Genomic DNA, 288,358 nt, shown 5'->3' on the forward strand with positions numbered 1-288,358 from the left:
TTTGGAAAAAAATAAAAATTTTTAAGTATTTTAGGTCACGTTGCAGAAATTCTTACTCAGTTGTAGAATGGAGGGTTTTAATTTTCAAAATAAAGCGTGTATTTTGTATGAACTCTAATGAAACGTGTAAAGAGAAAATATAATTGAAAATTGTCTATGAATATGAAACACCTATAGGTGATTAGATTTATAATATAGGTTAAATATTATAAGAATAATATAAAAAAAAATATATAATAAATATATAATATATAAAATAATATTAAATATTATAATTTAATATTATTAATATTATTATTATATTATTATATTATTATTATTATATTATTATTATTTAATATTATTATATTATTATTATATTATTTATTTATAGGTGGTTTAGATTTTTGTTTACAATAATATCTAAATTTGAAATAAATTAAAAATCATGTATTTTTAGGTTTTTCTTGTACATTATTTAGAAAATTGTTTGACATAGGCATAATAAAAATTAAAACGATTTAACAGTTGCATTTTTTCATAAATCTTATACATATATAAATAGTATATAGTGTATATATCGTATATAATAAATTATAAATCCATCAGGGTTCTTTTTAAATATACCTTATTTATATAATATTAAAGATGAGAAAAGTAACTCGCCGCTACAATGATATAATTAAATAACTATAATAATTAAATATCAGTTGTTTCGTAAAGGAAAGAAATTTAATATTATAAAAAATTCTTTGATTTTGCGTTGTTATAAACAATTACAATTAATTTGTTTGAATAGTAGGATAATTTCTATCAATCTATATTTTGTCTTCGATGTAGATATTTATACCCTATTGAAAAAAAACACGAGTATATAAATACATACGTGTTTTTTCCAATAGAGTACATACTTATTTGTTAAATATACTTATTTGCTTATAATTTCAGTATATACAAATATATAAATATTTATTTATATATACTGAAAAACAAGAATTTAGATGAAATATTTAGAAAAACTATCTTCTTGTCAGTCTCATCAACTTATCTTATATTTATAGTTATAATATAAACATAGCGAAAAAGATATATTGAAAGTTAAATACTTTCGAATCAAATTAAAAATAGTTTAGAATCTCAAAACATCTATTGTTGTTTATAAAAATTTTCCAAACTTAAAAACATGATTTAACTTTTGCAGATTTAAAATATTGCATGATCATAAAGATATGTTTATGCGCATATTTATAGAATTAATTAACGGAAGAATGAACCATTTTTAATAATACTATAATTGGTTTAGCATATTATTAGCTATTCTTTTAGGTTGAGTACACGATAAAGATTTTTATGTTAAGTCGTCGCGTTACTAAAAGAGGTTCTACAATAATATATGTAATTTTACATCAATTTCCATGTGGAAAGATTTCTTATAAAATATTCCCAGGAATATCCAAAGAATCTTTTCACGTGGGTTGTAACTTACATAAAATCTGTAATTCTATTTAAACAAACTTCTACTTAGATTTTTTTGTCAGTATAAACATTTTAATATAGTTGAAAATGATTCTTATTAAAAATGATGTATTATTTATAAAGCGGACCAGTTGATCTTGTAATATTTTTCACTAATACTTTTAAATGCTGTATTTCATTTAAAAAACTGAGCAAAATATAAATATTTATATATAATGTTATAAAAATCGCCTTTGTAGTCAATTTAATGATCTTTTTATGTCATCGTATTAATTTTAAAAATTAAAATAATTTTCATTTTTGAAATAAAAATTTTGAACCCATTTTTCATTGATTTAGACTATTTTTTAAAATATTTAAAGATACAGCTTAAATATTTATTTTTTAGGTAACGTATACTAAATTAATAGCGTTTTGAATGGTTTAAAAATTATATATTTACAAAAAATATAAACTATTAGATTACATATTAAAATTTCATATTTATAATCTACGCAATTTAATCTATAATTTTAATTATTTTAAGACGTTTTTAATCAACGTAAAAATTGTCACATTAATATAACGTGAAAAATCGTTAAATTTACTACAAAAGGGACAAAAAGCAAATTATTCCTTTTAATGCATTTATAATGAAATAACGCAAAATTCGAGTTTAACATAATTAACATAATTAGTTTCTACTTACAAATTTCAAAATTTTAATATATTATTTGTTATAAGCAAATCACAATTTAAAAGTATTACATATATTTATATTAAAAAAAATTTAAAGTTATTTTAATTATCATTAGAATATTTCTTTGACTAATATGAATTTTTCTGAAATATATTTTTAGAAAATTGGACAATTCTCAAATAGTATATTTTTAATCATTTAAAATGTGTAGAATATGTTTTTAAGGTAATGCAAAAATATATTTATCTTAATTTGAGCTTTCATTTCATTTCTATACATGTTATAATTAGTAGGCAGTTAATTCTTCCGTTAATATAACTTTCACAAATTTTTCATCACTCTTTCTCTAAATAAAATGGATAGCGTAAACCTTTCAACTGTACAAAAATTATATTTCTATGTAAAATTCTAAACTACGTTTCAAATGTAGAAATTAAAAATAAAATTCCACAAATTGAGGAATTTATATATACTTTATTATAAAAATATAAGATTACTTTTACATGAAAAAAGTATTAATTATTACAATATAAATATTTTTTCAGAAATAATTTATTGGTAAAAAATAAAGAATTTATAAAAATGAAGATAAATAGTAAAGAAGTAATGTTACTAAATGATGATAAAAATTGTTAGCATAATAGCAGACTTCGCACTCGATAATTACTTTTTTAAAAAAAGTATCAAAAAGTAGCTTTAAGGTCATGTTATTCAGTGGTCACGTGTTCCCATAGTAAAGTATATGGAGCACGTGACCACTAAATAACATGACCTTAAGACTAAAAAAAGTAGTAAAAAGTGGCTATCGAAAAATTAAATTTGACTAAAAAAATTGGATTCAGTATTTCCCTGACTTTTTTTTCCTTATTTCCATTTCAAATATTTCTTTTCTTTTCTTATCCTACTAAAAAACTTGAATTATTAATTTTTGTAAACTTCAATATTATTTTACATATTTTTAGATAGAATTCATCAAAAACTACAATTATATTTAAAAATAATTTTTAAAAGTGAAAAAATAAATTTATTTTTCTACAGGAGTTAATATTTTAAATAATTCAAATATAATAACCAAATTAAAATTTAACTATTTCTAACAATTACAACTGTAATTCATTTAAAACTGATAAATAATAATTAATTATGTATAATTCATAATTAATTAATTATTTATAAATTATTATCTAAAACTTAAATTGAAATTCATTTTTAAATCAATTTTTATTAGAAAATTATACCTATGAGAATTCAATTATTTTAAATACAAACAGATAATTTATTGAATGATTGAATGTTTCTTAAAATTGAATTCTTACACATAATTTTATCAACAAATTTTTTAATAATTGAATTCTTTTGACGTATTTTAATCAAATTTTTAAGAATAATTACATTTTTCGAGGAATTCGATTAAAATTTATTGTATTAAGAACAATTGAAATTCTGCAATGTGTTTTATTATTTATGAAAGTAATTGAATTATTGCGAAGAATTTTATAAAAAAGTTTCAGACAATTGATTTTTTTTGTAAATTTATGCAAAATTTATTTTTAATAATTTTTAAATTTTTAAATAATTAATAAATTATTAAAATTCGAAAAAATAATTAATTGCATTCTTTTAAAGAATTTGAATAAAACTTTTAAGAATAATTGCATTCTTTGAGGAATATATATAAAATTTTCAAAAAATTTTATGAAAATTCTATTTGAAATAATAATTGGAAATTTGTGCAAATTTTATTATTTATAAAAATAATTAAAGTTTTTGGAAAGAATTAAAAAATTTTTTTTTAATTAATGGGATTCTTGAGTGAAATTTTATGAAAATAGTAGATAATGAAAATCATTGAATTTCAGCGAAGAATTTTATAATTTGCGAAAATAACTGAATTCTTGTGAAAAGAATGTTTTTAAAATTTTTGGAAATAATTGAATTGTTTTAAAGAATTTTATTTAAATTTTTTAGAGTGTTTCTAAAAATTCTATGAAAATTTTTGAGAATACTTTCTTTATTTCAATTATTAGCGGATTTAAAATAATGCAAATTGTAAAAAAAAGTTGCTTTTAGGGTCACAAATCTGAAAAAAGTATCCAAATAGTACCAAATTGTAAAAAGGTAGTAGTGGCATTCCAGGAGAAATTTACTACTTTTCGGAGCACCCTCACCGATTTCTTTTAAACTTGGTAGTATTACATTTGTTGGTCTAAAGTTTCAGAAAATCAATTTTTTAAGTAAAATCAATTGTTTATTTAAAAGTTACAACAATTGCTCAAAATTGTTTAAATGCCCATATCTTTTAAACGGTACAAGATAATTGAGTTTTCTTTTTTACTAAAAATTCATAAAGACGAGACGCTTCAAAAATGTTATTAACATTTTTTCATATTTTGTTAATTAAAAAAGTTATTTAAATAAATAAAATTAACTTTTGAGCCGGAATACAAAATTCAATGACTTATGAACCAAAAAATTCCTTGTTTTTCACACTTTTATATTCCGAAGAAAAAAAGTTGTTTGAGTTTTTCAATCACTTATAATTTAAACAATGATTCGCTTGTTTACAATTATTTTGCAACTAAATGATCATCTGTTCTGTCCTGCGCGCGACTACTGCTACGTCACGTCCGTCTGTCGGCATATAATATATTTGACAAACGTGGAAAAATTGAGGTTATGTTTAATCAAAACAACGCATTTCAATCTTTTTAAAGTTTTAGGATATCAGGATATCAATATCCTGATTTAACTTTTTTTTCCATGACTGCTAAAAACTTTAAAAAGATTGAAATGCGTTGTTTTGATTAAACATAACCTCAATTTTTCCACGCTTGTCAAATATATTATATGCCGACAGACGGACGTGACGTAGCAGTAGTCGCGCGCAGGACAGAACAGATGATCATTTAGTTGCAAAATAATTGTAAACAAGCGAATCATTGTTTAAATTATAAGTGATTGAAAAACTCAAACAACTTTTTATCTTCGGAATATAAAAGTGTGAAAAACAAGGAATTTTTTGGTTCATAAGTCATTTGATTTTGAAATCCGGCTCAAAAGTTAATTTTATTTATTTAAATAACTTTTTTAATTAACAAAATAAGAAAAAATGTTAATAAAATTTTTGAAGCGTCTCGTCTTTATGAATTTTTAGCAAAAAAGAAAACTCAATTATCTTGTACCGTTTAAAAGATATGGGCATTTAAACAATTTTGAGCAATTGTTGTAACTTTTAAATAAACAATTGATTTTACTTAAAAAATTGATTTTCTGAAACTTTAGACCAACAAATGTAATACTACCAAGTTTGAAAGAAATCGGTGAGGGTGCTCCGAAAAGTAGTAAATTTCTCCTGAAATGCCACAGTAAATAATAGTTTTTAGTAGATGAGTGCGAAGCCTGGAATAGAAGTAAAAAAAAAATGTGTTACCTATAGTACCTATAGGTGGAAAGTTTAATGCGATCCATTTCTTAAGAAATTCTGCGAAATATAATAACGAAATTTTTCTCTAAATTACTATCGTTGAACATTCGTCGCGTTCCATGTAGGCATAGTGTCGGTTGACATGATTTCAAATGTAGGTGCGGAACCATGAACGAATGCATAAGATTCGAGAAAATGAAATTCCGTGAAATAAACCACAACGAGAACAACAATATATCCAAGCCATCGTAAAGTTCTCATGTATTCCCAAAGTCTATCTAAAAACATGGCTAAGAGCATACAGTCAACGGCAATATGAAAATTGACAAGTTTCCAGGCAGTAGACATCGCCCAAAATGAACTCGATTGCATAACTTTAGCTTGTCTAATAAGCAATTCATCTTTAGTAATGGAAGACGAGCTTGCGTCGGTTTCCAATAAATCTTGATAGAGTGAAATATATCGATTCCAACCGACGCTACTGACCAGTAAATAGCCAACAAAAAGTATTACCGTTCCAATAACATTTCTCGAGCGTCGTCTCTTATAAATAGTCTCTGGATCAACGTCACGACTCTCCACAAGTGGTATCACATTGTTCAGCTTCTCATAACCTCGTCCAGGTGGATTCTTTTGAAAATAGCAGAATATTCCAATCATCAATGCTATACAGCCGAGTGCATCACAAATTCCATCGACGAAATATCCAACGGAACCAACATCCGAATGTTCTCCATTAATGTGTTTCCTTTTCCTAGCTACATGCCCATCTAAGTCATCTAACCACGTTCTAATTTCGAAAAGCAATACGGCAAGTCGCCTCTGGGAGAGTGAATCACTCGAGGCACATTTTCCCGCTGCTATAGCAACCAGCACGTGGAATCCGCTAATTAAATTAGGTGAAATCCATTTGCAGTCACTGATTCCAAAAGCTTGATTTACAATTGCAGCTAACGGGCCCAGTAGATAATAATTTGGATGATCTAACATTAGGCCTTTCACAGTTACCACGCATAAAGGATCAAAGGAACATGGAATTATTCCTTCGTATTCAGGTTTATTATCGTTTGGTTTTATCGAGTATTTATGTACTCTGGAATATAACATCATATCCATGAATATAAAATAAAGCAGTAAAAGTGCCACCACTGAGAATGTCACACGATGAAATACAGAAGTCAAGAGAAACATTTTGGAAAACTTTTTTTTTTTTAAATTATGTCCTCTTTATATTGTGCAAGTTTTATTTCCTTCTCGAATATTTTCTTCTCAAGTCATTAGAATTTACAAAAATTATGTTAAATCTTCTTTCCTAATAAAGTCTTATATGACAAAAATATATTTGTTTCATTTACTGCTGATTTAGCAAAAATTTTTTTAATTTATTCTTCATTCGAATGAGTCATGAATTTACATTATTGAATAAGTAGCTTTTTTCAGCTACACATTTGGCACTATTTACGTTGCATCATATTTCTTTTTCTTAATATATTTATCTCTTGTTGCATTGCTTCTTGGGAGTTTAAATTTTGATATTTTTGTTTGAAACTTATTTTTCCTCTCATTAAATAATTAATTCAATTACTGAAGAAATTTTGATGACACTTTCCAATATCTGTAAATAAAAAAAATGCAAATTAGACTATAGATTCAGAATCTGATGTCATTTTATATAAAATTATTGATAATGAAAAGAACATTTTTTTTTCATTATCACGGTTGCTACAAAAATTAAATTTCGTTTTTCCCTGATATTCAGACAAAATTTCGACTTTTTCCCTGAGCCTAAAGAATATTCTGATTCCCTCTGAAAATGATTAGATACTCAAAAAATTGTCCTATTACATTTATTTACACGAATTTCCTTAATTGCAAAATTATTCAAAAACACCTATAACATCATTTTTAAATAAATATTTAATCATTATTATGTTTCCGTGGGAATTAAGATATTCAAAATTTCTAATTCAAACCTTTTAAAATTCAATAATTTATAACAATAATATTATAAAAAATGAAGATATCGATCATTCCGAGTCTTCGACTCGGAGTAATCGCTTTCTCCATGTTTTATAATAATTAAAGGTTACTGAGTGATAGAATTATTATCGAATTATTAAAAAAAAAATTTATCAAAAAAATTAAAAATAATAGAATTCCTTCGAAAAATTTTATTATTTAGAAAAATAATTAAATTCTTTTTTACAAGAATTTCTTTGAATTTTTTTTAAATAATGAAGTTTGTTTAATAATTTTAATTAAAAATTTTAGAAAATAATTGAATTTTATGAACAATTTCTTTCAAGTTTTTTAAATAATCGTGTTTGTTAATAATTAAAATGAAACATTTAATTATAGAATTTTATTAAAATTTTAGAAAATAATTGGATTTTTTTGAAAAATTTTATAACGAATTAAGAACAAAATTTAATTCTTTCGTGAAATTTTTTTTTTAAATAATTCAATTTTTGCAAAGAATTTTACTATTTATAAATATAATTGAATTGTTTCAAAGGATTTATCAAAATTTTAGAAAATAATTGAATTTTTTCGAAAAATATTAAAAAATTGAATTCTTTTATGAAATTTTATTAAAATTGTTTTTTTAAAATAATTGAATTCTTGCAAAGAATTTTACTATTTATATATATAATTAAATTGTTTCGAAGAATTTATTAAAATTTTCGAAAATAATTGAATTCTATTGAAATTTTTTATACTTCCCGTGTGGAAAATGAAAATTGGTCCTAGCCAGGTCCTACCTATTTTGCCCTGTTAATAGCTTGGTCCTAGGTTGGCAGTGTAGGTTGGACCAACAATGGCTGGTAATGCGATTCTAGCCTGGTCCTAACTTGGGAGCCTAGTTAGGACCAGTTTATTTATATATTTTATTATAATTTTAATTAGTTTATAATATTTGCTAAAGAAATAACCTAAATTATTAATAATAAGTATTAGTTTTAATTAATTATTATTTTTTTCAATTAAATGATTACCAAAAGCTAATTCATAAATAATGTTAGTATATGTAGAGATTATTATATTTCTAATTTCGTTCGCTGATTTTAAGTTTCGTTTAAGTTGGTGCTAAACACTAAGAGATATTGCAATTCGAATGTGGGCTGACCCACCCAGGTCCAACCCAGGACCTACCTGGGCTTCCTAGTTTCATTAGCAAAAATTTCTAAGTCCAAGTCTAAAAAATTTTTTGCAACAAAAAATTAATGCTTAAAATGATTTAGAATAATGAAAAACGTGTTTTTAACATACATTTTTTTGACATTTTTTTAAAAAGTGGATCACCCGCTTAATTAATTAGGAAAAATTTCCAAGTCCAAAAGACGAATATTTTTTTTAGACCAAGAAATTAATGTTAAAAATGATTGAGAACAATGAAAAACATGTTTTTAACGAAAATGTATAGAAATTTTTTTTCTTGATATAATATAAAAATATTAATTTTTGAATTTTTATATTTGGATATTATTTTATTATTATTGTTGTTGTTAAACTATTTTTTTTTTATTTATTATCGTGTATTAGTGTCAATAATTACTATATTGAATCATCAAAAGCAAGTCCCCAAGTCACTGACAATAAAAATTTTGATCTCAACTAGTTTCATTAGCATAGTGGTTAGGGCGTTAGTCTCGTAGTCCGTAGGTCGTAGGTTCGATTCCCGCGTGCGTTAGATTTTATTTACTTCTTAGGTTTACGTTTATTCCGATTTTTCTGCATTGTATTCGTATAAGTATGCAATTTAATGATTATATATACTGTAAAATAATTTAATTAACAAATTTCTAATTTTTTTATAATTTTTAATGTATATATTAGAGGAATATATATTAATCTCTACATATACTAACATTATTTATGAATTCGCTTTTGGTAATCATTTAATTGAAAAAAATAATAATTAATTAAAACTAATACTTATTATTAATAATTTAGGTTATTTCTTTAGCAAATATTATAAACTAATTAAAATTATAATAAAATATATAAATAAACTGGTCCTAACTAGGCTCCCAAGTTAGGACCAGGCTAGAATCGCATCACCAGCCATTGTTGGTCCAACCTACACTGCCAACCTAGGACCAAGCTATTAACAGGGCAAAATAGGTAGGACCTGGCAAGGACCAATTTTCATTTTCCACACGGGAAGTATAAAAAATTCAGATTTTTAAAGATTTTAATTTGAAACCTTTACAAAATTCAATTATTTCTAAAAATTGCAATTATTAGTAACTTATAAAAAATTCAATTATTTATCTAAAAGTTTAACTATGAAATTAATTTTTAAATCAATTTTTATTAGAAAATTCTACGAGAATTCAATTATTTAAATACAAACATAGATAATTTATTGAATTCTTTTGACGAATTTTAATCAAATTTTTAAGAATAATTACATTTTTCGAGGAATTCGATTAAAATTTATTGTATTAAAAACAATTGAAATTGTGCAATGTGTTTTATTATTTATGAAAATAATTAAACTATATCGCGAAGAATATTTTATTTAAAAATGTTTCAAACAATTAGTTATTTTTGTAAATTCATGCAAAATTTATTTTTATTAATAATTGAATTCCTATGAAATTTTCATTATTTTAGAAAATAATTTAATATTCGTGTAGAACTTTGTTAAAATTATTTTTAAATAATTGAATACTTTTGGGAAATTTTATTAAAATAATAAATATACAAATTATTGAAATAGGGTCAGAATTCGTGAAATTTTCACAGAAAATAAAAAGTATTTTTTTTAAATCGAAGTGTTGAAAAAACATTTCTATTTGGCCTTAAGAATGTGTCCACCAAAAAACAGAAAAAAAAATTATTTTTTATAAAAGTTATTGCAAAATTAATTTTTTAGCAACTTTTTAAACAAAATTTTATTTCTCCTAAATGAATGAACCGATTTAAATGAACCAAGCGGGAATATCAAGGGGATAAAATATACTTTCGTTTAGAATTAGAAAATTTCTAAAAAGTTTATTTTTTAATAATTATTTAATAAATTTTTTATAAACAATTAATTTTTTTTAATGTTCTGTGCCTTTTAAAAATTTGAAAAAAATATTAACATACACTTAAAACTATAAGAAATCAAAATCCGTTGAGAAAATTTTGGAGCGACAATTATTTTAAAAGTTATAAACAAATTATATTGGCGCGGTGTTGTGCATCAACGCTGAACTTAGTTTTTGATCATTTTTATCAATTTTTATGGTTACATAATTGAATAAAAATGTTAATTTGACAGTGTTTTGTTCATTTCGTAGTTAAAAATAATGTTTTAATTCTGAGAATCATCAAAATCGCATCTCCGTTCAATATAATTTGTTTATAATTTTTAAAATAATTGTCGCTCCAAAATTTTCTCAACGGATTTTGATTTCTTATAGTTTTAAGTGTATGTTAATATTTTTTTCAAATTTTTAAAAGGCGCAGAACATTAAAAAAAATTAATTGTTCATAAAAAATTTATTAAATAATTATTAAAAAATAAACTTTTTAAAAATTTTCTAATTCTAAACGAAAGTATATTTTATCCCCTTGATATTCACCCTTGGTTCATTTAAATCGGTTCATTCATTTAGGAGAAATAAAATTTTGTTTAAAAAGTTGCTAAAAAATTAATTTTGCAATAACTTTTATAAAAAATAATTTTTTTTCCTGTTTTTTGGTGGACACATTCTTAAGGCCAAATAGAAATGTTTTTTCAACACTTCGATTTAAAAAAAATACTTTTTATTTTCTGTGAAAATTTCACGAATTCTGACCCAATAAGAAAATTTTTTGAAAATAATTGAAATTCTGCAATGAATTTTATTAAAATTTTTGAAAATAATTGAATTTTATTAAAATTTTTGAAAATAATTGAATTTTATTACTTTTGAAAATAATTGAATTCTTGTGGAATTTTTTTTTTTTAATAATTGAATATTATAAAAAATTTTGTTTAATAATTGAATTCTTTTGGAAAATTTTACTAAAATAGTAGAATATTGAAAATCATTGAATTAAGAAAAATTTTTGAAAATAATTAAAACTTTGCCATAAATAATATTAAAATTTTTGAAAATAATTGCAATTCTGCAATGAATTTTATTACGTTTGAAAATAATTGAATTCTTGTCATGAATATTGTTATTTATGAAAATAATTGAATTTCGACGAAGAATTTTCCTATTTATAAAGATAATTGAAATGTTGACGAGAATTTTGTTTTTAATTTTTGAATATAATTGAATTTCTGAAAAGAATTTTATTATTTTTTAAGATAGTTAAATTCTTTCAAAGAATTGCGTTAAAATTTTTAAAAAATTGGAACTACATACTTTCAACAGAATTGAAAATAAAATTTAAAAAAAATACTTCATTAAATGATTTATAAGTAATAACTTTATGACAGTTCTTTAATAGAATTAAGTTATTTAAAATAAATTATTGTCAGAAATAGAAAAAAATTATTAAATCATAGTAAGTGTGCAGTGATAACAATTCGAAAAAAGTTAATAAATTCTTCAACAGTCCGTTATCTGCACTAAAAAATGATTATATACAGAAGAGCAATGATTGTCTAAATTACATTACTACGTTATCGCGAGTAGAATGATTACGACAATTGCTAAATTATCAAGCTTCGACTTATTGCAATTTTTTGTAACTTTTGAAAAGAATCAAAATAATTTTTAAATATAGTTGGACTTTTGAAATAAAAATAAATAAAATACATACGTTAATTAAAATTAAAATACAGATAATACTTGATTTGAAATTTAATCAATAATTCGCAAAATTTATATTCATAAATTATTTTAATTGACATTGTATTAAATGTATTATGTACTAATAAATAAAATAAAACTAATTGAAAATAAAAAACAATTATCAAGTCCACCACCAGATGGATATCAAGTCAAAGTGAATATGTAAATATAAACAAGCTTTTACCAACAATAATTGTAAATAAAAAACTTTTAATTAGTTCTCATTACCAATTCTTAATTTTAAATATTACCACACTAAAAATTGTTTTATTAATGAAAAATAAAACAATAGATTGAAACAATGTATGTGCATATATATATATACACACATATATATATAATTAGCTTTATAAATGATAGGGACAGAAAATTACTTACCTCAATGTTTCTATAAAAACAACTGTCAAAAGTGGAGCTTATTCTTCAAAAGAATCATGATAAAATATAAATTGGTACTTTCTGGATCTTTCATCAATCTCGAAAATATTTCAATAACCGGTTATTCTTCTCTAATGACAAGGCAATGTTCTCCTGAATAACACAAACTAAATAAAAATTTTAACTTCACCAATAACTTCATCACTCAACGTCAAAATGGGTGTTATACAGTCAATTGAATTGACTTTAATCTTTGTAGCCTTGAAACATGTGTGGAATAAATTTTGTTCGCCAAATCTTTAGAAGTAGGCTAACCACACCAAGCTGACATGAAACTATTTGCAACTATTGTGTTGTACACTCAGCTGAGAGCTTGGCCTAGCTCAGGCTCATGCTTTGACAGGAACGAATAATGAGAAGGTTAGTTGGCATCTGATGGTAACAATGGTATCTACTCCGATTCAGTTTTTTCCATAATAATATTACCCATTGAGGCTAATTCTAATATTGATTAAATTTAATATTTTTAAATGATTCAAAAAGTAGGTAATTTCCAAAAATATTATTTTTGGCTTAAAAATAGAAATAAATGAATAAGCATTAATGTACACGACAAACACGTAGTGAAATTTGATTGGCAGAGAAAAGTCGTCTGATTAAATGGTCTGATTGTTTTGATTCATAAATAATAAGGGCGCATGATTGCACCCAAATTGTCATCTTTATAATTGTTATTTAACGGAATTTTAAATTTTATTATCATTATTTACTCGCAGGGCCGGATTTAGGGTGTCAGAGGCCCTAGGGCACTAGGGCCCTGGGGCCCTCTTACCCGGGAGCAAAATCAATCAAATTTAACACAATATATATTTGAAAACGTAAAAACAAAAATAGATATATTTATTTTGAGACTATTACAAATTATTCAATTAAATAATTTGTTATGGTTATCAACAATGTTGTGCAAACATTTTTCACATATTAACGACACTTTCTTGATTTTTTAGAAAGAAACTCTTCAATTATTTTGTTGGTATCCACTGTTTTTAATAATTCGCTTTCAATTGATAAAATAGCCAACGATAGCTGCGCAAACCGTCATTATTCGCATGCAGCTTGAATTGTAATTGTTTGAAATCGGACAATTTTCAAAAATTGTCGAACTGCAAATCAATTACAACACTGGGTTACAAAAAAATGGTCATGTCGTGTTTATTTAAAATTTACTGTGTTTATTGAAAGTTTAGGTGTCACAGAATAAGAATATACCAGAAAAACTTTTTTTCATTCGGTCATTCCCTTAAAAAACGAGTTTAAAGTCTCAAAAAACCGTATTTTTAGCACTTTTTGAGGCAGCGTAACAAGAAAACGCAACATGATAAAAATCTCTACAAAAGCTTAAATAAAAGCTTAAACCTTCAACTTTAAGGCTCAGAACTGAAAAGTACTTAAATAAGCACTGAAAACCTGCAGTCACTATCTGAAATTATCAAAAAAGCTGGGTTAGGTAGCACTTGGTAAAAATCAATTTCCCTAACCGGATTCGGTTGCAAATTGTTATTTTAGGTTTTTGAGGTTTCTAATGACGAATTGGAACTTAGATTTGAAAAATTTCAAAGTGGCGGACTCAATTTTTTAAAATTATTAACGCAAATTTTGAAAAATTGAGTGAATTCATTATTTTCAGTCCGCCATTTTGAAATTTTTAAATCTAAGTTCCAATTCGTCATTAGAAACCTCAAAAAACTTCAAATAACAAGTTGCAACCGAATCCGCTTAAGGAAATCGATTTTTACCAATTGCTTCCTGTTCTAGCTTTTTTTGACAATTTCAGGTAGCGACTGCTTAATTAAGGAGGTTTTCATTGATTATTTACCCAGCAAACACGTTACGTAAGTGTTACATAACAAATAAAGCACCTTGTTATGTCTCACTGTGACAATATTGTTATGTAACAACTACATAATGAGATAGTAACAATATTATATAACACTGTTACTGAATGGTGATATAATAGTTACATAATTTTTTCAAATAACTATTATATAACTGTGTGATATATTCATTACATCACAGAGTGATAATTTTTGTCTTGTTACATTGTTCTCTAATTGTTACATAACTGTTACGAAACTGTGTGACATAACAGATACATAATTTTGTTATAATTAATAAAGTAGGTTACATTATTATATCACACTGTGACAATATTATTATGTAACCATTATATAATGAGATAGTAACACTGTTATATAACACTGTTACTGGATGGTGATATAACAGTTACATAATTTTTTCAAATAACTATTATATAACTGTGTGATATATTCATTACATCACAGAGTAATAATTTTTGTCTTATTGCATCGTTCTCTAATTGTTACATAACTGATACGAAACTGTGTGACATAATAAATACATAATTTTGTTATAATTAATAAAGTAGGTCACATTATTATATCACACTGTGACAATATTATTATGTAACTATTATATAATGAAATATTAACACTGTTACTGGGACGTGATATAACAGTAACATAGTTTCATAATATACGTATTATACAACAATGTGATACATTCTTTTAAACTGCACTTAAATAAATAATAGGCAGAATGTGTTTTTTACATAGGCAATTTCTTCCTAAAAACAAAAGCAATACACGCAAAGCAATTGCTTCCTTTTAAAAAGAAATTTTTGCTTTAGTTCCTAAGGTTAACATAACAAGGCAAATTTTAATTTGAATATTTAGAGAATACTATATGAAATAATAAATTTATTTATTCCAATATTCACAACTTATCCAATGAAGAGATTAAACCTTATAAACAGAATTAATATTATATATATATTCATTTTTACTATCGTGAATATAATGATAATGTATTTTTATAGTTTATTATTTAAAAATTAAAAAATTATATTTTACATTTTTATTAATTATATGTGACGCGATTTGAAGAAAGGGAACTTAGAAGCAAAAAATTGTAGGCTATGTTTGCAATTTTTTAAATGAAAATACAAAAAAGTAACAACCGTCAATATAAATAATTGACATTTTAAGTCTTTATTACAACTAAAATATTTAAAAACAAATTATTTAAATAGCAAACATGTTCTGTAACTGTTACGTAACATTTCTGTAGTAATAAGAGCTAAATTACGTAACTGTTATGTAATTGTTATGTAACATAAAAGTAACAATGTTCTGTAACTGTCGTTACAAAATTGTTACGTAAAATTGTAGTCTCTCTGTTACGCAATAAAATTATGTAATTGTTACATAACTGTTATGTAACATGAAACACTATTTTATAATTATTGTTTCGAATAAATATTTTTGATTATAAATCTAGTTTAACTGTTTAAGTTTATTAATTTACAATAAATTATTATTAATAATTATTATCAGTATTATTTATTATAATTATTAATGTCCAAAACTTTTAAAGAAGTACGTAAAAGTAAAGTGGGGTGAAGAAGCCGACTTTTGGAACATTTTACGATATTTAATATAATATCACTCACTTTTAATTTTATTTAAAATTTTTTAACGTACTCTGAAAAGTTTGTCTATTAATAATTTAAAAAATATCTTAATTTTTTTTGTAAAAAGTTGTCAGAAATTAATAAAGAAAAATTTTAATTTGAACAAATTTATATAAAATTAATTTAAAGTTTATAACTCTCAAATTTTATGTGAAGAAAAATAGAATTTTCAGAATAAAATAAAAATTTGTAATCCCGATTAGTATAATTGTAATCGTTTCTTTTTGTTACTTACATGTGTGTGACATTGTTATGTAAATGCTACAAAATTGTTACTTATATGTGTGTAACATTGTTACGTAAATGTTACAGAATTGTTACTGAACACTGACTAATGTGTGGTAGATATTTTTATTAACACGTTAATCGTATATTACAAATAAAAAAAACCACAAGTTTGTCTTTGTTACGTAATAGTTACATAACAGTAAGTAACAGAATATACGGCACTGCAGTTGATATAGTAGATTAGGAGAATTCTCATCAAGCCTTCAGTGGCCGTGCGGTTTAAATGCGTTGCGTCGGGTCGTCAAGGGCGGGGGGACGTGAGTTCGATCCCACATGCGAGCGGATATTTTTCATTCTAAGCGTTATGTAAAATAATAAAATTACTATTTAATCTGTATATAAGTGTTGTGAAATGTGAATAAAATAAACTTGTGAACATGTTTATAAATAATATTAAAGATCTTTAAAAAAATCAAGTTTAAAAAATGTACTAATTAGTAAATCAGTTTTTTACTAAAATTATTTTTGGATATTACCATGTCAAATGGCATTTGTTATTATCTATTGAATAAAAATAATAACAATAATTTTCACGTAGGTCATATTAGTGATGTTACAATTATATAACAAGCTCATCAAATTATGTAACAGAATCTCATAATTGTGATATAATAATAAGTCACAACGTGATATAAGTGTGATATAACAATTATGTAACATATTTACATAACTGTGATATAATAATAAGTCACAACGTGATATAAGTGTGATATAGCAATTATGTATCATATTCTTCTAATTATGTAACATATTTACATAACTGTGATATAATAATTAAATATCACGCTGCAACATAATTGTTATATCACCCTTCTTGTAACAATTATGTAACTGTGACCCTCATGTTACGACATTTCGTGTCACATGTTCATATCATGTTATATCACGTGTGATATTCTGTGACATAACTGTTACATAACTTTTATGTAACAATGTTTGCTGGGTAAGTACTTTTCAGTTCTGAGCCTCAAAGTTGAAGGTTTAAGCTTTTATTTAAGCTCTTGTAGAGATTTTTATCATGTTGCGTTTTCTTGTTACGCTGCCTCAATAAGTGCTAAAAATACGGTTTTTGACACTTTAAACTCGTTTTTTTAAGGGAATGACCGAATGAAAAAATGTTTTACTGGTATATTCTTATTCAGTGACACCTAAACTTTCAATAAACACAGGAAACTTTGAATAAACACGATATGACCATTTTTTTGTAACCCAGTGCAATTTATATTACATATAGAAACTGATTTACTATTATAGACAGGGTGTCTAACAAGGATTGAGAAAAAAATTCCCTGACTTTTCCCTGACTTTTTCCCTGACCTTTTACTAATTTTATTTTTGCTTTCTTGAGAAAAAATATAGTAACTGACATATTTAACAATAAATTAATATCTAATGATAGAAAAAAACGGTGATAAAAATCTTCTAAGTTTTGTTAGGTTAAAAAAATTTTTTATTCACAAAATTTTTTTAGAAATTTCCCTGACTTTCAATGAAATTCTCTGACATTCCCTGACTTTTCCATGACTTTTCCCTGACCGTTAGACACCCTGATAGAGCATTTACACATATACACTTCTTGTGACAAGAAGACCTCTTAAAAATTGGGGGCCCCTGACGACCGGGGGCCCCAGGGCACTTGCCCTTTTTGCCCTACAGCAAATCCGGCCCTGTTTACTCGAATGGTAGATGTCTATAATTTAATGTTAACATTATTACGATATTGAGAATAACAGGCTTCGCACTCATCTACTAAAACCTACTATTTACTACTTTTTTTTAACAATTTGCTACTATTTGGATACTTTTTTAGATTTATGACACTAAAATCTACTTTTTTCTTTATTTTTGAGGAAAGTTTGCATTACTTTAAATTCGCTAATAGTTCAAATGAAAAAAAAATTCTAAAAATTTTAATAAAATTCTTCACAAGAATTCGTAATTATTTTGCCAAATAATAAAATTTTTCACGAGAATTTAATTATTTAAACAAAATGAATTAAAATTCTTCACAAAAATTAAATTATTTTATAAAATTTTTTTAAATTCGAAAAAAATCAATTTATATAATTATAAATAGTAAATTTTTTTGCAAAAATTAAATTATTTTTAATACAATTTTAATAAAATTTCATGAAAGAATTCAATTCTTTTTTAATTTTTAATATTTTCCAAAAAAATTAAATTATTTTCTAAAATTTTAATAAATCCTTCAAAACAATTCAGTTATATTTGTAAATAGTAAAATTCTTTGCAAAAATTCAATTATTTTTAATAAAATTCCACGAAAAAATTAGATTTTTTTCTTAATTTATTAAAAAAAAATTTCAAAAGAATGCAATTACTTTCTAAAATCTTAATAAAATTCAATAATTAAATGTTTAATTTCAATTTTTAACAAACACGAATATTTTAAAAACTTGAAAGAAATTGTTCATAAAATTAAATTAAATTATTTTCATAAATAATAAAATTCATCGCAAAAATTGAATTATTTTTAGTACAAATTTTAATAAAATTTTTCTAAAGAATTCAATTATTTTTAATAAATTTTAATAAAATTCTGTATATGGATTGAATTATTTTCAACACGTCGAAGAAATTTTGCAAGAATTCATTTCTTTTAAGTTTTAATAAATTCTACGTTGAAATTCAATTGTTTTCATAACTAATAGTACAATTTTTTGGATGAATTCAATTATTTTCATAAATAATAAAATTCTTCAGAGGAATTCAATTATTTTTGTAAATAATAAAATTGTTTACAGAATTTGAATTATTTTGAATACAATTTAAAATGAATTCTTCGAAAAATGTAATTATTTTCTAAAGTTCTTAATATTCTTCGAAAGAAATGAATTTATTTTCAAAAATTTTGATAAATTTCTTTTTTAGTATTCAATTTTAAGAAACAATCAGTTATTCTATCAATTATTTGTATGTATTTAAATAATTGAATTCGCGTAGAATTTTTGAATAAGAATTCCCCCACAGCACCGAAATTTTCCTAAAAATTTATTAAATATTTACTTGCAATATTCGGCACATTTATCTGAAAAATTTAGATTTCGCGCTATGAACATTTATTTAATCGGGACATTTAAATCTTTACACAACTTTCAATAAACATTGCAATTAAATATTCCGAATATCGCAAGTAAATATTTAATAAATTTTTAGGAAAGTTTCGGTGCTGTGGGGGTTGATTTAAAAATAAATTACAATTAAAATTTGAGATTATAGTAATTGAATAATAAATGCGTTGTAATATGAATTTTTATAGAAATTGTTATAAATTTGAAAAAGATTTTACATTACCTAATATTGTTTAAAATTTTAATTCCTAATGCTGTTAATATTAAATTAAAATCTAAAATTTTAACTCAAATCTATTTTTAGATCAATTTGTATTTGAAAAAAATCTGCTCGCCCTTCGGGCGGACACATTCGCGCGCAAATGGCTCGCTTCGCTCGCTGTCGTCTACAATTGTTGTACATTATTTGCATTCTGGTTCCTGTTTCTTATTATTATATAAAAAAAATTCCATTAATAATATCTTTTAAAGCAATTAAGCTAAAATATACTGATTCCTCGCCAAAAAATATTTCGCTGTGGTACAAACTCAGTCAATTGAGACTACGTATCAGACACGAAATATATTTTTTGAGCCGCTAAAATATTTATTTGTCTTAAAGTTACTACGACTTTAAGGTTTACATTCTCATCAAATATGTGTTGATTTGCAGCTAAAATGATATATTAATTTCAATTTTGTGGATAGAAAAAAATTTCATATAAGAAATTACCAATTACTGCAGGAGGAGAGAAATAAATCAATTACAATGCTGCCATGGAACTGCAGCTTGAATCAGACAAAAAATGCATCTTTAATCTATTGCAGAAACACTTTTATAGCTTGGTGTGAAGGCGATTTTTGGTATATATTTTTGTCTGTCGACAGTCGTATAAACGCGTGTCTTATAAGTTCTTAAGGCCTAAGCAGAATAGAATCTTTAATCGGAACCGCAATCATAACTGTAAGCGTAAGTATGAGTTAGAGAAGGATAAACAATATAACTATCCTTCCCTAACACATTCTTACGCTCACGATTACGGTTCCGGTTAAAGATTCTATTGTGCTTAAGCCTTCATTTGATACTGTGAAGATTTTCTAGCTAGAGAATTTTTTAGAAGTTCGTGACCCGTTCGAGTTATCGTGGCGACAAATTTTTCTATAGACAGACGACAGACAGACAGACAGACACTTTTCTAAAAACCATTTTTTTGGAATCAGGGGGTCCTGAAACGTAAAGATTTAGCAAAATTAGACATTGCTCAAAATCGCACAAATCCAAGACTTTCTCATTTTTGATGAGAATGTAAAAAACAATTTATTGAATAATTGCATGTTTCTTAAAATTGGATTCTCATAAAAAATTTTATCAATAAATTTTTAAACAATTGAATTCTTTTGACGAATTGTAATCAAACTTTTATGAATAATTACATTTTTCAAGGAATTCGATTAAAATTGTATTAAAAATAATTGAAATTCTGCAATAAGTTTTATTATTTATAAAAATGAAAAATGAAATTTTTTCAATTTTTACAAAAACTGCATCTTTTTTATTTTTTGAACATTCTAATAGTTTATTTTTAATAAAAAGAACCACATCTACAATATTTACATATAAATGAATTTATATAGTTATAAAATTATTTATTTACATGTATTTAAAACAAATTCTGTACCAAAATTTGTTAAAGGCTTAATAAAATTTAATTAGCTTTAATAATATAATCATCACAAGTTAACAATGCTCTTTTTTTGAAACATTCTTCAATGTATTTACTTTCAATCATAATAGTATCAGGGAATTCATTATGATATTGTTGAATAATACTTTGATTATTTTCTTCTAAGAAAATATGAGTAACATGTTCATTAACATTTACTTGGACATTTCCTGATAAGAATCTAAATGAATATTTTTGTCTGTCTTCAGGGTTATGAAAATATCCGACAAAACCTCTAAAAATTGAAAATGGTGATGGGCCCGAAAATAATGCTTCTTCGACGAATTTAAAATCTTGAGTCGTAAATTCCTCAGTATTTATCTGTAATATAAAGACAAAAAGTTAAATTTTTTATAATATTTTAATAAAAATAGAACAAATATATTAAATTCAACTTTAAAGTTTCTGAAAATGAAGATTGTGAATATTTTAAAGAATAAAATAAAAATATTGTAAAAACATACGCTTATCTGTTTTAAAATTCGAGATAAAGTAAATTCGTCAACATCTTCGACATAACTATCCTGAAATTTATCAAAATTGTTTAAAAGACTATTAGTCGTGGACGATCGAGATGCCAGCAATTCCCATGGATAAAAATCTTGTTTTAGGGGCCAGTTCTTTATATCAGTAGTTCTTTTCAACCAATTTATTCCAACAAAATCTTGATTCTTATCCATCATTGCATTTTTTACTTTAACCTGCAATTCAAAAATTATTTATGCACTCAAGAATTAGTTATAACTTTGCAATAGTTTCTCAACTAAAGTATACCTTTTCTGCATTTCCTATAATTACACAATACGTTTTTGGACCTGGATTTTGCACAATTTTAGCTGCATGAGATATTAGGAGTTTTTCTATATCATTTTTTGACAACTCCTCATCGCCGTTCAAAACGCAGATTTCCTTTCCCTTTAGGCAACGAGAAATTCTAACTACGTCACTTGAATGAACGCCCAGAAATCTTTCCTCAATTTTTTTTGATGTAAATGATTTTAATGTTACGGATTTTGGAATTTTCTTGGGTTTAATATTTTCAGTATTCGGAATGGTTGCATGTCGTTTCGTTAACTTTTGTACAATACCTGTATCCTAGAAAAGAAAAAATATCAAGATTCGCGGTAGAGAATCGCCGCCAAGTAAAAAGCAAAAACCGGGATATATATTCTCGAAATATCGGCTGTTTTTCGATAAAATTGAATAACTCGAGTAAATCTTAACCGATTTGGCTCATTCTTTTTTCGTTGGATAAAGAATCAAAAAAGAAAGAATTCTGTTAAGTTTATTCAATATTTTATATAGTTTTATAGAATTTAGGCTAAGAAAACCGAAAAAATAGCGATTTTTTGAGATTTAGACATACGTGGAGCGTAAAATCCTAAATGGATTTCTGAAATATTCTAGAATATTATTAATTACGTTAAAATCTCGATATACATTTCAGGAAATTTTAATACACTTGAAATTTTTTAAAAAATTTTGATTTTTCATAAAAAAATGGAATTTTTTGACATTTAGACAAACGCAGAGAGGATACTTCTAAACGGATATGTAAAATATTCTAGAATGTTATTGATTGGCTTGAAATCTCGATATATATTGCAGGAAATTTTAATTCACTTCGTATTTTTTGAAAATTTTGATTTTTCATAAAAAAATTGAATTTTTTGACATTTAGACAAACGCAGAGACTAAACTTCTAAACGGTTATGTGAAACATTCTAGAATATTATTGATTGGGTTAAAATCTTGATATATATTCCAGGAAATTTTAATATACTCCGTATTTTTTGACAAATTTTGATTTTTCTCAAAGAAATTTAATTTTTTGACATTTAGACAAACGCAGAAACTAAACTAATTGTTCTGGTAAAATTAAAATTAGAAAAAAGGATATAGTAAATATAAAGAACATGTTAATTATAAAATTTACAAAAGTATATGACAATAATGAAAGTAACACAAATTTTAAACAAAAAAAATAATGCAACAAATAAAAGTATAAAAATATTGAATAAGAAATTTAGCTCTACTTGTGCAATATTTAATTCGGATTCTACACAAAATAATTTTTATATTTTATTAAAAAATAAAAAATCTAAATGCTACAAAATTGAACAAGATAAAAAATATTAACTAAATGGCCCAGAGCATGAAGAAGAATTTATGTTATTTTTAGAGTGTATAGAATAAAAACTCTACAAATTATGTAAAAATTTCTGTAAAGAATCATATCTTAAATGAATTCTTTTTTAAAACTTAATTGTATTTTATTTTAAATTATTAGATCAAAGACCAGCATATTTTTACAATTAATTATTTAATTTATTAAAAAGTTGAGATGACGCAAAAAGTTTTAAAATCCCAACAAAAACATCTTTGATGCAAAAAGTTCCGCCAAGTAAAAGATTTTGTTACTGTCCAAACAATTAGTGAAATAAAAGTTTACCAAGTAAAATTTGTAATTAAAATTTTAATAATGATTGATTTTAAATATTTTCTCTCCTACACAACTCGAAGTACATATTGCAGTTGAAAAAAAACAACCCGGGCTTTGATGTTGTTATTGTACATTGCGGCTTAATTACACTTCTGAATTAAGTCAATGTTCTTCATTGCATTTTGAATTGTAACAAATAAAATTTAACTTCATAATTAACATTCACAAAAAACGGAATCTAATTACTCGTCATAATAACAAATTTCTATTTCAGCAATTTAAAAATCTTGGCGTCAATAATGCTTCTAACTTGTAATTAATGAAAGGATTGACGCCAAGATTTTTAAATTGCTGAAATAGAAATTTGTTATTATGACGAGTAATTAGATTCCGTTTTTTGTGAATGTTAATTATGAAGTTAAATTTTATTTGTTACAATTCAAAATGCAACGAAGAACATTGACTTAATTCAGAAGTGTAATTAAGCCGCAATGTACAATAACAACATCAAAGCCCGGGTTGTTTTTTTCAACTGCAATATGTACTTCGAGTTGTGTAGGAGAGAAAATATTTAAAATCAATCATTATTAAAATTTTAATAACAAATTTTACTTGGTAAACTTTTATTTCACTAATTGTTTGGACAGTCACAAAATCTTTTACTTGGCGGAACTTTTTGCATCAAAGATGTTTTTGTTAGGATAATAGTACCTACGTATATTTCTTTACAATATTCAATTTTACGAAATTTCAATTATTTGTAAATTCTTCAATTAAAAATATATAATAGAAAATAAAAACTTTAAATAATGTAAAAAAAATTCAATTAAACTTTTCCAAAAAAATTAATTACAAAATTCAATTATTTCTTAAAATTCACGCTATATTGCCTTTAATATTTAACTAGCAAACGTGGTGTTCAATTTCTTATTGGTTTTATGCAAATTACAAAATTTTTTATTTTCAAATGTGAATTTTTTAAATAATTTCATAATCAAAATTTAAAAAATTCACATATTAAGTACAAAATTAATTATTACTGTTCATATTTTCAAAAAAATTTTTATAAAATTTCACGAAAGAATTCAATTATTTTCTAAAATTTTAATAAATCCTTCTGAACAATTCAATTATTTTTTTAAATAGTAAAATTTTTGCAAAAATTTTATTATTTTCAAAACAATTTTAATTGAATTCCTCTGAAGAATTCAATTTTTTTTTTAATTTTTAACGCATTTCGAAAAAATTCAATTTTGTCTAAAATTTTAATAAATTCTTCGTTAAACATTTCAATTATTTTTATAAATAGTAAAATTCTTCGAAGAATTCAATTAATTTTATAAATAGTAAAATTCTTTGAAGGAATTCAATTATTTTCAAAAAAATTTAAATTGAATTTCTCGGATGAATTCAAATATTTTAAAATATTTCCATAAATTTCATTTATTTCCTAAAATTGGATTTTAAATATACTTAATTTTAATAAAATTCTTTAAAGAAATTTAATAATTTTCGAAACAACTTTAATTGAATTTCTTGAAAAAATTTGATTATTTTCAAATATTTCTATAAAATTTAATATAACAATTTAATTATTTTTTAAAATTTTAATCAATTCTTTGAAACATTTCAATTAATTTTATAAAGTAAAATTCTTTGCAAAAATTAAATTATTTTTATGAATAATAGTAAAATCCTTTGCAGAAATTCAATTCTTTTCAAAACAATTTTAATAGAATTCCTCGAAAGAATTAAAATTTTCAAATATTAACATAAAATTAATTTATTTTCTAAAATTGTAATAAATTCTTTGGAACAATTCAATTATTTTTAAAAATAGTAAAATTCTTCGCAAGAATTCAATTAATTTCAATACAATTTTAATAAAATTCTTCTTCATAAAATGCAATTGCTTTCAAAATTTCCAATTAAAATTATTAAAGAAACTCCATTAGTTTAAAAAAGTTTCAAAGAAATTTTTCGAAAGAATTTAATTAGGAGTTTTTAAAATTTTAATAAAATTCTTCGCGAGGATTCAGTTATTTTTCTAAATAATAAAATTCTTTTAAGAAATTCTATTATTATCAAATTTTTTGATAAAATTCTTTGCAATAATTCGATGATTTTCGATACATTAATTTTAAAATTGAAAATAGGTATGTATTTGAAAAGAAAAAGTATAAAAAAGTTTAGAAACATAAAAGCAAACAACAACTAACTTCAAACTGCGAACAGATTCCTGTAACAATGTACTTTATTATTATTAATTATAATCTCAAATTTAAAATGAAATTCATCTTTAAATCAATTTTTATTAGAAAATTCTACTGGAATTGAATTATTTAAATACAAAAATAAATAATTTATTGAATAATTGAAAGTTTCTAAAAATTGAATTCTCATAAAGAATTTTATGAACAAATTTTTTAATAATTGAATTCTTTTGACGAATTTTAATAAAATTTTTAAAATTACATTTTTCGAGAAATTAGATTAAAATTGTATTAAAAATAATTGAATTGTTGTGATGAATATTGTTAATTCTGAAAATAATTGAATTTTGCAAAAAGATTTTTATTAAAATCCCTGAAAATAATAGAATTTCTGGCATGAATTTTATTATATTTAAAAATAACTAAATTTTTGTGATGAATATTGTTATTTCTGAAAATAAATGAATTTTACAATGAATTTCATTAAAATTCCTGCAAATAATTGAATTCCTGTGAGAAATATTGTTATTTATGAAAATAATTGAATTTTGCAAAGAATGTTATTAAAATCTCTGAAAATAATTGAATTTTGAAAAGAATTTTATTAAAATTCTTGAAAATAATTTAATTTTGCAAAGAATCTGATTAAAATTCCTGAGAATAATTGTATTTCGCAAAAAAATTTATTAAAATTTCTGATAATATGTAATTGAATTTCTGACAAGAATTTTAATATTTATCGAAATAATTAAATTCTTTGGAAGATATGCCATTAAATTTTTGAAATTTCTAAAAGAAATTTTTTTTTTATGAAAATAGTGGAATTATTAGGAAGAACTTTTTAAAAAATTTGTAAATAATTTAATTCCTGTGAAATTTTTATTATTTTATGCGAAAATAATTAAATGTATGCGTAGAATTTTACTAATATTTTTTTTAATAATTGAATTCTTTTGGAAAATTTTATTTAAATAGTAGATTTTAAAAATCATTGAAATTGACAAAAATTTTTGAAAATAATTGAAATTTGATTAAAATTTTTGAAAATAATTTAATTTTTGAGAAGAATTTTATTATTTCTAAAAATAGTTGAAATTTAGACAAGAATTTAAAAAATTTTTTCAAGATAATTGAATTTTTGCAAAGAATTTTATTACTTTTGAAAATAATTGAATTTCTACAATCATTTGTAATTTCTCTAAACTTCTCCAAATTATATCGTACAATTTACGAATTTTCGTCCTTCTTCTATTAAATGTAAAGTAATTTAAAAAGTATTTAAAAAAATGTCCAGCATCTTTGCTACTCCACTTTAAATTTAGGAAATCTGATTTTTGAATTATAATCAGTGACTCCGAAAACTCACGTGTAACAATTAAAATGTCATGAAACTCTAATGGACTTAAAGAAAGTTTTATCTTTAAAAAATTTTCATAAAAATTTAAGAATTTGCTAGAATTTTAGGAGCCAAAAACTTTTTATAAACCATGTTTCATGTAATTTGTTAAAATTATGTTTGGGTTCTATATACTTATGTTTAATTATTACCTTAATATATGACAAAAATTCTGTATAGGAACACGCATCATGCCATGGCTTATCGTGTCTAACAGATTCGACCCGCGGAAATCTTAAAGTATATCCCGTTGGATAAAAATTAGACCGAATAATTTCTGAAGCGCGCACTTGTAAAATTACTGATTCTTCTGGCTTTATCCATATGTCTGGGAGATTATTCTACAATAACAAGAAAAATATTAATACCTAAAATATCGAAACATAATGCAAATAATAAATAAATTAAAAAACGCTATATAATAAATATAATTTAATTAGACAACTATTTAAAAAAAAATTGTATTACTTAATAACTTTTTTCACAGTCATAAAATTATTAATATTTTAATAAAAACAAATTTATTTTGCTTCTTTAAATACTTAAGAGCAATTAAAAGTCCCTTTGTTCATATTTTATAATTGAATTGTTCATTAATTTAATTTGATTTTTCATTGATCTTTTTACCTTTGGGCCGACAATAGAATCTGGACAGTTTTTCTGACCTTTCAATTCAAATTTTTTCTGTAATGCGAGTAATTGTTCCTTGTTTAAACCCGAACTGACTGAAACAACTGATTGAAACTTTTTAGACTGATTACCAGTAGATTGAACTCCCATTAAAAAACTTCTCAATAGTCCTGCATCTCTTCCATTTCCATAATATCCTCCTAATATTATTAAATCTGTGTCTTGTATTAAATCATCTGAAAACTTTTTTAAAATTACATTTTATTATTGCACGTGATCAGGTCAAATAAAAATAATCTTTCACTTAAGGACGTTCATCCAAGGGAATCCAGAGGCCTTTAAAAAGAATAATTAATTAAAATTTTATTATTAATAGTATTTTCTGGAAGAACAAATATAAATATTTAAAAAATTCTATAGAAGCGATATGACAGAAAATTTGGATAATAATAAATTTGTAAATTGTCTAAACAAATAAATTTTCTGGTTTCAAATTTTTTTCTTTTAAAATTTATATTTTTATAAAACTGAAGTTCGCATCGTTTTTAAGAACGAAAACAAATAAATAATTGTATTACTTTGACTTTAAAATCAAATTAAAAATTTGTTGTCAACAAAATTGGCGATAAATTAATTAGAAAAATAAATCTTCTTTAATTTTTCGTTTCTAAAAATGTTGTGCACTTCAAACTCGCATATACATATTTTTTTATTTTTTTTTTTTTGGAAAATACTATTAATAATAATATTGTCATTATTTAAATGCTAATTCAAAGTTGCCACACAAATTTAATTTTGTTTTTGATTTCCAGACAAAATTTTGCCTTTTCCCTGACCCTGAAGAATATTCTGATTCACTCTAAAAATGATAAGATACTCAAAAAAATGTTCTATTACATTTATTTACGAATTTCCTTAATTGTAAAATTATTTAAAAACACCAATAACTTCATTTTTAAATAAATATTTAATCATTATTGCTTTTTCATAGGAATTGGGATTTTCAAAGATTTCAAATTCAAAAACTTAGAAAAATATTATAAAACATGAAAATTCTTCTTTAAATCGATTATTTTTAATAATATTTTTGATAAAGTGCTTTGGTAATTTTCAAAACCTTTTGCTTACAATTCAATTTTACATGAAATTTCGATTATTCGGAAATTCTTCAATTAAATCCTATGCATTAGAAAATAAAAACTTAAAATAATTTTTTTAAATTTCAATTAAGCTTTTTGAAAAAAATTAGTTCCATAGAATTTTTAATTAAAATTATAGAAAATTTAGATTTTCAAAGATTTTAATATGAAACCTTCACAAAATTCAATTATTTCTAAAAATTGCAATTATTAGTAACTTCTCAAAAATGTAATTATTATCGAAAACTTTAACAGAAATTAATTTTTAAATAAAATTTTATTAGAAAATTCTACGAGAATTCAATTATTTAAATACAAACATAGATAATTTATTTAATAATTGAATGTTTCTTAAAATTGAATTATCATAAAAATGTTATCAACAAATTTTTAAATAATTGAATTCTTTTGACGAATTTTAATAAAATTTTTAAGAATAATTACACTTTTCGAGAAAATCGATTAGAGAGAGTTCACAAATGATGTCACGTTTTTGGGGAGAGGGGGGGGGGGTCTAAAATCCCGAAAAATTGCGTGACATCATTTGTGAACACTCCCTTAAATTTGTATTAAAAATAATTGAAATTCTCCAATGAGTTTCATTATTTATGAAAATAATTGAATTATTGCGAAGAATTCTTTAAAAAAGTTTCAAACGATTGATTTTTTTCGAAAAAATGTATGCAAATTCTATTTTAAATAATTGAATTTTTTTTTGAATTATATTATAATAATAGATATATATACAAAATATTGAATTAAGAAAAGTTTTTAAAAATAATTGAAATTCTGCAATGAATGTTATTAAAATTTTTGAAAATAAAAATTGTACTTTATTACTTTCGAAAGTAATTGAACTTCTGTGATGAATATTGTTATTTATGAAAATAATTGACTTCCTCCGAATGATTTTATTATTTATGAAAATAATTAAATCCCAGAAAAAAATTTCAAAATTTATGAAAATAATTGAATTACTGCGAAGAATTTAATTTCAAATTTTAAAAAATTTATGCAAATTCTATCATAAATAATTGAATTCCTGTGAAACTTTTATTTTTTTGGAAAATAATTGAATGTTTGTGTAGAATATTATCAAAATTTGTGTTTAATAATTTAATTCTTTTTGGAAATTTTATTAAAATAATAGAATATATATTAAAAATCATTGAATTAAGAAAAATTTTTGAAAATAATTGAAATTTAGTCATGAATTTTATTAACATTTTTGAAAATAATTGAATTCTTGTGTTGAATACTATTTCTTATGAAAATAATTGAATTTTGCAATGAATTTTGCTATTCATTTATAAAGATAATTGAAATGTTGACGAACATTTTTTTTAGATTTTTTTTCGAAAATAATTCGTGGTAATTTTATAGTTTATAAGACGAACAAAAAGACACAAAAATTCAGAATTTTCTCATAAATTCTAAACATTTAATTTTTTACAGTACTTTTAATAACAGTCCCTGACTTTTCCTTGACCAATTCTATTTTTCTTGACTTTTCCCTGAATTCCCTGACCTGTGGCAACCCTGTAATTTATTAACTTTCTAGAGGTATGCATTCTCTTAGATAAAGCACCCAAGAATCAAAATACCTCTGCTTTAATTTTGTAGCATTCGCCTCCTTCTCGACAATTTGGTCTATATAATGAATTATATTTTTTTAATACAATTCCTTCTTCTTTTTTATCTAGACACTCGTTGAAGAAATCAACAACCTGCGCACTAAATATTTTTTTATATATTATTAAATTTATAAATTCTTACATTTTTTTCATAAATAATAAAGCAAATAAATTGAGTTATTTAAGTAAAATGAATATAATAATATAATTTTCATGAGAAAGCAAAGTATTCATAAAATGAAGATAAAAATTTAAGTTTTAACTTTGCAGCGGTTTTATTACCTAATATTTTGCAAAAATTACCTTTCACATACTACTGTTGATTTCGCCTTGATCATAATGCCTTCTTCATCTTGAAATAAATTTTGTAATCTCTCCAATCTCTTATTGTAAGGAAGGTTGAGAAGTAATTCGTCATTGTACATAATTAAATCATATGCAACAAAACATGGTTGCAAAGCGCTATTACTGGTTAATTTTTTCACATCAAATGACATGCCTTTTGATCCAAATACTTTTTTCGCCTTGTGCCATCCCATTATCTCTCCATCCAAAATTAACGACTTACAATTATTTTTAATAAGTCGGCAAATATTTTTTGTCAAAAATCCATCTGTGAGCAAATAAAGAAAAAATATGTCCAAAGGTTGAAAAATAAAATTTTATTTTGCAATAACCTAGGCATAAAAAATAATTTTAAATTATCATTAAAATAGAAAGTTATATATTTTTACCAGAATTAATGCTTTCCCCATATAATGCGTTATTTGTTATGTCGTAACTATTTCTTGTAAAATACTTAAAGCGTCCATCTTTTATGTGAATTTGTGACCGTTCACCATCATATTTTACTTGTAAAATGTATTTCGTGGATTGATCCTGAAATAATTTTCCAACGTCCTCGATTCGACAGCGTTCCAAAAGCATTGGCTTAATGTGATAGAAAATTTTTATCCCAGGTTTTTCAATCTTATCAACATTTTGTAATTTGTTGCAAATTTCTCGAAGATCAGACGTTAAATTAAATAATTCTTCAGCTTTCGGATGAATAGCTTTAACAAAGAAATAAAAATTATAATTAATAGCAATTTCTATAATAGTAAAGAAATGTAAAATAAAAATTTATAGAAATTGTATAAAATTGCATCTTTACAGTGCCTCTCAATAACTTTTGCCCAATCTTCAGCAATTAAAAAAATAATTTAATTCTTGCAAAGAATTTTATAAAAAATTTTAAACAATTGATTTCCTTCGACAAATTTTATGCAAATTCTAATTTAAATAATTGAATTCCTAAGAAATTATTATTATTAATGAAAAGAATTGAATTCTTACGAAGATTTTTACAAAATTTTTTTTAATTAATAGAATTCTGCTTGGAAGTTTTATGAAAATTGTAGATATTGAAAATCATTGAATTACGAAAAATTTTTAAAAATAATTAAATTTTACAAAGAATTCTATTAAAATTTTTGACAATAATTTAATGTCTGTGTTGTATTTTATTAAATTTTTTTTGAAAATAATTGAATTCATAAAAATCATTTTATTATTTATGAAAATAATTGAATTCTTGCGAACGATTTTATTAGAATTTTTTTAAATAATTCAATTTCTAAAGAAAAAATTTATTACTTTTAAAAATAATTGAATTCTTGTGATGAATATTGTTATTTATGAAAATAATTGAATTTTGCAAAGAATTTTATTAAATTGCCTCAAAATAATTCAATTGTCGTGAATTATTTTGAGGCAATTTAATAAAATCTAAAAAAATAATTGAATTATTTAAAAAAACTGTAATTAAAATTGTATATAAAATAATTGATTTCTTTCGAACAATTTTATTAAAATATTTAGAAATAATTGAATTCCTATGAAAAATTCTAATATTTTCATAAATAATTTAAATTTCAATATTTATGAAAATAATTATATTACTGCAAAGAATTTAATTTTAATTTTTTTTTTGAATTTTTCGAAAAATGTATGCAAATTCTAACATAAATAATTTAATTCCTGTGAAATTTTTATTTTTTTGGAAAATAAATTGAATTTTCGTGTAGAATATTATAAAAAATTTTCTTAAATAATTGAATTCTTTTGGAAAATTTCATTAAAATAGCAGAATATACAAAATCATGGAATTAAGAAAAATTTTTGAAAATAATTGAAACTTTGCCATGAATTTTATTAAAAAAAAAAATTGAAAAAATAATTGAATTCTTATGATGAATACTATTATTTATGAAAATAATTGAATTTTGCAATGAATTTTGCTATTCATTTATAAAGATAATTGAAATGTTGACGAAAATTTTTATTTAGTTTTTTTTTCGATAATAATTGAATTTCTGCAAAGAATTTTATTAATTTTGAAAATAATTGAATTTTCGTGATAAATATTGTTATTTATGAAAAAAATTGAATTTTACATTGAATTTTTTAAAAATTAACAAATTGCAATTTTTTTAAATAATTGAATTTCCAATAAAAAATTGATTACTTTTAAAAATAATTGAATTCTTGTGATAAATATTGTTATTTAGGAAAATAATTAAATTTTGCAAAGAATTTTATTAAATTGCCTCAAAATAATTCAATTGTCGTGATTAATTTTATTATTTATCGACATAATTGAATTTTTTCGACGAATTTTATTAAAATCTAAAAGAATAATATTTGAATTATTTAAAAAAAATGTAATTAAAATTGTATTTAAAATAATTCATTTCTTTCGAACAGTTTTATTAAAATATTTGGAAATAATTGAATTCCTATGAAAAATTATAATATTTTTGTAAATAATTGAAGTCTTCCAAAGAATTTAAAAAAAAATATTTTTAATAATTGATTTTTTCGAGGAATTGAAATTAAATTTTTAAGAATAATTACATTTTTTAGCAATTCCTTTAAAATTATTTATTAAAAATAATTAAATTCCCGAGAATAATTTTATTATATTTATGAAAATAATTAAATTACATCGAAAAATTTTATTAAAATGCTTAAAAAGAATTGAATTTTTGTGAACAATTTTATTATTTATGAAAATAATTGAATTATTGCGAAAAATTTTATTAAAATTATTATTTGTAGAATTGTATAAAAATTTTGTAAAATAATTGATTTTTTTGAAAATTATATTCTAAAATAAATTAATTGAATTTCTGTGAAAATTTTATTATTTAATAATTAAATTTTGGATGAATTTTCTCAATTTTTTTTTAATAATTGAATTCTTTTGCGAAATTTGATGTTAAAGTTAAGGTTAATTACAAACCTTTCAATATTTTGTTCTGCCCGATACCAAGTCTTAAGTCTTTTAATATAATTCTTGTTAACCATTTAAATTCAAATGCACTCATTTTTTTAGCAATTGCTAAGAATATTGAATCCTTTTTTTCATTAGATGCATTCTTAGATGAAATATTGTCAAGAAAGGTATTTATTTCTTCTATGGGGAGTAAACTTTCTTTATTTTGAAGTTGACTCCGAATAAGTTGGTACACTCGATCAGCAAAATCCTCACCACATTCGTTGGCCCTTGAGAAAAAAATACTATTATTTTTCCTTCTTATGTATTTCATATTTTCAAAAATATTTCCCTTTGTATATAATTGTTAGAAATTCTTAACAAGTTTTTACCTGTAATTTGCTTGGCTCCTTGAAGTTAAACTTTCTTTACTCAAACAAAAAATACGAGTATATAGAACTCTTAGAGACTTATGTTGTAAACCATGGGGACCACGTTCTCTCTCTAATTTCGGCAATAATAGTCTTAATAATGAATATAAAGAATTATTCTGTAAGAAATTACATTTTTCTGTATTCGATGAATTGTAATATAAATCAACATGCACTGAAAAAAAATTTATTTGATTCAAATAACCGATTAATTGACTATTATCAATTAAATATTTAATTGAGTCAAATAATATTTATTGGAATCAATTAAATGGTATTTGAACCAATAATTTCAGTATTTGAAGCAAATACCATTTAATTGACTCCAATAAATATTATTTGATTCAAGTAAATATTTAATTGATAATAGTCAATTAATCGGTTATTTGAATCAATTAAATTTTTTTTCAGTGTGTGAGTAAAATTTTAAAACAGAAATTTTAGAAATTTTATATTTTACTTACAAATTTTCGGTAGCTATTCAGCATTTTTGATAATTCTTCAGTCTTCTTGCTTTTTTCTTTTAATTTCGAAATATTTTCAAAACTCTCGCAAAGAGTACTGAAAGTGAATGTTGACATTTTTCTGCAACAATTATTAAAGTAAAAATATTACAACCAAAATTAATTTATTTGATATGAAAGTAAGAGAAATAATAAAATTCTAACAAAAAAGTAAATTGACGAAAATTAAAGATTAATTTATTAAAAATTGAGCTGTTCAAGTTATTACAAATCCAATAATAATTAGAATAATTTATTGAAGTAATAAGTTGAAAATAAAATACAGTTTATCTTACTCAAATAAAAATTTTATTTTACAATCGACTTTTAAATTACAATATGTTTATCAAGGTACATTCTCGCTAAATCAGGATTTTCTGAATCTAAGTAGATGAGATGTAAATTGAAAGCAGCTTCTTTTTGTAAATCCAAGAGATGAGGAGCTTGAAGGACTATTCTTGATTGAGGCAAGTCAAGAACTCGTTTGTAATAGTGAGTAGCGCCAGGTAATAAACCAAGTTGATGAAATGCTCTTGCTATATTGAAATTAATTTCTTGTTCACTCATTTCACCTCTCATTTGGGAATATTTTTTCAGAAACGCCAAAACTGGAAAATCAATTTTATTTATCAGTATTTTTGGTCAGAAGGAAAAGTCATGGAAAATTTAGGGAACTTCAGAGAATTTCATTCAAAGTCAAGGAAATTTCTATAAATTTATACAAAAATTAAATTTTTTTAATCTAACTTTCTATCATTTTCTTAATCTAGATCAAATTTTATTAGAAAATTCTACGAGAATTTAATTATTTAGATACAAACATAGATAATTTATTGAATAATTGAATATTTCTTAAAATTGAATTCTTATACATAATTTTATCAACAAATTTTTAAATAATTGAATTCTTTCGACGAATTTTTATAAATTTTTTTAAATTAATTCCATTTTTTGAGGAATTTAATTAAAATTGCATTAAAAATAATTGAAATTCTGCGACGAGTTTTCTTATTCATAAAAATAATTTAATTCTTAAAAATTGTGACGACAATTTTAAAAAAAAATTGGAAATAATTTTTTTCCTCGAAGAATTTTATTACTTTTAAAAATAATTGAATTGTTGTGATGAATATTGTTAATTCTGAAAATAATTGAATTTCGAAAAGAATTTTATTAAAATTCTTGAACATAATTTAATTTTGCAAAGAATCTGATTAAAATTCCTGAGAATAATTGTATATCGCAAAAAAATTTATTAAAATTCTTCATAATAATTGAATTTCTGACAAGAATTTTAATATTTATCGAAATTTTATTATTATAAAAATAATTGAAATTTTGAAGAGGTTCTTTTTTCAATTTTTGAACATACACAATTGAATTTCGAAGAATTTTTTTACTTTTGAAAATAATTGAATTTCTGAAATCATGTGTAACTTCTCCAAAATTCAATTATTTTTAGTGTTTTTAACTAAAATTCTTGTATATATCCATTGTTTTTAATAATCTCTTAAATATATTTTTAAAAAATTTAATTCAATGAAATTCATTTTTAAATCAATTCTCATTAGAAAGTTTTACAAGAATTTAATTATTTAAATACAAAAATAAATAATTCATCGAACAATTGATTATTTCTTAAAATTCAATACTTATAAAGAATTTTAGCAAAATTTTGGAAAATAATTGATTTCTTTCGAAGAATTTTAATAAAACTTTTGAAAATAATTATACATTCTTCGAGAAATTCATTCAAAATTTCATTAAAAATAATTGAATTCACGTGAAAATTTGATTATTCAATGAATTGAATTTTTGAGAAGAATTTTATTAATTTTGTTTTAAATAATTGAATTCTTTTGAATATTTGTATTAAAATAGTAGATATTGAGAATATTTGAATTTCATTGAAGAATTTCATTATTTGTGAAAATAATTGAATTATTGCCAAAGATTTTCCAAAAAGTTTTGAAAATAATTACATTTTTCGAGGAATTCATTAAAAAATTGTTTATAAATTATCGAAATCCTCTGATGAATTTTATTATTTATAAAAATAATTAAATTCTTCCAACGAATTTTATTGAATTTTTGTAAAATAATTGAATTCCTGCGTGAAAATTTTTATTATTTTTAAAAATAATTGAATTTTTGCGAAGGATTTAAAAAAAAATTTTTAATAATTGAATTTTTTTGAATGATTTTACGAAAATTTAAAATAATAATTCAATTATTTCGAATAATCTAATAAAAATTATATAAAAAATAATTAAATTTGCGATGAATTTTATTATTTATATGAAAATAGTTTATTTCTTATAAACAATTTTATTTATTATTATTATTATTTATTTATTACAATTAAAATTGTATTTCAAATAATTGAATTCTTGAGAAAATTTTATTATTCATGATATCAATTCAATTTTTGCGAAGAATTTTATTAATTTTCTTTAAATAATTGAATTTTTGAAAATAATTGAATTGTTTCAAATAATTTTATTAGAACTGTTGAGAATAATTTTTTTTATTTTAACTATTAGCGGATTTGAAGTAGTGCAAATTTAAAAAAAAGAAAAAATCTTTTTTCAAACTATCTTGTTTTCTATGAATATTTAAATGATGATTTAAATGAAGAAAGTAAATAAATGTTTGAAAATTGAACTTATAGAATAAAATAAATAATTTACCTTGTGCCACCAGCTGATTTTTCTTGGCAAAGAATTTTTGACAAGCCATTTGCAGTAATGTAACTGCGACCAGAAGAGCAAGTAGCGCATTGGGTTCGATTTTATATAAAGAAATATAATCATTAAGTGCATATTTATATGTGCCAGAGACTAAGCAATTATTCGCATGTAAAATATGAAGATAAGAAAGAACATCTTCCCTGCCAAGTAATCGCATTATGAACCTGTTGTGCCTCGAATCTTCAGCCTTTTGTATTATAATATTTAATAAATTCCAAAAATTCGCTTTTTGATGAACTCTCACGAGTTCTCTGACAATGTTGTAGCCATGATACGAATCGCCATTATGAATGCACGCCACTAAACACAAAAACATAATGTGTGAATTTTTCTTTTCAAATCGTTTAGAAGTCAGTGCTGTGAAACAAATTCTTTGACAAAGTCCAAATTTTTTCAATTTATGAGCGAGCTTACACATTTGCAGTAATAGAGCGAATTCATTTTTAAAAGATGGCTCGTTACTTGAAACAAATGTTGGAGAATTTTCATCCTCAATCGTTTCACCGCGTGATAATCGATGAAGTTGTAAAGCTTCGAGTCTTTGACGAATTGTCGTCGCTTTACTTAATCCTGTCATTTCTGATTTTGATCTTAAGGACATGCAGTGCCTTGAAAATAAAAGCAAACCAGACTTGAAATATTCGTTGAATTTACCAACTTTGAATAAGAGTACAGTTCTCTCGTATAAAACTGCTGGATCTAGATCATCAACTTCTGGATTTTGTTTTAAAATGTCAATTGCTTTGTTGTACTGACCTCGTTGCTTGTAAAGTTTAGTTAATTCTAGTCGAGCTCCCAAATGTTTCGGCGATAATTTTCTCACCATTTCGTATGACTTTGCAGCTTTTTTAATATCATTACATCCTAGCCAACATTCTGCGTGTCTTAGCCAAACAGCAGCTAAACTGAAGTTTTTGCTATTTACCAAAGGCTCTAAAAGGACTAAAGCGCGTTTAAATTGCTTTTTACCCATCAATGATTCGGCAATATCGAGAAAAAGATCGCCTGATATTTCGGGATTTTCTTTTTCACAAACCTTCGGTAAGAGCTTATCTGCGAATTGAATTTCGTCCAGTTCAATTAAGGTGATTAAAAATTTGACTTTCAGATCAACAGCAACGTCATCTGGAATACCACAGTCTTCAATTTTTCTTTTCGCTGGAAATGCATCTATCGCTGAATCAATTAATTCATTGACATTATAATTTACCCAAATATGCGTATATTTCGTGAGAATATCTAAACATCGGTTAAAATTCTTCATTACGATTAATAATTCAGTGACAACGTTTACTTCCTCAAGGGTCACAAGATCTGAACATTTATTAAATATTTGCTCCATCGCATCTAGTGCGTGCTCGTAATTTTTCTCTTGCATGTAGCGCTTTGCCAACATCTTGGCAAACATAATAATACTCTCGCCATCTTCTGGTCCCAATTGATGTATCAATTTCGTGTAATTTTTCAGAAACGCTCGTTTATCGCCCTGCTGTTCTTGTAATTTCGCTCGAGATTCGTACAAACTCACGTCTCTCGGACTCGCTTGAATTGCTTTCGAGTAACATGTTATTGCTTGTTTCATATTATTTGTTTCAATTGAGAGATTTGCTAATCTTATCCACTGATCGGCATCTTTAGGACTAAGATGAGCCGCTATTAAGGCAAACTGCAATGATTTCTCCGGTTGATCATTTTCATAAATCATTGTCAGAGTTTGAAAAGGTTCAGGAGCGCAAGGAACTTGTCTGGAAATTAAAACATATTCGAATTAAAATAAATTTTGCACATATTTTTTTTAAGTTTAACTATATACACGATTTCCTTCACCTGATTATTTCCATACACATTTGTGCAGCTAATTCAGGCTCTCCTCTCGCAAATCGCAAATTTGCTTCGCCCATCAAACCGAGTAAGGCAGCAGGTAATTTCCTCCGCTGCTTCGTTCTCCGTTCTTTTCTTTTTCGACCTGTTGTATTATCCGTAACGTCATCGCCAACGATTCTAAAAGGACAATGTACTTTAATGTAAACAGAAAACACTAACTTTAATAAAATATTCATATTTTTTTAATTTATTAATCTTAAAATTCGCTGGAAAATACAAACATTTTATTTTTTAATTTTAAATTAACTTAATAAAATAAAATATTTTATTAAAATGCCTCAAAATAATTGAATTTTCGGGAATAATTTTTTATTTATCGACATAATTGAATTCTTTCAAAGAATTATTTATGTAAATAATTGAATTCTTTTAAATAATTATTTATGTAAATAATTGAATTCTTGGTAAGAATTTAATGCGAACGATTTTATTAGAATTTTTTTTAAATAATTTAATTTCCAAGAAAAAATGTATTACTTTTAAAAATAATTGAATTTACAAGAAAAAATTGATTAATTTTAAAAATAATTGAATTTCCAAGTAAAAATTGATTACTTTTAAAAATAATTGAATTCTTGTGATGAATATTGTTATTTATAAAAATAATTGAATTTTGCAAGGAATTTAATTAAAATGCCTCAAAATAATTGAATTTTTGGGAATAATTTTATTATTTATCGACATAATTGAATTCTTTCAAAGAATTATGTATGTAAATAATTGAATTCTTTGTAAGAATTTAATTAAAATCTAAAAGAATAATTTAACTATTTCAAAAAAATGCAATTAGAATTATATTTAAAAATATTTAAATTCCTATGAAAAATTCTAATAGTTTTGTAAATAATTGATTTTTTAGAGAAATCGAAATTAAATTTTTAAGAATAATTTTATTTTTTGAGCAATTCCTGTAAAATTGTGTTAAAAATAATTGAAATCCTGCTATGAATTTTTTATTAAATTTATGAAAATAATTGAATACGTTGCAAAAAATTTTATTAAAATTTTCAAAAATAATTGAATTTTATTAAAATGCTTAAAAAGAATTGAATTTCTGTGAAAAATTTTGTTATTTTTCAAAATAATTGAATAATTAAATAATTAATTTTTTCGAAATATAATAAATATTATGAAAATTTTATTTTAAATCATTGAATTCTTGTGAAAATAATTGAATTTTTGGATTAATTAATTTAAAAGTGTATTAAAAATAATTGAAATTCTTCGATAAGTTTTATTATTTATGAAAATAATTGAATTCTTGCTTAGAATTTTAACAATATTTTTTTTTAAATTTGTATTTCCATGAAAAATGTTATTATTAGTGAAAGTAATTGAATTATTGTGAAGAATGTATAAAAATTTTGTTAAATAATTGATTTTTTGGACATTTTTTAAAAAATTTTATTCTAAATTAATTGAATTCCTGTGGAAATTTTAATATTTATGAAAATAATTGGATTTTATCAATTTTTTAAAAATTTAATTATTGAATTAGTTTGCGAAATTTGATGAAGGTACTAGATATTGAAAATAATTGAATTTCGAATATTTTTTGAAAATAATTGAATCGTTTTAAAGAGTTTGATTATAATTTTTGAGAATAGTTTTTTGATTATAAAAAAAAAAAAGTTTGTTATTTTTAAGATAAATAAAATTAAAAAATATAACAAAAAAGGTGAAAAAGATGGCGACATTTTAGATTGGTAAAAAATCTGAAAACTATTAACAATCAATGATGTCTTAAAAATATTTTTTCACCTTTTAAATAATAAATTTCCAATTAATTAAAATTAACCTATTATTATCCATTTTCAAGGAATATTCAGTAAAGGTGAGTTCTCCATTTAAAAATTGTTGTGTGATTTGATCTTCTCTCGTTGTTTCAGTTTCTTGCTCATCAATAGTATCTGCATTAATGCCATCAAGTGTATCGTCATTTAGTGTCGAGGGTAATTCAATACTTGCGTCTTTATTTCCTTTTTTTGAAATAGCCTGCAATTTAAGAGCCTTGGCTTCAACGAATTCACCAAGATCCATTTCCATTTCATTGATTGTAGATTCATCAAATTCTTCTATTATGACTGGTGCTATTGATGAATTGTTAACTGTTACAGAACAGTCAATATTTTCTGCATTGTCTGAGTCCTTCATTTCCTCGTCAACTTCCATCCTGCTCTCAGATGTTTCCATATTTTTATCTGGAAATTATTTTTTCTTGAAAAGACAATTTTTTAGAAAAACCGCTTTGTTATTTTTATTCTGATTCCCTCTAAAAATTATTAGATACTCAAAAAAAATTTATATTACATTTATTTGCGAATTTCCTTAATTGTAAAGTTATTCAAAAACACCAATAACTTCATTTTTAAATAAATATTTAATCATTATTATTTTTCCGTGGGAACTAACATTTTCAAAATTTCTAATTCAAATCTTTTGAAATTCAATAATTTATAACAATATTATTATAAAACATGGAGAAAGCTATCACTCCGAGTCTTCGACTCGGAGTAATCGCTTCCTCCATGTTTTATGATAATTAAAGGTTAGATGAGTGATAAATTTATTATCGAATTATTGAAAAAAAATTTATCAAAAAAATTAAAAATAATAGAATTTCTTCGAAAAATTTTATTATTTAGAAAAATAATTAAATTCTCGTGGAAAATTTAAAAAATTTAAATTCTTTTTTACAAGAATTTCTTTGAATTTTTTTGTTAAATACTAGAGTTTGTTTAATAATTTTAATTAAAAATTTTAGAAAATAATTGAATTTTATGAACAATTTCTTTCAAGTTTTTAAAATAATCATGTTTGTTAATAATTTAAATTAAACATTTAATTATTGAATTTTATTAAAATTTTAGAAAATAATTGAATATTTTGAAAAATATTATTAAAATATTTTTTTAAATTGAATTCTTTCATGAAATGATTAGAATTTTTAATTAAAAGTATGAAAAATTCAGATTTTTTAAGATATTAATTTGAAACCTTTACAAAATTCAATTATTTCTAAAAATTACAATTATTAGTACCTAACTTATCAAAAATTCAATTATACATAATTTTATTAACAAATTTTTAAATAATTGAATTCATTTGACGAATTTTAATCAAACTTTTATGAAAAATTACATTTTTCGAGGAATTCAATTAAAATTGTATTAAAAATAGTTGAAATTCTCCTATGAGTTTCATTATTTATGAAAATAATTGAATTATTGCAAAGAATTCTATAAAAAAAGTTTCAAAAAATTGTTTTTTTTTTAATTTTTGCAAATTTTATTTAATTGATTAATTTTTTTGTTAAATTGAATTCCCGTGAAATTTTCATTATTTTAGAAAATAATTGAATTTTGCAAAGAATTTAATTTAAATCTCTTAAAATAATTGAATTTCTAAAAGAATTTTATTTAAATTCTTGAAAATAATTTAATTTTGCAAAGAATCTGATTAAAATTCCTGAGAATAATTGTATTTCGGAAAAAAATTTATTAAAATTCCTGATAATAATTGAATTTCTGACAAGAATTTTAATATTTATCGAAATAATTGAATTCTTTGGAAGAAATGCCATTAAATTTTTGAAATTCCTAAAAAAATTTTTATTATATTTATGAAAATAATAGAATTATTGGGAAGAAATTTATAAAAAAATTTGTAAATAATTGAATTCCCGTGAAATTTTCATTATTTTAGAAAATAATTGAATATTCGTATAGAACTTTGTCAAAATTGTTTTTTAATAATTGAATTTTATTGGAAAATTTTATTAAAATAATAGATATACAAATTATTGAATTAAGAAAAATTTTTGAAAATAATTTAATAATTGAATTCTTGTGATGAATATTGTTATTTATGAAAATAATTGAATTTTATAAAAATTCCTGAATATAATTGAATTTCGACGAAGAATTTTCCTATTTATAAAGATAATTGAAATGTTGACGAGGATTTAAAAAAAAATTTTGAAAATAATCGAATTTCTGGAAAGAATTTTGATATTTATTAAGATAGTTGAATTTTAATTATTATTATTAGCAATTATTAATTAATTATAGTCAATAACGTATTCTAAATAAAGATTAAATGAAATTACAAAAAAAAATCAAAGAAATTTTATAACACAAAAGGAAATTAATGATTTTTTTAAAATTAACTTACCGCCCAGAAAATAATGTTGATATACTTTTAGGTTTGATAACACAATTTGTAACTTCACTATTTTTATAAACTGCAAATGTATATAAATTTATAGCTATATGGAATCAACCGAAAAGTATTAAAAATATTGAACAATTAATTAATAATTATTAATTAAACATATTTTTCTTCAAATTCGAAGAAACTTCAAAACTAATTTTGAATAAATATAGAAAAAGAAAAAACCAAACGACCGCGTAAAGGATAATAACCTCAAATCTATAAAAGAACTAAAAGTTTAGTATTTGAATTAAAAATGGGTTCAAAACAATTTATCAATACTTTTTTCGAGCAAAAGGCGAAATATATAATTTTTTATTAGAATTACAAAGTACAAAATGATTTTAGGTTATATCCGATTGTAATAAAATATTCTACGTTCAAGTAATTAAGGAAATAAATGTTTATATCTTAAATTCATAATTATAAAGGAATATTAAAATTTATTAATAAATATAAAATTAGCATAAGTTTAAATAAATGTAAAAGGTGTAAAAGTAAAGAATAGTAAATGTACCTGTCAAAAATTCACTGTCCACTGAATGTTTTGTTCTTTCGTGTATACCTTTTGCACTGTTTGTTTGTGTATACAATCTGTCGATAAAGAAGAACTCTATTGCAGTTCCATAAATGAGCGCCTCTTGTGACAGAAAGAGCAACCTGCTTGCAAAATCTAACGGACCAATGGCGACACAAGGAAGTAGTATTTGTTGACTGACGGCTGACAAGGACTGTAAACTGATAAAATAAACGAAAAAGCTAAAGTTAGTCTGACAAGCAATGGTGGTGTCGGAGGCTGGCAGTGTTTGTGATTTGTGTCCTAATCGTGTGTGATAATGTATCTTCTAATTTTTGTATATCGTCCAAATATAAAGGACGCTCAACATTGAATACAGACGCTGGGATTTTTTTGGAGGTGTCTCTTTTTCGTTTTGAAAGAGGAAAATCTCGCGAAAAGAGACAATGGCGTAGCTAGTTTACTCGATGCTGCTTTGTATCCTGCTTTGTTAAAATAATTACAGGCAGTGAACCGATCGAAACGTGAAAAAAAATTTAGTGAAAGTGTAAAATTCATGTTTATTTTCCAATAAAGTGATAAGCATTAAAAATTTAGATTCACTTGTTCTTCCTATTTATTATTGTGTGTACAGTGTTTTTTGCTTTACTCGACGAATTTTTCAGGAAGTCTAGAGGAATTATTATTACAATGTACAGTGATATGTGTGGATACGTTCTCTTACTGCTGCTGATTCCCTACATCGAATGTGGTAAGTATATCAATGTTTTATAAAATAAATGTTAGTCAGAAGGTTTTAGTAAAAAATGGGCTGTATTTAAAAAGTAAAAACAGGAGCATAAACTGTATCTTTGTGTGACATCATGTGTGCATTTTATGAATCATCGAAGCACATGCAGTTATCCTGACTGATTGACACCCTATAAATGATTTCAAATTGTATTTTTGATTCTCCCCTTTAAATACTGAATTCAAAATGTACACTTAATTCCATTCCCTGCTGTAAACAACAATGGAGCTTGAATAAAATATATAACCCTGTCGCGTCTACCGTTAGGACGTTGACATCTCGAACCCCGACGGGCTGTCTTTTTTATCCCTCAGTGGATTTATTTAACGCTTCATTGGATAAAAAAAAGTTGTCCTTTAAGGGCGATGGAAAAAAGGTTCTTCTCGTTTGGAAAACATTGTTTTCCCTTTCATTTATATACTGACGGAAAGTATTTTTTATAATTATCATTTATTAATGATTCATTTGTTTACATTTATTATTAACTAGAATAATCGTCGTATTTCATTCTTTCATTGTCTGTCCACACTTTGAAGTTAGTTTTTATGTATGCTTTTGTTTTCTTTCTTTAGAAAATATTGTTTGACAAATCGAAAATATGCAGGTAATTTTCACTAATAAAATAATATTTGAAATTAGAAAATTAAAAAAAAAATTAATTAACAAATAAATTTTGTTTATTATATGTTCTTTTACAACAAATTTCGTTTGACTGATATAAATTATGCATTTTTTCCCCTTTTTATTTATAAAAAATAGAAAACACTGTTCATTTTAAAAAAATTATGATTAAGAAATAGGAAATATACCCATTTTATGCATAATTTTTATTTCTCAATAACAATATTGTTCACAACCTGATTCTTTTCTTTGGGTAAAAAAACACTCCCGTTTTTTAATGTTTTTGTAGAAAATTCTCAATTTTCATAAGGAAATAATAATTTGCATAATTTCTATTTCTTAATTAGAATTGCTTTAATAAAATTTAAAGTTATTTAAAAATAAAGGAAAAAAATGTTTATAAATTCTATTTGTCAATTAAAAATTTTAATTAAAAATGAAATTGGAAATTTTTTAATTTTTAGAAAATAAAGAGAAAAATTTTATTCAGAAAAATGTTGTGTTAATTAATTAATTAATTTATTTATTTACAAATTTCTTTAATCGTAGAATTATCGAAAACATCAATAACTAATTTTTTAAATAAAATCTTGATAATTTCTTTTTAAACAACTTAATTCTTGAACAATTATTATAAAATTATTAGAAATTATTTAATGGAAATTTTACTTCAATATTTCAAAATTAATTCAATTTTAAAAGAGTTGCATTTACAATTTTTTTAAATAGATCAACTTCAAAAGGTTTTAATTTGAAATTTTAGAAAATTTAAATTTTTAATGAATTTATATTTAGAAATTTTAAAAAACTTAGATTTTTGCAAAATGTTAATAATTCACATTCTTATTGAAATTAGTTAAATTGATCAATATATATTTAATGAATTTTATTAAAAATATAATAGATTTATAGAAAAATTTTAGTTAAAAACATTTTAAAAAATTTAATTTTGTAGAAGTTACAAATAATTGCAGAAATTCAATTATTCTCAAAAGTAATAAAATTCTTACTTGCAAAGTTCAATTACTTATTAAGATGATGATAAAAATCGATCACTCCGAGTCAGGATTTTATCATCATCTTAATATTTTATCGACCGAGTGATAGCATCATTACTATATATATTCAATTACTTATGTTTAAAATAAAAAAAAAATTCTCGTCAAATTCGCAATTATCTTTATAAATAACAAAATTCTTCTCCAAAATTTAATTATTTTCAAAAATTTTCCTCATTTCAATGATTTTCAATATCTACTATTTTAATAAATTTTCCAAAATAATTCAATTATTTAAAAAAAAATTTATTAAGATTGTATTCAAATTTCAAACATTTAATTATTTTTATAAATAATTAAAATTTCACAGAAATTCAATTATTAACAATTTTTTTATAAATTTTTTGGCAATAATTCAATTAATTTCATAAATATATATATATATATATATATATATATAGTTGACACATCCAGATACATGGATATCACAGCCATATTATATTGAAAAATACGGGATATCCATAGTTAAGGTTGCTGCATCCATATTCTATGGCTGGCTGTATATTGTTGGAGCAGCAAAAGATCTATGGTTGGGTGATCCATAGTAATGGAAATGGGAAACAAAAAAATTAGAATCACTCAATTAATTAAATTCTATGTCACTTGAGATATTTTATACACATTTTTGTTAATTAATACACACCACTTATTGAATAACCGCATATTAACGAAATAAATTATTAACCGATGGGGGAGACACGAACCCAAGACCTAACGCATACTAAACACTAACGCTATCTACTACACTATACACGCAACTACAATATTTGAGCATATAATATTCCTTATATACTATACACATATTTTATGAAAATGAATTTACATAAACACTAATAGACAATAACGATAATAAATAATAAACAATTATAACACTATTTTCACAATAAACTCACAACGTGATTATATAGACGTGACAGGAAACCGACGCGACGGACAAATTGAGACGACCATTTTTAAATGGATGCCATGATAATGAATTGCGCGCAACATGTATCGAAATTATGAACTAACTATGGATCTCCCAACCAAACTTTATATGGATGAGGTAGCCATATGTGAAAATCCATAGCATGAATTGTAAGCCCAACCATGCCTATGGATGTCACATCCATATTTGATTTAACAATATAATATGGCTCCCTCATCCATTGAGGTGCTTCAATTCAATCAATGTGCTTCCATTCTGAAAGTTGTCTCTTCCATTGAATTGGATAACACAACAATATTCTGCTCAACAATATTTTTATGGATATCTCTTCCAGACCTTTTCTTTCCGTGTACTAAATTGTTTTTATGAATTCAATTATTTTTATAAATAATAAATTTATTTTAGAAATTCAATTATTTCCATACATAATAAAGCTCATAGCAGAAGATTTAATTATTTTTAGTACAATTTTAATCAAATTCCTCGAAAAATGTAATTATTCTTAAAATTTTTATTAAAATTCGTCAAAAAAAATTCAATTATTTAAAAATTGTTGATAAAATTCTTTATAAGAATGAAATTTTAAAAAACATTCAATTATTCAACTATAATATTGGGTAGGTCCATGCCTTCTTCTTTTTCTTCTTTCCTTTTTAGTGGCCTATTGCAGAGCATACAGCCATTTCTATTTGTGAACAGCATATATATATATATATATATATATATCAGTATTAGTTCTTGTACATATACCATGAACTAAACAAATTCAAGTAGGGTTCAGCAATAAATTTATAAAGGTGCTCAACACACCGCTGAACAAAAATTTTAGCGGGAAAAATCATAAAACAAAATCATAAACAAAATCATAAAACAAAACCAAATAAAACTCAAAGCAATGGGAAAAAAAATAAAAATCAAACACAAAACAGCAAAAGCATACTCAAAACCGCATTAGAGCGCCAATGTAGGCCCAGGCTACTCAATTCACCCAGGGGGAAGATTGGCAAAATGCAAGAAAAGAAATATACCATTGCTTAAGAAGAAAAAAAAATAAATCAAAACTCAAAACACAAGAGAAAAAAAAACAAAATCAAAACCAAAAGCAAAACAAAATTAGAAAATAAAGAACCAAACAAGAAAAAGAAAAAATTCTTAGAACCTAGAGCACACAATCAAAGTTAATTTAAATTAAATTATTATACGGGAGGTGCCTCCGCCAATAAATCGACCAAAAGCCTCAACCATCTCTCTCGTAGGTCTCATCACAACATCAAATGGATTAAACCTCTCCGGATCCTTAATTCCCAATCTATGATGTAGGAATCCAAAAAACTCCGGTCTACTTGGAGACAAAGTAGGGCATTCATTGAAAAGATGTTTTAAACTCCTATTTTCTGCACCACATGGACATTCTAGTTCCACTCTCCACCCCAGTCGGTCGAAATGGTCGGAACAAACAATGTGACCCGTTCTGAGACGGGTAACAAAGTTAATGACAAAGCGAGAAGAACTCATACCAGTAAACCACGGCCTCTCTGAATCATAATTTACACTGTCAAAATATCTCAATCCCTTCGGCTTCCCACCAAAAAAAGGCCAAGAATCCTTGACCTCTCGATGACAAAGGTTATCAAAGAACTTGCACAGATCAGATTGAGGAAGACCAAATTTCTTCCAAAAAGGCGTCCTGGCAGCTGCTTTAGCCGTTCGATCAGCAACATCATTCCCAATAATACCCTTATGTGATGGAATCCAAACAAGGGAAATCCTCTGACCATTCAGATCAGAAGTGTGCAAGGCAGCAAAAATTCTATATATCAGTTGCGAAGAGGGTTCACGCGAAAAGACATCCTTAATATCACCAAGTACTTGTCTCGCATCCGAAAGGATGAGGACTCTTGGAATACCACTCCTCTTGGCATACAGAATGGCTGATAAAATAGCATACGCCTCAGTCGAGTACGCAGATGATGACTCCTGCAGAGCCACCCCGAATCTATAGTTGAATTCAGGAACATAGAATGCACTGCCAGAAAAACACGCATCCAACCCTGAAACCGATCCATCAGTAAAGATGGAGGTGTATCCCGGAAAATCCTCTTGCTGAATAGAAGCAAGAGTATCCGCAGATGAAATCCCATCTTCCTGTTTCTCCTGATACAAATCCACTCGAACATCCAGCTCCATGGTTATCATTTCCCATCTGTGATCATAGTCCGCAGGCCTATTAGTTCTAAACATGGCCTCCAAAGCCTCACGCATAAAATCAAAAGTACGCAGCAGTGGAGATCTAGCAATGGTCACAGGCATACGACAAGCCGAAGAACGTATTCTTCCAGACAACAACGCCAATTTAGGGATCAAGGGGTTAAAACGCCACGAGTAGTTTCTGATGATAAAACGCTGGGTAAGCAACTTCCTTCTGCAAGACAGCGGAATCTCTCCGGACTCGGACAGTAATACAGGAATTGGAGTGGTGCTCATGACACCCAAAGCAACCCTTAAGGCGGAATTCTGGACCCTATCCAAGCCAGCAAGAGCTGCAACATTTGCTGATCCATAAAGTTGGCAACCCCATTCCAGATAGATACGCACGGATTAGACCTTTATAAACCATCAGAGCCAAGATCGGGGCAGCTCCCCAACTAACTTTTGAGATGACCTTAAGAACATTTATTGCCTTATAGGCCCGAGAAATATTCTCCCTTATATGGGGAATCCAAGATAGTCTAGAGTCCAAAATGATTCCTAAATATTTAATCTCAGAAGTACCCATCACTCTTGTATTATCAACATCAATATAAACATTTTCAAGATCAACCTTCTTGGAAGAAAATGGACAGAGTATACACTTTGTTGGTGAAATCCTCAAGCCCCTCTGCAGTAACCAGTCCGACAGTGGAATTACCGCCTCCTCCAACATATTCCTCGCCTCCTCAACATCTCCGGCTCTAGCATATAGCAAAAGGTCGTCTGCATATTGTGTGGCTCTAACATGTATCGGGAAGGTTGAACCAATTTCGACGAGGTATAAATTGAAGAGTATGGGTGATAGGACTCCACCCTGTGGCACACCCACACCACAGGTTCTACCCTCCACTGAGTTAGGGAAGAAAAGCTCCCTTCTGTCAGTAAGAGAGGCAACAAAATCCACAATACGTCCCGGAACATTCAATTGTCGCATTTTTTCATTCAGAATCAGAGGTCGAACATTGTTGAATGCCCCCTTTATGTGAATGGCCAAAGCAAGTGTAACACATCCCTGACCAAAACCCTGCAAGATATTCGTCACCACTGTTGACACACAATCCAGAGAAGAACTTTTGCGACGAAAACCAAACTGAAAGTTTGGAATTATATTATTCTGCTCAATGAAATGCTCCAATCTACGTTGTATCATTCTCTCCATGAGTTTGGAGAGAATAACCGAAGTTAGAGAGATGGGTCTAAAACCCTTTCCACCAGGTTTTGGGAGAAAAATTACTCTTGTGTTTCTCCAAGATTAAGGAAATACAGAGCGCAAAAAAAATACATTAAACAACCTTAAACAAAAGTATTGAGCCTTCAATGATAAGGCTCTCAACCATTCCCATGTGACGTAGTCCATACCCGGGGCAGATTTGACATTACCCCTCATTAAAGCAGCTCGAAACTCCTGCCAGGAAAGAGAGGCATTATAGATATTGTTATCATCAACAAACGGAAGGCGTGGAATCTGTACAGGAGGAACCTCCTCGCACCATAGCGGGCGTGATTTACAAAATTTTGAGTTCTTAGATGGGAGAAAGCCCCCAGAGGCTTCAACCGCTCTCACCAATCCATCAACAAAAGCCTCATAGATCCTAACAGGATCCTCACCCAAATCTAGCGAATTAGATAATGCAGGTACAATCTCATCGACCTGGTGCTGAAAAATGGACCAATCGGCCTTCTTTACGTTGTATCTAATCGAGGATGCTGAGCAGAAACTTGGATCGCAGGATATCGAAGAAGTGATCAAAATATGATCCGAGCCAAAATTGTCACCAGTGACTTCCCAAGAAAACAAATGTTGATTTTCAGAGAGCGCAAAGATCAGATCCAGATTAGATTGATTACGGTGATCAAATGGAGAAAAAGTTGGAAGCGAGTCGTTAAGAACGACAAAACCCTGGTCCGAGGCCACACATGAAAGATGTCTACCTCTGAATTCAGAGTAGGATGCTCCCCAAGACTCATGATGAGCATTAAAGTCGCCGCATACAATCGGAAAGGAACAGGTGTTGATAAGGTCGAAAATTGCCAGCCAGTCATCAAATTCCGTATGCACATTGGGCGGACAGTACACCAAAAGAAAGGAAATCAGATCCAGATCAGTCTCCACATTCATAGACAAAAGATCAATTTCCCCTCCACACAGTATTGGTACCTTCCCCAACTCAATCTTCAAACCATCCCTGGCTAGAATAAGAACCCCGCCTCCTCTTCCAGTAATCCGATCAGATCTGTGAGTAGAATAGCCAAAGATATTAAAATTCAATTCCGGTGTGAGCCATGTTTCCGATATGCATAGAACATCTAAACGATGGGTGCATAAAATTGATTCCACTTCTGCTTTTTTATGGACCACACTATGGGCATTCCAGAGGCCCCATGTAAGATTGTGCTGAGTCATTTGTTATGTATAACAAAGCTTAAATCAAATAAAGAAAAATTTATACTTGATTTAAATAAAACAAAATAACCAAAGAAATAGAGAAGAAAATAGTTTCCAATAGACAAAACTGACAAAACGTTGTCAATTCAGACAAAAACAATCCACAGGCCAAAAATTATGGCCGGGGACGAAAAGTCCCTAAACGAAAAACAAATACATAAAAAGAGAAGAATTCCTTTCCTTCACATCTCCATGTACACCAAAGATGTGTTCTTTGAAGACTCAGCCGACTTAGAAATCGCCGATAGTAGTTTTTCAGAGGAATCCGAATCAGGACTCTCAGCAAAACTCAAACCTGTGGAGGCACTTCCAGACGGAATAGATGGTGGAGGGAGAGTATTCCCACCACTCAAATTATCATCTCCAAACTGTCCAACCTGAGGTCTGCGAAGAGATATTTCCTGAAGATTGCGTATGATTGCTGCTGGAAAGCGTGGCTTAGTGATGCCTTGAGCTTCAAGGATAGAATCCGCCTCATCATAGCTACAAAAATTCTCAAATCTAACCCTCATGACTTTGAACTCAAAGGCATATACGGGACAATCCTTTGAGGAGGCAAGATGATTGCCACCACAATTAGAGCACAGAGCAGGCCTCAGCTTATTATGACAATTCTCCTCCTCATGGAAATCTGCACAAACGACGCATATCGGTCTCGAGCTTCTACATTGTCTCGTAATATGCCTGAACCTGTGACAATTGAAACACCTCTTAGGTGGAGGAATGATTGGGATAGCTGAGCAAGCTATATTAGCGATAAAAATGGTTTTAGGGACATTATGAGCAGACACAGTCATCTCTATCATGTCCACAGGCTCGGGATTAGCCTTAACCCCACCATTCCTATCCTGAGGGCGATACTTTGTTCTCCTACGGATCTCCAAAACCTGCGAGCGAAAGGAGCGATCCAGCAAATCGAATATGTCACCCGCACCCAAATCGACATCAACCTCTCTAACCAAAATACGGCGATTAAAAAGAGAAGAAGGGATAAAAGCCTTAAGGCCCTTCTCTACCAAAATTGAAGAATCAACAAGGGTATTGGCATCCTGCCATTTACTACAAAAAACCTTCAGTTGATTCTGGCCATTTGGAGTAATTCTCTTGTGTCCAGAAATGATACCACTTATCAGAATGCCCACAGCAATCTTCTTCATTTTACCCACATTCCTATTTGGATCCAACGATTCAATGAGAACAATAAATGGGGGAGGGGATTCAGAACTGAACCTTTCCAAAACCTCTGAAACTGTTCTCTTCCAAAGAAAATATTCAGAAGTATTTGTCTCGGGAATTTGAGAAACAGAATTATCGGCATCTGTCACAGCACCAGCATTCGAAGCCACACTATCTGTTAGTAGGGCTTGCGAAGTACACGGCTGTAAATTTTGAGGGGATTGTTCCGATTGATCAGATGGAGGGGGAGAATTGGTTGGTTTCTCACCAACTGAAGTACCGGTTTTAGGCTTTTTCTGAAATGGATCACCCACTTTAATAATAGCACCAGATGACAATTGTCTCTTTCTTTCACTATCATAGGAGTGTTTCAAGATAATATTCGAATTCTGGGGGTTTGACTTAGAAGAGGTATCCTGACCCAAACGAGAAGGCATTATTATTGGCCTTGGCTGACGAAATCCACCCGGTCTTCCATTGAACGACATGTTCTTATTTTGGAACGACAGCCTAAAAAAAAACACAAGAACGATATACTATCCACAAGGAAAAATTTTTTCTTTTTCCTATTTAAATTTTAATTAATGCAAGAGAAAACAAGCAATTTATGGTTAAGCTCATATGAATCTTAATATACATAAAACTGACAGACTCAATTAAATTAATGACTTAAAACTTCAATTAACTGAGGGAACTTCACGTCCCCGACCAAACTTCAGATGAAATTTAGAATTTCATGTATATTTCAGAGATCATACAAGTACTTAGAAAAGAAGTCAAAGTATAAAATCAATATTCAAAATAAATTTTCTAGCTCACCTAAGAGAACCAATTCACTTCCTATTAACGAAAAGTGGAAAAAAAGGCAAAACCTCAGTCTCAAAATCAAACCCAGAAATACGCTAGCATCCTCTGTGACTTCAAAAACTCCAAAATTGGTTTTTCCAAAGAGGTTATAATTTCCAAGCCTTACTTTGAGGTTAAGCACGTGCTAAGGCAAAATACGTATTTCAGCAGGCAATTCCGACTCCAAAAAGACCAGATAACGTATGATATTCCTTTATAATACTCTTATAAAAGCACCAACTTAGAATTTATTACAAATAGACAAATTTGGTATTATTTGACTGCACAAATTACTTATTAATTGCTTGAGTTTAAAAACTGAAAATAAGTGGATACTAGAGAAATGGACAAAATGTCGCCATAAAATACTCAACACAATCTCACAAATAAATAAAATTGAGTTGACAAGAAACAATCCTGTTAACAAAAGGGACAGATTCAATACAAATTTATTTAAAATATGCTCTAAGTTCACAAATTTACTGATTTAACACATAAAATTATGGCGTGTAAAACAACGCCAATTTACAAATTAAAATACAAATGTGACCGTACACTAAAGCGGTTTAAACAGAACTCCAAGGTCCATGCCTAAAAAATAAAAGTTGTCCCCTACTTCTTCAATTTTGTTGAAATTTTGAAGTGGAATACATGACAGTAAAAAACCCTAAATCATGGACGTAAGAAATATAGGGACATGGCATATAGATGCGGGGGGATACTTTGCAGTCCGTAAGGGGAGGCGTTGGCGAATTGCTAATTGATTAAGAAAATGTACGTGTTATATGGCAATTGGCGCCTGCGCATTAAGTCTACCAATAGGGAATCTACGAGGTTTTTAAAAATTTTTTTGAAATTTTGAAAATGGTATATCTCAAAGGAAAATGAATGAAATTTAATGAAATTTTCAGGAAATGCTATTATTATTTACAGACAATTTAAGAAAATATTTTATAAAAAAAATTTTTTTTTTAAAACAAATTATTTAAAAAATAATTTTTAAATAAACAATTTTTTGAAAAGTGACATTTTTTTGCTTTTAATAACAATTATTCGATTCCCACTTATTTCACGAGTATTTTCCAAAAAAAAATTGATGGAGGGTCAGAAACTTTAGGAGATATTGAATTTTTTGTCCTTCCGCGAACATTTTCAGGCTATACTCTACATACAAACTAATGTTCAAAATCACCTACCTATAATTCGTAAATTTTAACCGAATTCAATTTTTCTTTTTGGAGAATGTCAGGCTACAAATTACTAATTATTTACATAATAGTATACTAGAAAGATGCAGTTTTTTCTAATCATGCAAATTTACCAAACTTTTTCAAATCCCGATTTACATTAAAAATAAAATTATAATTTAAACAAAAATAAGAATAATTGAAGGAAGTGAATTTATCATTCGGTGATTAAATATTAAATTTGAAGAAGTTAACAATTTTCCCGAATCAATCTACACAAATAAATTAAATATCTTAAATAAATCTCAGTGGTCAGAGCAGTCTACCGGCAATAGAAAGGTCGTGGGCTCGTATCCCACCATGCTACCGTTTTTTCTGAGTTCTTTGATAATTTTGAAATTATTAATTAATTTCGAAAATATTTTTCAAATTAAGCAGGTTTCTGTATTAGGGCAGCTGTGCTGTCGATACATTGAAGCCCATGAGCTTATCGAGATTTATTTAAGATATTTAATTTATTTATTTATTTTATTTTAAAAAAAGACATATTGTTGTAAAAATGTTATAAACAATTAGCCTGCATTTATACTGTATGAGATAGAAGGATCTATATATTCTATCTCGTACAGTATAAATGCAGGCTAATTGTTTATAACATTTTTACAACAATATTTCCTTTTTTGAAAATTATGTAATATACGTTCTCGTAGTAGTTTTTTGCGTCGAATCGAATGGCGCTATCAGTTTTTTATGAAAAATAATTTTTCTTCATTTGTTTATAACAAATTGTTTAAAATAATTTTTTTTTAATTTTTAACGTTAAAAATTATTATTAGATCCTATGCCAGGATCCCAATAGTTACTTTTTATACCTGCGTTCCTGTGCTTATGGGTATTAATGGGTTAAAAAAGGAAAATAATGTTTATAAAAAAGTTAAAAATATATTGTTAAACTGTTTATAATAATAATATATATACGTATATAATTATTAAATGTATTAGAGGCGAGCAGTAAAGGTCATATTATCTTTTAAAATACACTGATATAGGCGCTGCTTAGTTAGCGCAACGCACAAAAACTCGTAGCGCAAACTTCAAAAATTTTTTTCTCAAAAACACCAAAAATCACTTCTTTAAAAATTTAACCACTTATTAAGGAAGGTTCAAATTTTGAGAAAATTATTTTTCTAGAATATTCCATGATGTCCTTTGCTCTTTTTTTTAACAATAAAAAATTATTGTTTAAACAAAGTATTGAAAAATTAATTTTTCTTAACTTTTTTTTAAATATTATAAAAGATTGACATTTTCTCTACAATTTTGAATAAATGACTTTTTCTTGTAGAATCAATAGTTTTCGAAATAAAAATTCTCAAAAAAAGTCATTTTTTTCAGTTTCCGATTTTTCAAATCTAAATATCTTGCAAAAAAAATTTTTTTTTGCAAAACTGTTTGGCACAGTTATTTAGTACCCCAAGTACTACAAAATTACAAACTTTAAGAAAAATCGGTGATCCACCATTTGCTTTTCGTATGGAGCTGCCCCATATTCACCTATAATATAATGAAAAAACTGAACTAAATAATACGATTTTAACTACTTATGGTGATGTTTAGAAATATTTTGCATTTTACAACGAAAACTCAAAAAATACATTTTCCCTTGTCTTTACTAAAAATTTGTCAAGAATGTAATCGTTTGTTTTGTAATGATATAAACAAAGGTTGTTTAAGATTTTCTAGACATCGCAGCGAATTTTAAGGCTTTTAAGTACGTGAAATTTAAAAGCTCCCATTACCCCACGCCCCCTACACAAAAAATAAAAAAGATATTTCAAAAATAAAATTTGCATATCTTTTAGTACTTTTGACAGATTTTCCCCTAAATTTTTTTTTTAAAACCAGCCAATATCGTAGGTTTTAACTTGTCCAAAATGTGAATCATCTTAAAATGCTTTATGGGGCGTTCAATGGCTCTATGAACCGATGAAATTTTGGTTTTGCTTATACCCAAGCAGCACGGAATATAACCTTAAAATGAAGGGAATACTACATTTCATATTCGGAATATTCTAGGGATCTTAAAGTAATATTAAAATGTCCGCCCCACAGAAATATTCCAAAAATAACATTGAGGCAATGTTCCACCGTAATATTAATGGAATATTCCAAGGTAATGTTGAATGAATATTAAGGAGGATAGGTTCACGACGGTAGTCAAGATAACTATTTTTTTTTAAATGTTCAAATATGAAATAAATTTTAATATGTAAATTAAAAGATCATTTTTTAAAATAATGTTGTGTACATTATTATGTAAAAATCTGTAAATAATTAAAATTTTAAGAAAAAACAGTAATATTTTGAAGAACGTAGTGCTTTGCAGTTAGAGATCTGGCAACATGACATGAACAGCTGATGCGAGCGCATGCGAATTAGTGTTGTTTTGGTCAGTTTTGGTTAACTTTCGTTATGGAGAATAGTTTTTCTTTAGTTTGACAATTTAATAAATTGTTTTTTTTCACTTTTTGAAATAGTGTATTTTTCAGTACTCAGCTTTATTTGAATTACCGCGCTACTCCGCTTCTCCCACCGCTCTCAACAGTTGCGATGTTGCCACGCACTCCGCGTCACTCACGTCAAAAAAAAAATTACAAGTAACTTTAAGTTTTGGATAAATAATACTCTGCAACTAAACGGTCAATTTCGTTCTCTTTGAAGTATTATGTTCCTTAAACATTGAATTAATTTTGCTTTAATTTTGAGTTGAATCTCTCCGCTGTGTCAAAAGTTATTAAACAAGTTGTTATTTTTTTTTCATTTTTTTTTTGCATCCATTAGCTCAATGCTAAATACTGAGAAAAATAGTAAACTTTGGCCGTCAATATCTCGAAAACTATACGGTCAAATTGGCTCAGATTTAACAATAATATGCATTAATATGTCATTTAATTTTGCTGCAAATTTCAAACGAATCTCTATGATTCATGATTTTGAACTAACCTCCTTAAGGGAATATTCCCTGGAAATATTCAAAAATTTCATACTTTGAAAAAATTTGACTTTTTTTCTCTTTATCTTCTTTCTTTAGTAAAAACGATTTTCAATGGTGTTTTCAACATACACTGCAAGCCCGATCAGCGGTCAGCTCCGGGAGTGCTTGACCGCTGATCGGGCGTAAACATATAGGACCGTACGAACTGTTTTGTGATGGGTTACCATTACTTGACTACTGAATTTTTTTTTAAGGGGCCAGAGCGTCTTTAATGTATACGCTACTGCCACAACTTTTCGACTCCCTCTTTGCCCCTCGCTCGCACCATCTACAAACGACGTAAACAAGTGACCACTGATCGGGTGACCGCTGATCGGGCTTGCAGTGTATTTAATATTATCTGGGAACATTCCCTCAACATCACCCTGGAATATTCCATAATATTACGGTGGAACATTTCTTCAACATTATCCTGGAATATTACTTCGATATAACCGTGGAACATTCCCTAAATGTTATCTTGGAATATTCCTGTGCAGCGGACATTTTAATATTACTTTAAGATCTCTGGAACATTCCACTGGAATATTCCGAATATGAAATGCAATATTCCCTTCAATTTAAGGTTATATTCTGTGATACTTGGGTACTTTGTAATTTGATAGTGTTTAGGGTCCTAAATAAGTGTGCCAAAAAGTTTTACAAAATTTTTAATATTTTGCAAGGTGAATTTGTTTGACAGGGGGAGGGGGGGGTATAAAATCCCGAAAAATTGCGTGACATCATTTGTGAACGCTCTTCAATCAAATAATTTCAACACTTTTTTCAGGAATTTTTATCTCGTAAACTATATAAAAATGCTGTTTCATTAATTTTGTTGGGAAATGTTTTTTTGAAATTTTTACTGCATTATTCTTACGCACGTCACCGTCACCAATATTGTTACAATATATATTGTAACAATATTGTTACGACAAAGTCTAGACTTTGGGTTTTTGCAAGTCTAGACAATATAGTTGTATAATAATATAAATTTTTCTTTCTAAACCAGAGTTTGAACATTTACAAAAAAACCTAATAGTGGTTAGAAAATGTAAAAAATTATTAATATTTATAAAAATATAAATTATTTTATTTAAAATCATTGTGTAATAAGACAAAAATTATGAAGTGACATTTTAAAAAATTGTCATTGTACATTATACGAAATGTTATTTTTACGTATTCTCTTACTAAATCTTTCATTTTCGTCCGCTATCCTGGATTCGCCATTTTGTAATTTTAAAAAGTGACTTTGGATTCATAATCAGTGGAATTTTACTAAAAATTAGTTGAAAAGTACTAAAATATCAGTCATTCTTCACTGATTGTTATTTTATTGTAATTTATTTATTATTGTAAATTTCTGTCTAACAAATAATTTTACTAAAAGTCAGTTGAAAATTACACTTACAGAAATATAAGTCATCTTTCACTGATTATTCATTTAAAAAATTATTGTTGATTTCTGTCAAACAAATAAATAAGTAAATACACAAGTAAATAAATAAGTTCCCTTACAACACAGACAGCGCAGTATTAGCGACTGAGGTATTTATGTATATTTAAAAAAATTTCAACACACACTAAGTGCATCAACGAACATTAAAAAATTCAACAATTTATATTATCAATTGTTTATTAACCCTTAAACCGCACACTGCCGAATCCATCCTTAAACCTTACACTGGGTGTGCGACACCCAGGGACTTTTAAGTGTGTTTTCCAAGCTGGAATAGGATATTTTCTTTTGGAAAAATGATCTTATTATTTAATTTTAATAATTAAAAAAGAAATTTTTTAAACTACTGAAATTACCTCAAACCGAAAATTAGGTGTCAGCAACTTATAAATTTTTCGCTTTCAACTTCATAAAGTTTTCAAATACGCAAAGATACATGGGAGACAAATATTACTCACGGAACATAAACTTAAGTACAAAATGTACCGTCCAATAGCGACACATGTTTAATTTTTGCAAATATAAACGATATATTGGTGTAAAAAGCAGGAATATGGGTGTCGTTTATATCTGCATATGAGTACATGTTTATGTACTCATTTGTTTAATTATGTACATGTGATTAGTGTCTATGTGTAAGTATACATGTGTGGGTGTTTTGCGCGCATGTTAGATGTTCATAGAACACTACTGCGCATTCCTGACATTGATAGAACACTACTGCGCATGCCTAATAATCATAGAACACTACTGCGCATGACTGATATTCATAGAACACTACTGCGCATGCGTAACATTGACACAATACTACTGCGCATGTTTAACATTGACAGAACACTACTGCGCATGCGTAACATTTACAGAACACTACTGCGCATGCGTAACATTGACACAACACTACTGCGCATGTGTAACATTGACACAACACTACTGCGCATGCGTAACATTGACACAACACTACTGCGCATGTGTAACATTAACAGAACACTACTGCGCATGCGTAACATTGACAGAACACTACTGCGCATGCGTAACATTTACAGAACACTACTGCGCATGCCTAACATTGACACAACACTACTGCGCATGCCTAACATTGACACAACACTACTGCGCATGCCTGACAGTGACAGAACACTACTGCGCATGCCTAACATTGATACAACACTACTGCGCATGCCTAACATTGACACAACACTACTGCGCATGCCTAACATTGACACAACACTACTGCGCATGCCTGACAGTGACAGAACACTACTGCGCATGCGTAACATTGATACAACACTACTGCGCATGTGTAACATTGACAGAACACTACTGCGCATGCGTAACATTGACAGAACACTACTGCGCATGCGTAACATTGACAGAACACTACTGCGCATGCGTAACATTTACAGAACACTACTGCGCATGCGTAACATTTACAGAACACTACTGCGCATGCGTAACATTTACAGAACACTACTGCGCATGCGTAACATTGATACAACACTACTGCGCATGCCTAACATTGACACAACACTACTGCGCATGCCTGACATTGATATAACACTACTGCGCATGCCTGACATTGATATAACACTACTGCGCATGCGTGATTTGTGAATTTGTATACATTTGTGTTAATATTGTTTTTAAAAGATATATACATATATATATACGGCTAGGGTCGGTCGGTCGGTCGGTCGGTCGGTCGGTCGGTCGTTCTTCAACTTAATATAATAGACGATATTTAATTTATTTGTGTAGATTGATTCGGAAAAATTGTTAACTTCTTCAAATTTAAAAATAAGAATAATAATAATTTGTTTAAATAATAATTGTACTTTTAATTTTAATTTGTTAGTTGTGCTGCAGTTTATTGTTATAAAAATTTTTTATTATCAAAAAATTAATAAATTTTCTTAAATTTATATGACAAATTAAATAATGTTATCATTATTTACTTCAGTTAAAACTCATCTGTTTAAAAATAAATAATTGTTTATAAGAATTGACTTGGTTAAAATATTGTTTAAATAATTGTTAATAACAATTAAATTTAATATTAATTGTGTTATTTTGCCTTCTGAAAGTTAATTTCACTTAATTTTGTAAACTCAATAAAGTTTTTTTGTTTTTAATGTCTCCGAAAGTATTTAAATTTCAGAAGCTTTCAATATAGGCAATTGGTTTTTTATTTAATATTTATAATTATGATTAACAAATATAAATATAAAATCGTTTTCACAATTTTCATTTGCATATGTTCTGTGACAATTTCTCGAAGTTTCGTAGAAATCGAAGAACTAGGGGACAACTTTAATTTTTTCAAGCTTTCAATCCATAATAATATTTCAAAATATTTTACAAATCTGTTAAGTAGTTTAATCTCTGCGTTCGTCTAAATGTCAAAAAATTCAATTTTTTTAGAAAAATAAAAATTTTTCAAAAAATACGAAGTATCTTAAAATTTCCTGCAATATATATCGAGATTTTAACCCAATCAATAATATTCTAGAATATTTCACATAACCGTTTAGAAGTTTAGTCTCTGCGTTTGTCTAAATCTCAAAAAATTCAATTCTTTTGAGAAAAATCAAAATTTTTCAAAAAATACGAAGTGAATTAAAATTTCCTGCAATATATATCGAGATTTTAACCCAATCAATAATATTCTAAAATATTTCACATAACCGTTTAGAAGTTTAGTCTCTGCGTTTGTCTAAATGTCAAAAAATTCAATTCTTTTGAGAAAAATCAAAATTTTTCAAAAAATACGAAGTGAATTAAAATTTCCTGAAATGTATATCGAGATTTTAACCTAATTAATAATATTCTAGAATATTTCAGAAATCCAGTTAGGAGTTTACGCTCCACGTTTGTCTAAATCTCAAAAAATCGCTATTTTTTCGGTTTTCCTAGCCTAAATTCTATAAAACTATATAAAATATTGAATAAACTTAACAGAATTCTTTCTTTTTTGATTCTTTATCCAACGAAAAAAGAATGATTCGCGGTTTTTGCTTTTTACTTGGCGGCGATTCTCTACCGCGAATCTTGATTTAGAGTTCTGAGAGTTCTGATTAGAGTTCTGGCATCGTCATAAAGAGTTCTATAAGTATTTCTAATGGCATTTTATTCTAAATCCAAAATTAAAAAAATTACAGGAATTTAATAATTCCAAAAATTTTTTTTTAATTTTTTAATAACTTTTGAAATTTTGCAGAACTCTTGTTTTTTTGGTAGAGAACTCTAGAACTCTTTATTCTCTCTCAGAATATTAGTTCAGAACTCTTTTTTTCAAAAATCATAGTGCTATGCAAATTTAGCACTATGATTTTTCATTGTCGCTTTTTTATTGTTAATCAGCTGAACTATTTAAATAATCGTTAGAGAACTCTAGAACTATTGCCAAAGTGCCCAGAACTCTTGTAAAATTTTTGATTTTTCAAAAAAATAGTGCCAACTTTATACGACTAATTCGTGGTGATTTCATAGTTTATGAGGCAAACAAAAAAGACACCAAAATCCCCTTGTCTCAGAATATATAATTATGTTGTGGTTATAATAGTAATAATCTAGTAATTTAATGGAAATTATAGTTTCTAAAAATTATATTAAAATAATTTTGAATAATTAATTCTTAGAAATTTTCTATTCTAGTTTTTTAAAATTCAATTATTTTCAATATATTTTCAATATTACATATTTCTGAAAATTCAAATAGAGTCTCGTCTCGATCTCGTTAACTTAAAAATTTGTAATCTTGTCTCACTCTCGTCTCTTCTTGGTGTCGGTCTCGGTCTCGTTGAAGTCTCGAGAAATATTTGTATAAGGAAGAAAATAATTCATATTTGAAAGAAAAATTATTTAATAAACATAAAAATTTATAAAATACATGTTACTATTAAAAAAGTAAGGATTAAATAATTTGTAATTCTGCTTCTAAGTCAGATGAAACCCAAGAATTTAAACAATAGAGTATATCAAATTGATTTAAAATGAAGAAAGAAGTGAAATTTTTAAAAAATTTATCACTAAAAATAAGAAAAAATAGTTTTCGATGCTGAGCATCGATGCCAACTTTAGGAACCTGAAAATGACGCTAACAAAATTTTGTAAGAGTATTTAAAATTAATTTTTAAATGTGTACTGTACTGACAAAACTACTGTGTTTCATAATACTAAAATGGCATTGTTTCATGCTAAAACAACAGTGTTCCCTTGGCTGTGCAACGGCGGCTTTTTTTCTCACAGTTATTGCTTTTTTATTATACAGTTCCCGACTTTCTTTTAAATATTCTCAACTTTTCGGTGAACTTTTTTTTCCCATGTATTTCGACACTCTTCCGACACCGAAACGATACAGAAAACCGATATTGTTGAATCTGATGTAGAATCGACAATATACTCGGACATCGGAACCTACAATAGAATTACAAAAATTTAAATCTGCTACACAAAATATGCAAAAATGTTATTTTTCAGGTAGATTGGATTTATTATACAATTTTTTCACCATTTTGCATTTTTTCCTTAATTAACATCCATTTCTGCCTCCGCAACAATTAATCGTACAAAATGCATATTAAGACTGAATTTAAAATTTACTGCAATTTTGAATAGAGTTATTCTCTTTATTTGAAGGATTGTGAAATTTTCAATTTATAAGACTGTCCTTTAGCGAGATAGAATTCACACCACGTACCAATCTGTTTCAACAGTCGCAGCATTTTGAAATTTCAGAATAAAATCAAATAAAAGTTACTCCTACTGTTGTAGAGGATTCGAAGCATGTAAAGGTATAATTGTGGTTCAATAACTTAAATTTTTTACCGATAAACAGAAGCGGCTAATAACTATTAATGGAATTATAGTGGTGCGGAATTCACGAAGTTGAAGTCCACAACGTTTATCAACGAAAAAAATTTATTTAATGCATTCAAGTATTATTTTTAATTTAATATTTAATTGTAAAATAATTATTAGCAAAATATGAACATCAATCTTTTTTTCTAAATATTTTTGTGTCAATATTGCTGCGTCATTTTTAATTAATTTACTAAGTGAAAAATTTTTTCGTTGATCAACGTTGTGGACATCAACTTGGTCGGAATTCAAGCTATTGATATACCAATAGATTGCATATTAGGTCTTCGATTAATCAGCAATTCAGGAAAATCGAGTCATAATGAATTTTATTGATAAACACGGAAAGAAAGTTATTATCATATTTTATAAAAGTATTAAGTCAAAATTTCTGATCTGGGCCACTTCAAACAAACTTTTTAAATTTGCATTATGTCTATGAGTCATTCCATTTCAAAACGACCCCCATCGTAAACAATTGCCAATGTAAGACAATTTTTAAATGAATATTTCTTCCATTCTGTAGAACCAGATTACTTTTTATATTAGTGATTTCGAAAGTAGAATTTCTGAACTTTCTGATAATAAAAAAATATAGGGGAGAGTCTCCAGTTGTGAGTCAGTCAATTTTTTTAACATGCAATATTAAAATGCCGATTGGTTTATATAAAAACATTTCTTTTTATATGAGCCAACTTTTCCGTGTACGCCGAAGCGGATATATAAACTGTTTTTGTTAAATACCAACACTGTGTGTGATAATCGACTAAAAAGCGTTTTTTCAATAAATGCAAAGTAATTTCTTTCCAAGTTAATTAATTGGAAAAGGTAAATGTAATGCATTTTCTTTGAGTGTTTTCCTTATATTTTGTGATGCAATATTGCATTGTTCCAATCTACGGTTGAAAATAATTTAATTTTCCTTTTTCAAAATAGCGCCAATCTCTGGGTGTGAGACACAGCATATCACCAGTTGTGAGACGGTGTCAACACCCATCTGGGCAGCATAAAAAATACGACTTTGCAAGCATGTCAAGTGGAAAAAAGTCAATTGATTCAGAAGAAATAAATTTTAATGCTCTTGTTGAAGCTATTAAATTGTGTTTATTTGATAGTCATATTTTGGCGAATAAATATTATTATTTACTATATAATAATATATATTATTAATATATTTAATTATTTCTACTAAACATAACGTTTTATGTCAAACTTATTAAATTTTAGCAATTTTTAATGAGTGTCTCACAACTGGAGACATTTTTTTTGACAAAAGCGATGTGCTCGGAAAATGTATCGTAACATTTTTTGAGTTCATCGAAACACTGCACTTTCTTTTAATAAAAGTTGCTTATTTCTGTTACCTGTCGAACGGTGTATTTTATTTACAATTTCGTTTACCTGTTTACAATTTACGGGTCAAAAATGAAACCCGTCTCACAACTGGAGACTCTCCCCTATTTTTTTAATAATTTAATTTAAATAGAAAATTGAGTTTAAATGTTAAACTTTGAAAAATCTCAAAACACGTTACCTTCGATTTTAATAAAATTCATATCAAACGAAAGCTTGAATATTCTACTTTTTATTTATCAAACTATAATAATGGACATTTCAGTGGATTTTGAGAAAATAATTAAATTTTACAAACATTTCGAAGGTTATATTGAGAGAACCATTTATTAAGTATAGGGCGGCATTTGTTTTTCTCAATTTATGCATAATAACCTTCTAAATGTCTGTAAAATTTAATTAAATAATTAAAATTTACTGAAATGTCCATTATTATCGTTTGATAAATAAAAAGAAGAATATTCAAGCTTTCGTTTGATATGAATTTTATTAAAATCGGAGGTAATGTGTTTTGAGATTTTTCAAAATTTAACTTTTAAACTCAATTTTCTATTTAAATTAAATTATTAAAAAAATATATTTTTTTATTATCAGAAAGTTCAGAAATTCTACTTTCGAAATCACTAATATAAAAAGTAATTTGGTTCTACAGAATGGAAGAAATATTCATTTAAAAATTGTCTTACATTGGCAATTGTTTACGAAGGGGGTTGTTTTGAAATGAGACGCATGCTTATTCCCGAAATCTTTTTTGACCAAATAGTTATTTGATATAAAACTACTTAACTTAAAATTCACATAATATGCACATTATTTGATATAAATTTCATTGCACACAAAAACCATTTAACATAAATATAATTTGTCATAGAATTCATTAAACAGAAATATTATGTTACATAAATCTCAGGTAACTTAATTCCCATTTGACATAAAAATGATGTAACACAAATTTCTATTGACATAAAAATTATTTAACATAAATTTCTTTTGACATAAAATTCATTTAACGTAAATTTTATTTGTTATAAAATTCACTTGACATCAATTTCATTTGGCATAAATGTCATTTAACGTAATTCTCATTTGACATAAATTTCATTTGACGTGAATATCATTTAACATAATTATTATTTAACGTAAAATTAGATTTATATAAATTTCATTTAGCATAAATTCCATTTAACATAATTCTCATTTGGCATAAAATTTACTTGACATAAATAATTTTATTTGTATAAATCCTATTTAACATAATTTTCATTTGACATAAAGTTCATTTGACATAAAAGACATTTAACACAATTCTCATTTCTCATAAAAGTCATTCAACAAAATTCTTATTTGACATAAAAATCATTTTACACAAATTACATTTTACATAACAATATCGGCGCGAATTTTAAAAGTATCCAATTAGATATTATCAACAACATTGTGATTCGCCAATTTTGAAATTCGCGACTATATTTCCATGTCAAATGATCTGTATGTAAAATATAATCTATGACAACTGAATTTTATGTCAAATGAGAATTATGTGTAATGAGTTATCCGTCAAATGAAATTTATATCAAGTGAACTTTATGTCAAATGAAAATTATGTTAAATGGGATTTATACCAAATAAAATTTATGTCAAGTAAATTTTATGCCAAATGAGAATTATGTTAAATGGAATTTATGCTAAATGAAATTTATATAAATCTAATTTTACGTTAAATAATAATTATGTTACATGATATTCACGTCAAATGAAATTTATGTCAAGCTAATTTTATGTCTAATGATATTTATGTCAAATGAGAATTACGTTAAACGACATTTATGCCAAATGAAATTAATGTCAAATGAATTTCTATAACAAATAAAATTTACGTTAAATGAATTTTATGTCAAAAGAAATTTATGTTAAATGATTTTTATGTCAATAGAAATTTATGTTACATAATTTTTATGTCAAATGGGAATTAAGTTATCAGAGTTTTATGTAACATAATATTTCTATTTAATGAATTCTATGACAAATGATATTTATGTTAAATCGTTTTTGTGAACAATGAAATTTATGTCACATAATGTGCATATTATGTGAATTTTAAGTTAAGTAGTTTTATATCAAATACCTATTCGATCAAAAAAGATTTCGGGAATAAGTATGCGTCTCTTTGAAATGGAATGCCTCCTATACATAATTTGTACAATAAAATTTTTTCTCAATTATAATGGTTATGATTATTTTACAAAAATACATTAATATTTCTATACTTTACAAGTAATGTTTTACAAGTATATGCTAACACAATGTAATAACCCTTCTTTTACTTACGAAATTTGTTTGATTTGCATTTCTAATCCAATTGGAATAAATGCATGATGACTTCGAGTTCCAGTGATAATTTGAGTGTTCAAAAACCGTTTTGTTAAAAATCTTTTCTTTTTCTTGACTTCGTTTATGGAACAAAATTCGAAATTCATTTTAAAATTTTCGCTGATTGCCCGTTCATACAATTTTTGAGGTGATGTAATATGATCAGATATGGGTCTTTGTAAACTTGCTCTAGTTGCCAAACGTTTCAGGGACCCTCCGACTACCATGGGAAGTATCAAAGAAATGCCACTCTGCTTGAACTCCAAGATCTTCAAAATGATGTGCCAGATTACTAAAATTGGACTTATTTTTGTATTAAGATGCAGCTCCGTCCGAGAAATACGTTATTTTGATAACAGTTCCATATTTTTTTTTCATAAAGGGAATTAGTTTTATTTGAAAAGCATATACAGTATTTGCGTTATGTTCCAAGCAGTCAGAAATAATGACGAAACTATCATGCTCAATTATCGTCATTTTTGCGATAGATAACATGCGGGTGGATAGTTGCCTGTTCTTTACACCAATGTTGTCCTTTATCAGCATCTTGAACTAATGTCGAATAATTTTCGGAGAAATCTTATAACACGATGAAATGTTTTGCATCATCTTCAAGCCGATCTTTTAAAGTTTCCATGTATGCATCGACGCTGTAAGTAGTGGAATCCAATTGACATCGATCTGTGATTTTCCATTCATTAAATGTAATTTCTTGAACTCTTTTTTTCAAAAACTTGGCGCAATGATATCAGTCGCTGCGCGCGGTCTGACAGGGATAATACCAGTCAGGTAGCAGTAAACAGACCAGAGGCGCTCACTTCTACCTGACTGGCTCAATTGGTGCATTTATTGAAGCGACATTCTTCTTTAGGGGATTCGCACATCATTTTATTCAATATATCTTTATAATCACGTAGACTGTCATAAGCATCGCTTTCTTTATTTAGTTTTGTTTCGGCAACCATCAATTTCATGTTTTGGTGAATTTTCCACACCCACAGAGAATGTGTTCCTTTTGGACCAACCAAAATGCAGAATGGAGGACGAAGTTCGTCAAATTTACTGAAACCAACTTTTTCTTCTGGATATTTTTCCTTAAATGATGCATAGACTTCCTTTAAGTTGCTCAGTATAAAGTGTTTTTGAACTTGAACTTTTAATCCATTCTCTTCGATGGAAATGTAGCTCCTTTAGGATACAATCCATGTCATTTGCTATTTGTGCCGCTGTTCAAGAAGTGGGTAAAACAGTTAATAAATGGATTTTATCAGCAGATTTTTGTAGCTGATGAAATTTTTCATTTAATAACGAAATTAATTCCTGGAAATCATCGACAGAACAGTCGAACTTGTAGTTCTTGGTACTGACCCATTTTCTAGGAAGTGAAAAATCCCCAAACCAGGATCCAGTCTTGAATGACGCATGTGAGAAGTGTGTCCTTCCAGATCTCGATCTGAAAATGGCCACAGATTCTATTATTTTGTTTGTTAACCTTCCTGCAAATCGAGTCTACATATTCGTTACCTCTTATGCCTGAATGTGCAGGCACACACAAAAATCCAACCTCAGATTTGGGAACTGAGGGATATGGAGGAAAGAGAAGGTCCAGAATGGTATATATTAAGTATGTATTGTCTTTGTATTGTTGATAATTGTTTAGGCAATGCAAAGAAGAGAGTAAGGCAGAGACTATCAGGACTTTAGAGAGACTGTTATTATGAGCATATATAATGGCTTTATGTATGGCAAGTAATTCAGCGGTTAATATGGAGGAAGTGGGGGAAGGCTACTACCCCTCATGGGAGCAAATCAATGACTGCCTGTGCGTACACCACTTCCCCTTACGTGATGCAATCGATGACTGGCGGTTATGACACCTTACATACACACGTCACGTGCACAAACTGCAAAATTGTCGGAAAGAAGTGAAAGTAGCTCGAATAGAGAACCAATTTATGCTAAGTGCAAGATGTGAATTGCAACCAAAATACACACAATTCTATTTATTGCTTTGACGTTCAACAGTCAACTAAGTTTTCCAACAAAATCGCAAATTTTTTTTAAATTGTGGAAAAGTGAAAGAATTTAATCATACGGAAATACATTTCATTTAAATTTTCAAGAAAAATGATAGAATAGTTCCATACAGTCGAATTGAAAAAGAGATTATTCTAAGTACAATCAGAAATTATTTGAACTTTGTAAATTTCAAAATGTAGACTTACTACTGAAAGAAAATAAAATTTAATTTAGTAACTTAGAAGTATTAAAATTTGGCTAAATTGAATTTATAACTAGTAATTTGTATCACTCTACCTATTTAAGGCGTATTTGCGTTTGCAAAGACAAAAAATAAGCCTCACAAAAAGAAAAAATTGTTTTGTTTTTCAACTGTTATTTACGATTCGTAGAGGACGCAAAAGTATGGCGGTCTCAAATTCGTAAGAATTTGAGGTGCATCTGACCTTGACATCGCAAGCTGCAACGAGGACAAAGACAAATGCATTAAACTACGAGAAGAGGAGGCAGTATGCATTGATATCATTGCAGAGGAGGTATGCAAGATGCTAAAGACCTGCGAGGTGCATAAAGACGTCAATATGACTATTAAGGAGTGACTAAGAAGTCTAAAATCGCTCATTCAGGAGGTCAGAGAAAAGCATAATAAAGCGAAAAAAAGACAGACGAACGTCTTTACTAAGGTTTGGTCTAAACAGAAGAGGCACGACAGGACCGAAGACGCAGAAGAGACAGGTTCAACGCAATTGCGTTTAAGAACGTTCCTATTGCGTCTCAGAAAAAAAGATAAGCAGTCCTGAAACGGGGAAGGATTCGAAGAAAAAGAGGGAGGAAGTGAAGCCTCCTAAATTGTTTATGGATAAGGTCGACAAATCGTCGGCTACAAACGACGAGAATCAGCAATGATTGTCAAGGTAGCTAAAGGAATTAGTTTTGCTGATGTCTTGGGAAAGATTAAAAGAGAGAACCTGAATGCCAGCCAGACAAGAGTAGAATGAGTAAGACCTACGAAGAAAAGGGACCTTATTATCAAAATAGAAGGATTATAAGTTAAGGAGAAGTTCACCGAGGAGGTGACAAGGATAGTAGGAGAGCTTGGTAAGGTGCAGACGGCGGATCGAAAGGTTACACTGGACATACGTGACGTGGATTACCTTACTGACAATGCCGAAGTCCAGGAAGCCTTGGTGAACATTTTAGGAGCACCATCAGCTAGCAGAAGAGTGACGGTCCTAGGACCCAACAAGCGTGGCCTGAAACTCGCTGTTATAGTCACGAACATGGAACAAGCTTAAAAGCTTGAAAAGTATGACGCATGAAGGTTGGCTTTACGTCGTGCCTAATCAGAAAAAGATGTATGGTCGTAGGTGCAATAGGTTTCTTGGATACGGCCACATAGGAAGAGGTTGTTGTTCTTTTCTTGCAAAGAAAGGAGCGGCGACAAAGTTAACGTCAACCATGACGCAGGCAACGGTGGATGCTGAGTCTTCAGGTCGGTCTTTGAGGAGTCCAAAAAGACTCTCGCTAGAAAGAGAAATAAATAGGCCAGAACAAAAGAGCGGTCATCCCCACATAACCTGGGATTCTATATACATTTATCTGAATTCACAGATTTTCCACTTCCGACTACAAAAAAAAAGAAAAAACATTAAATAGTTGTATTCAATCATAGAATTTAGTAGGCTCTACCAGAAAATATTGTTGAATCATTCGTTTCTGTGAACTGAAAAATTTGCGCGCATAAGTTTGTTGTAGTCTTGATGAAAACACTTAAAACTGTGAAAAAATATTAAAATTAATAAATTACCTAGTATTTTAAAAGTTTAATTATGTCTTGCATTCACTATTTGGTGGGACCCTCTGTTCTTCGAATTTTACTGAATGTTTCTTAATAACTGATAGTAAAGAAGCTTTAGAAGAAGTTAAAGAAAGTTTAGTTGACTGGTGTAGTGGTGTTCTATAATTTTTCGGAAGTGAACAAACAGTTGGATAGGTGTATTGTCCAAGAAACAGTTGCCCCCACTAATTAATTGGATCGCGCTCCAAAGTCGAACGGTTTGAGTATATTATCTGATTATTTTTCTCTGTGTAAATTCTTTAAGTAAATATCACTAAAATATAAAGTTATAATTGATAAATAATACATTTTCTCTGCATTTCAATGCCTAAACGTAATGAAATGGTACTGGTAATGGAAAAATAAATATAAATGAACAGAATGTCAATTTCCGTTTTCAATCATGTTCAAAACGCTTGATCGATCCCAAATGGCATGATTATTCATGGATATTCAAGAGCAAGTCTCAACGAAGCAGAAAGCAGATCAATGCGCAAACTCGAAACTGGCATCTAATTAATTGATTGGGTAGGTCTCCTCTCTGCTCAGTGGTAAGAAATCAAATATAAACCTGGAGAGCATTTTATTTTCAATTTGATTTGGAATCAAATACCCATGCCAATCTGAATCCGGTCCACAAAATTGAATTGACAACTCATTGTCTCAGGGGTTTAGTCGACAAAAATCTTCTTCAATCCTTATACTATAAAATTCGAGAAAAATTGAATTATTTCCTATGAATAATATCATATTTGAAATGAAGTTAAAAAAATTCTATTTGGTTTTCAGTAGCCTTCGCATCTTATTAGACATTCAAGGAATTGGAGATGATTGATTTAATGAAATTCATGATCACACAAAGTAAAAAATACCAATCATTTTCTTTCAGCTAAACTTAACATCAATGTATTGAGAAATTATATCAAATGCTTTGAATCAAACTTTAAGGAGTTTCGTCTTAAAGTTAAAACGGATGTCAAACTTCAAAGCCTTGGAGGAGAAATAAAAAACTAATTCTAATAATATGTAAAAGTTTTAAATGTTTTTTAATCATAAAATAACTAATTTTGTAGGCAGATTTATTTAATAAAAATTATATTATAAGAGAAAAAATTACCGTTTATATACCGTGAAACTTCATAACTTTATGTTAATGTTAAACCTAAAATTTAATAACATTACAAGAAGAATAAGAGAGGTAAAGATTTTCTGTAATTTCGTCTAAACTGGCGCAAAGCCAACGAGTCAGAATTACAGAAGAGAATAAACTTCCATACATTCTAAAGATACTACATTAACATCCTCTTAATTATATACATTTTAATCATTCTTAAAAACAAGTCGCTCGAAAAGTGAGAAAATATCGTCCCCAACTGTGAAAATGCGTGAAGTCTCAATTTATAATTACAGCTTAAAACTGTAAAAATGAAACTGTTATTATTCCGGGAGAGATAGCCATACAAAAGAGTTGGCCAATTCAAATATTAAAAAAAAATTTTTACATCACATGGGGCGCATGATTATTTCTCAAATTTCAATTTCCTAATTTTCAAAACATCGAAATTCTTATCATCGAAACATCATTTCGCATAATTTTCAGTTTTCGAAATTTCATTCAACATAATTTTTAATTTATCGATTTATTCTTTATCCTATTATTTAAATAGTCGAATTGTTTTTTAATATAATTTTTAATATGTCGAAAATTTTTTTGACATACATTTTGTTTTTCCGAATGACTATTTGTCATAATTATTAATCCTCCGAATTGCCATTTGACATAATTTTCAAACCTTCGAAATATTATGTATATTACATAACTTTCATTTATCGAAATTTTATTTGTCATAATGTTCATTTACTCGAATTATCAAGTGACATAAAGCGCATTTACTCGAATTCTTATGTGACATATTCAAATCTTCGAAATATCATATTTAAGAAATTTCATGTTTATCCCACATCACGAAAATGGCGCTTTTAGATAGCTGACGACAGGCAGTAAAGTCACTCATTTGTTCGACCATATGAAAATGGCGTCCATTTTCTCCCAAGAGGCAAACATAACAGCTGATCCCATGCGTTATTTTTGCCCATGGGAGAAAACGGCCGCCATTTTCATATAAGTCGAACAAGTGAATGACTTTTACTCCCTGTCGTCTGCTATCTGAAATCGCCACTTTTGTGCATTAGGAATAAAAAATATCGTAAGTAACACGGGAATAAAGGCAGCCAATTTGTTTACGATGTTTTTTGTGACACTCGTTCCGGTCTCAGGGCGCCTACGGCGCCGTCGACCTCCACTCGTGTCACAAAAATCACCGTAAACAAATGGCTGCCTTTATACCCTTGTTGCTTAATATACTATTATCGAAATTTTATTTGTCATAATGTTCATTTATTCGAATAACCATTTAACATAAAATTTATTTGTCCGAAATTCCATTTGACATAATTTTCAAACATCCGAATTACTTTTTAACCTACAATGCAAGTCACAGAAAGTTCATTTGTCCTAAAAATAACAATGAAATTTTCAAATATTTTTCTCATTTCTATTGTTATTTTTAGGACAAATGAACTTTCTGTGACTTGCATTGTAGGTTAAAAAGTAATTCGGATGTTTGAAAATTATGTCAAATGAAATTTCGGACAAATAAATTTTATGTTAAATGGTTATTCGAATAAATGAAAATTATGACAAATAAAATTTCTGAAATATGACATTTCGTAGATTTAAAGGTTATGTCTCATGAGAATTCGAGTAAATGCGTTTTATGTCACTTGATAATTCGAGTAATGAACATTATGACAAATAAAATTTCGATAAATGAAATTTCTTAAATATGACATTTTGAATATTTGAAGGTTATGTCACATGAGAATTCGAGTAAATGCGCTTTATGTCACTTGATAATTCGAGTAAATGAACATTATGACAAATAAAATTTCGATAAATGAAAGTTATGTAATATACATAATATTTCGAAGGTATGAAAATTATGTCAAATAGCAATTCGGAGGATTACTAATTATGACAAATAGTCATTCGGAAAAACAAAATGTATGTCAAAAAAAATTTCGACATATTAAAAATTATATTAAAAAACAATTCGACTATTTAAATAATATAGGATAAAGAATAAATCGATAAATTAAAAATTATGTTGAATGAAATTTCGAAAACTGAAAATTATGCGAAATGATGTTTCGATGATAAGAATTTCGATGTTTTGAACATTAGGAAATTGAAATTTGAGGAATAATCATGCGCCCCAATCACATATTCAGATTTCTTTTTGTTATATTGTTATTTTTAAGATAGTTTTTAATTTTATGTTTTATTCAGTGGTACATAACATACGCTTTCTTATAACCAGAAAATTAAAGGAGGAATTTTTTAATTTATTTAATGTTCTAATGTTTACTTCTGTCATGTATTATTGTGGGAGATGGCTATTAATGATTTTCATTTAAATTTTTTTATGATAATTTTAGATGCTCAAGGAATATTATTGAAAAACTAATTAAAGAATCTTTGTCAACAAAATAATTGATCAAATTGACACTATATATTTGGAGTTCTATTTGTAGGTCGTGGCGAAAGTTACAATCGAACGACATTTATTGAAGATTTGATTCAGTGCAGTATTTGATATTTTTGTCTACATGAAATTGAATTCCATGATAGGTAGATGTTCAAAATGCAAACGAACGAAGAGAATGTTACGTATCACGGGCAACTAATGTAGAGAAAAATATTATTTTATTATTATTTAGGTACTCACTAGATGTCGATTTCCTTTATTAACTCTTAGGTCTATTCAGATGAAGCACAATTTTTTGCTTTACAACAGTCATTGTTGTGCAGCTACAATTAGCATATACCTTACCAAATGATTCCCTTATTGTTTAGCCCAACTTCTCCAGATTAAGTTGTAAAATTTTATTATATTTTCGTGAGGAAACATAACATAACATAAATCTTGACGTATCGTATCGGCTCTTTATGGGGTCCTTAGTGGACCTTCTTTTACCTTTAGGTCTACACATTGCGAAAATAGCCACTAGGCATTCGATTCTACATAAAAAATGCTAAATTTTAAGCACTATAACTTTGCAATTGCTTTAAACCACTTGCGGACAAAGCAATTTGCCTTCTTACATGGACCATAGGACGATATCTTTCCATAAAGATTGCCATACAGGCATAAAACTTTTCCTATTGTATAGGAACCTATGGAAATTTATATGAGAATTTTCAATATGGTATGTAACAACCACGTACAGCGAGCTATAAATATATAACTCGCCTTCACGTTTGATTACACTGATGAGGATTTACCCTCCTTTGCGTGGCCTGAGTATGCATTCGAATGGAGGGTTTCGTGATAAATGCAAATTTCAACTGAGCTTTGCTCATTGCGTGTTTCTAATGTATGCGATAGCAGTGGAATTTATAAAATTTAAAGACTTTTGCCTTCATTTGAACTAAAACAAATTACGTATTTAAATCTTCTTACTTAGAAAAACATTGCAAATTTTTTTAACAGGCGACAAATTTTTCTTGAAGATCCCCATTATTCTCTATGGAATTATCAGTTTTATAATTGGTTTCAAATTAGGTCTTTTAAACCCAGAGAGGATTTCAATAATGGTTAAATATAATTTATTGAGTTTTACTAGATTTGACTTCTGGTAAAATCTGTGTGTATTAAGATCAAAGTGAGTAATAATTAAATTTATTTTTGATTGGGTACAGTTCCTCTGTTTCTTTTTTATTGGTCAGATTGGCTTTCTTATAGGTTTTTGGTAGGAAGCAGAGCAAGCAGATTGCATCCTGAAATTGGATGCCGATGAAATTGTCCCTGGAGACATGGGAATCTAAGCCGGGTTGCATACTTTCATCTTCTAAGACCCCCAACATCAACCCATTCCCTATACATACGCGGATATTGGAATCCAATATTTCCGAGACTTTATTCTGTACCTCGAGGCCATAGTCAATTCGTCACTCAATTTGAAAGTCTTTCACACTTGTTTCATATAGTGTATATACATGTGGTCAACAGCCTGTTAAAAGTGGCATCTTCTATAATTTTTTGCGGGTTATGTGTGAATATTATTAAAGTCAATACTTGCTCAGTATTAATTTTATGAATTCTATAAATTATATTTGAATTCTTTGTTAATATTGCTAACAAATGTAACTGTTCCTTGTGGGCTCCCACTTAGCCCTAGGAACTTTGGTTATTATAAATTATAAATAAGTAAAAAAAATCAGATAGTTTAAAAAATGAAAGCTTTTTTTGATCTGTTACTATGTATGTCAATTATATTGACAAATTAATTTTATTTACCTATTAAAAACTTTTTACTGATTTTTATTATTAACTTTAAGGCTCCAAAATATTAATGTAGTCGCTGATAATTTTTCCTATTTACTATTACCTTTTGATATTAAATAAACTTCAAATCTTTAAAAAGATTAAGTACTTCAAAGTACTAATTAAGTACAGGAGTCAATACTCATAAAACTTTTTATCTAATACAGTGTGTCGAGATCAATCTTTTGGGGCCTTAAAGTTAATAATGAATAATAAAAATCAGTGAAGTGTTTTTAATTGTTAAATAAAATTAATTTTTCAATATAATTGACGTAGCAACAGATCAAATGTAAAGAATTCAAATATAGACCTTCAAATTCAATAGTACAATTTATTTTTCATTGTGCTTCTATTTTTATCGTTTTTCCCAATAAAATGTCTTTCCGGTAAATTTATTATTCAAAATCGACTACTTTTTTACGGCCAGAAAAGTTTTTTGAACAGTACCCATTAACGACCGCCAGGACGGAAAATTTACCTTGACTTTGAAGCTATTGTTTTTATATAAAAAGAAAATTTTTAAAATAAGTGATGTTACCCTTTAATAAGAAATGTTTGCCAAATTTTAGGTTATGTCATCCATATCGTTTTCTATTGGCAGAAAATTGTACTTTTTCTTCAATTGCAATTTTTTTCATTAATAATCCATTCGAGCCTCCGGGACATATATGTCCCACGTAGAAAAATTTATGTTATTCTTATAAAAGTCAACCAAGCACTTAATTTGCGATAAATTTTTTTTCTATTCCGAATGACCGCAGCTACAATTAAAAAAATAATAAATTACGAAGTACAATTATAATTATTATAAACAATAGATAGGTAAAATATTTATAAGATAATAGCAAAATTTGATTTTTCTAAATTTCCCCAAAATCGCTTAAAATTTCTTACTCAGAGGTTCTTGGGGTCGCTGATTACGAATCTAAAGTCATGTTTTCAAAATTTTCAAAATTCAAAATGGCTTTTCGGGGTCACCATTTTGAATTTTTTAAATCTGACTTCAGATTCGAAATCAGCGACCCCAAAAAACCCTGAGTAATAAGTTTCAACAAAATCAAATCACTGAGTTTCTCGGGGGCACGAAATGGTTAAAAATGTTGGAAAATAATATGTTAACCCTTTTACTATTAAAAATAAATTTTTTAAACTTTTTTATTGCAAAATAACAGGGTTGACACAGGTGAGGGAAATCAGGGAAAAGTCAGGAATTTCTATTAAAAGTACTGGAAAAAAAATTTTTTTTATTTCTGACCACAATGGATTTTTAAATATTGTTCAATTATTTCAAAAGTTTTAACGCAATTATGTTGACAAATAACAAAATTCTTCGAAGAAATTCAATTATTTAAAAAAATTTTTAACGAATATCTCGTCAAGAATTCAATTATCTCTATAAATAGCATAATCTTTCGCCAAAAATAAAATTATTTTTAAAAATTTAAATTAAATTCATTGCAAAATTTTAATTAGTCTCAATAATTTTTCGCAATTCAATAATTTATTTTCATAACATTTATTTAAAAATTTAATTATTGAAAAAAGTTTTTTGATCAGTATTCAATAAATAATATAATTCGTTGCAATTATTCAATTATTTTCATAAATAACTTTTAACTCGTCGGAGGAAATCAATTATTTTCAAAAATTTTAAAGTAATTCTGCAAAAGAATTTAATTATCTTGATAAACATCAAAATTCTTCCCAAAAAATTAATTATTTTAAGGAATTTAAATTAAATTCTTTTCCACAATTCAATTATTTTGATAAATAACAAAATTCATCATGAGAATTCAATTCTTTTGGAATGTAATAAAATACTTGGCAGAAATTCAAATATTTTCAAAATTTTTGAACAATTAAAATCTTTGGAATTATAAATTTTTCTTACTTTTAACTAATAATAATTAATTAATTAAGGAAGATTTCGACTATATCAGCAATTAGTGACATCTATTAGACGCCGATTGAACTCTTTGGTTTAGAGTCAGGTGTTATTCTTAAGATAATTATTCCGATATGGTTGTCGGTATATAATTATATTTTTTTGAATTTAATTTTTGATCTGAAAAAATAAGCTGCGTGAACGACTGCACTGTGCATCTGTGAGGACTCGAACCCCAGCTAATAGCTGCCTTTCGCGGGACTAACGCCTACCAATGCACCATGCCAACAATCAATAGATGTCACTAATTGCTGATTTAGTCGAAATCTTCCTTAATTAAAATTCTTAATCAGCAAATAATTTCCTACATTAATAATTAATTAATTAATTTCGAAGAAGTTAGAGTAACAATATTTTTATATAAAATAATAATTTTATCACTGGGTTATCTTTAATATTTAATTATTATAAGTTATTGAATTTCAAAAAGGTGTAAATTTGATATTTTTGAAAATCTTAGTTCCCAAGGAAAAATAATAATCAGAATATTCTTTATGGTCAGGGAAAATGACAAAACTCTCTCTGGAAATCAGGGAAAAAGAAAATTAAATTTTTGTGGCAATCCTGAATAAGATTTTTAAAAATATATTAACATCTACGGCCCCGACCAGGATCGGGGCAAAATTTCCGCACAAGTTTTGAAAGCAGGATACTCAACTCAGTTCTACGGACTGTTTCGTTTCAATTATAGATATTTATATTCCTTCCATGTATTGCTTCCTTTACGATTGAACAGTATATTTATCGACGTGAAATATATTTTTAAAAATCTTACGAAAGCCTTCAATTCAATTTAATAATGCAGCGACTTATAAAAAGACGAAAAGATGAATAAAAAATGTAAATTAATATAAACGTCATATAAAATGACTGGACCATCTGTCTCATGCAGATGGGCCATTTGACTCTATGACGTGATCTGCTTCAGCTTCACTGACACACCCTATTTCTCTCATTAATTTTCTCGTCTCAAAATGACAAGTGGCATTAATAGTGAGTTTGTGTGATGTTCTTGATTCTACAAATAAATCCTTAACTCGATCAGCGTAAATTTTTTATTTCCACACTCAGATATATACAGGGTGTCCGAGGCGAGGGTGTACATATTAAGAGGTGATAATCTCTGATCAAAAACAAGACTAAAAGTCCTTTGCAGTTTTAAAAAATTCGCAACAGTTAACGAGTTATAAGAAAAACAATTTGACCAATGAGGAAGATTTCTTAACATTTCGGGCATCAGAAGGTGTTGTTTCTCAAGTGTGGATACACCCTCCCTCAAACTATACTCTTTTTCATAATATCAAGATACTTGAAAAGAAGAAACTTTGTTTTCCTAGAGCAGATTGTCCTGGACTAAGGCGTGGTATAATTTTTGTTCTAGACGAATGACACTTCATCTTTCAGAATGGTTTGAAGACCAACACTAAGATTTTTTGTATTGCTTTACGGTGCAGACGCCCTGCGGAGAGCCCGAGCTCTCGAAAACTGACCTGCAGTGGGTTATTAGGGTCGTTTAATCCCGAGAAAAATTGAGGGCAGATATTAATAATAAAAGTAATAATTAAATAATTCATTTTATAATCGAAGAATTTTATTTGGTATTTTTTACATAAGTATAATATTTGAAAACATTAACGACTTTCATGTAAATAAAGATCTAGAAAATGAAACATTGTTTTAAAACATGTATGTGAATAATAAAATAATTGAATTAAAAAAATAGAAAGAAACTTATTCGGTTATCTTATATTTCATAAACTAAATAGATAAAGAATTAAAAAGTTAATAAAAAACCAGAAACAAAAATTATAAAGAATAAAATGTAAACTTAGAATTAAATTTAAAATTTGAAAATAAAAACAACTATATTCGAGCATGTATTCGTGCTTGGAAGTGTCCTCCTCTGGCCTCCAAACATGCAGTGGCGCGTCTTAAAACACCTTGAGTTGATCTACGCACCATCTCAGGTGTAATGGTTACAATTGCTGCATGGATCCTTGCGATCAACTCCATTTGCGCCTCTTGATCATTTTCTGGTAATGGCTCGTGGTAAACTAAGGTCTTCATGTGACCCCATAAAAAGAAGTCCATTGGAGTCTTATCGGGTGATCTAAAAATTTACATTTAACGAGTACTATTTCTTCCCGAGGAACTCAGTTTATAAATAAAAAATCGATCAAAACCTCCATCATACCTTGCTGGCCATTTGGTGTGGATGCCACCTTGTAATTTGAAACCAATCCAATTTTCACCAAGTGTTTCATTTAGGTGCTCTACGACAGGTCTAGCTCTGTGCGCTGGACAACCGTCATGCATAAATATCAGACGCCTTCTTTGCTCAAATGTTAAATTTTCTAATAAACCCGGCAGCACTTCTTGTAGAAATATTAAATAATTGTGACCCTATGAAAAATAAAAATAAAATTGTAATTACTATTGAAAAGACTAAAAAGAAATTATGATTTGATTCATTATGCTTTAAGTATGTTAAAAGAAAATTTTTATAAATTATGAAATTATTTTACGTTTTACTGTTTTAAAGCTTAAAAATTAAAATTTGGAGTCATATGTATTTTCACGCGTACTCTCTAAATTTGAATCAGTGAAATATCACTAGTAAATCAGTGCAAAATTGAGATAACCGCAAAAGATAAAAATGAGCTTTCATTTGCTACAATTGGATGAAAAATACAGATTTTAACTAGATTTAAAGAAACAGCATAAAATTAAATGTTATATTTAAAATTTTTTAAATTAATTATTCAGTTATTTAAATTAATTAATTATTAAAATCAAAATTACTTTAACTATAATTTTACTTACGTTAATATTATCAGGAAGTACATAGGGTCCTACAATTTGATCATCAATTAATCCTGCCCAAACATTCAATGAAAATCTTTTTTGAAAATGTGATTCACGATGGACAAAAGGATTCTCTTCGGCGTAGTGGTGCTCATTATGTGAATTAAATATTCCTTCCCTAGTAAATTTACACTCGTCAGTCCAAAGAATGTTCGGCACCTTCTCCGGATGCTGAAGAATCCACCTGGCAAATGCTCTCCTGTTTGCAAAATCGTATCCTTCCAACTTTTGAACTTTTGTATAATGGTAGGGATGAAGCCCATTTTTTCTAGTGATATCATTTACTGTTGACTTAGGAATGTTTAATTGATTTCCAAGTATTCGGGCGCTTGTTCTTGGATCATGCCAAACTGCATCTAATATCTCTTCTTCTCGACGTAAAAATCTCATATTATTATTGAGTAATCCTTCCCTTCGAAGTGGTTCGACGGAACCAGTCGCTCTAAACCGTCGTAATAATCTATCAAAAGTGACATATGAAGGCAATATTCTATTTTCTCGTTGATAAACTTCCCGATACCGATTTACTGCCAATCTTGAATTTTCATTACATGCACCCAATATGAGAATCATATCACAGTATTCGTTTGTAGAGAATCTCATAATTAAATTCACATCAAAATCACTTTTTATCACAATATTTCTAAACTTCACTTTTATTTAAATAATCAAAAGTCAAACACAAGATTTAGGCATTTTTGAGAAAAATGTTTCCGGACTGATATTGCTTTATTACTTGCTCTCTGAACAAAATTTCAGAGGAAACTGACTTCGATGTTTGTGAAAGAGATGTCAACATATTGTCAATATGTTCAAAAATTGGAAAAGAGTAAGATTGAGGGCGTAAACTATTAATTTTTTTGGTCTTTAAACTGGAGTGGTCGCGCAAAGAAAGTTGTAACCATATTTTTGCCATAAAATTAGTCATGGTTATGTTTGACCTTTCTATTTTAGAAAAAAAAGTTATATTCTTCGGCGTTATTGTACTCTTTTCCAATTTCAAATGATTGTAAATTTTTTGCTCTGAATTTGAGTGGATGAACGTGAGCGTGACTAATTCTATGGTAAAAGAAGGGTGAAAACTTATTATTTGCGACCTCTCAAGTTTAGATCCCAAAAAAATAAGTTTTTTCCGCTTCATATTTTATATTCCTTTGCATTTTCAATGTTGACAGTATGTTTGACATCCTTTATACATCGGCTTCGTCTTCAATTAAATCGGGAGTAAATATTAAACTTCAAAAAAAAATTTTTTTTAAGGCACTCAATCCCCAAATAAATATGAATAAACATATGAACCTTGTAGATAAATCTATGCTCAACAACTTTCTGTAAAATTTGGCAAATTACAACTTTTATTTCTTTAAAAATTGTTTACATATTTAATAGCAGCCTTATCCTTTGTTAAATAATTACCTTTTCACGAGAAATATACAATTTTTAAATATTAATATTTTTAATTTTTTTACATTAAATACACATTCCCTAGTTTCTTACAATCTTAACCATATGTTGTTTATTTTCAAAATGTTAATTTTTACAACTTTTAATCAAAGAAAGTGAAATCAAAAAAATTATTATGCAGATTAATTTTAAAATAAATATGGCAAATTTTATATGACTCAAATCAGAAGAAACTGAACATCATGAACATGAAACTTTTAAACCATTTACTGCAACAATTACAAATTTGCTTTTCTGCTTTTTTCCCATATGTTTGGGATGCAACAGCTCAATAAAGATTTAAAAGGCCCGAGACCTTGAGGCGAGTGTCTTGCAATACAAAAAACCTTTGTGTTGGTCTTCAAACCATTCTGAAAGATGAAGTGTCATTCGTCTAGAACAAAAATTATACCACGCCTTAGTCCAGGACAATCTGCTCTAGGAAAACAAAGTTTCTTCTTTTCAAGTATCTTGATATTATGAAAAAGAGTATAGTTTGAGGGAGGGTGTATCCACACTTGAGAAACAACACCTTCTGATGCCCGAAATGTTAAGAAATCTTCCTCATTGGTCAAATTGTTTTTCTTATAACTCGTTAACTGTTGCGAATTTTTTAAAACTGCAAAGGACTTTTAGTCTTGTTTTTGATCAGAGATTATCACCTCTTAATATGTACACCCTCGCCTCGGACACCCTGTATAGGTATATAAGATATGTATAGGAAACATTTTAATCTCTAATTTCATAAAAGTTTTTCGCATTTAAAAAATAAATGTTGAGACAAAACTAAAATTTAAACAAAGTTTTTCTTGATATAACATTCACTAGAATTTTTCTATTAAAGACATTTCTGGTCGTTTTTCAAAGCATTATTATTATTATTATTATTATTATTATTATTATTATTATTATTATTATTATTATTATTATTATTATTATTATTATTATTATTATTATTCAGTAACTAATTTGGATTTTGATTCAGAGAATTAATTAAATGTGACATTCAGACGTTTCGGTAAAACACACACACTCGCATTAGAAAAAAAGATTCTGTACTGCTTTTAAAAAACTATGTGCATTCTACGACTTGTAACGATCAGTACTGTATTATTCGTATAAAGTGCAGGCACGGCCAATAAAAGTATATTGAACTTATACAGAGGTCGATAGTCGATATACCACCATTCCATAACTATAGTTATCTAGAGAGGTATATTGGCAACCATGAGAAAGCAATGGGGATGAGTTTGGAGCTTTGGTGTGAATGAAACTGTGGAATTTTCGAAGTAATAGGTGGAAACGCAATGCTAGACTTTGGAAAGGAAACCCCAAACTTTAGACTTAGAGGATGGAAATAGAATCCATAAAATACTATTCAGGCAACTATTCTTATCTTGCGAATTCTCGTATTTCTCTCTTGCCAATTCAAGTTTAATACAGTGTTTTATTCGACAATTTTCAGCTGTCTGCTGCTCGCTGTCTACTCTAAAAAAAAGTTATCTAGTTTAATAAAATATGAAAAACAATAAATTTTTCTTTTTTAAAGTATATTTTAATTTGAACAGATTGAAATATAGTTTTCATTACTATAGAATAAATGTAAAATGTAAAGGACTCGAACTAGGTCCGTAAATCCTGTAAAAGTACGTAGAAGTCCGGTTTTTTTTAAAATGGTCCGTAAAGTCCGTAATTTGATTCAAAAAGGATGAAATGTTCGTAAATTGTAGGGTAATGTCACATTGAGTGGACCGCCACATTGACTGGACCACCTGAGTTTTTAAGTTATCTGACAGCGGAAACGTGAAATAAATAAAACGAATAGCAGCACCGCACCTAGAAACCGTAAGAATTTATGTTCCGCGATAATCATATACGTTATCGTTTGATGTAACGCATTTTTAAGAACACAAACCAAAAAAGAAGTCGCTCTTACAATGAGTAAAGTGATTCGGAAGTGTAAAAGTAGATGTACTTGAAGATACGAACGTTCAATGAACGAAAAGGCCCGAGCCATGAGATCACTCTAATACAGTCCGGCACACGGGAGCAGACAGTGACTAAGGGGAAACGAGTAACAGCCCCCACCACACCACTATATAGGCTTGTGAAGCAGGCCGAGGGACAGAGAGAAAGAAGGAAAACCCGCAAGGTGATGTCGCCCACTCCTTTCCCCTTACTCGCTGACTATTGCCGTTTGCTGGCTTGTTTTACGACAAAATCCACAATATTATATAACTTATTTTTTTCAAAAAAGAACGGACAAAACTTTTAAAAAAAGGCAATTTTCTCAAACTTCGAATGCAAAAAAAAAAATAAAAGTTCATATTTTATTTTTAAACAATGTACACAAAAGTTGTTTCTTTATTAATAAAGAATGCAAAAAAAATTGTGAGACCGTTCGCGAAAACCAAAAAATAATTTTTTCCAAAAAAAAACGAGAAAAAGTTGTGAAGTAGTGTAAAATTAAAGTTTTAAAAGGTAACTTATTTTTTTCCTACTACTTTCGACATTGAAATTGATTTTCTTAGTTTAATTAAAAGATAATTTTGACTCAAAAAAAAATTTTGGTGTCTGCCATAAAAAGTTGCATGTTACCATCAGTGGACCACTGTTTATAACCATGACTGGACTGCCTGTTTTTTATATTTTTAATGTCAGTTTACCATTTTTATAGAAATAGATTGACAATAAATTGGTTTGAAACTGTTTTATGTTCTTTATTAATTTTTTTGTGATTTTGATGTGATATGTGCGAAAATTATTGAAAATGGTTTCACTTGTAAACATTGCGACACAAACATGGTCTGAAGCTGCATAAGCATAAATTTTGTTTCAATATATCAGAAATATTAAATGCATTAAAGAATTTAGAATAACTTTTACAATTTTTTAAGAGTGGTCCACTAAAGCTTGGAACAGAAACCTCCGATTAATTTGCTGTTATAAAGAATTTTTTAGAAAAGAAGCTTAGGCGGTCCACTCAAGGTGACATTTCCCTACACGATATATTTTAAATAATTTTAGAGAAATTACAAATGATTGCAAAAATTCAATTATTTTAAAAAATAATAAAATTCTTCGTAGAAATTCAATAATGTTCAGAATTTTTTTTTAAATTCCCATCAAAATTTCAATTGTCTTTAGAAGTAATTAAATTCTTCCCGAAATTCAATTATTTTCAAAAATTTTTCTCAATTCAATGATTTTCAATATCTATTTTCATAAATTTTCCAAAAGAATTCAATTATTTAAAAAAAAAGTTCATAAAATTCTACACAAACTTTTAATTATTTTTAAAAAACAATAAAAATTTCACAGGAATTTCATTATTTACAAATTTGTTTATAAATTTCCTCGTAATCATTCAATTATTTTCATAAATAATAAAATTTTACTGCGATTCAATTATTTTCGAAAATTTTAACCAGTAATTACCCCCTCGCTCGCCTTGCAGAATTTCAATTATTTTTAATACAATTTTCACCCAATCTAATATATATATATTTAATTGAAGAATTTAAGAATAATTGGTGTTTTGTGAAATTGAATTGTAAACAAATGAATTTGAAAATTCTTAAAGAACTTTTTCAAAAATTATTAATAATAATGGATTTATAGAAGATGTTTAGTTAAAAACACGAACAAAAAAAATTCAATTTTGTAAAAGGTACAAATTATTGCAAAAAGTTCAATTATTTTCAAGAGTAGCAATAAAATTCTTTTCGCAGAAATTTAATTACTTATGTTCAAAAATAATAAAGTTCTTAGGGATTCAATTATTTTCACAAATAATAAAATTCATCGCTGACTTTCAACTATTTTTAACACAATTTTCATCAAATTCCTCGAAAACTGTTATTATTATTCTTAAATTTGTTTCTAAAATTCCTCAAAACAATTCAATTATTTAAAAATTTGTTGATAAAATTCTTTATGATAATTCAATTTTAAGAAACATTCAATTATTCAATAAATTATTTATTTTTGTATTTAAATAATTGAATTTTAGTAGAATTTTCTAATAAAAATTGATTTAAAAAATAGTTGAATTTTGAAATAAATTTTTTTGCAAAAGTTTAATTGAATTTTTTTAATATTATTTTAAGTTTTTCTTTTCTAATATTTATTGAATTCAAGAATTTACGACTAATTCAAATTTCGTAAAATTGAATATTGTAAACAAATGAATTTGAAATCTTTTGAAAAAGTTTTAAAACTTCTTCATCCAAATTTTTGTTATTTTTAAACTGTAACGGATTGCTTCTTCAGGCTCATAAATAAATACTTAATTGACCAAAACATGAATGTTCACCTTTATCTGGATATAAAGCACTATTAATTTGATCTTGAATCTTGAATCTTGAAGAAGAATCTTGAATCTTCTTCTTCTTCTTCTTCTTCTTCTTCTTCTTCTTCTTCTTCTTCTTCTTCTTCTTCTTCTTCTTCTTCTTCTTCTTCTTCTTCTTCTTCTTCTTCTTCTTCTTCTTCTTCTTCTTCTTCTTCTTCTTCTTCTTCTTCTTCTTCTTCTTCTTCTTCTTCTTCTTCTTCTTCTCTTCTTCTTCTTCTTCTTCTTCTTCTTCTTCTTCTTCTTCTTCTTCTTCTCTTCTTCTTCTTCTTCTTCTTCTTCTTCTTCTTCTTCTTCTTCTTCTTCTTCTTCTTCTTCTTCTTCTTCTTCTTCTTCTTCTTCTTCTTCTTCTTCTTCTTCTTCTTCTTCTTCTTCTTCTTCTTCTTCTTCTTCTCTCTTTCTTCTTCTTTTTCTTCTTCTTCTTCTTCTTCTTCTTCTTCTTCTTTTCTTCTTCTTCTTCTTCTTCTTCTTCTTTTCTTCTCTCTTCTTCTTCTTCTTCGTCTTCTTCTCTTTCTTCTCTATCTCTTCTTCTTCTTCTTCTTCTTCTTCTTCTTCTCTTCTTCTTCTTCTTCTCTTCTTCTTCTTTTCTCTTCTTCTTCTTCTTCTTCGTCCTTCTTTTCTCTTCTACCCGAAGAAATATTCCTCAAAATTGAAGAAAATCTATCGAAATAATTTTTTAAAAGAGTAGTAGTCGGAGAACTACCTTAAATTGAAATTTTTTTTATAGATTTTAATGAATTAGCGAAATTTTTCAAAAATTCCCGGATATTTTTTTCATTTCCCGGCAATTTCCCGGGTTTTTCCCGGTCGAAATAAATTCCCGGTTTTCCCGGACGCTAGACACCCTGTTTATAATAAATTATAAATAATTTTATTTTACCATTTTCAGTAGTTGTCTTTATTACTGAGTTATCTTAGTAACTTTAACTACATATCAGCAGTTAATTCTACTGCAAAACTGTCATTGGTTCCTATTTAACTAAGAAAAGTAGTTAATGCAACTGCCCAGTAAAAAAAAAAGTATTCAGAATAGAGAAAAAGTATTGGTGGAGACGTTCGGTGAATGCGTTTTCGCGACAAAACCGTATTGGTGGGTCACGGTGAATACATTTCGCTTACCGTGAATACTTTTTTTAAAAACTTTCGATTTAAAGATTCCTAAGCAAAGTTGAGAATATTTATAAAGAGCGTAAGTGACCTGAAGTATAAAAATGACTATTGCGAGAAGGAAATAAGAAATTTAAAAAAAAACGAAAAATTAAATGTGACAAACAGATTGTCAAATGTTGATCAATTACCATATGCTTTTCTGTGCCTACAACGTATGATGATTAAAAGGAACTTTGACGTTACCGGTGGAACTTACTGTTTCACATACATTTACTTGGATTTCTCAAGTTTCTGTCGGTATCGTCAATGTTCCTTTTCATCATCATACGCTGTAGGTTTGTCACATTTAATTTTTCGTTTTTTCTCAAAATTTCATATTTCCTTCTCGCAATCGTCATTTTTATACTTCAGATCACTTACGCTCTTTATAAATATTCTCAACTTTGCTTAGGAATCTTTAAATCGAGAGTTTAAAAAAAAAGTATTCACGGTAAGCGAAATGTATTCACCGTGACCCACCAATACGGTTTTGTCGCGAAAACGCATTCACCGAACGTCTCCACCAATACTTTTTCTCTATTCTGAATACTTTTTTTTTTACTGGGTGTATTATCACTTCATTCAACTACATATCTGATAATTAATGTAAGTTCAAAATTATCTTTGGGGACTTATTGAACTAAGGAACGTAGTTAAAAAGTAGTCAAATCTACTAAGAATTTTTTTCAGTGCAATTTTCTTTAATTTCGCCGGAGAAGAATTTATATCCACAGATTGATTAAGATTAAAACTTTGTTGTTATTAATAATTTCTTACATATTGTGCATTATTTTGTTTTTGCCAAAGAACTTTTGTCACTATTTCTATGTTTTATTTGAGGTTTTCAGAATATTCTATTTTGGATTCGGCATGAAGTTTTTTCTTTGTCGAAGAGTCGCATTCATTTATCTTTTTATTATTTTCAGACAAAATTTTTTTTAATAATCTGCAGAAAAATAAGTACTGTAGAGACTCCATTATCCGGACCCCTATTATCCGGATATTCGATTATCCGGACAAATTTAAAATAAAAATTTTTTTTTAATATAAAGTTTATAAGGTCTCAAGCCGTTAATTAACTTCTATTTTAAATTTATTTACACGAAATGTTGCGTTTTAAAGTGTTTTAATTATTTTAAGAAAATGTTTATGTAAATATTTTGAAATATTTCTAACTAAATATTTATTAATGTTGACTTTAAAAGTTTTAGTTTGTTTCAGTCTTATTTTAATACATATGCAAATAAATACATAAAATTATGAATCAAAAATTTGTTTAATTCGTACTTTACTCGATTATCCGGATTTTTGATTATCCGGACAAGTGCCTGCATCCACACGGAAAAAAACAGTTCCCAGATATTTCAGGAATTATTTCCTAAGTCTTGGATACGTGGTAACAGCTCTGAACTAGCGACGAACATTCAATGGTAATCAATGAATGTTTGAAAGAAATTCGGGAACTGTATTAGAAAAAGCTGTAAATAGTCCAATAGTCTTTTTTTCATTACTTTCTCATGTAAAGTTCATGGCACTGGCCGCAACTGTTTCTAAAATTTTCGGGAACTCGTCAAGGAATCTTGGTGCGCAGAAACCCAGTGCGCACCAGTCTCAACAAGTCTCACAGTCAGTAAGACTTGCGTGCCTTATATATTTATTTTATGCTGAGGTATTTAACGCTCCTGTTTAGCTCAGATGGATAAGACGCCGGACTTCTATTCCTCGGGTACGCGAGTTCTGTTCCAGCCGCCGTCGATTTTTCTCTCATATGGTTTTTTCTATTTCAGAAACTTAATAAAAAATAAAAATTGTATGTGACCTTCAAGGATAAATGTGTGTGTGTGTGCGGACGTGTCAAGGAGGGGAAGTGGGAGGGGGGAAGCAGAATCCATTTTTTCTTGCATTCGCCTAACTTTTCGATTTTCTTGAACAGTTCCCGACTTTTTCAAGAACAGTTTGCCGAGAAGTGGTGAAATAGTTATAATTTGTAGAGAAATAGTAAATTACATATTTAAACGAGGCAACCTTTAGTTCTCTGTGAACTACCCGCCGTATCCAAGAGTTAAGAACGAAGTTCCCGAATAATCTTCGAACTTTTTTTTTCCGTGCATTAGTCCGGATAATGGAGTCTCTACTGTAGTAGAAAATTAGTAATAGTATCTTTAGAAAAATTTGATTCTGCATACTAGAGTTATTTATCATTTTTAATTAAAAGACAATTCCAATCATACTGATATGAAAATTTTGATCAATGAATTAAAATTTGCGATTAAAATACAAAACTCGAACTCGAGCAGTCATTACAACTTTTGTACTGCTAGCTACCTCGAATAGTCTCTGGTAGCGCGATGGTTGAAAGTTTTGAAAATTCAAAAATATCATTATCATTTAACATTTTTCCCTTCAGTAACTACAATACTTAAATCTTTAGACTCAAAATTGACAAAATTCATTTTTTGTTTGCCATTACTTTTCTTTGTTTTATAACATTTACAAATATGGAGAAATTGAAATTAATAATTTATAACTGTCTGCAATTTCTTCCCTTATCTACTTCAAGTTTTATCTCTTATTCAGTATTATAAATTTCCAATTTTGCCTTATTATCCAATATAACCAAATTCTAATTTTGCTTTTTGGTTCATATATTTCCAATTTCGCTTCTCATTTAAAGAACATTTGAATAATATTATTAATAAAGCATTGAAAGCTTCGGGTTCAATAAAGAGAAACTGTGTGCATTTTAATAACTTATGAGGACTAAAGGTACTAAATTCTTCAAATGTTTCCTCTATTATAGGATTCCTATCAATAATTTGCAGCAAAATAAACAGGAACTCAATATGATTTTTTTCACACGATTATACTGACCCAGGGTGTCTAACGGTCAGGGAAGTCATGGAAAAGTCAGGGAATGTCAGAGAATTTCATTCAAAGTCGAAAATTTCTATGAAAATTAAAATTTTGTATTAATTAAAAATTTGTTTAATCTAACAAAACTTAAAAGACTTTTATTACTGTTTGTTTCTATCATTAGATATTAATTTATTGTTAAATATTAATATTTATTGTCAGTTACCATATTTTTGTCGCAAGAAAGCAAAAATCAAATTAGTAAAAAGTCAGGGAAAAAGTCAAGAAATGTCAGGGAAAAGTCAGGGAATTTTTTTCTCAATCCTTGTTAGACACCCTGACTCAGCTTAGAGATCTCTTCGGGATACCAAAAATCGATTCTAGGTTTATTTTTGCTAATCTTTTATTTTTATTCAAAATAATTATAATGGGTTCATACCCAGATTGTCCTGAAAAGATTTCTGTGCTCCTTCCAGACAACTTATTGAGAACTATTCTTTATTCTCACTTGCAATTTGCAGAACTAATCAAAAAAATAATTTTTTATACAACAGAATACTCAAAAAAGGAAATAAAGTTGATCTTTTTTCAGTCTATTTCTAAATTTGCATATAATGAACTGCGTGCATATATACCAAGTTGAAATAGCGACTGTTGCTAAGAGCTCTGGCTCGGCAACCATCCTAACTTTATCTCACATGCAATTAGTGATATATTTGTTCCTTAATTATTCTTGCACCAGTTTTCTAATGTAGTAGGTTAATTCTTTTAATTCTTAATGTCATGCATTAAAAACTCTTTGAATCCATTTAATAATATTAAGAGAAACTTTTAAAATATTTATTTATACATAATTAATTCCACTTATATAGCGATAAATGATTTATTCTCAATTTGATATTTAATCGCTTAAAATATCTCCTGCTTCTTTAGAATGCGAGGAATCGTAAATCTGTCAAATTTTTATTAATAATATATATCAGAACAGATTTCATGCAAATTTAAATATATGTATGTGAAAAATCTTTAAAAGGTTGAGAATAAGAGAGAAATTTCAATTATTTATTTAATTCGAATAAGTTTCCAGGACTATTTAGCCCTCCATAGAACACTTGTATAAAATTTATTTTTGATTTTAACTATAGTGCTGTAATCACATAGGGGAGAGTGGGGCAAAAAGGGGGTAGGCGGGTCAAATGGGGTATACCTCTGTTTTTCCATGATAGGAACTTTTAATTTTTTTATCCTCGACATATATCATTCATGTTGATAAGAAACTGTTATTAATTATGAAGACACTCCAAAGAAATTTTTTTTTTGAAAGTTATACAACTTTTAAGTTTTAAGCAAAAAAAAATATGAATTTTTTTCAAAATTAAAGTGCTTACCAAACTTTTTGGGATAATGCATTTAATTTGGCAAGTGTGGAATCTTTTTCAGTACTTATTCTAGAGTAATTTCCAATAGAGTAGATTGTTTAATTGTTTACAATAACTTGTAAACATTGCATTTTGTTTTAATATGCAGTGTGGGGCAGAATGGGGTACCTAAGTGTGGGGCATGCCGGAAGCTACGCCGCTTCATTAAAACTATTTAAAAACATTATATTATGCATATTTAAAGGTTTCCTGCAGAAGAATCAATATTTTTGTTTGGAAACTTATACCATCGATGTTTCATTATCGATATTTTGCAATATGGATGTTTTTTTGTTAAATTCCAATAAATATAACTTGTTTTTTCATAGTAATAAAGAATCCTACACGGAGAGAGATTTTGTATTAATATTTGTTAAAATTGGCAATAGAATTTAATATATTCTTTTTCAATTTAGGGAAATCGTGTTTTATATTAAAAATTAATATTGTGCATATTAGTAGGCAGCCCTTGATATATTTTACAAAAATTAATAAAATTGTAATACAATTTAATAAAAGAATTATAATTTTTAAAAATGACTATATTAAAATCGCAGTCCGTGAAAGTATCGAAAGAATAAGAAAAATTGAAATAGTTCTTTTAAATTTTAGAATAAAATACATATTTCAATCTTTAATATAGTCAATACTAAAAATTATGAGTGAGTCGAAAAGGACAGGAAATAAAAAGACGTAGGAAGGAGGAGGATAGAATTATCGTTTCGAAAGTATTTCGCACACACACCAATGAGCTAACGCAAGCATCATATACTATACATCATACTATACAAACACAAACTATATACAATTTCGGAGATCTATGTTAAAACCTATAAACGCATACATATAAACTTAACTTAAATACAAATAAACGCAATAACGCACGCACGCTGTGAGATACAGTTCTCAACTTCCTTATATACTAAACTCGAGAAATTTTCTGAACTTGTGAGAAAGTGATATTTTCTCCATATTTTGTTTAAAAAAGTTCTTAATTTATTCTACATTATAAATACATACTTTTGTATGCTGGGTCAAAATTTTATTCAGAAATGTTTATCATAATACTGTTTTTAAAATTGTTTGTTTCTGGAAAATGATTTCTATTGAAATTATATCCAATTTTTCGTTATATAAAAAAACCCACCATTTAATTTATTGGCATAAGAAAATGCAGCATATCTTAAATCATTTTTTTTAAATACCTTCCAATGTCCTAATTCATTTTCGTACACGGAAAAAAATTAATATCTAAACTTGAAATAATATTAATTTGAAATCCAATGGAATGTAAGTATGTCTAAAATAGACATTATAGTCACAATTAAATTCACATCTCTGATTTAGAGATTTGTTAATTTCACAACTTATCTGATGTGAATTACATTGCGTTTTAAGTTCATCATTGTCAAAGAATATTTAAACCATTTTAATTATTTAAGTATTAATTTTATATTTTAAATGCAGTTTCATTCCCAGTTTTCACTTTCCATATTTTACGAATGTTTTTCGCGTTATCACGTGTGGGACATATTTTTATTTATTAGTATTTTCAGGTTAAACTTTCGTTTGACACTTGAAAACCTAACCTATATTGAAAGTTGTACCAAACCATGTTTTTTTATTAAGAAATAGAAAAAGAATGTTTATATTGTGTGATGTTGAGATAATTTGATTCAAATAAAGAAATGAAATAATAAAAAATTCATATTATCTTCAAAAAATGTCCAATTTTTTATGATTGTCAATGGATTTGTTTATAAGTTCATACTAAAAGAAAAATATACATTCTTTGAATAATTCTCACTCTAAATTGTGATAAATCATAAAATTTGAGATTTCTAATATCATTTTCAGGCATAAAAATACGGATTCTTCACACTGATAATATATGCGGATTAGATATATCTCTAAATTTCAGTTTTAGAGATCTGTTCAAATCACACATCCGATTCCAGTGATAGTTTATGCCTAAATCTCATATTAAATCTCTAATTTAGAGATTAATTTTTTTCCGTGTAAATTTTGAATGCTCTCAAATGCTCATTTAAAAGACAATGGACTATGCCTTTTACTACAGTTAGGAAATCTTCATTGTCGATTAAAATTATTGAATGAACAAAATAAAATTGTTCACCCAATTCCGACACATTTTGACACATCAAATTAAAATATTTTTGGGGTAAACACAACGTGCACATGTTGCCACGAGGTTTGACTCGGATAATTTCGGAACTGCTCGACTGAAATATTCGGCTAATCTCGGACAGCTTCGTAACCGCTCTACGTCAGCCTGACGTCAGCCCATAGCCTGCTATGGCCTGCTACTAGGCTGGTCATAATTTTTATTATAGTCGATAATACACGGAGAGAAGGTTGAACCTAAAATCACGGTGTGATCAGAGTCTTAGACGATGAATGGAAACTCATCATGATTTTCTACAAGATGTAGCGCTCTCTGACGGTGACTGTCACCACCACTTGCGATTCGTGAATGGAAAAACTCGGTGAGATCACTCAGATTTACCGTGATCTTTCCCCCTCTTTTAACCTTCTGAATTAGACACTGTCTTTTATGGTTCAAATTTCTCTCCGTGTACTATTCATAACTAAATTAACAACTTATGTAATTCTTCGATAGTATTTAGTATAATCATCTGGTAATACTTTTTACTATTGCATACTTTCTTACTTATAATATTACAACTTCTTATTGACTATTTCAATTTCTATTACTTCAGAATAATACAAAGTAATAATTTGATTATAAACTTTCTTAAAAATGGTAATATTAATTCATAAATGTACATGATTTCCCCAAATTGCAATCGGTTTTACTAAATACTAATATAATAATACGAAATATTAAAACAGAATCTCTCTCCGTGTACTTTTTGTTTGTATTTATAATCTCATACAACAAGAATTTAATGAATTTTGAAAAAATATTCCATGTTTTGTATAGTTATTTGATGACACCCCATTTTGCCCCACGGGTGGGGCAAAATGGGATTTTAGCACTTTCTCAGAAAATACGATATAAGTTCTTTCAAAAATTTTTTTCTCCGCTATTATCATAATTTCCTCAAAGCTAAGTGTACAAAGAAGAATTCTGAAGTTTAGCTGAATCGATTTATTCGTTTGGTTCTCTGTAAACAGCCAATTTCAAAAAGGTACCCCATTTTGCCCCACTCTCCCCTACACACGAATCTCCAAATAACGAGAAGTTATAGGGAATCAAACATTTTTCTAGTATTTAATTAAATTTTTAATGTCTTCTTAATTAAGATTCAAATTAACACACATTTTTTAATTTTTTCCCAACAGAGTGAAAAGGAATATACAGGGCTCGAACTAGGTCCGTAAATTCCGTAAAAGTCCGTAAATTTGCTTCAAGTCCGTAAAAGTCAGTTTTTTTTTAAAAAAGATCCGTAAAGTCTGTAATTTGATAGAAAAAGGACAAAAGTTCGTAAATTGTACGATATAATTTGGAAAATTTTGGATAAATTACAAATTATTGCAGAAATTCAATTATTTTTACAAAAGTAATAAAATTCTTCGAAAAAATTCAATTATGCCCAAGTAGAAATGTAATACTGACATAGTACTGACCCAGTACTAAATCAGTACTGGGAAATCCCTGGGTGGTAACGTTGTCCAGTACTGATTTTTTACCGGCAGTCAGTACTAAGTCAGTATTAAAATATCACTGGCAGAACACCGCCTAATTACTGATTCGCAGGTAAAATTTAGTAAATTTGGAAAATGCTGTAACGCGTTCTCTAAAACAAAATTTACCTATAGAAGCTTATATTAATTTGTTATTTGATTATTAAAGAAAAAGGAGTAATTTATTGAATACTAATAATTATTATTCATATTTCTGTAGCAAATAAACTTTTATGAGTAACAATAAAAATGTAAATAATTAGCAAAATTGCTTTTATTGAAATAAGTTTTAAAAAAAAATTTTTCTTTTTTTTTTCATTAATTTATACAATCTTATTTATTTTAATTAATTACTAAATTATTATTATTATTGTTTATAATTATTTAAATTTATATTTTATGTAACACTGTTGAGAATTATACACTAAACACTAAGAACTAAGACGGAAAAATATCGCACGCACGGGGGATCGAACCCTAGACCTCGAGGACGCAAGTCGAATACACTAACCGCACAGCCACGCAAGCTTGGAAGTGATTTTACTTAAACTTCCTTTTGAATTATGGGAAGGATATATTATGCAGTGCTATAATAATGAATTCACTGTATATTATATTTATGTAAAAAAAAATTATTATAAATATATGTTTTATATATTTATATACATTTTAACAAGACATTATATATTAATTAATAGGTATAGCATAAAAATATGATAATAATTATTAATTTAATTATTTATTAAAATAATAATAAAAAATATATATTTATACATTTTTAAAAAATAAGAAAAATTTTATTATTAATAATACATAATAGTAAAAATAATCAATAAATAATAATTTATTATTATTATGATATACCTATTAATTAATAATTAATAATATATTAATTGTTTGATGTTATTGTTGATGAATAATGTTTTTAAAAATCTTGGAAAATATTTTAATAGTTAATAAATCAAACGATGTTCCGAAAGTCAGTACCGACGGTCAGTACTGAGTCAGTATCATGCCGGTGTTTAACTCCGTCCTAACTCCGGACATTTCTACTTGAGTGTTAAAAATTCTCGTCAAAATTTCAAATACCTTTAGAAATAATAAAATTCTTCTTCGAAATTCAATTATTTTCAAAGATTTTAATAAAAATCTTGGCAAAATTTCAATTATTTAAAAATTTTTTTCTTATAATTTAATGATTTTTAATATCTACTGTTTAAATACATTTTTTTAAAAGAATGCAATTATTTAAAAAAATATTAATAAAATTCTACGCAAACATTTAATTATTTTCATAAAATAATAAAAATTTCACAGGAATTCAATTATTTACAAATTTTTTATAAATTTCTTCGTAATCATTCAATTATTTTCATAAATAATAAAATTTTACTGAGATATGAGAGAATACTGAGAATTTATTTTCGAAAAAAATAAAATTCTTTTTAGAAATTTAATTATTTTTATAAACAATAAAACTCAATGCTGAATTTCAATTATTTTTAATACAATTTTAATCGAATTTCTCGAAAAATGTAATTATTCTTAAAATTTTTATTAAAATTCGTCAAAAGAATTCAATTATTTAAAAATTTGTTGATAAAATTCATCATGAGAATTCAATTCTTTTGGAATGTAATAAAATACTTGTCAGAAATTCAAATATTTTCAAAATTTTTGAAAAATTCTCGTCAATTATTTTTAAAAATTTTAATAAAATTCTTCAAAAGTTTTCAATTATTTTTAAAAAATTGTGATAAAATTCTTTAATTCAATAAATTTCTGTAAAATTTTAATTAAATTCCTTAAAAGAAATTAATTATTTTGAAAAGTTGTTAATAAAATTCTTCATAAAAATTCAATTTTAAGAAATATTCAACTAATAAAAATTTATTTTAAAATGAATTTCAGTTAAAATTTAGATAATAATTAAATATTAAAAGCAATATAGCGTGAATTTTTAAAATCAATTGAATTTTTAAATTAATTTATTTGTAAAAGTTTAATTGAATTTTTTAATATTGTTTGACGTTTTTATTTTCTAATAAATAGGGGAGACTGGGGCGAAAGGTTAAATTTTGCATAAATGATATTTTTTAGACAATATAATCCGCTTAGATGTTAAGTAGCTGATAAGTTAAAGTATACGTAAACAAATAATTTAGTTAATAAAAGATCTGTGTTTATTTAACAAAAGCTTTAGAACTTTTATAAAGCCCGTGTAGAAAAATTGTTGGGTTCTAGTGTGGTGCCAGAAAGACAGTCTATTCTCTAACTGGGCGCTGAAAAGACTGTCTGACCATGGGCTAATCAGACCAGTGACGATCGAACCACGCGTTGGTCCAGACTGGACGAGCTAATCAGGGCTAATGAGCAGTGCTAATATTTAAAATTTTAGGTTCGATTTCAATATTTCAGTTTTTTAATTTTAAATAATTTACCCAAATTTACTTGTTTCTCACGTTTATTCAATGTAATGTGAATATATGAATTATTAATAATAAATAAATATTATTGTTATTCATATATATGTGTGTATATATGTATTTAATGACAATAACTTATTATAATAATTATTATATTATTTTCAAATAAATAATATACTGCACTAGCAGTAAATATCATTTAAAATAATAATATTGAAAAATAATTTTAATGAAAAAGCAATTTGCGTTAATTGGTAGGTACATTTTTTAAATTCATTCTTTAACAGGCCTTTAACATTATTTACAAACATGTTTACAATTTTAATTTATAACACTTATACAGATTAAATATAGTAATTTTATTTTTTCATATAACACTTACAATGAAAAATATCCGCTCGCATGTGGGATCGAACTCACGCCCCCCGACTCGAAGCATTTAAACCGCACGGCCACTGAAGCCTGGGTGCGAACTCTCGTAATTTACTATATCAATGCCAGTGTCATATCTTCTGTTGCTTATAAGGACGAAGTAAAAACTATGACTAAAATTATTACACATAATAATCCCGAATTATTTTAATTATTATATATGAATATTTAAATAAATAATTCTTACTACAATTATAATCATTAAACAATTTTTTAAAGTATTACTTTCAGTTTTATCAAAAAATTTTTAAATAATTGAATTCTTATGACGAATTTCAATAGAATTCTTAAGTATAATTATACACTTTTCGAAAAATTCGATTAAAATTGTATTAAAAATAATTAAGAAATTCTGAGATTAACTAAGAAATTTGGAATAATAAAAAAATTCTGAGAATTTTATTATTTATAAAAATAATTGAATTATTGAGATGAAACTTATAAAAAATTTGTAAATACTTATTGAATTTTTGTGAAAGGTTTTTTATTTATGAAAGTAATTAAATTTTTGCTTACATTTTATTTTGCCAAGAATCTTGTTAAAAATTTGGAAAATAATTGAATTTCAGAGAACGATTTTATTATTTATAAAGATAATTGAAATTTTGATGAGAATTTAAAAAATTTTTTGAACATAATTGAATTTCTGTGTAGAATTTTGTTACTTTTAAAAATAATTAAATTTCTACAATAATCTGTAACTTCTCAAACACTCAATTGTTTATAGTGTTTTTAACTACACTGAGAAAACTGGAGAGTCAAATTCAGAGGTTCAAAAAGTGTATGTTTCCTTTGCTTATGAAGAGAGTTAAATAGTCCTTCTAAAATAAATTTTGAATTGATAATGGGAATCTACTTGTATATTCTCTCCCATTATATCTGAGGGTTAAAAGTTGCGCAGAAAATGTGTACGATCTGATGCGCGCGAAATTATTTTTCTGACATTTTATGTATTTAATTTATGGGTTAGGTTGCCATATTTATTCATTTGGCGCCGGATAAGGAAGGGATTTCTCAAGATGGTTAATTTGTCCCTCTGTTATAAACTCATTTTCCCTCCAAGAGAAATGGCACGAATATCTGTCAATGGTGTATTTGAACAATTAGAATGTTATCCAATAGCTAACTCTCAAATATGAACGATTTGTCCCTCCAGATGTTTAGTCCAATACTCCAGTTTTCTCAGTGTAAAATTCTTCTACAGATAAATTATTTTTAATAATTAATCAAATACAATATGTTAAAAAATTTATCTAATTTCAGGACAATTTGAATTATTAGGCATTTTTCAAAAATCTAAGTTCTTTAGAATTTTTAATTAAATTCATTGAAAATTTTATTTATAATAATTCATATGTGACGCGCTCCCAAGAAAGGTACCTAAGAAGCAAAAAATTTGAGGTTATGTTTTAAATTTTGTAAGTAAAAATACAGAAAGAGAATCAATTATTAATTAAAAATTGTTGGTCTTCAAGTCTTCACTATATTCAAAATATTCAATGAATATTGGTTTCAAATTCAAATAATTAAAAATTAACTTTTAATCAAGATAAATCTAACTTGAACCCAACCTATAATTCGTTTGCTTCTTAGGTACCTTTCTTGGGAGCGCGTCACATATAAACCTACAATATTTATTTTTGAACGATTCTTTAGATTGGCTAAATTATTTCATTGAATTTTGAAGTGACAATCCATGTATAAATTCAAAGAAGACCGACAAATCGGGCACTAAAGTCTTGATTGTACTGTGATTTGAACTTTAAAAATTTTGGTTTAAAGTTAGGGGGTCGTCCATATACCACGTGGACACTTTTGGGGGGAGGGGGGGGGGGGTTAAAAAAAGGTTGAAAATGTCCACGATCCCATGTATTTTTGTGTCCACAAGGGGGGAGGGGGGGGTCAAAAATCTTTGAAAAACTGTCCACGTGGTATATGGACGACCCCTAGAAAGTCTAAATTAGACCGTCCAGATGCGTCTAGTTGGGGCAATCACTAGACTCCAAGACTGCCCCGAAATTTTTCTACACGGAAGTTAATAAACTAAAATTTCAAAAAAAAAAAAAAATTTGGTTTATTTCACGTGAGCGGTCTTGTTTTCTGAAAGAGGTACTTGCTTAATGTCAAATAAATATTTTCTAAACAAATAAACCCAAAAAAAACGAAAAATGTAAAAAATATTTTTTACATGTAAAAATACATTTAACTTTTCGCCCCAGGGTGCATTTTTGGCTTTAACAACAAATATAAAAAATCTGACTAAAGATAATTAGCAAATGGGCAAATCCATAAAACTTGACTTTTAAGAAAAAAATTTTTTTTTTATTAATTTGTATGCACATAGATGTCACTTTGCATACGTGTTCAAGAATGTTTTAGCACCACAAATTCGTATGCGTGATTCATTTTTAACCCATGCCCCCAATGTTTAACACTTATTATTAACCTCTTCCGGAACTGAAATATTATAAAGTGAACAAAAAATGTGTAAGACCTTCCCATCAATTAAATCAGTTCAAACATTTTACTCGGAAGTTTTTGGGGTCGCCGCTGGACAATCTGAAGTCGGTTTTTCAAAATTCAAAATGGCGGCTCCATTATGACGGATGACAAATTTAAATAGTTGGATTTGATTGAAACTCGTTACTCGGGGGTTTTTGGGGTCGCTGATTACGAATTTAAAATTTAAATTTAAAATGAGTAATTGAAGTTTTTGATTTTTAAGAATTCAACTTCTGAAATTTTAAGCATATTCTTAACTTAATAAAATTGATAGTTTTCAAAATCCTTGAGCGGCATACTTTTTTTTGAATATCTGTAAGGCAATGCTTCGATCACACTATACATGGACTTGTTAAAAGTAAAATTGTAGTTGTGCCTTTCAAAAATGTATAAATTTAAATAAAATCACGATTTGTATTAACATCTTTAAATTGTTTCTACAGGAATACAAATATAGGCACACTAATGAAAAAGGTCTTAAAATGTTCGATTTTTTATTGTCTATTTAGAAACTTATTGAACTTTTATTTTTATTCTACGCCGCACTAGGTATTTACATAAGAAGACGTTTAATTAAATTTTCTTAAAAAGTGTCATCATTCAATCAAACCTTCATATATTTTCTTACAGTCGTAGCACACTAATGGGATAGTGAAAAAAGTTTGAAAACATACGTCTTTTAGCTATTTTCCTTGTAGCTAAATTAATATTTCACACGCCGCAAAAATAAAAACGTTAAAAATGTATACTTTTCTGAGAGTTTCAAATGAAATTTAAGCGTTTTTTCAATTTTAAACTCATAAAATTAATTGACAAATTAATATTTTGTTCTAATACTGTACATAAATGTTGCTTAGTATATAATTTAGGAAAATATGATTAAACAATAAGGTTCAATCTAAAATAATATGGACTTTTAAGTGTTCGATTCGAGTATCATAAAAGTTAACAGTTTCGTGGATTTGCCCAAATATCTTTAGGTATCTCTTCAGGGGACCTAAATAAAGACCTAAGAAAATCGCGATGAGAATAAATTGAAAAAATATACTTAAAAGTTGATATTTTCTTTTACGAAAAAATTTTCAAAAGTAGGGTGAAAAAAAAAATTTAAATATGGACACAACAAAAATGAATAGAATGTCACATAACTCCGGACATTTATTTAGAGTGATAACACCCTTCTATAATTAAAATTGCAATGCTCTAACTATTTCCGTTCGAAAGATAATGAATTTTAACTGTTTTCACAGTTTAACCTTTCGCCCCAGTCTCCCCTATTTAATTGAAGAATTTACGAATAATTGAATATTTACTGAAATGTCTGTTCTTTTTTAAACAGAATGAGAAGAAATATCCTTAATAAAAAATTATAATATTTTGTATTATATTCTGTATGATATATCCTTTATTATTATACTATTATTTCTAAGTTATTAATAGCATTGTTACTTATAATTTATTCTTCTCTTATTGTTGCAGCTAATCGACTAAACGAATACATTCGACACTTTGAAGTCCTTAATTATCCTACACACGAGCTACACCGAAGTCATTTAAGAGCCAAAAGATCAGTGACTCGTGACAATACAGTATCGTTAAAATTTAGTGCCCATGGAAAAAACTTTCATCTTCGACTCAAACGCGATCTAAGTACATTCAGTGATAATTTATTGATAGAGGGTCCTTCTGGACAGCAAGAGGGTCTTGACACATCCCATATCTACGAAGGTCATCTTGCAGGTAATCTTTTATATTTTTTATTGTAAAAATTGTACATAACTAGAGCTTCATTTTCGGGAAAAACTTTATAATTTTGGCATATTTCTAATTCACAAGATTTGTCTCAGTCAAAATACTCGAAATTTAACCCATTTTGTCCTGGAAGTCCGATTTTTCCATAATATTTGTACTCGCGATTTTTGAAGATTATGGGCTAAAAAATTTGCATTTGGTGCTTCTTACATATTTTTTAGTCCTCTTTCAGAATCGACAAGAAAATTTAACTTTTTACTTAAGGATAAATTTAAATTTATTTCATTTTTTTTATTATTTGAACCGAAAAATACAGCTAAAGGTAAACCATTATTTTTTTTTTTTTTTTTTTTTTTGATGAATCTTAGATTTTATTATTTTATTATTAAAAAGAACATTTTTCAGTGTAAGGTATATTCGAATTCGCAGGTGAACCGGGTAGTCGCATTTTTGGAAGTATAATTGATGGTGTCTTTCAAGGAAAAATTGAATCGCCACGACATGGGGCATGGTTTATAGAAAAAGCTCACTATTACTTTCCTCATCATGAAGTTAATGAGACATTGCACTCGGTGATATATCATGAGAACGATGTTGGTGATCCATACGCTGACATTAGAACAGGTAAGATACTTTTAAATATTTTACAAGAATCAAGATTTGCTTTTTCAGATTTAGAAAAAATGTTATTTCACTCGAACGCCGGTTTAGCGGACTTGTCGGGTTGTGAGGCACGAACGGACACGGCTTTTGTTATCAAAGTACATTTTTACACAAACAAAATTAAGCAAAAAATTCTATTTGCTACTTAAAAAGTATTGCCTCAGAAAATAATTTTTTCGTTCAAGAATATAAAAAATTTATTAATTTTTACTAAATTTTTACTAAAAAAAAGTTAGTACGCAGGTTGAGACACCTATATAATAATTAATTTTAGACTGAGACAAAATGAATAATGATGTAACATATCAATTATTCAGTGTTTATTTATTAATTTTGAAAGTTTTAGCCTAAATAAAGAGCTTAAAATCATAAAAAAATTCACTTGACAGAGAAAAAAACAAAATTTTATTTTAAATAAAGAGAACAAAAAAATGTAAAACCTTATTAGTTTTAATCAGAAACACAATAATTATAATAATGATTTCTATTAGTAGTAACTTTAAGATTAAAAGCACTATATGTCATGAATTATGTTCAATTTATTGTCTAAATGATGAAACTGAAGTTACCAACGTTAATTCAACGAAAAAATGTTTAAAAAAATTTTCTCTAAAAAGTTCAGGATACAAATTTTTGTTGTTTATTTTTAACCCAAGTAAACCCTCCAAACCCTAAAATAAAGAAAAGGTGGGGGAACAGAAGTTATTATTTTTTTCTAACGAATTTTTCAAAAATCACCTCGCCTCGGTAGCAATTTTTTTCTTTTAATAATTACTTATTCTAATGTCAGAAGCCCTTTAAAAAAATTTCAAAGTTTCCAAGGCGGGGAAAACAGTAATTTTTGTTTTTTAGTCACAGATTTTCCGAAAATCTGAGAATTTCAAGTAAATTAATAATTCCTCTTTTGATATTATTTATTTTCATGTCACAAGCCATTAAAAAAAATTAAAAGTCGGGGAACGCAGTGATTTTAAATTTTTCTGTCGTATTTCTTCCAAAAATCTCAGAATTTCATTTAAAAAATAAAAATCACTGCTTTCCCCGACTTGGAACCACTTGGAGTTTTTTTTAATGGCTTGTGACATTAAAATAAATAATTATCAGAAGAAAAAATTGCTACCGAGTCGAGCAATTATTAATTAAGTTGAAATTTCGAAATTTTTGAAAAATTCGTGGTACAAAAAAATTCAAAATCACTGCTTTCCTCGACTTGGAATTACTTGGAATTTTTTTAAATAGCGTCTAATATTAAAATAAACAATTATCAAAAGAAAAAAATTGCTACACGGAAAAAATAAGTTCAGCAGATTTTACGAAACTAATTTCGCACTAGCGGATATTTAAGATTCCTAGACGAAGTTTTTCAAAAACCCAGAAACTTTCACTACTTTAAGCAGAACAATTGTCGAGAAACTGCAACCAGTGTTGTAATTTATAAAACAAGCTTGAATGTAGAAATGTTTCGTATTTTCTGGTGAACATTTTATCAGAAAATGGTAAAAATGTTTCGTGCAATCTAAAAACGCGTGGTTTGAGTTTCCACTTCGCTGTCTATCGTGAATTCTCGAACACAAAGTTTCGTAAAATTCTATACGGGGTGTACCAAAAGTCGCGTTATAAATAGATATGTTGAAGCTTGTCTCGTCGCGTCGGTATTAACTTGTCTGCTGTATATAGATATAATATGTGGAAGGAAAAAGAGAACTGCTTTACCTGCCGGTAACATTTGGATAATTGTTTTCTTTTACGTATTTCACATTTCATTGTTCCAAATTCGTAACATTTTTTATGTGCTTTTGTAATCCAAACTTTTAATTATTATTAATTTCTTTTAATTTACAGTCCAATAAATTTTATAGTTTATCATAATATTTACCGATGACAATATATATATTAATTTCTCAAGTTTTAACTGTTATTACTTCAAATTTTAGACAATTTAATATAAACATTTTTTGAGTTTGAATTTAATTTTGAAAATTTTTTGTCAATTTATTTATAATTTAAAATTAAGAATAAAATTATTTTCTAAAAATTGAAAAATTTTATAGAGATTTTATAACTAATTATAATCAAAAAATGTTATTTTAAAAACCATAAAATATTTTGTATAACTTTTAAAAAAATGATTTTTTTAAAAATTAATATTCAGTATATTGACATTTCTCACAAGCGCAGTTTTAATCTCCTCAGTTAGTATATAAAGAAACTCAATTCTTTCATCTACAAGTGCGAGTTATATTGTATGTGCGTTGCGTCAGAATTCGTTTATATGTATGCGTATTTCCGTTAAGTTAGTGTCAGAATAAAATAAGCCAATCCAAGCGAACCATTGCGTTGTAGAGTGCAGTCACATGTGTCGAACCAATCATCTATCTCCTATAGAAGACGAGAAAAAATGGTCTTGAGAGCTCATTGGTACATTAAGAAATTCTTTTTTCTGCTTTATTCGTTTTTTTCTCCGTGAATATTTTTTTCCGTGGCGCATGCGCTTCAGGCTAAACATTTTACAAAACTCTTGAATTAGAACGTCCAACCGATCATTTGTGAATTCCATAGAATTTTTTTTGAGTTTTCGAGAAACGCAGTCATCATATATTACTATTGATTCTGTTTTATCTTATACTAAACTCCTCTCCGTATCCGCTATTCCAAAATTAGTTTCGTAAAATGTACTAAATTAATTTTTTCCGTGTACCGAGGCGAAGAATTATTAATTTACTTCAAATTCTCGGATTTTCGAAAAACCCGTGACAGAAAAACCAAAATCACTGTTTTCCCCGACTTGGAACCTTTTGAAATTTTTTTTAAATGGCTTCTGACATTAGAATAAGTAATTATCAAAAGAAAAAAATGTCTACCGGGGCGAGGAATTATTAATTTAGTTGAAATGTGATTTTTGGAAAATCCGTGAGAAAAAAATAACAACTTCTGTTCCCCCACCTTTTTTTATTTTAAAGTTTTAAAGTTAAAAATAAACAAAAAAAATTTGTATCCTCAACTTTCAGTAGAAAATTTTTTTAAAAATTTTTTCGTTGAATCAACGTTGGTAACTTCAGTTTTATTCTAAATGTCTTTAAAATTAGCAACAAATAGCTAATTTATTAAAAAATATCACAGAAGTAACATTTTTTAAAACAACTAATGCACAAAAATGCTCTTAAAATATTGCCCAGGCGGAAAAGTCGGACGAATGTCGGAATTTACAACCGGCTGGGATCCGCGCCCGTACAGACCGCAAGTACCGACGGTCTGTACCGATTCGGATCTGAAAAAGCAACCGGCGCGGTACAGATTATGCTCCGACTGTCGGATCCGTCTTCCCACTATTGTCAGTACCGGCTCGGTACTGGATTTCTTCCGCCGGCGGATCTTATTCTTCTGCGGCGTCGGAAGAATGACGGATATGTTAAGTCTGTACTGGGTCGGTGCTGGGCCGGATCCGACTGCGGATGTCGTCATTTATTGTCACATTATAAATCACATTATAAATTTATTTTCAATAAATGTGTCATAACTAAATAATTATTACAATAATTAATTGCATTATTTTAGAAAATAATGATTAATTAATAAATGAATTTAATCAAAATATTAAGTAATTATTTATTGAGAGTTTTTTCAAAATTAAACAATTAAAAAATTTGTTTTTACTTATACTTTATAATTATTATAAATAAATTTATACTATTAATATAAATTTATTATTATTGAGATATTATTAATTAATATTATTGAGAATTAATAATAAATTATTAACATTAATAAATATTAATATTCATGTTAATAATTTATTATTAATTCTCAATAATATTAATGTTAATTAATAATATCTCAATGATAATAAATTTATTATTATTGTGATATTAATTAAAATTATTAATATTAATATGTTCAATATTATTATATTGAGATACAATTATTTAATATGTTATATAATAATAAAAATATAGCTGTAGCATTGACGCGTAGTTATATATTCGACAAGTTTCATTTCAGCTTGTGACACTTGAGAGTATTTAAGGTTTGAGAGTTCCATGCGAGCGTAGCATAGTGGTTAGCGTGCGAGATTTCGGTGCGTAAATATTCGGTTAGGCGTAGGTTCGTACCTCCAAGCGTTAGGATTTTTCAAATGTGTATGTAATAAAAAATTGGGTTTAAGTGTATAAAAAAATAAAAAAAATGTGTAAAGTGAACTGTCAATGAATTGTCATCAGATAAAAAATAAATATCTTTTGCAATTAATTATTTTTTTTTTTATTGATATTTGTTGAAATTATCATTTGGATCCGATCCGGTTGTCAGTCGGTAGAATGCCAGCGCTCAGCTGGCTGTTAAATGAAAAATCCGCGGTCGGTAGAGTGCCAGATCCCAGCCGGTTGAATTATACACGGAACGGCTTCTCCCGGCCGGTCAGCGGGCGGTAGAATCCCAGTTCCGAGCCGGTTGCCAGCGCGCTCCTGGCCTAGTCACTATTCGGTAGAATGCCCGTTCACATTCGGTTGGCAGGCGGTTCCCAGCCAGTACAGTTACACCGGCGTCAGTACCAGATTCTTGGTATTGTAACAACCGACATTCACTTTGGGCAGTTATTACAATTTACACGCTGTCACTAAAATGCTTCTAGTTATTTAAATAATAGATATAGAGCTAAATCAATTATTGCCTTTCAAAGCTAGATAATATACCTTTGATTTAATAGTTTGACCAAACAAATTGGAGTTAAACTTTTATCACAGTAACTGTTTTTATCAAAATTGTAACAACCGCGCTTAGTCTCCCCTACTTTAAAAAGTGATGGAATTTGTGAAATTAAAGAAATGTGGATAAATTAATTGGTTTTTAATACTTTTCTTGATATTATTTATTATTTTGAGAATCCCTATTAAAATGCTTATCTCTTAAAAAAATTAAATTACATTATGACATTTTAATACCGTTGAATGATGTTATTCTTGAGAAGATTTGTATATTAATGCCATTTAATGCCACATCTAAGGATTGTCATTTTAATGAGGAAGTACCCTCGGAAATAGAATTCACAGCGAGTTTTTGATGAAACTTGGAATAATGGTAGATGTTGGTTTAAAAAATATGTAGTTAAATTTTTTGAGGTCTGCACAATGTATAAGAAAAGTTATAAACAATTTTATGTTTTCACATTTTACATTGTGTCTTATGGGAAAATGCACTTTCATGATCTTTAAAATTCAATTGTGAGAAAAATGACAGCGAAATATTGATGTAACTTTTTACAGTTAAAGCTAAATAACTCATGTTTAAATATTGTCCAAAAAAATGATCAGTCACAACCTGTGAGACTCAAAATTAATTATTTTGTATAAAAAACACCTTTTTTTATCAATCAGAAGTTACTAAGCACGACACTTGGCAACGTTGCTTCTTAGAGGCACGCTTAAGGCGCAGGCAGGCAGGCGCCATAAGAGTGAGAGAGAAAAAACATTTAATTTGAATTTTTTGACTCTCTTACTCTTATGTGTTACCATGTCAACCTGCAGGCAGGCAGGCAGTAGGAGCTGTGCTAGCGCCTTTATAGGTTACAGTGAAAAAAGCGGGAGAGGCGAAACATTTAAAATTTCTTTTACTTATGATAAATACTATTGTATTTATCATAGATTTGAAAACATTTTTTACAATATTAACAATATTATTATTAAATATTATAAATATTAATTTAATTTTTTGATTATAGAAAGTTTAGAAAAATTAAAAGTAATACCGAATTAATAATTTAATCTAAATAAAAAGAAATAAATTTTAAAAATTACAAATAGTTTTAAAAAAATTTCATTTGAATTATTATATACTATTTGAATAATAAATTTGTTAATGAAATTTTTTGTAAGAATTCAATTTAACGATGTTGCGCAAATTCATACAGTGGTCGACTTTTAAAAATAACTGCTTGAACGCGAAACGTAATTTTAAAAGGATTTTTCTCCCTATTTGGACAGTTATTGAAAAATGAGAAAAAATACCAGATAGGTATTAAATGAATTTTTGTTCTGTCATTTTATGCACAAGAAATTGAAAATCCAATATAATACACGACGTCAGGAAGTCTTCTTCTTCTTCTTTCCTCGTTAGTGGGACGTCAGGAAGTAAAATGAGAAAATTTGATGTGCTCATCAGGTGCTGCCCTCTGGCGGTAATTTTATGTACCGCACATTTGTTTAACTTTTTTCTGTTTTACTTTCTGTCGTTGTAAATGGAAATAAATCTTTTACTTTTTGTGCGCAAATGAAACATAAAATATTCAGGAAATCTAGTATTTTTTCCGATTTTGCAAAAACTGTCTGCATTGGAAGAAAAATCATTTTCAATTTTCAAATCAAGATTTCTCGATAAAGTGCGACTAACAGTCATCACCCAACAAATACGGCACTGACCGGTTTAAATGACGTGAAATTGGTAAATATTCATTTTCTAACAAATTTCCCTCTGTTCACAGGCACTTTTTATAAAATATGACAACGTTGATTTGTCACAAATGTTTTTAATTATCTGAATTCAAAAGATTTTGTTAATCCATGCAGAAACACGGTTGCAGCATTGGAATTACCGTAGCAATGTAATGCGAATCATTTTGACAGCTGAGCCTTTTCGCTCCCTGCATGTTTCTGCCCTCCACTGGCAAAATGGCTGTAACACACTTCTTGCCGCCTGTCATTACATTACTTTTGAATTTCCAATCCTGCAACCGCGTTTCTGGATGGATTAAAAAAATCAATCGGCTGTGACCGGTTTAGACGACATGAAATTGGTAAATAATCATTTTTTAACAAGTTTTTCACTAAACACAGACACTTTTTACAAAATTTGACAACGAACCGTGGGCCTCTTCTGAATCTAAAAGATTTTTTAATCCATGCAGCAACACGGTTGCAAACTGGGAAATGCAATAGTAATGTAATGCGAATCGTATGATTCTTGTTTATAATTTCAGGTTCTGGAGGCTGTGGAATTACTGAAGATGTGATACAGTGGATGAATAACATTCAGAATTCCGGCGAACCTGATCCTCCACCACCACCACCAAAAACAAAACAAGACAAAATTCCAAAGGTTAGAATGCTCTCTTAATTAATAATCTGCTCACTGATTGTTATCTATTTAGCTTCTCCAAATCCAATGTCCCGAGAGTGTAGTCTTCTTACTTACCAACTTATTTACAGGAGTTCTAACATTTTCAATTGGAGATCCAAGTGGTAAACATATAGGTAGCATTTTTGGCTTGAAAAAAGCACCAAGAGTTTTTAGCACTTGAACACAATTGATGTTGTAGCTTTTTGCTACTTAAAACTCCATGATAAATAATAATTGCCAGAATGTCTTTTTGCACTTCTTTCAGATCACATTTGTTGCTTTTTATCTGAAATTTACAAATTTGTTTTAATTCTGTAAATAATAATTTTAAGGTAAAACCTTGGAGTGGAGATGGCGAAACTCCAAGTCATAAGTACAGTAAGGAAGCCAATGATCATCTTAGTCAAAGATCGAAAAGAGCTACAAAACCAAAGGAGGAAAATAAAAATACAACATGCTCACTTTTTATTCAAACGGATCCCTTAATATGGAGACATATAACCGAGCAGGTAATCATCAATTCTTGATGTTTCCATTTATTATTTATTATCTCTTATAATCTACTTATCATTATTATATTTTATCACAAAAAAATTATTTCTCAGCTCCATCAAGATCCAGAAAAGACTAAAGAAGAAATTTTATCATTAATCGCACACCATGTCACTGCCGTTAATTATATTTATAGAGACACAAGATTTGATGGGAGGGAAGAACATAGAAATATTAAATTTGAAGTTCAGAGAATAAAGGTACTTTTTTCACTTTCTTCAACTGAATTAAATAAAAAGATTGACGAAAGACTAAATAATGTTTATTAGACTGCAATAATTATTATTTTTCGAAAATAATGTTGATTATTATGTTTCATAAAGATTGATGACGACTCGTCATGCATTCCAACACATACTGCATCTCGCACAACATCTCGTTCGACTTCTCGTTTAACGTCACGTACAACGCCTCCAAATAATTCCGAACAGAATCAATTTTGTATGGAAAATATTGATGTTAGCAATTTTTTGAATCTTCACTCGTTAGGAAATCATGAGGATTTTTGTTTGGCTTATGTGTTCACTTACAGGTAAGAATGGTTTAAAGCATTATTTGTGTACTAGCAAAGTCCTACGCGCGCGTGAATGATTTAAAGAATTATCACAGTAGCAATCTGCCTACCTGCTTTCCACAGAAAAAATTTAATAATTTAAATTTATATTCTTGCATGTTTACAATAGTTATGATTTTTAAAAAAATCTCGGTATTTCAACTATATTATCGTTTCCACGCCTCAGAAGACATTTAAAAAAATTGCAAGAAGATCGAAGGCGGGAAAAGCAATGATTTTTATTTTTTGTCACGGATTTTTCAGAAATCCTAAAATATAAAATAAATTAAAATCACTGCTTTCCCCGCCTTCGATCTTCTTGCAAAATTTTTTAATGACTTCTAACATTAAAATAAATAATTAGCAAACGAAAAAAATTGCTTCCAAGGGGTGGACATGATAATTTAGTTTAAATACCGAGATTTTTAGAAAATCATCGAAAAATCAAAATTACTACTTTTCTTGCCTTGGATCCTTTTGCGATTTTTTAATGGCTTCTGTTATTAAAATAAATATAATTACCAAATGAAAAAACATGCCTCTACTCAACTCAAGTTTCAAATATAATTTTTATACATGTAATTTTCTTATATGAAATCCCTCAAACATTTTTTAAGCTCATATAAATGTAATAAAATTCAAACTCAAAAGATTTAAATTATAATTTCTGCAAATATTTTAATTTTCATTCTTATGTTTCTAATAATGGTTGGGATAGTTAGTTAGTTAGTTTTTCTAAATCGTATTTTCTAAAATTTTTTTTCTAATAAAGCTGATTTTGAAATTTTCTGTCTTCTAATAAAGCTAATTTTCTAAAAATTTATTTTTCTAATAAAGGTAATTTTCAAAATTTTTCTTTTTTCTAACAATATTCTATTTTTGTAATCACGATCAATAAGTACATATGATTAAAAAATAAAATTTACGAAAATTTGTTAATTCTTTTAAAAAATACTCATAACCAAAATTTCTATCAAAATATTAATTACTATAGAAAAACAAAAGACGACACTTTCTGTTCACGGAATGGTTTAAAGCATTATTTGTGTATATATATCTTATTTATATTTTTTTTAGTTTTTATTCATTAATTTAAAAAATATATTTTTTTGGAACCCTAGTAAATATGTCTAAAAATAGCTAAAGGAATCCTAATAGATGTTGATTTCTTTTTATTTTGAATCCGGCGTTTAATTTACAGCATTATAATTAAATTCTTTAAAACGATTCAATTATTTTTAAAAAAAATATTTGAAATTCAATTATTTTCAATATCTAGAATTTTCATAAAATTTCGCAAAAGAATTCAATTATTTTTAAAAAAATTGATAAAATTCATCCAAAATTCAATTGTTTTCGTAAATAATAAAATTTCCACAAGAATTCAATTAATTTAGAATAGCATTTTCAAAAAAATTTCGGAAAAATCAATTATTTAACAAAATTTTTATACAATTCTTCATTTTTCTTTTATTACTTTCACTAATAATAACATTTTTCATGAAAATTCAATTTTTTAAAAAAATTTTTCAAAAAATTCTTAGCAAGAATTCAATTATTTTCATAAATAATAAAAATCATCGGATAACTTCAATCATTTTTAATACTATTTTAAATAATTTAATCGAAAAATTCAATTATTTTCGCTAATAAAGTTTTCCACAAGAATTCAATTATTTAAAAAAAAATTTCATATTTATTATACCTTCGAAAAAATTAATTATTTAAACCAATGTTCATTAAATTCTTATGAAAAATAATTCAATTATTTTCAAAAATAACAAAATTTTTCACAGAAATTCAATTAATTTAAGCATTTTAATACAATTTTTCGCAATAATTCAATTATTTTCATAAATAATAAAATTCTTCTCAGGAATTCATTTATTTTTAAAAATTTTAATAAAATTCTTAACAACTATTCAATTACTTTCATAAATAATAAAATTCTTTGCTGGATTTCGATTATTTTTAATAAAATTTTACAAAAATTGATCAAAAAATGTAATTATTCTAAAAAAATGAATTTCAATTCCTCAAAAAAATGAATTATTTAAAAAAAATTTTTTTTTAAATTCTTTGGAAAAATTTAATTATTTACAGAAGTATTAGAATTTTTCGCAGGAATTCAATTATTTTCAAATATTTTAACAAAATTGTTCGAAAGAAATCAATACAATTAAATACAATTTTAATTAAATTTTTTGAAATTTATTCAATTACTTTTTCTGATTTTAATTAAATTCTTCCGAAGAATTCAATTATTTTGAGTCATTTTAATAAAATTCTTTGCAAAATTCAACTATTTTCATAAATAATAATATTCATCACAAGAATATAATTATTTTTAAAAGTAATAAATTTTTTCTTGGAAATTCAATTATTTTAAAAAATTCCAATAAAATCGTTCACAAGAATTCAATTATTTTCATAAATAATAAAAATGCTTTTTAGGAATTCAATTATTTTCAAAAAAAAATTAATAAAATGCCACGCAGATATTCAATTATTCTGAAAAATTTTAATAGAATTCTTTGTAAAATTTAATTATTTTTAAAAACTTTTCGAAATTCAATGATTTTCAATATTTACTATTTTCATAAAATTTCCAAACAGAATTCAATTATTTAAAGAATTTTTTTGTAAAAATCTTCTTAAGAATTTAATTTAATTCAATTCTTTTTATGAATAAAAAAATTTCCCAGGAATTCAATTATTTAAATTAGAAATTGCATAAAATTAGTCGAAAGAAATCAATTATTTAAAATTTTTCATAAAATTCTTCGCAAGAAAGCTACTTTTTACTACTTTTTTGAAATTAATTATCGAGTGCGAAGTCTGCAATATTCATTGGTAACTTTTTCAATGCTATATTTTGAATTTTATTATTTTCCGATGATTTTTTATTTAAATTGGTTAAAAGAAGTTTGAGTGCAGCATAAGAAAAAAAAGTTTGTTAGGTTTTTGTTTTGCGAATCTATTAATCTAATAATTATTAATGGAAATCATTGAATTGAATACTTAATTTTTCTTTTATTATATTCAAAAATATTTTGTATGAAAGTAGGGTTGCATCATTCGCGTGCTTCCTGTATTTTAATCTATGAAGTTTAGATAATAGTTTACTTTTTACTATCTGCAGCTTGAGATTTAAATTATTTATTTTTTGAACAATCGCATATTGAATTAAAAGTTTAATGAATTATGCAGCCCGCAATAACATCATTCATTGAAATGAAAGCGCGCTTCTTTCGAGCAAAGAATTTTTCATTCGATTTAAATTTACACGCATTTTTTTCAAATTTATCTATTAGATGCTTCAAATGAATGTAAGTTCAATATTTTCAAAAAAAATATTAAAATTCTGTTAAAATTGTGTTTTTCATTGTTTAAAATTAATATAAACATTAATTTGTTGGTGTAAAAAAATATTTGATGTTTGGATAATTTTTCATTCTTGTCGCTCAATTATTGTTGAATAGTTTACTAGAATCAATTTTTGATCGGTTTGAAGAAATGTCTTTTTGAAGTGTACTTTTTTCATGTTATTCTAAATATTAATTTTTAATTGTAGAGATTTTACTGGTGGTACTCTTGGTCTTGCGTGGGTAGCATCAGCATCTGGAGCTTCCGGTGGAATCTGTGAAAGATACAAAACCTACACAGAAACAGTTGGCGGATCATATCAATCCACTAAAAGATCCCTCAACACCGGGATAATTACTTTCGTTAATTACAACAGTCGAGTGCCTCCTAAAGTTTCGCAGCTGACTTTAGCCCACGAGATTGGACACAATTTTGGTTCACCGGTTAGTTCAGATAAATCTACCATAATAAATTAAACTATGGACGTATGAAAATTTCTCTCATTGAACGCAAAAGAATTTTCGCAGTTCTGATCGAATTTTTAAATTGTAGAATTTTAAAATTGAATTTTCACCATATTTTTTAAAATTTCTGATTCGTCAGTTTTAAAATCCGTATTCAAATATTTCTATCTGTTTGTACGGACGTTTGAAATTTCGGTCAAATGAAAATTAGGTGTTTCAAAAGTTAAAATTTGTTATGTTATTACTAACATAACAATTCATAAGTATGAAATTTTGATCAGAAAAAGATACAGTATAAAGGAAATTCTGCAAATGAAAAATTCGACTACGTAGAAATTCTATTAAATATTTCGCTAAAAGGAAATTCGTCCAAATATTATTGTACTTATCGTTCACCAAACATGGTGATTTACACCAAAAAATTCTTCTAAGTTTGTGTTCAGAATTTTCATGCATCCCGATTAAACTATTAATATTTATTTATTTATTTGGTTTATACACCCGTCTTAAGCTTATCTAGCTATACAAGTGTGTTTACATTTTCTCTTACATAATATTTCTTATATACATTTTCCTAATACTAAGTTTTGCGCCTACAGAGCGACTTGAAAATTAGGAGTACTCGCATTTGCCTGGACCACCCGTCTAATGGGTTTTCTCGCCAGTGGAGAGGGAAACTGTAGAAAACCTCTCCTGAGTACAACCGGTTTATCGACAGTCGAGTTCTAATGGTGTGTACCGGACTATAATCGACGGTGCACATCATTATACCTCGACGTCAAACCTCCCGCTCAGATTGTCTCACGTGCCGGAAAAATACCAAGCCAAGTGGGCGCGAACCAAGGGTACTTACCCTTGGTCCTTAAACGATCGCCAAGCGAGGCATCTATCCGGCTGAGCTAGTCTGTCGGTTTAAACTATTAATATCTTTTAAAACTCTTTTTAAAATAACTTTTTAAAATAAATGATTTAATTTTTTTAATAATTATAAAATATTAATAGGGTTGCCACGGGACAGGGAATTCAGGGAAAAGTCAGGGATTTTTACTAAAAGTACTGGAAAAAATTAAATTTTCTTATAGATAATAAAAAAAAAAACTTATAAATAATTTAATAAATAATTTTACTTAGAAATTTCAAAATTAATTGGATTTCAATAGAGTTGCGTTTACAATTTTCATAAATAGATGAACTTCAAAGGTTTTAATTTAAAATTTTAGAAAATTTCAATTTTTAATGACTTTAAATAGAAATTTTAAAAATAACTGATTACAGAAATTCAATTATTTTCAAAAGTGATAAACTTCTTCGCATAAACTCAATTATGTTCAAAAATTTTTTTAAATTCTTGTCGAAATTTCAATTATCTTTCTAAATAATAAAATTCTTCTCCAAAATTCAATTATTTTCAAAAATTTTCCGCATTTTAATTATTTTTAATATCTATTATTTTAATAAAAATTTTCCAAAAAATTATTTTAAAAAAATTTTAACTGAGAAATTATACTATTTCGAAAAATTTAAATAAAATTCTTTTAAAAATTCTATTATTTAAAACAATGTTGACAAAATTCTTTACAAGATTTAGTTAATAAAATTTTTCTATACAATGCAATTATTTTCAATTATTCTTCTTGAGAATTCAATTATTTTCACAAATAATACATTTTTTATGGGAATTCAATTATTTAAAAAAATTTGAATAAAATTATTCGCAAGAAATCAATTATTTTTATAAATAATAAAATTTTTCTCGAGAAATCAATTATTTAAAAAAATTTTCATAAAATGCTTTATAAATTTGAAAAATTATAATAAAATTGATCATAGAATACAATTATTTTCGTAAAATATAACATTATTTTTAGGAATATAATTATTGTCAAAAATTTTTATATAAATCTTCGAAACAATTCAATTATTTTCGTAAAAAATAAAATTCTTCGAAACAATTTAATTATTTTCGTAAAAATAAAATTCTTCGAAACAATTAAATTATTTTCGTAAAAAATAAAATTCTTCGAAGCAATTCAATTATTAAAAAAATTTTAATAAAATTCTTCCCAAGAATTTAATTCTTTTCAAAAATAAATTTTTTCACGGGAATTCAATTATTAAAAAAAAATTTAATAAAATTCTTCGTCAGATTTCAATTATTTTCAATTTTTTTTTTTAATAAAATTTCTCGATAGAATTTTTTTTTTTCAAAAAATTTTTAAAAATTCTGAGAAATTCAATTATTTAAAAAAAATTTGAATAAAATATTTTAAATCTCCGGAATTCAATTATTTTCACTAATAAAATTCTTCACAGGAATTCAATTCTTTAAAAAGATTTTTAATAATATTCGTTGCAAGAATTCTATTATTTTTATAAATAACAAAAGTTATCGCAGAATTTCAATTATTTTTTATACAATTTTAAATAAAATGATAGAAAATTGCATTTATTTTTAAAGTTACTTTTTAAATTCGCCGAAAGAATTCAATTATTTTTAAATATTTTGATAAAATTCTTTATAGAAATTCAATTTCAAGAAATATTCAATTATTTAATAAATTATTTATTTTTGTATTTAAATAATTGAATTCTCGAAAAATTTTTTAATAGAAATTGATTAAAAATGAATTTTACTTAAAAATTTAAATTATAATTGAATATTAAAAGCATTATAGCGTGAATTTTTAGAAATAATTGAATTTTTAAAAGTGTTCAAATTAAAATCTTTGAAAATTTGAATTTATAGTTAGAATATTCTTATATATAAAATAATGATTTTATCACTCTGTCATCTTAAATTTATATTATAGTAATTGAATTTCAGTAGATTTGAATTTGAAAATCTTAATTTCTATAGAAAAATAATGATTAAATGTTTATTTAAAAAAGAAGCCTATTGATATTTTCGAATAATTTTACAATGAAAGAAATTCGTAAATTAATGTAATAGTACATTTTTTCGAGTATCTAATAATTTTTGGGGTAAATCAGAATATTCTTCAGGGTCAGGGAAAAAGTCAAAATTTCGTCTGGAAATCAGGGAAAAGTCAGGGAAAAATAAAATAACATTTTTGTGGCAACCCTGATTAAGTAAAACAGAAACTGATTTGATACTTTTTTACAGCATGATTTTCCACCTGAATGCAGACCAGGCGGACTTCATGGAAATTATATAATGTTCGCCTCAGCAACGAGTGGCGATCGCCCAAATAATAGTAAATTTTCAAAGTGCAGTATTGGAAATATCAGCAATGTGTTGGATGCAATTGATGACAAAAAGAAAAAGAATTGCTTTTCAGCTTCCGCTGGAGCATTTTGTGGTAACAAAATTGTCGAGGCAGGCGAGGAATGTGATTGTGGCTACGATGATGGCGAGTGCAAAGAAAAGTGTTGTTATCCACGAGTATTGTCTGACATTGATAAACTAAACAGTGATGCCAAAAGTTGCAAGAGAAGAGAAAAGACTCAGTGCAGGTATTTACGATGAAAATTTCAATACGAATTATTTTTTTCAATTTAATAGAAAATTTAGATTATTTTAATGTGCAGGCTTCGCACTCATCTACTAAAAACTACTATTTACTACTTTTTTACAATTTGGTACTATTTAGATGCTTTTTTCAGATTTCTGACACTAAAAGCTACTTTTTTATTTTTTTTTAAATTTTCATTAGCTTAAATCCGCTGATAATTGAAATAAAGAAAGTTTTCTCAAAAATTTTAAGAACATTCCCTTTTCTCTCAAGAATTCAATTATTTTCCGAAATTATGAAATTTTTCGCTGAAATTCAATTATTTTCATTATCTACTATTTTAATAAAATTTCACACAAGAATTCAATTTTATTAAAAAAAAATTTTTTTTAATTCTTTCCAAAAACTCCAATTATTTTCATAAATAATAAAATTTTCACACATTTCCAATTATTTAAAATACAATTTTCATAAAAATTTTTGAAAATTGTAAATATATTCCTCAAAGAATGCAATTATTCTCAAAAGTTTTATTCAAATTCTTCGCAAGGATGCAATTAATTATTTTTTTAAATTTTGATATTTTATTAATTATTTAAAAATTTGGTGATAAAATTCTTTATAAGATTTCAGTTTTAAGAAACTTTTAATTATTGAGTTTAAATAATTGAATTCTCATATAATTTTCTAATAAAAACTTATTCAAAAATGAATTTCAGTTTAAGTTTTAGATAATAATTGAATATTTAAAGCTTTATAATTTAAAGATATCATGAATTTAAAATATTGAAATTCAAATCTTTGAATTTAATAATTATTTTATTCAAATAATTCTTTGAAAGAATTCAATTATTTTTTTAAATTTAAGTAAAATACTTTATAAAAGTTCAATTTTCAGAAATAATCAATTATTCAATCCATTATCTATTTTTCTATTTAAATAATTGAATTCTCGTAGAACTTTCTAACAAGAAATGATTTAAAAATTAATTTCAGATAAAATATTGTAGATAACAATTAAATATGAAAAGCGTTAAAATATAAATTTTTAGAAATAATTAAATTTCAAAAAAATTTCAAATTGACTGGTCTTTGAAAATTTTAATTGTTGTAAAACTGTAATAATATTTAAATATTCATCATAAAAATTTAATTATTTACTAGTTTTCAAAAGAATTATTAAAGTTTTAAATTATTTTATTTAAAAATTCCCAAAAAATAATTAAATTTCGAAAGAATTACATTTGTAATTTTTAGAAATAGTTAAATTTTAATTTGGTTATTATATTTAAATTATTTAAAATATTAACTCCTGTAGAAAAATAAATATTTGAATATAAATAGAAAAAAATTATTCAATTTTTCAATGATTTAATTTAGAAGTTTTGAAAAAAATTTGGCTTTTAAAAAATTGTAGTTAACATTTTTTGAAGTTAGTTAAATTCTTGTAAATAATTTAAAAATATTAAATTAAATTCGCAATTTTGAAGTTTTTGTAAATTTTGATTCAAAAATAAATTTTATATTGTAAAGAATTTTATTTTTTCACTTGACTTTTAAAAATTATTTTTAAATATAATCGTATTTTTTGAAGAATTCTATCTAAAAATTTGTAAAATACAGTAGAACCTCGATTATCCGAGGTAATGTGGGGAAGAGGTACCTCGGATAATCGAAAACTCGGATAACACGGAACCAATGAAAATTTCAAAATTTTAAATTATTTTTCATGTGTTTAAAGTGTTAGAATAATATTAAATGACAAAAATGGACGAAATTTTAAATGCAATGATCACAAATAGTGGTTTTGTAAAATTTATTTTCCAAATTTAGTCGCTCGATCCGTTTTATCCGAGCATGTTTAGTGCCTCGGATAATCCGGAATCTCGGATAATCGAGGCTCGGATAACCGAGGTTCTACTGTAATTGAAGTTTAGAAAAATTAATTTTTTTGTTACTTTTCTAAAAGTAATTATCGAGTGCGAAGCCTAATGTGGTAAAAATTTTGAAAATTTAATTTAATTGCATAGAAATTTAGTTAAATTTAGTTAAATTTAAATTAAATTAAAATTAAATTTAAATTAGTTAAATTTAGAAATTTAGTTAAATTTTATTTTCTAAATGAAGGCAAGTTGAGAGTCAAAGTTTTAAATAGCTCTTTACTTTGTCAAGTTACTGAGTATAATATTTGTAGACTAGTTATGAAGATTGTTAAGAATTTATCATTGAAACTGACTAATAGTTTACATTAGATTACAATTGCATCACGTTCGTTTTTCAGTCCCAGCCAAGGTCCTTGCTGCTCAAGCGAAACATGCCAATTCGTTCCACTCTCTCATAGAGTTCAATGTAAAGTGGAATCGGACTGCAGCTACAATTCTACCTGTAATGGAAGATCGCCTGAATGTCCTGTTCCATTGCCTAAAGCCAATAAAACAAGATGTAACGAAGGAACTCAGGTTAATTCCCATTTTTCAGTATTATTCATAGAGTGTGAATTTCCAATGAAAATCACATTTTATCGTCATTTTTTTCATTTCACCTTTTCACGTCAGAAATATCACGATTTGTAAAAAGTAGACCGATTTTTGCGAAACTTGGTGGAATCATAGTTCTATATAAGAGAACTATTTTTTTCTCCAAATTATTTTTAAAAAAATTCAAAATTTCAGAAGATATCCCATTTTGAATTTTTATATTAATTTTATAAAATTTTTAATATCTCGGAATATTGTACATCGGTTTTTATGAAATATACACATTTTTCAGGTAAAAGTATGTACTTTAAAATGAAAATAAAGTTAATATAAAAAATCCAATTTTGATATAAAAAAATATTTTTTTTTTCAATTCAAACAAATTTTATCTTCAATTTAAAAAATGATTTCAAAAAACGATTTTTTTGTTTGAAACAATAATCTTTTTTCTGGGTGTAAATAAACTTGTTCTACATGGAAAAAAATCACTGAATCTGTACTAATTTCACTTTTTTTTTACAGTTGTGTATTAATGGAGAGTGCACTGGATCGATTTGTCTAGAATGGAATATGACAGAATGCTTTTTGACTAGTAATATTATTCCTAATATTGACAAAAGGAAATTGTGCGAGTTGGCATGTCAAAATGGAACCGATACGACAACTTGTCGTAGTACTAGTGAATTCGCTAATATTGTTGGACTACCTGAAGGTGGAATTAGTTTGAGGCCTGGTTCACCGTGTGACAATTTTCAAGTAATTTTTTTTATTAAGTTTTCTCTCTGTGAATTCGTTTCCTTTTTTAATATATATATTAATATATGTGATATCATTTACTTCCAGGGTTATTGTGACGTATTTTTAAAGTGTAGAGCAGTTGATGCTGAAGGTCCTCTCGCTAAATTAAAGAATCTACTTTTTAATAAAGATACTTTATCGACTGTTGCACAATGGGCCACGGTAAATTTGAAGAAAGAAATAGCAGACACTATATTTTTCGCCACTGATATGAAAAAGTGAAATATTAAAAAAAACTAAAAAAAATTTTTTTTATAAACAAATTAATTTAAACTTGTGGAACAATTTTTTCAGTTCATTCACAAAAAAATAAAATCAACAAAAATCAACAACTACAGTAAGAAGACTTTTTATGGCAGTTGTGCAGAACTGCCTTAAAAAGTGCTACTTTATTTGCCCAAAACAGGTCCAAAAAGACACTCTTTCATGTGAATGGCGATAAAAATAATATTTACAATTATCATTTTCATACCATGAAATATGTAATTTTTCTCAATAGGAATATTGGTGGGCTGTTGTGTTGATGGGAATAGCCTTTATTATTTTCATGGGTTTCTTCATAAAATGCTGTGCTGTTCATACTCCTTCAAATAATCCGAAGAAACCACCGGCCAGACGAATTAGTGATACTCTAAGAAGGCCTATGAACACTTTAAGACGCATGGTAAGTAAATGTGTTTAATTTTGAAAGATTTTTTTTTATTAAAATATTAATTAGTTTTTATTTTTATATAAAAAAGTTTAAAAAATGTTGATTTTTCTCAACGCGAAAATATTCTCCTGATTTTGAAAATAATTAATTTAGATTCAAATTTAAACATATTTTTTAAGTTTTTCCCCAAAAAAATAAAAAGGATTATATTAATGACATAACATATTATATTCAATTAAAATAAAATCAGGTCATTTAAAAATACGGACTTTATGGACCAAAAATGAAAATTTACGGACCATTTACGAACCAATTATACTGACAAAAATATAACCAGTCTGAGTCAAATAAAAGAACATTTTACTTAAAACTATAAATTAAATTTGTCATACCTATAAAACATGAAGATATCGATAACTCCGAGTCTTCGATTTCTTCATGTTTTAGAATAAATAAAGATGACCCAGTAGTAAAATCATTATTTTATATTATAAGAAAGATAAGAATATTGCACTTCTTCAAAATTATTTTCATAATTTCAATTCAATTATTATTTTCAAGAATTTTTAACTAAAATTCTTCTTTAAATCAATTAATTTTCAAAAAAGTCCTCTGACAATTTTCAAATCCATTTGTTTACAATATTCAATTTTGCGAAATTTCAATTATTCGTAAATTCTTCAATTAAATAAATATTAGGAAAAATAAAAACTTTAAATAATATAAAAAAATGCAATTAAACTTATTTAAAAAAATTAATTTCAAAATTCAATTACTTCTAAAAATTCACTATTTAACTATTATCGACAATTTTACCTAAAATTAATTTTTAAATCAAATATTATTAGAAAATTCTACTAGAATATAATTATTTAAATACAAAAATAAATAATTTATTAAATAATTGAATTCTTTTGAAGAATTTTAATAATTAAGAATAATTACATTTTTCGAGAAATTAGATTAAAATTGTATTAAAAATAATTGAAATTCTACAATGTGTTTTATTATTTATGAGAATAATTGAATTACTAAAAAGTATTTTATTATTATTGAAAATAATTAAATTTCTACGAAGAATTATATTACTTTTGAAAATATTTAAAGTTTTGCAATAATTTTTCCAAAATTAAATTTTTTTTCGTGCTTTTAACTAAAATTTTTCTATAAATCCATTATTTTTAATAATTTTTGAAAAAGTTCTTTAAGAATTTTCAATTTCATTTGTTTACAATTCAATTTTACGAAATTTCAATTAATTAATCGGAAATTCTTCAATTAAATATATTAGAAAAAAAACTTCAAAAAAATAATTTTAATTAAATTTGAAATGAACATTTTGAAAATAATTAATTCTTCTACAGAATTGTTAGATAAAAATATGAAAAATTAAAATTTTCAAAAATTTTAATATGAAAACTTTTTAAAATTCAATTATTTCTAAAAACTCGCGCTATAATGCGTTTAATATTAAATTATAATTTAAAATTTGTTAGTGAAATTCATTTTTAAATCAATTTTTATTAGAAAATTCTACTAGAATTCCTGTGAAAGTTTTATTATTTTATGAAAATATTTAAATGTTTGCGTAGAATTTTATTACAATTTTTTTAAATAATTGAATTCTTTTGAAAAATTTTATTAAAGTAGCAGATTTTAAAAATCATTGAATTGTGGAAAATGTTTGAAAATAATTGAAATTTTGCCAAGAATTTTATTGCAATTTTTGAAAATAATTGAATTTTGGAGAAGAATATTATTATTTTAAAAAATAATTGAAATTTTGACGAAAATTTAAAAAAATTTTTGAGCATAATTGAATTTCTGCAATAATTTGTAATTTCTCTAAAATTCTCCAAAGTATATCGTACAATTTACGAACTTTTACGGGATTTAGGGATTTAGTTCGAGTCCTGTAAAATTCATAAATACAAAATAGAATATTTCACAAAATGTAACAATTCCAGCGACACCCTCATGGCGGAGGTGCAGGTCCAAGAAGTGTTCCACCAAGACAAGGAGGGCAGGGAACTCGAGGGCCTTCTCATGGCTATGGTGAGAGAAGAGGTGCTCAACACTATCCAAAAGGTATATTTTTTCAATAAACTTAAATATTTATATTTATGAAACGAATCGATTAAGTTTTTTCAAAAGAAACAATTTTTAAAATCCCAAAATTAGAAAAAATTATTAATTGAATTTGATGTTCTTAAAAAAATGTATTATGACAATTTTGATGGTAATCAAGCATATTTTTAGTAACTATTATAATTTTCAAACGATAATTGAAGAAACTTAATCTAAAATTACTGTTGATCCTTCTCTGGAGTAACCCGCAACTACATTAGAATTTTCTCCTTTTCGCATCCTTCTCGCATTGATTGACGCGCATCATTTATCGACACTACCCTTCCACTGCAGAGGTGAGCTGGGGCCTAATATATTCTCATTAATAGGAGCAAATTCACGAATACAATTCGCTTCGCACTTAAGAAAAGGCCTCAGCGATTTTCTTTCCACCAAATGTTCTTCAATTTTTGTTCGGCAAATCATTTATATATGCATTAACATTCATGTATTTGCTCCTAAAACAGTAGATCGCTTGTCTATAAAGAAATTAACATTGCTTCATAATTCATGCATTTTTTTAATCATAAAAAACTACACTGAAATGACGATTAAAACCTTTATCTAATATTGGTCCAAGTTTTATTAAATTAACAATCTTAATTCTATTTACGATAGAATTTCCTGAAAATTCTAAAAAATTTATCTTCTGATATTTAATTGTAATGATACGCTGCCGGCGGTAACTGTGCGACCTCTACTTTTTTATGACTATTAAATAAATTTTATCTTAAAAAATATAATAACTAAAATATTTTTCTTTTCAATAAACTGATAAAATTCTGAAAAATAGGCTCATTTAAATTGAATTTTTTCATAGAATTGAAATTTTTTACAAGAATTTATCTACATTCATTTCTTTAGAAATTGCAAATCACGAAAGTTGAATGAAAAAAGTATAAAAATTTTAAAGGTACTTTTACAACTGAAAAATAATTTTTAAAAAACAAATATATGCTTAATTCAAAACTTTATTCAAGGTTTAAATATTTTTTTGAAATAACGCATTTTACAAATTCGTGTAAAAAATCTTTATTCTACAAAAAAATGATTAAAATTAAAATTAAATTAAAAAGTTTATTTCTTTGGAAAATATAAAGGAATTAGACAAATCACTAAAAATGAGGTTTTTGTTAAATATCTGATTGAAAAATTAAAATTTTGTTGTTAGTATCATTTTTTCAGAATTTTATCAGTTTATTGAGAATAAAAAGGAAAAAATCTTAGTCTTTATTTTTTTCAAGTTGAAAGTAAAAAAAAGTTGGGGTTGCACAATTTTATTACTACCGGCAGTATACATTTCGAGTAAATAATAGTTTAATTTATAACAAAAAAAATTCTTTAAAACTCGGTAAGTTTTTAAAAAATTAAAATTCTGTTTTTAATTTTAAAAAAATAAATATAAATATTGATTAAACAAAATTATTACCCTAGTTGTAATAATTGAGCTCCCGCGTCCAATAACTCGATCTGCGCTTGAACTGAAAAATTCAAGCCAGTCAAGCCGGCAGAAAATGGAAAAAAATAAAAGTCGGAATTTTTAATTTTAAAACATACTACCGTATAGAGCATAAAAATGCCCAACTTTTTTGTCTTTGAAATTTTTCTGTAGAACTTTTATTTTTAATAATAATGGACAAAAACTGAATTTTTTTTATTCTTCAATTTCATTGAATTTCAAAACATAAATCGACTTTTCTCAAACAAATCTTAATGAAATTAATTAAAAATTGATATACTTACTTATCAGGGTCTACCGAAGACGATGAAGTGATTGAAACATTAAAAAAAGTTTATTGAAAAATTATTTGTTAATATAAATACAGACCTGTCAATAAATACGTTTTCTCAACTTTGACGAGAAAAAGTGTGCGGTGAACTTTCGAGTTGACACAACTTCCAGTGAGACATTTGTTTATTAACATGTGAAGAAGTTTTTTGGAAATTTTTATTTAAATCGGATGAAAAATAAAGAAGATACATAATGTTTAAAAAAATATGCGTCGTGCGGTGTTTTGACATTTCGACGCAAGAGGAGAAAACTATTGGAAACTATTGCTATTTTCTGTAGTATGTTTTAAAATTAAAAATTCCGACTTTTATTTTTTTCCCTTTTCTGCCGGCTTGACTGGCTTGAATTTTTCAGTTCAAGCGCAGATCGAGTTATTGGACGCGGGAGCTCAATTAAAGTTCAAGATATTAAAAAGGCACACGCTTTTTTGCTAGAAAATGATGAACCTGCCCTATTGAAAACCAGAATCTCAATTTTAATTTTGAGAAATTATAAATTAAAATAAAATAGTTTCAAAACTGGTGAATCTTTAAATAGGTACCAAATATCATATTCTCTATAATCAGCACTCCAGTGTACTTCTATAAAATAATGCATGAATTTATTTCAAACACTAATTATTTTTCTGCTTTCAATTATCCTTTGGGACCTTATGTATTTCAAAACGCACTAATATTCTCCTTCGCATAAACTGATTCGAAATTAATTGGATCTTATAAATACTGTTAATTAGAAAAATTACAGTGGGTCAAATCACGTCAACTCGGACTAAAATTTGTAAAGTTTTTTGTAAAAGTAAAAACATTTATGAAAATCTATAGTCCACAACGAACTAAAGAAACACTTTTAAATATTTTTCGAAAATTTAAGTTTTTATACCTTTTTAAAAAATTTGTTAATTTTTGCATCAATTTAAAAAAAATAATAACTCAAAATTATTTTGTTAGAAATAAATGGTGATTTTTTGGTAGTTAATTAATATGTACCTACTCTTTTACATAAAAATAATTGTAAAAAAAATTTCAAAAATTTTTAATTTTTAAAAACAATTTATTTTATAAACAATTTGTATTTTTGATGATTTCCAGAGCAAGCATTTTAATGAAATTTATACATAACACACCTTGGACTCTTGTCATTATATTCCCGAAAAATTTTTTTGTATTTTTAATTATAATCGGAGAGGCCGATTTAAAAAAAAGCTTTGATTTTTTTTTATTTATTTATGAACATTGATTATTTAAAAGAGTACATATTAATTAACTACCAGAAAAATCCCCATTAATTTCTAACAAAATAATTTTGAGTTATTAATTTTTTTTAAAATGATGCAAAAATTTATTTAAAAAAAAAGTTTTAAAAATTTAAATTTTCGAAAAATGGTTAAAAGTGTTTTTTTAGTTCGTTATAGACTATTGATTTTCATAAATTATTTTACTTTTACAACAAACTTTAAAAATTTTAGTTCAAGTTGACATGGTTTGATCCGGTATAAACAGGGTTGCCACAAAAACCGAATTTTGTTTTTCCCTGACTTTTCCCTGATTTCCAGACAAAATTTTGCCCTTTCCCCTGACCCTAAAGAATATTCTGATTCACTCAAAAAATTATTAGATACTCAAAAAAACATTGTATTACATTTACTTACGAATTTCTTTAATTGTAAAATTATTCAAAAACATCAATAACTTCATTTTTAAATAAGTAATTAATTATTATTTTTCTATAGGAATTAAAAATCTTCAAAACATTCAAATTCAAACATTTTTAAAATTCAATAACTTATAAAAATTTAGATTTCCATAAAATTTTTCAAAAAAAAATTAAATTATTTACAAAAATTATAATAAAATTCGTTGCAAGAATTCAATTATTTTCATAAATAATAAAATTCTTCACAGGGTTTCAATTATTTTTGATACAATTTTAAATAAATTTCTCGAAAAATGAAATTATCTTCAAAAATTTTTTGCATTTTGCATTTTTTACATTTCACAATTAATAAAATTCTTTGCTAAAATTCAAAAATTTTCAAAATATACTATTTTAATAAAAGTTCTCAAAAGAATTTAGTTATTTAAAAATACAATATAATAATAAAATTCGTTGCAGGAATTCAATTATTATTTTTACAAGTAATAAAATTTTTCAATGAATTGAATTATTTAAAAAAATTTAATAAAATTCGTTATAAGAATTCCATTATTTTCATAAATTGAAGGGCTACATAAAATAAGGGGACGAACGCGTGGTTGAAAGGGATAATATCAGTCAGGTAGCAGCGAGCGGCTCAAGGCTTGTCACTGCTACCCGACTGGTAGTATCCCTTCCAAGCCTCGCGTTCGTCCCCTTATTTTATGTAGCCCTTCAATTATAAAATTTTTCTGAGGATTTCAATTATTTTTAATACAATTTAAAATAAAATCCTAGAAAAATGGAATTATTTTCTTAAATTTTTTGCAAGAATTAAATTACATTTCACGAATATAATGAAATTCTTCGTTGAAATTCAAATGTTTTCAAAATCTACTATTTTAATAAAAGTTCTCAAAAGAATTCAATTATTTAAAAAAAATGTAATAAAAATCGTTGCAGGAATTCAATTATTTTCATAAATAATAAAATTTTCATAAATAATAAAATTCTTTACATTATTTTAATTATTTAAAAAAAATTTTGATAAATAAAAATTTCGAGAAATTCGATTAAAATTTTATTAAAAATAATTGAAATTCTATGAATTTTCTTTTTAAATGTTATTATTTATGAAAATAACTGAATTATTGCGAAGAAATTTATAAAAAAATGTATAAATAGTTGAATTCTTCTGAAATTTTTATTATTTATAAAAATAATTTAATGTTTGATTAGAATTCTATCAATATTTTTTTTTAAATAATTGAATTCTTTTGAAAAATTTTATTAAAATAGTAGATATTGAAAGTCATTGAATTGAGAAAATTTGAAAATTTTTTGAAAATAATTGAAATTTTGCAAATAATTTTATTAAAATTTTTGAAAATAATTGAAATTCGGAGAAAAATTTTATTATTTTTAGAGATAATTGAATTTTGATGAGAATTTTAAAAACTTTTGAACATAATTTTCCAGTACTTTAATAAAAATCCCTGACTTTTCCCTGAATTCCCTGACCTGTGGCAACCCTGATAAATATTCGGCTAAACAAAATTCTACTGTCGGTCGTCCATATAGTACGCAACACTTCAAGGGGGTATAAAAATGGTAAAAAAATAGTGTGACGTATTATATGGATGGTATCTGAATAAGAAATTAGGGGTCGTTCATAAACTACGTATAGCCTTTCGAGGAGGCGAGGAGTTTTCTTCTTTTCTTGTAAGAAGGTGGCTAAAAAATAATATTAAAACTTTCTGCAAGATTTAATTAATTCTCTTGCGGACATTTTGGTATTTGCCGCAAGTTCACTGCGAGTTTACCATGCATGTGAACTGCAGAGTTAAAAATTTAGACAAAATAGACATATTAGTGTTTATTCGTGCACCTCCTTAAGTGAAGCTTGAGTATGTGTGTGTTTTTTTATTGTAGTTAAGTTAGATTATTTCTAAACTTTAAACAGGATATCACTCGGTTCCCACAGCTAGTGCGTCACCAAGTAGCGGTCCAGCAGCCAACCACAGTCGTTCCAACCACCCCGAACTGTACGCCGGCGCCTATTCGAGCTCCGGGGGAGGCGGGAGGTCCTCAGCCTATGAGATGAGACATCACAACAAGGTCTGATGAATATAGACTGCTACTGTAAAAAAAAATTAAACAATTTGATAATCAGCGTTGTCTAGACTTTCAACAACTATATAGTGACATAATTTGGCTCAGCAAATTTTCCAGAAGCGACAAAACGTTGATCACCAACGATCAATTTCTGTATAAATACTTGGGTTAACTTTCTGCAATGATCTTTTCTGTAAGTGTTGATTCGTTCGCAGAGATTACTTACTCTCTTCAAACGATTTTCCGAAGAAATTAATAATACTCGATGATCAAAATTCGAACAAAGAAGTAATAAGATTCATTTTAAAATGATTCAAAAATCGCCAAGTGCTTTTTTTATTTGATTTTTTTTTCTTTTTGAAAATATTTGTTTTGTTTTCTTCTTTTGAAAGCATTTCACTGAAAAAAGAATATTTAATTGTGTCTGCTAATAATGAAAATGTAACAGAAAACAACAATATTGTATATTAATCGATTTATTTTTGATACTATTTTTGATCAGAAATTTCGGTTTGATTTAATTTTCAACTCACTTTTGTTTAAATGTGTGACATTGGAGTTTATGAATTTCTTTTCCTTTTTATAATTTATTTAAAGTTGTAGAACAAGAAGCATGAAGCTGAATTAATTAAGTGGGTGCTGATATCAGCACCCACTTAATTAAACTAGGTCCGTATATCCCGTAAAGGTCCATAAAGTCCGTAATTTGATAGAAAAAGGACGAAAGTTCGTAAATTGAACAAAATAATTTGGAGAATTTTAGAGAAATTACAAATGATTGCAGAAATTCAATTATTTTCAAAAGTAATAAAATTCTTCGTAGAAATTCAATTATGTTCAAGAATTTTTAAAAATTCTCGTTAAAATTTCAATTATCTTTAGAAATAATCAAATTCTTGTCCAAAATTCAATTATTTTCAAAAAATTGTAATAAACTTCTTGGCAAAATTTCAATTATTTTCAAAAATTTTCCTCAATTCAATGATTTTTAATATTTGCTATTTAAATAAAATTTTCCAAAAGAAGTCAATTATTTTTAAAAAATTTAATAAAATTCTACGCAAACATTTGATTATTTTCATAAAATAATAAAAATTTCACAGGAATTCAATTATTTACAAATTTTTTATAAATTTCTTCTAAATAGTTTAATTATTTTCATAAATAATAAAATTTTTACAAGGTTTCAATTATTTTCGTAAACAAAGTTCTTTTTAGGAATTCAGTTATTTTCATAAATAATAAAACTCAATGCTGAATTTCAATTATTTTTAATCCAATTTTAATGGAATTCCTCGAAAAGTGTAATTATTCTTAAAACTTTTATTAAAATTCGTCAAAAGAATTCAATTATTTAAAAATTTGTTGATAAAATTCTTTATGAGAATTCAATTATTCAATAAATTATTTTTTTTTATTTAAATAATTGAATTCTAGTAGAATTTTCTAATAAAAATTGATTTAAAATGAATTTCAGTTAAAATTTTAGATAATAATTAAATATTAAAAGCAATATAGCGTGGATTTTTAGAAATAATTGAATTTTGAAAAAAGTTAATTGAATTTTGTATATTGTTTGAAATTTTTATTTTCTAATATTAAATATTTAATTGAAGAATTTACGAATAATTGAAATTTTGTAAAATTGAATATTGTAAAGAAATGGATTTCAAAATTGTCAGAGGACTTTTTCGAAAATTAATTGATTTGAAGAAGAATTTTAGTTAAAAATTCTTGAAAATAATAATTGAATTGAAATGATGAAAATAATTTTGATGAAGTACAATATTCTTATCTTTCTTATAATATAAAATAATGATTTTATTACTGGGCCATTTTTAATTATTATAGAATATGAAGAAATCGATCACTCCGAGTCAAAGGCTCGGAGTATCGATATTTTCATGTTTTATAGTTATGAAAAAATTTAATTTATAGTTTTAAGTAAAATGTTCTCTTTTTTAACTAGGACTGGTTACATTTTTGGCAGTAATTGGTCCATATTGGTCCATATTTTTTCATTTTTGGTCCGTATTTTTAAATTTTTTCACTGGTTTGAGCCCTGTATGTTGGTTTTAAACAAAAAAATAATTAGCTTCAAAAATTAAATTTCCAAAATTAAGTGGGTGCTAGTTTTGTTTTAAACAACCGCAATATTTAAAAATTACAGTGTATCATTCTGTTTTGTATCAAAAATATTTCTTAAAAAACAGTGTAAAGTGAAATCTGTTTCGTTTTGATTACATAAGTGAAGGCTAATTTTTAAATTATTATTGATTACTGATTTATAGATTATTAATCTATAAGATTTCAGCAACTTTACATTTTATTGAGCTATAAGAACATTTTGCTATTTGCAGTATATATTTTTATATATTTGCATACAGATTAATTTGGTAGATATCAATTAATTATTTAAATTATTTGATTAAATTTTCAATTTCTTTATTAAATATTAATGTCGAATCTAAAAAGACATTTTTTTATTTGATTTCTAACATTACTTTATATCGACATTTGACAAATGTAATCGAAGTCTTCACAATTGGTAGATTTTTTATTAGAAGACAGATTTTATGTAAAATATCAACAGACAGTAAAGAAATATTTGGCTTTCAGCATTATCGAAATATTGCAGGTCATTAGCTTGATCTCTGTAACATTATAATACAGGATATCGCTGTAATGTATATCTTATTCATATGCTACAGTTTATTAGTTAAAGGAAGTTAAATTTTCAAATTATGTTTTATAGAGAAAAGATTCTAAATAAGAAAAAAAATTGGTTACTATCTTGTTTCTTAAAGAAACTATCATTTTTACAGAGTCATTAATAATAACAATACTAATTTGAGAGACAAATAATTTTTAAAAAAACATTAAGATTGTTCGACCTACAAGGAAGAAATTTAGGGACTTTTATTAGATAAATTTCTTTCTTTATTTAAAATTATGTAACTAGAAGAATGTGGGAATTATTTAAATTATTTCATAAAATTTATCGAACAAAAATCAATTTAAAAACTTTTTATAAAATTCTACCGCAAGAATTCAATTATTTTCCCAAATAATAAAATTTTTCACGAGAATTCAATTATTTAAAAAAAATTAAATAAAATTCTTCACAAAAATTTAATTATTTAAAAAAACTTTTTTAAATTATTCGAAAAAAATCAATTTATATTTATAAATAGTAAAATTTTTTGCAAAAATTTAATTATTTTCAATACAATTTTAATTAAATTTCATGAAAGAATTCAATTTTTGTTTAATTTTTAATATTTTTCGAAAAAATTTAATTATTTTCTAAAATTTTAATAAATCCTTGGAAACAATTCAATTATATTTGTAAATAGTAAAATTCTTTGCAAAAATTCAATTATTTTAAAAAAAATTCCACGAAATAATTCAATTTTTTTCTTAATTCGTTAAAAAAATTTTTCAAAAGAATTCAATTACTTTCTAAAATTTTAATAAAATTCAATAATTAAATGTTTAATTTCAATTTTAAACAACCACGAGTATTTTAAAAACTTGAAAGAAATTGTTCATAAAATTCAATTATAAAATAAAATAAAATAAAATAAAATTATTTTCATAAATAATAAAATTCATCGCAAGAATTCAATTATTTTAAATATAATTTTAATAAAATTCTTCAAAGGAATTCAATTATTTTCATAAATAATAAAATTCTTCCGAGGAATTCAATTATTTTTGTAAATAATAAAATTCTTTGCAGCATTTGAATTATTTTGAATACAATTTGAAATGAATTCCTCAAAAAATGTAATTATTTTCTAAAGTTCTATTAATATTTTTCGAAAGAAATGAATTATTTTCAAAAATTTTGATAAAATTCTTTTTTATTATTCAATTTTAAGAAACAATCAGTTATTCTATTATTATTTGTATTTTATTTGTATTTAAATAATTGAATTCGAGTAGAATTTTTGAATAAGAATTGATTTAAAAATAAATTACAATTAAAATTCAAGATTATAATAATTGAATATTAAATGCGTTATAATATGAATTTTTATAGAAATTGTTATAAATTTGAAAAAGATTTTACATTATAAAATTGTTTAAAATTTTAATTCTTGTGGAAAAATAAATAAGTATTCATACACTCAGTGAATAAAAATATGAAAATTTGAATATTTTAATAATTATCAAAAAAAATTTGTCTTTTGAAAAATTTTAATTAAAATTAAAAAAAATATTTATTTAAATTTCCAATATTAATGGAAAATTTTGTCAAATTTAATTGAAATAAATTTTATGTTTACAAAAAATTAATTTTCTTACTTTTAGAAATTATTTTGAAATATAATCAATTTTTTGAAGAATTCTAAAATTGAGGCTCCCAATTCAAAAATCGGTCGGACGCTCGGACGACACGCGCTTGTACCAGTCGGGTAGCAGTGAGTGGCCCAGAGGCGCTCACTGCTCACTCACCAGGAGTTGCGCGTGTCGTCCGAGCGTCCGATCGGTTCTTGAATTGGGAGCCTCAATTTCTAACTAAAGTTTGGAAAATATTTGAAGTTTAGAAGAATTTAAAATTGAAGTTATTATCCAGGAAAAGAATATTTTTGATGGAAATCAGGAAAATGTCAGAGAAATACAAAATGAAATTTTTATGAATTTTGTGAATCGTGTAGAATAAATTTTTTAGTCGCCAAATTTAATTTTTCGATAGTAGCTATTTTTTTCTACTTTTTTCAGTCTTAATGCTAGTTTTTGATACTTTTTTCAGTCTTAAAGCTACTTTTTGCTACTTTTAGCACTTTTTTTTAACTTTAACAAATTATTGAGTGCGAAGCCTGTAATTGAAAAATAATAAGAATTAATCTCTCATTGTTATTGAATATTAAAGAGCCTTGTTAAAGGCTCTTCCAAAACGATGTTCTCATTTCTAAATTTAAAATTATGCAATCGGTCGAATAATTTTAATGTTTCTGTATTAATGACGCATTATAAATAGAAAGAAAAAAAACTTGTACATTGCATAATATAAGCGAAATATGTATTTACCCTTTAATGAGAATTGTAGTGTTAATAAAAATAATAATACAACATTATTATTATTATTATTAATAGCTTCAGTCTGTTGTATTAAAATGTGTCTGGTTAAATGAAATTAAAAAATTCGAAAATTTTATGGTGAGTCAGGAAAAATGAATTTTATTCAAAAATATAATTGCGTGATTGTAGACCTTACTTTTAATGTTTTTAGAAAAAATTTCGTCAACCTTAGAATTATAATCTAAACATATTATTATTATACAATTATGTATTTGTAAAAAGAAGCATTTAAATTTAAGGCTGATTGGACAAATCATATATATATACACACGATATATATATACGATAATTTATCGCTTAATGCCTTTTATAGTGATATTAAATTCAAATAGGCAACTAATAATTTTTAGTAGATTTTATAATGTTATGTTTACAAATTTGAAACAAAATAATTTAACAAAAGTCGCTTCTCTTGACGATAAATTTTTTAGATAGTATAATTCAAATCTTCCGTTTGTGAATAATAGGGAAGAAAATTTTAAGACCTTCTTTTTCGCATGATATTCAACTGAATTAATATTGTTATATATTTTTTCGTCAAGCACAAATAAAAAAAAAAAAAGAATGGACTGCGTGAATCGAACTTGATTTAAAATAATTATGCGTTGATTTCTGAACAGAAACGACGTTAACTATGTTCCAGTTATATGAGACTTTGTCTAAACAGTATTTTATATGAGAAAATTAGAAATTTTTCTATTAAATGACTGAATTTGTCTTAGGCGTTCGTATTTTTAGTATAAAGAGTTGGTTAATTTAACCCCTCGTGTATTTGTATTGGACAAAGTAGAAAAACGTGATTTCTAAAATGTTCTTTTCTTCTAATTAGCAAAAGAAGCAGAAAAATCCTTAATGGTGATTTTCTAGTTTTTATTGTCCTTTACAAATATTTATTTAAATATAAAAAACTCAGTTTAGTTTGAATTATTGTAATTAACTGAAAATTAGAGGACATTTATTAATAATATTTGAAAAGAGAAGGGCCAATCGAAAGAGTTTTGCGGATTGAGGAGAAATGTACAATAGACGCAATGTGATGATTATTGAAAAAGGAATGAACGAAAAAAAGGTGTGAATCGAAGTAATATTGAAAAAGAGATTTAAGAAAACGTGTGTGAATAATATTGTAAATAATTTAACATAAACAATGCAAACGATAGTTATAATACAATTACCAACGGTATAGTGAAAAAAAAATATTTGTTTTATATCAAAACCTGTATTATAGTCTACATATTATTCTGTATTTTGTATTCAAGTTAAACAGAGAGTTGATAGCAATTGTGTGAATAGGTAAGAAAGAAATTGAAGCTTTTGAAATATTTTAATGAATCTCAATTTCTGGCAAAATGCAGGAGTACGAATCAGTTTTGTTTTCTTAATTAGAGGACTCATTTTATATGAAAGGTTAATCTATTTATCAGGCAAGTTGGTCCCGTTCAATGTTTTTTTTTCATAGGCGATTAATATTTGTATTTTAGTTAATTTTCTTGGATGTGTGTAAATAAATCGAAATTAAATTTATAATTTTTTTTATAAAGTTTAATTGACTTTATAAAAGTCGAGTAAAAGAAATTTATAACTAACATGAAATCGTCATCAGAAACTGCCAAAGAAAAACTCAATGTAATGAAAAAAAAAAATAATTTAATTCTATAAATTTTTATTAACAATTTCTTTATAAGTGGTATATTACCAAGATATTGAATTTCACTGCCATTTATTTGTAAGGTTTTTAATGAAAAGATGATTTAATCTGAAAAATTTGATGAACGCGAGAGCGGGACCGCAACTTATTATTTTATTGAGTTCTCACTATAAATAAAAATATTCACTTTTCTATAACTAAGGTTTCAAAACGAAGGTTCCTCATTTAATAAACTATTTTTCATGTCACAGACTTAATTTTGTTTTTATAAGTTGAAGATTGTTTAGGTTGTCCGAAAAGATATTTTTTCCATTTAAAAATTTAAAAAAAAATTTTTTTTTTTAAAAGTTTTATAATAAAATTTCAATTATATCCTGTTATTTGGGTTCTGTATACGAAGTGTACGTACAGAATATCTCATCATTTCCGTTTTTTTGGAAAAATTGCATTCTTTCTATTAATTTATATTTGTCAATTTTTTCATTTTCTCATGAATCAATGATTCATAATTGAATTGGGTTGCTACGCAACCTGGAAAACCTGGAATTGTCAGGGAATTTTAAAAACTCTGGAAAAACCTGGAAAAGTCAGGGAATTTTTATCGAAATCCTGGAAAATTGTTGTTTTCTAAAATTATTGTGTTTATTTTTAAAATCTAGTTGTACTTAAGTAGATGTTTTCTAGTTCATAAGTAGATGAACTTCAAAAGATTTTTATTTAAAATTTTATAAAATTTCAATTTTAAATGAATTTAATTAGAAATATGTATAAAAAAACTTAGATTTAAAAAAAATTTTTTAAACTAAAATTCTTCTGAAATTAGTTAAATTTTTTAATAATTTTTTAATATATTTAATTGATTATTAAAAATAATGGATTTATAGAAGAATTTTAGTTAAAAACACTAAAACAAATTGAATTTTGAAGCACTTACAAATGATTGCAGAAATTCAATTATTTTCAAAAGTAATAAAATTCTTCTCAGAAATTCGATTATTTTCAAAAATTTTAATAAAATTCTTTGCTTAACAATTCAAATTTTTTCAAAATAACATTAATAAAATTCTTTGCAGAAATTTAATTATGTTTAAAAATTTACAAAAATTCTCGACAGAATTTCAATTATCTTTATAAATAATAACATTTTTCTCCGAAATTCAATTATTTTCCAAACTTTTAATAAAATTGGCAGAATTTCAATTATTTTTAATACAATTTTCATCAAATTTCTCGAAAAATGCAATTATTCTTAAAAATTTTATTAAAATTTGTCAAAAGAATTATTTAAAAAATTTGTTGGTAAAATAAAATTCTTTATGAAAATTCAATTTTAAGAAACATTCAATTGTTTAATAAAATATTTATTTAAAAAAGATGTTATTGATGTTTTCGAATAATTTTCGTTTTAAAAACCTGTAAAAATTCCGTTTTTTAACCTGGAAAATCTGGAAAAATCAGGGAATTTGAAAAGAGCAAAAGCGTGGCAACCCTGTAATTTAAATTCTCTTTCCAAAGGATAATTAACGTAAAAATTTCTATTTTCTGATTTGCTGTAGACTAACATCATATTTTAACAACTTAATAATAAAAATTATAATAATAAATTTTCGGACAAACTAATAAGTTATCTAACTAATGTTAATTTTATAAAAGTTTAAAAAGTTTATTATAAGAATGTAGGTATTACTTGGAAGAGAAATAAATTCATTTCATGGAAAGTAAATTAAAAAAACAGAATAATCAATTTTTTTAAAATTACTTTCTGTGGAATAGATTACAAGTTGAAAGTATTGTTTTCAATTTAGTCTTATTGATGAATTAATTATTTTGCAATTTCTTTTGAAAAATCTCTAAATTATATAAATTAGTGTTGTTTAAAGCCAGGAAAAAGGATCGTTTCTTTCACAAAACCTGAAGTAATTAATGTTCTATCACATGTATATAATGTGTCAAGAAAGATATGAAACAAAAAAAAATTCAGAGTTATATTTTTTCTATCAATCCAAAAATGTAAAAACACACGGTGACCTATATATTAAATTATAATTGAGCATTTTAACATAATTTCACATTCTATCTTCTACTTCCTCGTGAATAACTATGTCTACTTACGATGCGAGAATAATTACTGTTTTTTAATGTTGCTTGGATATCATAAACCACCAAGCGGCATTTTTTTTACTTTCAAACAATTTTTCATTTTTAATCAACTCTCAATAGAGTTGCGATTTCTTGTTTTTCATGTACCTAAATAAAGTAAGATACTGACCAATCACCCGAATGTAGCTTCAAATTTTTCTCTTTTTCAAAAAACTATAAAGAAAACGAAAAAAAAGTTAGGATGTCGCGCGTATTATGAATATTATAAATAAAAATAAATTATGATTGTGAATCTCTTGTGGTTACGTTAATGTGATTCTAAATCGAAAAACACTACTGTAAAGAATTAAAATAAAACATACATTTTACACTTATATTTGTTGCATTTCATTTTACTCTTTTAAAAAATAGCTTTTTAAGGTGGGTACAATTTTTAAAATTTTGCAATTGCATTAAAATGTTTTCAAATAGTGCAATTCAAGACGAAAAAACCCTTTTTTATTTTTAAATCCGTCAACTGGAACTTGAGAAACAAATTTTTTAATTCTTAATAATTTTTACAAAAAAAAATTTTTTTTACACAATATTTTCAAGGATTTTTCTGAACCATATTGAGTGTCAAAAAAACCTTTTGGTTAAAAAATAATATTTTTTAGGTTTAGGTGATCCGTTTGGGAAATTCTGACCTTTTTTTCTTTGTGTATTTAAATAAAATACAGTTAAACTTACACAAACATAAGCGTAAGGCAAGAATTCAATTATTTTTATATAAATAATAACATTCTTTGGAAAAATCCAATTATTTCTATATAAATAGTACAATTTTTTGCAAAAGTTGAATTATTTTTATAAATAGTAAAATTCTTCGCAAGAATTCAATTATTTTCAAAACAATTTTAATTAAATTTCTCGACAGAATTCAAAAATTTCCATAAAATTCAATATCAACAAAAATTTAAAATTCTCTAAAAATCATTGAATTATTCTCAAAATATTTTAAAAAAATTTTATATGAAAATTAAATTACTTTCAATGCAATTTTTAAATATATTCGTCAAAAAAATTTACAGAAATTCAATTATTTTCAAAACAACTTTCAATTGAATGTTTTGAAAGAATTTAATTATTTTCAAATATTTCTATAAAATTCTTCAAAACAATTCAATTTTTCCTAAAATTTAAATAAATTCTTCGATCATTTCAATTATTTTCATAAATAATAAAAATTTTTACAGCAATTCAATTATTTACAAATTTTTTATATATTTCTTCGCAATAATTCAATTATTTTCATAAATAATAAAATTTGTATTCAATTATTTTTGTAAAAAATAAAATTCTTTTTAGGAATTTAATAATTTTCTTAAATAATAAAACTCATTGCAGAATTTCAATTATTTTTCAAAGAAATTTTTCAAAAATCATTAAAAATAATGGATTTATAGAAGAATTTTAGTTAAAAGCATTAGAAAAAAATTAAATTTTTGAGAAGTTACAAATTATTGCAGAAATTCAATTATTTTCAAAAGTAATAAAATTCTTCTTAAGGATTAAATTTTCTTTACTAATAATAATAAAACTTATCGTAGAAATTCAATAATTTGTAATACAATTTTAATCGAATTTCTTAACAAAATTTAATTATTCTTAAAAATTGTTTTAAAATTCGTTGAAAGAATTTAATTATATTTAAAAATTTGTTGATAAAATTCTTTATAAGAATTAAATTTTAAAAAACATTCAATTATTCAATAAATTATTTACTTTTTTATTTAAATAATGGAATTCTCGTTGAATTTTCTAATAAAAATTGATTTAAAAATGAATTTGAGTTAAAATTTTAGATTATAATAATTAAATATTAAAAACATTACAACGTGGATTTTTAGAAATGATTGAATTTTAAAATTAATTTTTTTGAAAAAGGTTAATTGAATTCTTTTTAATATTTGAAGTTTTTATTTTTTTATATATATTCATTTAATTGAAGAATTTGCGAATAATTGAAATTTCGTAAAATTGAATATTGTAAACAAATGGATTTGAAAATTGCCAAAAAACTTTTTTGAAAATTATTAAAAATAATTGATCTAAAGTAGAATTTGAGTTAAAAATTGTTGAAAATAATAATTGAATTCAAATGTGGAAAATAATTTTTAGTTATAAAAAAATTTAATTTATAGATTTAAGCTTAGGTTCGAGCTTCGAGCCCTGTTTTTGGTAATTTAGTAAATTTTTAAGAAATACAAAAGTCACTATAATTCACTAGCATAGGGAATTTTGTTTTAAGTAGTTTATAAGACTGATAAGACTATTAAATCACTAAATATTTAAATTAATAATTAAATAAGTAACAAATTAGAGAAATAAGATGAAATTAATTATTAATATAATAATGCATTTTTCTCTCTATTCTATTAAATATTATGTATTATTATAAATTTTCATTGAATTACCGACAGCGACAGGTGATAAAATCATTCCCTACTATTTAGGCCCCAGTCCCTTGCGTTGTAATGAGAGAGAATGCAGTAAACGTATATTTGCGTCTTTTTCTCTCCCATTACGACGCAACGCAAAACGCTGTCATGGGACTCCACCCTTAGTGATATAGGGACTTCTATACTTTATTTAACATTGTTGGTACTTCTTCTCATATATGAAATTTCACTAGCATCTGATTTCAGGGTATAAAAATATTGGTGTTTAGATTTATATAGTGCTTGACTGTGTAAATTTTTTTAACTTCACTGTTGAATAAACTTTCGTATGTGTTTAATTTAATTCTTAAAATTTGCTTACTTGATAAAATATCTAAATGTTGTTATAATTTCAGGTTAAAGAATTTGAGCACAACTATTAATCCTAGTTATGGGAAAAAGTATTTAAGAACACGGGGTGGGGCATTCCTGTGACAGGAGAACCGTGCTACGTGCAGGTGAATAATAATAATACCATTGATCATGATTGCTTCGTAAGTTTTATTCTGGAAAAATTGATGAGACAGCATAGTGAGAATCATGGCACGACCGATTGTACCCAGCCAACAGAAAATGGCTGAAAAGCTGACTATTTTAAATGACCGTGGAATCGGCATGCTCACACGTATATACAATATCAAAAAAGCTTGTGGCGATGCTAAATCTAAGCCGGGATTCTTGTCTGACAAGTCATTGGAGTCTTCTATAAAAACAATAGTGAGGAAGTTCCCGAACATTGACATCAAAGGATTGCAAACAATCACAAATTTAAGAAATGAAATTATTAAGTCACTATCCTTATACTATTACACGTTCGTTGATTTACTCGATTTTAAAGATAATGTTTGTGAATTGTTAACCACGATGGATGCTTGTGGTGTTTACATGGATATAACTATTAATTTTGATTTGACAAAAGGATATTTAGACCTCGTTGTTACTTACACGAGCTTAATGATACTTCTATCAAAAGTTGAAGATCGGAAAGCTGTTCTTGGACTTTTTAATGCTGCCCATGAAATGGTGAGATCAATTTCAAAATTATTTTTTAACGTTTTCAAATTTCACACAATTTTTAAACGCTGTATCTATACTTATTTAGTCCGATAACAGGCTGAATAATGCATTATTTCATCAAATATTTTTAGTTATTAGCAATAATTTTCAATCAAAACTTGTTTTTACAAATTTTTAATCCATTTATATTTCAATAAATTTAAATTTTAAATTCCTGTAACTTTCATCAATTAAAATCTAAATTGACTCTGAATTTAAATCGTCAACATTTTTAATCTCTTGAATTATGTAATTCATCTTATTTTAAATTTTAATAAATTTCTAATTCAATCGTAATCGTTTCAAACTTCAATTTGTGCATTTTTTTATTGATTTATGCTTTAAGAACAATTTAGCAAAATTTGATAAATCATTTTCTTTCTTAAAAATAAGATTTTTGTGAATTGTAAATTTTTGTGATTAACTACAATAATCTTCGTAGGTATTTTTTCTATTTCTATGACAATAATTTCTTTTCAAATAACTTAATTAAATATTTAATAACTTAATTCTTGAAGAATTATAATAAAATTATTACTTATAAATTATTTAATGAAAAATTTTAATTCTTAAAATTTTCAAAAGAGTTGCGATTACAATTTTCATAAATAGATGAATTTCAAAGGTTTCAATTTGAAATTTTAGAAAATTTCAATTTTTAATGAATTTAAATAGAAATTTTAAGAACAACTGATTTCAGAAATTCAATTATTTTCAAAAGTGATAAACTTCTTTGCATAAATTCAATTATGTTCAAAAATTTAAACATAATTTCGTCAAAATTTAAATTATCTTTTTAAATAATAAAATTCTTCTCCGAAATTCAATTATTTTCAAAAAAAATTTAATGAAATTCTTGGCAAAATTTCAATTATTTTCAAAAATTTTCCTCATTTTAATTATCTATTTATTAATATCTACTATTTTAATAAAATTTTCCAAAAGAATTCACAACAATTCAATTATTTTCTAATTTTTTATAAAATTTCTTCGCATCAATTCAATTATTTTTAATTTTTTAATGAAGATTCTCAAAAAAATTCAAATATATTCAAAGCATTGAAAAAATTATGATCTAAGAAATTCAATTATTTCGAAACATTAAAAAATTCTTTTAAAAATTTTATTATTTAAAAAAATTATGACAAAATTCTTTGCAAGATTTAGTTAATAAAATTGCAATTTTAATAAAATTTTTCCTTACAATGCAATTATTTTCAATAAAATTTATTCTTCTTAAGAATTCAATTATTTTCACAAATAAAAATTTTTTTTATGGGAATTCATTTATTTAAAAAAATTTGAATAAAATTCTTCGCAAGAAATTAATTATTTTCATAAATAATAAAAATTTTCTCGAATATTCAATTATTTAAAAAAAAATTGATAAAATGCCGTACAAATTTAAAAAATGATAATAAAATTGATAATAGAATAAATTATTTTCGTAAAATGTAACATTCTTCCTAGGTATACAATTATTGTCAAAAATGTTTGTAAAAATCTTCGAAACAATTTAGTTATTTTCGTAAAAAATAGAATTCTTCGAAGCAATTCAATTATTTAAGAAATTTTAATAAAATTCTGCCCAAGAATTCAATTCTTTTTAAAAATAAAATTTTTCACAGGAATTCTATTATTTAAAAAAAAAATTCAATAAAATTCTTTGTCAGATTCCAGTTATTTTCAATTTTTTAATGAAATTTCTCGATAGAATTTAATTATTTTCAAAAAGTTTTAAAAAATTCTGAGAAATTCAATTATTTAAAAGAATTTGAATAGAATTCTTCACAAAGAAATTAATTATTTTCATAAATAATAATATTTTTCTCCGGAATCCAATTATTTTCACAAATAAAATTTTTCACAGGAATTCAATTCTTTAAAAAGATTTTTAATAAAATTCGTTGCAAGAATTCAATTATTTTTATAAATAACAAAAGTTATCGCAGAATTTCAATTATTTTGTATACAATTTTAAATAAAATGATAGAAAATTGCATTTATTTTTAAAATTACTTTTTAAATTCGCTGAAAGAAATCAATTATTTTTAAAAATTTATGAAATTCTTCATAAAAATTCAATTTTAAGAAATATTCAATTATTTAATAAATTATTTATTTTTGTATTGCTACAAAAAAATATTTAATAGGTAATTAACTAAGGGGTTATAATTTATAATAATAATTATATTATTATATAATATATTACTTTTATATTTATTATATATTGTTACTAGTCAAAATCTGTACTACTTACAACCGAAACATGGACGGGGATATTATTGACATTATTTTTCTTTTATTTTTTGTTTGAATTACTTAAAAATTAAATTGTTTTTTATTTTAAAAATAAATTTTACTTAAACTGAATTGTAAAAATATGAAATTTAATAATTTTCAAAGACATTTTATTAAAATTTAACACTCATAAACCTTCCAATTTCTTTTCATTTTTTTTTATTTTTCTTTTCTCTTACATCTTATTTTTTTCAGAATTAATTTTTTTGGATAATTTATTATGTGTAAAAAAATCAAAATAAACATTGAAACTTAACCTTCAGTTTTATTTATTAACAGTTTCTATAAAAAAGTGAGAATCGACAACTGCATACTTAATAATTTCTTTTCTAAAAACTTTTGGTCGATTACGGTCGACCGTAACTGACAAATATTTTTACATTATCATTGCAATAACGTATTTTTTTAACTAATTTTCACTATAAAAATGAAATATAAATAATAAATCCGAATTTTTAATCCAAAATCATATTTTTGATTTTTGTCAAAATATCTAATTAATTTTTTTGTTGAATATTGTTTAATTTTTTTTAAAGTTAGTATTGATATCGGTTGATGTTTAAAAATTTTAAATTATGTCCATGGATTATGGACGACCCCAAAGAAACGTGGAACATATACTTGTAGATTTAACAATTGTTTAAATAAATAATTTTCCAAACATAAATTTTTCTAAATATGCAAATAACTAAGCTGGGCAATAAGATATTAAGATATTTTAAAGATTTAACAATTCAACAATTGTTTAAATAGATAATCGTTATTTACTAACTCCACTGTAAAATAAAGGATCTAAAGTAGACCTGATTACGGTATTAAAAGAGAACCAAATTACAATTTATTACCAACATTGGTATTAAATTATTTAAAATTTGGAGTTTCTTCAGCTAACCATGTTTCTACAAAGAAAAGTAGTAATCAAAAATAATTTCCAATTTCGCATTCGTAATCAACGATCCAAAAAATTAAAATTAACCCAAATTAATCAAACTGAAATAGTTGCTTTAATTAAAATTCCAGGTGCACAGCCAGTCAGATCAAAGTTTTCCACGTTTGGGGCAAATGATAATGGATTATGATGCGCCATTAAAAAAACTCTCAGAGGAATTTGTACCACACTCGAAGCTACTGAAGAACGCTTTAACATCATTGTGGCCAATATATCCTGGCAGAAATTTAACAGCCGACACTTGGAGAGCGGATCAGAAACTCAGTTTAGTGGGGAGTCCAGGACAAATTTTAAAGGCAGCAGCGACTGATACAATGTCATGCGAAACATTGAGTTTGGAGCGCGTCGAAAGATGGATTATTCTTGGCTTTACTCTCTGTCATTCGTTTCTTAATCAAGAACAGCCGAATCAACTTTGGACAACTGCGCTGGAATCCGGCTGGGTTCTTGCTCTCTTTCGAGATGAAGTCATTTACATTCACCAGTACATCCAAGCCTTTTTCGAAGGCATTAAAGGCTACGGCAAAAGAGTCTCCGAGGTGAAGGAATGTTACAATCACGCGATTCAAAAAGCTGGCTATCGTCACAGAGAGAGGAGAAAATTCCTCAGAACGGCTCTCAAAGAACTGGGGCTAATTTTAACTGATCAACCAGGTCTTCTAGGACCGAAAGTGCTGCTGATTCTAATGGGCCTCTGTCACTCTAGAGACGAAGTTTTCTGGCTCCTGCGACATCGAGTCAATCCTCCTAATCAGGGCAAAGGCAAAGGTCGTGGTGGCGAAGACTTGGTCGACAGACAACTACCAGAATTACTCTTCCATTGCGAGGAGCTTCGGGCTCTCGTTAGAAAGTACTCTCAAGTTCTTCAGAGATACTACGTGCAATTTCTCTCCGGCTTTGATGCACCTGCACTGCACCAAATGATTCAGAATCTTCCCGTCTGCCCCGAGGAAGAAGGGGCAATTTTAAGCGACTTGTGCTCTCAAATTGCGAGTCTCACAGTGAAACAAGTCGAGGACAATGAGCTATTTGACTTCAGGGCTTTTAGACTCGATTGGTTTAGACTTCAGGCTTACATGTCGATCGCCAAGAGTGGAATGAATCTGGCCGAGAATAGGGAGCTCACATCCTTTATGGATACCGTTATCTTTCACACAAAAATGGTCGATAATCTAGATGACGTGCTTGTTGAAACTTCCGATCTTTCAATCTTCTGCTTCTATAGTAAAATTTTCGAGGATCAGTTTCACATGTGCCTGGAATTTCCAGCTCAGAATAGATACATCGTTGCTTTTCCTCTCATTTGTAGCCACTTTCAGAGTTGTACCCACGAACTATGCCCAGAAGAACGTCATCATATTAGAGAGAGAAGTTTGTCGGTGGTCAACATGTTTCTCGATGAAATGGCAAAAGAAGCCAAGAACATTATTACAACAATCTGTGACGAGCAGTGTGATATGAGCGATAAACTTCTTCCGAAACATTGCGCGATTCTTATCTCTCAAACTTTGAATCGTAAAAAGAAGGATAAAAACAAGAAGAACATGATTGAAATTCACAAACCGGGAATTGAGAGTTACAGAAAAACTAGAGAAGAATTGACGACAATGGATAAATTGCATATGGCCTTAACTGAACTTTGTTACGCTATTAATTATTGTCCTACAATTAACGTTTGGGAATACACATTCGCCCCAAGAGAATACCTTCATCAGCATTTGGAGAACAGGTTTGCTCAAGCTTTAGTTGGAATGGTTATGTTCAATCCGGATACGAGTGAAATTGCAAAACCGTCGGAATTATTTGTCAGCGTTCGAGCCTATATGAATGTTCTTCAGACTGTTGAAAATTATGTTCACATTGATATTACGAGGGTCTTTAATAATGCGTTACTGCAGCAAACACAACCTTTGGATAGTCATGGAGAGAAATCGATTGCAGCTCTTTATACTCAATGGTATTCGGAAGTTTTACTAAGAAGAGTCAGTGCTGGGAATATTTGCTATTCTGGCAATCAAAGAGCTTTTGTCAGTCTCACTGTTGAAGGAGCGATTCCTTTTAATGCTGAAGAGTTCTCAGACATTAATGAACTAAGGGCTTTAGCAGAACTTATTGGACCTTACGGTAAGAGTTCTTTTCTACTTTTTGTTATACATATGGAGCCAAAACATTTTTTATTTATATGGGGCATTCCACGCCAACTCGGAAATCATTTTGCCTTTGCATCTCAAATTTTTTTTTAAACATTTTTTTTTCTTTTAGTACTCTTTGAAATGAGCTACCTTGAATTTTTTCAAATTCTTTCATAAAGCGGTTCAGGAGATACAGATTTTTGAAAAATGATGTTTTTTACGTAAATTTTTTTAAATGCTTATAACTCAGTCAAAAATTAATCAAATTTTCGTATGGAACTGCCCTAATAATAGTTTAATAATTACACATAAGTTAATAAACAAGAATGTTGAAAAAATGATATTTTCCACAATTTTTGATTTTTCAAATACAAATAATTTCATAATTTCTGACCGAATCAGATTCAAAAATAGATCAATCGAAGCCTTTTGTAATGCTCTTCAAGTTGGTAATAATATTTTTAAAGTTACATACTTCTACATAATTTAAAAAAATTTTCATAAAAGTCTTATTTTACAAAATTTTAGATTTTAAAATTTTACATATCTCTGGCTAATATGGACGAAAAATGTTCAATGAAGGCTCAAAAGATGCGTTTGAAAAAACTCTATAAAACTAAAGAAAAACATTTATAGGTGTCCTAACATTTTTTTTAAGTTATGGCTAAAAAACTTTTTTTTACAAAACGAAAAATGCAAAAAAATATAAGTAGTTAAACTTTATGAATCGGGCTGAAAATACTCTCATTTTATGTCCCCCGAGGAGACCTACAATTTAAAAAAAATTGAAGCCTTTAGCTCTTTCTCGTTCTGGGATATTGAGACAAATGTAATGTTAGTACACACACACACATCGGGACATTCTTTTTAAATCCGTTTTTTGGGCTTCTGAGGTCAAATTACATCGAAATTTTTATTTATTTATAACATTTATACGGGCAGTGCCCATTCGTACATAAAGTACTAAAAGATTAGGTTTCATGAAAATAAGTTTATAAATATGTCAAAAAATCACAATCCAAAATTTTGCTAATACAATCCTTCCTCTATGAGGAAGCAAAATTGTTAATTTAGTGCTAGTTTCTTACAAAAAATTTTTTAAAAAATTGATCAATACATACATTGTTAAAAATTAAATTTTATTTTTAAAATTTTATCGTAAATTATTTTTAAATTTTTTAAAAATATTTTTATTAAAAATCATTGACTTAAATCGAATCAGTTTTGAAAAAGTTTAACCTTTTGATATGAAGAAAACTTTGATCATATGCAAAATGACTAAATAAACAATTTTTGTAAGATTCAAATTGTTTTCTTGAAAATTGATATTTGTTCTTCCAGAAGATACGAATAACAATAATATTAAAAATTCTTTAATGTCAATTCAATATTTTTTCTGAAGGTCTGCATATCTGTAAACAACCTCCTTAAGACGAATGAACTTTATTTTATAAATGTTAAATTGTATTAAAAATTATTTAAAAATTAAATATACTTGTCGTTAATGCTTCCTACACGAGAAAGCAAATTTTTTTTGCTGATCGTAGAGAGGAAGCAAAATGTTCATGTAATGAACATCTGGATTTACAACTTGTACTATTTTAAATTAATTAATCGAAAAATTCAATTATTTTCACAAATAAAGTTTTCAACAAGAATTGAATTATTAAAAATAAAATTTTGATAGTATTTATTATATTTCGAAATAATTAATTATTTTAAACAATTTTTTGCTAAAATTCTTATGAAGAATTTAATTATTTTCAAAAATAACAAAATTATTCACAAAAATTCAATTCTTATTAAACATTTTAATAAAATTCTTCTCAGGAATTCAATTATTTTTGAAAATTTTAATAAATTCTTAGCAACTATTCAATTATTTCATAAATAATAAAATTCATTGCAGGATTTCAATTATTTTTAATACAATTTTACAGGAATTGCTCCAAAAATGTAAATATTCTTAAAAATTTAATTTCAATTCGTCGAAAAAATCAATTATGTAATAAAATGTTTTATTAAAATTCTTTGGAAGAATTCAATTATTTACAAAAATATTAGAATTTTTCACAGGAATTCAATTATTTTCAAATATTTTAATAAAATTGTTCGAAAGCAATCGATTATTTTAAATACAATTCTAATTAAATTTTTTTGTTATAATACAATTATTCTTGTAAATTTTAATAAAATTCTTCCCAAGAATTCAATTATTTACATACATAATTCTTCGAAAGAATTTAATTATGTCTATATATATATAAATCTATAATCTATAATCTATATTATAATCTATATCTATAATCTATATTGAGCGGATGGGAAGAAGAACTCGATGTGACGCTCCGCTGCACGCTGTATTGTCAGTCAAGAGTTCCAAATGCCAATAAAATTAAAGTTTGAAATTTTGAATTTTAAAAAGTGCTACATTATAGAAAATAAAGAGGCGCATCTTTTTTTCCTTTGAATTTTTTTTATAGAACAATTAGTTTAAATAGTAAGTGCAAAAAACTAAAAAAAATTTATTTTTATTTTTCATTCAATTTTAAAACATAAATCATCGTAGTTAAGACAAATATTGATAAAATTAATCGGTATTTGATATACAAACTCGTTAGGGTCTATAGAAGACGATAACATATCAAAAAACTTAAAAATTATTAATTGTTTAATAATATTTAATTATTATTAATGATCTACCAGCAATCACATTTTCTTACCTTCGCCGACAAAAAGTCAGTGGGGAAGTTTCGAATTAAAAGAACTTCCAGTGAGTCATTTGTTCTTCAATGTATAAAGATGTTTTCTGAAAAATTTCAAATTGATTTATTAAAAAGTTTAGAAAATATCGAAGTTTAAACAAATTGCGCGTGGCGCGCTAGCGAGTCGCCGTGTATAGAGAATTATATTCTGTGTATAAATGATCTGCTTTTCATAACTTTTACATATACATTTATTTACTATCGCAAATAAATTGTTTTCAATTATATTAAACTTTTATAATAATAAATAATAAAATTATTTAAACATTTTTTAAATGTAATATATAATATTGAAACCTTATATTAAATTATTATAATTAAACACATTTTAATATGTGAAAATAAAAATAAATAAAATATTTTTTAAATACTAATAAATGTTAATAAATAACTCAAACTAATGTTAAGGTATTTTAATAACATATTTAATAAAATACTAGATATACATTAATTAAATTTTTCCTCTTTTCTTTTGACGCATCATAATATTTCCTTTTTCGTTCTAATGACATATTTTAACAATAACGTTAAAGGTAATATTTCACATTCTTAAAGCGTAAAAATTTTTAACAATAATTTGTAACGTAAATAACGAAATAATTACGAACTATCAATAATAATTTGTAAATAAGAAATTTAAATATTGAAAATGGAAAGTTTGAAAATATTTTCTTGTCCACATTATTATTATAGATATTTGAAAATTTTATACATAAAAATATTTTTAAATAACAAATTAATAAGAAAAATATTTATTCATATAGGTAACATAAATAATATTTTATTCTATTCATTTAGTAAAAATTTATTAATTTAAACATTGAATCAATTTTAATTTATCAATATAAATAAATTGAAAACAATTTATTTGCGATAGTAAATAAATGTATATGTAAAAGTTATGAGAAGCAGATCATTTATACACAGAATATAATATACACGGCGACTCGCTAGCGCGCCACGCGCAATTTGTTTAAACTTCGATATTTTCTAAACTTTTCAATAAATCAATTTGAAATTTTTCAGAAAACATCTTTATACATTGAAGAACAAATGTCTCACTGGAAGTTCTTTTAATTCGAAACTTCCCCACTGACTTTTTGTCGGCGAAGGTAAGAAAATGTGATTGCTGGTAGATCATTAATAATAATTAAATATTATTAAACAATTAATAATTTTTAAGTTTTTTGATATGTTATCGTCTTCTATAGACCCTAACGAGTTTGTATATCAAATACCGATTAATTTTATCAATATTTGTCTTAACTACGATGATTTATGTTTTAAAATTGAATGAAAAATAAAAATAAATTTTTTTAAGTTTTTTGCACTTACTATTTAAACTAATTGTCCTATAAAAAAAATTCAAAGGAAAAAAAGATGCGCCTCTTTATTTTCTATAATGTAGCACTTTTTAAAATTCAAAATTTCAAACTTTAATTTTATTGGCATTTGGAACTCTTGACTGACAATACAGCGTGCAGCGGAGCGTCACATCGAGTTCTTCTTCCCATCCGCTCATATATAATATAGATATATTATCTATAATCTATATATTATAATCTATAATCTTTTATATATATATAAATTTATATATAAATCTATATTTATATATAAATTACAAAATTATTCCCAAAAATCGAATCATTTCAGGGAATTTTAATAAAATTCTTTTCAAAATTCAATTATATTTAAAAGTAATAAATTTCTTCTTGGAGATTCAATTATCCTTTCTAAAAAAAGACATGGGATAAAAGAATCGAATGCACTCGAAAGTGTAACTCGAAAAGTATCGAAAAGATTAAGCATCGGTAATATGAATAGAAGGGCGAACTCATGTTTCCAAATGAAATTGTAGTACATTAAAAATTCACATATATTTAAGAGATGGAGCTGCAGTCTGAAATTATTCTTTTACTACTAAATAAATAATAATATACGGGTTCGTCTATAACCTGTTTATGTTCAAAATAAATAAATAAATAAATAAATAAATATAAATGATAAATAACATATAATTTGTAATTAAAAATATAATTAAATTAATAGAAAATTTTACACTTAAGCAAAAAAATATTTTAAGGGGACATTCCAGTTCAAAATGTAAAAAAAATCGATTTTTTTTTGTTTTTATTTTCGGATTTCTTATAGTGTCAAGAATACTCTCCTAAAATAATATTGCAAAATTCGAAGTAAAACAAAAATTATACATCCTTATTCTTCGCCATGTCAAAGATGTTTTTGTATGCGGATAAGCAATCGAATGATTTAAATGTTTTCTCATTTGCATTTTTTAAAAAAGACAAACAAAAATGTATTTGGTGTTGCTGATCACAAATTAGATATCAAATTTTCAAAATTCAAAATAGCGGATCCAATATGGCGAAAAAGACAATTTTTTAATTTTAATTTTTTTTTCGTTTAATTTTTTTTTTCGTCTACTATATTGCATCCGACATTTTTAATTTTAAAAAAATGATGTCATATTCGTAATCAGCGACCCCAAAAACCCCCCCGTAACGATTTTGAAGCAAATTCAATGATTTTGAAAAAAAATGTCCGCCATATTGGATCCGCCATTTTGAATTTTAAAAATCTGATTCCATATTCGTAATTAGCGACCTCAAAAACCCCCGAGTAAAGATTTTTAAGCAAATCCGATGATTTTTTAAAAAAAATTTCGAAACTTATGAACAAATCTTTAAATGCGTTTTTCTCAAAATGTCTTTTTTTGATCTGGTAAGAGTGATATCTCGAGTTCTTCTGAAGCGATTTTAAAAAATCAAACGGCTTTTGATTCAGCGACATCATGCCTATAAGTGAAACCTCAAAAACTGGAAAATTTCCAACTCCCCTTCTTTTTATAAGAGAAATTCTGAATAAAAACACCTTTTTTTTGCTTATTTTTGGGAAAACGTACTCTAAAAAAGGGGGGAAAGAAAATTCCACTTTTTTGAGGTTCCACACCTAAAGAATTATCTAACGAAGAGAATGTCACTTCGTTTTTGGTTTTATCTATTTTAGAAAGTTTTGAATCGATCTTACCACCGAAAATGGGCATTTTCGAAAATGGCGTATATCGCCGCCATTTTGAAATAAAAATAAAAAAAAAAATTTTTTACAAATTCTTAAATAAATTATTTATTACATGTAAAAGAAATTTTTTAAATAAATGTCATAGTTATTTTAATAATATATACTAAAAAAAGCCTTCTTTTTGCCTGTTTTGAACTGGAATGTCCCCTTAAGTAAAATAGAATTTTATTTAAAACATTATTAAATTGAAAAAATTAACATTAAAACTTTTAAAAATTGAACAAAAATGAACATGGCATAGAAGCAACGTAGACGGCCGAAGGCCGTCTGAGGCGCTAGTTTTAAGAAATCATAATAAAATTGTTCGCAAGAATTCAATTATTTTCATAAATAATAAAATGCTTTTTAGGAATTCAATTATTTTCAAAAAATTTAATAAAATGCGACACAAACATTCAATTATTGTCAAAAATTTTAATAGAATCCTTTGTAAAATTTAATTATTTTAAAAAACTCTTCACAATTCAATGATTTTCAGTATTTACTATTTTCATAAAATTTCCAAACAGAATTCAATTATTTAAAAAAAATTTTTTTTAATCTTGGTAAGAATTCGATTCTTTCTATGAATAATAAAAATTTCTAAAGAATTCAATTATTTAAATTAGAATTTGCATAAAATTAGTCGAAAGAAATGAGTTATTTAAAATTTTCTATATAATTCTTCGTAAGAATTAATTATTTTTATAAATATTTAAATTCTTTCATGAATAATAAAATTTGTTGCAGAAATTCAATTTATTGGCAGGATAAGAAAGAAGTAAATATCTTTTTTATGAAAATTAGGAAAAAGTCAGGAAAATAAAATATAGTATTGGAATTTTTGTCAGTTTTGTGAAGTGTCTAAAACGAGTTTCTTTGGTCGTCAAGATTGATTTTTCGATAGCTACTTTTTTTCGACATATAAAAACAAAAATAATTCTTTTAACAACTAGTAAAATTCAATTTCTGTTACTCTGACATATGGATAAACCAATTTTCAATTAAATAAAATTTTAAGTCTGTCGAAATATTTTTGACTTTTGGCCAAAATTTAGGGAAAATACAAAATAATTTCATTTTATATTTTCCCTAAATTTTCATATTCATACTTTTCGAGATTAAAACTGTAATTTCAATTTCACTTGTTGCAAATCCAAAATGAAATATTCTCAATTTTAGAGGACAGAATACTTAATAATAATTAATTATATAAAATGTATGTATTTACTTCTTTATTTTTCAGGTATGAAAATGTTGAATGAGACTTTAATGTGGCATATTGCAAGCCAAGTTCAGGAATTGAAGAAACTTGTCGCTGGAAATAAAGAAGTTTTAATTGCATTAAGGACAAACTTTGATAAACCAGAAGTGATGAAAGAACAATTTAAAAAATTGCAACAAGTGGACAACGTTCTTCAGAGAGTAACAATAATCGGTGTGATTCTCAGCTTCAGACAACTTTCTCAAGCCGCGCTTGTCGATGTTCTAGAGGAGCGAATTCCATTTTTATTAAGTTCCATTCTCGATTTCAAACATCATCTTCCGTCTGGTGATCCAATGCGTGTGGTGTCTGAAATGACTTCAGCCGCCGGTCTTACTTGCAAGGTCGATCCCACCTTAACCACAGCCCTTCGAAGTCAAAAGGCTGAAGTTGATGAAGATGAGCATATTTTAGTTTGTCTTCTAATGGTTTTTGTAGCGGTTTCAATTCCTAAACTCGCTAAAAATGAAAACTCATTTTATAGAGCATCTCTTGAGGGTCATTCGAATAATATTCACTGTATGGCCACGGCAATTAATAACATTTTTGGAGCATTATTCACGATCTGTGGTCAGAATGATATTGAGGACAGAATGAAAGAGTTTCTTGCCTTAGCTTCTTCCAGTTTATTGAGATTAGGCCAAGAAGCTGATAAGGAAGCAACAAGAAATAGAGAATCAGTTTATCTTCTTCTCGATCAAATTGTTCAAGAATCTCCTTTTCTCACTATGGATTTGCTTGAAAGTTGCTTCCCTTATGCATTAATTCGTAATGCTTATCATGATGTTTACAAATTGGAACATGCTCAACCTTAAAAAAAGACTCTTTGAAAGTCAAAACGTAATCGAAATTATTTTTTATTTATTTCTTTATTACAATTTATTTCAAATTAGATAAATTTAGTTATTTGACATGATAAATTTGTCAAAAATGTAAGCTTTGGAAAATTTAAAAAAATTGTATAAAAACGTTTTCAATGAGATGCTGTAAAGCCAGCGAATTTGCAACTATTTGCAACTTATGGAAAAATGCAAAGTGTACAGTTTTTAAAATGTAACGTATTATTTATAACTAATTTTATTGAAATATTGTTTCTTACACTGTTTTTTTCTTATTCTTAAGAGATTTCTTTCATCTTTTGTATCGAGAAACGTTACCTTATTAATTTTTGAAATATTTTTTATTATCATTATATAATGTTTATACAAATAATATTTTTCTTCATATGCTCGAAAATGGAGCTTTTGTGCTTTTGGAATAAAAAGTATCGTAAGTAACACACGGCTAAAGCAGTCAACGTAAACAATGTCTGTCTTGGCCCCTTGTTGCTTAATTCACTGTTAAATAATTATTTTTGAGAAAAATTTCTTTTAATTATTTGCAGCAAGGGCTCGAACTAGGTCCGTAAATCCTGTAAAAATTTGTAAATTTGCTTCAAGTCCGGAAAAGACAGTTTTTTTGAAAGAAGGTCTGTAAAGTCCGTTATTTGATAGAAAAAGGACGAAAGTTCGTAAATTGTACTATATAATTCGGAGAATTTTAGAGAAATTACAAATGATTGCAGAAATTCAATTATTTTCAAAAGTTATAAAATACATCGCAGAAATTCAATTATGTTCAAAAATTTTTTAAAATTCTCGTCAAAATTTCAATTATCTTTAGAAATAATAGAATTCTTCTTCGAAATTCAATTATTTTCAAACATTTTAATAAAATTCATGTCAATTTCATTTATTTTTAAACATTTTTCTCAATTTAATGATTTTTAATATATCTACAATTTAAATAAATTTTTTTAAAAGAATTCAATTATTTCAAAAAATATTAATAAAATTCTACGCAAACATTTAATTATTTTCATAAAATAATAAAAATTACACAGGAATTCAATTGTTTACAAATTTATTTTATAAATTTCTTCTAAATAGTTCAATCATTTTCTTAAATAATAACAATCATCCCTGAATTTCAATTCTTTTTAATAAAATTTTAATGGAATTTCTCGAAAAGTATAATTATTCTTAAAACTTTTATTAAAATTCGTCAAAAGAATTTAATTATTTAAAAATTTGTTGATAAAATTCTTTATGAGAATTGAATTATTTAATAAATTATTTTTTTTATTTTAATAATTGAATTCTAGTAGAATTTTCTAATAAAAATTGATTTAAAAATGAATTTTACTTACAATTTTACATTATAATTGAAGTCTTCCTAGAGAATTCAATTATTTACAAAAATTTTGATGAAATGCTTTATAAATTTGAAAAATTATAATAAAATTGATCATATAGAATACAATTATTTTCGTAAAATATAAAATTCTTTCTAGGAATACAATTATTGCCAAAAATGTTTTTTATAAACATTTTTGTCAATAATTTATTATTATAATCTTTATTTTTAAATTTTATAATCTTCGAAACAATTCAATTATTTTCGTAAAAAATAAAATTCTTCGAAGCAATTCAATTATTTGAGAAATTTTAATATAATTTTTCACTGGAATTCAATTATTTAAAAAAAAAATTTAATAAAATTCTTTGTCAGATTTCAATTATTTAAAAAAAATTGAATAAAATTCTTCACAAGAAATTAATTCTTGAAAAATTTTCTAATAGAAACTGATTAAAAAATGAATTTCAGTTAAATAAATTATAATTGAATATTTTTAATTATTTCTTCATACTTTTCACTAATAATTCTGTAGAATTAATCTTTTTGAAAAAATTTATTTCAATTTTACTTGAAATTATTTTTTTGAAGGTTTTATTTTCTAATACCTATATATTTAATTTTAAAAAATTTCCAAATAATTTAAATTTTGGAAAATTGAATTGTAAACAAATGAATTTGAAAATTTTTAAAGAACTTTTACAAAAAATTATTAAAAATAATGGATTTATAGATGAATTTTAGTTAAAAACACTAGAAAAAAATTGAATTTTGAAGAAATTACAAATTATTACAGAAATTCAATTATTTTCAAGAGTTATTTGTTTCTTCGCACAAAATAAAATAGTGTTCAAAAATAATAATATTCTTTTTAGGAATTCAATTATTTTCATAAATAATAAAATTTTAAAATTATTTAAAAATTTGTTGGTAAAAATAGCGTCAATTTTTAGAAGTAACTGAATTTTGAAATTAATTTTTTTTGGAAAAGTTTAATTGAATTTTTTTTATATTGTTTGAAGTTTTAATTTTCTAATATATATATTTAATTGAAGAATTTACGAATAATTGAAATTTTGTAAAATTGAATAATATAAACAAATGAATTTGAAAATTGTTAGAGGTCTTTTTCGAAATTAATTGATTTAATGAAGAATTTTAGTTAAAAATTCTTAAAAATAATAATTGAATTGAAATAATGAAAATAATTTTGAAGAAGTAGGTACAATATTCTTAAAATATGTATAAAATAATGATTTTATCACTGAGCCATCTTTAATTATTATAAAACATGAAGAAATCAATAATGAAAAATTTAATTTATAGTTTTAGGTAAAATTTTCTCTTTTTTGCCTCGGACTACTTATATTTTTGTTAGTAATTGGTCCGTAATTTTTCATTTTTGGTCCGTAAAGTCCGCATTATTAAATACTCTTGCTGGTTCGAGCCCTGTTTGCTAATCATAAAATTTAAATGTCTACAGTTTTTGCAAATGTTAATTAAAATTTTTCTACTGCTTCTTCTTTTTTTAAATTAATTTTTATTCCATCGCCAAAAATATTATATTTCAATATCAAAAATAAACCAAATGATCAAAAAAAAAAGTATCTATATTTTTTCATAGACTTCAAAGTTACTTTTGTCTAAAGTACACTCGAATGTCAGTTTAGTGGACTTTTTAGGTTGTGATGTACGAGACGACACTACAGGAAGTCTTATTTTATGTCAGTAAAGTATCAAAAAAGTGGTTTTGAATTGAAAATTTATAGTTAATCAAAATAAAAACAACATTATTACATTCTAGGAATAAAAATTTTTATTCTGAAGAATTATATAAAAATAATATGTAAAAATGCTACCTAAAAAAGTTTGTTAATAAATAGGTACTTTCATGAATATTAATGCACGTTCCTGATTTTCTTTGACCTGGTTCATCAAAGATTCTGTTCGCTTTAGCGGAAGACTCCCCCAGACAGTCCGTTAAACCGGCGTTTGGGTGTATTAAAATTTAACAGATTTTTACGAAGTTAAGAAATCTTACATCATATCTAGTTTATATTATAGTCTGTAAATCAGACTAAAATCTTTTTATGTCTTTACAAGACTAAATCGACTGATTCAACTGAAAAAAATATAAAAAAGAAAATTAACACAAATTTACGTATATGTGAAATAGCTTAAGAAAAACATATTATTTACTTTCAAGATTTATAATCTTTTTTTCACTATATTCCCTTTTTATACTTTGAATAATTGAATAGCAATCTCACATAAGATATGGATACAGATTTAACAATTGTCTATCGCTTAATTTAGTGTCAATTTCTATTTGAAAATGTGATGATATGTGAACTAAAGTCTTGATTATTGTTTAAACAAAAGGTAAACCAAAAGTATTTAATTCCTAAATTTTACGTCAGTATTTGATGTACATCTTTGAAAAATAATTTGTCCAAAACATTCTTCAGCTGCAATGTAATTTTACACTTGGTGAATATTGTATTAATTACAAATTTTTTACATATACGATAATTTTACAATAGTATTTATAAAATAAATAAAATTTAAAAATAACATTTGATCGAATTTAATTTAACCTGTGTAATGTTTTTAAGATTTTAAATGTTTTAGCAACAATTTTTAAGAATTTTAACAATTTAAAAATTGTTTATGGCATAACTAGAGACAAAGTTAGAGCAAAAATTGCGAAAAATTTAGTCAAAAATGCCAAATTTTAGCATGTTTTTGCAAAGAAAAAATAGAAGAATTTTTTTTTGAGAATTTGCACAATAAGGGTTCATTGCAGAAAGGCCTAACGTGTCAGAAAAACGTAGGCTCAGTCGAATCGGATAATTATCATAAAAGTTATAGCAATTTAAATTTGGCTATATGCTAAAATACGCATATTTGCAGAGAAAATTCGTTCTGCCTATTCCTGGTGAATTTTTGAGGGTTGTGACATCATTTTTCGAAATTTATCCATAACTTTTTACGTAATTAATATTTTTTAAATCTTTTGAACTGGAGCATCTCTGGGGGTCACCCTACGTAATTTTAATCGCAAAAAATATTTTTTGCGAAATTTTTTGTGTCTGTGCTTACTAGGTCCTCAACTTATAAAGTTTTAATTCACAATTTTCTAATAAATTTCAAAAAACAACTGTGGAGAATTAGAATGAATCCCACAATGTAAGGTTAAAGAATCACAAAGAATTTAAAACACACAAAAAGTTTATTAAGGAATGTCAAAAGTTTTCTGCTACAGTTAAGATAAGCTCTACACGAATCGATGACAATTAGACAAAGGATTCTTTCGCGACAGTCAAACGGTTTTGCCTCGTCAAAGGTTCGACGCCTTCTGTCCCTGATTTACCCCGGAGGAGACGCGTTTTCCTCGAGAGACCGTTGGTCCCAGGATCTCTCTTTTTAAGGATCACCATGTGTTTTCCACATGGTTCTTGGCTGGTGGATATGAAATGTATGAAATGTTTTAATTTTAATGAAAATCGGTATTTGGGGGTTTTTGAGGTTGCTGATTGCAAATCTGAAATTATTTTTTGAAAATTCAAAGTGGTGGATACAAAATGCTAGAAATAAAACACTTTAAATTTAGAGCATCAAATAACATTTATTATTTCAGATTAAATATTACAAATCATATAATCATTTGTTAGTCGACATTAATATTCGTCGTCTGAAGAGTGTGCAGATTCATCTTCAAAACTTGATGGTGAATTAGTATACAAATTTGTATCATCAGGTGTTGGCGCTTTTAACAGATTAATCGCATCACTTTCTAAAGTTTTTAGCTTTTTTGTCGGTAATTTTCGTAAACTTGATATTAATGAATCTGATGATACTAAAAGTCTACAAAAGATGTCTTCCATATTTTTAGCACGAGAAGTTTTCCGCGCGAAGTCTTGTCGATACTTTTTAATAAATTTATTACACGATTCTCGGGCTTCCTCAGACATTTGCCCAATTGGCAAAAGCGATGTTTCAACAATTTTTGCGCTGTGTATTAATATTTTATGCAATGTAGTTGGCATATAATACCAGGGATATAAATGTACATATAGGCGAGCTGTTTCTAGACAATATTTTTCATATTCAGGAACTTTTATTTGAAAACCACAACTTATTACTTGTAAAATAACGTGAAATCTTTTAATCAGTGTTTCATTGATACCCGTAATTGTTGCCGAAATTGTTGAATTTTAAAAAAAGGTACGTGCTGTATTTCCATCATTCGTGTTCCCAAATACCTGTTTAGGTTGATCAATCAAGAGTCCCAATTGTTCACGAAAACCTTTTTGAACATTGGCTTTTCTGATTGAAATGCTTTCTTGATCAACTTTTCGCTGTCGCCAAGTTTTAACTTCTAGGTTATAAGCAATGTGCAAAAGGCACTCGAATAATCGAATCCACGCATGCAAACTTGAAAGACCAAACTGCAAATTATCCTCGACAATAACTTTTTTTAACATTGCATCTACATTATTAAATTCTTTTGAAGTGCTCTGACAAATTTCTAAGCCGAAGATGTGCTGGTCAATGAATTACAAACTTTACCATCGACCATTGTTAATGCTAATTTATAATCTACATTAATCCCTTTTGCATCAATAATTATTTGCAGTGGAGTAAGATTACGCTCTTGTTCCGATATATTTTCTACTACTGCTTTAGTAGATTCAGGTGTTTCTTTTAAAAATTCGATTCTTATTGGCCGACAATATCGCGGGGACGAAGGCCGAGGATTTTTCAAAATAATGACATTACTTTTACCTGATTGTTCAACAGAAAAAAGTGAAAGCGGTACAAGTGATGTAAAAAATATGTTACTATCTGTTTTATTGGCATCAATATCATCGTCGAATTTTTGTTTGTAGCGGCTTTGAGCTGAAGTACCATCGCATCCCCATTTACAAATTAAATGTAAATTTTTAACGTCATTTTGTGGAAGCCTTTGTATTACATCATTTTGTACTAACAAAATCCGTTGAACTGTATGGTCTAACAATGCTTGAAGTTTTACTTCAGCTTTGCATTCCGTAACTATTAAATAGTAACAGGAAGGGTAACATTCTTTTTTTGCTTGTTAAACATTTTTATAGGAAGGATACAATTTACAGAGATGTCAAATACTGTTAGATCTAAGACCATTGTACATGTTTTTGGATAAGTGATTTTCAATAACAATTGATAATGCTACCTCATTTGTTATTTGTTTTTCGGAATTTTCGGTTAATAATAAAGACTGTCTATACCTTGTTGCTTTTGTCGGACTTCCTTCGCAAACGTTTTGGACTAACTTTGCTGTATCCCATTTTCCAGAGGCTCATAAACTCATGTGTGTAGCGTGGCCTTGGGCTAGTTCATCTGTACTGTATTTCTCTCGAATCTCCTATGACTTTCTGCGTTTACTTCGATCACTGCCATCTTCAAAAGTGGAAGACGGTCGTCCTCCTGTTTTCATACTCGAAGACGATTGAGGTTCTTCGGTGACTTCTATGTCCTTTGAATTGTCGCATAAATTAACTTGTACTGAAAGCCACGAATCATTGTTTTTTAAAAACCTTTCTGCAACTCTCTGATTTTCCTCAAACTTTTGACGAAATTTACTAAATAACTTTCTTAATTCAGTCTTTACTTTAGTACACAAAGTAAATGTATTTTCCAGTGGGCACAGGGACGTCTAAAAGACGTCTTAAAGACGTCCCTTTTTGTCCGCGGACGATTCGGGGACAATGATGGTAATGTCTCTGAGTCATCAAAAAGACAACTAAAAGACGTCTAAAAGACGTACTATGTCTGATCCAAAAGACGTCTTAAAGACATAAGAAAGGACGTCTAAAGTACGTCTTAAAGACATCTTTTGGACGTCTAAAAGACATAAAAAGGACGTCTAAAAGACGTCTTTTTGTACAAGTCCAAAAAACGTCCGCAAAAAGACATCCTTAGGACGTCTTTTGAACAAGTGTGCCCACTGGGTTTCTTGTGACAAGTGTTTTTCCAATAATTGTAAAAGAAAATTACTGTCCTTGTTTATATTATCCTTGATAACATAAAAATGTCTTTTCTCGTGACAGTCATTCCTTCAGTTCCAGAAACTGTCTGTAAAATAAAGAATAATGAACAATAATTATTTCATTTGATTCATTTAATCACTTGAATATATTATTGTCATTACTATTATTCTGTTTAAATATAGTAATTAACTATTGGATTCATAAGCAAGCTCTTGTATTCGTCATTTCCTTGTACATGACGTATTTTGTTTATAAAATTGTTATAAATAAATTACACAGGCACACAAAAAAAAAGTTTCATGGCCGAGACACTACAGTAGTATATTCCCATGTATTTTTGGCCGCTGAATCCGAATCTGAAGTCCGAATGCTCAAATTGGTTCTTTTTTTTAGTTATACTCAAAAAACGACTCAAAACACGAATTTGAACCAAAAAAATTAAAAAATTTTTTTGTGAGACATGACAATAGCATATTTCTATGTATTTTTTCCCGCTAAATCCGGATTCAAAGTCAGAATTGACAGATGTGCTCAAAATTTTGAGCTAAACTCAAAAAACGACTCAAAAAACCGAATTAAAATGACGAAAATGAAAAATTTTTTCTGTGACACTGCAAAAGTATATTCCTATGTATTTTTTCATGCTGAATCCGAATTCGAAGTCAAAATTGACAGATTTGCTCAAAATTTTGAGATAAACTCAAAAAACCACTGAAAAAAAGACTCAAAAAACCGAATTAAGTTGAAAAAATTTTTTTATGACACTACACTACTATATTCCCATGTACTTTTTCCCGCTGCCCAGGCAGAAAAGTTGGAGGTGTGCCAGCACTAACGACCGGCATGGTACCGAACCGGTTGTAAAGTCGGACATATGCTGGTACCGGCAAAAAGGTACCGGGCCGGATATGAAATAAATACTGGCCCAGTACCGGCCCGGTGGTAAATGTGGATTTCTACCGGTACTGGTAGTGTTTACCGGGCCGGTTGATTAAAAATATCTGGCCCAGCACCGGCCCGGTACTATAATTTACTTCTGTTTTTATACCGCCGAAGGAGATTTGCCGGTGATAATGTTTGTACCGGCCCAGCACCGGCGTATCACCGGCCCGGTACTGTCATTTCGCTCTGGTTTATACCACCGAAGGAGATTTGCCGGTGATAATATTTGTACCGGCGTATCACCGGCCCGGTACTATAATTTACTTCTGGTTTATACCACCGAAGGAGATTTGCCGGTGATAATATTTGTACCGGCTCAGCACCGGCCCGGTACTGTCATTTCGCTCTGGTTTATACCACCGAAGGAGATTTGCCGGTGATAATATTTGTACCGGCGTATCACCGGCCCGGTACTACTATTTGGTTTTGTTTTTATACGGACGAAGGAGATTTTCCGGTGATAATATTTGTGCCGGCCCAGCTCCGGCCCAGCACAAAAATTTACTCAATGCTTTCTACTGGCACAGAAGTTTTGCCGACAAAAATATTAGTACTAACCCAGTGTCCTCCCGGTTGTTTGCCAATGTTAAACTATCAGAAAAAGAATTAAAGAAAAGAAAAAAAATTTGAAAATTAATTTATTAATTAATTTATTAATTTAATTATTAATAATAAATTAATTAGTTAGTTGTGCCGGCAATTATATTAATACCGAGTAGGTTGCTTATTGGTGCCGGCCCGGTATTTAACCGGTGAATAGGGCGGTTATTATTATTTATAATTACTATTTTTATTTATTTATTTTTAATAATTTAAATTGAATTAAAATAAATTATAAATACAAATACTGGCCTGGTACCGCACCGTTTGAATATTAGTGCCGGCCCGGTACTGCTGCCGGGCGGAATGTCGGTTGGACTTTATAAGCTCACTTTGCATTTGCTTTCCATATGCAGGTTTAGGTTAGTGGATGTGGTGTCGACTTTGCAGCCTCAGGGTCAGGAGTTCAATTCCTCAAGTCTTCTGATTTTTCTATAATTGTTTATGTTTCTCTGTTTCAGCATTTAATATATTTACTGTTTCCAATTTAAAATTAATAATAACATTGATAATAATAATGATAATTAAACAATTAATCAGACTGAAATATAATTTTTTTAACTGGCCCGGTACCACACCGGTTGTTTTTTAGTGCCGGCCCGGTACTGCGTCAGATATTTATTAGTGCCGGCCCGGTACGGTTGCCGGATACCTACCGAAGTTATCATCCGGCAATTTACCGGTACTGCGCCGGTGGAATGAACAGACTTATGCCGGTACTGGGCCAGTACCTAGCCGGTTGTGCAGCCGGTAATAAACCGGCACCAAATGCCTTCCAACAATAACCGGGCCAGTACCGCCCCGGTGGATTATTCGGTACCGGCCCGGTACGTATGCCGGATACCTGCCGTAGTTATCATCCGGCAATTTGCCGGTACCGAGCCGGTAAAAATTACGGTCTTATGCCGGTACCGCCCCGGCACTTATAATCCGCCGTTTGTACCGGGCCGGTACCATCCCGGTCGTCAATTTCTACCTGGGTGAATCCGAATTCGCAGTCAGAATTGACAGATTTGTTCAAAATTTTGAGATAAGCTCAAAGAACTGATAAAAAAGCGATTTAAAATAAAGAAATGGCAATTTTTTGCTATGACACTACATTACAGTATTTCCATATATTTTTATACTCGGATCTCGCATTTGAAGTCAGAATTATTCTAATGGCTCAAAATTTTGAGACACACAAGAAAATCTGTTAAGTTACAAAAATTAAAGTCAAGAAACTCTACTTTTCTTGCTAGTACACTACATTAGTATATTCTCATGTTTTTACATCTGCTTCTAAATTCAAAGTTAAAATTATTAAATTGGCTCACAATTTTAAGTTAAATCCAAAAATGCTCAAAATTTAATATAATGCAAAAGAGTTCATTTTTTTGGTATTCGGTAGTGTATTCTCATGAATTTTATATACGCTGAATACAAATTCGAAGTTAGAATTATCAGAATGACATAAAATTTTTTAGAACTCAAACCCTGGTTACAGGTACAAGCATGCATGTTTTTGAGCACTTTTAATGAAATCCAAAATTTTGAGCCACTTTGAAAATTCAGACTTTGGAATCACAGTGAAAAAATACATGGGAATACACTAGTGTAGTGTCATAGCAAAAAATTTCCTTTATTCATATTAAATTACATTTTTATCAGTTTTTTGAGTATATCTCAAAATTTTGAGCAAATCAGTCATAAATCTGTCAATTCTGACTTTAAATGCGAGATCCGATATGGAAATACTGTAATGTAGTGTCATAGCAAAAAATTTCCATTTCTTTATTTTAAATCGCTTTTTTTATCAGTTCTTTGAGCTTATCTTAAAATTTTGAGCAAATCTGTCAATTCTGACTGCGAATTCGGATTCAGCGGGAAAAAGTACATGGGAATATAGTAGTGTAGTGTCATAAAAAATTTTTTTCATCTTAATTCGGTTTTTTGAGTCTTTTTTTCAGTGGTTTTTTGAGTTTATCTCAAAATTTTGAGCAAATCTGTCAATTTTGACTTCGAATTCGGATTCAGCATGAAAAAATACATAGGAATATACTTTTGCAATGTCACAGAAAAAATTTTTCATTTTCGTCATTTTAATTCGGTTTTTTGAGTCGTTTTTTGAGTTTAGCTCATAATTTTGAGCACATCTGTCAATTCTGACTTCGAATCCGGATTCAGCGGGAAAAAATACATGGAAATATGCTATTGTCATGTCACAAAAAAAATTTTTAATTTTTTTGGTTCAAATTCGTGTTTTGAGTCGTTTTTTGAGTATAACTCAAAAAAAGAACCAATTTGAGCATTCGGAATTCAGATTCGGATTCAGCGGCCAAAAATACATGGGAATATACTACTGTAGTGTCTCGGCCACGACACTTTTTTTTTTGTGTGCCTGTGTTATTGTTTCCATTAGAAATTTAAAAAAAATAGGTCAATTTATTTTTTATTTGTCTATGAACCCAGTAGTTACTTTTTAATTTTCTCAAGAATAGACTGAAACCACCTTGTTCGACATAATTTGTTTATAACAATTTATGAACAAAATACTACATGTAAAAAAATGGTCAATACAAAAGTTTCTTTTTATTTCCCATGTAATCGAATGGCATTGTTAGTTGTTTTTCTGGTACATAACGTATTTTGTTTATTTATTTATTTATTTGTTAAAGGATTACATATCCATACAAAGTTCGTCTTGAAGTACTCTAACAGTTTGTTTGTTTGTTTTGTTTTTATGGCCTCTTGTAAATACAAATAGCCAGTACGAATTCGAAGATGAGGTCCTGATAAGAATTATAGACACTCAAAGTGGTCAAATAGCAGATGTTGATAATTGGTTAGTTTAATTCCTGGTGGTTGAAGTTAGATTGTCGTTTGGTTTGTCGCACTCTCCAAAAAGATTTCTTGACACAGAATAGACATAGAAATGAAGAGTATATATTTCCTTCACTTTCACTTTCCGTTGAAGCCTTTTTGCGTGTTGTGTCGTTGCTTGAGATTATTTGATTGGTTCAAAGGACAGAGCGGGAGATTCAAATTATGATGGATATATATTCATTACTGGAAGGAATAAAAATGGTAAACAGTTTCAATCAGCGAGTGCCCCCGTAATCAAACCCACCCGACCATACAGTTATTATACAATTATTTCCCCACTTGAAAAGAATTTCCCCAGCTCCCGGACAACCTCAATATCCGGGTTGAAAATTAATTCATCCAGGCTGAGATCATCCGGGTTGAAATTTTGAATTCGTCTACGAAGGAATGAGAAAAAAGCAGGCCTCTTAAGAGCCAGGCGGGGGCAGTATCTCAAAAGATGTTCAAGACTTTTAAAGTTGCTTCCACATATGCAACCAGGAAAAATGTTCCAACCCATGCGGGCGAAGTGCTCTCCCGTACAGATGTGGGAGGTTCTCAGCCTTGTAATTAAGTTGATGTCTCTCCTAGGTGCATCAATCCCCCTGAACCACGGTCTCTTAGATTTGACGTTAACTCTGTTATAATATTTATTGGTGAGAGGTTTGTTGAAAAAGTATGGCCACGTCAGATCCCTCCAGTGACCGAAATCTCTTTCAATCACCGGAATTAGGTCTCTTGGTGGACAACTCTGTAGGTTGCCAAAAGGCAATGATAGTGCATACTTGGCCAGGCTATCCGCCAGTTCATTTCCCCTGATACCCTCGTGAGAAGGAATCCAGAGGAAACAGACTTGACCATTTTTGTCAAGAATCCTGATGATGAGCCGGATAATTTTAAGGATCAAAGGATGAGGATGAGGAGTGTACATCCTGTTATTAATCTCTTTTAGAGCTGTTTGAGAGTCTGTCATAATTAGGATATTATCTAGATTTAATCTGTCAGCTTCTTTCAAAGCAGAAAATATTGCATACAGTTCACAGGATAGAACACTCATCATGCCGTTGAGTCTGACGCAAAAATTAATGTTAAGGCTAGGAATAACAAAGCCGGAGCCCGTGTTACCCTTGATAGGATCTGAGGCACCGTCAGTAAAAATCTCAATATATTCGTGATAGTTGGAGTTGATCAGATCAAGAAGCGACTTATGCGGAGTGAGACTACTCTTAATATGTATACCCGCTTCAATGTCAATTCCAACCGTTTTTGTCAATTCTTCCCATGTCATGTCGAATTGCAGAGTAGGTTTTTTAGTTTTCCCACATTTTCCTAAGATTTGCTGTAAGTCTGTAAATGTACCGATTAGTGGAATGTGTGTGTTAGGAGGTTTTTTGTTTTTATTTCCATTAAATTCAATATTTTCATTAAGATTATTTAATTTTGGAATAAGTGGGTTGGTTGTCCAAGAGAGGTTACGGATCAAAAATTTCCTGTTAATTAGAGATCGTCTTAGGTAAAGAGGGGGAATGTTAGCTTCCGACATTAATATTCCTATAGGGGTGGATCTCATACAACCCAAAATCACTCTCAGGGCCTGATTTTGAATTTGGTCAAGAATTTTAAGATTTGAGTTAGAAGAGTTAGAGATAAATTGAGATCCCCACTCGAGGTGAGATCTGGTTAACCCCTTGAAGACAGTGATCATTAGATCCGGATTAGCTCCCCACGAAATTCTAGACATGGAACTTATTAAATTGATAGAACGAGAGGCTTTTTGAGATTTGGTTGGGGAAATTGACAATCCTATTTCCTCCAACCACGGAATTAAGTCTTTGATTACTTTTTCCAAGAGATTGATTGCTTCTTGAAGGTTTTTGGTATTAGTATATAACAACAGGTCGTCAGCAAACATTAACCACTTAATAGTTTTAGGAATGATAGAATTTATTTTACTAGTAGCCAAATTGAACAGAAGGGGGGAAAGGACACCACCCTGGGGAACTCCTATATGTGAGTCACTGCTATAATTGGTATCAGTTGAAAAACAGAGATGTTTAACAGTTATCAAAAAGTTAACAAAATTGATTATCTTATTGGGAGTTTGAATATCTATTAGTCTGTCATGGATAGCTCTAGGTAAAACATTATTGAATGCACCTTTTAAGTCTACCGCGATTGCAATAGTATGTTCTTGTCTGGTAAACCCAATTGAAATATCAGCAATTAGGGCCGATACGCAGTCTGTTGTAGATCTGCCTCTCCGGAAGCCATATTGGTTTAGGGGAATGGCATTTTGGAATTCGATGTAGTGTTCTAATCTTTTGTGAACCATCCTTTCGAAGAGTTTGCAAAGCATTGAGGAAAGCGAGATCGGTCTGTAGCCCTTACCATACGGTTTGGGAACAAAGACCACTCGTATGCTTCTCCACTCCTCTGGGAAGGTTGACTTAAGATAGAACTCATTAAACAATAACAATAGAAATTTTTTCGCTTTATTAGGGAGTTTTCTGATTATTTGGTTAGTGATAGAGTCCAAACCAGGAGAGGAATCAGGCTTACCGTAATCTAAGGCATGTGAGAATTCGCTTTCAGAAAAAGGACCATTCAAAGGAGAAGCAGAATTTAAATTAAAGTTGTTAGGAAGATATGAGAGAGGAACATCTTCCCTCACTAAGTCATCTTGAAGATTTTTGAAGATAGAAGAATCAGGGTCATTATAGACACCTGTTCTAAGAGGTTGAGTGGAAGAGGCGAAGGCCTTGACCTTAGCCCAAGTCTGAGTCATCCCAGAGGACTTGTTGATGTTATTACAGAATTCAACGAAGGAGGACCTTTTTTTATTTCGCAAAAACCACTTCACCTCATTATCAATCGAATCAAATTTTAATCTATTTTGATGAGACTGGTCTCTGAGGTATTCCTTCCTAGCTTCACGTCGTCTGACAAGAGCCTGATCGCATTCATTGTCCCACCAAAGGGGCTGTGATTTCCTGGCTCCGTGAAGCAAGGATGGATAATATGCTCCGGACTCTATTAGATGTGATTTAATATTACTAATAAAAGCATTGTATGTAACTAATGGTTCGTTATTTAAACTGTATTCAGTTTCAAGTAGATCGAGTGTAGGCATAAGGAGCTGATTGAATTTATCCCAGTCTATTTTTTTTAAGTTGAGTCTGCTAGTATTTGACCTGGTAAACTTTGGAACAGAATCTAAGGATGCCAATACCAGGTTGTGATCAGAAGAATAGGTTTCCGAAGTTACTTCGACATTTGATATTTGACCTAGTTGGGAAGAGATAAAAATGAGGTCAATATTACTATCATTCCTACTCGCTCCACCCACGTAGGTAGGGAGGGAGTCATTGAGAGGAATCAAATCAAAGTCCTCGGTAATTTCCCTCAAATGTTTTCCTCTCGCAGAACAGTACGCTGCGCCCCATGACCAGGAGTGAGCATTAAAATCACCCATAAGTATTATGGGGCAACCGCTCTCACAAGTATCCAATAAGGCTGACCACGTACTGGGGGGAATTTTTTTCTTAGGAGGAGCATAAGAGGCTATAATTTGTAATTTAAATAGAGAGGTGGCTATAGTTATTCCAATAGAATCAATCTGTGATAGGATTTTTTTTGGAATCCAACAAATTCTCTCCTGACAAGAATAAGCACTCCTCCTCCAGGTCTCTGTTCCTGTCGGTCCTGTCTGAAGGTGATATAACCCCTAATTTGCCAAACAGGGTTTTTCGAGGTCAGCCAGGTCTCAGTAATGACTAATAGGTCAAGATTATGGATGTGAAGAATGGACTCAACTTCAGTTTTTTTGTTTAAAATGCTATGAGCATTCCAATTAGCATATTTGAATTTACTAGCAGGCATGATAACTAGTTTGTTTCTTGTTATTAAATTGGGATTTAATTCGAATTCAGCTGTTGACTCCTCTGTGGGACAAAAACGAGTTACAAAAAATATTTGGAAGCACTAAACAAATGTCTTCGTACAAAATCAAGTGGAGTATTATATTTAGAAATATCAAGTGTATTTAGAAACAACTTGTTTAAACAATTAACGAACAGATCGACTTAACCTATGATAAACTTTCAAAACAAAGAACAAACAAAATAAGTAAGAAGTAATAGACTTAAGTATATCAAATGAGATCAGTAACCTCTTGTAAAAGCGAGTAGTGAACAAATCAACTCAACTAATAGTAAACTTTCAGAACAAAAAACAAGAGCGCATCAAACAAATGCGAACATAAAATTTTAATATCAAAATTTCACAAAAAAGAAAGGAGGAAATAAAATTCCTGCCTTCAAATGACAGAATAAACTAAATTAGATATTGTGACGATGTAAATAGTCACTCTCTTGTAAAACCCCGAAAATCTAAATTGTGGTGCCACCTGTCAAAATTCATCGAACCGTAGAGTTCTAAAAATTATGGTAATGAGGGAAACTCAGTGCCGCCGGCTGACCCAGGGAAAGTCGTGAAAGTGGGTCGCGCGGCTAACTAGTAGGTAGAGAGAGTGATAGGTGGCAGGGCCAGTACCGAGATCGAAGAACGTGGGGAAGAAGACGAGCCGAGAGGAGAAATTTAGACGCTACAGGTGTCGAATGCTTTCGACGCCATAACGGAAATTTGCACTTGTCGCGCCGGTACACCGATACCTTGCTACAGCTAAAATTTCTTAATTTTGAGTTTTGTTAATTTCGAGTGATCGAAAGTGGAGCGTGAAGCTCAGAGTGGTGTTGTCAATAAAGACTTGGATTTTGTGTAAAAACTTAGTGTGTAAATTCATTGTGATTTCCCACATTCTCCCTAGCCGATTCTCATTCGAACGTCGTTGGAGGAACCTAGCCGAAGCCAGGGAAATCGACGAGAGGATTTACTAAGCCGAGTCGTCGTGGGTAAGTCATTGCCAGTTTTGTACCAGTCGTGTCTCGCCGTTGGCATTTCTGCTTGCCAATCGTTCGAGCAGAATTCCCTCTGAGTGAAAGAGAAACTCAGAGGTTTGAGGTTGTTGTTGAGAGTTGAGCCGAGCTAGAGTTTAGTTTATTAATTATCTTTAAAATTAATTGGCGCCTGACGGCGAAATTTATTTGTTTAAATTTCTAAAATATTGATATTGTTGATAGCGTCAGATTTTGCCTGACGTAAGCAGAACTTTGAACTAAAATTAAAAGTAGTTTGAAAAATACCCCACAACTTGTGCAAAAATCAAAAATTTTTCCAAAAATTTATGCCGAGCACATGTTAGACCGGAAATAAAATTCGAATTAATCACGTGACTGTAAATAGTGCGCCGGACGGTCGAGAGAAACGACGCGCCGGGATATTTAAATTTTCGACAGCCGAGAGAAAGTTGAACGCGCCAGGAAAGAGTGGCCTAGTAGTAGTAGTAATAGCGGCTACACACAGAGAGAGAGAACGAGAAGAAGAGACAGAAGGAAAGTCGAATCACCAGTCCGCCAGAAATTTAAAATTTTTAGAAAGGGGCCCTCCTTGAGTAGTCACGTCCTTGCTTCAAGACAGCACAGTGCCGTATATACAAATTGCGCACCCCCCTAGAAATTAAAAATTTTTCAGACTTAGAAAATTTTTTTTTTAAAATAATTTTTTTTTGAAATGGCAAAGGCAATTGATGAGATGCAGGATTATAAGAGACGCATGAGCGAATTAATTGGAGTACCATGTGTAAGCCGAGCATGGGAAAAAATTAAAATCATGCAAGTTGGCCAGATAGTGACGAATTTATTGAGGCACCAATTGTGTATCAGTGGTTCGTCACAAGTGTTGAAGGAGAGATTATTGCGAGCGGAATTGAGGTTAGCTCAAATTGATGATTTAGATATACCATTTTGCGACGCTTATGACTTAGGAAGCTCTGACAAAATTTTCTTAATGGAGGCTTTCCCAGAGCCAGAATTCGACAAATTCCCATTTGTAAATTATCGTCGGGGCGGCCAGATGTCATCGGCAGATGACGAAGAATCAGATAGTGGGGCAAGTCAGGTTATCGAACGTATTAGGGCCAGGAAAACTCCAGGGAGTGGGGGAAACAAAAATAAAGTTGAAACAACGTACAGTAGACACAGTCCGACCAGCGTTGTATCCACCCCAAACTTTACACCCCCAACCCCAGTCATGACAACCGCCAGTATGACGACGTTTTCCCCCACCACATCGAATGCTCAGTTGAGTATGACAACGAGCACGGTCATGACAGCACCCCATACTATTCAGTCGGCCACGATGGCCCCAGTGGTCCAAAGCCTCCGTGATTCAGTCGCACGTTTAGGTTTGTCACCCGAAATAAAGAAGATTATGGAGTACGCCGAGAAGATGGACCGCCAGTATTCGGGAGGGGGATGGGAACTACGACAAAGCCAATGTAGGGCCGAGGTTGCCGAAGGGCACCACTTGATTCACCACCAGCAATCGAGACTAGTGTCCCCTCAAAGAAATTCCCTGTTAGCCGAGACCTCACACAATCACCAAACTGAGGATAGAGTGAGGCCCACGCCCGCCCCGAGAAGTCAGTCAAGCCGCAATAGCATGAGTGACTCTAGCATAAATCATCGTAGAGTGCCAGAAAATGGAGAGCCAGTCTTGAATCCCGAAAACAATAAGAGCCGAAGTAGGGGTAAAAGAGACAAGTTAGAGAGACAGATTGAATATAGTGGTAGTGAGGAGGGCCGTGTAAATAGTAGATGTAGTTGTAGTGGTAAGGACAATAACCAACCGGACAGGAAAAATCGAAGAAAGGCGAATAAAGAACGTATAGTAGGAAGAAGAGTGGGGGAGAGCCAGAGGTCGTTCTTAGATGACTCTTCGAGTGAGTCCGAAATCGAGAGCGACCTAAGTCAGAGGTTGAGCAGTAGTGGGGAGAACCGAGAATGTAGGCCAGGCCGTAGATCCAAAGTAATAAAAACACTGAAAGACTGGGACCTCAAATTCTTTGGAGATGAGGACAATGCCGAAGAATTTCTGGAACGATTGGAGGACTGTAAGGACAACTCAGATTTCTCAGACCGAGAAATCTTACAAGCACTGCCAATCATCCTCCAGAAAACCGCCAGTAGTTGGTTTAGGTCGTTACGCCGCGAATTAAATTCTTGGAGGTCATTTAAGAGGGCATTCAAAAATGAGTATTTAGTGACAGTGGACGACGATGACGTTATAGACGAACTTCGGGCCAGAACACAAGGAAAAGGGGAGAAAATTTCTCCATATTTAACCAGCTTCCGGTTGATTTTGGGTCACATGAGACGACCATTGAGCCAGAAACAACAGGTCAGGTTGGCCTATAAAGGCCTGACACCAGCCTACCGTCGTCAACTAGAACGACTCCATTTTGAATCGTTGAGCCAGATGGAGAAAATTTTGAGAAAGCAAAGGACTTGGATGAAAGATACGCCCCACCACTACCCAAAGAGAAGATGCGTTTCCCCGCAGCAGCCATGAAAGAGAAGAAGAGTGGCCAGAAGAACAACAAGAGTGAAAAAGTAGCAGCACTTGAGAAGGAGTCGGAGTCGAGTGAGAGCGATCACTCTACAAAGACCGAAAAGCCGAAGAAAAAGAAGAAGAAAAATAAGAAGGTCAAGAAAGAAACGAATAAGCCAGAAGAGAAGAACGTCGAGGCTATGAGTCAAGCGACACCAAGCCAGAAGCCAACAATGGCCCAGGGCCAAGTTGCCAGTACTGCGCCACCCCAAACAGTGCAAATGCCAATGCAATTTGCCTATCCAATGGTTTACCCAGGGATGTTTCCGCCTGGAATGAAACCAAATTACCCCAGGCCAAATGGTCCAAAGGGACCCAAACCGGGGCAAAATGGTACACAAACCCAAAATACCCCGAAAGAATTCGTTTGGGCATGTTTTCACTGCCAGACTACGGGACATCGAGCCAGAGATTGTCCTCAGAGAACCTGTTTTTCTTGCCAGCAACAGGGGCATTATGCAAATCAATGCCCTCTAAAGCCAGCCCAAACAGAAGCGTGTTTGGTATGCAAGAGGCCAGGCAGCAATTTTCTAAATTGCCCAAATTGTGTGTCAGTCAGAGCCGCCTTGGGAAACGGTGTGTGGGGGGCACAGAGCAGCCCTGTACCCCCCTCAAACCCAACAGGCCAGTAAATCATACTGTTGAGGGGTGTAGAGTCGAAAATGATGAGCCAAGTATAGTAGAGACGAGAACCAAGATTTTTGAGCCATGTAGAGTAGAGAGAAATAGTGAGTGTAGAGACCAATTTACGCCTAGTTGTAGTTGGGTAAAAACTGAGCGAGAATTGGAACTAGAGAGAAGAGAAGAAACGAAGGAAAGTTTAGACCCAGTCATAGGTAGGGACGACTTGACAGAGGACAACGCGTTCAAATTCGTGCCAGAATGTAATCAAGAGCGGTCGAGTGAGGAGAGCTCACTCTACCGATGCGAAGTGGAGAAAAGGGCCGAAGAGTATGGGACAAAAGGTACGGATGTGATCCCGGTACCTATAGTCCAGGGGAGGGGAGAGGCTGTGAGAGTCACAGCTGACCCAAACCTAAGTGATGGAGAGGACATCGATGGATCTAGGACGGAGAACAGGTACTTCTTCGACATGACAATCGGCGACCGCCATTTCGAAGCACTGTTTGACCCTGGTGCAATGATTTCAGTAATCACCACCAGTGTGGCAGCACCTTATAAGAGCCGTATCCAGCCGTGTGGAACAGTGGTAAGGAGCGCGACAGGAGGTATTACTGAAACAGCCGGAATTCTGGACCTTAACATTGTGGTCGATGGATTTGCTCAGAAATTCGCAGTAAAAGTCATGAAGACTTTGACACAGGACATCATCTTGGGCATCGACTTCTGTAAGGCCTGGGACATGGAAGTGAAGCTGAAAGAAGGATTGTGGAGAGTTTTCCAAGGAGAATGGCATGAGTTTGGGCCAAGAGAAAGAGAGGAGGACGAACAACTAATATTCGCCGAATGTGCCGGTATTTCTGCGCTCGACGATGAGCAAAAGAGCATCATTCAGGCCATTGTAGACAAGTGGGTGTTGCCAGAATCGGAAGAACACGGAATGACAGACCTGACGGAACATCATATACGTGTTACGGACGAAACGCCAGTACAACATGGAATAAGACGGATGTCGCCAGCCATGTTGACTTGGGCCCAAGGTAATGCCGCAAAATTGTACAAGCTTGGGATCATTGAGCCATCAGCCAGGCGTTGGAGAAGTGCGCCAGTAATAACGAGGAGAGGAGAGAACGATTTTCGACAGTGTAACGACTACAGAGATGTCAACAAAGTCACAATCAAGGATGGATATCCACTGCCATCCATTGATTACATTTTGGATAAGCTCCGAAAAGCCAGATATTTGTCGAAGGTAGATCTCAAACTGGCATATCACCAAATACCAATGGCCGAAGAGAGTAAGAAATATACCGCTTTTGCCATACCTGGGTCAGGACTGTGGCAGTTTCGCCGGATGCCCTTTGGACTTATGAACGCGCCGATGACGTTTCAACGTCTAATCGACGCATTACTGGGGCCGAAAGTAGAGCCGCATGTCTTCGGATATCTGGACGACATAATAGTAGTCACAGACACTTTCGAAGAACATGCTAAGTGGTTGGAGTTCGTCCTCAAGAAATTGAATAAGGCGAAATTGATAGTGAATCCAGATAAGTGTGAGTTCGGGTGTTCCGAAGTGACTTATCTGGGTTACTTATTGGACAGAGAAGGTTTGAGGCCAGACCCGAATAAGACAGAGCCGGTGAGAAACTATCCAGAGCCGAAGAACGTGAGACAACTTAGACGTTTCTTGGGCATGGTCGGGTGGTATTCCCGTTTTATTCCAAACGACAGTGAAATCAAAATACCATTGTTGAAGTTGCTACATAAAGGCCGGACGTGGGAGTGGGAGGACGAGCAACAAGAAGCGTTTGAACAGCTTAAACAGAAGCTGACATCTGCGCCAGTCTTAGCCCGACCTGACTTCACGAAGAAGTTTACCATTCAATGTGACGCCAGCAACTATGCCATTGGAGCCGTATTAACACAAGAGTTTGAAGACGGAGAACATCCGATAGTCTACATTAGCCGAGTCCTAACGGAGCCAGAGAGAAACTACAGTGTGACAGAAAAGGAGTGTCTGTCATTACTGTGGTCGATCAAAAAGTTCAGGCCGTACATCGAGGGGTACAAATTTCATGTGATCACGGATCACAGTGCCCTAAAATGGCTCAGGAACTTGAAAGATCCTACAGGCCGATTAGCCAGGTGGGCCCTAGAAATGCAGCAGTGGGACTTCGACATAGTTCACAGACGAGGTGCACAACATCATGTCCCTGATGCATTGTCCAGACTGCAAGAAGATGAGGAAGAGTCAGTAGCCGCGTTTGAATCCATTGAGGACCAGTGGTACCTCAAACGCCGAGAGTTGGTGAGCCAGCATCCTCAGAGGTTTCCAGGGTGGATCGTTGAGAACGAAAACCTATATCGCCATCGGAGTGACCCACTTTTATTGCCGATAAACGGAAATGAGGACGGTTGGAAGTTAGTTGTGCCAGAAGAGTACCGAGCGAGGGTTATGGAAGATGGACATGCCCAAGCATCAGCCGGACACTTGGGGGTTGAGAAATCTTACGATCGGATAGCACGAGAGTACTATTGGCTAGGCATATGGAACGATGTACACCACTATGTGACACATTGTCTCCAGTGCCAACTGCATAAGGTGTCCCAAACCGGACCAGTCGGACTGATGGGCCAGAGGATCGTCGAGAGACCGTGGGCCGTAGTAGCTGCCGATACGATGGAGTTTCCACCGAGTAAGAGCCAGTGCAAGTACCTGGTGGTGTTCCAGGACTTGTTCTCAAGATGGATCGAGGTGAAGCCACTGAGGTCAGCTGATGGGAAGTCGGTAGCCAGAGCATTCGAGGAGTTGGTCCTATTCAGATGGGAAACGCCAGAGTACTTATTGACTGACAATGGTAAAGAGTTTGACAACAAATTTCTCAAGTCCATACTCGAGGAATATGGAGTCAAGCACATTACGACCCCTCCTTATCATCCACAAGCCAACCCAGTCGAACGAAGCAACAGGACTCTTAAAACGATGATCTCCACCTTCATTGGTGCTGATCATAGGAACTGGGATCTTCATGTGCATGAGTTCCGTCATGCGGTGAACACAGCGACACAGGCGGCGACCAAAACGTCTCCTGCGTTCCTGAATTACGGAAGACACCCCAAGCCAGTGAAGAGCCTACGAAGAGAAGTCGAGGGAACGAGAAAAATAATTAGAATAGGGCCAGAAGAGTGGGTAGATAGGATAAAAAGGCTAGACGCGTTAAGAGATATGGTGGCCAGGCACATTGACAAAGAGCGAGCGAGACAAACAAAGTATTATGACAAGGGTAGGAGAGAAGTGACTTTTAAAGTAGGCGATCTAGTATTGCGGAAAAGCCATAAGTTGTCAAGTGGGACACAAAAGTTCGCGACGAAACTAGCACCGAAATATGAGGGTCCCTTTGAGATCGTCGAGGTCCGATCGCCAACAGTATTCATTTTGCGAGATGAGCAAAGCCGAAGAGTCCCCAAAGTACATATTACCGACCTGAAACCATACTTACCTGTCCCAAATTCGTAAATTGCCATGTCCCTGTTTGTGAACAAAGAAATTTGTTTTAGAGCGAGCGAGGAGTCAAGGCCAGAGAGAGGAGTCGAGAAAGAGAAAGCGAGAAGAAATGTCCGGTCAGAGGAACAACCGCAGCCGACGGTCATCGAGCCGTCACAGAGCCTCGTCCGAATTCGTAGGACCTGACTGGGAAGCATCCCCATCACCACCACGAATTTCTCGCCAAGGAAGAAACCGAAGTGGCCACCGCCCATCAACGGAGTTCCAACATGGAGATGCCCAAATGGGTCGGCCATCCCTCTTATCCTTTCCGATTACGGAACCATTATCGGAGGAACCGATAATGGCCAGAAGAACGGACGTGAGAAGGAGCAGAGATGTTCGCCAAGTGACAGAGGAAGTCAAACGGCCAGATGAAACAGAAGGGGCAAGTGGAGGACAAGTAGTGTTCGTCACAAAGCCAGAGGACTGGGTTCAGCTGGACGCGTTGGAGGAATTGGACAGGAAGAAAGAGAAGAAGACAATTCGGCCAGATGGAGCGGAGGTAGTAATTCCTTATCGTTGGCCGGCTGACCGGGGTCCAACGGAGAGCATCCAAGCATATGAAAGCAGGTTAGCAGAATACGAATTGGAGGTGTTTGTTAACCCGAGGGGACCAGCAACGACAGTGGCACTGGAAAAGGCCAGGGAAAAACAGAGGAAGGCACTGCGAGAGAGAAGCGAGAGGCAATGGACGATCGACGATCTAGAGAGCCAAACGCCCGTACCGCGGATAAAAAGGTCGGACAGCCCTCAACCAGGACCACCAACCGAGCCGACACGGGAGTTAGGAGCTAGACCGAAGGAGAAGCCAAGATCGCAACCCAAGGAAACCGGTGGAAGCCAGGAGGCAGAACCCAGAGGACGAAAGCCAGAGGGACCACCGTTGAAACCAAAAACCAGGGGAATCGTCTTTGGGGGATTGACACCGATCCCGACCGACAGATCGATAGATCCTCCGCCTTACAGCTGCTTCAATTGCTGGAGAGGGGGGCACAATGCCGAAGATTGTCGCAAACCTAAACTCTACGATTATTGTTGGAATTGTGGTCGTCGCTTCACCAAAGTGGGGAAGTGCCCCAGATGCGCCAGAGCATACGCGCGCTACATGGGGAGACCATATAAAGAAGCAGTGAGGGAGGAAGAAGGGCCAGAGAGAGAAGGAGAAGGAGAGAGAACCAGAGAAGAAGTCATCGAGGAGGTTAGTGAGGAAGTCACTGAAGAAGTCAATGAGGAAACCATTGATGAACCGAAAGAGGGAGTTCCCACGATGTTGGATCCACCAAGACAGGTAACCAACCCAAGAGAGGAGCAATGCATCAGGGAACAAGAAAGAACAGACTCTGAGGAGGAAGAAGAAGAAAACCCAGACGATCTGACCCAGAGCATCCTGACACTGACGAGGGCACTTGAAGGCCTACCAGCTGAAACCATAAACCTAGCCGTACGCCAGTTACTCAAGGAAAGGGAGGGCAAAGTGGGAAAAAGAGCCCGAAAATAAGCCAGATCGAGGGTAGTAGAGCCAGTGGAGAGAGCAGGAGGGCCAGAGAGAACAGGAGATGCAGAAAGATGCAACAGGGCCAGAGAGAGTAGGAGAGACACAAAGGGTAGTATAGCCAGTGGAGAGAGCAGGAGGGCCAGATGAAAGAGTAGGAGAGCCAGTAGAGAAGTAAAATGCAGGAGAAAGGAGAGTCAATAGAAAGGCCAGTTTGTCATGAAATGACGGTCCTATATAAAATAGTACCGGTCATGGGGAGGGGATTGTGACGATGTAAATAGTCACTCTCTTGTAAAACCCCGAAAATCTAAATTGTGGTGCCACCTGTCAAAATTCATCGAACCGTAGAGTTCTAAAAATTATGGTAATGAGGGAAACTCAGTGCCGCCGGCTGACCCAGGGAAAGTCGTGAAAGTGGGTCGCGCGGCTAACTAGTAGGTAGAGAGAGTGATAGGTGGCAGGGCCAGTACCGAGATCGAAGAACGTGGGGAAGAAGACGAGCCGAGAGGAGAAATTTAGACGCTACAGGTGTCGAATGCTTTCGACGCCATAACGGAAATTTGCACTTGTCGCGCCGGTACACCGATACCTTGCTACAGCTAAAATTTCTTAATTTTGAGTTGTTTAATTTTGAGTTTTGTTAATTTCGAGTGATCGAAAGTGGAGCGTGAAGCTCAGAGTGGTGTTGTCAATAAAGACTTGGATTTTGTGTAAAAACTTAGTGTGTAAATTCATTGTGATTTCCCACATTCTCCCTAGCCGATTCTCATTCGAACGTCGTTGGAGGAACCTAGCCGAAGCCAGGGAAATCGACGAGAGGATTTACTAAGCCGAGTCGTCGTGGGTAAGTCATTGCCAGTTTTGTACCAGTCGTGTCTCGCCGTTGGCATTTCTGCTTGCCAATCGTTCGAGCAGAATTCCCTCTGAGTGAAAGAGAAACTCAGAGGTTTGAGGTTGTTGTTGAGAGTTGAGCCGAGCTAGAGTTTAGTTTATTAATTATCTTTAAAATTAATTGGCGCCTGACGGCGAAATTTATTTGTTTAAATTTCTAAAATATTGATATTGTTGATAGCGTCAGATTTTGCCTGACGTAAGCAGAACTTTGAACTAAAATTAAAAGTAGTTTGAAAAATACGTCACAATATAAATTTGAATAACAAACAAAAAAATATATATAAGTTAATATCTAGAGATTTTCCAATAAAACTTCTTTCTTAAGAATAGATTTAACGTAGTTAAATTACTTTTTAACTAGTGGGAGACTTCAGCAATCAGTCAGTGTCTCATAATTGTATTGGTATTAATATTAAATTAAATAATAAACTTCTAATTTTAAATTTTATTAATAAATTGAAATTGAATTTACTTTATCAAAATTGTTGCTAAAAGTGAAGTCACTTGTTGAATTAACTACTCAAATCAAGTTTCTCTTGGATGTCCGTGATAAGGGCTGAGCTTGAGTTGTTAAGTAAAATCAAATTGTTCACAGCATTAATCTGTTCCGAGAGAGTATGAGCATTAACATGTTCAGCTATTTCTATCATAAGGTCCTTTGGCGAGAGATTGGTAAAATTACCAGCAGGTTTATCTGAATTGGAGGGTCCCTGATCACCCGATGTAGAGGGGATTGGTTTGATGTTGTTGGTGTTATTGTTGTTGTTCAATTCTGGAGAGATAATGGGGTCAGAGACATCAGCCCTCACTTGTCCTATTGATTGGAGGTCAGGATTTTCAATGAAAAACATTTTCCTGGCCTCATCCCTGCTACAGTTGGTAGAGTATCTCAATCTGAGAATGCCGAATTCCATTTTGTAGATAGGGCATTCAGTCGAAGATGCAGAATGCTCCCTACCACAGTTTTTGCATTTTGGAGAAAGATCAAGATAAGGGCATAAGAGAGAAATATGACGACCAGAACAGTGGTCACATGAAGGGAAGGTAGAACGGCACTGATTTCTGACATGACAGAAGCGTTGGCATCTGAAACAACGTCTGGGACGTTGTATAACAGGAGTAATTTGGATCGAAAACCCCCCCCAAAGTAACAAATCTAGGCACCGTTAAGCAGTCAAAAGATATCTCGATGCGATTCAACATGACATTTGACGAGTCAAAAATTCTTGTCATTTTGGCAACAATTTCTAACTCGTCCGATGAGCACACTCTAATGATATCCTTTATAGAACGACCAGCAGGGAACCAATCTGTAAAGCCACGTTTACGTAAAAAAGAGTCCGGAACAAAGGCTTTAAAGCCCTCACTGGATAGGTCCTTAGAGTTAACAAGGATATTTGCATCAGTCCATAGTTCACACGTAACTTTTATTTGATTGATACCGCTTCTATTAATTTGCTTTGGGCCGCTAATGAAGCCAGACAAAAAATCTATGACACTAATCGGGTCAAGCTTACCCAAATTGCGACCTCTCAAAGTTGATTCAATAAGAACTACGAACGGGGGAGAACTATATTGATTGTAAAGTGTTGTAGATTTTGGATTAACCCATTCAAGATCATCATCATCAACAACCAAGAAATCCTGGTGATGATTGGAAGGTGATGCTTGTGGTTGTCCCTGTTGTTGTCCCTGTTGTTGAGAACTACCTGATTGGTTAGTTTTATTGTTACTGTTATTGTTATTATTGGTTATAATCGGAATGGGGTTGATAGAGGGTTTATTTCCAATTGTGTCTGTATTTGTATTTGGTAGAGTCATGACTGTATTAGGATTTGATGGGATCGAGGCGGAACTAACATCCGGCCCAACATCAAGATTAATTTTCTTTGATGTGTGATTCTTTGATTCAGTGGAACTGGTGGAACTATTCGTATCCAGTTCAGGGAGCAATCCTCGATCAAGTCTCTTTCTTTTTGGAATAAATGGCTTGATCGGGGAAGGCAGGGTCTCACCTTCTAAAGAAGAAATATTACCATTGTTGTTTCCAGATAAAATATCAACGTTGTGAAATGGCGAAGAGGCGGCCTGAATGAACAGAGACCGCGGTTCAAGGCTCCGCACGTCAATTAGTTGATTGATGGAGCTAGGAGTTTCTTGATTTTCCAATACATGAAATTGCTGTTGATTCAATTGCTCAATTTGTAGGTGTTCATCTGGCTGTTGATCCTTTACATTCTCCTCAGCATCCGGCAGGAAGAGCACCTCGCCCAGTTGTTTCTCCTTTTGTTCCATGTTAGGCAATTCTGTAGAATTGTTCAAAAATTAGAAAAACGAATCAACAATGGTAAAAAGCAAGACTACAATTTCCAAATTCCCCAAAATTAAACGCCTCTGTCTCATTCCATGCGTAAATTTAGTTAATTTCAAAAATTTTAAATATTAAAACTCAATGTTTAAAAAGAGAATTAGTTCAAAATTGAATCTTACAATATTTAATGCAGGTTGTACACACGATTAAATTAAGTTACTCTGACTGATTGCTTCAGTCGGTTTGAGGTTAAGTACCTCCACGTGCTCAAGAAACAAAATTAAAATTTAAGGACACAAAGGTCGAGCAGGGTTTATACAACTAGGACAGACACAAGCATAAATTGAAATATCGTTGGGAGATGCAATTGTGGAAATAAATAAAGTGAAAAAGAGTAGAGGATACCAAGCTCAAGTCAGCAATTAGCAGTAGCAATAGTTTAAGGATTGGTCTTACTTGAAATTTGTTGATTTTATTTTCTTTAAATATCGCTGCTATTCATTAATGAAATCAATGGTTGTCTTAGACTTTCCTTTCCTATTCCTGTTAGACTTTTCACTTTTTTTCCCCCTTTTTTCTCGTGGTGGTTTAAGGTTATGTTGAAGAAGCACGTGCAGCGTAATTTAGCAAATCTTTAAGTTCTCTGTTTTAAATTTGTAAGGAAAAATTTTCCTCGAAAAAAACACTTAAATTGATTAAAAAATGCGTTTTGATTTCATCTCGATTGATATTTAATTTAACTTAACTTATACGAAAAACCAAATAATAAGACAAAAACGTGTCTCCCGCTCAACGAACAAAGCGAAAGTCTACTCTAACAGTTACAATCTTGCCTTTTTAAAAATCCAAAATGGCGGCCAAGTTCTGACAGATTATATGACTGAAAAGTAGAAAATATCTAAATAAAACTTTGTTTTAGAAGAAAGAAAACGTTCGAATTGGCATTATATTGATCACCAACACTGATAGAGGTCTAAAAAATCAAAATATGTTGACACTTTTCAAAATTTTCAGAAATACAAAATGGCTATTTTTTAAAAAATGGCCCAATTTACTTGAAACTTGTTACTTAGGGTCCTTTGAGGTCGCTGATTACAAATCTGAACTCAATTTTCAAAAATACAAAATGGCGGATCCAATATGGCGGACTATTTTTTTAAAAAATGACCAAATTTACTCGAATCTTGTTACTCGGAGGTTTTTGGGGTCGCTGATCACAAATCTGAACTCAATTTTCAAAAATACAAAATGGCGGATCCAATATGGCGGATTATTTTTAAAAAAATGACCCAATTTACTCAAAACTTGTTACTGGGGGGTTTTTGGAATCGCTTATTACAAATCTGAACTCAATTTTAAAAATACAAAATGATGGATCCAATATGGAGGAGTATTTTTTTAAAATTGACCCAATTTATGCGAAACTTGTGAATCGGGGGTTTTTCAGTTAGCTAAGTACAGATATGAACTTAGTTTCTCAAAGTATAATCTTTAGAAATTCATTTTTTCTCTCTGTGCTTTAAAAATTATTACTGTATTTAAACATGTTTCTTTTAAACTTAGCATTACGTAATATTATCTTATGCATAGAATACAAACATGTTTTAATATTTTGAACGCAATAAACTTGAAGCAGTCATGTTAAAATTTTAATTAAGTCTGTATGTTTTGTCAAAATTTAGAACTAATAGTTATTTTCGTATCAAGGGCGCAAAATAGGTGATTGCGACGATGGCGAAATGAAGGGACCGAGTTCGCCTCATGCGCGAAATTTCGCCAGAGTCGTAATCACCTTTGCGCCCATGATGCTAACATAATTTTTTGTCCTAACTGCATGGAAAGTATGTCATTGAGGGCACGAACGATTATACGCTCATATTAGTTAAAAATTAAACTCTATATAAATGTTAACTCTTTGAAGTCTATAATGATACAAGTTTTAATATAGAAATAAGAAAACAATGTATTCTGGAAATATAGTAATTGCCAATTTTTATAACCGAAATGTGAGCAAAACCAAATGTGTCATATTTTTTTTAAAGAAAATCGAAAAAAAATTGCACATTTTTCTAGACAAAGTAAATCAAGTTGAAAATGTTTGCATTTTTATAGTCAACATAAAAAGAAACTCGAAAATATCACATTTTAATGAAGAAAATCGAATAATTATCATGCGGGCGTAAAATACTCTTCCGCCTGCTCGAAGGTAGGGAAAGCGGGCGCAAAATATTTTGCGCCCGCTCGGAGGTTGGTGAGCGGGCGCAAAATATTTTGCGCCCGCTTCCCCTACCCCTGGGAGCTAATAATATACTTTGCGTCCGCTTTAAGTGCCCAAAATGACATACTTTCTGTGCAGGTAGAACAAACATGTTTTTTCATCTACACTGAAAGAATTTTGGTCAGACTGTAAGCTTTACATAGGACCCGCCAGATTTCTTTGTCTCAGATTTCTCATCTCACCTCAAAACAGGAAGAATCAATTTCCGAAAGGTGAGCAGCAGCACCTGAGGAGTTACTGCTCACCCTTTGGAAGTAGATTCTCGCTTTTTAAGGTGTGATGCGACCCCTAAGACAGAGAGCTCTGGCGGCTCCCATTTAAAACTTACACTATGCCCAAAAATCTTTCAGTGTATTTGAGGTGTTTGTTGATTAAACATACACATTATTTTGGTTTTAGTTCTGCAAATTTTCTTCAATTAATTTTAATTTTAGAATTTTTATATGCTTAAACAGTTCATTAAGTAGATTTGAATGTAATTACAATATTTTCTACATAACCTGTTTTTGACCATCCATTCTTGGGTTTAGTCTAGTTAGGACATTTGCGATTTTTTGGACAAGTTTAGTAGCGCTACCTACGCGCATGCTTGCCGAAGCTTATCTTAGTGAAACCTAACTTTTCGTTCCATTACATTTTCGGAGAATCAAAAGTATTGTTTTCTGTGACGTCGGTACAAAAAAGCTCAAAAAAAGTTTTGTCCATCATGTGAAAAACCATTAATAAAAAATAAAAAAAAGGAATCATCAAGGTAAGCAAGCAGAAATTTTGTGGGACTCATGGTTAAAAAAACAAAGTTATTTTATTATTTCATTAAGTTACAAGCTGTAAACAATAAAGGATCAATTTTCTGTTACTCTAAACATGTTATTTTATTTCTAATTTCAAATATGGACCGACGTTGACTATATGTGACTGTCCGGGACAAAAGGGACCTTAGCTCCCATGTATTTACATGGAGCTGAGGTACCTTTTGTCGCGGTCAGTCACATATGGGCCAACGTGGACTACGATTTTTTTTGAAATCTTTATAACTTCTTCATTTTAAAACCAATCAATTTACTTTGTACAGAAAAAATCTTCCAATTAAACAGGACTGTCCAACAATATACTTCAATTGACCAAATTCATTTTAACAGAAAAAGTTATAAACAAAAGTCAAAAGGTGGTCTGACTTCGACTATACTGCCCTATATAAGTGTAAAAATATTAACAGTATTTTTTGTAAATTTTGCTTAACCTTTACAGTGTGATTATCAATTCATAAAGCAATCAGACATCTATTGAATCGTACTTGCGAAAATGTTCCGTCATTTTGTATTTTTGAAAATTGAGTTCAGATTTGTAATCAGCGACTTGAAAATCCCCCGATTCACAAGTTTAGAGTAAATTGGATTGTTTTTAAAAAAATATTCTTTTATATTACATCCATCATTTTGTATTTTTAAAAATTGAGTTCAGATTTGTAATCATCGACCCCAAAAACCCCTAAGTAACATGTTTCGAGTAAATTGGGTCATTTTTTTAAAAATAGTCCGCCATATTAGATCCGCCATTTTGTATTTTTGAAAATTGAGTTGAGATTTATAATCAGCGACCCCAAAAACCCCCGAGTAACATGTTTCGAGTAAATTAGGTCATTTTAAAAAAAATAGTCCGCCATTTTGTATTTTTGAAATTTGAGTTCAGGTTTGTAATCAGCGACCCCAAAAACCCCCGAGTAACATGTTTCGAGTATATTGGGTAATTTAAAAAAAAAATAGTCCGCCATATTGGATCCGCCATTTTGTATTTTTGAAAATTGAGTTCAGATTTGTAATCAGCGACCCCAAAAACCCCCGAGTAACAAGTTTCGAGTAAGTTGGGTTGTTTTTTAAAAAATAGTCTGCCATATTGTATCCGCCATTTTGTATTTCTAAAAATTTTGAAAAGTGTCAACATATTTTGATTTTCTAGACCTCTAGCAGTGTTGGTGATCAATGAAATGCCAATTCGAACGTTTTTTCCTTTTTAAATGAAGTTTCAATTCGACATTTTCTACAATTTCTTACAATTGATCCCATAGAATTATGTACAGAGAACTGATCCGGTTGACATGGAACGTCCCATATATATATATCAATAGTCTATTTGTGTGAAGATAAATATTTTTAAAAATATGTACAATTTGAGATCTCTTTTATAAAATTTACAGCTCTTTTAATTTCCGACGGGATTCTACCATTTAATAGTTTCAACCAAGCATCTTTACTCAATTCTTCTTCTTCGACACATTTAAAATATTTCCACCTGATATCAACCACAGCTTTACAATTTATAAACAGATGATATTCATCAAAAATTGGTCTTCGTTCTTCACAGTTACAAATTCATTCCTTTGAAAACTTAAAACAATTATTTTTACTCAAAATCCGAGTTTAAAATTTAATCGTTTTAACATTCTCACTTGCGCAAATATCTTTACAATCGAGAGAGGTAATCTCGCTTTCAAATAAGGTTGAAGACCATCATACAGAGACAATTGAGAATAACATTTAAGAGAAGAGGAGGTCTGGAGTCTCATTAAATCTTCGCCAACCAAAATATTCTCAAATTTCTTTAATAATTTATTTCGATTACTTTTTAGAAGATCGGCGGACAAGGAGTTCCAAATCTCCTCAGCTCATATGCATTTAAAAAAGATCTTTTTAACCTGAAAGGCCCAATTATATCTTTCATCGACATTATCATTACAATCTGCTAAAAATTTAATTCTTTTAAAACATATTCTTGGATAGCGCTCTTCGTCCATATCGTAGATTTTTATCAGCCAATTTAAAACCATCTTAAAAATTCTCAAAGAAATGTGCCTAGTGCCAGTCTCTATTCGAACCGCGTAACTTGGGGTGTTCCTAGGTAGATTAAGAACTCGTTTATAATAATCTAATTGTAATTTCTCTAGATACGTATTTTGTTTATAAAATTGTTATAAATAAATATTGTTACAACTAGAAATTACAAAAGACATAGGTCAATTTATTTTTTTTATATTTATTTTATCTGTCTATGAACCCAGTATTTATTTTTTTATTTTTCTCAAAAATAGACTGGAACCACCTTGTTGGACATAATTTGTTTATAACATTTTTATGAACAAAATACTACATTTAAAAAAAATTACCAATACAAAAGTTTCTTTTTATTTCCTATAGAATCGGTTGTCATTGTTAGTTTTTGAAAATATTAAACTTTTTAATAAATTATTTAAACAATTAGTGTTAAACAATTGGAAATGATAAACAAAGAAATAGGTGTCAATTTATTTTTCTTTTGGCTATGAATTTAGTAGTTAGTTTTTTTAATGAATGTCCGTCTGCTGCTTGGGATTTAATGGATTAACAAAAAACAGACATTGCTGCAATAAATAAATGTTTTAAAAAAATGGTGCAAGTTGGAGCAAAATTTTTTTTACATTAATGTGGATTATTTCTAGAATATGGGAAAAATTATTTCAGAGTGGGATGTCGTGGGGCTTTAGACTTATTCACTTTTAAAATCTTAGTTTTTTAAATATAAGCTCTTAAAAACGATATTATAAATAATCTTATAAATAAACTATTAACAAATTTCATTTAATTTGTTTAATACATTTTCAATTTACTTACTTGTTGCTGACGTTTCCATTTTACAAACTTGAATTTTACTAAAATTTTGAGAATTGATGCCCTTTTGAAAACTATGTTTCCATAAATGTTAACTACACAATTCGTGTGACTCACCGGACGCTCAGGGCAGAACTGGTTTTCACGGCCAGATGTACACAATAGACCCACGAAAAGGGTCGTTTCTATTAGTAGACATACCAACCTAACTACTTAGGGTATTAAAAGTTTCCAGTTGAAACTTCTTTTTGGGGGGTTTTGGCCACGTTTTCTTGATTTGGAACCACTGGCACCGTTGAAAGAGCATGGTATGACAACGCTCACAGAACATCACATTATTGTTTCTAATTCAACACCAGTCAAACAACGACCGAGAAGAATGGCTCCTGCAAATTTGGATTGGCTTATAAAGGAAATTAAAAGACTGTTGGATATGGGGATAATCGAGCGTTCAGCCAGCGAGTGGAGTAGTGCCCCAGTTGTTGCTCTGAAAAGTGATGGGTCTTATAGGTTGTGCTTCGATTATAGGGATTTGAATAAAGTGGCGATTCATGATGCTTATCCAATTCCCAGCATCGATTCTATACTCGATAAGCTTAGAAAGGCGCGTTTTATTTCGAAAATCGACCTTAAACTAGCGTATCACCAAGTTCTCTTGTCCCCTGAAAGTAAAAAGTTCACAGCATTTTCCATTCCTGGATTTAGGCTTTTTCATTTCAAGCGTTTACCTTTCGGTTTAACCAACGGTCCGAGTACTTTCCAGCGTTTGATTGACTCGCTCTTTGGTCCAGAATTCGATCCTCACGTATTCGGATATTTGGACGATATTAGGGTGATGTGGGGTGATGTGCAACGTTTTTTTTCGTTGGACGAAAAACATGTCAAATAATTAAATTTTGAAGTATTTCAAAATTGAATGACTTAGAGGCATTATTATTGAATATTTCTGCATTATTAGATTTTCAGAATTTTAATTTTTTCCTATAAATTTTTCGTTTTTTCAAAAACGTCTGTTTTCGCATTTTTCAAAAAAGTTGGGGGGATGTGCAACACCATTAAAATTCAGGTAAATATTAAATAAATAAATATATAATAAATAAATATTAATTTTAGGCTTTTTCAATGCAAACTAATTGAAATCTGACAAAAAAATTTTTATTAGGGTATAGTTGACCTCTGAAAAGTGGGTATTGCACGTAAAGTAGTTACGACCTTGCATATTGACACATTTTAAATGATATGGAATGTCGCAAGTATCGCAATAAATTGAATTATTGCGATTCAATTTTTTTGGCAATACTTGTTTACATTCAAGGCATATTTCTTCAACTTCTTCATCTGATGATGTTGATTTGCGAACCCGTTTCTTAGATGGCTGAGCATTTGCCTTCATCTTCTTTCGCGATAGTTTTAGCTTTTTGGCTTTATTGACTCCGTCGTCAGTTTTCTTGGACCGTTCTTCATCTTTCTTAGCCCGTTTTACAGCTTTCTTAGTCCGGTCGTCGGCTTTTTTTCGTAAATCAGAAACATTATCTAGCGACGTCAAAACGCTGCTTTTCAAAGATTTTCTGCCCCGATTTGATTTTGGTGTGGGAGCAGCAACATGAACTGGACCAACACTAACTAATGCTGTCGCAAGTGATTGGGATGTGGACGCAGGTGACGTGGAGGCTGCAGGTATTGCTGCAGCTGAGGTACTGGTAACTGCAGAGGCTGTTGTTGACACCTTTTCAGTTTGAGCAATGGTCAAATCTCGCACATCGTCGATGTGTTCTTCAGTTATTAGATTCTCACCACCAATTTGTGCTGCAAGAAAATCGTCATTTCCAAATATGTTGGAATTTAAAGGGAAGATTCCTGTTGCTGCGAAGACACTTCGGATGTTTAAGGCAGTGCAGCTTTGAGTCAAGGCCTTGTCAACCGCACCAGCTACATGGTGAATCTCGAACTTTCGCCCGGCGTTACTAAGACCCCACTCATGGACTTTCACTGCGTATGTTTTTTTGACGGGACCAAAAACGGAAACATCCAACGGCTGCATACGGTGACTACAATGAGGTGGCAGCGTCAACACTGTAATGCCATTATCTACACAAAAATCTATGGCCTCGATCGAAACATGAGATACGTGGTTGTCCATGATCAAAAGAAGCGGATTGTCTTTCGAGGCAGAGGTAAACTTGATGAAATGCTGCAGGAAGACGAGAAAGTCCGCTACTGTCATCCAACCACATTCATTCGCAAATCTAATTGATCCCGGCGGTGAATTCTCCACACTGAGAAAAATTGCGTTTAACCGAGTGGTAGAAATAGCTCGGTTAAAAAAAAGTATTTAAAAATAAATAAGATATGGTTTAAAGAAACTAAGTTATACTGATTATCACAACCGAGCTGAGATGGTTAAAACACATCTGTTAAAAATAATCCTCCAAAGGATTGTCTTAACCAATCTGAAATGTGCATAATGGAAACAAACTTTCGTGGTTGTTGTTACCTATCTGTTTTTTGAATATAAACTATTACTATGAGATTAATACTAACCGAGTTTCATGTATTTACGTTGAGTTGTGAGATTTTAACCGAGTAAACATATCTAGGCGACATATCGTCAGTCACAGTCAGTCAGTCACTTCGTTTCGTCTTTTCCGAAGAGTCGTGTTGTTACAATTCTGGTTTCTACCGACGCGATACAAATTTTTATTGATTATGTTACAGCAGCCATCAAATATAGAATTCATCTACAATAGATACATAGAAATAAAAATGAAACGGAGAATATTTAACGCATTAAACCTTAAATCCCCGATGACATATTACACGATGCACGTTAAAGAGGTTAAAAGTATTTTATTCTATTTGAAAGAGATTTGTTTGATTATAAAAAAGAATTTTAATTTACAGAAAATTTTGGTTATCTTTAAATTAGAACATAATTTTTTAATTAAATAGATTTCTTTCCAATAAAAGAAAATAATTTTTATCAAGAGAATATTTTATTGATCAAAAAATATTTTAATCGAATTGGGTGGTTTAAATTTAATTATTCGGTTTCTTTATTATAACAGAGCTAATTGACTACAATATTCAAGTTTATATTATTACTGTAGCCTTTTTAGGTAACTACAGCAACCGAGTAAGTTAACTAACGTTTACGGAGCATTAATCATAAACTGTTAGTTACAGTAACAGAGAAAGAAGCTACCGTAACCGAGTAGTCTTAACTAGTTTCTACCGAAATTTTTAATCGTATTCGATCGGTTACTGCAAACAATTCACATTGCAAGTGCTATATTAGCAGCATCGCTCGGTTGTTTTTAACTAAAACTTGGTTATATTTAACCTTTTATTTTTCTCAGTGCATGAAAATGGATTTCATGTTTTTCCGAGGAAACAAGAAGAACGGTGGAACGGCCCAGTAAACGAAAACTAATTGAAATGAATTAAAAAGAATTCACAAAGAGCTTTCGTGAATCCCGCTTTGTGACAAATACGAATTGGAGCCATGATGCAATTTTCCTGAATTCGTGAAACTGTATTGAACTTCCGAACCTTCTATCCGTACCAATTCACTGGACAAGTTTTGAGCCTTTAATTTTTTTCAATTCGTTAGCACGAATTCAATGCATTCCTTGGCCATTTCTTTCGAATGCGAATTCGTTTGGACAAATTGGTACATATTGAATTAAATTCAATTGAATATACAAAGAGCTTGAGTGAATCCCGCTTTGTGACAAATACGAATTGGAGCCTACCAAAAATGTTAATTCGTTTCAATTCATTTGAATTAGTTTTTTTTTACTGGGGGTATTTCCAGCAGCACTTACACTGACGACCACGGTTACATTCGTTCCACGCTCAGCAAAAGAGTTAAGTCTGGCTCCTTTTGGTGCCACCACTTTTACTGGCCACTTTCGTCAATATTCCAAATTCGATGTTCTGCAAATGGTGTTTCCTCCAAAACAGCTTTCACAGGGTGTCTACAACACCTGGAAAACCGGGAAATGTCAGGGAAATTAAAAATGTCCTGGAAAACCTGGAAATATCAGGGAATTTTTTCGAAAGTCAGGGAATTTTTTTCATTAAGACTTGAAATACTCTTGAACAATATTTTTAAATCCCACAATTAGTTTTACAAATTTTTAGTAAAAAATTAATACTAATAATTAATATTGCCTTTCTAATTTGCAATTGCAAATTCTATTCTATTCTATTTTGATTTTTCAGAAATAATATGAACCACCGACATACATATAATCAAATAGAAAAAGATTAACCACTTAAAATTCTGAAAAATCAAAAGAAAAGCAGAAATGATGGCATATTGGCATATTTTGTTTCGTAAAATAAGTCAATTTATTTTTAAAATACATAATTCAAGGCTCGAACTAAATCCGTAAATTCCGTAAAGTTCGTAAAAGTCAGTTTTTTTGATAAAAGGTCCGTAAAGTCCCTAATTTGATTAAAAAAGGACGAAAAGTTTGTAAATTGTATGATATAATTTGGGGAATTTTAGAGAAATTACAAATGATTGCAGAAATTCAATTATTTTCAAAAGTAATAAAATTCTTTGCAGAAATTCAATTATATTCAAAAAATTTTTTAAATTCTGGTAAAAATTTCTATTATCTTTATAAATAATAAAATTCTTCTCCAAAGTTCTATTATTTTAAAAAATTTTAATAAAATTCTTGGCAAAATTTCAATTATTTTTAAAAATGTTCCTCATTTCAATGTTTTTCAATATCTACTATTTTAATAAAATTTTTCCAAAACAATCTAATTATTTAAAAAATTTTTTATTATTTTTATAAAATAATAAACATTTAACAGGAATTCAATTATTTACAAATTCAATACTATTTTAAATCAATTAATCGAAAAATTAAATTATTTTCAAAAATAAAGTTTTCCAGAAGAATCCAATTATTTAAAATAAAATTTTCATAATATTTCTTATATTTCGAAAAAATTAATTATTTAAAGCAATTTTTATAAAATTCTTATGAAGAATTCCATTATTTTGAAAAATAATAAAATTTTTCACTAAAATTTAATTCTTTTTAAAAATTTTAATAAAATTTTTCAGGAATTCAAATATTTTCGAAAATTTTAATAAAATTCTTTGCAACTATTCAATTATTTACATAAATAATAAAAATCATCAAAGAATTCCAATTATTTTTAATACCATCTTAATCGAATTCTTCGAAAAATGTAATTATTCTTTAAAATCTTATTAAAATTCGTCATCAATTTAAAAATTTGTTGGTAAAATTCTTTATGAGAATTAAATTTTAAGAAACATTCAATAATTCAATAAATTATTTATTTTTGTTTTCAAATAATTGAATTCTAATAAAAATTAATTTCAGTTAAAATTTTAGATAATAATGGAATATTAAAAGCCGTATAGCGTGTATTTTTATAATTAATTGAATTTTTTTTAATTGAAGTTTTTATTTTCGAATATATATTTAATTGAAGAATTTACGAATAATTGAGATTTCGTAAAAGTGATTTAAAGATGAATTTTAGTTAAAAATTGTTGAAAATAATAATTGAATTGATAATGATTTTCTCACTCGATCATCTTTAATTATTGGAAAACATGAAGAAATCTATCACTCCGAGTCGAAGACTCGGAGTTATGGATATCTTCATGTTTTATAGTTGTGAAAAATTTAATTTATAATTTTAAGTAAAATGTTCTCTTATTTGACTCAGACTGCTGATATTTTTTTTTTCGTAATTTTTTATTTTTGGCCCGTAAAGTACATATTTTTAAATACTGTATCACTGGTTCGAGCCCTGATAATTTTTTTAAAAATGTTCATTTTATATTCATAATTTATAACGTTGGTGACGTTTACAATAATTTAGAAGAAAAAATAATTTTCTATTCAAACTTTTGTCTTAATACAACTTTTACAATGTTTCTTGAACAAAAAGTTAAAAAAGGATAATTTGGTAAACGTAAAATATTGTTTTCTGAGTGAAAAACAGTTTTTTTTCTTCAAATCGTTGATGACAAACGTTGTGAATACTTCTCCCACGTCATTTATAAGTGTTATTAAATAAAATTTAAGCAATGTATTTTTTATTATGTCGATTCTTAAAACCTGGAAAAAAATTTTAGAAGACCTGGAAAACCTGGAAATGTCAGAAAAATTTTTTTCAGATTAGTTGTAGACACCCTGTTTCAAATTACTGAAAAATTCTTCCACCGATTCTTTACAAAATCCTTTCAAGCGCTGAATGCTGGTCATGCATAAATCCGTCCCTGTTTTCTCTCCCATTAGCAGCCACGCCGAAGCCAGAATCGAGTTGCAGAGTTGAATTCCGATGCACTAATCGGTCGAAACACGGCTTCACATTTTTAATGCTATATCGGAAACGGATTAACCTTTATTAATTTTCTAAGGCTTATTTTAAAGCTGAAATTCTAACGAAGATTTCTGTGTTTTTAGAAAAATTAAATCTAAATTTTTCTTGATTTTTGAAAAGTTAAAGTCAACAGTTAAAAATGCGAAAATTTGATAATTTTTTTTATTTCTTTCTCACTTTACAACTCAAAAAATAGTTAACGAAATTACTTCAAAGACAGCTTATTTTACGCGAAATTTAATCTGCTTTCTAGTCGTATTTAAGTTTTTTTTGTATCTCCTTTTATTTACGAGATATGATTGAAAAAGCGATGGCATTTTTTTATAGAGTCGCGTGTATTCGTCCTGATACTCGTGGACGGTAGTGTATATATTAATTTTTTTTTACAAAATGGCGGCGATATAGTTCTTTATTTTTTGTCTGTTTTTTTGACAGGACCCCACGGGAGGACGCATTTCTTCCAAAGTAGTGGACGTAAAACATCAATCCAAAAAGTTTTATAATCTACAAACTATTGCCTTTGGAAGTACCTACGGATTTATTTTTAGATCAATTTGTGAAAGCCGTGCACTTTTTTCAAAAACATCGATTTTTGAGAAAAAAATACGCACTAAATCATTTATTAAAAAAAAGTTTACATTCAATCAAAAAACGGCTACGTACTTCCAAAAAGAATGTATTTGTGAAGCTACTAGCTTTTTGCTAAGCTACATTTTCCCGATCTGAACCCCATGTCCATTTGACCTCTTTTCGAAGTAATTTCTGCAATGGTTCTGTAATATACATATGAATAACGAAGAATAAATTTTCGGTACCAACCCGTCATGCCTAGAAAGCGTTGTAATTGCTTGATCGTTTTCAGTGTTGAGAATTCTTTGATTGGTTTTAATTTATCCTCATCGATTTGGAGATTGTTAATCACATATCGAGGAATTTTACCTCTGTGCAGCCGAATTCGCATTTCTCGAAGTTAACAGTCAGATTAGCTTCCTTTAATTTTTCCAGGACGATTTCCAGAAGATCCATGTGTTCTTTGAAAGTTTTTGAGTCGGTGATGATATCATCCAAATAGCAGAAAACATTTGGTTTCAGTTCTTCTCCAAAATTTTTTCCACAAAACGTTGAAACGTTGCTGAAGCGTTCCATAGTCCAAAATAAGGCATTCTTCTCCACTGGAACATGCTTTTTCCTGGGACGACAAAAGATATTTTTTCCTTCGATTCTTCGTTCAAAGAGATTTGATTGTAGGCCTACTTTAATTCTATTTTGGAAATATATTTTTCTGCTCTTAGATTATTGTCCAGAATTTCTGCCATTATCGGTACCGGGTATTTATCTTTTTTTGTCACTGCGTTTGTTTTTCGGAAATCTAGACAATCTATATGTACAGTTTGACCAACTGCTGTTACTTGGTTCTATAATACCTTCTCTTAGCATTCGATCAATTTCCTTAATAATTTCTTCTTTTATTTTCGGTGAAACATAATAGTAATGTTGTCTAATTGGATCGGCATTTTGAGTGTTAATTATGTGTTCTGTTCTGCTGGTGCATAAGAGCATATAGGCAAATCCACGAAACTGTTAACTTTTATGATACTCGAATCGAACACTTAAAAGTCCGTATTATTTTAGATTGAAACTTATTGTTTAATCATATTTTCCTAAATTATATACTAAGTAACATTTATATAGGGGAGAGTCTCCAGTTGTGAGACACCTCCAGTTGTGAGACAGTCAATTTTGTTTAACATGCAATATTAAAAAGACGATTGGTTTATATAAAAACATTTCTTTTTATATGAGCCAACTTTTTCGTGTACGCCGAAGCGGATATATAAACTGTTTTTGTTAAATACCAACACTGTGTGTGATAATCGACTAAAAAGCGTTTTTTCAATAAATGCAAAGTACTTTTTTTCCAATTTAATTAATTAGAAAAGGTAAATGTAATGAATTTTCTTTTAGTGTTTCCTTATATTTTGTGATGCAATATTGCATTGTTCCAATCTACGGTTGAAAATAATTTAATTTTCCTTTTTCAAAATAGCGCCAATTTCTGGGTGTGAGACACAGCATATCACTAGTTGTGAGACGGTGTTAAGACCCATCTGGGCAGCCTAAAAAATACGACTTTGCAGGCATACTATTTAATTGTTGTTTTGATTTTTTTTCTAGTATTTTTGGGCATGTCAAGTGGAAAAAAGTCAATTGATTCAGAAGAAATCAATTTTAATGCTCTTGTTGAAGCTATTAAATTGTGTTTATTTGATAGTCATATTTTGGCGAATAAATATTATTATTCAGTATATAATAATATATATTATTAATATATTTAATTATTTCTACTAAACATAACGTTTTATGTCAAACTTATCAAATTTTAGCAATTTTTAATGAGTGTTTTACAACTGGAGACATTTTTTTTGACAAAAGCGATGTGCTCGGAAAATGTATCGTAACATTTTTTGAGTTCATCGAAACACTGCACTTTCTTTTAATAAAAGTTGCGTATTTCTGTTACTTTTCGAACGGTGTATTTTATTTACAATTTCGTTTACCCGTTTACAATTTACGGGTCAAAAATGAAACCCGTCTCACAACTGGAGACCCTCCCCTACAGTATTAGAACAATAGTAGATTGTGCAACGAGTGGAGAACAAGGGCGATTTCTCGCGAGCTCGAAGTTTGCTGCGCAAGCGTAGCGCGCGCAGCAATCGAGCGAGCGAAAATCGCTGTTCTCTACAAGTTGCACATACTATTTTGACCAACAACTGCAAAAAATTTTTTTTATGAATAATAAATTTAAACTATTAATTTTTCAAAATTTTAAGTTGAATTTATTCTTTATTTATCGAAATCAAAATATTACAATGATGTTATAGCAATAACTGAGAGTGAAACAAAATCTAATTTTGAAAAAAAATCTGAAAATTGAAAAAAAAATTTTCGAAAAAATTTTTTCAAAAATGAATGTCTTGAAAGTGTTTTTAAAGATCCCCAGAGTATCCTCAAAATTCTGTTCCTAAAATGTTCTAATTCTAATATAAAATAAAAAATCGATTAATCAATTTCTCATTCCACCACCAGTGGGGAAATGACTTCATTTCTCCACTAGCCAAACCACCAGTGAGGAAATGACTTCATTTTAAGTTTAAAATTGAAAAAACGCTTAAATTTCATTTGAAACTCTCAGAAAAGTATACATTTTTAACGTTTTTATTTTTGCGGCGTGTAAAATATTAATTCAGCTACAAGGAAAATAGCTAAAAGACTTATGTTTTCAAACTTTTTTCACTATCCCATTAGTGTGCTACGACTGTAAGAAAATATATGAAGGTTTGATTGAATGATGACACTTTTTAAGAAAATTTAATTAAACGTCTTCTTATGTAAATACCTAGTGCGGCGTAGAATAAAAATAAAAGTTCAATAAGTTTCTAAATAGACAATAAACAATCTAACATTTTAAGACCTTTTTCGTTAGTGTGCCTATATTTGTATTCTTGTAGAAACAATTTAAAAATGTTAATACAAATCGTGATTTTATTTAAATTTATACATTTTTAAAAGGCACAACTACAATTTTACTTTAAACAAATCCATGTATAGTGTGATCGAAGCATTGCCTTACAGATATTCAAAAAAAAGTATGCCGCTTAAGGATTTTAAAAACTATCAATTTAATTAAGTTAAGAATATGCTCAAAATTTCAGAAGTTGAATTCTTAAAAATCAAAAACTTCAATTACTCATTTTAAATTTAAATTTTAAATTCGTAATCAGCGACCCCAAAAACCCCCGAGTAACGAGTTTTAATCAAATCCAACTATTTAAATTTGTCATCCGTCATAATAGAGCCGCCATTTTGAATTTTGAAAAACCGACTTCAGATTGTCCAGCGGCGACCCCAAAAACTTCCGAGTAAAATGTTTGAACTGATTTAATTGATGGAAAGGTCTTACACATTTTTGGTTCACTTTATAATATTTCAGTTCCGGAAGGGGTTAATAATAAGTGTTTAACATTGGGGGAATGAGTTAAAAATGAATTACGCATATAAATTTGTGGTGCTAAAACATTCTTGAACACGTTTGCAAAATGACATCTATGTGCATACAAATTAATAAAAAAAATAAATTTTTCTTAAAAGTCAAAAGTTTAATGGATTTGCCCATATCTTGAGGTGGTGGCGTTTTATTCTTAATGAATGTGTTCAAAAGTGTTTGTTGCTCTTCTGCATGTTGAATAATTCCATCACAAAGTTCTTCGAATTCGTGTATTTTCGGTTGACGTAATAATTTATCTTCTAAATTATTATAAACAATTGCATTGTTTTTGAAATTGATCCATTTTAGGTCTAGAGCTTTTTGAAAGCTACTAGTCGTTACTACAGCTTTTTCTTTTTTCGTGAGATTTTTCTTAATAGATTCCGCTTTTCTATCCTTTTCATCGTGTTTTTCTTAATATCAGCTTTTTTCCACCATTTCTTTTTATAAGGGTTGTTTATTATGGATGTCGATGGATTCTCTGTCTTGTCCAAACTGTGATCCATCGTTAAAAGTTCATAATAATTCGATGTTTTGATTTCCAATAAATTTGGAATTGGTTTTTTAGGCCTTGAATTTGTTTAGATTTTTCGTGGACCTAGTGGGATTTTTGTTTTTTCTTTTGTGGTTCTTTCGAGTTTTACCTAAATTTACTGTTTATACAATTTATTTTATTGGGAAAATTTTTTCGATTCTTTTCTTGATTATTTTCCCCATTATTTTTTCAAAGTTTCTTTTGCGTACTAAACCAACTAGTTTGTGATGCAAGTTCCCGTTTATTTAATGTATTTTGATTTAAATTTTCCATTTTTTGGATTTTTTGTACCTACTATTGGATTCATTGAGTATTTAATTTCTGGTACATTTGCAAAGTACCATACATTTTCTTCGAAATCTAACGCAATTTTTAATTTTCTAAGCATATCGATACCTATCATTGCTTTCGTACCTAATGGTAGGACTGGTCTGAATATTAATTCTTCTGTTTTGTGACCTATTTTTAGCGGAATGTTTACTTTTCCCGTAATTACCATTGTTTCTCCATTTGTTACCGTAACGCGTTTTGTGTGTACATCCTTTATTTCTACATTGCATATTTATAATAAATTCCAGTGGCTAAGCTCTAAGAAAGAATTTGTTGCTCCCGTGTCAATTAGGTCTCGAATCTCAATACTTTTTTCTATCATTTCTTCTAAATCATTTCTTCCTCCTGATGATTTTAAGCATAAAATGAAAAAAATCGCTTAGGCGATTAAAAAAAAACTGATTTTGTACATTTTTGAAAGAGGTTAATCAATATATTTTTACTAAAATGAGTGCAAATAATCGCAACATCCACTTGAGTCATTAAAAATGATATCAGAAAATAGATCCTAGGTGTTGAGTATCTTTAAGTAACTTTACACCAGAAAAGTAAATGAACAACAGTAAAAAATGGGTAAAAATTGAGTTTTTTCTATATTACTCTCCCAGTACATATGCACCGTAAATGACCTATAGAAGAATTAAAGAGTATGCCATTTTTAAGGAAACAAGTAAAAATTGAGTGCTTTATCATTAAATTTTTCGGTATTATGACCTAAAGTCAGATTTTAGCAAAAAATATCGTGAAAAAATTGTTATTTTAGTTTTAGAAAAATAAAAAGTTTTTTGTGTATCTAACGCATATATATTACCCAAAAGAAATTAACTTTTACAGCGCACACTTACGAATCCATCCTTAAACCGCACACTGGGTGTGCGACACCCATGGACTTTTAAGTTTGTTCTTTAAGCTGGAATAGGATATTATCTTTTGAAAAAATTTGGGAATTGACATAAATCGGACGCCAACTGGTGCCCGAAAATCAAACTATTTAAATACCCCAATTCGATCAAAATTAACAGTGTCAAATGTAAATATATTTAATTTTCGAGAAATATGGAAGGTGTAAAGCTAGTAAATCTTTCTAAAACTTCTTATCGGGATGATTGTTTAGTTCCTGAATGTAACAGTATTGTAAAAAAAGACTTATTAGTATCTCTACATAGATTTCCAAAACATGGTAGAAGCATGGTAGAAGTTGAATATTTTTTTGGAAAAGTGAAAAAAATGGATAAATTAAAAACTCGGAAAATCGCTGTGAAATTAAATAAAGTTACAATCAAGAAAAGAGTGTGGTTTTTTGTTTTTTAATTATTTACATTTATGTATTTACAGTTGAAAATTGTTTTGGAGAAACCTAACCTATAGTAAACAATATTGAAATCATGTTTTTTATTTTCAAAATGAAATTTATAAATAAATTGTAATAAATGAAGAAAAAAGACAACATTAATAATAATTAATAATTATTAATTTCATGCGGCAGTTCCTTCAAGTTAGACGTTTGCAAACACAGAGCTGTCAAACTGACATTGTCACTGTCATTATTTTTAAGTTTTCTAATCTTAATAATATAATAAGCATTAAGAACGCGATTTCCTTCAATCATATTTCTGTGGGAAGAAGTCGTATTCGCCCAAGCAAAAATATTTTCTATTTTAATTAGCATTTTGGAAAAAATTTTGATATTACACGTGTATTTTGCACTGTTTTGGGGTATTGATCCCCCATATTGAATAAGCCACGCCCCTATGTCAATTCCCAAACATCTATTTTGAAAGAAAATAGGTTTCATAATGATTTATTTAATTTTAATAATTAAAAAAGAGTTTTTTAAAACTACTTAAATTACCTTTAACCAAAAACTGGGTGTCAGACAAGCAAAAATTTTTCGCCTTTAACTTCATAAAGTTATCAATTTCAAAAGACACTTGGCAGACTAATGTCACTTACGAAACATAAAGTTAAGTACAAAATGTACTGTCCCATAGATACACATGTTTAATTTTTACTAATTTAAAAGAGATATTAGAGTAAAAAGCTAGAATATAGGTGTCGCACAGCCAGGGTGCGGTTTAAAGGTTAAAGTAGACTTTCTTCAAAATTTTATACTCTTTATTCTTCTATAGATAACCTAAGGTGTATATTAGGGACTGCAATCCCGCAAAGCGAGATCTAGCACTCCCGAATGATCCCGCGCCTTTTGATTGTTTGCGGATCCCGCATGAGAAAATGTGGTATCCGCATTCCGCAATGTGGTCATTATGATCGGAACGCCGCCTAGTTTTTGAGATCTAAAATCGCTCTAGCGACGCGTCACCCCCACCACTGGAGTCTCGAAACACGACATATACGACCCTGCTCAACTGTCAAAAATTTCAATTACATCTACTTTTAGTTTCAGTTTACTCAAATTTATTTGATAGTAATTTAATTTTTCTCAACAATAATATAATAACGATACCTTGTAAGCTAATAACTCTTGTTGGTTTTTGCGTGTTCTTGACTTACATCAATACTGTTCAAATGTTTATTTTTTCCTCTCATGAATTTGAGGTTAGTGATTTGATTTGATTTTTCCATAACCAAATTCACTTCTTTCATTACTTATCGAAGACTTTACTTTGGTAAGTTTATGTAATTTTTAATACTGACGTATTTTTCAGATAAAAATAGGTAAATATGTCGAGTGATATTCTAGAAATTAGCGATATTAAGAAAACTTTTTGAAACTATTTTGTGAAATCCGATACCGGTGAAAATGCAAAATGTATTATGGCTGTATTCGGCACTCGCCCCGAGTTAACTCCGGGTGATTGGTTAGACTAACAGAATGTTTTTGATGACTAGCGCCTCCGACGGCCTTTGGCCGTCTCCGTTGCTTCTGTACGATTCTTTTCTTAATTTTCTGTAATTTTTTAAAAATAAACTGTAGAGAATAATACTTAATAAAATTATAAGAATTTTTACATGTACAATAAATTTATTTGTGTTATGAAATTTATTTATACATTTAAAAATCCATTTATAATTATGTAAATATATTATACATTTACTTAATTTTAAGTTAAATACATTATTTAATATATTTTTTAAAATTATTAAACAATTACTAATAACCATACAGACTACACACATATATTTTAGGGAGCGTTCAGACCTTCTCATGCAAAACTTATGCATGCAGGTTGCCATAGTAGCGTCCAAGAGTGAGAGAGATAGAGTAATTTCCTACCTCTCTCACTCTCGAACGCTACCATGTCAACCTGCATGCATAAGTTTTGCATGAGATCGTGTGACTGTACCCTTAAATGAATTTAATTTATTTAATTTTGCTCTGTTATCATTTAAGGCGATTCAACAATCCCTAATTTTTTCACACTTGATTGACGAATGGTCATATTAGATGCAACTGTTGTCAAATTACTGTGACATTATAATTCATCACGATTAATGTAAAATTAATTAATAATTGTTAATTATTTTTAACTCGATTTATTTATTAAAATAAACATAAAGCACTATTTATTTTACATATTTTGCATTTTTGAATTTAGCTTTTATGCGACCGTATCTTATACATAAAAAGATTAATTTACTTAGCACATCATTATATAATATTAATTATTATTATTAAATTATTTGATCTTCCGCCTAATTCAGGCCGGCTGCCTACGCAGGCAGCTGTTGAAAAGAGATGTGGCAGTACCTTTATGATGGATGAGCAGTGCGACTGTAGCTCAATCTTTTAAGTATATGTAAATTTTTAAGGCACTACAATTTCATTTGGAAACGTGAGTTCGCCCTTCTATTCATATTACCGATGCTTATTCTTTTCGATACTTTTCGATTTACACTTTCGAGTGCATTCGATTCTTTTGGCCCATGTCTTTTTTTAGAAAGGATCACCCCTATAGTACTTCCAGGATTTAGCATTAGAGACTCAGGTATGCTTAGTGATTATAGTTTGCGTAGTTCCCGCGAACAGCAACAGATGGCGCCGCTCGCGTCCTGCTCTATGAATACATTTAATTCAAATGGGATATTGTTTAAAATCAAATGAATTAATACTTTTAAATATATTAAAAATATAGTATTATTATTAATATATTCTTAAATACATTATTATTAATATATTATTATTTAAAATATATTATTACATGAAATATTGTCCAAAAAATAGAAATCGCGTAATATAGTAGAGTAGTACATTATTCCTGAATTATTTACAATATATTTATTAATGTATGCAACTACATATTATGCAATGTAGTATTAGAGAAGAAATTAATTCTTTAATTGTGATTTAGGTATAATCTTTTTGTGAACATTACATGAAAACAGGAAAAATTCCACATGTTTTCAGTCCCGACTGGGAAAGAAGGAATGTCAAAAGCCATTTATCGTGCCAATTTGGTTGTCAAAAGTTTACAAGTAATTTGTGAAAAACTCACTCAAAAATGATATATTTTTGAAAATAATTGAATTCTTTGGAAAAATGTTATTAACAATATAAAAACAATACATTTTTTTAAAAATTTTATTAAAATTGTATTGAAAAAATTGAATAACTGTTCAAATTTTATTTTCGAAAGTAATTGAATTCTTTTAAGAAATTTATTAAAAAATGTATTGAAAATAATTTAATTTTTACAAACAATTTTATTTTCGAAAGTAATTGAATTCTTTCGAAAAATTTAAAATAATTGAATTTTAGTTAAAAGTTTTCCAAAAAAACTTCCAAAAATTCTGTAATTCTGGAAATAATTAAATTCTGATACATATTTGATAAAAATTTTCAAGAATAATTGAATTTTTTTGAGAGTATTTAAAATAATTGAATTTTTTTGAAGAATTTTATATTAAAATTTTCAAAAATAATTTAACTCAAATACAGAATAGGTACCTATTAAAAATAAAAAAATTTTCTAATTTATGAAAGTAATTTAGTTTTTTTGAGAAATTTTATTGAAATGGTATTAAAAATAATTTAATTTCTGAAGAGGATTTTATTAAAATAAAAGAATTCAATTCTTTTAGGATATTTTACTAAAATTATATTGAAAGAAATTGCAATACTGAGGATTTTTTTTGTTAAAGTAATTAAATTAATGCTTAATAATAATTTAATGAAATCTGTCTTTTCTTTGTAAGCTTAACTAAATAAAGATAATAATAATAAATTATTTCATTTTAAACATTAAAAATTGAATTTTCTTTAATCCTGCATTGCAGAATATGTAGTTGCATACATTAATAAATATATTTCACATAATATATTTTAAATAATAATATATTAATAATAATGTATTTAAGAATATATATATATTTTTTTTTTGCTTAGGGACTTTTGGGAAATCTGCCTACCTAGAATTCCGCACTCCAAGGTTATGTTGGGTTGGTAAAATGAAACAAAAGGAAATATTAAAAAAAAAGATAAATAAATAAATGTTATATATTAACAATAATACTATATTTTTAATATATTTAAAAGTATTAATTCATTTGATTTTGAACAATATCCCATTTGAATTGAATGTATTCATAGAGCAGTGTGACGAGCGACTGCCATCTCGCTCGTTAACTTTTCGATATATCGATTAACGAGTTATCGAAGCGCGAAACAATAAAATTTCGTTAATAATCTAATTATTTTAGGATTTTCTTACGACTTTTGACAAATATTGACGAGACTAAACAAGAAAGTTTGACTATTGTAAAATATAATACTTTACGGTTTAATAGTTTCCAAATTCCAAAAATGTATTTGAAAATCAACATTTCTTAGAATTGTCATAAATCAAGTGGAATAGCGAAAGAAAATGTAATCTCTAGTTTCTTTAGAGTCATAAAACCGAGAAATTCTTGAAGGAATATAAAAAATATCTCAAGTGTCCTTTTCCATAGGACAATGCAACATGTGTTTACCATACTTGTGACCACAGAAATGACTTCGAAAAGTCACGTACACATAGACTTTCATTATGCGACGAAACTTAATTATCAATTGTATAATATGAACGTTATGAACAATTAACAACAATATTATATTGTTGCTAATAGTACAGCATGAATGTATTATTTGAAAATGATATTATTAGTAAACTTTATCTGATTGATTGTTGTAATATTATGGTATAGGATATATACAAATATATATATATATATATTTATGTATATATTTGTAACGTATTAATATAATAATAATATTATATTATGATACATTATCAAATTGGTTATCGTTATAATTGTTGTTTATATCTAAATATGATGAGTGCAGTATAAGAGATTTATTGTTACTAGATATGATGTAAATAATTAATAATTGTGTAATTAGTGTGAATGCAAAAGGGTTATGTTCTCTTGTTGTGATACATGTTTTCAATACATAGAGTATGTTTATACGTGTATTAGTGCAGTGCAGTGTTAGTGTTGTGATTCTAAAAACTTCATAGACTTTACAAACTCTATAACAGGGCATGCGCAAAGATTCTGCCATGGACCAAGGGATAAATGCTCCCTCACGAATTCAGTTCTACTTTGGAGTTCTTTCGTAATGTACTTCAGAGTAGTCCCAAAAATAGTTATAAGAATAACTTCGACTTGTGTAATGTTTTTGACTTTAATAAATGTATTGGGTTTACTCGCGAATTTAGTTGGATTAATGATTAATTAATATTATTAATTATTAATTGATCCTTCTTATTTTCGAGGTTTTTCCCTCCGTTTTAACGGAAATTAACTTGTTTTATTTAAATATTTCCGCCTTCCTTTTCAAAGGATTAAACCAAGATTGAACATCAAATCAAATCGCGGATCTTACGCCTGCGCGTAAATAACGTAAATCCGCACGTAACAAATTGGGGGCTCAACGTCGGGATCTTGGTGCGGAAAAATTTAAATTTTTGCAAATTTTGTGACTTTTATTTGAACTTTTCGTGAATTTGAACTTTTAAACAATAATTGTGAAAATAAATAATTTACGGGTTGTAAAATTAACAGCGTGGAAATTTTAAATAATTTGTAAAATAAATTATTTATAATAAACTATAAACTGTGGAAATTGGATAAAAGTGTGTGTACAATGGAACATATTAAAAATTTTGGGACTTATAAATTAATTAGTGACATAATTGGAAGTGAAAATTGAAATTTTTACTTTGGACATCATGGAATTCATCTGGAGAACCAAACTACAAATTCAAATTGTTGTGCTGGATTAAATATTGTTGCTGTATTAGGACGTCGACGAGTGTCAATTTTAATAATAAAAATAAATTTTAAGAACTTTATTCAACTGGGAGTATCCTGTTATCCTGCTTTCCTGAGTTCTGTACTTCTGAAGAGATGGTGATACCGGATTAATTTTTCCAGAAATTGGATTTTTAGTATTTTTGAGCGGACTTCTGCAACGTTAACCGACAACAAGAAGAATTTTTGCAGACATAAGAAGAATATAGTGAAAAAGTTTGTGCGCGAAAGAAATTTCAAATTTTGAAATTATATGGTCTTTTCGTTTTATGTGTTTAATTTAGTGTTTTCAGAAAAGTGAAATAAAGGTATGATTAGTGTATATAATTATAAATTTATAATTTGTCTCTTCTGGAGTTTTGATTTTTACAGCATTTAAAGGTGTTGTTAAGAAATTTTTGAGAAAGTTTTAAAATTTCCGTCTGAAATAATTAGTTTTCTTATTTTTGCTATATTTAATAATTTATTTAGATGCATTTTTATTTTTGTGATAATTGAGTACTTTATAATTGACATATGTGTTTTATAATAATTAATATATTAATTGTTTTGTTGTGTCTAAATTATTTATGTGTTGTGTTAGTTGAAAATTAATTACAGTTAGTATATAGTCAAACTAATTAGGCAATAATTATTGTTTTTATTAAATATTTAATTGTCGAATTATTTAAGATATAGAAAATTTAATATTGATATTTTTAAAGTTATAAAATGGTTTATTTTCAATTTTGAATAATTAGAATACTTATAAATTAAGAAATATTTTATATATTTTTATTTAGTCAATTGTTGTATAACACAAAGTACTTTAAAATATTTTAATAATATAAAATGACATTAATTCTCAATTTTTGTAACTACAATAATTTCGAATTAGTTTTTCTAAATATTTTTAATTCTGTGAATTAACATCTTTCTTATTATTTTAAATAATAGATTATTGTTGTATTTAAAATGTTGAATTAATTAGAATTTTTAATATTTTTCTTAAGTTGTCAGAATTAATTGTTTTTACGATTGTATATAATTAATTTAAGGTAAAGCCTAGAAGGGACAAATGGTGTAAATTAAATTTATAAAATGTAAATGCGAATGAGTATGGTTGTGAATTTTCTACAAATTCTAATGAGATAATTCAAAGAATGGAAATTATAACAATGTAAAAATGACATGACAAGACAGACATATTTTCGAACTGTTTTACAATATTTTAGGTCAGACAATTTTAAAGGCAATGATGCTATTTATTTTAATTTTACAGTTGTTTTCCCTATTTTGACAGGCGATAATTTCATTTTATCAAATCTTTGTCCGAAATATTCAGCCCATAATGTCACGAGAATACGTGATAAAATTGACAAAATTGGTTGGTAAATGCAAATTTTCTTTTTATAAAAAGATAAGCACTGCTTTTACGTGTAAGCAAACTGTTAATATTTCTCGAGGTCCTTTGTGCGAAAATAAATCTAAATAACTGCTTGTTTGTGATTATTGCACAGAAAAAGGGCATCTCTCTTTCTCTTGTTTTTAGAGCGCTTCAAAGATATTATTTTCTATTTCACGGGTGTTGGAAAGGGTGCTTTTTGAAAAATTGAGTGTCTGTTATATTACATGTATATGGCAGAAAGGCAATTTTTCATATTATATTAGAAGATCTTGGTATTTTTGCATTTTGAAATTTGGGAATGGAATTTTTGCACGAGAATTCTGCCTCCTTATGGTTTCAGAATGGGGAAATTATCCTCGATTTTCCACCTTTAAAACACACGAACGAAGGAAAATATTCCTTATCCGCGAGACTTAGAAGGAAAATTTAATCTTTCCGTACAAGAAGTTTAAAAATTTTTAGAACGTATTGAAATCAGTAAAATTGAAATTTCGTAGTTTAGAGAGAAGAGTTATCGATAATTTTAGTATATTTTGAAAGATTTAAATCTTGATAATTTCCGCGAGACCCTTGCGAATTGTGTGTTCTATCTGGCATGGTATACCAATCGACAACAAACGACTTGACAATGAAACAAACCAATTTGTTTGCATTTCTTTTACACAAGGTGACACGTTCTATGAACAAAAACACCTGTGTTCTTTTTTTTAAATAATCTGTACAAAACTTGACGAAGTACGAAAAGCCGGGATAGAATCACGCAATTGCTTGGAGTCAATTAGTATTATTGAATGAAATTCTGATGAAATGAACGAATTATCCGATTTCAGGGAAAGAGAAAATGACTGAGGACAGTAAGGATGAAGGGTGTAGTCTTGGAGTCACTTTGCGGGAATCCCGTAATTAACTCTGACAAAGTAAGTCTACGGACAGAACGTCAAGTTATGGATTGAATATTGAGTAATGATGGCCATAGAGACTACAACAAAAATAAAATCAAGTCCCGTAACAGTCGAGAGAATCCCTGGATATGTGGAATCGTTGCATTAATAAAATTTATAATAAGAAACTGGATTTTCTATAGCTCTCTCTCTCTCTCTCTTCAACTTTTTGCTTTTCATGAAAAAAAAGTAAAGAAAACAATTCAAAAAGTCGAACTATTATCTGATTTCTCGGAAAGTGATTTGAAAATATTGTTAAATATTGTAGTACGGACAGTGTCGGTCTACCAATCAAGGACAGAGATAGTACTGATGAGGAAGGGACCAGCCTGAAATCATACTATAATGTCAGAGACCCGGAAGACACTGGTTCCGTTGACATTTGCAATGTTAAGATAATGTTGAGAATTTTCTTGAGCATAGTGATTTCCATATAAAAACTGAATTCTATAAAGGTAATTTATAGTAGAAATTTTAAGGACAAAATCTTGTGTATATAAAAGAAAATTAGAAAAGAGAATATAAATACTAGAGCATTAGCGAAAACGAAAACATTTTTCTAGGTCAATGACACTTTTAAAAACCGATTCACAGTGTCAGCAGGCCAACTACCTGCAATGCAAGACCTTTTTTTTCACCATCCTCTTTAAGGGGGAAGGGGGTGTCGAGCAACTGGGACTTGCTCGTACCATGCCATTTCAATTCTCATCTTTTTCCTTCTTTCTTACCCCCTCAAAAATTTTCACTGTGAAAAAGTAAAAAAGAAAATTATTTCTTTTTGATGTCTTGTATAAAATTATTTTGAATATTCTGGAATATTTACAGTAAAATAAAAAGAAAAATTTTTCCTTCATTTGTAGATCTTTTCTCCTATTCTTGAACTTAAAAGACAAGTTTTAGAGTCAATTTGATAATTGTATCTCAATTTTGTTATTATGATTGTTTCATAAAACAGATTTCAGGTTATTATAGACAAATTAAAAATACCCAAGTGAAATTTCTTTTATAATTTTCTTGCGAAAATTCTCTTTAAGGGGGAAGGTGTGACGAGCGACTGCCATCTCGCTCGTTAACTTTTCGATATATCGATTAACGAGTTATCGAAGCGCGAAACAATAAAATTTCGTTAATAATCTAATTATTTTAGGATTTTCTTACGACTTTTGACAAATATTGACGAGACTAAACAAGAAAGTTTGACTATTGTAAAATATAATACTTTACGGTTTAATAGTTTCCAAATTCCAAAAATGTATTTGAAAATCAACATTTCTTAGAATTGTCATAAATCAAGTGGAATAGCGAAAGAAAATGTAATCTCTAGTTTCTTTAGAGTCATAAAACCGAGAAATTCTTGAAGGAATATAAAAAATATCTCAAGTGTCCTTTTCCATAGGACAATGCAACATGTGTTTACCATACTTGTGACCACAGAAATGACTTCGAAAAGTCACGTACACATAGACTTTCATTATGCGACGAAACTTAATTATCAATTGTATAATATGAACGTTATGAACAATTAACAACAATATTATATTGTTGCTAATAGTACAGCATGAATGTATTATTTGAAAATGATATTATTAGTAAACTTTATCTGATTGATTGTTGTAATATTATGGTATAGGATATATACAAATATATATATATATATATTTATGTATATATTTGTAACGTATTAATATAATAATAATATTATATTATGATACATTATCAAATTGGTTATCGTTATAATTGTTGTTTATATCTAAATATGATGAGTGCAGTATAAGAGATTTATTGTTACTAGATATGATGTAAATAATTAATAATTGTGTAATTAGTGTGAATGCAAAAGGGTTATGTTCTCTTGTTGTGATACATGTTTTCAATACATAGAGTATGTTTATACGTGTATTAGTGCAGTGCAGTGTTAGTGTTGTGATTCTAAAAACTTCATAGACTTTACAAACTCTATAACAGGGCATGCGCAAAGATTCTGCCATGGACCAAGGGATAAATGCTCCCTCACGAATTCAGTTCTACTTTGGAGTTCTTTCGTAATGTACTTCAGAGTAGTCCCAAAAATAGTTATAAGAATAACTTCGACTTGTGTAATGTTTTTGACTTTAATAAATGTATTGGGTTTACTCGCGAATTTAGTTGGATTAATGATTAATTAATATTATTAATTATTAATTGATCCTTCTTATTTTCGAGGTTTTTCCCTCCGTTTTAACGGAAATTAACTTGTTTTATTTAAATATTTCCGCCTTCCTTTTCAAAGGATTAAACCAAGATTGAACATCAAATCAAATCGCGGATCTTACGCCTGCGCGTAAATAACGTAAATCCGCACGTAACAGCAGGACGCGAGCGGCGCCATCTGTTGCTGTTCGCGGGAACTACGCAAACTATAATCACTAAGCAACCACAGTTTATATGTAAGCAATAGGGGGCTACATCACCGACGGTAATTGTGCGAACGCTACTTTTTTATAACTATTCAAAATTCAAAATCTTTTAACTTTGAAAATAAAATAACAAAAGTTTTTTCCTTTTTATTTTCAATAAACGTATAAAATTCTGTAAAAAATAACTTATTACCAACAAAAAATTATTAATTTTTCAATAAAATATTTTAAAAAACCTACTTATTATAAAATTTATTATAACCTATTAATTATAAAATTTTTTAAGATATTTACAACAGAAAAATAATTTTTAAAAACAAATATTTAATCGAAAAGTTTAAACATTTTTCTTAAATAACGGATTTTTCTAATTACTTTTTAGCATCTTAATAGTAATTATAATTTTTTTCAATTTTTCTGAGGAAACTTTAATCACTTGCATATTCTAGAGATGTATGAAGATAAAATCTTTTAAGAATCTTAATTCTTCTACATTAAAACACGATTAAAATGAGCCTATGATCGCTGAAAACCGTTAACTTCTTCGGAAGATATAAAAAAATTATTAAAATAACTGAAAATGGGTTTTTTTAAAAATATTTTATTGAAAAATTAATATTTTTTTGTTGTTAATAAGTCATTTTTTACAGAATTTTATATGTTTATTGAAGATAGAAAGGAAAAAACTTTAGTTATTTTATTTTCAAAGTTAAAAGATTTTGAATAGTTATAAAAAAAGTAGCGTTCGCACAATTACCGTCGGTAGTGTTAGCTTAAAATTTTTATGTTCTTTTTATCATTATTAATTAATTAATTTTATATTTATTCTTTTTATTAATTTTTTTTATTTATTTTAATATAATTAATGTAAATAGTTTCAAAGAAATTTTTTTATTCTAATTGTTTCTTTCTTTTTTCAGATTTAAATGGATATATTAAATCCAAATTCGAACAAATATTTCGAGGAAATTCCACATTTGGCTCTGGGGCTCTAACGGACTCAAATTATAAACTGGTAGTAAACATCACTTCCTTTGAGAAGTGCCACTTCTTAAGAGAAAGTCACGTTAACATCAAAGGAAAATTGAGATTAAATGAATCAGGAACCGTCATCCTGCAAGTCGGCAACATTAGCAACATTAGCATAGTTGATGATAAAGTTATTTCAAGTTTTAAAATGCGAAAGGGGTTTAAACCAATTTTAACCGCTACGTTAGAAAACAATGACAAATTAATAGAAAACTACAAAAGAAAGTCAGGCTCAGCAGAGGGACCGGAAATCCATACGAAGGTAAAAATCTATTCAAGGCACTGCCACAGCTCGCTGCTGCCTGCGCAGGCAGCTGAGATACAATGAGAGTGAGAGAGAAAAATCATGAATTTGAATTTTCTTTCTCCCTTACTCTCATTGTATCTCAGCTGCCTGCGCAGGCAGCAGCGAGCTGTGGCAGTACCTTTATTCTTATAGCAAATGAAATATAACAACATATAACAGAATCACATATTTTTATTAATTATATATATATAAATTTTGTAAATATATTATATTATTATTAATAATAAATATATTTTGTAATATATGTAAATTTTTATTTTTAGAAAGGCAAAGACAGTTTATATGAAGATGAAGCATCTGCATTAGACTCGCTTTTAAAAAGAATGTAATGTGTAATTTAAAATGTAATGTAATTAAAAAAAGCGAGTACCGGAAAGAGTGTGTTTATTTAATATTTTAAATATATTTTATTATTATTATTATTATTATTATTATTATTATTATTATTATAAAAAAGATTTTTATAAAAAGAAACAATTCATAAATAAAAATATTTTTTGAAAGTAGAATTAATTGTTGTTATTTTTATTTCTTTTCAATTCAACAAAACTTTCTTATGAGTAAAAGTAGTTAAATGTATAAAAATTATTATTTGTTTTATTTTTTAACTTGAAAGGATAAAAGGATGTTAAATATATAAACAATATTTAGGATATTTATTTTTATTACATAAAAGAGTAATACATACTTTTTTTTAAATTTTTATTATTTATTAATTTAGAAGTAATTTCAATCTCTAAATATAAATTTTAATTTTTCATTAATAATATTTTTTTTTTAGAAACTGAATAAAAAACAATTATTCTAGAGATGTATGAAGATAAAATCTTTTAAGAATCTTAATTCTTCTACATTAAAACACGATTAAAATGAGCCTATGAACGCTGAAAAACGTTAACTTCTTCGGAAGATATAAAAAATTTATTAAAATAACTGAAAATGAGATCCAGCAGTCTTGAAGGTTCCCGCGCCTTTTGATTGTTTGCGGATCCCGCGTGAGAAAATGTGGTATCCACATTCCGCAATGTGGTCATTAGGATCGGAACGCCGCCTAGTTTTTGAGATCTAAAATCGCTTAAGCGACGCGTCACCCCCACCACTGGAGTCTCGAAACACGACATATACGACCCTGCTTAACTGTCAAAAATTTCAATTACATCTACTTTTAGTTTCAGTTTATTCAAATTCATTTGATAGTAATTTAATTTTTCTCAACAATAATATACTAACGATACCTTGTAAGCTAATAACTCTTGTTGGTTTTTGCGTGTTCTTGACTTACATCAATACTGTTCACATGTTTATTTTTTCCTCTCATGAATTTGAGGTTAGTTTGAATGTCATTATTTTTCTGTAACCATATTCACTTCTTTCGTTATTTATCGAAAACTTTACTTTGGTAAGTTTATGTAATTCTTAATATGTAAATATGTCGAGTAATATTCTAGAAATTAGCGAGATTAAGAAAACTTTTTGGGACTATTTTGTGAAATCCGATACCGCCCTACTAAAAAAATGTGACGCGTTCCCAAGAAAGGTAGCTAAGAAGGAAAAAATTTGAAGTTATGTTTTAAATTTTTTGAGTAAAAATACAGAAAGAGAATCAATTATTATTAAAAATTGTTGGTTTTCAAGTTTTCATTATATTCAAAATATTCAATTAATATTGGTTTAAAATTCAAATAATTAAAAATGAACTTTTAATCAAGATAAATCTAACTCGAAACCAACCTATAATTCGTTTGCTTCTTAGGTACCTTTCTTCGGGTCGCGTCACAAATAATGACAAAACATCAAAAAAATAATCAGAATTTCTGGTGTTTTTGAGCTGTTTTTCTAACAATTGCAGCTCAAAAACATGAAAAAGAAATAGAACCCTTCAAAATACTGCCAAGAATCATGAAAACTTTTATGACTGCCTCCGAATTTTTTTATAGCATAGCAAAAAATCTTTTTTGGGGATGTATTCTTGTTCAGATTATTTTGAAGACTGTTTTACGTATACCTTATACTCTCTTGGCTTAAAATTCAAAAATGATATCAGCTTTTACATATCAGTTATGGTTCACGATCTCGTGAAGAATCTAAAAAAAAAAAAAAAGTGAAGCTATCTAGCTTATAATTTCTTCCAAATGAAGGTTTTGAGAATAAATTTTAAATAGTTGGAAAATTCAAATATCACAGATTTTAAATTATTAAATTATAAACATCCATTAGTTAAATTGATCAAGTTTCAAGTAATAAAATTTTTGTTTAAACAATCATTAACCTTCAGAACAATGCCTTTTTTGGTCGCTCGACTCAACTCAGTCACAAGGACCAATTCGCTACGCACCTTTCTTTAACAATAGATTTCCGAGTCTTTTGTGATGATTTTAAAATAAGAATTTTATAACTTAAAACTTCTGCATTCTAAATAATGCAACTTTGTAACATAAAAATTTAGAATCTATGGTATTTTACGATTCCAAATATCTAAAATTTATTTTAAAAATAATTTTTTTAATTATCACCCAAACCATATAATTTATTTTAATAAATATTTTTTAAAATAAATTTTAGATATTTGGAATCGTAAAATACCATAGATTCTAAATTTTTTTGTTACAAAGTTGAATTAGTTAAAATGCAGAATTTTAAAGTTATAAAATTCTTGTTTTAAAATCATCACAATAGATTCGGAAAATCTATTGTTAAAGAAAGGTGCATATCAAATTGGTCATTGTGACTGAGTTGAGTCGAGTGGGCAAAAAAAGGCATTGTTCTGAAGGTTTATGATTTTTTAAACAAAAATTTTATGACTTGAAATTTGTTTATTTTAACTAATTGAAGTTTATAATTTAAAAATTCAAAATCTGTGATATTTCATGATTCTAAATATCTAAAATTTATTCGAAGAAACTTCATTTTGAAGAAATTAAAAAATACGCTTCAAGTATGGTCAGCCTGGTTTGTGAAGTGAATTGAGAAGCTGATAGAGTTCTAACAAAACATCAAATTCATACTAAAAATGCTGTCAGAAATAATTAGAAAAATGACAAATTATCAGAGTCAAGCAGAAGCATCAGAAAATCTGACGAATAATCAGAACTCTGATGTTTTGTCATGATTCCTCATTATTTTTTTAGTAGGGCGGTGAAAATGCAAAATGTATTAGGTAGTAATGTTTTGAAAATCAGTCAACAATCAACGAAGAATTTCTTTCCCTTTTTGTTCGCGTACATATTTCTGCAAATACATATCGTTTTTAGTTGGCGACTTTCTAAAAATCTTTACAACCTTCCCAACCTTCTGAATGAGATTGTTATAGTTTGAAACTAACTCTACGCATGGTAGATCTAACGTTACTGTTAGATTCTCGTTTTCGTTGCAATAATCTTCAACGTCATCTTTTTCATCTGAATCGATAAGATTGGTTGCGTCTTCGTTTTCAAAATAATTTTTTTCCCGTTCTTTAGTAGTGCTTTTTTTGTATAAAGTATCAACAACTGCAAGTAGAATACCATGTGTGTAACACAGTTGTTGGTAACATGGCATTAGTCTACCAACCTTTTTCATAACGCTGGATCCATCACTGGTCATTCCAATAATATCACATTCGAAATCAAGGCCAAAAATATTTAAGCGTTCTTTGACCAACCTTTTCGGCAGTACATGAACCGTGAATTCGAATTAAGCCAAGATTAAAGTGCGTCCCAATGTGATGAACATTCAAGTTCAAATATCTATATTTTTATGTGACGTCCATTCATCAAAAGTTAAAAAAACCTTTGATCTTGCTCTTTAAGGCTTTGAAATTTGTTTATCATGTTTGTTTTTACAGAGTCTGAAAATTTTGTCACTATTATTCTAATAGTATTAGCAGATTTTGGAAGCTGAAAACCACTTTTTGAAAATAAATTTCTTAAATCTTGAGAAGTACAGAAACAGTTGAAAGTTAAACTATCTTTAGCTATCATTCGAGATACCATTATTTCCATAGAATTTTCCTTTATAAAATAATCAGCAATTGTATTCACTTTTCTTTTTTTGCAGGTCTCATATTTGTTTCACTTCCGTTTTTTTCATTGGTAGTTTCGACTAAATCATTGTTTGATTCTGATGTCTCAGGTTGTGATGATTGTAACTTTTGTGAATTTAAATCAATACAATGTTTTGTTTTCAAATGTGTTTTTAAACCTTTCGTTGATCGTGATGACTCCGATGATTGTAACTTTTGTGAATTTAAATCAATACAATTTTTTGTTTTCAAATGTGTTTTTAAACCTTTCGTTGATCGTTGACTGATTTTCAAAACGTTACTACATAAAGGCTGTTTTCGGCACTCACCCAGGGTTTACCCCGAGTTAAATATTATCCAATCCTTTCTAAAAAAAAATACATGGGCTAAAAGAATCGAATGCACTCGAAAGTGTAAGGGTACATTTATACGACGGTCGGTAGAAAAAAAATTTACCGAAAAAGTCAAAATCGCGTTCACACTTCGCTTTTCCGATAAAATGGAAAAACTGTTTCTAGCGGGAATTTAAAAATTTATATTTTATTAAAATGAATTAACACTGTTTCAATAAGAAAATAGTTATTTTTATTAGATGAATATTGTTCTTTAATGATTTACAATAGGAAGATGAATTTTCTTGATAAATAACCATGTAAATAAATATTAATTAATTTTTGTTTTGACAAGTTGTAAGCAACGTCACACCTGTTGTTGATGCGGAATTTTGTGTGAAAAAAATTTCATTATGAACGTTACTAATCTAAATTAAACAAAACCAAATAAAGATTTATTAGGGATTTAAATTATCAAACAATAAATTACAACTGCATATTATGTTTACAAAAAATTTACTTGCTTTATGTTGAAGGGTTGTCATACATTTATAGGTTATGTACACAATTACATCTACTACTTTTCGAAAAATAACTTATACTTATATATACAAATAATAAAATGCATATTAAATATCCCCATTAAACATTTTTATTTAAATTATATAAATATTAATTAATAATTTATCATTATACTTACAATTTCACACAAAATTCCGCATCAACAACAGCTGTGACGTTGCTTACAACTTTTCAAAACAAAAATTAATTAATATTTATTTACATGGTTATTTATGAAGAAAATTCATCTTCTTATTGTAAATCAGTAAAAAACAATATTCATCTAATAAAAACTTGATTTTTCTTACTTAAAACAGTGTTAATTCATTTTAATAAAATATAAATTTTTAAATTCCCGCTAGAAACAGTTTTTCCATTATATCGGAAAAGCGAAGTGTGAACGCGATTTTGACTTTTTCGGTAAATTTTTTTTCTACCGACCGTCGTATAAATGTACCCTAAATCGAAAAGTAACGAAAAGAATAAGCATCGGTAATATAAATAGAAGGGCGAACCCATGTTTCAAAATGAAATTGTTAGTACCATAAAAATTCACATATATTTAAGAGATGGAGCTGCAATCGCACTGTTTATCCATCATAAAGGTACTGCCACAGCTCTTTAACAGCTGCCTGCGTAAGCAGCCGACCTTAATTAGGCGGAAGATTTAAATACAAATTTTCTTTCTTAATGTTATTTATTTTTATTCATTTTTATTCATATTAATTAATAATATATAATAATAAATATATCTTATTTATTAAAATTAATTATTATATAAAATAATTATAATTAAATTTATGATCAAATCAAATATTAATAATTAATAATAATTATAAAAATAAGAAATAAAATAATTATAATAATTTTATAAAGAGACCTTTAAGGTGGCTACATACTAATTACTTATTATACTTATTTGTACATTGCATGTATTTTCGTTAATTTAGTATACACGGAAAAAAGTTTTTACTGTGGGGAACAGCTAATTTCGAAAATAAATAACATAAAGAATCTATTCAACTAATTGAGTGAATGATCTCCAATGCAGTAGTCAAACTGTTTTTCTGATATAGAGAAAATGAATTTCACTGGTCAGCCATATTGAAATTATTTGACAGTTTACCATTCTCATAGAAATTTCTCTAAAATCACAAATGTCAAATTTACATTTCTTACCTCTAAATACGTATTAATTTACTAATTTTACATTTTATTAGTTATAATATAAAAAAAATAATTAATAGAATTTGAATATACGCTTTGAACATTAATTTAAAAATGTTTTCATCCAAGTGCTATTTTGAGGTTATGTTGTTTTCAAAAGGTAACGCAAGAAATATCATTTTCGCTGGATCAGCGAAAATGGATTATCGATGGAGCCAAATCAGTGAAATTTATAGCTATTATAGTGATTGTTATCTCTACTTTAGTAGAACTTTTTTAGCGAGTATAATTTTTTATTTTTAATAACGTTAATTAGTATATAATATTTTATTTTTAATTAATAATTATAAAAATTATAATGATTAAATTTAAAAACAAAATATTAATAATCATAATGAAAATAATTATTTACAATAATAATTGTTTTTTATTCAGTTTCTTTAAAAAAAATATTATTAATGAAAAATTAAAATTTATATTTAGAGATTTTTTTTTTGCTTAGGGACTTTTGGGAAATCTGCCTACAGATACCTTGGATTCCGCACTCCTAGGTTATGTGGGGTTGGTAAAATGGAAAAAAGGAAATATTAAAAAAAAGATAAATAAATAAATGTTATAATAAATTTAATAAACTGGCGACCTATTACCAGCCCGACCCACTAAAACCCGTAACCCTTCTTCTGGAGCCCTTTACCCTCCCTTGGAACTGTCGTAAGACTTTAGCCTTCGAGGGTGGCGCTCCAACTATGTCGATAATGCGACCTTCTTCTTCTCTCTGCGGTTTTCCTGCGTCCGTAGTTAAAAAAAATGATTAAAACTATTTTATAGTCTAAGCGGAGTTTACAGCACAACAATAATAAAAAAACAGAATTATTTAAGAAGTGTTAAAAGTCAAAAGATAAAATCGCAAACGGATATAAAAAAGAAAAGAAAAAAAAGTAAACAGGTATACAGTAAGAAAAGCTATCCGTCAGTCATAGGAAAGTATGGGAATCGCATAAGTCTGTCTAACTCCCACTTATGGGACATGACTAACGTGGTAGGTTTTCGTACTGTATAACGTTGAAAAGAAAAAACTGTACAAAAACGAATAAAAAAAACAAATTAAAAAATGTAGAAGGACAAATAAAATACAAAATAAATCAATAAGAAACGAACAAACAAATTAAAAGCTGTTTAAATTACGCTACTTGGCGGCCGTCGAGATCTTTCCTCGACATAACCGAGATTACGAAGTTCTCGATTTGCCGCCAATTTTCTTCCGACTGGGACATCAGCGATACAATGTTCTCCGGTGTAACTTGACAGTTAACACCGTCGAACATGGCTTGTCTCTCCAAGTCCCATTTCTTGCATGCGAAGAGGGTGTGCTCCGCGTCGTCCTCAGGGAACTGGCAATATGCACACACCTCGTCCTCGCGTAATTTAAAGCGACATAGGTACGAGTTAAATCACCCGTGACCTGTGAGCGCCTGAGTCAAATAATAGGAAACCTGACCGTGTTTCCTATTTATCCAGGTGGCGAGTGCCGGGATAAGGCGATAAGTCCATCGACCTTTTTCCTTACCATCCCATCTTTCTTGCCATCTTTCTATGAGCCTGTGCCTCGCTTCTTTGCGGATCAGGCCCTTGCTTGGTCTTAATTCCTCATTCAAGGAACTTCTTTCTTTAGAAAAGAGAAACATTTCTTCTCTTTCCTTCGCCAAAAGATCTGCTGGCGGGACACTTGCAAGGACCTGCACAGCACTCGTAGATACCGTCTTATATGCAGAGATAATACGCGTTGTTATCGATCTCTGCGCCGACAGTATCTTTTCCCAGATGGTCACACATCTTTTACTCCTCAGGGATGGGGCCCACGCTGGTGCTGCATAGAGCATTTTAGCGTGGGCGACACTCGCCACCAGCCTTCTTTTTTATTCACGGGGTCCGCCTACATTTGGCATTAACCGTGAAAGATTAGCCGCACATTCGATCGCCTTATTTGACGCCGTAACCATGTGGTGGTGGAAGTTTAACCTTTTATCCAACTCCACACCAAGATATTTAATTTGTTTACTCTACTTGACCTCGAATCCGTCTATCACGATTCGTGGGAGCTCATAACCACGTCTGTCTGTGACCAGCAGTGCCTCGGTCTTTTCCAGGGCCATTTCAGGACCTCTGGTATCCAGCCAGCTTTTTGCTAGTCGCAGACATTCGTTCACCAATGTCCCAAGAGCCTCCTCACTTTCGGCAGTGCACACGAACAACGCGTAGTCCGCAAAGCCGATGATCACCGCACCTTCGGGTACATCCATTCGCAGAAAATCATCGTAAGATACATTCCATACAAATGGACCCACCCTCGAGCCTTGAGGAGCCCCACGCTGCATCTCTTCCTTGAGAGTGCAGGTGTCTCCCTCATATATAACCCACCTGTCGCTAAGATAATTATCCATTATCCGCAACAAGTAGGGCGGCATGTTTTTCTTTTCCATCGACTCGATGAGATCTTTCCATCTTGCGGAATTAAACGCGTTGCGTATGTCAATTGCTACCAACGCGCAGAAGCTCTTCTTTTTCCCAGGTCCCAATTTGTTTTTTCCTGCTTTGGCTTTGTCCAAGGCAAAGATTGAAGCTTCGAAGCAGAATCTGGGGTGAAGTGTCGATTACCAACTTTAGGATCTCATTACTTATCCCATCGATTCCAAGCGCCTTGCCTGTTTTCAATCTTTTGCCTGCTTTTTGCAGTTCACTAAGTGTGAAGAGTTCTTCCTCTTCGACTTTGCAAGAACTCCAGTCCCTTCTAAGGTATGGTTCTGCAGGAGGAAACAAACAACTTATTATCTTTCTGACCCAATCGAGATTGTCCATGCCGGAAGTCTTTTGTCTCGTCACTAATTTCTTAGTCACGATTTTAAAAGCCAGACCCCATGGGTCCTTATCGGTTTCCTCGATTAGGTCCTTCCAGCTACAGCGTCGCGACTTGCGGATCTCTTTTTTGAGGTTATTTTTTGACTCCTTGAAAGCCTCTTTCAGCAAGGGATCTCCCTTAGATCGGGTGTATGTCCTTCTTGCTTTGAGGCATTCCTTCCTCAAGGAGGCTAGCTCCTCTGACCACCAGTGCAAAGATTTTCTTACGAGAATGGCGCCTTTGCGTGGCATTGACGCATTGCAAGCGGTGACTATCATGTTCCTCACCGCTCGCACCTCCCTATCCAGTCTGCTCGGCCTCTTCACCCAGTCCAAGTCCTCAATTAAAAGGGTTTCTCTTAGGGACCGGCCGAACTTTTTCTTGTCGAGTCTTTTCATATTCCACGAGGAGGTTTTGCGACCAGGAACATCCTGTCTTTTTTCTCCTTGTGTGTCTCCCATCGAGACTTAGAACTCTATGTACTGGTGGTCACTTGCGGTATATTCCTCAGAGACCCGCCAGTCGGTTATGCGACTAAATAGTTTAGACGATGCGATTGTTCCAGCCTGGATTCTGTGAGGCTCGCTTCTAGGTCTTCGATATTGGCTTTGAAGTTTGTCAGTGGGTCGTTGGGTGAAAAGTAGCAGCTATACATACGTATATTAGCCACCTCTATCCACACGAACCCACTGCTCGTCTCCAGAAACTTGTCAACCCGCAATTCTGGGTTGCACAACTTTATGGCGGCTCTCTTCGCCTTATCCTGATACCAAGGGGCGAGATCGCTTCCTTGATATTGCTCACTGCAGAACAGGATATCGACCTCATTTTCCCTTGCTGTTTGCATTAGGAGCAACTGTGCATCTTTACTAGTATGCAGGTTGACCTGCAAAAATTTTAAGGATTTGCCCTTTTAATCTTTTGCAGTTCTTTCCTGTAAACCGGGCAGGCTCTCTTTCCGGACTCATGATCCGTTTCAGGCTTCCCCAGGTCCAAGCAAGTAAGGCACTTCGGCTTAACGTTACAGCTCTTCGCGAGGTGTCCCTCTCCGCCGCATCTCCGACAGTTTTTGCTTCTGTCGGGGCCTTTGCAGGTTCGGGTAGAGTGTCCGTAGGCTAAGCACTTTTGGCACCTAGCTACTTCAACATGCTCGCGAATTAGAGCATTTATCCAGCCGATTTTGATTCGGCCAAGTTTAAGCAGAATGTCACTTTCTGCTTCTGCCAAGCGGATTAGAGCAACCTTAGTTCCTCTGTAGCGCGGCAATAATTTGCACTCCATAGTCAGGTCTAATTTACCCAGCTTTTCTTTCAATGCTGAAGTCACGTCACTCTCTGTAGTGGCTTCATCCAGGTCTTTGATTTCTAGAGACCTCTTATTTACCAGAGGTGTGACCTCGGCCTTGCCATGCAGGGCCAAGGACAGACTCTCCGCAAATTTTAAGGTCTCTCCACCCTTTTTCACTATTAGGAGAACCTCTTGTTTAAAAGTTCTCCTGTTTTTCCGGATCACGGTACCTGTATCTTCGGGTTTAACCTTTTCTTTTATCAGCGGCAAGATACCCTCATAAAATTTTGGGTCTCTTGCCGTGATCTTCACAGCTTCCGTAGACCTCAGCTTCGAAGGGGGCTTTGAGAACTCTTTTTTCTCACCTGGTGGCTTCTTTCCTGGAGCCCGTTTCTTTTTGTTTTTAACAACTTTGAAGCCGTCCCCATTGTCCGCTCCGTCCTTCAAGACGGTCTCAGCATACGACTTGCCAGGACAATTAGAGGGCGCCTCTTTCGTTCTAACTAGCTACTCAGAACCAAGCTGTGGAGCATCCTTTCGCTTAATTCTTTTCCTGCTTTAAGTCGCCCGTTGCGGACTCGCATCTGGGCTTGCACCTTCCCTGGGGCGTATGTTAAAGCCTTTTGCCTTATTAGCGCATGTAGTTGCGCCGTCTAGAGCTGCAGTAGTGCTCTTCGTCTGCTGTGGAGCTCCCACAGTTGGATGTTGCGGCCCTTAGTCATTGAAAGGTTCGGGGATAAAACGTAAATTCTTACAGATTATATCGAACGCACTTTCCAAAACTGTCACGCCATCCTGGATGTCACGACTGACGTTTTTTTGGCGCTTGAATCCTTGGCGCAAGCTTTTAAAAATTCCCAAAATAGCCAGGAACTGGTCTGAGACATTTGCCTCATAGTTTGTTAGCTGATTCATGTCTTGGCCCCCCCCAAAATCCGTGGGACCTGCGGCGGTGTATGAAAAAACACCGTCGGGAGTATTGTCCCCTTTCGAGGTTAATAATCTCCTTACTCATTTTCATATTTTTTTTATTCTTTGTCCCGTGTCGATGGACAATCGGGCCTTAACAGGGTACTACTATCTGGCCAGGATGGGCCCTGAACCGCCTCCGTTAGTTACATAGACGTTATAGCATTGTCGGAGCATTGATGCGACGTCTATGATATCCAAGGGCACGTGAACATGTATGTTCGGACGTGGAGGTCGATGTGACTCTCCAAGACAGCAGGGAGTTTCCGCAAAGGGAGTGCATCCCGGTATCTCTTCACAGAGTTTACCCTCTTATATTTAGAGATTAAAATTACTTCTAAATTAATAAATAATAAAAATTTAAAAAAAAGTATGTATTACTCTTTTATGTAAAAAAAATAAATATCCTAAATATTGTTTATATATTTAACATCCTTTTATCCTTTCAAGTTAAAAAATAAAACAAATAATAATTTTTATACATTTAACTACTTTTACTCATAAGAAAGTTTTGTTGAATTGAAAAGAAATAAAAATAACAACAATTAATTCTACTTTCAAAAAATATTTTTATTTATGAATTGTTTCTTTTTATAAAAATCTTTTTTATAATAATAATAATAATAATAATAATAATAAAATATATTTAAAATATTAAATAAACACACTCTTTCCGGTACTCGCTTTTTTTAATTACATTACATTTTAAATTACACATTACATTCTTTTTAAAAGCGAGTCTAATGCAGATGCTTCATCTTCATATAAACTGTCTTTGCCTTTCTAAAAATAAAAATTTACATATATTACAAAATATATTTATTATTAATAATAATATAATATATTTACAAAATTTATATATATATAATTAATAAAAATATGTGATTCTGTTATATGTTGTTATATTTCATTTGCTATAAGAATAAAGGTACTGCCACAGCTCGCTGCTGCCTGCGCAGGCAGCTGAGATACAATGAGAGTAAGGGAGAAAGAAAATTCAAATTCATGATTTTTCTCTCTCACTCTCATTGTATCTCAGCTGCCTGCGCAGGCAGCAGCGAGCTGTGGCAGTGCCTTGAATAGATTTTTACCTTCGTATGGATTTCCGGTCCCTCTGCTGAGCCTGACTTTCTTTTGTAGTTTTCTATTAATTTGTCATTGTTTTCTAACGTAGCGGTTAAAATTGGTTTAAACCCCTTTCGCATTTTAAAACTTGAAATAACTTTATCATCAACTATGCTAATGTTGCTAATGTTGCCGACTTGCAGGATGACGGTTCCTGATTCATTTAATCTCAATTTTCCTTTGATGTTAACGTGACTTTCTCTTAAGAAGTGGCACTTCTCAAAGGAAGTGATGTTTACTACCAGTTTATAATTTGAGTCCGTTAGAGCCCCAGAGCCAAATGTGGAATTTCCTCGAAATATTTGTTCGAATTTGGATTTAATATATCCATTTAAATCTGAAAAAAGAAAGAAACAATTAGAATAAAAAAATTTCTTTGAAACTATTTACATTAATTATATTAAAATAAATAAAAAAATTAATAAAAAGAATAAATATAAAATTAATTAATTAATAATGATAAAAAGAACATAAAAATTTTAAGCTAACACTACCGACGGTAATTGTGCGAACGCTACTTTTTTTATAACTATTCAAAATCTTTTAACTTTGAAAATAAAATAACTAAAGTTTTTTCCTTTCTATCTTCAATAAACGTATAAAATTCTGTAAAAAATGACTTATTAACAACAAAAAAATATTAATTTTTCAATAAAATATTTTTAAAAAAACCCATTTTCAGTTATTTTAATAATTTTTTTATATCTTCCAAAGAAGTTAACGGTTTTCAGCGATCATAGGCTCATTTTAATCGTGTTTTAATGTAGAAGAATTAAGATTCTTAAAAGATTTTATCTTCATACATCTCTAGAATATGCAAGTGATTAAAGTTTCCTCAGAAAAATTGAAAAAAATTATAATTACTATTAAGATGCTAAAAAGTAATTAGAAAAATCCGTTATTTAAGAAAAATGTTTAAACTTTTCGATTAAATATTTGTTTTTAAAAATTATTTTTCTGTTGTAAAAATCTTAAAAAATTTTATAATTAATAGGTTATAATAAATTTTATAATAAGTAGGTTTTTTAAAATATTTTATTGAAAAATTAATAATTTTTTGTTGGTAATAAGTTATTTTTTACAGAATTTTATACGTTTATTGAAAATAAAAAGGAAAAAACTTTTGTTATTTTATTTTCAAAGTTAAAAGATTTTGAATTTTGAATAGTTATAAAAAAGTAGCGTTCGCACAATTACCGTCGGTGATGTATCCTTTCTAAAAAAAGACATGGGCCAAAAGAATCGAATGCACTCGAAAGTGTAAATCGAAAAGTATCGAAAAGAATAAGCATCGGTAATATGAATAGAAGGGCGAACTCACGTTTCCAAATGAAATTGTAGTGCCTTAAAAATTTACATATACTTAAGAGATTGAGCTACAGTCGCACTGCTCATCCATCATAAAGGTACTGCCACATCTCTTTTCAACAGCTGCCTGCGCAGGCAGCCGGCCTGAATTAGGCGGAAGATCAAATAATTTAATAATAATAATTAATATTATATAATGATGTGCTAAGTAAATTAATCTTTTTATGTATAAGATACGGTCGCATAAAAGCTAAATTCAAAAATGCAAAATATGTAAAATAAATAGTGCTTTATGTTTATTTTAATAAATTAATCGAGTTAAAAATAATTAACAATTATTAATTAATTTTACATTAATCGTGATGAATTATAATGTCACAGTAATTTGACAACAGTTGCATCTAATATGACCATTCGTCAATCAAGTGTGAAAAAATTAGGGATTGTTGAATCGCCTTAAATGATAACAGAGCAAAATTGAATAAATTAAATTCATTTAAGGGTACAGTCACACGATCTCATGCAAAACTTATGCATGCAGGTTGACATGGTAGCGTTCGAGAGTGAGAGAGGTAGGAAATTACTCTATCTCTCTCACTCTTGGACGCTACTATGGCAACCTGCATGCATAAGTTTTGCATGAGAAGGTCTGAACGCTCCCTAAAATATATGTGTGTAGTCTGTATGGTTATTAGTAATTGTTTAATAATTTTAAAAAATATATTAAATAATGTATTTAACTTAAAATTAAGTAAATGTATAATATATTTACATAATTATAAATGGATTTTTAAATGTATAAATAAATTTCATAACACAAATAAATTTATTGTACATGTAAAAATTCTTATAATTTTATTAAGTATTATTCTCTACAGTTTATTTTTAAAAAATTACAGAAAATTAAGAAAAGAATCGTACAGAAGCAACGGAGACGGCCAAAGGCCGTCGGAGGCGCTAGTCATCAAAAACATTCTGTTAGTCTAACCAATCACCCGGAGTTAACTCGGGGCGAGTGCCGAATACAGCCATAATACATTTTGCATTTTCACCGGTATCGGATTTCACAAAATAGTTTCAAAAAGTTTTCTTAATATCGCTAATTTCTAGAATATCACTCGACATATTTACCTATTTTTATCTGAAAAATACGTCAGTATTAAAAATTACATAAACTTACGAAAGTAAAGTCTTCGATAAGTAATAAAAGAAGTGAATTTGGTTATGGAAAAATAATGACATTCAAACTAACCTCAAATTCATGAGAGGAAAAATAAACATTTGAACAGTATTGATGTAAGTCAAGAACACGCAAAAACCAACAAGAGTTATTAGCTTACAATGTATCGTTATTATATTATTGTTGAGAAAAATTAAATTACTATCAAATGAATTTGAGTAAACTGAAACTAAAAGTAGATGTAATTGAAATTTTTGACAGTTGAGCAGGGTCGTATATGTCGTGTTTCGAGACTCTAGTGGTGGGGGTGACGCGTCGCTTGAGCGACTTTAGATCTCAAAAACTAGGCGGCGTTCCGATCATAATGACCACATTGCGGAATGCGGATACCACATTTTCTCATGCGGGATCCGCAAACAATCAAAAGACGTGGGATCCTTCGGGACTGCTAGATCTCGCTTTGCGGGATTGCAGTCCCTAAAGGCCAACGCAGAATAGATCTGTAACCGGAACCGCAATCGTAACCGTAAGCGTAAGAATGAGTTAGAGAAGGATAAACAATATACCTATCCTTCTTTCACTCATTCTTACGGTTACTTACGACTTTGCAGGCATACTATTTAATGTTGTTTTGATTTTTTTTCTAGTATTTTTGGGCATGTCAAGTGGAAAAAAGTCAATTGATTCAGAAGAAAAATCAATTTAATCCTCTTGTTCAAGCTATTAAATTGTGTTTATTTGATAGTCATATTTTGGCGAATAAATATTATTATTTAGTATATAATAATATATATTATTAATATATTTAATTATTTTTACTAAACATAACGTTTTATGCCAAACTTATTAAATTTTAGCAATTTTTAATGAGTGTCTAACAACTGAAGACATTTTTTTTTTGAAAAAAGCGATGTGCTCGGAAAATGTATCATAAAATTTTTTGAGTTCATCGAAACACTACACTTTCTTTTAATAAAAGTTGCGTATTTCTGTTACTTTTCGAACGGTGTATTTCATTTACAATTTCGTTTACCCGTTTACAATTTACGGGTCAAAAATAAAACCCGTCTCACAACTGGAGACTCTCCCCTACGTATTTTTTTTGGTGGCCAAATTTCCAAGTTACGAATTTTTAAAAATTTGACTTTTGAAAAAAAAGACATTTTTTAAATGGCCTACAACTTGAAAATTATTGGATTTACAAAAATTTCGTTTTAAGACAAAAAAAGTTCAGTTTTTGTTGAACTTTTAAATGCTGTTGAAAAAATTTTTTTAAAAAATTTTTCTTAAAAAAAATAAAAAAATTTTATAAACAAATTAATTTTTTTAAAATTTGGACGTTTTAAAAACAAATTTTTTAAAAGAAAAACAGCTGGCAATGATAAGAATAGTTTGCAAAATGTTTTAAGAGTGGTCTTCTTAATATTGATGGTTAAAATAAATTTTGTATCCCACATGCACAAAAAAGGCGCTTTTAGATAGCTGACGATAGGGAGTAAAGTCACTCATTTGTTTGACAATATGAAAATGGCGCCCATTTTCTCCTATGTGCAAAAATAACAGTTGATCCCATGCGTTATTTTTGCCCAAGGGAGAAAACGGCCGCCATTTTCACATAAGTCGAACAAGTGAATGACTTTTACTCCCTGTCGTCTGCTATCTGAAATCGACAATTTTGTGCATTAGGAATAAAAAATATCGTAAGTAACATGTGAATAAAGGCTTGAAATTTAAAAAGAGCACTGCTTACTTATATAAATCACCAAATTTTAATCTATTAATATTAGGATATTTTGTTAATCCAAAATTATTGGCTTTGGACTTATTTTATGTGGAAGATAATAATTTCAAATGTATCCTAATGATAAAAAACTTCCTTACATGCCCCTAACTCTTTCCTAAGTTTTTTCTGACCTTTTTACTTCTTTTTCAATCTTTGTTACTCGATATTTTTTGGAATTTTTGTAATTTTTGTCTACCAAAAGACTTCTTTAGGACGTTCTATGTCTGCCTTTTCTATGTCATTAAGATCTCAAAAATAAGAGAAAACGATTTAAAATACTAATAAAATTACTAGCACTTTAAAAAGTGAATGCTTAAAAAAATATGTCAAAACCACGGAATTCAAATAAATTTATTAACAAATAAACGTAAAATGTGAGAGCAATGTAGCGACAAATACAATGTTCAAAAGACATCGTAAAGAAGTCTTTAGGATATCTATTGAACATTTAACTTAAAAATTAATAAAAGAAAAATCTAACAAAAATCCTCTGAACAGAAAGTATTTACATACATTAATATCTCATTTTTAAAATATTACATTGCTCTACAACCTTCTGTTTTAAATTTTTTTAAATAAGTTAAATTATAATAATTTGTTATCCGCATAGTAATTGTCGAAAAATGTCAATGCCTTTATAAATAAACTTTAACTTTGTCCAAATTTAAACTTTCATAAAGTTCTGAAAGACGAAAATTTTAAATACATGCGAATACTAATTCAGGAAGAATTTGAAAGATTTTACATCATTAACAAAAAATATATTGTCTCATTGCAAAATTTTCTAACCACAATAAGTAATATTGTTTCATGTTAAACAAAAAATATTTTAAGTTTTAAGGACATTGTTACGTTTTAAAAACATCTTAAAATCGAATAATGATTTGTAAATGATTTTTTTGACATTTGTCTTTGAAAGTTTGCTAAAAATGGAATAATATAATTTTAGAAAGATTTTAGAGAAGTTTAAAATACCTATCGAAGACATTATTGTCTTACTAGAGTAAGACAATATACATTATTCATGTTGAAAGAATTAGAATTATTAAATCAAAGAACAATGTCTAAAAGACGACTTAAAGACGTCTTTTAAACGTCTTTGGGACATTTGACTTTTAAATTTTTCCAAAAACTGAATAAAGATTTGTGAAAGACTTAAAGGAATTTTAATTTACATTTTGTCAAATAGTTTACCTTGATATAGACTACATAAGCCATGTTCAACGAATTACACTGTTTTTAAATCAAAAAACATCTTTAACAGACGTCTTGAGGACATTTGACTTTAACCCTTTCGTGCCTCCGGTACATATATGTACCACTTAGAAAATTTTATGTAATTCTTTTAAAAATTAACCAATTAATTTGCACTAAATTGCTTTCTATTCCGAATGGATGTGGCTACAATTAAAAAAATAGTAAATTACAAAAAGTTGTAATATTTATTTTAAACAGTAGAATAAACATTGACTGTTTAAAAAAAACAGTGATGTAACAAACTATACATTTCATTAACATTTAGTAAATAATTTTTAACAACACTTTGTTTTTTATGTTTTTGGGGTCGTTGATTACGAATCTTAAGTCAGATTTAAAAATTTCAAAATGGTGGATCTAATATGGCTGACAAATTTTTAAACAAATTTCAAATATTTTTAAATTTTATCAAAATTGCTTCCAAATTGTTACTCGGGGATTTTCGGGGTCACTGATTACGAATCCGATGTCAGTTTTTCAAAATTTAAAATGGCGAATCCAATATGGCGGACAAGATTTTAAAAAATTGCTTGAATTTGGGTCCATATTGTTACTTGGGTGGTTTTCGGGGTCGCTGATTGCAAATCGGAAATCAGATTTAAAAAATTTTTTAAATTAAAAATGGCGGATCCAATATGGCGGAAAAGATTTTAAAAAATTCCGTAAATTTGCTTTAATATTGTTACTCGGGGGTTTTCGGGGTCGCTGATTACGAATCCGATGTCAGTTTTACAAAATTCAAAATGGCGGGTCCAATATGGCGGATGAGATTTTAAAAAATTGCTTGAATTTGCGTCAATATCGTTACTTGGGGGTTTTAAGGGTCGCTGATTACAAATCAGACGTTAAATTTAAAAAAATTTTTAAATTGAAAATGTCGGATCCAATATGACGGACAAGATTCTAAAAATTGCTTCTATTTGCTTCAAGACTGCTACTCGCGGGTTTTTGGAGTCGCTGATTACGAATCTGATGTCAGTTTAAGTTTTATTGATAAAATAGTAGAAACAAAATAATCCATGCTCAATTTTGTAAAAAATATGTTTTTAAATCCACAAAAAATTGCCAAGTGAAAAGAATTATTTTCATAATTTTTAATAAAACTCTTTATTTGTACCATTGTACACTATTCTGGTGTATCGAAATTCATTTGTATAATTTTGTAACTAATTTCAGATCATATTTTTATTCTAAATTTTTTGTATAATTTATTTTTTATATAAAAATTAGGATCTGAAATATTAATAAAATTTAAATCTAAAATTCTCTCCGTACTTAACGACCTCAAAAACTTTTATATTTGATCCGACATTTTGATTTTAAAAAACTGAAATTAGATTCGTAATCAGTGACCCTTAAAACCCCCAAGTACCGGTTTTAAAGCAAATTGAAACAAAGTTTTGAAAATCTCGTCCGCCATATTGAATCCGCCATTTTGGATTTTGAAAATTTTAAAATATGACTTCTAATTCGCAATCAGCGACCCCGAAAACCCCTAAATAACAATATTGACGGAAGTTCAAGCAATTTTTTAAAATCTTGTCCGCCATATTGGATCCGCCATTTTGAATTTTGAATAACTGACATCGGATTCGTAATCAGCGACCCCGAAAACCCCCGATTAACAATATTCAAGCAAATTCAGGCAATTTTTTGAAATCTTGTCCGCCATACTGGATCCGCCATTTTGATTTTTGAAAATTTTTTAATTTTGACTTCTGATTCGCAATTAGCGACACCGAAAACTGCCAAGTAACAACATTGACGCAAATTCAAGTAATTTTTTAAAATCTTGTCCGCCATATTAGATCCGCCATTTTTAATTTTTTAAAACTCTCATCGGATTCGTAATCAGCGACCCCGAAAACCCCCGAGTACCAATTTGGAAGCAAATCCAACCGCTGGATTCCCCGGGGGCACGAAAGGGTTAAAGAAATTTTAATATACACCCATAAAAAGATTTGTTTGTTATATAGGATCAAAGAAATTATTTCATTACTCTCCTTTTGATGACTAAAAAAATATGTTTTTGGTTTTAAAAAATTTTTTATTTGAGTCAAAGAAATAATTTTTTTTAAAATATATTTTTCTCTTTTTTATCATTATTTTTAACTAACTATTATTATTATTCTACACAGGACGCTAAGAATGAAGATTCAAAATTCTTGCATGAACGAAAAATTAAACTGTAGACTACTTTTTTGTTAAAAATTTTATTGTAGACTTGGTCTTTGAATATAAACTTACAAAAATGTAATAGGACGAAGTTCTTTGTTTGGTACATTTTACGTGGTGGGTTTTAAACCATTTTAACCTAAAGGTGCTCTCACTGTAAATGTCTTTCCATATACATATTAAATTTGGACACTTTTCTAAGTATTTTACAAAAAAACCAAAATCTTTTATCGAGCCGTTTCTAAGAAAATCGATTTTTTAGGTTAAATAATTTAATTTTTGGATATATATTTAAATACAGTTCTGACAGTTGACACAGTTTAAAGTCATATAAGAAGAAGAAGATATATTTAAATTATATGCAGAATCGTAAGGCAAATTTATACTAAAATTAATTATAATAAATATAAATATTTTGTAATATTATTACAATTTTTTATGTACAGAAAATCACCGAAAAAATTAAAATAAAAAAATAAAAAAAAATAAAGGTTAAAGTTGATCCTGTCCAATGAAAAAAATTATCGACTTCACATTTAAACTCGAATATTAATTTTAAATAAAGACTTTGATTACGACTCTAAAGTCAAACTACATATAAGAATTTAAAATTGTGTACCTATCTAATATAAAGTATCTACTATGACACTCAATTTTTGCGAAAATTCAATAAATTCACTTGAAATTCGTTACTCAAAGGTTTTTGGTGTCAGTAATTACGAATTTTATGTAAAATTCAAAAAATTAAAAATAAAGGATTCCATATGGTGGACATGTTTTACAAAAATTCATCAAATCCATTTGAGGTTCGTTACTTGGGGGTAACAACTAATGCCCCATATTTTGTCCGACATTTTCAATTTCTGAAATCTAACATAAAATTCGTAATTAGCGACATCAAAAAGCCTTGTGTAACGAATTTTAAGTCAATCCGATAAATTGTTGCCCTTATAACTCCTAAACGGGGCATATCGTCACCCAAAAATTTTTCAGGGATTATTGAGTCATTATAAGTGACCATTTAGCATAGAAAAAGTTTAAACATTAGAGGCACAACAAAAATAATTTTTTTCCGAGACTCTTTAGAAGTCGCACTTTAATGATTTTAATTGTTTCGGTGTTTTTTTGTACACAAAAAATTGTAATAATTCTACAAAATATTTTTATTCATAAAAATTAATTTAAGAATAAATTTGCATACGATTCTTTACAAACATTAAATAAATATTAAAAAATTAAATTATTTAACCTAAAAAGTCGATTTTCTTAAAAACGGCTCGATTTTTGAAAAAAAAAACTTGGAAAAGTGTTCAGATTCAATACATGAAAAGACATTTACAGTGGGAGCATCTTCAGATTAAAGTGGTTTGAAACCCACCGTGATTATTAATATTAGTTAATAAAATTAAAAGTGAAAATAAAATTTTCCTAAAGTTGGCATCGATGCTCATCATCAAAAAATATTATTTCTTGTTTTTAGTGTTAAAATTTTTTAAAATTTCACTTCTCTCATTCACCCAGAAAGTAAAAAACATTTAGAGAGTACCTTATTAACATTAAACCTTGAGAAAAATTTATTGATTTTTTCGATTTTGTGAGAAAACTATTTTTCGATGCTGAGCATATATGGCAACTTCAGGAAACTAAGATAAAGTTCTTTTCTTGGTACATTTTAACAAACAATGAATTAAATATGTTTTTCTTATAGATGTAATAACGCAATTAAACAATTGTTAATATTAGTAACAATATTTAAAACAATAAATATAATAATAAATTATTAATATAATATTTTTAACAATATTTTAACAATTGTTAATATTAGTTAATAAAATTAAAAGTAAAAATGAAAATTTACGTTAAACTTTGAAAAATATTTAAACAACAGACACAAATTTTAAGTCATGATGCACGCGCACCTTTTGAGATATATCTCTTAATTCTGTCTCCAGTTTTCCTGAACCAGTCAGCAATAATTTTTTTAATTCCACTTTCTGTGGACGTTGGAAATGATTTCAAAATTTCTTTTGCAATGAAAACATAATTATTTAATATAATGTTATATTTCTAGTTGTATACGTGTGGATTTTTATGAAAGTGATACTTTTAAACTTCGATTTCTTAATTTTTTTTCTCGAAATTATATACTTATTCTTAAAATTGAAACTACTTTATTTTACAATGAAGAAAAAAAATTTAACTTGCAAAAATTAAAGTTACACTGAGGAGTGTAAAACATGAGAAATTTGACAGTTCTCAGGTTAAGTTACAAACAGAAAAATGTCAACTTTTTCAACCCTTAAACCGCACACTTCCGAATCCATCCTTAAACCGCACACTGGGTGTCCGACACCCGGGGACTTTATAGTGTGTTCTCCAAGCTGGAAAAGGATATCATGTTTCATAAAAATTATCTTATGTAGCTCAGTACATCTATTTTGAAGGAAAATAAGTTTTATAATGATTTATTTAATCTTAATAAGTAAAAAAATGTTTTTTAAAACTACTGAAATCACCTTAAACCGAAAACAGGGTATCAGCCACCCAGAAATTTTTCGCTGTTAACTTCATAAAGTTATCAAATACACAAAGACACTTTTGAGACTAATGTCCCTCACGGAACATAAAGTTAAGTACAAAATGTGTCGTCCAATAGCGACATATGTTCAATTTTTACGACTTTAAACGAGATATTAGAGTAAAAAGCTAGAATATGGGTGTCGCACACACAGGGTGCGGTTTAAGGGTTAAGACATAAAAAGAGAATTGGTTAAATAAATTAGTGTAGGAGGGTTTCTGTCGCTTCTGTACTGTTCGTTACATTTGATACCTATAAAAATCTTTTTTGGATGTCGTATTTTTTGTTTTTTATATTTCTCTGGAAGAAAAACTAATTTTAGAAAGAATTAAATATACATAAAATGTGTATGTTAATGAATTATACAATTTCTGTTTAATAAAATCAGAGCTACGACAATGAAATAGAATTTTTATACTCTGGAAAAGTTAATTTAAGACTCATTTGCATTTTGATGTGCATAATAATGTTGTTCATTAAACATTATTTTTTAAAAATTATGTATAAAATCAGTTGAATGAGACTGTTTGATTTTTTTTAATGATAAGTGGCAAATCTTTGCTATGGGGCCGTTCATAAACTACGTCACACTATTTTGCATAATTTGTCCACCCTCCCCCTACCCACGTCACAAATTTTACATCCTTTAGCGCCATTTTTTCTACAGAACGTCACAAAAAATGAATTCCACCCCCCCTCTAAGGCGTGACGTAGTTTATGGACGGCCCCTATGGAAATTGTTAATAATTATTAGGGAGTAGACTTTATGAAATTCATCGAGATATTAAAATTGTCACTTTCAGAAGAATTACCTGCACGTATAAAAGATATTGTAAATTTTAACCGGATAACCGAGTTTGCACTGCATATTATATTAAAAAAATGTAACATATAAACCATTCACGAACCTGTTACTGTTTCTGCTATTTTTTTATCTTGGAATTTTCTATTCCCTTTTAGACCCTTTCAAGAATATTCTCTAGCCAAAGTGTCGGTCATGAATAATGACATAACCGCTCTGCAGGCTGCAGCAAAATCTTTGCCCCCTCGTTTGTTTATTTTCCTTTTCTAAAAGTAATCATTACTGTGGTAAAAATTGTAAAATTGTACAATACTATTCAACATTGCTTTCTAAAACCGTCTTGGCAAATAAAATAAGTGAAAATAAGATACTCTAAAGAAACAGATTATTTACACTTTTTAAATAAGAATATACTAATAGAATTTGAAAATTAATTAGTAAGTAATATTTCTTACTGGAAATGTCGAAATAAATGTTATTTTATACAAAAAAGAGTTTAAAAATTTGTTATAAAATAAGTCGAAAAAGTGTATTTTGAAGTCTGCATGTATATCAAGTGCAGAGGCATTGTTGAACAGTAATATTTTATGAAGTTAATGTTCAGAATTGAATCGTGAATTGCTAAAAGAGCTTAACTGCGTATTTTAACATTTTACAGGAGAAAAAAGTATTATTTTTTTAACAACTTCAAATAAAAAGTTTCGAAAAAACATAAAAAACTGTATTTTTTAAAATTACGAAAATAAATTAAATGTTACAAGTAAAGTCGCTCTAAAATAAAGAGTTTTTAATAATTTTTTCAAAACTTACTGTTGCTATTACTTAAACTATACTGAACACAACTAACTTAAAATAAAAGTAACTTCGTCCTTTTTTTTTTAAATTACTTTTTTTGAATTGCAATGCAAATATTTCTTTATTGATTTTTTAATTACAGTCCCAGTAAAAAAAAAAGTATTCAGAATAGAGATAAAATATTGGTGGAGACGTTCGGTGAATGCGTTTTCGCGACAAAACCGTATTGGTGGGTTACGGTGAATACATTTTGCTTACCGTGAATACTTTTTTTTTAAACTTTCGATATAAAGATTCCTAAGCAAAGTTGAGAATATTTATAAAGAGCGTAAGTGACCTGAAGTATAAAAATGACTATTGCGAGAAGGAAATAAGAAATTTTGAGAAAAAAAGAAAAATTAAATGTGACAAACAGATTGTCAAATGTTGATCAATTACCATATGGGTAAATCCACCGAACCGTTCGATTTCATGTTACTGGCAAATCTTTATATTTTCAAAGTATTCTACTGATTATTTTCATGTTTTTACTACTTTAGAAAAGATCTAAGAATCTATTGAACTAAGAAAATTAAATAAATGTTAGCCTACTTGCCTTATATAAATAATAAAACAGAGTAAATTAATCTAAATCATGAAATTTGCAGTGTTACCCTAGGTACAAGTTTCTGTTCTTATGGGCATAACTTTTTTGGCATACAACGAAACAATTCGAAACGATGGTGAATTGAACTTCACTTTTTGTAGAATGTATTGAAAGATAAAAAAAAGATGTGCTCTTAATTATAAAGAAATTGTAATACTTGAAAATAGCGTTACTCATTATTTTTTAATAACAAAATTTATGAAAAATTTGTATTATAAATTTCGTGGCGATTGTTCAATTAAAATTTTTGACAACCGCACTTATTCGTTTTAAGCAGACGAATAAATCTGGGTATTTTAAAATAATGTGCCCTTAGAATTAAAGAAAATATTACAATAACTATCACCTTAGACTTGAGCGTGAACAACTCTAAACTTAGCCTCTTTCTAGGAGCACATCTACAGATTGAAATAAAATAAATTGAAAACGTGCGTGATTATTAGAAAGCATTTTTATAATTCTTATATTCAAATGCTAAATTTTATCTCTAATTTATAATGACAGAAAATTAAGAATTACAATAAAATTTTACATTATTTATTCATTTAGTTCATTATGAACGTATCAGTCAATGTGAAAAATTGAATAACTTTTCATCTGTTATTTTTTATTTTGACTTTCGTCAAAATTAAGATAATTTAACTGACAGAATTAAAAAATAGATGCCAAAATGATGTTATTAATAAATTATTATATTAATCATAAATATATTTTAATATTAATTGTCTTACACAAATAAATAATTATAATGAATAATAAACAGAAATAATAAAATTATTCATGTTTTTCACATATTAATGTAGAAAACAAAAGAAGAAAGAAATACACATTTTTAATTGTATTTTCTGAAAAAACTCATATTTTCGTTTTTTATTTTTATTTTGCACGGCATTAAATTAAAATGAATCACGCAAGAAGATAATTGTTCCAAAATAAATTTTGAAAAAAATGAACCGTAAATGAGTGGTGTGCTTTCAATTTAAAAATTTTCATTTTTGTAAGTAAATGTCGACTAACTCCGTGGATTTGACCATATGCTTTTCTGTGCCTACAACGTACGATGATTAAAAGAAACTTTGACGTTACCGGCGGAACTTACTGTTTCACATACATTTACTTGGATTTCTCAAGTTTCTGTCGGTATTGTCAATGTTCCTTTTCTTCATCATACGTTGTAGGTTTGTCACATTTAATTTTTCATTTTTTCTCAAAATTTCTTATTTCCTTCTCGCAATCGTCATTTTTATACTTCAGGTCACTTACGCTCTTTATAAATATTCTCAACTTTGCTTATGAATCTTTAAATCGAGAGTTTAAAAAAAATGTATTCACGGTAAGCAAAATGTATTCACCGTAACCCACCAATACGGTTTTGTCGCGAAAACGCATTCACCGAACGTCTCCACCAATACTTTTCTCTATTCTGAATACTTTTTTTTTACTGGGGTATAATATAATAATAATTCATTGAATAATGAATAAACAAATATTTAAACGGTGCGGTAAACAAATTCATTAATTTTTTAAAAAGAAAAAAATTACTTTTGTTTCAAGTTTGTTGTGTTCAGTATAGTTGCAACAATATCTTCAGTAAGTTTCGTTAAGCAAATATTAAATACTTTTTATTTTAATGCGACTTTAAGTAAAAGATTTAATTAGTTTTGTGATTTAAAAATACAGTTTTTTGTGTTTTTCTCGAAAACGATAAAAGATATGGATTTTTATATGACTTAAGAGATAGAACATGATGGTCACAAGTTTCAGTATATCAATTTTCCTGACAATTTACTGACATTAAAATGACTTTCCCTGTGCACTGAAAGAATTTTAGGCAGGCTGCTGGCTTTTCATGTCCGAAATTAGTGCCCCTTGTGCAGGACTCGCAGCTCACCTCAAAAAACGAACATCTACTCCCGAAAGGTGAGCAGCTGCCCCTGAGGAGTTGCTGCTTACCTTTCGGGAGTAGATTCTTTTCTTTTTCAGATTAACTGCGACCTTGCGGCAGCGAGCTCTAGCGGCACTTATATAAAGCCTGCAGCCTGCCCAAAATTCTTTCAGTGTGTAATAGAAAACCTATTTATTTAAAAATCGATAGTACTAAGGCCTCACTTAAACGGATGTACAAAGTTTATGAGTGGCCTTACAATCCATCGACTCAAATGAAAAAAAACTTCATGTTTAATAATTCTTATAGAATTTTTTCGAAACTATAACTCCTTTTGATAAAACACCGTGTAATATTCAATAATGTAAAAAATACAAACCATTGAAATTTCTTAATATTCTGAGTTAAGTCATTTTAGGGAATCACTATTAAATTTGGATAAAATATTTTAGAAAATTTAATTACAAATTTTTCCAAGGCGAGATGATTGTCATTAATAAGCTTGTCAAAATCCTCCAATTCCTGGACAGTTTGTAATGGCTTTTTTGGAAGCGTTTCATAAGATGTTGACTCGGATTGTGTCCTGATATCATGACCTGATTTTGATACATTTTTAAATGGTTTATACCATTGTGTATGATTAATGTTGAACGTCTAACTTCCTGCAATAATTCACAATCATCTGAAAAAAAATTCTTTTTAATTTGTGCTTATACATCACATACATTTTCTACAAAACTCGATTAACAGATAAATAAAAAATTATTTTTATGGATGCACGAACGCCTTCCTATATATGAACATGTTGCAATATTACTACAGAAAGTACGAAAGCGACGAGTTCGTTCGAGAAATACATTGTAGCATTCTGCTGCACAAATTGTATTTCTATTAAATTAAATAATTAAATCCCAAGAAGAAAGATTTCTAAGAAAATGCTTCGTACAATTACGATTCCATTGACATTTTATACCACAATCCTGATAGAAATTCTGACGGAATTTCAAATAAAAATTTCCAGTGGAAATTTTTATTTGAAACTCTCCAAGGAATCTTTCTACATATGAAAATATACACGGAGAAAAATTTATTCATAATGATTACAATAGTCTATATTACTGTTCGGATATGTGACCACTTTTTGTGATGATTACTATAGCTGTTGTAAGGAGTACAAACATGAAGGTATCATCCCTTACAACAGCTATAGTAATCGTTCCTACTCAATTCTTAACACATTACATAGTCTTAGTAATCATTCCAAAAAGTGGTCACATATCCGAGCTGTAATGTAGACTATTGTAATCATTAAAAAAGAATTTTTCTTCGTGTTGAGACATATATCTTATTTTATATAAAAATCATTTAGCATATTTTCCACTTAACGTAAAAATACAATTGACTCGAATTTTATTTCACATAAAAATCACTTGACATATATTTCAATTATTGACATAAGTTTTATTTGACAGAAAATTAATTTGAGGTTACATTTGTTTAACACATACGTCATTTGACATAATATACATTTAATAAATCTTATTTTGTCCTAAAAATCATTTGTCATAAATTTCATTTGACATAAATTTCACTTGACATAAAAATTACATTTTACATAAAAATATTGGCGCAAAATTAAAAAGTAACCAATTAGATATTATCAACAACATTGTAATTGGCCAATTTTGAAATTCGCGTCTATATTTTCATTATTTTTTCATATTCCTTTATGTGAAATGAAATCTATGTCAAATGAGAATTATATGTAATGACTTATCCGTCAAATGAAATTTATATCAAGTGCATTTTATGTCAAATGAAAATTATGTTAAATGGGATTTATACTAAATGGAATTTATGTCAAGTAAAAAAGATTTCGGGAATAAGCATGCGCCTCGAAAATATGATATTGCAAAATAGTATGGATCAACTAAATAATTTGTCATATGTGTTTTGTATAAAAATGTGAGTGACTAGTAAGAAAAAATAAAAAGTTATATTTCAATTACACTTACAGCAAATACATCCTTCATGGTATAGCTTCTTCCGTCTCAAATTATCTAAAATTTATAAAAGGAGTTTAGATACGTGATTCCACTTACAAACATTCTGGCATATTTGCTTCTAAAAATTTATTTAATTACATTTTAATTGCTACTTATGCCACCTACTGGACATTCGACTATGCAAATTTTCCAAAAACTGAATAATGAGTTGTAAAAGATATTAGGGAATTATTAATATCCATTTTGACAAATAGTTTTTCTTGATCTTAACTACATTACTCATATTCAAGGAATAACACTGTTATTAAATAAAAAAAACAATGTCCAAAAGACATCTTAAAGACGTCTTTGGGATATCTGACATTGAAATTATTCAAAAAACTAAATAATGATTTGTGAAAGGCTTAAGGGAATTTTTAATATGCATTCCGACAAATAGTTTACCTTGATACAGACTACATTACTCATATTCAACGAACAGGGTGCCTAACAAGGATTGAGAAAAAAATTCCCTGACTTTTCCATGACTATTTACTCAGTTTATTTCTGCTTTCTTGGGATAAAAAAGTGAAAACTGACATATTTAAGAATAAATAAATATCTAATAATAGAAACTAATAATAATAAAAATCTTGTAAGTTTTGTTAGATTAAAAAAATTTTTTGATCACAAACATTTTAGGTTTTGTATAAATTTTGACAAATTTTCCTTACCTTCAATAAAATTCTCTGACATTCCCTGACATTACCATGACTTTCCTCACCGTTGCCGACCACTTTTCCCAATCCTTTTTTCCCAAACCATTTTTCCCAAAGATATCTTTTCCCAATAATAATTTTTCCCAATTTTTTTTCCAATCAGTTTTTCCCAAGACATTTTTCCCAAATCACTTTTCCCAAAGATCTCTTTTCCCAATAATAATAATAATTGTATTTTGATAATTTCTCTAATAAATTTCTTAATATTTATTACTTAGAGGCTGATATAGTGCCCTACGAGGCGTAGGTAATCGAAAATTTTGTCCTGCTCCTTGTATTCTTCGAATTGAGCTACAATACTTCTTATCCGTCTTTTCGATTGCAACCATTTTTTCTTTGGTGCCCCTTTTACTGCTTGTCCCAAATCCAACTGTCTTAAAATTGTTTCGGTGTCTGCCTGCTCCTTAAGAAACTCCTGAAGAAGATAATACAACGAAGGATGGTGTTTCCCAACCATAAGCTGAAACTTGTTATGCCATCCCTCGCTAATGTTGTTTGTACGGTGCTGATCATGGAGTGTAGCTTCGTACGCGTTCCATAGGGCTGGTGGAAATCGTGGACCGTTTGCACGTCGCCTTCCCCGTGCTCTTCTCCCAATAATATAATTTTCTTCAAAATACTGCGCAATCGGAACTAGTTCTCTAGGAATTTCTTCGAAAAGCTTGTCGAATACATTTTCAACATCATCTGCAATTGGAACGAACGCTAAGGAGAGAATCATATGAGAATATTCTTTAAGAGATCTATCGTCAGGATTGTTGTACTGCTCCTGTAGACCTTCACTCTGTATCCGACGGTAGAAAGACTGACCCAAATGAAAGAAACAGTACTGAACAATCCAAGTTGGATATACTTCCAACAAGGCGTTTTTCACAGCAATCTCGAAGTCAAGAAGTACTCTCTGTGGTGAGATGACATTAATGTGATATCGTTGAATAATTTTGACCTCTCTTTCAGCAAGGATTATAAACAAACTAACTGTCAAAACAATCAACTGTCATTTTTTTGAGTTGCCTAGTAACCCTACAATTCAAATCGTCTTTCAAAAACATTCTTGGGAAAAATGACTACTTTGGGAAAAATACAATTTTAAAAGAATTGGGAAAAATGGTTTGGAAAAATTAGATTGGGAGAATTTTTTTGGGGAAAATGGTCGTGGGAGAAATGTCTTTTGAGAAAAACGAATTGGGAAAAGTGTACGGGAATCTTCCTCACCGTTAGATACCCTGACGAATGACACTGTTATTAAATAAAAAAAACAATGTCCAAAAGACGTCTTACAGACGTCTTTTGGACGTCTTTGACACATCTAAATTTGAAATTTTTCAAAAAAGTGAATAATGATTTGTAAAAGAAATTAGGAAATTTTTAATATCCATTTTGAAAAATAGTCTTTCTTGATCTTGTGATATATTTATTATTTCGCAATGGCAAAATGAAATTTATTTTATTTCAAATCAACAATTTAAGACCATTTTCTGCAAAATCAAAATATTACCGCTATCTTTCTGCCATAAAGATTTAAGCGATCACCTTTGGAACAAAATTCAAGCTCAATTAAAAAAAGAGACTAAATAACAAAATGTTGAGCGCCAGGTTCAAAAGTGAACCACGTCAGCAAAAATTATAAAAAAGGGGCTTTTACAAAACTGAAACAGAATATTATTTTAAAGGAACGAGACCACCAGGTTAATCCAATAACAATAATAATCAAAGTTAACGTTACTTGAACTACAATTAATCAAAATTCTGCAAAACTCGTATCAAATTATCAACAAAAATTGGGCTTGAAAATTGTTTACCGGTACATATTATAAAACCACATTTCGGCTAGCAAATTACCAAGAACATTTGGGTTAGGGTCTCCAACGAGAATAACTTTCAGCAAAATTTCAATAAAACGACATTTTAAGATTAACAACTAAATTTATTCAATTTTTCGATAATAAAATATTGAGAAACATCCTTGACAAAATATATGATTAAATTATTCAATTTTTTTATAACGCGACATTATTCCGCGATCGATAGAATTTACAAGATTCAAAAGAAATTGTAATTTACATCGTTAATTAGAATCACAATGCAAATTTTTCAAAGGTTCCACAATAGAATTGTTTACTATAAAATTAACGCAAATACAAAAATTATCGGACTCAAGACGACCCTTTATTTTCCACAATTCTTAAGAAATCTAAAATTCTGAACTGAACTGCGAAATATTTCTCGAATTTCAATAAAGAACACGCGAGGGAAACGATGACGAAAAATGGTGAGAGACACATAAGAGATTCACAAAATCGACAATTTCAGCAAAAGATCAATAAAAAATTTTTAGAAATGAGCGCCTTTAGACTATTACCAAAATTACAAACGATAAACAATAACAAATAATCAAATCACGCGAAATTTAACGGTCAATAGTGGCGTCATTTCACTCGAATACAGAATTCACATTCTCCGCGAGAAATAAACAAATTTTACACGAGAATGTGCATTCTTAAAAGGAAATTTTGTCAACTCACCAATAATTTAACAAAAGAAGGAGTCCAGGAGGCGACCTGTCCGCGTAGGGGAAAACGGCTTCCTCGTCTTGGACACCTTTGTCGTAGAGAACAATTTCCGAAAAACAAGTCGTCGCTACCGGGTCGTCGCTATGAGTGTCGAGCACGTTTTCGACAATTTTTGCCGGTCGCGGCAGGATAGAAAATCTAACCTAAACTGATTGCGCTCGCGCGCGCATTAAGTTCGTAGCGGCGCCGTGGCGGCAAATTTGATTCAAATAAAAATTACTAAATTATTAAAAATGACAGAAATTAAAGTATCTTCAAAATTGTAACACAAAATCAGCAAATATAATATTTTAAATAATTTAAATATAAAAAATATTAGAATAACGCAAAATAGACAATAATTACTTAAAATAACGAAACTCAAAATAATTGCTATAAAAGAAATTTAGAAAATTGATATGAGCGATTTTACAAATTTTTGGATTCTGAAGCTCTTCTTTTGACTACGGAACAGTAACTTTAATTGGCGTCGTCATCCCGTCGGTTGGTGAACTAAATTAATCACCAAAATTTTGTCGATGCTTTCGAAGTAGGATCGCGGCGACTTATTCAGGCCAGCGAAATAGTTGGAACGTCCAACGGTAATTTGGCAATAACAACCAGCAGGGTGATGTCCATAGACTCGTGTGTGTGAGAATAAGTGTGCATACGAACATCAAAACGTTGATAAGCCAAACCAATAGCGTAATGGTGACATCAGATCAGTCAAAATAAATAGTGCATACGAGTGCAGCCAAAAGCATAGTAGCGTAAAATAGCCAAAGTGCAAGCGGAATCAGACATCCAGAATAGCGAAACTAGCGTTAATAAGAGCGTGCTGAAATTATACAGCCAAAACAAAATAGCGTCCAACAGCAAAATAAAGCGTGCAGCAAACGTACAGCCAAAAGCAAAATTAGCATCAAACAGCCAAGTAAGGTGGAATCAAACATCCAAAGTAGCGTCAAAATTGTAGTTGAACAGCATCAAACAGCCAAGTGTAATCAAGGAATGACACTGTTATTAAATAAAAAAAATAATGTCCAAAAGACATCTTAAAGACGTCTTTTGGAAGTCTTTGGGACATCTGACTTTGAAATTCTTTAAAAAACTGAATAATTATTTGTAAAAGAAATTAGGGAATTTTTAATATCCATTTTGACAAATAGTTTTTCTTGATCTAGACTACATTACTCATATTCAAGGAATGAGACTGTTGAGTGATAAATTCACTTATTTATAAGGTATATGCGACTTATAATTTCCAATGAACGAAATTTTGGATATTCCAATTTAAAGAGTATTACTTATTTTTAAATGTAATTTTTTATTACAGGGTAGTCACAAAAAACAATATCTTTTTTTGGTTGACTAGGGAAAAAAGATTGCTTAACTATTCAACAAAGGAAATTTGTCAGTTTTAGGAAACTTACTATTGGTTTCTTCCCTTGTAGCTGTACCATCAGACGTCAATGATCCTTGGTCACTGATAACCTCTTTAAAAACGCGAAAATAATTAAAAATTTATTTTAAGTAAGATATTAATAAGAATATCATAAAACTTACAAGGTTTGTAGATTTGAAAGATAAAACAATTTTTTTTACTTTATAATAATAATGCTATATAACATTTAAGGACAGAAAAAAATTCTACATTTTGAACCAAAAAATTAAAAATTTTACCTTCTAATGCTTCTTCCCGAGATATACTGGAACTCCTATTATTCATTGGACTGAACCTCTGCGTAGTTTAAAGTGGACTTGGCTCCCTGCTTTTTTCTCTGTGTTCCCCGCGAGTACTCGAAGAACTGGATTGTTTGTGGATATCGACTGCATTGGAGCCCCTGGTGTGCTTGGTAGAGTTGTTGAGAATCGAACTGAACTTCCCGCTTCCACCTGGACTCGACCTCCGCGTAGTTTGAAACGGACTTGGCATCCTGCTAGTATCTCTGTGTACACTGCGAGTGCTCGAAGAACTGGACCGTTTGCGGATATCGACTGCATTGGAGCCCCTGGTGTGCTTGGTAGAGTTGTTGGGAATCGAACTGAACTTTCCGCTTCTACCTGGACTCGACCTCCGCGTAGTTTGAAATGGACTTGGCTTCCTGCTGTTGCCTCTGTATTCGCTGCGAGTGCTTGAAGAACTGGACTTTTTGGTGTTATCGGTTGCATTGGAGCCCCTTGTGTGCTTGGTAGAGTTGTTGGGAATTGAACTGAACTTCCCGCTTTCACCTGGACTCGACCTCTGTGTAGTTTGAAATGGACTTGGCTTCCTGCTTTTGTCTCTGCGTTTACCTGGACTCGACCTCCGCGTAGTTTGAAATGGACTTGGCTTCCTGCTGTTGCCTCTGTGTTCGCTGCGAGTGCTTGATGAACTGGACTTTTTGGTGTTATCGTTTTCATTGGAGCCCCTGGCGTGCTTGGTAGAGTTGTGATTAATTGAATTGAACCTCCTGCTATCAGCTGGACGTGTTTTAGATGGACTGCGCTTTATATTTTTGCCTTTACTGTGTTGACTGTGTGTGCTCGATGTTCTTCCTTTGCTATCAACTACATTGGAACTCTTGCTATTGTTGGTTGAGCTAAGATCTTTTTTATTATTGATTAGCCTGGACTTCTTGGTTGTATTTAAACTTGATGAACGTCTACTATCTGATCTAGATCTCGATAAACTGCGTTTTCGTTGGTTGACAGAGTCTTTACGAATGTTTTTATCATGGTTCTTGTTTGTTTTTAATTTCTCCAGATCTTCTTTTTGCTTTTGTTGAATTTTTAATATTTCTGTCACCTTGCTGTTGTGTTCTGAATTGAACAATTCATTTTTTATAATTATTGGAGAAGGTTTTCCAGGAGGGTTAAAGTTCCACGGTGGAGTTGGAATAAATAAAAATAATAAAACCGGGAATTTTTTCACTAAATTAGAAAAAGTTTTATTATTTTAATTTGTGTTTAAAAAATCATAACAATTTCCATAGATATTTATACTGTTCTCTAAATTTAAATCAGTTCAAAATAATTAATTTTATAGTAAAAAATTAGTCACTGATTCAAATATAGTATGTAAATAAATGAATTTAAAAAAAATTATCTAATAAATATAAATTTCGTGAAATTCAACTGAAAATAATCTAAACACAATTTATTATCAGTCACTATTGATAGGGAAAATGTCGGTAAAATTATTTCCTAATATCTTATTGGAGGTCGTTTTTCATTTACGATTTCAGTTTTTAACACTTTTTAAATGGAAATGTTAAAACTAAAAATCTAAATTTGAATGTTTGTTTACAAAAGTAGCTTTTAGTAGCATTAAGCTCAAAAAACTATCCAAGAAGTTACAAATAATAGCTTTTAGTAGAAGAGTGCAAAGCCTATTAATTTACCACAAATATAGTAGGGGAAAGTGGGGTAACCGGCCATACCTACGTTTTTTTTACTCTTGTGACTAAACGAATCAACCGATTTCATTTTTGATGGCTTGCTTGAAAGATCATTTAATTTCGCAACTTTTTCACAGAGGCACCTATACTTTATCTTTTATTGTTTAGTTGCTGTGTTAACTTTAAAATTTTTTGCAAACTGGCCGGTTTGCCCCACCCCCTGGGGTAAACCGGCCAGTTGGGTTTTTTATCTACAATATTGCTTTTGTATAAACGACAATAACAATAAACATAAAGAATCATGTGAACAATGGTAGGTTGTAATAATGTAAATAATAATACATGATTGAATTTTAATTAAATGAATAATTTTTGTAAATAACAAAAAAAATGTCTGAAATTATCAGGAAAACAATATTAAAAGGGTCTAATTCTCATTGAAAGATAATTATTTTTCACTGAAAGTAAACATTTTAATGAAAAAACATTTTAATTAATAATAATTTTCGTGAAACTCTGATACAATGCAAATATCCTATGCCCGGTTTGCCCTACGGGCCCATTTTGAGAATAAATGTTTGTCAAAAAGAAACGCTTTGCAAATTCATCAAAGTTTTTGGTGGTAAATACAGGGCTCAAATTATCTTTAAGACTAAAAAAAATCGCTTTAGTCGCCTAAATTCACAACAAAAGTCACGAAAAGTCGCATAAAATTTCCAAAAAAGTCGCATGAAATTTTAGCAAAAACGACAAAAAGAAAACACGAAATTGTCAAAATTGTAAAAAAAGTCACATTTCTCGACAACACATGCTTTAATATCAAACAATCCGGAATCAGGGTGGCCGCAAGATTGACTTTATCAATTTCCCTGACATTTTAGTGACATAACAACGAATTTCCCTGTCAAAATAGTATATTACGATACTAGGCCAGAAAGTTGGATTTCCTGGCCGGCGTGATATATATAAGGCCGAGGCGAAGCCGAGGCTTTATATATCACGCTCGCTAGGGTATCCAAATTTCTGGCCGTGTGTCGTATAAAATTTTTCTGTATCCCCAGCCGAAAGTACGTTCAATAATTATTGTTTGAATAATAAAATAGCTCAATAAGTTGCCCGCCCGACTTTTGCAAAGTCGAGGCGAAGCCGAGACTTAGCTGGTCGGGGCGGGCATGAAAAAAAATTATAAGTAAAAAATAATTGTAAGTAAAATTTAAAAAATAGTAAACAAGAAATTTTCTTTTACAAATAAAATTAGAGTTGTGCAAAAAGCTCGATCGAGTATTTCAAGCTTTTCGTTTTTCTAGCAGAGCTGAGCAGAATCAATCCGAACTTGAACCAAATTCCACCCGACACGTGCAGTATTAAACCTAAAATAATTTTTAGCACTTGAATTTTTCGAGCACTCAAATATTTTTGAGTAACTAAAACTCGAGCCTGACTCGAGTATCGAGCCCGGCTCGAGCTCGACCATGCTATTCGAGCTTTTTGCACACCTCTAAAATAAATATTTAATAATTAAAAAATAATAAAAGAAAATAAGAAATTTCATGCAATATTTTGATGACTGTCAGTTGTTTTCAAAACGTGAGCTCTGTATGTAACGTGTCTGTGTGGTTGCTATGCTAACATGTACGTGTGTTGAAATTCTTGTAACCAATCAGAGCGCTCGTTGGGTCTGTCGAGCCGGCCACAAAAGTCGCTATTCCCGGAGCCAAATCAGACCAGGAAGACAGTACTTTCGGCAAAGGGATACAGAAAATTTTTTTGTTTAGAGCAAAAAATGTATTGCATGACCGTCTTAATTTCTTTAATTGCCCTGACAAAAAAATTTTTCCTGACATTTCCCTGACTTTACTGACAAAAAATTTTTTTCCTGACATTTCCCTGACTTTACTGACAAAATATTTTTTTCCCTGACATTTCCCTGACTTTACTGACTTTACTGACATGTGGCCACCCTGAATCCGGAATAAATTTAATAAAATTCATAGCAAAATTTTTAATTATGTATTTTTAACATTTTTTTAAAAATTCTCATTAAAATGTAAATTATTTTTATAAATAATAAAATTCTTCTCCTAAATTCAATTATTTGCAAACAATTTTAATAAAATGCTTGTCAAAATTTCAATTATCTTTATAAAAAATAAAATTCTTCTCTGAAATTCAATTATTTTCATAAGTAATAAAATTCTTTGCAGAAATTCAATTATATTCCAAATTTTTTTTAAATTTCTCGTCAAAAATTTTATAAATAATAAAATTCATCATGGAAATTTAGTTATTTTCAAAAGTTCTGATAAAATTCTTTACAAAATTCAATTATCTTCAAAAGTAAGAAAATTCTTTGCAGAAATTCAATTATTTTCAAAATTTTTTTTAAAACTCTCCTACCAATTTCAATTATCTTAATAAATAATAAAATTCATCCTGGAAATTTAATTATTTTCAAAAGTTTGGATAAAATTCTTTGCAAAATTCAATTATTTTAAGGAATTTTCAGAATGTTAATAAAATTTTTTGCAAAATTCAATTATTTTCATAAATAACTAAAATTCATCAAAAGAAATAGAATTCTTTTCAGAAATTCTATTATGTTAAATTTTTTTTAAATCCCCTTTAAAATTACAAGTATCTTTATAAATAATAAAACTTTTCTCTAAAATTCAATTATTTTCACAAATTTTAATTAAATTCTTGGTAAAATTCAATTATTTCAAAAAATTTTAATTACAATTTTCGTCAAAATTCAATTATTTTCAGGCATTTTAATAAAATATCTTTGCAAAATTCAATTATTTGCAGAGATTTTGATAAAATTTTTGTCAAAATTAAATTATTTTTATAAATAACCAAAATTTAACTCAAGAATTAAATTATTTTTAAAAGTAATAGATTGCTTCTCAAAAATTCAAGTATTTTAAAACCTCTTTTTAAAATTGTAGGCAAAATTTCAATTATTTTCAAAAAATTTTCTCAATTCATTGATTTTCAATATCTACTATTCTTATAATAATTTCCAAAAGAATTCAATTATTTAGAAAAAAATTTTTGTTAAAATTCTACTAAAATATTTTATTATTTTTATGAATACATAATAGAAACTTTTATAAGAAGTAAAAAAACCAGTAAAAAGAATTGTTATAAATCTTTTCGATAAAAAATCAATTTTTAAAAGAATTCTTCAAATTCATTATGAGAATTGAATTTTAACCAACATTGGATAATTAAATAAATTATTTATTTTTGTATTTAAATAATTGAATAGAATTTTCTAATAAAAATTAAGTTAAAACATTAATTTCATTTAAAATTTTAGATAATAATTTAAAATTAAATTTCATATTAAAATCTTTGAAAGTTTCAATTTTTCATACTTTTAATTGAGGCTCCGGATCTTAAAAATAATAAAAATCTTCTCTGAAATTTAATTATTTGCAAAGAATTTAAATAAAATTCTTGTCAAAATTTTAATTTTTTTTTTTTTTGCTTAGGGACTTTTGGGAAATCTGCCTACAGATACCTTGGATTCCGCAATCCAAGGTTATGTGGGGTTGGTATGATAAAAAAACAAAAGGAAATATAAAAAAAAGAAAAATAAATAAATGTTATAAATTTAACAAACTGGCGACCTACTACCAGCCCGACCCACTAAAACCCGTAACCCTTCTTTTGGAGCCCTTTACCCTCCATCGGAACTGTCGTAAGACTTTAGCCTTTGAGGGTGGCGCTCCAACTCTGTCGCTAATCCGACTTTCTGCTTTTCTCTGCGGTCATCCTGCGTTAATAGTTAAAAATTCAAAACTATTTCAATATAAAAGCGGAATTAACAGCACAACAATAAAAAAGCAAATTCTAAAAAGTGTAAAAAGTCAAAAGATAAAATTACAAACGGATATATAAAAAAAAGAAAAAATAAACGCGTATAAAATATTAAAATAATAAAACTGTACAAAGATGAATAAAAAACACAAACAATTAAAAAATGTATAAGTATATATATATAATATGTATATGTATATGTATATATAATTATAAAATGTATAATCACAAAATAAATTAATAAAAAACAAACGTACAAAATTAAAAGCTGTTTAAATTACGCTTTTTGGTGGCCGTCGAGATCCTTCCTCGACATAACCTTATAAGCCTTATAAGGCGATAAGTCCATCGACCTTTTTCCTCACCATCCTATCTTTCCTGCCATCTTTCTATGAGCTTGTGCCTCGCTTCTTTGCGGATCAGGCCCTTGCTTGGTCTTATTTCCTCATCTAAGGAACTGCTTTCTTTAGAAAAGAGAAACATTTCTTCCCTTTCCCTCGCCAAAAGATCTGCTGGCGGGACACTTGCAAGGACCTGCACAGCACTCGTAGATACCGTCTTATATGCAGAGATGATACGCGTTGTTATCGATCTCTGCGCAGACAGTACCTTTTCACAGATGGTTACACATCTTTTACTCCTTAGGGATGGGACCCACGCTGGTGCTGCATAGAGCATTTTAGCGTGGGCGACACTCGCCACCAATCTCGTTTTTGTTCACGGGGTCCGCCAACATTTGGCATTAGCCGTGAAAGATTAGCCGCACACTCGATCGCCTTATTTGACGCCGTAGCCATGTGGTGGTGGAAGTTTAACCTTCCACCCAACTCCACACCAAGATATTTAATTTGTTGACTCCACTTGACCTCGAATCCGTCTATCACGATTCGTGGAAGCTTATAACCACGTCTGTCTGTGACTAGCAGTGCCTCGGTCTTTTCCAGGGCCATTTCAAGACCTCTGGTATCCAGCCAGCTTTTTGCAAGTCGCAGACATTCGTTCACCAATGTCCTAAGAGCCTCCTCACTTTCGGCAGTGCACACGAACAACGCGTCGTCCGCAAAGCCGATGATCACCGCACCTTCGGGCAGATTCATTCGCAGAAAATCATCATAAGATACATTCCATACAAATGGACCCACCCTCGAGCCTTGAGGAGCCCCACGCTGCATCTCTTCCCTGAGAGTGCAGGTGTCTCCCTCATTATAACCCACCTGTCTCTAAGATAATTATCCATTATCCGCGACAAGTAGGGCGGCATGTTTTTCTTTTTCATCGACTCGATGAGATCTTTCCATCTTGCGGAATTAAACGCGTTGCGTATGTCAATTGCTACCAACGCGCAGAAGCTCTTCTTTTTTCCAGGTCCCAACTTGTTTTTTCCTGCTTTGGCTATGTCCACAACTGCCTGGATGGCATCAACTGTGGACTTGCCTTTACGGAAACCAAATTGGTGATCGGATAGACAATTCTCTCCGGTCAAGTGGCTTTGCATTCTCTGCAGAACCATATCCTCTAGAAGTTTACCCATCGTATCCAACAGGCATATAGGCCTGTACGATGAAACCTTATCTAGAGGTTTTTCACCTTTCCTTAGGAGGACTAACCTCTGTCGCTTCCAGTCGCGGAAGAACTCTCCTCTCTCAAGGCAAAGATTGAAGCATCGAATACCTTCTCTGGGGCGCTTATTTACGTTCTTTCCCTTATTAGAATCTGTAGCTGCTGCACTATCAAGAGTTGCAGCAGCACTCCTCTTTTGCCTTGGAGTTCCCACAGTTGAAGTCCGTGGCTCCTGATCCCTGAACGGTTCAGGGATAAAACGCAGATTCCTACAAATTGTTAAGAACGCACTCTCCAAAACCGCCACGCCATCCTGGATGTCGCGACTGACGTTCTTTTGGCGCTTGAATGCCTGGTGCACGCTCTTAAAAATCCCGGGAATAGCCAGGAACTGATTTGCGACATTTGATTCGTAGCATGTCAGCTGGCTATCTATTTGGCTCCCTCCAAAATCCTTGGAGCCATCTGCACCGACTATCGGGGCTTGCACCCGATCAGAATCGGTGGTGGGATTACCCTCTTTCGAGGTACCCACTTGGAGTATTTCATTTAAAATTTTGTCCATTTCATTCATTTTTTTTTATTTCTTTGTCCCGTGTCGAGGGACAATCGGGCCTTAACAAGGTACTACCATCTGGCCAGGATGGGCCCTGAACTGCCTCCGTTAGTTACATAAACGTTATAGCATTGCCGGAGCATTGATGCGACGTCTATGATATCCAAGGGCACGTGAACATGTATGTTCGGACGTGGAGGTCGATGTGTCTCTCCAAGATAGCAGGAAGTTTCCGCAAAGGGAGTGCATCCTGGTATCTCTTCACAGAGTTTACCCTCGTCAAAATTTTAATTATCTTTATAACTAATAGAATTCATCCTAGAAATTCAATTATTTTCAAAAATAATAATGTTCTTCGCAGAAATTCAATTATTTTCAAAATTTTTTTTAAATTCTCCTCAAAATTTTAATTATCTTTGTAAATATCAAAATTCTTCTGCAAAATTCAATTTTTTACTAATAATTTATAAATTTCTTCTCAATAATTCAATTATTTTCATAAAAAATAATAAAAATCTTTTTTTATAAAGTCTTATAATATAAAATAATGATTTTATTACTCGGTCATCTTTAATTATTATAAGTTGTTTTATTTCAAAAAGGTTTGAATTTGAATCTTTTGAAGAATTTTGTTTCCTTTGAAAAAATAATAATTAAATATTTATTTAAAAAAGAAGTTATTGATGTTTTGGAAAAATTTGAAAGAAATTTCTAAATAAATGTAACAGATCATTTCTTTGACTAAAACTTTTTTCTTTAATTTTCTAAAATTTTTAAGTTTCAATTTCTAATTGACAAATAGAATTTATAAACATTTTTTTCCATTAAGTTTTAGAAAACTTTAAATTTTTATTAAAGAAATTGCAATTAAGAAATAGAAATGATGCAAATTATTTTCTTGTGAAAATTGAGAATTTCCTACAAAAATATTAATAAACGGGATAATATGTTATGTTTTTTTCCCAAAGAGAAGAATGATTTTGTGAACAATATTGTTTACAAAAAAATATTTCTGACATTTACAATTTAAGTCAAAAAGTAATTGAAAAATTTGAAAAAAGTCGATTAGTCGTACTTTTACTAAAAAACATCTCTAAAAAGTCGAAAAAAGTTACATTTCCTAAGAAAAGTCGAAAAAAGTCGAAAAAGTCGCACAATCCGAGCCCTGTAAATATTCCTGAGGTGTGTATCTTCAAAACCAAACATCTAATATTTGGAGATATTACAGAATTTCCTCAGAATTTCCTTAAGAAAAAATTCGTAAAAGTGCAGAAAAAATCTTTTGCTCCCAGCGTTGCACAAACAAAAGTAAAATTTGTCAAATTGAAAAAATAAGGTATACTACACATGGTTGTTTCAAATTTCTAAACAGCACTTTTCCCAATTTCGACATTTCGGAGATATTGACACCTGTCCGGTTTACACACCGGGCCGGTTCGCCCCACTCTCCCCTATATTTATGAAGAAGGAAAATGACTTACTTAGCTCATACTCCTCTTCAGAGCTCAATGTCTTCGGCATTGGTGGACGCATCTGAATTTCTCATCAGAACTAGACATATTAGCAGCTTGCCTTTCTACGTCGATAGCTTCTTCCTTCCTTTCTGAAATTATAAAAATATTTTTTTTACATAAATTTGATTGTAATGTTCACATATAAATAAAATAAGAAAAAAAGAAAATTATATTTACACGTTGATTACAAACATTGAAAACATACCATACGGTCCATGTAAAACTTTGAGTTTGAATTTGTCCCAAAATTCAGTTGTAATTAATTTGGATAAACAAATTTTCCCAAGCTTCACTCCTTTTGGTGGCCAATTAACAGTTTTCTTATCTTCAGACAACCAAGAATTCGGTACCGACGCACAACCATAATCGGTGACGACAACATACCATGAGACTTCCTAAAATTTGAAGACATTAAATTATCATGAGAATATTATTGTTCTTCTTATCAACACTCGATTTGAAACAATTTGAACAAAGGTTATAAAATAAGCAAGTATAATAGCGTTCTTAAATTATTAAATTTTTGTGCAATATGCAGAACTGTGCATTGAAAATACTTATAATAATAAAATTTTTCACCATTGAATCATGCAATTTTTAAAAACGTGTAATTATTAAAACAAGCAATAATTCTATACTTCCAATGAAATAAAATACTTACACATTCAGACATTATGTACCATTAAGAGCCAGAGATTTGTAGCCCAATTTATTAATCATCGCATGTAGATGAATGAAGTAGTGGTAGGATATAATACTCGTCGCGAAATGTAAGCACTACGGCTTTTTTACGTATTTCTTCAAATGGGAAAATATTTGTATCAGAAAATCCTGTGGCTACATGCAGACATAAATTTTGAGAATTCCCAGGATAGTTAGGAAAATTCTTTAATCCTGTAAATTTCTTTCCAATAATTGCGGGTTTACCCTGCTTTATAGTTATGAATTCGATAAACAATACGTTGCCATCATTCATATAACAACAATTGTCAGGTTGTTTTTCGGAAAGCTTAAAATCTTCATAAAGGATTTCTTTGAATGCTCTTGAACATCCATAAGGCAAATCAATTTCATACGGCTGACTAAAATGAGGATATTTCTTGGGCTTATTCGTTTCTATATTAAGTCCTTTTGAGAATTGAGATCTTGCTACAAATCCCCGAAATAATTGTGGTAGAGGATCTTATGGCCTTCGAATCATTTTTAATAAAACACGCATACAATTCTCAAATGGATAAGCTGTAGCACTATCCAGAATTCCATGCTGTAATGCCTGTTCAGGCAAATGAAGAAGGCAATGGAATGTAAAGACTAAATTCTCTTCTCCATATAATATTTTAAATGTCTCAAGATACCACTTTATTAATTCTTTGGCACATGTGTTATTCTCTTTGTACTGTGTTTTATCACTTAAAATGGTTAAAGCAGCATGCAAAGAATTAAAATGCATTGTGTACTCTTGAGACCAAAACACATTAAAAAGAAGAGGAGCCAAATAATAAAAGAAAAGACGACATTCTGTTGCTTTAAATCTATCTACTTCGTCAAGGCCTCGTGGTTTGCGTGCAAATTCACTTGGAATGCAGGGTTTAAGGTTTTGGATAAGTTCTGACATGTCACTAATTTGTTTCGAGCTTAATTTTGCGCTCTTTACATTATCACTTACTGCAAACTTTAAAATTTTTTTCATAAAACCCAAATCGCGTAAGTGCATTGGATCAAGTGGAAATTGGTCAATCATTTTCAACCCCAGTTTCTCAAAAGGAGAATCTCTCGTGTGATGGTCTTCATCTAAACGCAGGGCAAAAGACTCGTTTGTTCTTAAAGAACTATTAGTACTCAAAAAGCACATTCTATGACTAATGTAGTCTCCCTCGTCAATACACCTAGGACAGCCGCAGTGTCCGTTGTGTGATTTGGTTCCTGTCATCATACTCCTAGCTGGACTATCACAGATTATTAAATGTAACAACACTCTAATTCGTTTTTCATTGTATATGAAACCTTCCTTTTCTAATGTTTTACTCTCTTCAATAAATTGACTTAGAAAATCATCTACTGAATCCGGTTTCTTATATCCGTGATAAGCCCCAATCAGAAAGACATCTGAGCATAATTTTCCAGAAATTTTCCCCGAAATTGTCCACAGTTGACTCTTTGAACTCTTACACAGCGGTAACCCGTCAATATTTATGTCGATAAAAATAGTCTCCGGGATTGTTTCGTTTGGCGTTATTTTCAATATATCGGTAATACCTCGTTCGAGGCCATAATGTAAATACGAACCAGAACAGCAAGGTATAATGTTTGATGACTTCCTTGGTATACCTAACAGTGTTCTTGCATCTTCCGGCAAATCATTAAGACCCTCACTTCTAAAAATTTCCAAAATTTCGTTTATTGATTGTCTGTTTGTATAATGTTTCAATCCCCAAGTAACAATCTTTTCCCAAAGAGTTAAGGCTCAGCTACATGCTTTTCTTTCTGTTCAATATAATAATAATCCAATTTTTCCCAAAATTCAACCTCGTCTTGCTCTTCACATTCCATATTTACATAATCAGGATTTAAAGAAGCACCGTTGTCATTTATAACGCCTATATTTTCTTGTTTTTCTAAAAAAGCAATGTCCACTATACTATCTTTGATAGTAGGATTAATCTCATTAGTGTGTCCATTTTTGTTGATATTACTTATTTCGTTTTCGAGTTCTTTATCTTCAATAAATGAAGATAAGAGTAGTTTGTGATCTTGTTCTCGTTGATTTTGGAGGCGACGTAATTGTTGCCGTCGGGAAAGGTCACTATATTTTTTGCGGTACTCGAACTGAAAGAAGAACGGACTTAAGAAGTTGCAAGTCATAACTTGCAGAACGATTTGACACATCCTCTATCATCAGTCATCTAGAAGTAGGTGGCCCTCAGGCAGGGCCGAATTAAGAGTACGAAAGGCCCTAGAGAACTTAGGTGGTGGGGCCCTTATATCCGTGAGCAAAATTATCATAATCTTAGACAGTGTCCGTTTCAAAACGTAAAATATGCATTGAGGAGCCGGGAAGAAGAACTCGTCGAGCGCGCGAACGTAGACGCATGAATAGGACCTAGAAATCATTAGTTAGAATTTTCAAATGATTGAATTTCATTTATTAAAATTTCCTTTTAGCTAATTTTTCTTTTTTTTTAGAAATTTTTAAATTAAACCGAATATTTACATATCAGAATTATAAATAATCGAATTTTTATTCATGAGAATTTACATTTAACATAATTTCCATTAAACGAGCGCTTAGCGAGTTCTTCTGCCAAGCTCTTCAGTTCAATTGGGAATTTTAATCTAATTTAATTACCGTCAACTGGGGCTATTTTGTGCATCCGGGGGCTATTTTGTGCACGCGAGTTTTTTAATGAAAAAAATTATTAAAATGAATTATTTTAATCTGCTATTTTGTAAAATAAAAGTTTGATTACATGACAATAGAGAGCACTAAATGTTATTATTTAATTCTTTGGCAATTAAGAGAAAAAAATTCCTAAAAACGGAAAATTTGTTTAAAAAATTTTGAAAGTTCGGAAAAATTATACCAGATCTTCTAGAGTTTTAATGTGTCTCATAAACTGTGTTAGATATTTGTTTTCAATTGTGTTGTGATGATACATACGTAATGCGCTAACTTTTTATTCATTATTTTAAGAGAAAAGTGGAAAAAACTGAAAAACCAGGATTCCATGGGGCTATTTTGTGCACTGAAAAAAATCAAATATTTTTCATAAATATTTTATTTAGTAAGTAAAGAAGATTCTGTTTATCATTTTTATACATTTTTGTCTTACTTTTCTGTCAAAAAACTGTAAATACGTTAATTAAAATCATTAAAACGATTAAAAGCTCTACCGGTGCACAACGTAACCTCAAAAAATGAACTTTAATTAATATTTATAAGTTTTTCAAATTAGTTTTAAAACTATTACCCCCGTTTCTCTTAAAATTACTTTAAAATCATATTAGATATTAAATTGTTATCTATTTAACCTTAAAAATATTTATTTCAAGTTTTTTAAAAATATCATTCAAAACCATTAAAAAAGCTCCTATTGAAATGATGTTTTAAAGTTATTTATAAGTGTTTAAACGATCATTTTATAATTATATTAGTATATTATTATAAAATATATATTAAAAAAGAAAAAAAATTTATTTACTATCTGCGTAATATACAATTTAAAGAAAGATTGTTAATTTTTAGTAAATCCAGATTTTAGCAAAATTTTAGTGCTTTATTTTACATTTTTTGTATAATATATCTACAAAAAAAATTTTACTAGGTCATTCTTTTTTTAATTTACTCTCAAATATATACACAAAAGATTTCATGAAACAGAAACGATTAAAAAAATTGTTTACGCAACATTATAGAAAAACAAAGTTCGATGCACAAAATAGCCCCATCCCGGGAGTTATTGTGTTCACGACTTTCAATGACTATAACTAAGACAAAAAAATTTTTTTCTTTGCAAAATTTATAGGAAACCTTCAGAAGGATGTCCACAACATATATCAAAAGTTGATTTTCTTTATTCTCTTAATTCTGAATTTAAATAAATCTTTGAATCAAAAAAAAGCTATTTGGTGCACAAAATAGCCCCGGTTGACGGTATTTTAAATTATTTATAATTGTTAATTTATAATTTTAGTACGGTATTTATTGTGGCAACATACTCAGCTAACACTGGACCAGTTTTAAGTTAAACAATTTCTGAAAATTGACCAACTGCAAACCATGATCTAGTTTTATATCATGTTATCATATGGTTATATATTCATTGTAACAATAGGGGACCCTAGGTCAGTTGCCCTTTTTGCCCTACAGTAAATCCGGCTCTGGGGTGCTATTCTGTAACTTCACTTCACATTCACTTCACATTCACTTCACATTCACTTCACTTTCACTTCAAATTCACTTTCACTTCACTTTCACTTCACATTCACTTCACATTCACTTCACATTCACTTCACTTTCACTCCACATTCACTTCGCATTCACTACACATTCCCTTCACTTTCACTTCACATTCACTTCACATTGAAAGTGAAAAGTGAAGTGAATGTGGAGTGAAAGTGAAGTTAATGGGGAGTGAATGTGAAGTGAATGTGAAGTGAAAGTGAAGTGAAATGAATGTGAAGTGAAAGTGAAGTGAATGTGAAGTGAATGTGAAGTGAAGTTACAGAATAGCACCCCTGCCCACAGGCGTTCATTAATACTTAACCTTTGTGCTACCAAGGACTACCGGGGGTAGCCAGCAATATTAAGCGTTGTAATTTCTTTTCGAGTTTGAACCCATTTAATTGCAGGTTTTCAGTCACTAATTCAAATTTTTATTATTTTCGAACAATTAAAAACATGTTTAAAAATTTTGATGAATTGGCTACTGAGCATAGTCTCTGGTAGTCCGCATACAAAAAATTACCTGGCAGCGCGAAGGTTTACTGGTAACATAGAATGTTTTTTTAATCGTTCAGAGAGTTATTGCAAGCAGCTACTCAATTTAAAGGACTTTAATTTCAACCTATTTTTAACATCAGAGCAAATAATTTAGAATACAATAGCAATTTCCTATCCATTTCATGTCCGGATGAACGTGAAAATAGCAAAATTTCTTTCAGTTACAAAGAAAATAGTTTTACTAAAATGGTACACAGAAAGAATATTAGGCACACGGTTACCTCTGCGCAAGTTCAGCTAATAGTTTTGATTATATAATATTGAAAATAGGTACAACTCTTTAAAACATAAAACTTTTTTAATTTACTCGTGACGCGATCTGAAAAAGAGACCTTAGAATGCAAAAAATTTAAGGTTATGTTTGCAATTTTTTAAATGAAAATACAAAAAAAAGATCAACTGTTAAAATAAATCATTGATATTTAAGTCTTTGTTACAACTAAAATATTTAATAAACACTGATTTTAATTTTCAAGAAGTAAAAAGAAACTTCTAATCAAGAAAACACTAACATAACCTTAAAGTGATTTGCTTCTAAGGTCCCTTTTTTCAGATCGCGTCACATTTACATAATATATCATATTCGCAATCAGCGACCTCGAAAACATCATTACTCTCTAAAGTTCTAAGCATAATAGAAACTCTGTCTGGATTTACATATAAAATAAATATTCATAGTAATTAATTAATTAATTAAAAAACATTAATTTATGTTAATTAATTGTATGAATTGTAAAAAGAATGATACATCCGTAAATAGCGTATGTATAATCAATTTTCTATGTATTTTCTTTGCTGAAGTAGCACAGTAATTTTTGTAGTTAAAGAGACCGCAAATATTTAACTTCTTTAGGTATAAACTGTGTTGGTCAATGGAACATTCTACTTTAGCCAACAAAACGAGTCTATTTTATACGGGAGCACAGTAAGCTTTTTTCCTAATTTCTTTACAAAAATGAATAGAAATTTCTCTCCGTGAAGGAGAATATGATGATAATATTCATTTACACTTTACGAGCCTTTTTTATAACGTTTTAAAATTTTTCACAAAATCTTATCTAAATTCATACAGAATTCGGGCTGGCAGTAGGTCGACAGTTTATTAAATTTACTATGTTGCTTATTTATTTTTTCTTTTTTTTTATATTTCCTTTTTGTTTTATCATACCAACCCCACATAACCTTGGAGTGCGGAATCCAAGGTGCTCTGTTAAACGTCCCTTTCTATAATTATTGCACAGCACCAAAGCTTTTCTAAAAATTTATTAGATGTTTACTTGAAAACATTGGAAAAGTTACTTGCAAAGTTTAGTGACAGTTGTGTAAAGAATTAAATGTTTAGCGTGAAACTTTCCTGAACATTTAAATTACATTTTTACGTAAATCTATTATAGGCAACAATTTATCCTGAAACTTTTCTGAATTAAGTCGAACATTTAATTTAAATGTTCCTTATTTAAATTACATTTGGTCTAAATAAATTAGAGCGAAAATTTAATTTAAATGTTCAGGGAAGTTTGACGATAAACATTTATTGAAGTGGGACATTTAAATCTTTACACAATTTTCAGTAAACTTTGCAAGTAAATACTCCGAAGTTTGCAAGTAAATCTATGAAAGGGCCTAGCGGAGTAAGCATGCAAAATCTGCCCCCGCTCAAAAAATTTGAAATTCTTCTTACATGTTGGCAGCATTAAGATAAAATTTTTCACCAAATATTTTTTCAAAAAATGTATTTTTGTAAGAGTTATGGAGGGGGCAAGAAGACTAGAAACAGGAGGTGTACACGGAAAAAAAAAGTTCACGAATCTCTCGTGAACTAGTATATCACTTTTGGATGGGACACAAAATTTCAAAATTTTCATTCACTTTTGATTAGAAATGGCGAACGTCAACGAAAAACTGAAACAAAGTTAATGAAGAGTAGTTCGTCAAAAGTAGAGGTACAAGTTCACGAAAAAATCGTGAACTCGCGAGTGTCAGTAGTATGCGCATTTCGTAATGCGCATCAAATATGGCTGATCAAGCATTCATCATTCAGTCAGTGTCATCGGTGTTTACATTCAGGAAAATTCTTTGATGAAAGTTATTATTTAGAATCAGTGTTTTTTATTACTTAGTGAATATTTTTGTTTGCTAATTTCCTTTGTGAAACAAATAATTCATAAAATGAATTAAAAGTTACGATAAGGGACTTTTTCTACTTTGCACGGTCCTGAGTTTTACAGCAGACAAAGCTAATCGTTTCGTTTGTCGAAGGACAGTGTATCTAGATTTAGCCGTGGCGGTTAGTTGTTAGAAATATTATGTTATAGGGTATAGGTACTAGGTTCGAATCCCGTGAAGCGAATTACAAATTTTAATGGCGATAAAATTGTGTATTCTGTGTAGTTGGATGCGTAATAGGCGTCAAGTTATCAAATAAAGTGAAATACTATAAAAAAGTAGTGTCTGGAAATTATTTTTTCTTGTTTTTAGCATTTTTTAAAAGTTCACGAATTTTTCGTTAACTTTGACGAAAAGTTCGGAAACAGTACTATGTTTCTAGTGAAGGAGTTGATGAAATTTTGACGAACTGTGTTTGTTGATTTTCAAGAATTTTGTGTCCCATCCAAAAGTGATATACTAGTTCACGAGAGATTCGTGAACTTTTTTTTTCCGTGTAACTTTGTGATTTTGCCGTAGTGAGCAGTGGGATAGTTAACAGGCTCATGGTAGGCGTGTCTTTACATTTGGGGCTTTAGTAATGAGTCAATAATAAACGTAGGAAATAAACAGATGTTTCTGTTTACATCCATTTGACATTTGGAGCTCCTAACCTATAAGTTCACAACTTTTTGAAAATTTACTGCTTTCAAAGCAGGTAATAATTTGTGTCTATTACCTAATTTCAAAGTAGTGAATTCTTAAAAAGTTGTAAAAAGACATTAAAATGCGAAACAAATAAAAAGATCAAAACGAGGAGGAATTGTGGGCCACTGCCTAAATTGAGTTCAAAATAAAAAATAACGATGAAATATATTTATTGCATGGTTAGAAATATTAAAAATGTTTAATTATAGTTTAAAATTCGAAAAGAAAAAGTAAGAAAATGAAATTAATCGGAATCACAATTAATTAATTACAAATTTTTAAATAAACAGCTTTATCGCATGAATCGCAATGAAACGAATTGTTTTTGTTAAATTACTATAACTATATGAGTGATTTTAATAATATCTGCAATTAAATCGCCAAAAACAAGCAATAAATACTACCCCTAAAAAAAGTGGCCCACAATTCCCCAATCTCCCCTACTCAAATTTGTTTACTGAGCAAAGCCTCAAACAAAAAATGCGCCTTCTGCACGGAGATACAAAGCATTTATGCTATAAACCTCCTGTTTCTAGTCTTCTTGGGAGGGGAAAAGGAAAATCAAAAAAATTCTTTTCTCGTAAACCACTTGATCGATTTTAATGAAATTTATACGTGTTTTATAAATTAATAAGAGGTTCGTGTTAGATTTATCTTGATTAAAAGTTTATTTTTAATTATTTGAATTTGAAATCAATTTTCATTGAACAATTCTTAATTAATAATTGATTGTCTTTCTGTATTTTACTCAAAAACTTAAAAACATAACCTCAAATTTTTTGCTTCTTAGGTATCTTTCTTCGGAGCGTGACACATATTTAACAATAAGTTAATATGTAATGATAAAAACAAACGGTAATAAAAAATCTTTCAAATTTTGTTAGATTAAAAAAGTTTTAATTCACAAAAAATTTTTTGTTTGGAAATTTATAGAAATTTCTCTGATGACTTTAAATGAAATTCTCTGACATTCCCTGATCAAAAAAATTCCCTGACCGTTAGATACCCTGTAATACCAGTCGGGTAGCAGTGACATACCCAGAAATTACACTGATCCCCGACTGGTATTAGAGGGTACGTTCGAGCACTTCGCGAGTTATTCCCAGTTCCTCAATTTCAATATCTTGGGATAAATATTAAAAATACGAATAAACAAATTTAGTTAAATAAATGTATGTTCCTAAAGTTCTAAACGTTCAAGTGAACCCAGTGATCGAAAACTAATTCATTTTGGGTATAGAAAGCGAGATTCAATCAAACTCTTCGTGTATTTGATTTAATTTGACTTAATTTACACCGGTTAGTGCAAACGAATTTAAATTCAAACGAAATTCAATTACTTTCTAGAAATTTTTATCTAAAATGTATCTCTAATTCAATTATTTTTAATATTTTTGGAGAAAGTTCCATAAGAATTCAATTTTTTAAATAAAAGTTCACCTAAAACTATGTAAATTGTTTCTAAAAGCCACTTGTATTACAAAACTTCATGAAATTTCGAATGTCACGAAAATTTTTTAACTACATATATATTTAAAAATATAACTAATTTCAGAAAAATGTGGATAAAAATGATTGAAAAATTAACTTAAAATTTTAAATTAAAATTTTAAAAAATTCAACTTTTCTAAAACTTTAAATCACCTAATATGAATGTGTATTTTGTAGGATGCACTGTAAAATTTATACACTGGAGTCTTGGTTATACGAAATGTGATGGCGCTGAAACGGGATGAGGAGTGAAGGGAAGGTTAATTACTTTATTTGTCTAAAAATGTAATTTAATAAATCCAAATTATCAATTTTACACTATATATTAATAAATTCTAAAGATATAAAAAAAATTAGCAGGTGACTCTATTTCAACGGAGGGCAAAAAGAATCTTCGTACTACCCTGCATATTTATACTTTTTCGTCAAGGTGACCTATTTGGATTATACGGACATACACCCGAGTTGTCCGTACAACCAAGACTCCAGTGTATATAAAAAAAGAAAAATACATTTTTCTAAACTTGGTGATTTTATTTAATACAGTCTGTGATCGCTGTATTATTCTTCAATAATACATTGTAGAGTTAATTAATTCATAAATGAAGTCATATTTTTTGAAGTAGTCTTAATTTTATTTTATGAAAACCTTAGGTGTCCGATACTAGGGGACCTCCCCCTACATATATTCTAGGCTGTCTACTAACCGGAAAAATAACCAGAAATAAGCCAGACATTTTATTCCAAACCCGGAATTTTTTCACCAAATGAGAAAAAGTTTTATTACTTTAATTTGTGTTTAAAAAATCGCTTTTTATTTCAATTTTTATAGATATTTATACTGTTCTCTAAATTTAAATTAGTTAAAAATAATTAATTTGATAGTAAAAAATTAGTTACTGATTGAAATATAATATGTAAATAAATAAATTTTAAAAAATTTATCGAATTAACCCTTAAACCGCACCCTGGGTGTGCGACACCCATATTCTAGCTTTTTACTCTAATATTTCGGTTAAATTCGTAAAAATTGAACATGTGTTGATATTGGACGGTACATTTTGTACTTAAATTTATGTTTCGTGAGTGACATTAGTCTGCCAAGTGTCTTTGTGTATTTGATAACTTTATGAAGTTGTCGGTGAAAAATTTCTGCTTGTCTGACACCCAGTTTTTGGTTTAAGGTAATTTCAGTAGTTTTAAAAAACTGTTTTTTAATTATTAAAATTAAATAAATCATTATGAAACCTATTTTCCTTCAAAATAGATGTACACGGAAAGAAAAAGTCCGTCAATCATTAATAGACTAGTATATTACTTTGAGACGGGACACAAAATCATTGAATGGATAACATACTTTGAGTCACAATCAATGACGAGTTGCTTGCTAAAATTTAGAAAACTGTCATCAATATATAAAACTCGTTCACTAAAATTTAGAAAACTATGTCTATTAAATTTCCTATGACTATCAAAAGCATTCAAAAAATTCAACTTCTTTCAGAATTATCCCTAATTTTAGACACTATTTGGTACAGAATGAACACATTTTTTTCGTTGCATAGTTCCGATATTTCATTTACACTCTTAGAACGCTTTAGACCAACACATTTTCGCATTTTACACGTAGAAACGCACACTTATAACACTTTAAGTATAGAAGCGAACTGTTCTTATACAGTACCGTCCGAAATTGTCAGTCCACCCATTTTTAAAGGAATGAAAAAAATTCTTTAACGTAAAATTCATGAAAACTAAAATTTTTTTTGGTTTATATTTTGTAAGAGGATAAAATTTTGAAAAGAATAAGACCTCACAGAAGTCATTTGGACAAAATTTGTAGAAGATATTCTTAATAATCGTCATTTTCAATGTTTTACAAAAATTTGAATAACTTCTAAAATAATGAACGCTTTTTAATAATCTTAGGCTTATTTTAAAGGTCATTTTCTACGGAATAAGAATTACTTATAGGCATTAACCTGTAATTTTTTACTTGGAATAAGCATGACGTCAAAGTTGGACAAAAAAATTCAAAAAATTTGAAATAATGTTATTAAAAGAAAAATAATTTTTGAAATTCAAACATATTTTTTTATTAACTTTTCTTTAAAAATCTTCACCATATCATGGTTTATATATGTTCTAGAATAGTTTTTAGTACAAAAAATTTATTTCAAATTTTTCCAATTTTTTTATCCAACTTTGACGTCATGCTTATTCCAAATAAAAAATTACAGGTTAATACCTATAAGTAATGCTTATTCCGTAGAAAACGACCTTTAAAATAAGCCTAAGATTATTAAAAAGCGTTCATTATTTTAGAAGTTATTCAAATTTTTGTAAAACATTGAAAATGACGATTTTTAAGAATATCTTCTACAAATTTTGGTCAAATAACTTCTGTGAGGTCTTATTCTTTTCAAAATTTTATTGTCTTTCAAAATATAAACCAAAAAAATTTTGAGTTTTCATAAATTTTATGTTAAAAAATTTTTTCATTCCTTCAAAAATGGGTGGACTGACAATTTTGGCCGGTACTGTATACCAAATAACAAAATTTTTCACAACTTGTGAGAAATGATTTTGCACTAATAACTACTTTTTAATTAGCGAGAAATATAAAAGAAAATATATTTTCATCGAGGTCAATTTCTAGACGCAATTCAACTGCAAATTATTAGTTAAGTTAAATATTCACATTACACATAATAGTATATAGGGATATGTATAGCAGACAGCAAAAACACATGGACTATAGAGAAACCGGAAGAAATGCGCATCGGTACACTGCGCAACAATGCGCTAGTGAAGAGCGCCGATTTAGAATACGAGTCAACTAACGTTTCGCAAACTTTCCCTAATGAATCGTAAACATTCAAACAGCCATTGATAACAATTCAGCATTAAATCTAAAACAATTGGTCACATACTGGCCTTCTAATCAATCCATGACTCGTTTTTCAATTGTTAAGTAAAGTTAAGTAACCATCAACGGAAAAAGAGTCCCGTCTCAAAGTAATATACTAATCCATTAATGGTTGACGGACTTTTTCTTTCCGTGTACTGAGCTATATAAGATAATTTTTCCAAAAGATAATATCCTATTCCAGCTTGGAGAACACACTTAAAAGTCCCCGGGTGTCGCACACCCAGGGTGCGGTTTAAGGATGGATTCGTCAGTGTGAGGTTTAAGGGTTAATACAAATTTCGTGACATTAAACTGAAAATAATAAAATTTATTAAAGAATTTAATTAAAAACTTTTCAACTAATCGAACTTTAAAGTATTTTAATTTAATAATTGATAAATAATTAAATTGAGGCCTTGGATCCGACGCTCGGAGACACGCGTTAATGCCAGTCGGGTAGCAGTGAGTGGCCCAGAGGCGCTCACTGCTCACTGACTGGCAGTTGCGCGTTCCTCCGAGCGTCGGGCGAGTTATTGGATCCAAGGCCTCAATTTTATAAGGTGTCACATTCTAATATATGTATTCATTTTTCTTAGTGCGAAGATTAATAATTAAAATTTTTATTAGTTAATTTAAAAAAAGATACACAGTTAAAATTTTTTAATAAAATTGAATTTTTACAAAGTTTTTTCAAGACAATTGAATTTTTATAAACAAATAATTGAAAATTTTTGATATAATTAAAATTTCTTTACATTCTATTAAAAATAATTTCCTTCTTTTAAAGAATTTTCTTTCAATTTTTCGAAAATAATGAAGGGAAGTTAGTCATCGTAATTATAATTTTATTTTTCAAAATTTCTTCGCAATATATTCAATTCTTTTCATAAATAGGGTCATTTGGGGTAAATGTAAACAATAGCCCACATAGCACCATATTTTGCGGGAAGCTAACGGGAAACTAACCATGTTAGCTTCTATAGCTAACATGGTTAGCTTCCCGTTAGCTTCCCTTGGCCTATAAATGTCCTTCGCTTTTTAGTTTTCCGTGTTAGCTTGCAGAAAGTTATCTAAGAAACTTTTCTAAAAACAAGTAGAGAAAAGTTCTTTAAAACTATCTCTGGTAAGTATCTGTAAGCATTAGAAGGTAGTTTCTGGTAAACGTCATAAGGTAATATAATATAAATTGATATTATACAAATAATCATTTACGGAATTTCCGTAATTATCTATTTAATTTGCACTTAAACTTATTTAATATTTCAGTTTATTTATAACTAAAAAAATAGTATTTATAAATTTAATAAAAATAAAATAAAAATATTTCTCTCTATTATTTATTTTATGCCGCGAACTGATTACTTATTTATTCGTCAATATCAATATTATTGAAGAATAATTTTGAAAATAAATTTGGAAGGACTGGGGATAGAACCCGGGTTCGCAACGCAGAAAGAAACAACCTAACCAACTAACCTAATCAACCATGTGTAGGAGACGCATGCATATCCCCTAATCGCCAAGTCGTCGAGTGATCAAATAGTCGAATGCCAAGTAATCGAATGGACAAAACGTCGAATGCTAAAAACATCGAATCGTCATTTAGTCGAATGATAAAAACATCGAATCGGCATTTAGTCGAATGTTCAAAACGTCGAATGATTAAAACGTCGAATGCTAAAAACGTCGAATCGTCAATACGACGAATGTTCAAAACGTCGAATTATCAATTCGTCGAATGTTAAAAACATCGAATTGTCAATACGTCGAATGTTCAAAACGTCGAATGATAAAAACGTCGAATGCTAAAAACATCGAAGCGTCATGTAGTCGAATGCTAAAAATATCGAATCTTCACTTAATCGAATGCTAAAAACATCGAATTCTCAATTCGTCGAATGTTCAAAACGTCGAATGTTTAAAACGTCGAATGCTAAAAACGTCGAATGTTCAAAATGTCGAATGCTCAAAACGTCGAATGATAAAAACGTCGAATGCTAAAAACTACGAATCGTCATTTAGTCGAATGATAAAAACATCGAATCGTCAATACTTCGAATGCTAAAAACATCGAATTGTTAATTCATCGAATGCTTAAATCATCGAATTTTTCATTCGTCGAATGTTCAAAACGTCGAATGATCAAAACGTCGAATGCTAAAAACGTCGAATTCTCAAATCGTCGAATGCTCAAATAATCGAAACGCCATCTGTTCGAAATGTCAAGTAGTAGAATGGTAAAGTAGTCGAATGGTAAAGTAGTCGAAACGCCATCTGTTCGAATTGCCAAGTAGTAGAATGGTAAAGTAGTCGAATGTTCAAAACGTCGAATGATAAAAATGTCGAATGCTCAGAACATCGAACTGTTAATTCGTCGAATGCTCAAAACGTCGAATGATAAAAACGTCGAATGCTAAAAACATCGAATCGTCAAAAGTTCGAAAAAGTTCTTTGTTTTAAGTTAATGTCTACTGAAGACAAAGAACTTTTTCGAACTTTTGACGATTCGATGTTTTTAGCATTCGACGTTTTTATCATTCGACGTTTTGAGCATTCGATGAATTAACAGTTCGATGTTCTGAGCATTCGACATTTTTATCATTCGACGTTTTGAACATTCGACTACTTTACCATTCTACTACTTGGCAATTCGAACAGATGGCGTTTCGACTACTTTACCATTCGACTACTTTACCATTCTACTACTTGACATTTCGAACAGATGGCGTTTCGATTATTTGAGCATTCGACGATTTGAGAATTCGACGTTTTTAGCATTCGACGTTTTGATCATTCGACGTTTTGAACATTCGACGAATGAAAAATTCGATGATTTAAGCATTCGATGAATTAACAATTCGATGTTTTTAGCATTCGAAGTATTGACGATTCGATGTTTTTATCATTCGACTAAATGACGATTCGAAGTTTTTAGCATTCGACGTTTTTATCATTCGACGTTTTGAGCATTCGACATTTTGAACATTCGACGTTTTTAGCATTCGACGTTTTAAACATTCGACGTTTTGAACATTCGACGAATTGAGAATTCGATGTTTTTAGCATTCGATTAAGTGAAGATTTGATATTTTTAGCATTCGACTACATGACGCTTCGACGTTTTTATCATTCGACGTTTTGAACATTCGACGTATTGACCATTCGATGTTTTTAACATTCGACGAATTGATAATTCGACGTTTTGAACATTCGTCGTATTGACGATTCGACGTTTTTAGCATTCGACGTTTTAATCATTCGACGTTTTGAACATTCGACTAAATGCCGATTCGATGTTTTTAGCATTCGACGTTTTGTCCATTCGATGTTTTTAGCATTCGACGTTTTGTCCATTCGATTACTTGGCATTCGACTATTTGATCATTCGACGACTTGGTGATTAGGGGATATGCATGCGTCTCATGTGTAGGGAAGAATATTTCGGGTCCTTTTAAGCTTCAAGTGATCTCATTGGTTGGCGTCACTAATGGCGGGATAATTTAAAAAAGGATTCACAAAGATATTTGAATTTTCTCATTACAATAAATAATTTAATTTCTAATATTATTTATTAATTAAATCTTTAAAAAATAAGAATAAATAAATTATTAAAAATAAAAGTATTAAATTAGAAAGTTAATAGATAAGCATTAAACTAAACTTTTTTTTTTCCTTACTTAATTTGACTTCACATCTATTCGCAATATGAAGTTGGTTGTTTCTGTTTGCATTTTGTTCTCTATTTTTTTTATAATTAATTATTCTTTTTAATATTTTAATATTTAAAATTAATGAAAATTCTAATGTATAATAAAATGCTTTCAATATTAGAAAAGCAATTAAACAAAATTTTTGTCAACTAAAAATATTCCTTATGCGTTATTTCTTACTTAATTTTATAATTTTTAACCTGCAATAATTAAAATTTTACAAAAAAATAAATCCAAAATTTTCAAAATAATTAAATTTTTTGCGAAAAATTAAAATAAAATCTTTTTAAAAAGTTTATTCTTACGCAAAACTTAATTAGAATAATATTTTAAATATATAAATTTTTATAAAGAGTTTTTAATTGAATTTCTGAAAAGAATTTTCTTAAAATCTTTGAAAATCCTAATTAAATTCATTTGAATTTTTTTTCAAATAATGGAGTTTCTTTAATAACTTTAATCGAAGATTTTGAAAGTAATTGAAATTTATGAACATTTTTATTTTGTTATTTGCATAATAATAGTAAATCATTCCGTGCATAACATTTGCTGATTTATTGATAACTTTTGCACAATAAAATTTGTAAATACGTTAAAAATATTAAAATTTGAAAAAAGAATAGCAATTTTTATTAATGAATATTTTATATTACAGGGTTGCCACAAAAAATTAATTTACTTAAAAAATTATTAGATAAAAAAAAATATTCTATTACATTTACTTACGAATTTCTTAAATAGTAAAATTATTCGCAAACATCAATAACTAAATTTTTAAATAAACATTTAATTATTATTTTCCCATAGAAATTAAAATTCTTCAAAATATTCAAATTCAAACATTTTTAAAATTCAACAACTTATAAGAATATTATTATAAAACATAAAGATATCAATCACTCCGTGTCTTCGACTCGGAATATAAAATATTTCGAAAAAGTTAAATTATTTACAAACATTAGGTATAATAAAATTCGTTGCACGAATTTAATTATTTTCATAAATAATAAAATTTTTTACAAGATTTTAATTATTTTTAATACAATTTTAAATAAATTTCTCGAAAAATGAAATTATCTTAAAAAATTTTGTTGCAAGAATTTAATTACATTTCACGAATATAATGAAATTCTTCGTTGAAATTCAAATATTTTCAAAATCTACTATTTTAATAAAAGTTCTTAAAAGAATTCAATTATTAAAAAAAATTGTAATAAAATTCATTGCAGGAATTCAATTATTTTCATAAATAATAGGTAAGATTCTTTACATTATTTCAATTATTTAAACAAAAATTTGAAATAATTCATTGCAAGAATTCAATTACTTTGATTAAATAAATAAAATTCTTCACAGGATTTCAATTATTTTTTATACAATTTTAAGTAAATTCTTCGAAAAATGTAATTATTTTCAAAAATTTGATTAAAATTCTTCAAAATAATTCAATTATAAATTATTTTTTAAAATTCATGCCATAATGCTTTTAATATTCAATTTTATCTAAAATTTTAACTGATATTCATTTTTAAATCAATTTTTATTGAAAAATTCTACAAGAATTCAATTATTTAACTATAAAAATAAATAATTTATTGAATAAATAAATGTTTCTCGAAATTAAATTATCATAAAGAATTTTATCAACAAAATTGAATTTTTTCGAGGAATTTTAATAAAATTTTCAAGAATAATTAATTTTTTCGAGAAATTTAATTAAAATTGTATTAAAAAATTGAAATCTATGATGAGTTTTATTATTCATGAAAATAATTGAATTTTTTTTAAAAAATATTATTTATGAATATAACTGAATTATTGCGAAGAAATTTATAAAAAATTTTGTAAATAGTTGAACTCCTGTGAAATATTTATTATTTATAAAAATAATTTAATGTTTGCTTAAAATTTTATGATTATTTTTTTATAAATATTTGAATTCTTTTGAAAAATTTTATTAAAATATTAGATATTGAAAATCATTAAATTTTATTATTTTTAAAGATAATTTTATTTTTCGAGAAATTTATTAAAAATTGTATTAAAAATAATTGAAATCCTGTGAAAAATTTTATTATTTATGAAAATAATTGAATTCGTGCAACGAATTTTATTATACCTAATGTTTGTAAATAATTTAACTTTTTTGAAATATTTTATATTCCGAGTCGAAGACTCGGAGTGATTGATATCTTTATGTTTTATAATAATATTCTTATATAAGTTGTTGAATTTTAAAAATGTTTGAATTTGAATGTTTTGAAGAATTTTAATTTCTATAGGAAAATAATAATTAAATGTTTATTTAAAAATTTAGTTATTGATGTTTGCGAATAATTTTACAATTTAAGAAATTCCTAAGTAAATGTATTACAATATTTTTTTTATCAAATAATTTTTTAAGTAAATTAATTTTTTGTGGCAACCCTGTAATATTAAATAATTCATTAATAAAAATTGCTATTCTTTTTCAAATTTTAATATTCTTAACGTATTTACAAATTTTATTTTGCAAAAGTTATCAATAAATCAGCAAATGTTATGCACGGAATGATTTACTATTATTATGCAAATAACAAAATAAAAATGTTCATAATTTTCAATTACTTTCAAAATCTTCGATTGAAATTATTAAAGAAACTCCATTATTTGAAAAAAAATTCAAATGAATTTAATTAGGATTTTCAAAGATTTTAATAAAATTATTCTTCTCAGAAATTCAATTAGTTTCATAATTAATTAATAACATTTCACAAAAGAATTAAATTATTATAAGAAATTTTGACAAAACTCTTTATAAAAATTTTAATATTTTAAATATTATTCTAATTAAATTTTGCGTAAGAATAAACTTTTTTAAAAGATTTTATTTTAATTTTTCGCAAAAAATTTAATTATTTTGAAAATTTTAGATTTATTTTTTTAGAAAAATTAAATTATTGCAGGTTAAAAATTATAAAATTGATTAAGAAATAACGCATAAGGAATATTTTTAATTGACAAAAATTTTGTTTAATTGCTTTTCTAATATTGAAAGCATTTTATTATACCTTAGAATTTTCATTAATTTTAAATATTAAAATATTAAAAAGAATAATTAATTATAAAAAAAACTAGAGAACAAAATGCAAACAGAAACAACTAACTTCAAATTGCGAATAGATGTGAAGTCAAATTAAGTAAGGAAAAAAATAAAGTTTAGTTTAATGCTTATCTATTAACTTTCTAATCTAATATTTTCATTTTTAATAATTTATTTATTCTTATTTTTTAAAGATTTAATTAATAAATAATATTAGAAATTAAATTATTTATTGTAATAAGAAAATTCAAATATCTTTGTGAATCCTTTTTTAAATTATCCCGCCATTAGTGACGCCAACCAATGAGATCACTTGAAGCTTAAAAGGACCCGAAATATTCTTTCCTACACATGGTTGATTAGGTTAGTTGGTTAGGTTGTTTCTTTCTGCGTTGTGAACCCGGGTTCTACCCCCAGTCCCTCCAAATTTATTTTCAAAATTATTCTTCAATAATATAATATTGATATTGAGGAATAAATAAGTAATCAGTTCGCGGCAATAAATAAATTATAGAGAGAAATATTTTTTATTTTGTATTTTTATTAAATTTATAAATACTATTTTTTTAGTTATAAATAAACTGAAATATTAAATAAGTTTAAGTGCAAATGAAATAGATAATTACGGAAATTCCGTAAAGGATTATTTGTATAATATCAATTTATATTATATTACTTACCTTATGACGCTTACTAGAAACTAACTTCTAATGCTTACAGATACTTACCAGAGATAGTTTTAAAGAACTTTTCTCTACTTGTTTTCAGAAAAGTTTCTTAGATAACTTTCTGCAAGCTAACACGGAAAACTAAAAATTTGTAGGACATTTATAGGCCAAGGGAAGCTAACGGGAAGCTAACGGGAAGCTAACCATGTTAGCTATAGAAGCTAACACGGTTAGTTTCCCGTTAGCTTCCCGCAAAATATGGTGCTATGTGGGTGCTGTAAGTGTAATTGAAATATAACTTTTTATTTTTTCTTACTAGTCACTCACATTTTTATACAAAACACATATGACAAATTATTTAGTTGATCCATACTATTTTGCAATATCATATTTTCGAGGCGCATGCTTATTCCCAAAATCTTTTTTACTTGACATAAATTCCATTTAGTATAAATCCTATTTAACATAATTTTCATTTGACATAAAATGCACTTGATATAAATTCCATTTGACGAATAAGTCATTACATATAATTCTCATTTGACATAGATTTCATTTCACATAAAGATGATTTAACATGAAAATATAGGCGCGAATTTCAAAATTGGTGAATCACAATGTTGTTGATAATATCTAATTGGTTACTTTTTAATTTCGCGTATTTTTACGTTAAGTGGAAATTATGCTAAATGATTATTATATCAAATAAGATATATGTTGAATTAATTCAATAATTAAAAAGATTTCGGGAGTAGTAGAAATTTCCACTGGAAATTTTTATTTGAAATTCCGTCAGAATTTCTATTAGGATTGTGGTATAAAATGTCGATGGAATCGTAATTGTACGAAGCATTTTCTTAGAAATCTTTATTTTTGGAATTTAATTATTTAATTTAATAGAAATACAATTTGTGCAGCTGAATGCTACAATGTATTTCTCGAACGAACTCGTCGCTTTCGTACTTTCTGTAGTAATATTGCAACATGTTCATTTATAGGAAGGCGTTCGTGCATCCATAAAAATAATTTTTTATTTATCTGTTAATTGAGTTTTGTAGAAAATGTATGTGATGTATAAGCACAAATTAAAAAGAAAATTTTTTTTCAGGTGATTGTGAATTATTGCAGGAAGTTAGACGTTCAACATTAATCATACACAATGGTATAAACCATTTAAAAAATGTATCAGAATCAGGTCATGATATCAGGACACAATCCGAGTCAACATCTTATGAAACGCTTCCCAAAAAGCCATTACAAACTGTCCAGGAATTGGAGGATTTTGACAAGCTTATTAATGACAATCATCTCGCCTTGGAAAAATTTGTAATTAAATTTTCTAAAATATTTTATCCAAATTTAATCGTGATTCCCTAAAATGACTTAACTCAGAATATTAAGAAATTTTAATGGTTTGTATTTTTTACATTATTGCATATTACACGGTGTTTTATCAAAAGGAGTTAATTTCGAAAAAATTCTATAAGAATTATTAAACATAAAGTTTTTTTTCATTTGAGTCGCTGGATTGTAAGGCCACTTATAAACTTTGTACATCCGTTTAAGTGAGGCCTTAATACAATCGATTTTTAAATAAATAGGTTTTCTATTACACACTGAAAGAATTTTGGGCAGGCTGCAGGCTTTATATGAGTGCCGCTAGAGCTCGCTGCCTCAAGCTCGCAGTTAATCTCAAAAGTTGAGTCTCCAATGTGAGAGAAGGTGCGCATCGATGTTCATAGCTATAGGTATACTAAAGTATGCTGTGGTATATCTATAGCTATGAACATCGATGCGCACCTTCTCTCACATTGGAGACTCAACTAAAAAGGAAAGAATCTACTCCCGAAAGGTAAGCAGCAACTCCTCAGGGCCAGCTGCTCACCTTTCGGGAGTAGATGCTCGCTTTTTGAGGTGAGCTGCGAGTCCTGCACAAGGGGCGCTAATTTCGGACATGAAAAGCCAGCAGCCTGCCTAAAATACTTTCAGTGCACAGGGAAAGTCATTTTAATGTCAGTAAATTGTCAGGAAAATTGATAAACTGAAACTTGTGACCATCATGTTCTATCTCTTAAGTCATATAAAAATCCATATCTTTTATCGATTTCGAGAAAAACACAAAAAACTGTATTTTTAAATCACAAAACTAATTAAATCTTTTACTTAAAGTCGCATTAAAATAAAAAGTATTTAATATTTGCTTAACGAAACTTACTGAAGATATTGTTGCAACTATACTGAACACAACAAACTTGAAACAAAAGTAATTTTTTTCTTTTAAAAAAATTAATGAATTTGTTTACCGCACTGTTTAAATATTTGTTTATTGATTATTCAATGAATTATTATTATATTATACTGTAATTAAAAAATCAATAAAGAAATATTTGCATTGCAATTCAAAAACAGTAATTTTTAAAAAAAGGACGAAGTTACTTTTATTTTAAGTTAGTTGTGTTCAGTATAGTTTAAGTAATAGCAACAGTAAGTTTCGATAAAAAATATTAAAAACTCTTTATTTTAGAGCGACTTTACGTGTAAGATTTAATTCATTTTCGTAATTTCAAAAAATACAGTTTTTTATGTTTTTTCGAAACTTTTTATTTGAAGTTGTTAAAAAAATAATACTTTTATCTTCAGTAAAATGTTAAAATACGCAGTTAAGCTCTTTTAGCAATTTACGATTTAATTCTAAACATTAATTTCATAAAATATTACTGTTCAACAATGCCTTTGCACTTGATATACATGCAGACTTCAAAATACACTTTTTCGACTTATTTTATAATAATTTTTTACACTCTTTTTTTGTATAAAATAACGTTTATTTCGACATTTCTTGTAAGAAATATTACTTACTAATTAATTTTTAAATTCTCTTAGTATATTCTTATCTAAAAAGTGTAAATAATCTGTTTCTTTAGAGTATCTTATTTTCACTTATTTTATTTGCCAAGACGGTTTTAGAAAGCAATGTTGAATAGTATTGTACAATTTTTACCACAGTAATGATTACTTTTAGAAAAGGAAAATAAACAGACGAGGGGGCAAAGATTTTGCTGCAGCCTGCAGAGCGGTAATGTCATTAATCATGACCGACACTTTGGCTAGAGAATATTCTTGGAAGGGTCTAAAAGGGAATAGAAAATTCCAAGATAAAAAAATAGCAGAAACAGTAACAGGTTCGTCAATGGTTTATATGTTACATTTTTTTAATATAATATGCAGTGCAAACTCGGTTATCCGGTTAAAATTTACAATATCTTTTATACGTGCAGGTAATTCTTCTGAAAGTGACAATTTTAATATCTCGATGAATTTCATAAAGTCTACTCCCTAATAATTATTAAAAATTTCCATAGGGGCCGTCCATAAACTACGTCACGCCTTAGAGGGGGGGTGGAATTCATTTTTTGTGACGTTCTCTAGAAAAAATGGCGCTAAAGGATGTAAAATTTGTGACGTGGGTAGGGGGGGGGGTGGACAAATTATGCAAAATAGTGTGACGTAGTTTATGAACGGCCCCATAGCAAAGATTTGCCACTTTTCATTAAAAAAAAATCAAACAGTCTCATTCAACTGATTTTATACATAATTTTTAAAAAATAATGTTTAATGAACAACATTATTATGCACATCAAAATACAAATGAGTCTTAAATTAACTTTTCCAGAGTATAAAAATTCTATTTCATTGTCGTAGCTCTGATTTTATTAAACAGAAATTGTATAATTCATTAACATACACGTTTTATGTATATTTAATTCTTTCTAAAATTAGTTTTTCTTCCAGAGAAATATAAAAAAACAAAAAATACGACATCCAAAAAAGATTTTTATAGGTATCAAATGTAACGAACAGTACAGAAGCGACAGAAACCCTCCTACACTAATTTATTTAACCAATTCTCTTTTTATGTCTTAACCCTTAAACCGCACCCTGTGTGTGCGACACCCATATTCTAGCTTTTTACTCTAATATCTCGTTTAAAGTCGTAAAAATTGAACATATGTCGCTATTGGACGACACATTTTGTACTTAACTTTATGTTCCGTGAGGGACATTAGTCTCATAAGTGTCTTTGTGTATTTGATAACTTTATGAAGTTAACAGCGAAAAATTTCTGGGTGGCTGATACCCTGTTTTCGGTTTAAGGTGATTTCAGTAGTTTTAAAAAACATTTTTTTACTTATTAAGATTAAGTAAATCATTATAAAACTTATTTTCCTTCAAAATAGATGTACTGAGCTACATAAGATAATTTTTCTGAAACATGATATCCTTTTCCAGCTTGGAGAACACACTTTAAAGTCCCCGGGTGTCGGACACCCAGTGTGCGGTTAAAGGATGGATTCGGAAGTGTGCGGTTTAAGGGTTGAAAAAGTTGACATTTTTCTGTTTGTAACTTAACCTGAGAACTGTCAAATTTTTCATGTTTTACACTCCTCAGTGTAACTTTAATTTTTGAAAGTTAAATTTTTTTTCTTCATTGAAAAATAAAGTAGTTTCAATTTTAAGAATAAGTATATAATTTCAAGAAAAAAAATTAAGAAATCGAAGTTTAAAAGTATCACTTTCATAAAAATCCACACGTATACAACTAGAAATATAACATTATATTAAACTAGCGTCATTGTCCTCGCTCGATAATGCTCGCTCGGATTTAGCTGTCTTTTATAATGTACATTTAATTTATACTTTATTAAATATTTTGTTATAAAAATAATAGAGCCGACAACTTCTTTAAAATTAATTACTTTTTCTCGACAAAGTGATACATCAATCTGCAAAAGGATATTGAATTAAATATGAAATAAAGTATATATTAATTAATATATAATATAATAATAATTATTATTTATTAATTTAATTATAAATAAAGAATTCTACTTTATCACATTTTTGATGTGTTCAATGACAAAACTAAAAATTCAAATAGCGACAACGAGTATTTACAAAGAAAATATAATTTTCATATTCAAAAAAGATTAATGACATTTCTAAGAGTTCTTTTTAATTGCTACTAACATCAAATTCTTCTATTAGAATTAAAAGTGTATATAATATTATTATTTTTATATAATGTTATTAATTTTTTATTTATTACATCTGTGTAATTCAAAAAAAAAAAATTTGTTGAAAAAGAAATGTTTTTCAAAAAATGTTATTCCAAAACCAAGATTACCTAAAGAATAATTCAATAACATTGACATTAAGGGTTACGGTAGAGTGGGAAGTACTCAGGGCGGGGGGGGGGCGATGGTTTTTTACAAATATATTTTTTCCCACAATATTAGTAATCTCCTATAATATTAACATATTCGTCGTCGTTTTGTCGTTCGTCGTTCGTGTACTTCCGTATTTCATCGTTCGGTCGTTCGACTTTTATCATTTATTCATTATTCATAATATCGTATATACATATACTCATTGTACATACATAGACGCATGCGCTACTGCATGTTCTATGAATATCAGGCATGCGCAGCAGTGTTCTATCAGTATCAAGCATGCGCAGTAGTGTTCTGTCAATGTCAAGCATGCGCAGTAGTGTTCTATCACTATAACGCATGTGTAGTAGTGTTATATCAGTATCAAGCATGCGCAGTAGTGTTCTGTCAATGTCAGACATGCGCAGTAGTGTTCTGTCAATGTCAGACATGTGCTGTAGTGTTCTACCTATGTCAGGCATGCGCAGTAGTGTTCTATCACTATAACGCATGCGCAGTAGTGTTCTATCACTATAACGCATACGCAGTAGTGTTCTACTACTATAACGCATGCGCAGTAGTGTTCTATCACTATAAAGCATGCGATGTCAATGTTTTACAAAAATTTAAATAACTTCTAAAAACATGAATACTTTTAATGATCTTAAGTTTACATTAAAGGTTATTTTCTACAGAATGGAAAGTACTTGTAGACATTACCGTGTAATTTTTTCTTAGAAATTGCAGGTCGGCAAAGTTATACACAAAAATTTCAATTTCAAATAATTTTTTTGTACAAAAAACTATCCTTCAAAAAATATGAAACATGATATGATGTAAATTTTTCAAGAAAATTTAGTAAAAAAATATGTTTGAATTTTAAAAATTATTTTTCTGTTAACCCGTTGCCTGTTAACGACCGTTGGGTAGTAAACTTCTTAGCGCAAAATAAATGAAATTTCTTATGTAAATTATAAAATAAATTGTTATATATCATTATTAACACACTATTGATTGCAATGATCCTAAATTAAGAGCGTTCGATGGTCTCTGAAATTTGTAGGTTATGTGCGACATACACTTTTCGCCCTACAAAAACGGTACTGCCTGGTTTAAATGACGTGAAATTGGTAAACAATCATTTTTGAACGAGTTTTTCTCTGCACACAAGCACTTTTAGCAAAATCTGAATCCGAACCAATGACACAAATCTTCTTAATTACCTAAATCCAAAATATTTTCTTAATCCATGCAGAAACGCGGTTGCAAAATGGTAAATGCAAAAGCAACAAAAGTAATGTAATGACAGGCGGCAAGACGTTTGTTACAACCATTTGCCATTAGAGGGCAGAAGCATGCAGGGAGCGTAAAGGCTCAGCTGTCAAAATGATTCGCATTACATTACTCCGGCCTTTCCCATTTTGTAATCGCGTTTCTTCAAGGATTAAAAAAATATCAAGGATTTAGGTAATTAAGAAGATTTGTGTCAATGGTTCGGATTCAGATTTTGCAAAAAGAGCTTGTGTGCAGAGAAAAACTCGTTCGAAAATGATTGTTTACCAATTTTACGTCATTTAAACCAAACAGTGCCGTATTTGTTAGGTGATAACTATTTGTCCAACATAATCTAGAAATTTCAGAGACCATCGAACACCCTTAAGTAATAAATAAATGATTATTTATTATTTTTAAATAATATAACAATTTAAAAACAAGTAAAGTTCATGAAAATTTATTTTTAATTTAAGTCACATTTAGTGTATAAGGGTTTTTGGAGTCGGTGAATTTAATTAATTTTAAAAAATTCAAAATGGCGGACATCATTTTTGAAATTCATTTGGATTTTTATCAATTTCAGTACCTAAGGGTTTTTCAGGTCGCTGGATTCGAGTTTGACCATCATTTTTAATACTTCAAAATGCAGGATCCAAATTGGCGGACATACTTTTTGAAAATTTTTAAAATTCATTTGGATTTTTATCAATTTTAGTATGTCACCAGAATGTGCTGCGTGGAGGCTGCAAAGGTTTTACATTACACTTTCTGTTCTTTGTTTTTTTTGTTTATAATATCTGTTTAAAATTTAAAAATTTTGTCCGACATATTGGATCCACCATTTTGAATTTTTTTTGACGTCATATTTATACTCAGCGACCCCAAAAACCCTTGTATACTAAGTTGCATAAAAATTCATCCACCAGATTTTGCTGAACATTTTGGGCCAATCATATGATTATTTTTCCAAACAGCGAAGGGGTTTATAAGATTGTTTCAAATTTTTTAAATTCTTTTGGTCTAAGTTTGCCAACCTGCATTTTCTAAGAAAAAAGTTTCGTATATTCGCATAATTCAAGTTATTTGAATCAAATAAATATATAGAAAAAAAAATTATTTGAATAAGATAATTTTTTTAGTGTGCTAATACTTTTACGTATGCAAATGGAAGAACATTAATTTATTTATTATAAATTTGGTATAAGGACTACATAAATAATTATTTGACGCAATTAAAGAGATATTGGTCTAAATTAAAATAATTAATTATAAAAAATTATTGCATATTTGATATAAATAAGGGAAATTCCACGTCAACACGGATAGAGCTCTAAACAACACTTGCTTTGATAGATTTAAATGTTCTAGGGCCTAAAAGATTTCTACATTTGTGTACTTTAACATACCGATGGGCTTTTTTGCAAATTTTCATTTCCACTGCCAATAGAGCTGTCAAAAGTCAAAAGGTCCAAAAATCTCAACATACTTTTATGAATTAAAAGCAAAAAACGGGGTAAATTATTTTGTAACTCATTCTTTAACAGTTTTTAGGGTCCCCGAATATAAATCTAAAGTTTTTTTTAAGATTCAAAATGGCGGATCCAATGTGGCGGACAAAATTCAAATTTAAACAGATTCGATTAAAACTTGTTAGGGACCGTCCATAAATTACGTAACACGTTTTTAGTGAAATTTTGAACCCCCCTCCCCCTATGTAACAAGTTGTAACAAAATCGTTTTACACCCCCCCTCCTTATCAATGTTACGTAATTTTTTAAAATATTTTTTTACTAACGTTTTTCGAAACAAATTTGTTTATTACTGTTATTTTTAGTATTTATATCGTACAATAGCAA

The 288,358-nt window shown here is 28.8% G+C and overlaps 4 protein-coding genes across 7 annotated transcripts; 2 read left to right on the forward strand and 2 right to left on the reverse strand.

Annotated features, from left to right (window-relative positions):
• Window positions 1–4,988: 4,988 nt before the first annotated feature.
• Window positions 4,989–13,129, reverse strand: LOC122499655 (ceramide phosphoethanolamine synthase). The gene is made up of 2 exons (XM_043608109.1): window positions 12,719–13,129; window positions 4,989–7,173 (listed from the first exon to the last, which is right to left on the reverse strand). Exon 2 carries the CDS (start codon window positions 6,747–6,749, stop codon window positions 5,652–5,654), a length of 1,098 nt encoding a protein of 365 aa, XP_043464044.1. The 5' UTR covers window positions 6,750–7,173; window positions 12,719–13,129; the 3' UTR covers window positions 4,989–5,651.
• Window positions 13,130–21,200: 8,071 nt separating this feature from the next.
• Window positions 21,201–44,422, reverse strand: LOC122499657 (general transcription factor 3C polypeptide 3-like). Of its 3 annotated transcripts, XM_043608114.1 has the most exons (12): window positions 44,360–44,420; window positions 34,958–35,078; window positions 34,455–34,612; window positions 34,090–34,352; window positions 31,541–31,858; window positions 31,110–31,419; window positions 30,777–30,906; window positions 28,031–28,276; window positions 27,556–27,744; window positions 22,126–22,446; window positions 21,816–22,052; window positions 21,201–21,672 (listed from the first exon to the last, which is right to left on the reverse strand). In XM_043608114.1, exons 2-12 carry the CDS (start codon window positions 35,072–35,074, stop codon window positions 21,334–21,336), a joined length of 2,628 nt encoding a protein of 875 aa, XP_043464049.1. In that variant the 5' UTR covers window positions 35,075–35,078; window positions 44,360–44,420; the 3' UTR covers window positions 21,201–21,333. The 3 variants fall into 3 exon arrangements, with proteins under 3 accessions (XP_043464049.1, XP_043464048.1, XP_043464050.1); XM_043608113.1 differs by lacking the exons at window positions 21,201–21,672; window positions 21,816–22,052; window positions 22,126–22,446; ... (6 more) ...; window positions 34,455–34,612; window positions 34,958–35,078 and adding exons at window positions 35,289–35,604; window positions 37,687–39,491; window positions 39,574–39,747; window positions 41,429–41,831; window positions 43,804–43,873 and having other exon boundaries at window positions 44,360–44,410; XM_043608115.1 differs by lacking the exons at window positions 21,201–21,672; window positions 21,816–22,052; window positions 22,126–22,446; ... (6 more) ...; window positions 34,455–34,612; window positions 34,958–35,078 and adding exons at window positions 35,289–35,604; window positions 37,687–39,491; window positions 39,574–39,747; window positions 41,429–41,831 and having other exon boundaries at window positions 44,360–44,422.
• A 221-nt stretch (window positions 44,423–44,643) lies between these two features.
• On the forward strand, window positions 44,644–133,315 carry LOC122499656 (disintegrin and metalloproteinase domain-containing protein 10). 2 transcript variants are annotated; one of them, XM_043608111.1, is made up of 15 exons: window positions 44,644–45,110; window positions 104,510–104,770; window positions 105,212–105,406; window positions 112,413–112,531; window positions 112,885–113,061; window positions 113,158–113,304; window positions 113,428–113,636; window positions 117,232–117,466; window positions 120,612–120,961; window positions 123,242–123,419; window positions 123,960–124,193; window positions 124,281–124,397; window positions 124,735–124,899; window positions 126,855–126,975; window positions 132,402–133,315. In XM_043608111.1, the coding sequence occupies exons 1-15, from the start codon at window positions 45,050–45,052 to the stop codon at window positions 132,560–132,562; spliced, it is 2,730 nt and encodes a 909-aa protein (XP_043464046.1). In that variant the 5' UTR covers window positions 44,644–45,049; the 3' UTR covers window positions 132,563–133,315. The 2 variants fall into 2 exon arrangements, with proteins under 2 accessions (XP_043464046.1, XP_043464047.1); XM_043608112.1 differs by having other exon boundaries at window positions 132,423–133,315.
• A 10,749-nt stretch (window positions 133,316–144,064) lies between these two features.
• Window positions 144,065–158,497, forward strand: LOC122499637 (membrane-associated protein Hem). The gene is made up of 4 exons (XM_043608088.1): window positions 144,065–144,156; window positions 144,226–144,892; window positions 148,247–150,299; window positions 157,394–158,497. Exons 2-4 carry the CDS (start codon window positions 144,410–144,412, stop codon window positions 158,224–158,226), a joined length of 3,369 nt encoding a protein of 1,122 aa, XP_043464023.1. The 5' UTR covers window positions 144,065–144,156; window positions 144,226–144,409; the 3' UTR covers window positions 158,227–158,497.
• Window positions 158,498–288,358: the final 129,861 nt, after the last annotated feature.

This window comes from Leptopilina heterotoma, unplaced genomic scaffold (assembly GCF_015476425.1).
Source record: "Leptopilina heterotoma isolate Lh14 unplaced genomic scaffold, ASM1547642v1 Lhet_17, whole genome shotgun sequence".
Taxonomy (NCBI): Eukaryota; Metazoa; Arthropoda; class Insecta; order Hymenoptera; family Figitidae; genus Leptopilina; species Leptopilina heterotoma.

Bases quoted from the DNA above. Each gene is read 5' to 3' on its own strand.
- LOC122499637 (XM_043608088.1), top strand. From the start codon at position 144,410: ATGGCACGACCGATTGTACCCAGCCAACAGAAAATGGCTGAAAAGCTG. The intron at 144,893-148,246 runs GTGAGATCAATT...TTAAAATTCCAG, and splicing joins TTAATGCTGCCCATGAAATG to GTGCACAGCCAGTCAGATCA. The intron at 150,300-157,393 runs GTAAGAGTTCTT...TTTATTTTTCAG, and splicing joins AGAACTTATTGGACCTTACG to GTATGAAAATGTTGAATGAG.
- LOC122499657 (XM_043608115.1), bottom strand. From the start codon at position 41,823: ATGGAAACATCTGAGAGCAGGATGGAAGTTGACGAGGAAATGAAGGAC. The intron at 39,748-41,428 runs GTTAATTTTAAT...TTGTCCTTTTAG, and splicing joins TTGAAAATGGATAATAATAG to AATCGTTGGCGATGACGTTA. The intron at 35,605-37,686 runs GTAAATTATTTA...TTGATTTTCCAG, and splicing joins AAATCAGCTGGTGGCACAAG to TTTTGGCGTTTCTGAAAAAA.
- LOC122499655 (XM_043608109.1), bottom strand. From the start codon at position 6,749: ATGTTTCTCTTGACTTCTGTATTTCATCGTGTGACATTCTCAGTGGTG.
- LOC122499656 (XM_043608111.1), top strand. From the start codon at position 45,050: ATGTACAGTGATATGTGTGGATACGTTCTCTTACTGCTGCTGATTCCC. The intron at 112,532-112,884 runs GTTAGAATGCTC...AATAATTTTAAG, and splicing joins AACAAGACAAAATTCCAAAG to GTAAAACCTTGGAGTGGAGA. The intron at 124,398-124,734 runs GTAAATTTGAAG...TTTTCTCAATAG, and splicing joins CTGTTGCACAATGGGCCACG to GAATATTGGTGGGCTGTTGT.